Source organism: Xyrauchen texanus, chromosome 28 (genome assembly GCF_025860055.1).
Source record: "Xyrauchen texanus isolate HMW12.3.18 chromosome 28, RBS_HiC_50CHRs, whole genome shotgun sequence".
Classification (NCBI taxonomy): domain Eukaryota; kingdom Metazoa; phylum Chordata; class Actinopteri; order Cypriniformes; family Catostomidae; genus Xyrauchen; species Xyrauchen texanus.
The window spans coordinates 17420125-17663917 of record NC_068303.1 but is presented as its reverse complement, the minus strand read 5'-3'; the positions used below and the strand labels follow the sequence as shown (position 1 = coordinate 17663917).

Below are 243793 nucleotides of genomic sequence, written 5' to 3'. Positions count from 1 at the left end.
CAAACTTTATGTAAACACGTGAATGTCTCTTCAACTAATGTTTTATTTATAAAAAATATTTAAAAAAAAAATATTAATACCATGGTGTAAAAATGCTAACTGTCTTCTGGGTTTTTGGACTACAGTCTGAACAGCTTATCGCTTTCTCAAATGTGCCTTCCGCCTTTCCGTACTTGATAGTAGTCACTTGACTCCTTTGAAGCAACCCCGCCCACGCTGTCTTGACACTTAACTCTGCTGGTAAACTGATCGCTGTATGTTACAGTGCATTTGTTTTTAAACGTCATCATGGAAGAGTCGCCTCCACCTTTGCGATGCTTTCGTGAATCACACTCATCCGAGCTATTTAATGATGACGACGTGCAAACGGTGACCTCGAAAGAGCAGGTGAGATTAAATCTTAATATTAGTTAGCTTATTGGTATTAGCTCAGAGCTAAGTACCTCTTGTAGTATGCTTCTGTGGTTCAGGGTGATGAGTGATGTGATTATATACAAAATACAGCAGTTATTCAAATGCTGCGTGTTCTGTTATGCACGTGCAACAGAGTATTTACTACTGATATTGCATCCAGCTCACTCAGTATATTCCTCGTTGCATTGCACTGCTGTATGCGTTGTCTAGTGCGTTAAGTTAGTTTTATAGTTGACATTCGTTTGACATTAGCGTCAATACTCATTAAACTAGTGGAGTTTAATGGGTATTGTCGCAAATGTCAACTATATTGTCAGTTAAAGTCAACTATAAAACTAACTTTACTGCACTGTAATGTCTTAAGCATATTAGAACATCAAATAGCCAGAAACTATGCGGAGTATTATACTAAGATAAAGATGTGCTCATACTTCATTGGTTTATGTCATGTTTCATTCTAGTGTTGAAAGGTGTAGTCCACATTAGTGTATGGGTAATTGACAGGTATGCATGAAAAGCTAGGAAAATAATATTGACAAACAAGAAATGGAAAACATATTGGTCTTAGCTCTTAAATGTTTGACTGTGTAATCTCTTAGAATAATTGAAATGTTTGAGAACTGATTGAAATTCTGGTATGCTTTTTAAGCCATCATTTAATTTACAATATCAGCTTTCAGCATTAAGACTGTCAACCACACATATGTGCACTTAGCATCAACCACAGTGGATGCATCTGTCTGCATGCCATTTGGCTTGTTCTTGCTCACATTTTCTGTTTGGTTATCTCACCTCCACATTTTCTGTTTTCTATTTTATCACTATATCCAGAGAAAAGTTGAACGCAGTATTCAAGAGGCATACAGTGTTTACCAGCAAATTCACACCTCACCGCAGTAAGTAAAGTTCAGATTTCTCTGGCCATTTACACAGACCAGGATTGGTTGCATCTCCAAAGCCCTCTATGTATTGTTAAATCAATTAGTTCTCTTTCAGTGTGCTGCTTTTGGACAGCAATGGCTGTTGGTCTGTTTTCACAAGATGTTGTTTTATTCAAAAAGAGGTCTTTGGGAGCAAAACCAACATCAGTTTTTCCTCTTGTGTCTGCCATATGCACCTTCATCTAGTCTATGCAAAACTAGTAAAATTTGCTGCCTAGAAATCCAGGTGTACCTAGATTTTGCCTTCCCTTACAGGTGACTAAACAGTCTAAAGTATCACACAACAAGGTTGTACATGATCAGCATGTGCAGTCCAGCCTGAACAGTTGCACAAAGTTTATTATTTGGAAGTCTGATTTAAGAAGAAAAGAAAAAAAGAGCACCTGCAATTTCATCACAACTTTTTCTGTAATACATTTTTGTTTAACACATTCTTCCCTTAGGTCACTTACACCCCCTTTAATCAAATCAGATATTGGTTTGTTTGTCCAGTAACAAGTCATCTTGTTAAGGAACAAAATTCTCCATAAATAGTTAAAACATTTAGTACAGAAAGGTTAACATAATTTTCCATGTGGATACTCAACAGATTTTCAACCTTTCATGCTATTTTTGTTTAAATATAAAGTTTTGGGGTGGTTGTATATTTGGGCTGAATTAATTGCAGAAAAAAATATGTGGATAAAGACAATTTGCGGAAAATTAAGAAGAATAACAATCTTTGTTATTCTTTGCAATCGCTGTAATTAGTTATTTCTTTACGGCATGTTTTCCACAATGACATTTAAAACGGTGTACTCTAAAATGAAATGAAATGAATTTATCACTGTTTAATGGGAAAGTTCACCCAAAAATGAAAATTCTCCTCATTTTCTCACCCTCATACCATCCCAGATATGAATGACTTTCATTCTTCTGTAGAGCACAAATTAAGATTTTTAGAAGAATGTCTCACCTCTGTAGGTCCATACAATGCAAGTGAATGGTGATCAGAAATTTGTAGCTCCAAAAAGCACATAAATACTGCATAAAAGTTATCTGAAAATCTGCAGTGGTTTAATCAATGTCTTAAGAAGTGATCCAATCGATCTGCAGTGAGAACAGACCAAAATGTTACAAATTTTTTACTGTACATCTTTCCATTTCAGTCTCTAGGCATGATCATGATTTCAAGCTCGATTACACTTCCTAGTGCTTGACACTTGCACAGAGCACTAGATGGCTCTAGGAAGTGTAGTCAAGCTTGAAATCATGAACGCCAAGGAGACTACTGATGTCGAGGTTTATAGTGAAAATCTTGTTAAATTTCGGTCTGTTCTCACCCAAAACCTATTGTATCACTTCAGAAGATTTGGATTAAACCACTGGATTAATTTTATGATGCCTTTATGTGCTTTTTGGAGCTTCAAAGCGCTGGCCATCATTCACTTGCATTCTTCTTAAAATCTTCTTTTGTGTTCTGCAGAAGAAAGAAACTCATGCACATCTGGGATGACATGAAAGGGAGTAAATTTTTAATTTTTGGGTGAACTATCCCTTTAATTGATTAAATACATATTATTATGACAAGTTTCCTCAGCCTGTCATTTCAGTGACAAAAGTCCAATCAGGCATAAGAGGACAAATTTAATCATTCTGTGAGGAAAAATACATCAAATTTGGCAACTTTCAGCATTAATCCACATGAAGCTTGTCTGGTGTGTTTGTGCTGTATTATTTTTTTAAATAAATGCCACTTGGTTTGATATTTTGTTACACAATGCAAAGACATTGAAACTTTAAGTGTGGCTTAAGTGGCTTCATACTTTTGGGGGCCACTGTATATTGTAATTAGTAGAAATGTAGGAATAGCTAGATCAAACTGATTACCACAGACAGATTACTCTTTCCCTTTTTTTTTTTTTTTTTTTCAGACCCGCTCTACTTAGGGAACAACACTATCATTATCTGAAGAAAGGTTTACGCCATCTCTCCGATGCATATGAGGTGAGCAGTGTTTTTCTATTAAACTTTACAGGCTATTCAAATACATAATGTTGTGTAGCTTCAACTTGTTAACACAAATTTGTTAAAGGGATAGTACACCTAAAAATGAGAATTCTCTAATTTAATCCTAGATGTGTATGACTTTCTTCTGCTGAACACAAAGATTTTTAAAAGAATAATTACAATGTAGGTGAAGTTTGGATCACTTGAAGATAAAAAAAAAAAGCACAAAGACAGCATAAAAGTAATCCATAACACTCCAGTGGCTAAATAAATGTTTTCAGAAGTGATATGATAGGTGTGGGTGAGAAACAGATCAGTATCCTTTTTTACTATAAATCTCCACTTTCATATTCATTCTTCTTTTGTTTTTGGGAATTTGCATTCTTGTGCATATCAACAACTACTGGGGAGGGAGGAGAAATTATAGTAAAAAAGGATATTGATTTGTTTCTCACCCATACCTATCATATTGCTTCTGAGGACATGCATTTTATGCTGTCTTTATGTGTTTGTTGGGGCTTCAAAAATCTGGTCACCATTCACTTGCATTGTATGGTCCTACACAACTGTTATATTCTTCTAAATATCTTCGTTTGTGTTCTGCAGAAGAAAGAAAGTCATAAACATTTGGGATGGTATCAGGTTGAGTAAATAATGATAGCGTAAGTATTTTTGGGTGAACTATCTCTTTATGGATCTACGGACTTGCACTTTTAACTAATGTGTGGGTGGGTGGGAGAGAACACTATGCTTGTAAGTAGCTGTGTGTATGTGTATTTGTACGAGAACACCATGTTCCAAAGCAGCTCTCTGTGTGAGTGTTGGTAATGGCTGCTGAATCTGCATGTTGTCTGGCTTCAGTGTTTGGATGCCAGCCGGCCTTGGCTCTGCTATTGGATCCTGCACAGTCTGGAGCTGCTAGAGGAACCCGTGCCGGCAGCAGTTTCCTCAGAGTGAGTACTGGCTGCTATTGAAGCCCTTTTCCACACATCAATATCGTTGCTCTGTGGAGGCAGGCAGTTTGGTGCCCTTCACCAGTTACTGTACTAGTTTTCAATTTTTATCTATATTGAGCCCCATATTAAACCCCAACCATATCCTAACCCTTAACTTAACCCTAAAACTCTGATTGGTTGATAGGAATGTTTATGGTCCATGTCCAATAAGAAATTTGATCCAGGAAATGTCTTACTTGACAAAATCACGTTAAAGCAATGTCAAGTCATGAAGCAGATACATTTTCTTTGTTCAAACTATGTCTAGATCAGCTGCTTGATATTGGGTTAAGGCTTTCAAATAGACTGAAATAAAAATCTTTGAGTTCAAAGATGTGAATTAAATGAATATTTCAGGTTCAATACTTAAACTCAATCAACAGCATTTGTGGCCTAATGTTGATTACCACAACATATCATTTTTTACTTGTCCCTTGTTTTTTTTGTTTTAAAATAAGCAACAAAAAGTAAATGTGGCCAATCCATAAACATTAAAATATACATGGTTTCAGAAGTATAGCCAGAAGATGCAAACATGATGTGTTAACATGATTGTAGTGTGATAATATTGCTTACTAACCTTATAGAAGTTATCATATCCAATATTACAACTTTGCTGCCATGATGATGCAATACATGTAAACCATGCAAGTTATTTTTTTCCCACTAAAATTATATAGAACAAACATTATATCAAAACAACATGTGCAAAATTTAAATTGTGTCGCTCTGGTTTTTAAATATAAATATAAATGTTTAATGTTTTTATATAAATGTTTACGGACTGGCCCCATTCACTTCCATTGTAAGTGTAAGCACTTCCACGGCAACTGCAATTTTTATCTTTATTTGTTTTTTAACGAGTCAAAATTTATCAACATTATGCCACAAATTCTGTCGATTGGCTGAACTTATTTTATTGAACCTGTAACATTCCTTTAAATTTGGTGTTTATGGTGAAGGCATGCTGCTGCTATTAATGTTACTCTATTCTTTAGTCTTTATTGGCTTAAACTTTGTCTTAAAGGGATGGTTCACCCAAAAATGAAACTTCTCTCATCATTTACACTCATGATGACATACCATCCCAGATGTGTATGACATTTTCATCTGCAGAACACAAATGAAGATTTTAGAAGAATATTTTCTCTCTGTAGGTCCATACAGTGCAGGTGAATGCTGACTAAAGATTTAAAAAGCACATAAAGGGTGCAAAAAGGTAATCCATAAGATTTCAGTAGTTTAATCCATGTCTTCTGAAGTTATCCAATCAGTTTTGGGTGAGAACAGACCAAAATATTACTCCTTTTTCTCTGTGCATCTTACCATTGCATCTCTAGGCACGATCATGATCGCCATCTAGCACTCTTTGCATGCGTCAAGCACTAGGAAGTGTAATCGAGCTTAGAAATCATGATCACCAAGGAGACTGCAGATTTATATTAAAAAAGGAGTTACATTTTGGTCTGTTCTCACCCAAAAACGATTTGTCAACGTGCATTGTTCAGAAGTAATCTGATCGGATTTCGGCAATCGTATTGGATAAAATCTTGAAAATGGGTTGTTCAAAAGAAAAAAGGGATTTTGATATCAGATTAAATCATGTAATACAGTTGTGGCAGGGCGGAGGGCGGGGCCGAGTCGTGATCCTACACACCCGGTCCCGTATTAGGCTAATTATGCCTCCGTGACGTTTAAAGGTCGACTGCAGAGGGCTGTGCGGGAGAGAGAGATCGTTAGCGGACATGTCCGTCATGTGTGTTTGTGTTGTCTTTTAAGTTTTCCATTAAACTATGATTTATATCGTCAAGCCGGTTCTCGCCTCCTCCTTTCCCATCCTTTAACTGTTTTACATTGGTGCGAAACCGGGAAGGAGGAGGGATACGCCGTAGTAGAGTTCTCGCCACTACCATCCACCCCAACGGAGCAGCCGCGGCCATCTGCCGGGGGACGAGGAGCCCAGCCACCTGAACGAGGACGATGGCCGCCGACCGCGAGGGGAGGAGGGGCTCCTAGCCGACCGCCTGGAGCGAGAGAACCGGCTTGACGATATAAATCATAGTTTAATGGAAAACTTAAAAGACAACACAAACACACATGACGGACATGTCCGCTAACGATCTCTCTCTCCCGCACAGCCCTCTGCAGTCGACCTTTAAACGTCACGGAGGCATAATTAGCCTAATACGGGACCGGGTGTGTAGGATCACGACCCGGCCCCGCCCTCCGCCCTGCCACAACAGTCTTGGTTTTGATCTGGATCAAACCTTTAGTATGTGTTGTTCAAAATGTTTAGTAGGATTGAGGTAGCTTTGATCCAAAAAATCAGGATGATCCCAGCAGAAGGGTGGATTCAGGGTGGATTTCAGAAACAAAATGTAATAACTTTAAAATTGGTCAAATAATACAGCATTTGTATCATGCTGTGTGTATATATTCATTTATTTATGTTTTGCATGTGCTTGATTTGTTTTACCGTTACAGTGATAAAATAGATAAAGTAGATATTAGATATTATCTATTAAGCCTTACAGTTAAGTAAAAAAAAAAAAATGTTGTCCTCATAAAATAATCCCCCAAACAGCTATCAATATCAAACAAAAATAATATATTTAATTTTAACTGTCATTTATCACTGTATATTAATGACAATGACACAATTATCAGAGATGAACCAGTCAAAAATAGCTTCTAACAATTGCATCCCTTATTGCATGTCCAGTCAGTCCCTCATTCTGAGAGAACGCCGGAGGTTGGTCTGGGTCTACAACAAGCTCCGGTGCATCATAAATGTCATCAAAGGGAGGGACATTTCGCCTGGTAGTGATATCGTGCAGTACAATACAGACAATACTCTTACCCAGCTACAGCATACAAAAGCCAGACTTGATATCCGCTTCTTAAAAGCAGGGCTTCAAAAAGCTGGTCTCTCCACAAATAAAGAACTCTGAATGTTCTTTATTTAGTTAACTATTGGACATTTTGCCTTTTTATTATTTAAAACACATGTTCAACGTGTTTTTTGTTGTGGGTCAGATAAAGGGTCTGACTGTTTAAAAGAAATTGAAAATGGAAGGGGATGTTTGTATTGTTTTATTGTGCTGTTTTCTGTCTCTTATATAAAAACACTTAAAGTGACCCCATGCTGGCAATTCTACCTGTTGTTCTTTACATAGCTAGTAGCCTACATTATGATATGTATTCCCATTTAGAGCACTGGTAATCCGGATTTGGTAATCTTGAAAAGTTTGTATCTGGATCAGGGTGATCCAATCCAATGTTGCTTTGAAAAACTGGCACAAAAGTCAAATAGATTACATGATCCTGGAGAGCAAAACATGGGATTTCCAAATCCGGATAATTCTGATCCAGATGAAACTTTTTAAACAACTGGGTCCTGGAGTCATATGGATTACTTTTATGCTGCCTTTATGTGCTTTTTGGAGCTTCAGAGTTCTGGTCACCATTCATTTGCCTTGTAAGGACCAACCGAGCATAAATGTTCTTCTAAGAATCTTCGTTTGTGTTCTGCAGAAGAAAGTCAAACCCATCTGGGATGACATGAGGGTGAGTAAATTATGAGATAATTTATTTAGTAATCTTGTGACTTTTCACCTAAATACATCATGCACTTATGCGCTTGCCACAAACATAACATAAACATAAATGTTGTCTGTTAGCGTGTGCCAGTTCCTGGCCAGATGTCAGAACCCGACAGGTGGCTTCAGTGGAGGCCCAGGTCAGCATGCTCACCTGGCACCTACTTATGCAGCGGTCAACGCCCTTTGCATCCTGGGTACAGAGGAGGCCTACAATGTCATCAACAGGTTGCACATCTGCTTTGTATTGTAGATTGTTTACCTTCAGATGTTGTATTGATCATATTGCCATGACAACATATAACATTTGCCCCTTCCCCCATCAGAGAGAAGCTCCTGGACTTCCTGTTCTCTGTGAAGCAGCCAGATGGGTCCTTTGTGATGCATGTGGGTGGGGAGGTTGATGTCAGGTGAGCTCTGTCACCGTGGTTTCAACATTCACTGAAGCTTCCTCACAGCTGCCATGCATCTGTTTATTCCCCATGGTCTGATGTTACTATGCTGAGGCATTTTTTTCAAGGGTGACCTTTTACTTTTCCCAACAGATCAGTGCTATAGGGTCTTCATGTTCACCATAGGTCAGCACTAAATAAATCAAATTACTTTGATAAGTAATGTGATGTTACAGGCCTGATAGAAAGGCTTCTTATTTGTAGAAGGATTTGCAGCAAAGCACAGCTTGAATTAAATGGTTATTAAGATGCATAGATTGTGATATAAATGCACTTATTGACTCTTCATTGCTCTTGTGTGTGTGATCTGATAGGAGTGCATACTGTGCGGCTTCTGTGGCTTCACTTACAAATATTATCACACCCGCCCTGTTTGATGGGACCCACAATTGGATTATCAGGTAATATATATTGTGCCAACCCTGTTGGGTCAAAAAATAACCTTTATAATAGTGGTGTGGGTGGGTGGGGGTCTAAGGGCCCCTCCTTAGGCACAGCCATTGGTGGCAGGTTCATTATTTTATTTTTATACATGTATATATATTTTGGTCTTTTACTAAAATCAGTTGAATTCCCTCCAGGTGGCATTCAGAGGATGCCAGGGGGCACTGAGAGCAAATTAGTAGAGAGGGGGAATTAGGTTACCAATGGGGGCGTTTGTCACTCATTACCAAATCTATTGTCAAGTTCCTCTTTGCATTAAAATGTTTATCTAGACTTGGGAGTATATCAGTTGTTTCTCTATTATACGGGTTGGTACGCATTTGTACCGCAGTTCATCTGATTTTGAAGTCTAGCGACGTATCTGGTTTAGCAGTGTCAAATACACCAGCAGAAGCACAACCTCCGCTAATGCACCTGTGTGGCTCTATAGGTGGATATGGCTCAATGGACAGAGCAACGCAAGCGCAAAGCAGGGGCTTTTTTTACTCACAGACTGGTCTCAAGCGCTTAAACGTGCACCTCTGATCATTTCAGCTCTATTGTAAATCATAGCGCGGGGAGCGGAAACTATTTGAATTCGGCACAGAATTGTACATCACAACCCTTGAATTTACTATAGTAACACTATCTGTACTTTAGGGAGAAATAGATTCATAATATATATTATCATATCACTAATTCAGCTCTATTAAATTTGTTATGGGCTGCATTAGGAGAGTGAGGGAATATAAAACATTTTTGTTACAACTTATAAATATTTATATTTTGTATTTATTGTTTTTGCATGAGTTTAATGTAGGTCTACTGTTTATAATTTCAAAAATACTATAGTTTGTTTACAGAAATCATATTACATCTAGCCATGGTAGTAAAGAAGATACATGCTTCCATGTACTTACTATGGGCTTGTTACAAATACCACTGTTAAAACTATTAAAAAAAATAATGAATGAATATATAAAAATTTTCAAAAGGGCAAATGCAAAATACTTTTTGTTTGAGTGTAAGAAAAGATAACTGGTTTACTTTTAATAGATGTTATTGATAACCTTGCTGTTGTTGATACAAGTAAATGCACATCTGCATCTGACACCAAATCAGTGCTGTAATGTAGATTGAGCATTTCAGTGGTACAAAATCTGCAATATTATTGGTCTTTTCACTTATTTTTGAACTATATGAACAATATCACTTTTATTATTAGTTTCTGTCTTCGCATTTTCATTTTATAGGCCCCAGATATAGCCCTCCATCTGCTTGAATTCAAGAAACGCAAGCTTTGGTTTCATATTCATGACGCATAAACCTGCTGAATTTATTAACAAAACGTAAAAATTATGCAAAGTATGAAAGATGCATCAAGCAAATTAAGCAAATAACACAAATATTGAGTTTTGTGTTTTATGATATAACAAAGTGTCCGCATTCAAATTATGTCACATGATTGGGGGGTGAGGGGGATTGGCATTTGGTAGGGGGGCCATTTATCAAAAAAAGGCTGCCCTGTATGATTAAATCCCAGAGATATGGGGCTCTCAATGTGGCTCCATGCATAAATTGTTACGTTTTACAAAGTATAAAGCAATTTTTTCTTGTCTAACAAAAGTACAAATAATGTTGAAACTAGAAATGTACCTTTTTTATTCACATAAAAACAACAATAATTTCAAAAATGAGTGCAATATGTATATCCAGTTTTGGATTTCAGAAATGTACATCTGCAGAGCTCTGGAATGCGTTATTATGGGTCTAAGCAACAAAGGTGCAGAAATTCTACTATAAATGTACTGATTTTCTTATGTTTTTATCTGGCTTAAAAGTGTCTGGGTGTGGCATTTTAGTATTTTAGCTCCTAACATTATTTATGTATATCTTCAGAAAAAGTATTAACAATATAAAAAAAACTAGCAAGGAACATTTCTGAAATTAGGTTGATTTGAAAAGCCAGCAAATATGATCGCACCACATCAAATTATTTATAGTCAGTACTCATAATTTTTGCCAAGAATAATATTTTCTGTAAAATTAAATTTATCACAGATTTTTCTCGTAACATTGTTTAACTATTGAGCTTGACGAGGCCAAAATTTGTAAATATAATTAAATACTAATAATTAAAAAATGCAGTAAGCAAAACTTACCGCTGTTTGAGCAATATAATAAATGTTTTAATTATGTGAATCACTTAACCCTTTAAGCTCTGAGGATATTTTTAAAGATTTCCTGTTTCAGTGGCATACCCAAAATTAAAGGCTTATAACATAAACAAAAAACAAGTGGGTCAAGTATTTGGGATCATTCTGAATAAAACTTTTTAAAAAACATTTGTATAGATTATGATAAATTCTGAGACTCTCAGCCTAAGAAAAAAAAAACTTGAGCCAAAACGTTTTTCTTATTTTTTGTAAAAAAGGGTATAAGTAAGATAGCTCCAAAAACAAAACTGCTTTTGTTTGGCTCCCAATCATTAAAATAAAGTTACATTTTGTTGATATGACGCAATCAAAAGTTAAAAATAATTTATCCTAGTGTCCAAAAATGTTACAGTGTCTAAAAGCCTCTCCAATCAAATAAAACATAATTGTGGCAGGGCGGAGGGCGGGGCCGGGTCGTGATCCTACACACCCTGTCCCGTATTAGGCTAATCAAGCCTCCCGAGAGGGATAAAGGTCGACTGCAGAGGATCGTGTGAGAGAGAGAGATTGTTAACGGGCATGTCCGTCATGTGTGTGTTTGTGTCTTCTTTTCAGTTTATCATTAAACTATTATTTATATTGAAAAGCCGGTTCTTGCCTCCTCCTTTCCATTGACTACTTTACAATAATAATTGTAAAAAAACAAAAACCTAATTACACATGCAAATACAGCAATGACTAAAGGTTTCTCTCTCTCCAAAGCATGCAGGCACGAGTAAAGTGATCTCATTCAGTTCCACTCTGTGCCACTTAAGCCATCATTGAGTCTGTGTCATGTACTTAGCGCCATCTCCTGGTGGCCATATGTAATTAGAGTTAATGATCCTTTCTGCCCATATTTTGATGACTTCCACCTCTGGTTGCAGCGATTTGAATCCTAATATGATTGTTTTAGCGTTCCATGATGCCGGACAATGTACTATATAATTTCTGATGAAATCATCTGATCCAGGAAAGCTAACGTGTTTTTAGCCAGATAGCACATTATGTGCTGTGTGCTTCTTGTGGATTATGTAATGATCTATGTATGCATCCTATTACATTGAATTTTCGTTCATTTGAAAGAAAAACACCTCCTTCAGTAGTGGTATGTGATATTTTATGTTCCGTTTATTTTTTGTGAAGTTATAAGCAAAAACTCTGCATATAAGCTACACCTGTGTACATGTAACATGTATGCCAAAGACACATACTTCACTATACTCACTATATTTTTGTCTGCCAGTAAAACAAATAGGCTGGCTGAATTCTTCTCTTTAAGAGCTTTCCAATGACATAACGCATGGCTTAGATCAGTTTGATGTTTTGACCAATTACTTTTTTTTACCAATAATATGTGCAGTGCAAAATTATTAATAAATTATCAAAATGGAACACTTCTGAATTGTCTGTAAATTTCAAGGTACTTGTTCAGTTTTGGTCATAATGCCTACATGCATTGTAAAGTACAACTTCTAAGCTTTAAAATTATACCTGTTTTGTATTGGTCATGACTGTAGTTATTAATATTTAGATTTTCTTATTTCTCTGCAAGGCTTAAATATGTTAGAAAGATATAACAAGTTTGAACAGGTTTTTTAGCCATTAAAATGTAATGAATATGAATGTGGACTTGCACATTATTTTACAATGAAAGAAAAAAACATTTAACATTTTTTAATTTCAGTTGTTTTTGCATTACTAACTAAACTGTTAATTCCTTCAAATAATGTGACTTAAGTTGACTTTATGAAAAATGACCAATAAATACTAAGATATTCTGGATTCCTTTGCTCTTTAGCTGTCAGAACTGGGAGGGTGGTTTAGGTGGCGTACCAGGACTTGAGGCACATGGTGGCTACACCTTCTGTGGCACTGCTGCCCTGGTCATACTGGGCAAAGAACATATGCTGGATCTCAAAGCCTTGTTAGTAAGTCCTTCTGTCTTATGTTCTGTTTTCTCTTTCTTTTTAACCAAATTAATCCTGTCTGTTAGTGGGAATAAACCACTAACATGAGATCCGTTAAAGGTCAGTTGTGTGTATCCTGAACTTTGGAAGAAAATCTTGAGGGATCTCATTACTGGTTCCACAAGGACACTAAACATGCTAACATGCTTGGAAATATTATCATCCGTGTGCTGGTATCCTGTATATACTTCGATCAGCAGCTCTCTAGGGTCTCTCTTTGGCAGACATCATGACCTTCCTATGTTGCTACTTGCAAACATGTAAATTCGATGTTTTTTCTCGCTTATTCTCCCTTTAGCGTTGGGTGACCAGCAGACAAATGCGTTTCGAAGGTGGATTTCAGGGTCGGTCTAATAAGCTGGTGGATGGGTGTTACTCCTTCTGGCAAGCAGGGCTTTTACCATTACTCCACAGGGCTCTTTTTAGAGAAGGTGAGCAATCATCTTAAAACAACTACTGACACCACTTGCTTTTTAAAATGAAATGTTTAGCGATGAGCAAGCAAAGCAAAAATACTACAAAGTTCATATGGTAATTTTCGCCTTACATTCAATTATTTGCCATGTTGTGTTTTGTGTCATACCCTAAAGCTTTAGTACACTATTCTTGCTTTGCATAGTGCATTTATAAGGGATCATAGATGTTTTGTGTACTGGTTTATGAAGCAGTATGGCTGTTGTGATTGCAAATACACGTCCAGAACAAGGTGTTAATCTTGTCAACGAAATTACTGACAAAAAAAAGTTTGAGGTGTTGATTGATTCCGTTAACAAAGACGGGATAATGAAGATAATTAAATTATTTTAATTCAAACATTTATGGAATTGTGAGTATTTTTCCCATCTCAGCTGTGAGATGAGATGCAAGTGTTGACCACCGGCATACTGAAGCACTTTTTAATCTCCTATTTTCAAACACGTCATATATATACAGTATATATTCACCAATCAGCCACAACATTAAAGCCACCTGCTGTGTAGGTCTTGCCACTAAAAAAGTGTACAGAGCAGTTATCTGAGTTACCATAAACTTCGTCAGTTCAAACCAGTCTGGCCATTCTCTGTTGACCTCTCACATTAACAAGGCATTTCTGTCCACAGAACTGCCCCTCAAAAGATGTTTTTGGCAACGTTCAGAGTAAATTCTAGAGACTTTTGTGTGTGAACAATTAGATGAGAAGAGCATGAGCATGTTGGCCCTGTTTTGGCAGCACGAGGGGGACCTACACAGTGTTAGGCAGTTGGTTTTACTGTTTTGGCTGATTGATGTATATAAACAGTGCCTTGCAAAAGTATTCAGACCCTTGACCAATTATCTCATATTACTGAATTATAAATGGTGCAATGAAATTTCATTCTGTTTGATATTTTATTTTAAGACACTGTAACTCAAAATCAATTATTGTTAGGTGACATTGGTTTTATGTTGGGGAAATAAAAAAAAAAACTAAAATATCTTGCTTGCATAAGTATTCAACCCCTGGGCTGTGAAAGCTGCCAGGTTACACCGATGAAAGAAATTGCCCTAACGAGGACATGATTACATTACCATTGGCATCCACCTGTAAATCATTAAAGTTGCAATCACATTTTCTGAATAAAAAAACCCATTATTGAAGGATCATTGGTCAGGCTGTGACTCTGAAAATGAAGACCAAAGAGCATTCCATAGAAGTTAGAGATAAAGTAATTCAAATGCATAGATTAGGTAAAGGGTACAAAATGATATCCCAGTGAGCACAGTTGGATCAATAATCAGGAACTGGAAGCTGCACCACACCACCCAGGCACTGCCAAGAAAAGGCTGTCCCTCAAAACTCTGCGCTCTAACAAAAAGGAGACTTGTGAGAGAGGCCAACATTCCCTTTGAATGAGCTAAAGAGTTCAGTGGCTGGGAGTGGAGTAATGGTGCACCAGTCAACCATATCATGAACACTGCATAACATGGTGACTTACAGTGTACTTATTAAAGAGACAATCCCCCCGGAGCAACCTGGAGTTAAGTGCCTTGCTCAAGGACACAATGATGGTGGCTGTGTGGATCGAACCAGCGACCTTCTGATTAACAGTTACGTGTTTTATCCCACTACGCCACCACCACTCACATAACGCTGGCCTGTATGGGAGGGTGGCAAGAAAGAAGCCGTTACTCAAAAAGTACCATCTGAAAGCACATCTGGAGTTTGCCAGAAAGCATGTGAGTGACCCAGCTGCGATGTGGGAGAAAGTTTTGTGGCTAGAGCTTTTTGGCCAAAACTCAAAGCGCAATGTGTGGCGCAAACCTAACACTTCCTATGTCTCATGACACACCATCCCTACAGTGAAGTATGGTGGTGGCAGCATCATGCTGTGGGGATGCTTCTCGTCAGCAAGGACTGGGCATCTTGTTAGAATTGAAGGAAAAATGGATGGAGAAAAATATAGGGAAATACTGCGAGAACCTGCTTCAGTCTGCTAAAAAAAACTGAAGCTTGGGAGGAAATTCACCTTTCAGCAGGTCCAAGGCACAAGGCCAAAGCAACATTGGTGTGTCAAGAACAAGAACAAAAAGATAAATGTCCTATAGTGGCCAAGTCGAAGTCCTGATCTCAATCCTTTTGAGAATCTGTGGCACTATTTGAAAATTGCAGTCCACAAGCATTGCCCAACAAACCTGAACAATCTTGAGCAAATCTGCAAAAAGAATGGGCCAAAATCACTTCGTCACCATGTACAAAGCTGGGACATATGTACCCCAAAATACTTAAAAGCAGTTATTGTAGCAAAAGGTGGCTTGACCAAATATTAATGTGTGGGGGTTGAATACTGAAAGATATTTAAGTTTTTTATTTTTCATAAAAATATTTCCCAACAAAATTGCTATGTCACCTTACAATAATTGATTTTGAGTTTGTGTTTTTCAAATATCAATCAGAATGAAATTTCAGTGTACCATTTGTAATTCGGTAATATGAGAGAATTGATCAGGGGTCTTAATACTTTTGCATGGCACTGTATATGAGCTTAATCAGCAATATCAACAACATAAATATAATATTACAATATTATAACTTAAATCCGCAGTGAAGCAAATGCACAATGGAGCTTGACTTTTAGAAATAGAGCATAAACAGCAAGGCCTTTTTTTCATGTTGTTGTTTGACGTTATCACGAATAAACTCGCCTGTGCGTGAGTTCGTAAAGAAGTTTCGGGATTTGATATTAATTTGGGGATGAATGGACGTGTAGTGCGCGCATGGACACAACCAAATACAATACACTGAGTCATTAGGTGTGCGCTTGGCTTGAGTTGCACACTAAACACATATCTCACGCCGTGAATACGTCTGTAAAAAATTGTATCCACAACACCATTACTAAGGATATAATACTTTTACTATACTTATCAAATGACATTATTTCAGGACTTTATTTTAAGTTTTTGCTAGGAATTTTATGTAAGTGGATATATTTACATCACGTAGAGCCACTCTTCCACCGCTTTGGGGCGGTTGTGACGGTGATGCTAGCAGCCCTATGCATGAAGTCTTGCAGGATTTAGTAGATAAGCCTTTGACAATATGACTGTTTGCTTAGGAGATTCAACTTTGAGTGTGAGTAGCTGGATGTTTGAGAGAAAAGCCCTGCAGGAATACATCCTTCTCTGCTGCCAGAATCCTGGTGGAGGCCTTCTGGACAAACCTGGCAAGTGAGTACTGTGCTTACACTGGACACACACACACACATAAGTAATTACCTATGTAATATAGTTTGTCAAAAAAAAAAAAAAAAAAAAACTTAAGATAACTAGTAGTGAAAACCTAAAGCAGGATATATCAATTTATCTTATTAATCTTTTAGGAGGAGACAATGTATTCAAACTCGTAATGAAATTTAAATGTGTTTTCCATCTTTGAGTTTAAGAAGCAAGTTCTTAACTGGTGGGTCACAAGTTTGCTCAGAAAAACAACGCTAAATGCAAGTAATAAAATGCTAATAACCATATAATTGTGCAGAGTTCAGATATCAGAATAAAAAGGCTTATAAATTTTTAAAAGAGAGGACAAAATATCCTTTGTCATTGACATCTAAGGTGGTATGCCAATCAAAAATTGGCAGTATGGTTAATATTAATACAATATTTAGCCCAGAGATTGCTAGGCTAGTAAATCACACTTCTGTTATGCATTTTCAGAATTGTCCGTTTTTGTATTCAGCCTATGCCATGTTAATCATTTTACATATTGTTGGGTTTTTGATTATGTTTGATTTAAAGGTACTATATGTGATTTTTCTTTTATGTACTAAATTATAAAATGACCATAATACGTCAGAGAATTAGGAGACATGCTAAGTTGAAATACTGGCTTCTTTGATTACAATGCTACAGACAGTATATTCTACTTTGAAGTTTCCATTCTGGGCTGGAATTTCTGTTTATGTTTTGGCCTCTGTGTTCCCACCCACTGCTCACTCACCAATAGTATTTCGACACCACCGGGTTGCCAGATTTGAACCAGTTTGCAGGCAAACAACATTGCGTGCTGCAGCCATGGAAGCCAGCAAACTAACTGGATCAGAGATGACAGATTCCACCTGACCTAAAAAGCCTCGCCATCCGTTAAAACCAACATGACCAGAGGCATAGTAAAACCAAGATAAATATTGGAGATACATTTTGAAGATGGCCCAGAAATCCTTTTAAATGAATGCTAATTTGGCTAATGTCAACATTCTGGCAACTCACATGAGCTTTGAGTCTGGGGCGGGACAGACAACAATCCAATATTTTGAATTTGGACTGCAGTTCCCATTTCAAATGGTATTCAATCTTACATATAGCCCCTTTAAAGGACATTTTTGTCTACTCTTACAATAAACAATTTTGTTACTGTGTTGGGTCGAAAATGTAAAATCAGGGTACTAAAGCAAATCCAGTTGAGAACCACTGACTTATAAGACCTAGAAATGCTTGCAGTACCTTACCAATTACTTGAATTGAAATTTTACATTTAGAAAAATATCATTACCTTGAATCTATGGCCGGGTCTTTTTGGTTTAATGTTACTAACTTTACCAGACTTTCATAATGGTTCTTTATGAATTCCCCACAGGTCTAGAGATTTCTACCACACATGCTACTGTTTGAGCGGACTCTCAATAGCACAGCATTTCGGAAACAAAGATCTCCATAATGAGCTTATCCTTGGTCGGGACGAAAACAGACTGGTAGGAAATACTGAATATTTTCTTTAGTACACCCACATTCAGATTACTGTATTAATATTATAACAGAATATCCACGTTTTTCCAATCAGGCACCAACTCATCCAATTTACAACATCTGCCCTGAGAAGGTCGCCCAAGCAATCCAACATTTTCACCGGCTACCATTCCCAGATCAGACGGGAGCCACACCAAGTGCTATGGACCAGTCATAGACTTAAAAAAAATTGTTTAAAGATATTTGAGGAAATGAGCCAGCTTGAATGCTGTAGCCATATGTTCTTTGCTGACATGTACTACAGATGGGGAATACACTCCAAGGGTCTGATCTACTACAGCTTTAGCATGGGATTATGATTTCAGGCCACGAAAAACAGGGGAGCCTGACTAGGCAAGGTGTTTTTCATGCACCAGGCATTGATTGAAATTTTATTGCAAATACCAATGGATTGTGGTCTTTGCTAAATGTTTCCCAAAGTGCTTGTTACTGTAGGTTCTGGACAGAAATAAAGACTCGGGAAGTTGTTTTTGTTTTCTGATTGGTATATTATGGATGATCTATACTCATTGGGCAGTCCATCATTTGACTTTCTGATCTCTAATTAATGGGTTCTTTAACTTACCTGATTGAAATGCCAATTTGTGAGTGTAGTTTGGATACAACAAAATCTATGCTCCTTACCGCTCAGCCATGAGTACAATATTTAACTTTTTGTAATTGTTGGCTGCATTGACAATTTCTGTGCTGTTTAACAATCTTAAGCTGTATTCAATAATCAGGGTCAAATCATCATGTTTTAATCTTAATACACTTATGACATCAGTATTAAAGCAAAGTGCCTTTTTATTTTAGAAAAACATTAAATACTGTTCCAATTATGACATACTTATAATATTGGTGCAAAGTCAGCATAAAGGAATCACACAGCATATGTAAAGGATAAAATAGTTTTATTTATATTCTCGTTGTAAAGGTAGGCCTCAACTTGCAAGACAACTGTTGGCAGTATGTACAACATACCTGTAATTTCCATGGAATTGAATCAGACATAAGACCTATTCAGTTTCACTAATGTCCTAAATGGAAAATAATGGTTAAAGATATACACTCAGCCCCTAGCCACTCAAAAACTCTTTGTGGCGTGCTGCTTTAAAATTTCCAATGAACATTTACCTTAAAAGTCACAACATGAATCTACTCTTTCAATATTGACTAACTCTGTGGGTAAAACCACATTTGGAACTTTTATATTCCCAATATAGAGGGAAATGCGTTTATCACTTTTTCACCCCCATTAAAAAAAATAATTATATTTCAACCTGTAAACTTTACTACATCAGGCTAAAACAACAATTACAACACAAGCTCAGCAGTCTTCCCATAAAGCATGTTTCATTTTCTATTTAAATAAGGGAGTTGACTTATAACATGTCAAAACTTGTCACTCATCCCATAGGTCTAACAGGGGTGCACTGATTGATGCTTTAAAGCAATTTAACATTTCTTTATGGAAAAGTTACAAATATTTAGAAAGGCAAACCACTCAAACAATTCAGCTAAGGGTAAGTTCTAAGCAGGTTTTAAGATATTCAACAACAAAAAAATGAGAGAGAGAGAAAAAAAAAGTATATTTTAGCAGTGCTTTGAGCTGTACGCCTCTTTCACCCCTTTGGATTCCTCCTGTAGGGATTGCAGACAAGGGTACACAAAAACATCAAGTCCTTAAGTTGCAAAGCTGCCTCATTTTGGGTTTAAATCATCGTTTGTTGTTGCGTGTGCCAGGACACAAGATGGACGAACAGTTGGAGAGGGAGGGAGAGAAAAAACAAGCCATGTTTTCGATCACAAATCTTCTTCCCCTAATGGGTGTCCTTTGCTCTTGTAATCTGGTGAGGAGGTTTCTGTAGGTGTTGGAATCAAGGGTTCTCTGGTTGACATTCAATGGATGATCAATTAAGGTGTTCGGGGACTTTTAAGTATGGTTAAAAAATAAAAATAAACTGGCCATTGCTATGACTCTCCCTCCCCTCAAAGGAGAACTTTGTGGAACAGGTCGAAGACCTGCTTGTTAGCTGTCCTCTGCACGGTGCTTCTTTCGGGAACGCTGTTCTTCCGGCTCAGACTCTGAGCTCGAGTCAGATCCACCGTCAAAAGCTGATACAGCACTGCCCTTGGGGTTGGTGTACAGGCTGCTGTCTGAAGAAGAGTAGTTGGCCTGAAGTTGTGTGGTCCCCTTGACTTTCTCCAGTGCCCGTACTAGAAGTTAAAGAGAAAAAGAAACATTCTCCACTTTCGGCCTAAAACGCCAATACACAAAACTCTCCAACCATAAAATGTAAAAGAAATTGGCTTCGGCAAGCAAATAAAATACATGTTATCAGCTGGCCGGTAACTTTAAGGAACTGCAACATATTACATAGTTTAAACAGATTTGTAAACATGATCTGACTAATAAAATATTTTTTCCTAAAAGTAATGAAAAAACAGTTACTGAAAATCTTAATTTACTCACCATTGCAGGTGTGGCAAACAGTTCATTTTTATTTTACCCTGCTTTCAAGCATGCATTACAACACACTTCTTGGTACTTTATCAAATGCTTTAATAGGCAGAGTGGAAATGCAACAGCTAAAGGTAACGATATACTTAATACAAAATTGAATGAATGGGTGTGACGTCATTTAGAACAAAATCTAGCCAAAAACAAAGTGTTTTTGAATTAGTTTTTGGTAGTTTGTAACAGCTCATCTAGGCGAACTTTTAGGAAAAATTATAACTGGCTGATAAACACCTTAATGCCATTGGACCATGTCATCGCTAGGTGTGACCTGAAGCTCCACCTACTTTGTTTATGTTGTTCAGTCAGTAAAGATTAGTCAACAAGAATACACCAGGGTGTAGTTATAAGCAAAATGGTGCAAATTTCCCTACATCTGTAAGATAGTTCGCATAGACATTTTCCAAGACCATGTCAAGCGATTTTAGAATGTAAACAAGACAAATTGCAGATTTTCAACAGCATATATATTACTTTAAATCATCAAGTGGTTTTTTACTGTCTTTTACTGACCTCATGTGAATTCTACTCATAGAATGTGGCATAAGTCATTGATAACACATTTTAATGTCACTCTAGATAAGGTTTTACATGTAGTCTCGTATTTAAAAGTACTTCACAACACCTCCCACAGTTTGAAACAGTAAACGTTGCTCGGCTGTTTCGAACTTCTTTTTACCCCTGAACAAAGAATGAAGTAGCCCGTTTCCAGAAGTATATCCGTGCCTTAAAGTCACGTTTTCTGCACAGAAACCTATTGCTTAGACTGCCACAAATCAATATAAGCAAATGATAAATGTCCAAACAAAACCAAAGACAAATACATTCGATCCTTGAAGAACTGGAAATCACCTACCTTGTTGCTCCAGCAGAGCGTTCTGCCTCTTCAGATCGTCGATGTCTTGCTGGTGTGTGTGGTTTTTCCGTCGCATGTACTGTATATACTCTGTAGCTTTGTCTAGAATCTGAGCTCGGGATGCCTGTTTGATAGACTGCTGTCAGCAACAAATGAAAAACTAGAATTTGATGCAAGGAAATGCTGTTCTTACATTGCACACATATATGATCCACAAACCAATTTAATCCCCCACCAAAAACACTGAAAAGACTATAAAAATTCTCTGAGATTGACCACTTTGGGGTTGTGCTGTTACTTTTTTCTTAAACATGGCTATAACATAGGGATTGAGTGACATATTTTTATAGTAATAACTACTATTATAGAAACACTGCACTTCTGCATACAGAGCTAATCTAAATTAAGTCTGGAAAAGAGCACCAGAGGGAACCTAGTCAGAAAATCTTAAAATTATTTCTACGAAATTCTTGAACCCTCTATTTATGATATGACAAGACTCCCCACTTGTACTTGGCTTACATCAATCAGTCTGGAACACGTACTCTGCTTTCTCAGATTTATTGACAATTTCCATTCTTACCTTGACACTTCAACATCATGGCAGGGTCAAAAATGACATTTTCCATTAAAGGCAATATTTGCCCTCTGGTTTTGATTTTCTGGGGCATTTAATGCCTTTAAAGGGCATATTACTTCTAACCAAAAAAGTAAAATAAAAATATATACACTGTCATACTTTGTCAATTACTTAAATGTAATAAATCACAATACATTCTCAATATGAACAACAAGCTTGAGAATGTATTACCTCTTACTAGGGCTGGGCAATATGGTCAGTATTTTAAAGGCGTTGAATAAAAACATATTTAAAATAATTAAGTAATGTTTCTCAATCGTTTTTCACCAAATAAACAAGGGAGAATGAGATTTAAAAAATATTTTTTTATATGCACTTCAATATTTATACGGTGCTGTGAAGAAGTATTTGCCCCTTCCTGATTTCTTTTATTTTTGTGTATTTTTCATACTAAATTGTTTTAGATCTTCAAACAAGATACAACATTAAACAAATGTAACCTGAGTAAACAAATTATAGTTTTCAAATAATAATAATAATAAATATATATATAATATATATATAATTTATTTTTTTAACACCTATATCTCAATATATTTATATATCAAAAACAAACTGCCCCCCTTAAACTTAATATCTGGTTGTGCCACCTCTAGCAGCAGCAACTGCAAATGCCAAATGCTTCTGATAAATGAAGATCAGTCTTTCACAACACTGTGGTGGAATTCTAGTCCACTCTTCTTTGCAGAACAGCTTTAGTTCAGCCACTTTGTAGGATTTGTGCATGAACTGCCCATTTAATAAGGTCCTCCCACAGCATCTTAATTGTGTTCAATTAACTTAAATTTAGCTTTTTTTAACCATTCAGAGGTGGACTTACTCTTATGCTTTGAATCATTGTCTTGCTGCATAATCCAAATCCAGTTGCACTTGAGCTTCAACTCATGGACTGATGACCAGATGTTCTCCTTTAAAATTTCTGGTAGAAAGCAGAATTCATGTTTCCCTCAATTACTGCAAGTCGCCCTCGCGCTGAAGCAGCAAAGCATCCCCACCAAGCTTGACCATAGGTATGATGTTCTTTTTGTGGAATACTGCGTTTGATTTACGCCAGATTTAACTTGACACCTGTCGTCCAAACAGTTCCCCTTTCGACTCGTCAGTCCACAGAACATTCTCACAAAAGGTATGAGGATCATCAAGGTGAGTTTTGGTAAAATTCTGACAAGCCTTAATGCTCTTCTGGGTTAGCGGTGATTTTCGCTTTGCCAGTCTTCCATGGATGGCATTTGTGGCCAGTGTCTTTCTGATAGTGGATTCATGAACAGTGACCTTTATTGATGCAAGAGAGGCCTGCAGTTCCTGGGATGTTGTCCATGGCTTTTTTGTGACTTCCGGGATGAAACATTTTGAAGTAATCAGGGCTGGCAGTAATCAGGCCAGGGTGTCTAGTCCAGCTGAACCCCATTATGAATGCAGTTTCATAGCTTTGGGGATTTAACCCCAAACCTTTTCACACAGGCCCAGTTGGTATTGGATAACTTTCAATAAATAACATTATCATTTAAAAACTGTACTTTGTGTTTACTCAAATTGCCTTTTGTTAGTATTTTAGTAATATTTAGAATGAGATATACACAAAAAAAGAAATCAGGATGGGGCAAATACTTTTTCACAACACTATTTTATACTCAGTGATACATAGTATCATAAAAAGCATTATTTACTTTGAAATATTTGTAAAAAAAAATTTTTTTATTATTTAATAAGTTATCGTTATTTTTTGAGGATTTTACTTGTTTATATAAACGTAACATATTTCTATCCCATTTACTTCACCTTCACCAGGAGTTTTTACTTAAAACACTGAAAGTTCAGTGTGTTGTTTACAATAGCCACTTTCGGGCAGTGCGAGCCATGGTTATCAGCTGGCCAACCGGGTCCAATTGTCTCGGACCTCAAACCGCAAGACCAAAACCAATCTGTGTTCCCAGCATTCCCCAAATCCCGCCATTAATATGCCGTCACACACCCCGCACATTTAACAAGCAAGAAGGACGCTCAAGCTGAGGTATCATGTTATCTAGTTATGCAGAATATAGAGTTCATATCGAATGTAAACAGCAAGTTAGCGTTGACAACTGACTGACTGTAACTGCCATGGTTTCCCCGAGTGGTCTCTCCACTAACAGCGGGACGATGTCCCAGCACTTTCATGATTTTACTTTTCATTAACCTGTACCATTGTGCGTTGGATACACAACCTGGGAAGTTCGGCGAAACTCCGGTTTTGACATTGAACTCGCCTCAATAACTGGCCAGCCCAAAGATTACCCTGGCCCCGAGGCGGCACAATGAAGCCCCGGAAGTGACGGTGGAAATGCAACTGGCCAGGGCATACACTAGCATGCCCTCATTTGTCCCAATAGCGGAAACACTGCTAACGTTCCACGTCTGGTGAAACACTCATCTTTTCTTTTTTATAATAATCATTAAATCGATTTTTTTTTTTAAACTTGTAGAAATTTCTAATGTTGGAATTGCCAAATGCTTGAACATACAGTATTTTTCTCAAAAAACAGGTGTCCATGAACCCTGTGCATGTATAGAACAGCGTGTCAACCGATTTATTCTAAAGCGCACACAGACCTTGTGTATCTGTCTTTAATTGCAGCCTTTTGAAGTTTAAGAAACACATATGACCATATTGCCATTTTGATGTTACTTTGATTAATTGTACAGTCCTGAAAGTAGTCTACTGATACGTCCTTTATGGAATTTAATGGCTAAATAAAGCACATTAAAATCATTGCTATATTCACCATATTGCTTAATTTTATATCATCAGCGAAATATCGCCCAGCCATAACTCTTACCCATAGATTCAATAAACATCAACTTTTACTTTAAACAATAACATGTATAAGTATGCCTAAATAGATTAATATCCATATTTGGAAATTGTCATCATTATTTACTCAACCTAATGCTGCTCCAAACCCATATGACTGAAATTCTTAAGTCTTCAGAGGGCTGATTTTCCAAATTACAATTAAACACAATAGTCAATATTTCAGCCATTTGGTCACAAAGCACGATTAGAATTAATGATGTTTGATGTTATCAAGGCAGCTGCCATATTTTATTTTAGTGTTATATATGATTTTATTTGAGAGTGAATAATTACTTACATTTATTCTGTTCATTGCACAAAGTGATGTATTACTTCAAAATACTTTTTTTTTGTCTTTAGTTATACTGGTTTGGAGCAACATTACATTGAAATAAATATCAAAATCTTCATTTTTGAGTGAACTAATCCTATAAAAGTAATCACATTTGACCTGTAGACCTGTTTATCCTCTCTTCACCCAATTTGGTATGCCCTATTCCCTCTACTTAGTAGGTCCTCACGGTGGTGCGGTTACTCACCTCAATCCGGGTGGCAGAGGACAAGTCTCAGTTGTCTCTGCTTCTGAGACCATCAATCCGCACATCTTATTACGTGGCAAATTGTGTGACAACGCAGAGACTTAGCATGTGGAGGCTCATGCTACTCTCCACGGTCCACGCACAACTTACCACGTGCCCCATTGAGAGCGAGAACCACTGATCGCGACCACGAGGAAGTTACCCCATGTGACTCTGCCCTCCCTAGCAACCGGGCCAATTTGGTTGCTTAGGAGACCTGGCTGGAATCACTCAGCACACCCTGGATTCAAACTCACGACTCCAGGGGTGGTAGTCTGCGTCAATACTCGCTGAACTACCCAGGCCCCTAGCATAAGACTTTCAATAACACATCACAATAAATCTTTCATTAACAGTATAAAACAAACATCTCACATCCCTATTGGTGTTCTGTGTGTTTTTTCCAGTGACATTAACCAACCTTTTCGCCTTGCAAGGCGGGAACAGAATCCCGAAGGCTATGAAAGCTGTCTTTGATGTGGTCCCTTCGTTTGCGCTCCAGCGCATTGTGGTGTGCCCGTTTGTCAGCCTACAATGAGATAAATCACAGGGGCTTCATCCTCTTCATTTGTGATGTCCCATTGGCTAGTAATGACTGAAGTATGAGTAGAAAACCATTTTCTATGTAGTTATTTACCATTAACAATTTAAATATCAACAAAGTGATTGTAATCTTATTTTTACTATAAAGTGAACACTAATTTAACACAATGTTAAGATGAGAAAGCAAACTAAGGACTTGGAAGAGCAGCAACAGCAAAAAAAGATGCATAAAGTTTGCTGTCTTGTGGCTTATTCTTTTGGATGGGTTGTATTCTGCTCAAATAGTCGTGACTCTGACAATTAAAAATGATAGATTTGTCAGAACATCCTTAAACTGATGTACAGGACTTTTTAAATTGAATTTTCACTACTGCTAAATTAAGACAATTTCTAATGAGACTAAAAATGCTTGTTTTTAAGAGCATAACGAGGGGAGTTGCAGCTGCAGTATCCTTTCAAAAGCATACTCAGCTTCAACATTAGATCTTGTTTTAGTATCCTGGGACTGTTTTGCTGAGAAAATAACATGGCCACTGGAGTCCAATGTCAGAGAGCTTGGCCAAGACTGTTATTACAAAAAGGCACAGCTGTAAAACCTGTTTCAATTCCAGTGACTCATTAGCGAGTGGCTCTTTTGCATTTCGTGGAAAAAGAGACAAACCGAAAGCAGTTATCCAAATACTGAATTGCCACTGGGCAAGACAAAGACATTCCAGTGTTTATGTGCCACCTGGAACGGTGAGGTGTGGCCATTGTATTACTGGCAGATTCAGACTGACTGTCTGTTGTCTAAAAGGTTACGCTGTACACTGCAACCATCAGGATTGTATTACATGCATGTGAGGTGTAAGAGCTAGCCAATTGCAACATATTCAGGGCTATTCCTCGTGTATAGGGCATGTGGATTTTCCACGATGTAGCCACAACTCTACCGCATGAAGCATACACACACGTGATGGGCACAAGCAATGTCTCTAGCAACCACTGCAAAAACATAGAGCAATATTTTATATCAAAAGGCAAAATTATTAATAAAGGGACAGTCCACCCAAAAAAAGGAAATTTTGTCTCCATTTACTCTACCACTATTTCATTCCAAACCCACATAATTTGCTAGCAAGTGGGAACAGATGAGGATATATTTAACAGAATGTCCAAGCAGCTTTTTTCCTGTGCTCCAATCACATTTATTTAATGGAAAATTATGACAATTAAAGAGAATGGAGGTCATTCACAGGAAATTAAGACATTAGGATATTCATTCAAATTTAGAACAATTTGAGGGTGAGTAAATAAACACAGAGTTTTCATTTCTGGGTTAACTATCCCTTTAAAAGTACCATTGCTGAGGAAAGTTTAACAATTTAGTCCATAACATGCACCCCTGTTGTCTTAGGATCACAACATCCTGTAAAAAAAACTATTTCCTCCATGCACATAAAGGGAGATAAACAAGACATTGGGGACATTTCAGACTTTGTGTCTCCAGTACAGCTAATGAGAACTCAAAGCTAGTAAAACATAGGAAACCTAATTTTTTACTATTTAAAACATTTCACTTTGAATCCCACTGATTCAGCTTTCAAAGTCTGACCAGTGAAATATTACAACACGCTTATTGGTTAGAAGGTCAGGAAACAGTAATGAACAAACTGTAAAATTCAAATCAACTCAATTACATTTTGGTTATAGAGAGGTCTACGTGTCAATTTTCTAGTGAAGCAGCAAGGGTGCGTGCTGAGCAAACAGGTTAGGTCTAAACATAGGATTTTAAAAGTCGCTGCACAGCAATGGGTACAAATAAGGTATGAATAAAACTATAACAGAGCATAAAACCTTTAAAAGATACAATGAGACAATTCTGGTTAGATTATAGGCTGTGACCCAATCCCACATAATAATAGACTTTTAAGGACCCCAAAAGTGACTTTTGTGGCTTTCAGTCCATGTGTGTAAAGCTTTGAGGTCATTTATATGCTAGAGTACTCCTAATTGTTGACTAAATTTAGTTAAGAGTACACCTTTTAAAAGGTTATGTCCAATCAAAAGCTCTCTAGAATGAGAACATCCCTTCCACTAATACCACATGCAACTAGTAAGAAGCAAATTATGCCACATGGCCGTGACGTAACTAAAGCCTATTAGCAACATAGAAAAAGGGGACACATAATTTGATAAGTCCTGCCCTAACTTTTACATTCTCCAGAAATTTTACTCGCATTAGCATATGTTTTTAGCAGATAATGTGATGTTTAACAATTTCAATTAGCAAAAATTGCCCAATAAAAAGACACGTTGCTACATATTGATAGTTTACAGAGTTTGATGACTGTAAATGATGGCCCAAGGTTTGTTATGTTGACATCATTAACTACAAGTTAAGACAGCCAACAACATCACAAGTTAAGGCTGAACTAAGTTAAGACTAAAGCCTCGTTTATACCTTCACCTGGCACTGCAACTGGTCCTCCGCATGCAGCTTTTGGCTGCCCAAGGTATTTATACTTGACACACACCGGAGTTGCACTTTTCTCCAAATGACAGACTAGGGCTTCACAATCAAACAAAAAAAAAATTCTAGATATTACAATAACAGCTATTGCAATTATATAATTGTACAACATTCCATTTAGGTGTACTACCACTGCAGCAAACGTTTTTTATTTTCAACATAGTTGTGTGCATGAACGCAAAGGAAAATTGGACGCATTTAAAATAGTCAAAAGGCATATCAGTAAAGCTCACTTTCTAAATTATACTGTGCACAATTAAAATGTGAACAGTTTTTGTTTCGCATGCAATTAAAATATTAAAGCAATTCAGTTCTCACGTTGTTTAGATACAAAGCCTGCATAAAGAATATGGCAAGCATATTTTTATATTTTATGGCTAAGTTTTTTTTTCTCTCTCCCCAATTTGGAATGCCCAATTCCTAATGCGCTCCAATTTCTCGTGGTGACGTAGTGACTCACCTCAATCCGGATGGCGGAGGACGAATCTCAGTTGCCTCCACGTCTGAGAACGTCAATACGCGCATCTTATCACGTGGCTTGAGTGCGTTACCGCGGAGATATAGCACGTGTGGAGAATTCACGCTCTTCCGCGAGGCATTCATGCACAACTCACCACATGCACCACCGAGAGCAAACCAAATGATAGCAACCACGAGGAGGTTGCCCCATATGACTCTACACTCCCTAGCAGCCGAACCAATTTGGTTGCTTAGCAGACCTGGCTGGAGTCACTCGGCACACCCTGGATTGTAAATCGCGACTCTAGGGGTGGTAGTCAGCGTCTTTACTCACTGAGCTACCCAGGCCCCCATTTTATGGCTAAGTTGAGAGAAGATCTACATGTAAAATAAAATAATTTTTCGGAGCCTCGCGAATGGTAGACAACAGCCACAATGACATCAATTTGTGCATGCTAACAAGGGCTACGTCAATTATATAAAAATGCTTAACACTTACAGGTTGTGTACTCTGTCTGGATAGCTAATTTCTGAAGTTTTTACATTGCTTTCTTATGGGGACCGGAACCAGAAAACAGTGCTACGGCAATCAGAGAGTCTTTTCCAAAACCTAGTGAGCTTCCTGCAGAGGCAGCATTTTAAGGCACCATAGGTGCACTCTTGATGCAAAGGCTATTCCAAAAGGCAGGTATCTTAATTATCCTGCCTCTAAATACATCTCGTTTTGGCCAAATTCTAAGGTATCATCGTATGTGTCTTTCCCTAGTTAGGCGATCCCAGAACGCACTGTGATGAGCTCAGTGGAAAAATACATCCAAAATGTTAAACAAAGTAAGATAAATTTTTATTTTAAATATACTTAAGTTAAAAATAAAAAGTTTAATATGATAAAAAAACTGACTATTTTCCCCCAAATGTGTGCTATGCGTATATACATTATTTAGAGTGTCACGTGTGCATGTACTGAAATCAGATGTGAGATGAGTAGTCTGTGCGTTGCGCATGAGGAGCACTATTTCAATGACACATGGAGTTTCTGCCTTTGAAAAACATTCCAAGTCTCTTATGAAGCTCGATTTTAGTTAGGATGCTGCCATAGAAGACAGCTCACTAAGTTTTGGAACAACCCCATGATTATCATGGCGCCACCCAGTGGTTGGTCAGGAAAATTGTCAACACATGACACTGCACTCATTAAGCAAATTCACAGGGTCTTTAAGTGACCTAAGATGATGGCAGAGCTTTTTTTTGTTTTTGAAACTACCAAAACACAAATATAACTATACTTTCTGCTCTGCAGAGCAGTTGTGAGAATTTAAATGTTACTAACATGGTCAGATTTAACCAAGCAATTTAGTTAAGGTATCGGTTGGAATGAATAGAGCGCAACAGTGCCCGCCCTCTTTTTTAGCCGTCTGGGTTCCGGAAGTATTTCCCCCATTAAATTCTTCCATAGATTTTTAGAAAATCCTTCATAAAAGAGTTGTAAGCCATGAATCAAACTGACCAGCTCCAAGAATCACAACATCACAAACTTTTGTTTTGAGGCAAAAAAAAAAAAAAAAAAGTATTTGAAAATCAGACATAAAGACAAAGGTACAAGACTGTGTACTTACCGTCTTTCATGAGGGTATGGACTATAATCCAATGAAGCATTGGGAATGATGTCATTAAATTAAAACCGATGGTAATATATAAATCCATAGATTTTATGTAGTTGATAAGTATAGAAACAATATATTTTATGTTTATAGCTAAATATTCCAGATACGTACAAATATAAAGTAGTTTAAGGGTGAAGTGAGACGGACTCGATGACGTAATTCACATTGCGCCATGGGAGTGCGCAGTCGCTACAAGGCACGTTTCGTTGGCTGTGGTTCTCTGATTGGTGGATCTTTCGCTTCTTTTCCATGGGTAATGTTGTTGTTTACCATATGAATTCTGCTATTAAACACGATTTTTAAACAATGAAGTTGAAATAATGCAGACGGAAGTCTTCAACAGAAGCATACACCATCTATGAACGTCCTCGTAGCTCAAGGTAGGTCTGTCTTTTAAGGTTTATAAGTTATCAAATAAAATGTATTTGTCTATGGGATAAATTAATTGGATTTTTACTTCCGGACCAGACTGTTGCACTCTATTTGGATTATGAATGTTTCTTTCAAGTAAATGAGTTAGTCTTTAAACCACCATTGCATTGCTACACTACATTTGGGTGAAAGTTTTTCTTTAAATGTATGATTTGTGTGTGTTTTCAGAGACAGCATCCCATGCAGCAGTATCATGCACTTGTCCAGGCCTCTGGCTTGTTTGACACCCTTAAAACAAAAGTATTATGCTTAAAACTAACAAAAATTAATGTACGAGTAATTGGACAAAATTAAAACCTGACAGAAAGCAATTTCATATTTTTGAGTAACAGATTCCAATTGGCTTATGCATCTAAGTTTAATTAAAAACCGGATGGGGAAGATAAATAAATAAATGAGAGAGAGGAGAGAGAGAGAGAGAAAATACATATACAGCCCAGGTATAAAAATGTGTATTAAAGAGTTAGTTAGGTCTAGGTTTTACATTCAATAATGCTTATTTATTTGTACACGGAATACTCTAACATAAAAATATCTCACTGGGTTGAAGCACGTGTATTTCAAGGAATATCGCTAGTCGTAATATTGACATTCAAAAAGACCCACGTACACAGCTCGCGATGCGACAAACTACAACGCTCAGATTGTAAAATTAGTTTCAAAATACTACCTGATTATAACGGTCGCGTCGTAGTTTGTCGCGTCGCTCGTAATGTAGATGGGATGTAAAGCTCCTCTCGTTCACGTCTCTCCCTCTCTAAAGCAAGTGACCAGCTGTCGAGCACTGAGCTCCCCGATTCGACCAAAAACAAGCTGTGTGTGTGCATCTCTGCTCATGTTGATCAAACCACCATATATACCCCCATTTACTCGATTCTCTCTTGTTTTTGTCGTCCAACGATGCAAATTGAATACGGGCGTCCAGTGCCTACCCGGAAATAAATTGTAGCTAATCTCAAAAAGAGTAGATATTTTCGTCATTATAGACTAAACTGGATTAATTGCTCCGTTTATTACGCACCACATTGTGATATCTCGGTGATTCTTCCTGTAAGAAAACAGAACAGAAAAGTACAATTGTAGCTACAGCTGTAAGAGTGATAGTTTACTTGCTGTTAATGGATGCAATGCAGTATTATAGTAAATAGAATTGCTAAAAATGTACAACTATGAAGTACACTCCCGTGTGTATTTGCTCATCTGGCTGGAAATTCTCAATTAACTGGCTGAAAAATGTTGATCACAAACGCTAGGTTGGCTAACTAGCTAGCAGGCTAGCCTCGTATTGAGGCTCAAGTATCAAAAATACAAGAGATTTAATTATCTGTTCCCAAGCTATTCAAACAAATATGCGTAGAATAAATAAATTACTCCACTCACATCGCTATCAACCTCGATATCATCGTTGTCGCTCATTCTTCGGCGAAGATAGATAAATCTACACGAAATGTTGTTTTGAAAACAACATGAAACGGGGCCCAAATCAAGTGAACAAACAGGAGAGATTCACTGCTTAAACGAGATCAACTGACTCTTCACACGTGACTCGCCTACACACGGACATTTACCACGGCGTGTCATAGTTGCGATGCCAGAGCGTGGCATTATGGGGCTTGACGTTTTTCTAGAAACGTGTGGTCATTCGATGTAACGATAAATATTTTATGTAGAACTACAACACCCAATAGGCATCCAAGGGTGGCCGCTCCACTTCACGTCAAGCGAAACCCCTTTTTTGATGTGGCTTGTTATGGTAAGTGTAGTTTATTTTATGTTGGCATTGAAAGGCACTTCCAGAAAAACACGTGGAAAGTGTTCAGTGCTGTCTGTGACTGCTAATTCGAGAAGTCTTGATGTAGGACTACGCTGTTATTACTGTGATTTAAAAATAGTATAAATCTGTATTAGGCAAGTACGTTTCATCTTTAAATTATGTCAAATAAATCTGCCTAAATATAAAAATATGTCTTCCATGTTGTGGTAAAATAAATAAAATATATGCTATGATCATGTAACGGTTATTTACATCTAATTGTTTTAGCGTCTGTTTCTGCTGTTTTTTATGTAAACAAGTGCTGGATAGACATCTTTGACCATCGCTGTGTCTCGCTGTTCTTTCAGGGACTTGTGCGGGAGAGATGGGTTTTTATATAACGTGTCAAGTTAAATAGAAAGTCAGCTTTTAGAAACATGTCTTGAGAAACCTGCGTTGTGTCCTGTTTGTTCAGCCTGAATTGGAGTGCATACTTTGGAGGTACATTGTTAGCAGTATTGGGTGTAATCAGATTAAAAAGTAATTAGTTACTGTAATCTAACTGCTTTTTTAAATGTGCACTCAGTTACTTTTGTCTTTGTGGCATCTTGGACTTATAGTGACACCTAACGGCTTGGATGCAGCGTCATTTAAAATCAATAGTTTTCAGATTCAGATACCGTTTTAGAATAGTATTTACAGTCAGCCATGATTAATTTAATCAGTGAGTGAAAGTGTCAAATAACAGGATGGTTGCTGAGATTAAGTGAGTAGTATTCGACTGGTCATGTGATTTTTACATGGCAGTCCCCATGTGCGGACCCTCTCCATGTAGGATAAAACAGCTTTTATAAGGTTACTGATATGACTGAAGTCTTAATTTTAATGTGAGTGGTCATGATTTCCTACATATATTGCAAATTTACAATTCAAGTCTGTAAGAGTTAAACTTAAGAGTAAAAAATGACTGATTACACCTTTAAGTAAAAAGTAGTGTAAGACACTACATTTGAAATGTAAGTTAAATGTTTTATTTTTTGTAAAAAAAAAACAAAAAAAAACTGAAGGGCTCCAAACAAGTTGCTTAAATGGAGAAACGTGTGTTGCTGAGTGTATGACTTGTGTGCAACAATGAACTAAGAGGAAATGTAGATATACTTTTTTAATTCATTGAGTGGAACAAACTACATTTTCTATAAGCAGTGTTTTAGAAAGTAACTTAAAAGTAAATGAATTATTAATGTGATGTTTTTCCATTAAGTAATCAGTAAAGTTATCTGATTAAAGTTTGAGAGAAGTAACAAGTAATTTTTTGTGGATTACTTTTAAAAAGCAAGCAGATAAAAAAGATAATAATATTTACTACATGCTGAACCATATTGCAATCTTATCCCATGCATCTAGATAAATCATACAGCTGACCATGAAGAGTGACATGTGCTGGTGTTTTATAAGACCGCAGCACATTTATATGTATTTGTAAATGTGATGTAAAATTGAATTGTTCTGTACATGCTATATATCAACAGTCAATAAAGATCAGCTGTCAGTCTCCCTGAAAGCCAGGCAGATAATGTATGTTTTCCCTCTCTCCTCAAAAATAGTTCTACCGATTAGGAACTTATACAGTGGATTGTGTGAGATGCTGGATCAGTAAAAGGATGAAAACAAGCACATAGCTGTATTCACTCCCCCACAAGGTCAGAGGCAGAGCACCAAATAGGGGGACTCATGCAAATGCAGAATTGCTGTTACTCTAACCCTTTGTCACACAATTATTTTGATTTATTTGTTTTTGCCTCCACGTAGTGGATATAACTGAAAAATTATTTGGATAGTGCTATGTGTTTTATGAATCCATATTTTCTTATCTGTGGTCAAAGTGTGTACATTAGCACATGGTATGTCAGGACTGATTTTATGCATTTTTAAGCAATTTTACCACTCCCAACTGTCTGTGTTCTCAGTGCTGGTACTGACTGTGAAGAAGGAAATCGGTTACAGGAGTCTGAAACTGGGACGAAAAGTGACCGCCCTAAAAAGCAGCTTTGTCTATGTGGCAGCTCGCAACTATGAGCTTAGACAATCTGCGTGACCCACCACCAGCACCCTTCCCCCATACATCCTCAGGGGGCTCTGCTTGACTGCAGGATTATTTTCTCTCTTTCTATTTTTCTTTCAGAGGCTTGCTATACACATGCACAATATATCTATCAAATGCAAACATTTTTGCAATGACTTCACAGTACTAGTTTGTCTTGACACTACATATATGTATTGATGCTAGTGTCATTACCAATTACATTGGACAAATATTTACATATACTTACATAGTATTTAGACTGTTTAGAACCTTCTTAATAGAAGATAGATCATGCAAATTTGTTCTAGCATAAAGAAAGGAATAATGGTAGTTTTCCTATAATACTTTCCTATAATTTCCTATAATATTTCAGACACAGAGTATGGTCAGCAAGTACCTCATATTCAACACTAGATGGCACTTAAAATGAAGAAGATGCATAAGTCTTTCACATCAAGGCCTTTATTTGTAAAAATGGCAGATGTACAAATGTTTACAAAACAGACATATGTGTGTGTCCCACATCATTATATCTTATTGAAATGCATTGTTTTACTGTTTGGAAGAACATTGAAAAATATCTTAATGCCAATCTCCTTTAAGTGGGATTGTTGTAATCAAGCTGCCCTAATTGTTCAAAATCCAAAAGGAACACAATATTTTGAGATTTTGGAATATTGTTTTAGACATTTTATTGAATTTCAATTACTCAAAGCATACAAAGAGTTTTCCTGCACCTCTGACTGAGTCAGACATCATGCTGCATTGTGAAGGATGTGGTTAAGAGGCACAGATGGTGATTTGCACTAGTACAGCAGATAAGAAGAGCAAAGAACCCCAAGAATCAGAGCAACCTATAACCCAGGCTCTGCTTTGGCACTGAAAGACATATAAGAAATGATGTGAGTCATATAAACACAAGACCTCATTCCATTTATTTTGGTTATCGGCACTGAGGAGACTTTACTCTCATTTTTATTGCTACTGTCTTCATGTGATCGTTAAAAGCTCTGAATATCATGAATGACCTGTTCTCATAAACTGACATAAAAATACTTGGTCAAACACAGTATCTAAGTGTCTGGGGACAAAAGGGTGATTTCACCCAAAAATGAAAATTCTCAAATTTTCTCACACTCATGCAATCCAAGATGTGTATGAATTTTCTTCTTTTGCAGAACAAAAATAAAGATTTTTAGAAGAATATTTCAGCTCTGAAGGTGAATACAATGCAAGTGAATGGGTACTAAAAATGTTAAGCTCCAAAAAGCACACAAAGTCAGCATAAAAGTAATCCATATAGCTCCAGTGGTTAAATCCATATCTTCAAGAGTGTTATGATGGTGTGGGTGAGAGACAGGACGATATTTAAGTAATTTCTTCCTGTAAATTCTCCTCCCTGCTGTAGGTGGTGATATGCACAAAGCATGCAAATCGCCAAAAACAAAAGAAGAATTTGAAAGTAAATGTGGAGATTGATAGTAAAAAAAGGACTTACATTTTGAACTGTTTCTCACTCACATATCATATCGCTTCTAAAGATATAGATTTAACCACTTAAGTCATATGGATTACTTCTATGCTGCCGTTATGCTTTTTGGAGCTTCACAAATTTGGTACCCATTCACTTGCATTGCAAAGATCAACAGAGCTGAGAAATTCCTCTAAAAACTTTTAGTTCAGCAGAAGAAAGAAACTCATACGCATCTAGGATGGAGTATTAGGATAAGTAAATGGTAAGAGAATTTTCATTTTTGGGTGAACTATCCATTTAACGTGGGACATTCGTTTGCACTGGAACTTAACTTGTGAGAGCAGTAAATCGCAAGTAGAATTATTTTATTTGCAATGCTAGAGTATCTTTGGCAGATTGTTTATATTTATTTACAATAAAAATAGTTTTATAAAGTTGAGAACATAGTTATCATTTATTCTTTTATAAAGAAGCAGGGCCGTAGCAAGGTATTCTGAGCTCCCTGATTTTATACTGGTCTGGGCCTCTTTACTATTAAAAAATACAGTTTACAATTTGTTGTGGTGCCCCCCTGGACCTGTGGGCCCCAAAAATGGTACCACCTTTCACCCAATATACAGCCCTGTAAAGTTGTGTTGGTCTAGTGGCAAAGTCTGTGCTTAATTGGCCAACTGACGTGGGTTAAATTCCCATGTGAACACCTACTCATTCATATAATTTATTAAGATAGCAACATTTGTTTTTCAAATGTTATATGCATGACAATGTTGTATGCTTATGACATAATATATATATATATTTAAAAGAGTCACTTACGTGTTCAAGTATTTTTAAAGATGTTGTTCCGTAAGTGTTCCTTGTGCAAGAGGCACATCCCGCCATCAGACTGCCCTAACGGAGTCTCAAGGGCATGAGTTTCAAGACGCTGCGCTCACAAATTGCCCTTGTTCTGAGGGGCGATTCAGCCTCCCTCGTCCTCAAACCCACCTCTTCTTTGTCACATGAGGAGGCTGGCGGGGCCAAGAGGTTGAGCAGGTTGAATTTGAGGAGGACCTTGTGCCGGCACATGGCCCACAAGCCCCTCAATCTCCATGCAAAACGTCTATGCCGATACATTATGTGCATGGGCTCACCTCGTTCGGCGGTTCTGATGCTGATGACAATTCTCTCAATGCATCAGGCGAGTGGTCAGTGGTGATGCTACCGCCCCTCCCTCCAGCGAGGCCGAGGAGCATGTATGTGCCACTGATAAGGAGATGCTTCATGTCCATTCAAGGGTGGTCGAAGAGCTCGATATCAAGTAATCTCCTCCAGAGGAACCTACACAATCTTGCCTTGATGAATGTTTCCTGCATTCTGGACACCGTCAAGCGACCGCGTCTCGTAGATCTGCCCCATTCTTCGCTGAAGTTCATAACGAACGATCAAAATCCTGGTGCGTGCCCTATTTTGCATGCCCACGCAGTGATTACATCCTCTCTAATGTGGATCACAGGGAAGAAAACGGTTTTGCCCAAATACCCCCTGTGGAGGAGGCGGTAGTGGCACACATCTGCCCAGCAAGTAGCAGGGCATGGAAATCATGACCCATTCATCCTTCCAAGCTCTGTCGACTGACATCTGTTCTAGCTGGAAAAGTATACTCAGCAGCAGGCCAAGCTGGTTCAGCACTCCACATGATGGCGGTGCTACAGGTCTTTCAAGCCAAGCTCTTCAAGCAAATGGACGAGCAAGGCTACGATCTAGAGACATTCAAAGAGCTCCGCCACCACCTGCTGCCACCGAGCCACCGGTGAGGCCAAGCAAGCCGTGGCCCAAACAGAAGCAGCCGTATCAGTGCCCAACTCGCACCGGTGGAACAAGTGAAATGCAGCAAGTGCTCCTGATGGGCACATCCCTTTGAAGGATAATGCAGAGCTCGCTGTTCCCTCTGGGTTTTCTCCGAAGAAGGCTCAATTGGCGACAACACTGTTCCCCAACTACCACTTTTGGTTGTCGGGAAAGGAATATTTCTGTTCACAATATTGTTCAAAATGTTGTTTCTGTGTCTCACATTTGTTTGGATGCAATAAAAATGCAATAAATGCAAAAAAGAATACAGCGCTCGTTGTACATGCACAAGACGCTCACACATTCTCAATAAAGAGCTCTTTTTCTATTCAAAGCCCACACATTGTTCACAACCGCTTCCCACTGGCACTGGCACATCAATGAACAAACCATTACACCCGTTGCACAGACACGAGCCCTTATGGGTATTTCAGATTGGGTGCTAAAAACAATCTAACTTAGGTATACGATCCAATTTGCACACCGCTCACCCCGTTTCAACAGCGTTCTGTCTTCCACGGTTTTGTCCCAAGACACACCAGTGTTATGAGCAGAAATACAAAATCTCCTCACGAAAAACACAATAGAGGTAGACAACATGATCATGGTGGCATATATAAATGGCCAAGGCAGAATTAATTCACTGCAATTGATGAGACAGACGCATCACCTCCTATGGAGTGAGCGTAATTTCCTTTCCCTGAGAGTGACATACTGTATGTCCCAGGCCGTTTAAATTACAGTGCAGACCTATTGTCACGCCAAGGGTGATACCGGGGGAATGGAGAATTTATCCTCAAACTGTCCTGAGGATTCGGGAAATATTCGGCAAAGCAGAAATCTATTTATTTGCCTCAGTGGAGATTGCCCACTGTCCCATCAATGGCCAACAAAATGGCCGGCGAAATGCAAATATACTTTTCCCCTGGTGTGCCTAATTTACTCTGTCATATGCATAGTCTGAGAGGACAAGGAAAAGTTTATATTGATTCTATCTCCTCTCACAGGCACAAGGCACAATCTGCCATCCCCAGCCCAAGCAGTGGAACCTGCATGTGTGGCCCTTGAACGGAGTACACTAAACGCACCAGAACTGACGCATTCAGTCATGAACACCATTTTACAGGCCAGAGCGCCGTCCACGAGATGCCTCTATGCGCTAAAATGGAATGTGTTCACTGATTGGTTTCTTTCACATGGCAAAGACCCAGTAAACTACCCCATACATGAAATTCTCATATTTCTTAAAGAGTGATTAGCTGCAGAACTCACTCTGTCAACGCTCAAAGTTTATGTGGTAACTATATCTGCGTATCACGCACATGATGCCGGCACTACAACAGGCAGTCATGATTTAATCATAAAGATCCTTAATGGACCAAGACAATTAAATCCACCACAGCTGGCTACAGACCTGACTTGGGACCTAACTTTGGTCCTGAATGCACTCGCAGTACCCCCCTTCAAGCCTTTAGACTCTGTTGATTTGCACATGCTCTTCATTAAGACCACATTACTGCTGGCTCTGGCCTCAGTAAAACGGGTCGGTTTCTTGCAATTGACAATTCATATCTGGAGTTTGGCCCCGGTCTTTCAAAAGTCACTATCATGTGTGTCTTTACAAGACATACGTTTTGCAGAAGTATGGTCTTCTCAAAACATATTCACAAGGTTTTACAACATGTATGTAACCTTGGTTCCCTGAGACAAAGGGAACGAGACATTTCGAACATTGGCCACACTACAAGACTCAGAGTTCTTCTTTTCATCGTGCAGGAAGAAAATCTGAGGAATTGTGTTTTTGCACCTGCTTTTATAGCGGGCAGCTTCTTGCCTAAAAAGGCAGGGCTCAAACACCATAGCCAATATTAGAATAATATTTTCCTGACAATAGAGATACTGTACAAGAAATTACTACATTTTGACTTAATACCTATAGACATTGCTTAGACTTAAAGGGTTAAGGGACAAAACATTTGAATAACTGCACAGGGGACAGACAGGAAACCATTTTCTCTTGCTTGCACAGTTACTCATTGCTTTCTGAGAATATCCGACACACATCCACTGAAGTGCATCAAAGGTAGGTTTAAGATTTAAGTTTCCACAGAATACAAAGAAACTGTAAACATTTGTTATTATTGTTTATTAGATGACATATGAAACTATTATATTTTACACTTTCTACTTTGTCTATTTTCTATTTCACAGCTTATGATAACATTTTAAATAGATCCCATCTCAAAAATGGTGTTCATCATTAATTCAAGCATCGAAACCAACTTTTCAAGCTTTGACAGGAATGCAAACACCACTATCCTAAATGACTCGCAATTGGCTTACAATGTGGATGTGTTCATCCGTTTTGCCTTAATTGTCATTCTTTTTATCACCATGGTGTCTCTTGGTTGCACAATGGAGATTTCAAAGATCAAGAACTATCTCATCAGACCCAAAGGGGTGGCGATTGCAGTTGTAGCTCAGTTCGGCATAATGCCCCTCACAGCCTTCAGTCTGGCAAAGTTGTTCCAGTTAGGTCCTATGGAAAGTGTCACTGTGTTCATTTGTGGGTGCTGCCCAGGAGGAAATCTCTCGAACATATTTTCTCTGGCTCTCCAGGGGGACATGGACCTCAGGTAATTTTTCAGACTACAAATATCATGCCATATATACTCTATTGCACAATTGACCTAATTGCGATTCTGTTGCAAAAACTTGGATTTTGTTACGTTCCTGTGTTGTCTGCCCTCTGTTCTTTGTTTCACTATCACGTTTATTCCACGTTTTCTTGTTGTCCGCTCCGTGTTTTCCGTTTCACCCGTCACCGATCCCGTTCCTTGTCACGTTTTCCCTGTTGTCCGCCCCTCAAGCCTCTCGAGCCTTCCAGGGCTCCGCCCCTCAAGCCTCTCGAGCTTTCCAGAGCTCCTCCTCTCGAGCTTTCCAGAGCTCCTCCTCTCGAGCTTTCCAGAGCTCATCCTCTCGAGCTTTCCAGAGCTGCTCCTCTCAAGCCTCTCGGGCCACCCAGGGCTCCACCCCTCAAGTCACTCGAGCCTTCCAGGGCTCTGCCTCTCGAGCCACTCGAGCCTCCCAGGGCTCTGCCTCTCGAGCCTCCCAGGGCTCCGCCCCTCAAGTCTCTCGAGCCTTCTAGGGCTCCACCTCTCGAGCCTCTCGGGCCTTCCAGGGCTCCGCCTCTCAAGCCTCTCGGGCCTTCCAGGGCTCCGCCTCTCAAGCCTCTCGAGCCTTCCACGGCCCTTCTCCCCGAGCCTCCTATGGCTCCGCCTCCGGAGCGTCCTGCGGCTCTTCTCCCCGAGCCTTCTACGGCTCTTCTCCCAGAAACTCCCGGGCCTCCTACGGCTCCGTCTCCTGAGCCTTTCACGGCTCCGCCTCCCGAGCCTCCTATGGCTCTGCTCCCAGAGACTCCAGGGCCTTCTAGGGCCACGCCTCTCAGGTCACTCGAGCCTTCCAGGCCTCCGCCTTTAAAGCCTCCTACGGCGCCACCTTCATCGGTTCTGCCTCCAGAGCCTTCCAGGCCTCCGCCTCCAGAGCCTCCTACGGCGCCACCTCCATCGGTTCCGCCTCCAGAGCCTCCCTCAGCTTCATCTCCAGAGCCCCTTGCAGCTCCCCTAGGGGCCACTCTTCCTCCCAGGCCCCCTGAACCAGCCCTAGCCCTGTGGCCACCCCCTAGGTCACCTAAACCTGTCCCTGTCCCGGAGCCACTCCCCAGGACCCCTGTGCCGGCCCTTGTTCTGCGACCATCTCCCAGACCTCCTAGACCTGCCTCTGTCCTGAGGCCGCCTCCCAGGCCTCCTGGACCTGTCCCTGTCCGATGGCCACCTCCCAGGCCCCCCAGACCTGTTCCTGTCTTGTGGCCGCTTCCTAGGCCTCCTGGACCTGTCCCCGTCCGATGGCCACCTCCCAGACCACCCAAACCTGTCCCTGTGTGCCCCCATGGACTGCCTAATTGCCCCTTGTGCCCCCGTGGCCTGTCTCATTTCCCTTTGTGCCCCCGTGGACTGCCTAATTGCCCCTTGTGCCCCCGTGGTCTGTCTCCGTGTCCCTTGTGCCTTCTTGGTCTGTCTCTGTGCTCCCTTTTCTCTGTCTGTGTCCCCCCGGGTCTACCCCCTCACTCCTTGGATCTTTTGTTTTGGTTCTTCTGTGTGGGTTTTTCTTTTGCTTTAGGACCGTCTGGAATCCGGTCCTTTTGGGGGGGGGGTTATGTTACGTTCCTGTGTTGTCTGCCCTCTGTTCTTTGTTTCACTATCACGTTTATTCCACGTTTTCTTGTTGTCCGCCCTGAGTCTCACTGTCCTTGTGAAAAACTACACTTCCCACAATTCCCAGATCTTCTCACTGCCATCACTGTGTCATTGTTTGCACCTGTTTGTCATTTGTGATCCTCCTGTGTCTGTGTATATAAACCCTGTGTGTTTTCCACTCCTTGTCGATCGTTGTATGTGTTAGCTCCTTGTTTCCTGCCCGTGTTTCCCGTGATTACTCACCCGTTCGAGGTTCCTGTGCCCTTTGTAGATGTTCCCATGTCCTTTCAAAGGTTCAGTCTCTGTTTTCCCATTGTGGATGTTTTCTTTTGTTCCTGTGTTTTTATGTGATTTTTAGTTGCCATAATAAATACCGCATTTGGATCCGCACCTCTGTCTGTCCTGTCCTGCTTCCACACCCAGCATAACAGATTTACATCAAATACTTTTTTGCAATGGATTTTACATCAACTCTTGGTCATTGACAGTCAATAAAATTTAACCATTATTTACAGTAATTATACTGTCTTCAACGCATACCCCAGGGTTTCATGAGCATGTTTCAGGGGGTACACTAAAAAACAAAAGTATATTTGATGCTTGTTCATCAAAAAAAAAAAAACATTTTTGCCACAACTTAATTTCACTGTGTTCTATCCATTTAAATTTGTAAAATGGAACTTTAGTTAATCCATTTGAGTTGGGACTATGTGATTAATTTGCGTGGTGTTAATGTAGCAGTGATGAAACTGGGCAGGGATTTCCATTTCCAGCATCCTTTGCATGGGACTTGATAGGAAGAGAACATTTTTAAAATAAGTGTTATTTTATGTGTTTTGGTGCAAGATGAATATAAAGCAGGATAATTGTTAGTGTTTAATGTTTTATTATGAGTAGACAAGTTTCTGTTATGTTGGGGTTTTGGGGGTTACCATTATGTTGAAGAGTGGAGCCTGAGCTAAAGACGAGTATAGGTAAAGGTTGCACATGAAATAGGGATGGGTGATACCAATTCTTTTCCTTTTGATCTGATACCAATAATTTCAATCCAATATCTATTAAACAGATTTAGAATATAATTTTTTGTCATTTGTCATTCATTCATTTTTTTTTCCTGCATTTATGAGCCTAAAGAAAATTATTAGATGTCTGTTTTGTTTACAACTACAAAAATGATCCATGGTTTCACTACAGTAACTATAGTGTAACTATAGTTTAACCATGCAATTTAGTTCAACCATAGTTACCACACAATATTACTGTAGTAAAACCATGGTTTCAGCCCAAATTAAAAAAAAAAAAAAAAATTAAAATGGTTACTACAATATTACTTAAGTAAACCAATTGTTAACTATTTTATTTTATTATTTATTAACAACAATTACCCACAAACACATTATAAGAAATGTCACCTTTAGATATGTTGCTATTTTAGAATGAATTCACTCCAGAAGCTGTTTCTCTGATTTTCTAGTATTACCTTTACAAAGCACGGAAGAGATTGTCTGCTTGTGTTTTTCAGCATTCATGCATGTTAAGAGTGGAAGAAATTAGTTCCCATTCTGTACAAATATTTTCTAATATAGCCTAATCCTTTTTATTTCACTTTGAAGCTTATGATTATTGTTTATGTTCATGGTAACCAAATAATATCCATAGTTTACATTTATTTTTAGAATCAATATTTTTGTGTGAGGACCGATATTTTTTTGCAATGGATTTTACATCAACTCTTGACTGTCAATAATCACATTATATATTACACTGCTGTCACATGATTGGCTGATTAGATAATCACATGAATAAGTAGGTGTAGAAATGTAATAAAGTGACAAGTAACTATATATATATATATATATATATATATATATATATATATATATATATATATATGAGTGTGTGTTCTTTGAAATAATGTCTTTGTTAATCCTATACAACAAATGATTACTTAAATACATTAGGGCTATCAAAAGCTTCAAATAACTATTAGCATGACTACTTTTTGTAACTAACACCATAACTCTTTCACTCCCTTTTTGTGAATATTTTATAGCAGCATGCAGAAACTGACCAATCAGAGTCACGTATTCAAGAGAGCCATGTAATAAAGTGTATTCTTATTCTTTCTTATTCTTATTGTCTTATCATGCTTTTAACACAAACATTAAATCGTTAAACAACGTCATTTTCAGCTCAGGGATCTTATTTCATCATCGTGAAACACTTCAGTGGAGCTCAGGGCAAATAAGTTACAAAACTATAAGCAGAGTCATGAGCAGAGAGTACACAGTGATTCAGACATGATAACTGTTGACACATGCCAACCCCTCAAACAAATGCTTATTGTTCTTCTCTCTCAGTATTGTGATGACTACTTGTTCCACGGTACTGGCATTGGGTATGATGCCTCTGTTGATCTATCTGTACTGCCACGGTTTCTCAAACCTTGAGAGTGCTGTTCCATTCACTGGCATCACTGTAGCCCTGATCTTGATCCTGGTGCCCTGCGGTATTGGCATCCTGATTAACCACCGTGTGCCACAGTATTCCAAGATCATAACCAAGGTGCGGAAAATGTGTTTGTGAATTCAAGCATGGATGCTGCATGTCACACTTTTAAGATGACAACCCATAATAAAGTATACACCCCGTATGCATATGCCATCAGCATGATTATTATAACAGACATTCCTCTTTGTGCATTTTCCTGTTTTATGCTCCTAGGTGGGGTTGACTATCATGCTGAGCTGTTTTGTTGTCATCTGCATTCTGGTTGGTGTAACCGATGGAGTCACAATTTTTAAAGTGACATCTTCTCGACTTGTAGCCATAGCTGCACTGATGCCACTGAATGGATTCATATGTGGATATATCTTGTCAACACTCTTCAGGCTAAACATGTCGTATGTATGACATATATATTCTAACAAAGCCTATTATGCAGTATGTCTGTAAAATCAAATACAATCCATTCTCATAGGACAACACAGGAGCACAAGATCCTAAACCAGATTCATTTATTATTATTTAGTTATTGTTATCCACACTACATACATTGTTCATCAGTTGCAGACGGACTATTGCTGTGGAAGTAGGATGTCAGAACATCCAGCTGTGTGTCACAATCCTTAAGGTGGCCTTTCCAGCTGAGCTCATTGGTCGGCTATATCTCTTTCCTGTCATCTACATAGTGTTTCAAATAGTCGAAGCCATTATCATAATAATCCTGTTCAGATTTCTACAGAGACTTAGATCATCCCCAAAAGGTACTCTATGAACTTAATGTATATGTAAATGTATAATTCCATCAAATAAAGCAATTCAAACCCTAAAATTAATTATTTTGTCTTTTCTTATTTAGAAACGAATGTCTACAGAGCAGAGGAAAGAGCAGCTGAAGAAACGAATGGGTCCTCTAACAGTGATAATTGAGGGAACAACACCAACACTGAAACTGAGAAAAATGGCTTCCAAATTTTTGATTGTCCAAGAAAATGTGAGTAGTAAAATAGTCTCATCTGATCTGAGCATAGCTGAGCCAAACCTGTTTCTCACAGGATAGATCATAATCTATAAAATAGACCCAATTTTCGTTACAATAAAAAAATTTACAAAATGTGTAGTTACAGTTTTGTATTTTGCAAAAAAGAGCTCATGAAGTTGAAAGGGCTTGAGGATTTCTTTTAGACAAAATATGACGAAGAGCAGAACCGTTGTACTCCAGTCTTGACATTGTAGCAGAATGATTAAATGCATGTAACTAAAACAGTGTTTATTGATCGAGTGTATTAATAATTCTGAATGCTTGAAATGCTTATTTCAATTATTTAAACAGTTGCAAAAATACCTCTGATCTCAATAAATGTGTACTAATGTCTTCTCAACTGGAACACTGACAATTTGTAACAGTGCTTTGTTTACAAAATAATTAACTAAAGGAATGTACAAGTATATTTTTGTTCTATATGTACTTTCTGGTTTATAATTGTACTGTATTTTATCATTTCAATGTGGTTTCCTTTGTTATTGTGATACAATATTTCAGATAATGTGATTCTCATTTGGGAAAAACACACATTTCAGATAAACAAGCTCTAGACTCACTCTTCCACTGGCTCACATTCACATATCACAGATTTGTAACAATAAAGGTACACTCAGTAACTTTTTTCTTTGTGTCATCTTGGACTTGGACAGTGACATCTAGCGGCTTGGTGTAGCATCAATTAAAATCAACGCTTTCAGTTTCAGATGCCATTGTAGAAATTTAAATTAAGCAAGTAGTATTCGGCTGGTCATGTGATTCTAACATGTCAGTTTCCATGTAGAATAAAACAGCTTTTATAAGATTCCTGATATGACTGGAGTGCTCATTTTAATGTGAGTGCTACATGTTTTGCAAAGTTACAATTCATGTCTTTTGGAGTTAAACCTTTTAATGAGGAAACATATGACCGAATACACCTTTAATGCTAGTGCTCCCAATCAACACAAAAACATGTAAATTATGATTATTGTATAAAATAGTTTGATTTATTGTAAAAAAAAAAAAAAAAAAAAAAAGACAATTAATTGATAACAAAATAGTAAAACATAAAGGAAATATGTGAGGGAGTCCGTTCCCCTCATGTTCACACTCCCGATTTTACCGGGTTTATCCCGTTTTTACACCCCTCCTCCAGCTGCACTCCCGATTTACAATTTCTCCAGATAAACTCACGATTTTCCGCATCCACTCTTTGTTCATGCGATCGTTAATATAACATTGATATAATTTGGAAATTGTAAATGCGGTGGGTAAGGGACCGTCTGAAAAGTCTATAAATTGTACTGAAACGGTGGATATTTATATTGAAAAACAGAAGGTTAAATGTTCAAATTAATATGTACAAAATTACACAGATCTAACAATGTATGAATACAAGAATTACAGTATAAATATAATATATACATAAATAATTAAAATAAAGTAAACAAAAATACATGTATGTAAAAATAAATAAGATAAAGACAAATAATTTGAGAAATAAAAATAAGAAACGATATATACTTTTTATTATTAATAACCCAAAAATAATGTATTGCTAAAACTGTCAAGGATGTGGTAAGGGACCATTTGAATACATTTCTTCTTATTATTCATCTTCAATGTGGTATTACTGACCGGTACTGCCGCACCCAATGCACGTAGTGCGCAGGCTGCGTAGTGCACCATCTTGCCCTAGAGGGCACCAGAAACTCCACCGGCTGCAGTTCCTCGCACAAATGAAACACGTTCCAAACACACAAATAAAATCTCCCTATTTTCACAATCCGATGTTGGGCAGGTTAATCAGATTATCTATGAACATGTTCCACTAACGTTTAAAGGGGCTTTGCACAAGGGCCCGTAAGATTAAGAACTATAATTAACTAGTATTATTACTAATTATAATCTTACACTTAGCTCTGACAAGATTTTAGGCTTAGATTTGAGCTTTTTCCTATCTGTACATCTAGACCCCATTTAGAGCAGAAGGATGAAACATATCAAATTGCAAAAAACAATAAGTATAGTCTTAATAGATCAGCACTTTTATTTTTGATTCTCAAAGGGATAGTTCAATAAAAAATGAAAACTCTCTTTTAAATTCTTTCTTTTTAAAATTAAAATATAATTTACTCACCCTCATGTCATCCCAGATGTGTATGACTTTCTTTAGAAGAAAACTTAAGCACTGTAGGTCCACACAATGCAAGTGAATAGTGACCACAACTCCAAAAACTCCAAAAAGGAGATCAAGTCAGCATAAAGGCAATCCAGTGGTTTAATCAAGGACTTCTGAAGTGATCAGTTGGTTTTGGCCAAAATGTAGACCAATATGTAACTCTTTTTTAACTGTACATCTTGCCAGGCACATCTCTAGGCACGATCATGATTTCAAGCTCAATTACACTTCCTAGTGCTTGATGCATGTGCAGAGCGCTAGATGGCGCTATAGGAAGTGTAATCAAGCTAGATATCATTATCGTTTACATTTTAAATTAAAATTTTTGGGTGAACTAACACTTTAAGTACATTTAAGGGTAAGTACTTTTTTAATTTTACTCAAGTGGAAATGGACATTTAAAAGGGTTACTTTAATAAGAATAATGTTTCAACAGGGTTTCCATACTGTAACCCCAGTAGGATTTGTGTACTTTGGCCACCACTGATTGCAGGACATTTTGTCACAGGGTAAGTTGACAGGATTGGAACATTTTTATTTAGACTGATTTAAAGCCTTTTATTTATTTATTTTTAAATATGATACTATCTAAAGCAAGATTATTTTGTATTTTTTTATGTATCACAGGCTATATAATGGCTTTTCAGCATAAATTTTAAAAGCATACCATTGTTTTGAACAAAATCTATTTGTACAATATTACAACATGTGACAACCTGCTAAGTCATTTAATATTAAGTAAAATCAAAGTCTTTCTAGCAAGTCAATCCACTGTCGGCCATTTTTGGAACACTCTCGGGAGGCTATTTCCAGTCATACCACTGCAGCTCCTATCTACTTGAATGGGAAAAGACAGAAATCTCAAAAAGGGTTGGTCAAGATTACGATCAAAGAACATATTTCAAATCAGCAATACAATTTGATAACATTGGAATAATAAACAGTTATTTTCCTCATATTACACTAAAAACCAAAATTTTCCCAGCTTGTATTGCTAATGTGCATGTGTGTTGTTGACTGACAGGTGATGTCAGTATGTAAAAGGTGATTGGCTGTGAAAGTGAAAGAAGCCGGGACTTCCTTTCTAAATACTGTATGTTGACTGTTGGGCGCTAGAGCTTCTTTGCTGGGCATTCCAATTTAACCCATTCATTTACATATTAGTGGCCCATTTCTGATAAATTATCTATTGTCCAATGCTATGTGTCAATGTGGGATTTGAACCTATACATGCTTTGGATCATTTTGGTTATATTTACATTATATTTACACACATATTGGCCTTGTCAAGCTCAATGGGAAAAGTTACAGTGATCGTTTTTTACTGAAATAATATTGACCTTGGCACAAAACATGAACATCGACTGCAGATAATGTGGTGCAATGACACAAAATGTTTTAAAAGCAAAATGACATAGGTTTCTTGTTCAATTAAAATGTGTGCTTTATTACAAAACACATAATGGAGCGATACTGTCTTTGCTGTCTCTCTCTCTCTCTCTCTCTCTCTCTCTCTCTCTCTTCTCTCTCTCTCTCTATCTGTATATATATATATATATTGAAGAAATTACACTTTGCTACAATGTAAAGTAGTGAGTGTACAGCTTGTATAACAGAGTAAATTTGCTGTCCCCTCAAAATAACACACAGCCATTAATGTCTAAACCGCTGGCAACAAAAGTGAGTACACACCTTTTTCAGAATTTACACTGTTATACAAGCTGTACACTCACTACTTTACATTGTAGCAAAGTGTCATTTCTTCAGTGTCACATGAAAAGATATAATCAAATATTTACAAAAATGTGAGGGGTGTACTCATTTTTGTGAGATACTGTATATATATATATATATATATATATATATATATATATATATATATATATACCGTAATTTCCGGACTATAAGCCGCAACTTTTTTCCCACGCTTTGAACCTCGCGGCTTATACAATGACGCAGCTAATATATGGATTTTTCCCGCTTTCAAATTTTATAAAAAAAATTAAAAAAAAACATTCTGTGACGTGCTCAGTTTTTTGGCGGCGTGAAGCTTTCATTAGACCAATGAAATTGCCGAACGGGTTAAGGTCAAAACAACTTTTTTTGTTTACTGTTTAGATTAAATCGAGCGCGCTCAAACTTCCCATCATTCTGATTACGGTAGTAATTTTGTCACCCTCACCATGGCAAAGACATGGAGAAACGCATATGATGCTGCTTTCAAGTTGAAGGCGATTGATCTGGCTGTTGGAAAAGGAAATAGAGCTGCTGCACGGGAGCTTGGTCTTAATGAATCGATGATAAGACGTTGGAAACAGCAGCGTGAGGAATTGACTCAGTGCAAAAATACAACTAAATCTGAGGTTATTCAACTCCGACACCGAAGGAGATGACTTCAGTGGTTTCAGTGCACAGGACGAGGAAGATAGTGACCAATGACTTTCTTGGTAGGCTACTGTTTACTGCAAATGTTTTATTACAAGCCGTGTGTGGCAGCGGGGGCGTGGTCAAGCGCCCATCCGGGAGAGAAAAGCTGTAAGGGCGCTTACACCTGCACTAAATTATGTCTAACACCGGTGTCTAATTTCAAGTGCCCTGCTTCACGTGTCCTTCTTGGGAAAACTGTCACACGGGCACCAGTGTAACAGTTTTCAGCAGGGCACTTGACGTTCCAGGTAAGGCTTTTAATGGCCACAGCAATGTTTACAATCAATTTTATAAAGTTTCTCAATTCTTCTATGCGCCAACACTAGACTGACGTGTGTCACTTTCTCAGCTCTGTGGCTGCTGACTTTTTATACCGCTCTCCCCATGCTTACTGAAATTAGACACCGGTGTTAGACATAATTTAGCTCAGGTGTAAGCGCCCTTACCGCTTTTCTCTCCCGGACGGGCGCTTGACCACGCCCCCGCTGCCACACCGTGTTTCGTTAAAGCCTATTTATTTTTGTTACAAGCCTGAGTAAAGTTCATTTGTTTCAATGTACGGTAGACAGGTGCGGCTTATTTATGTTCAAAATAACATTTTATTTAAAATTCAGTGGGTGCGGCTTATATTCAGGTGCGCTCAATAGTCCGGAAATTACGGTATATATATCTATATATAGATATATATATATAGATATATATATATATGTTTCTGTAATAAGTGGTGAGTCTTGAGTGGTGTACCTAGCTTAAATTTATCTGAAAACAGGTATTTGAAAATACGGAACAAATGAGTCCATAGTGACATAATTTATCAAGTTAGTTAAGAAATTGCTTAGAATATAAAGGGTTAAGAAATAAAAAGATAGTAAACTCTCTCACTAGCTCACTAGCTGACTCCCTAACTCTTGTTTTCTGGGATATACCCCTCACATTCACTGAAACAATTAATGCATCAAAGGTAGGTTTGAGATTACAATTTCAACAGAAAACAACTGTTCGTATCACCATAGTCTTTATAATACTTTTAAAACATTCTTTGAAAAATGTGTTTGTTGTTGCTTTTATTGTTTATAGGATTACTTTAGAAACTACTTATCATATTTGACACTTCCATCTATCTTAAAGTTTATGATTCCCATCTCAAATAGTCAACGTCAATCCAACCAGGGTGGATGGCAGTGGTGAGGATTCTGCTATGGCGCATCCCTCCTCCTTCACGGATTTCGGCACCAGTGTAAAGGGATTAATGGAAAGGAGGAGGCAAGAACTGGCTTGACAATATAAATAATAGTTTAATATAAAACTGAAACAAAAAGACAAACTCACAAAGGTGTTGGACAGCTGTCCGTAAATCTCTCTCTCTTTTGGACTGCAGCTTCCAGTTGGCCTTTATCCCTCTCTGAGGCTTGATTAGCCTAATTAGGGGCCGGGAGTGCGGAATCATGACCCGGCCCCGCCCTCTGCCCTGCCAACAAAACGAAACTACAAACAACATTGACGATTTTAAATAGGGTGACATAAGACAATTAGAGTGATAACAGTAAACTGAACATTTAATACATTTATACTAGAGTCGTGTGGCACCATGCAAGGGTCGGACATATGAACGGCGAGCTCTGCGCACATTTAAAATCCTCGATCTCTGGAGACAAAGACACTTATGTGCTCAAGCTGAAGCCCCTGAGCAACAGGCCGAAAGCCCGGGACTCAATTTGACCAGTGAGGTGATAGAGATTCAGCGTTAACTGTTAAACATGTCTGCAATGCTGACGAAGTTCATTGCTGACTTGGAGGATCTTGCTGTAATATGTCAATCAATCACTGAAATGGAGAAGAAATTCACTGAGATGGTTACAAGAATTGTGGATGCTGAGAAACGGATAAATTATCTGGAGTCATCGGAGAGGAATTAGCTGCTAATCCGCTAGCAACCAGGACAGACTTGGAGCACATCTGGGAAAAGTTGGAAGACCCTGAGAATCGTATCCGGCAATACAATATCCAAACTGTTGGGATTCCTGAGGACGAAGAAGGCCGAGATATGGTGAAATTCCTAGATGGGCACTTCCTGAGTCTGCTCAACATAACAGGCCATAAGCTGGAATTGGAGCGAGCTCACAGAGTTCCGGCTCGGAGATCCGCAGAAGAAGACGATCAATTCTGGCCAAATTTCTGAGATCATCCGATAAAGATATCATGTTACATGAGGCGAGGAGTAAAGGAAGGATTTCTTGGAAGAACCACAGCATTTTCTTGTTCCCACACTTTGCGAATTCGACAAGAGAGAAAAGTGATCGATTCAAGGAATGCAAGAAACTCTTACATTAACGGAAGTTCGCTTTTGCACTGATGTTCCCAGCCAAAACAAAGGGACAGTCCTGAAACCATCCCCAACGACACCTTCCAACAGCTCCAGCTACAGTGCATCACCTCCACCTCCCCGACCTCAGCAGGGGCCTGGGCACCCCCACCAATGCCCACCTTAAAGGTACCCCCCACCCACCTCAGTGACGACTCTTTCCATCCATGAGAGGGACGTCAAAAAACTCTTCAGGAAACAGAAACCCCGGAAAGCTGCTGGCCCGGATGCTGTCTCCCCATCCAGCTTGAAGCACTGCACTGATCAGCTGTCTCCAGTGTTCACAGACATTTTCAACACCTCACTGGAGACATGTCATGTGCCAGCCTGCTTCAAGTCCTCAACTATTATCCCTGTTCCCAAGAAGTCAAGGACCACAGGATTAACGACTTCAGACCCGTCGCCCTGACCTCTGTGGTTGAGCGCCTTGTGCTTTCACACCTCAAAGACATCACCGACCCCCTCCTGGACCCCCTGCAGTTTGCATACAGAGCCAACAGGTCTGTAGACGATGCAGTCAACGTGGCCCTCCACTACATCCTCCAGTACCTGGACTCTGCAGGAACCTACGCCAGGATCCTGTTTGTGGATTTCAGCTCTGCCTTTAACACCATCATCCCGGCTCTGCTCCAGGAGAAGCTCTCCCAGCAAAGTGTGCCTGACTCCACCTGCAAGTGGATCACTGACTTCCTGTCTGACAGGAAGCAGCATGTGAAGCTGGGGAAACACATCTCCGACTCACAGACCATTAGCACTGGATCCCCCCAGGGCTGCGTTCTTTCTCCTCTGCTCTTCTCCCTCTCAGCTGCACCTCCAGTCACCAGTCCATCAAGCTTCTGAAGTTCGCGGATGACACCTCCCTTATTGGACTCATCTCTGATGGTGACGAGTCCGCCTACAGGTGGGAGGTTGACCACCTGGTGCAATCAAAACAACCTTGAGCTCAATGCTCCAAAGACAGTGGAGATGGTTGTGGACTTCAGGAAGAACTGCCCCCATCACCCTCTGTGACTCCACAATTGATACTGTGGAGTCTTTCCGCTTCCTGGGAACTATCATCTCCCAGGACCTCAAGTGGGAGCTGAACATCAGCTCCATCATCAAGAAAGCACAACAGAGAATGCACTTCCTGCGGCAGCTGAAGAAATTCAACCTGCCAAAGACAATGATGGTGCACTTCTACACAGCCATCATCGAGTCCACAATCTCTTTGAGCCACTCCCCTCTGGCAGAAGGCTGAGGTCCATCAGGACAAAAACCTTCTCTCTTGGCTCTCAACGAAGGCGGTCGCATTTTCTCACCCTCTCCCTACCCTTAACTTCCCTGCTTTACTCCTCTCGTCATATCTAGTCTACTGTCTTGTACTTGAGAGACTCTCTCAGCACTGCTCTTCAAACTAAGTCATCATGGATTTGATCAACTGGTCTCTCAACGCAATTGTCACCATCTTCTCGACGAGAAGCTTGGGTTCGGGGGAACCTGTCTGCCCTGACGGAACGTTCGCAGCTGGCTACACGATGGACGCGTGGGAGAGGTGGCGGGTCGTGTGTCTGGCGGCTCTTTCCGTGGAGGACGTTGAAGATATCTACCTATTCGGTACCATGATAACAGGTCTTCTGCTGATTGGATTAGGCATTGCCCTGGTTTATCGAGGAGTTAAGAAGACGGTGACAGCTGTCCAAAGCCTCACAAGGCTGCCCGTCATGATTGAAACAGTGGGCAGAGCTGTCTGCACTCAGACTGGGTCTATGAACCAAAATACGGATAACATCATGGAGAAGCTCACAGCTTTGCAAAGGCAAATGGATCGTTTCAGAGACCAAAATGGACCAGGAGAATAGCCGTGTAAATTAGAATGCGGCTACTCTCCTTAAGACCAAACAATCCCAATCTTATCTGTTTCGCCGCCCTCAACCAGCACTGGCCTTGGCCAAGGCCGCTGTTGGAACAACAACTCCCCGGAAGAGCACTGCAGTGAGCCACTCTCGCGTTCCTTCCCCGACTCCCCAGACACCTGGTGATTGTTGACTATGTCTGGGACCTGATCAAGGTTGTCTCCATGGCAACTTGCTGTGTATCGCTATGACAACCCTGCGGACTGAGGCACCTAGATTAGATGCTGGCATAGCGACTCTCCAGGCCTACACACACATGAACTCTTACACATATATACAGATATGCAATCATCCGCCCGATACCCTATCCCTCGCCTTGCAGCTTTGTACCCCCAGTCTGACAGGCGGGTCTGTGACCAGCGCCAAACATGGCTGCAGGTCCGGATGGCTGCTTGCCTGTGCTGGGCCACCTCCACCCCCAATCCCTCCCCTGTTGCAAGTCTTGTTCATGTTGTAGAGTGTACTGATTATGTGCTAATGTTGCTGAGGTGTTTTTTTCCCTGTTCCCACACTGTACTTCTTAAGGAGCATAGTCTGGGGGCTGCCTTTTTTTTCTCCTCTCCTCTCCTCATGTCATGCTGTATTTCTTCTAATTCCCTGTCTTCCTGTCCTGTCTATCCCCTTGTCATATGTATGTTTGTATGGACAGGTCGATGGCCAATTTCACTGGTTTACTATGTGACAATAAAGGACTACTACTACTACTACTACTACAACACCAAAACAAATTCCTTGTATGCGTAAAAAATGTACTTGGCAATGAAAAATACTTTTTCTGATTCTGAAGTAAACATCTACAATTCAAATATCTCAAACAGATCAAAGATAAATTAGGAAGACTCATTATTGTTTTAGCAGAAATTCAGGGGCAAAGGTTGATTTTGTCTAATAATTATGCACCTAATGCTGATGATCAGGGCTTTTTTATAGATCTTGAAGGGATGTTGCAAGCCTCTGGTCTTCATGATATAATATTGGGAGGAGACTTTAATCTTTTGATGGACTCAGTCCTTGATCATAGTGAAGCAAAAGTAAGTAAGCTCCAAACAGCAGATATTTGGAGACTTCTGAACCCATCTGGTAGGGATTATAATTTTTTTTTCATTAGTCCATATGATTTATTCTAGAATAGATATTTTTAAATATATATATCCAAGTCCCTCATTTCATATGTTGTTGATTGTTCAATTGGAAATATCTTGGTGTCAGATCACACCCTGGTGAGTTTAGAGGTGTTGCCACATACGGAGAAAAATAAATCATATAGTTGGCACTTTAATATATCCCTTTTGGAAAATCCTGAATTCCAACACATGTTAAAGGCTGAAATCAATGTTTATATTTAGACCAATTGGTCCTCAGTATCCTCTTTGGGTGTGGCTTGGGAGGCACTTAAGGCAGTTCTTAGGGTCGGATCATATAGTATACCTCATTCATCAAAGAAATCTAAAGCATGAGAACTTGTGGAGATGGAAGGGAATAATAAAAGGGCCAAGGAAGAGCGCCAAATGACATCTGATGGCCTCAGAGAACTGACACAATTGATATAGAGATAAAAAAATTATTTTGTCGCGGAAGGTGGAGTTTTGGCTATTCAGAGCATGACAGTCATACTTTAAGTCAGGGGACAAGGCAGGGAAGCTTTTGGCCAAAGCAGAGAGTCTTTTTCTACCATTCCCTCAGTGAAATCTGCTTGTGGTGAAATGTTTACCTCAGCCATTTGATATTAATAATGGTTTTAAAGAATTCTATGTTGATCTCTATAGTTACGCATCTTCGTCTACTGATGAAGATATTAGAAACTTTGTGGAACCATTAGAACTCCCTAAACTGATGACTGAGCAAAAAAATTATCTTTATTCTGAGATAACCTTGGATAATTATGGATTTTCCTACAGGCAAGGCTTCGGAGCCAGATGGCTTTGCTGCCTAATTGTTTTGATCTTATGCTACAGAATTGGCTCCACTTTTGCTAGAAGTTTATACGGACTGGAGTGGAGTGGTGGTGGCGTAGTGGCTAAAGCACAGGGCTGTTAATCAGAAGATCCTTGGTTCGAACCCCATGGCCACCACCATTGTGCCCTTGAGCAAGGCACTTAACTCCAGGTTGTTCTGGGGGGATTGTCCCTGTAATAATTGCACTGTAAGTCCCTTTGGATAAAAGCGTCTGCCAAATGCATAAATGTAAATGTACGGACTCATTAAAAAATGGAAAGCTTCTGCTAACCATGACACAAGCCTGGATCAGTCTAATTCTTAAAAAGGTAAGAGTTACTGTACAATTTTCCTGATCCAGCTAGACATAAAAATATTGTAAAAAATTTTGGCTAACCGATTGAGAAAAGTTAGGACATCTCTTATACATATTGATCAGGTGGGTTTATTCGGAGCCGCAGCTTTCCTGATAACATCAGGCGTCTCATCAATATCATGTGGTCAGTGGCGAATGATCAGACTCCTGTCCCTGCCATCTCATTTGATGCCGAAAAGGCATTTGATATGGAAAAATAGGATTATCTTTTTAAGATTTGGGGAATTTATGGGTTCGGGAATACTTTTATTGGATGGATTAAGTTACTTTATAGACACCGGTAGTGGCGGTACAAACAAATGTATTAATTTCAGATTATTTTACCCTGGATTCGGGCACCTGGCAAAGTTGCCCTCTTTCCCCATTATTGTACTGTCTTGCCCTGGAGCTATTAGCAGCCGTGATAAGAAAGGAAGATGATTTTCCAGGGGAGGTGGTGGGAGGTATGGCGTATAAGCTTTTGCTTTACGCAGATTATATTTTATTCTTCTTCTCCGACCCCACTAGATCTATGCCTTAACTCTACAGAATTATTAATTCCTTTTCTAAGATCTCTGGATACAGAGACAATTGGTCTAAATCCAAAGATTTGGCTCTGACAGCGTACTGCCCAGTAACGGCTTTTCAGCCAGGTGGCCCAAACAGGACATTTTTTTAATTTTGACCCCTTAATATAAAGGTTTTTGAGTGATGTGGGCAGGTGGGCTTTGTTACATTCATCTATGATTGGGAAGGTTCATGTTATTAAAATGAATTGTATTCAAAAATGCAAATACCAGCTACAGTCTCTCCCTGTAGATTTCCCCCTCTCTTATTTCAAGCAGTTTTATAGCATAGCTAAGTCCTTCATTTGGAATGGTTAGCATCCCAGATTACATTTCAATAAGTTACATAGGCCGATTGACAAAGGTAGGCTAGGCCTACCCAAGATTTTGTTTCATTATTATGCATTCAGTCTCAGATATAGAAGTTCTTGCCCCTATTTTGCCATGCAAAGCCTAACCAGAAAATTCACACACCGTTATCTCGCATTTGCATGTCACGCGGATTGTTTATTTTGGACATTTATTTAAATGTTGCCTCGAGCATATGGCTGAATCCAAAATCATGTATTAATAAGTCCTCTTTCTGCTGGTCAGAGTGGATTGTGAGGGAGGTTAATATGCTCAGTGACCTGGAGTGTTGAGATCTTTTGAAAATATGGTTCAACATTTCAGGATTCCCAGATCTGTTATTTAGGTATTAACACCTGCTCTGTACTATTTTTGGGAGTAGAATATACCCCTCCTAAAGTGGCAGATACTCTAGAAGTGGTGATTACTGCTTTTGGAAAATGTCATGTGCATCGGTGTATTACTCCCTGTTAATTTAGAGTATATTGTACAGAGCTTCAACTTCTCTCAAGAGATTAAGGGAGAAAGATTTAAACTTGGTATTGGAGGAGGGAGTGTGGGTTAGGATTCAAAACATTTCAAGTCTACATCTGGAGATTCAAGGGTGCATCTGATACAATTTAAGATTTTGCATTGATTCATTTGGACACCCTCTAGATTGTATAGGCTTGGTCTTAAAGACACACCCATCTGCTGGTAATGCCAATCAGAAAACGGGGACACAACCTATGTTTTTTGGGGTCGTGTTAAGATCCAATAATTTTGGTTGAGGGTTCAGAGCTTTATGTGTGACGTATTGGAAACTCAATTTTCATTTTGCCACAGACTCTGCATCTTAGGGGATTGGGTGGTCATTAATATTGAGGATAGTCACTTATTCAGTCAGTCCTAGTCAGAGTTATGGTTGGCCGACAAATTATCCTTATGGGGTGGAAGATGCTTGGGGCACCCTCGTTTCGGGATTGGTGCGGCGAGATGGCCGGGGTGGCAGCATTAGAGTAGGTGATTTTTAGAAGGCTGGGAAAATGGGATTTGTTTGACAGGAAGTGGGGTGGATATTTGGCTTTTTTGGAGGGTTTTTGGGGAGAGGCAGTGGAGGGGGATTTTTTGATTGATGTGTATGTGCCTTCATGTTTTTTTAAAGTATTTTTGCTCTAATTGTAAGTGACCACTGTAGTGCGTGTTTGTGTCAGGTGGGTGTTCGGGGGGAGGGGTTTTATGTATATAATTGATTCCATATTTTATGTTGTGTTTGTCTGTTTTGTGGATGGAATCAATAAAAACTGTTAATAACAAAAAATGTATTTATACTACACATAAACTAACACAACTATACAACATCCTATGTAATATATTTGAGTGAAAAACACAGTAAAAAACAGCCACAGTTAACTAAATATTTTGCAAAAAGACTTCTACACAGTGTCTCAAGTGAATCAGTAAATAATATTTTGGCCATCTAAGAACCAATTCACTAAAATAAAATTCGACTTGCGAAAGCTACATATAAGCAAATCTGTGAATCGTTTGTTTTATATGGTTCATTTACACGCCTTAACGAATGAATTCACTTAAATCATTTATACTTCACAATACTATATAAAAGAGAGAGGACAGTTTTGGTAAAGGTGTTGGATTACTCCTTCAGCTATATTGCTGAGTGCGAAATGAATTGCAGCAGTGTCAACCCACTTTTTCAGACGTCTAGGTTCCGGAAGTGTTTATTCCATAATGTTATTTTCCCATAAGTGTTTTATAAAATCCTTCATAAAAAAGTTCTAAACAATGAAACAAACCAACCTGCTATGAGGTGAATCACAACATTACAAACTTGGAAGCATTGACTGGAAGCAAAAGAGTATATTTGAAAACCAGACAAAAAGACAAAAGTACAAAATTGTGTACTTACTGACTTAAATGAAGGAATAAACTACAATCCCATGAAGCATTGTGAATAACATAAAAATCTAAAACTATTAAAGTTATTGATTATATGTATAGAAACAATATGTTGTACAGTCATGTGAAAAAGAATGGACACCCCATGAAAACCTTTGTCTTTTTCAACATATGTACATTAGATCTTCAGATCTTCATTTTAACAATATTGAGAGATGGAGGAAATAAACCAATACAACCGAAGAAATGTCTTCTTAAAATTATTTGTAAAATGTACTTAATAGAAATGCATTTTTTGGTGAGGAAAAAGATAGGACACCCCCACATTTATTTACTAATTAAAATGCATACATTTAGAATCAGGTGCACCACATCAGGTGCAAAAGATTAGAAGATTGTTAGAGTGGATTGTGTCTCATTTAAACCTTAGACATTTAGTTTGGTTTGCTCTTGATTGTTGAAGTGAGTGAAATCACCATGGGTGAGATCAATAGAGCTCTCTGAGGCCTTCAGAAAGAAGGTTGCCCAGGTCAGGCCGTCCTATACAGTTCAGCACAAGAGCAGACCGCAAGATGCTTAAAGAAGTCTCCAACAATCCTAAAATGTCATCTCGGGACCTACAGGTAGCTCTTGCCACAGTTGATGTCAAAGTACATGCATCTACCATACGAAAGAGACTGCACAAGTCTGATTTGCATAAGAGGTGTGCAAGGAGGTAACCCTTGCTGTCAAAAAAACCCATCAAAACAAAAGTTTGCCAGAGAACACCTTGACAAAGACCTGGACTTCTGGAACAATGTGCTTTGGACAGATTAATCCAAAGTTGAATTGTTTGGGCACAGTAACAGAAGAGATGTGTGGTGCAAACCAAAGACAGCATTTGAGCACAAGAACATCATAGCAACTGTGAAGCATGGGTGTCATGGTTTGGGGCTGCTTTGCTGCAGCAGGGCCTGGCCAGCTCACTATCATAGAAACCAATATGAATTCTTCATTGGATCAGAGGGTGCTTGAGGAAAATGTAAGACCATCTGTCCGAAAATTTAAGTGGATGTGGACTATGCAACATGACAATGACCCAAAACATTCCAGTAAATTTACCAAGGAATTGCTCAAAAGAAAGAAATGGAGAGTTCTAGAATGGCCAAGTCAAAGCCTGGACCTTAATCCTATTGAGATGCTGTGGGGTGATTTGAAAAGGGCTGTGCATGCAAGAAACCCCTCAAACATCACACATCTGAAAAAAATCTACAATGAGGAAAGGGAAAAACGTTCTCCCAGTCGATGTCAGAGACTGGTAGAAAGTTATAGGAAACGTCTTATTGAGGTTATTTCAGCCAAAGGGGCAATACCAGCTATTAGGGCATAGGGTGTCCTAACTTTTTCCTCAGTAGCAATTGGCATAGTACATTTTTTGTTAAATAAATGATATCATGGTTAAAATGTCATTGTTTTGGTTCAATTACATCACCTTTATCTCTAGATTCTGTTTGAAAGAAGATAAAATATTGATATGTCCATATTTCTTAAAAAAGATAGAAATATTTAATGGGGTGTCCTAATTTTTTCACATGACTGTATATTAAGTTTGTTGCAAAATAGAAAGATATATACAAATATATTAACTCAGCAAAAAAAAAAAAAAAGAAAAGTCCCTTTATCAGGACACTGTATTTTAAAGATCATTTTGTAAAAATCCAAATAATTTTACAGATCTTTATTGTAAAGTTTTTAAACAACGTTTTCTAAGCTTGTTTAATGAACCACCAGTAGAACGGTTGTTAAGACACTAACTTACAGACAGTAGGCAATTAAGGTCAGAGTTATAAAAACTTAGAACACTGAACAGACCTTTCTACTGACTCTGAAAAACACCAAAAGAAAGATGCCCAGGGTCCCTGCTCATCTGCATGAATGTGCATTTGGCATGTGAGGACTGCAGATGTGGCCAACGCAATAAATTGTAATGTCCGTAGTGTGAGACGCCTAAGACAGTGCTACAGGGAGGCACGAATGACAGCTGATTGTCCTGGCAGTGGCAGACCACGTGTAACAACACCTGCACAGGATCGGTACATACAAATATCACACCTGCGGCACAAGTACAGGATGGCAACAACAACTGCCCGAGTTACACCAGGTATGCACAATCCCTCCATCAGTGCTCAGACTGTCCGCAATATGCTGAGAGTGGCTGGACTGAGGGCTTGCAAGCCTGTTGTAAGGCAGATCCCTACCAGACATCACCGGCAACAACGTCGCCTATGGGCACAAACCCACCTTCGCTGGACAAGACAGGACTGGAAAAAAGTGCTCTTCACTGAAGAATCTCACCAGGGGTGATGGTCGGACTCACGTTTATTGTTGAAGTAATGAGTGTTACACCAAGGTCTGTACTCTGGAGCGGGATCGATTTGGAGGATCCATCATGGTCTGGGGCGGTGTGCCACAGCATCATCAGACTGAGCTTGTTGTCATTGCAGGCAATCTCAACGCTGTGTGTTACAGGGAAGACACCCTCCTCCTTCATGTGGGTACCCTTCCTGCAGGCTAATCCTGACCGTCCAGCATGACAATGCCACCAGCCATACTGCTCGTTCTGTGCGTGATTTCCTAGGGCCATTCCCCCCAGAAATGTCCTTGAACTTGCAAGTGCCTTGGTGGAAGAGTGGGGAGACGTCTCACAGCAAGATCTGGCAAATCTGGTGCAGTCCATGAGGAGGAGATGCACTGCAGAACTTAATGCAGCTGGAGGTCACACCAGATACCAACTGTTACTTTTGATTTTAAATCAATTTTGATTTTTTACTTTTTCCACTGTACTGGATATGGGTATGATGCCTGTCCTGATCTATAAGTACTTCCACTGAGAGAATTTGGAAAATATCGCTTCCTTACACTGGCACAACTTTTGCCCTGATTATGATCCTGGTGCCCTGCTGGATTGGCATTCGGATAAACTACCGTGCACCACAGTATTCTAAGATTATCACCACAGTGAGTTATATATTTTATGTGTGAATTCAAGCATGGATATATATACTTTTAGAATGATAATAAGCCATAATAGAGGATAAATCCCATTGCCACATGTTGACAGCAGATATATCCTGTTTTATGCTCCGAAGGTTGGGTTGACTAGACTTGGGTTGATGAATACTATCTTTTGCTCCTAGGGTGGGTTGTCTCTCATGCTCATCTCTTATGTTGTTATTGGCATTCTGGCTGCTGTTGGAGATAGAGGCACAATTTTCATTGTGATGATTCCTCAACTTATATCCATAGCTGCACTGATGCCACTGAATGGATACACATATGGATATATCTTGTCAACTCTGATCAAGATGAATGCATCTTACGTATGCCACTTTGTTCTAACAAGGCCTGTATTACAATTGGGGCAATACTGCCCAAGATGTCATTTAGCAACAGTAGTCTGTTTGTTCTCAATAGACAAAAGAAAAAATTATCTGATTAATTCATTGTTCAGTCACACTGGAATTGTAATTACTGCCTTGTTCATTTTTGTCATTTGTTCATCAGTTTCAGATGTACTACTGCTGTGAAAGTAGGTTGTCAGAACAACCAGCTGTGCATTGCAATCTTCTAGGTGGCATTTCCCTCTTAACTCATTGTTCAGCTATTAGTCTACAACTGTATCTGTTTATCATACAGTGCTGCTTGAAAGTTTGTGAACCCTTAAGAATTTTTAAATTGTAAGACATAGATTATGACTTAAAACATCAGATTTTCACACACGTCCTAAGAGTAGATAAAGAGAACCAAATTAAACAAAAGAGACAAAAATATGTTCATTTATTGAGGCAAATTATTGCTAACATTTATGACACTGTGTGGACAGAGAAGCAAAATAGACATTTTTGGTTTAAATGAGAAGCATTATGTTTGCAGAAAGGAAAACACTGCATTCCAGCACAAGAAACTTATCCTATTTGTGAAACACGGCAGTGGTAGCATCATGGTTTGGGCCTGCTTTTCAGCATCTGGGCAAGGTCGGCTTGCCATCCTTGTTGGCAATAATTTGCCTCAATAAATTACAAAGTATAACACTTGTCTCATTTGTTTAATTGGGTTCTCTTTATTTACTCTTAGGACTTGTGAAAATCTGATGATGTTTTAAGTCATATGTAAGAAAATTCTAAAGGGTTCACAAACTTAACCACTGTATTTTCAAATGTGATTCTCATTTTTGGAAGAAAAAAACAAGTCTCATTACTAAAGTTGTTCAAGAATTTATTTGTTATTACAGTGTTACACAAACATTCAAAGAACTTTCATGTGTACTATTTGTATGATGAAAGATAATAAAAAGAAATGTAGCAACAAATGAAAAACATGCATCAAAACAGACATGACCTCGATTCAAAATGATCTGATTTCCACATAAAACCACTCAAATGAGAGAGAGAAAAAAAAGCTATCCAATACTACAGCATACTAAAATTGAATCCTCTCTTCTCAAAATGAGAAATGCGTGGTGCAAAAAAAAAAAAAAAAAGAAAAAGCTTAGTTTATCCAAACAAGAAGTCAACATTGAAATGTGTATACACAATCAGAAATGAAATACATACTATATATATGAATAGGCTTGTGTAAGATACAGGGGGTTTTACAAAAGTTATAGCATGTATAACAAGACCTCTTTACTCATGCAACATGGGAGGAAATGCAGATAATTCTTTGACAGAGTGAGATTATGTTAAATAGCCACATTACGAACAATTCTCACATATAATCCTGAAGAAACAAAAAAATATCTGCCAATACCCTTAAACAAGCAGAAGCTGTATTTTGTAAATCATCAGGAGGACGCGTCACAGTTGAAGGGTATTAGCAACGTTATTTTATTCAATTTGTTGGAATTAAAATGGCTCGGAATACACTGGGCTTCTTCCCAATTTTGCATCTGCACTTACATGGTCAAGCTGGCAATTCTATTCTCACCTTAAACTGCAGCACGTTACAATCAGCTTCAAGCCCTGTTCTTGTCTGTCATAATATAACATACAAAAGATTATTCATAAAAACGGCAAATCAAACCTCACTCTGAACATGGTGATAAAAAGAAACAATCAAAAAGTACCCATTTCAGACATGTAATTTTAGAAATAATAATAACAGCTGTATTGTCCTGATTTAAGGTGACAAGTTCTATCTGTAAAATACCTTTAAGACAGCAACTGAGCCCCTGCTTTGACACTCCAAAACTTCTGTCATGGAGAGAGACTGACTCTCTAATTTTAGGACTTAAACTGACCAATATTGCTGCTATAAACCTCACCAACCTCTTGCAGTTTTTGACCATAGAAGTATTTCTAAGCCCTAAGAACAGCAGAGTCTAATGAAGACTGTCAGTGGATGGGGAACGGGACAGTGGGGGTCGCTGTGCTGGGGTCGGTGGTGATGCAGATTCAGCACGTGACGCATCCTTTGCTTCTTTGGGCCGCACAGGAGAAGTACTGGCTGAACGGGAGTGACTTCTGGAGCGGTTATGTGATTTGGGGCTGTGGGAACGGGAGCGGCTGCGAGAGCGTGATGGGGAGCGCCCTCGGGAACGAGAACGGGATGAGCTATTTGAGCGCGAGCGAGTCCTGGATCTACAAGATAAGAGAACATTCAGAAAACAAAGACATCAATGCACTCCTCACTGCAGGTCTGGTTACCTAATGGCAAATGGACTACTGTGTGCAGTCATTTTCTTCTTTCTAATATATTAATTTCATTATGTGGAAATAAATTGGACGACAAAACAAACATAAGATATCTAGCATTTAAAAAAAAAAAGTTAATTCATTTTCTTTAGCAATTGAACACTGCATTTAATTTCACCATTATGAAATGCAGGTTAACAATATATCCTAAGAATAACTTACTTTTTCCTGCCTGCTGGAACAAGCTTGATTTTCCTTCCATTGATCTCCTTCCCAGATAACTTCTCCAGGGCATTTTGTAGATCACTATGTGAAGCAAACTCAACCACACTACAAATTGTAAAGTAAAAGTGAGGGAGAAAAAAAAAAAAGCAGAACACCACATTGAACCAGACAGACTAAATCAATGCATTTCTCTTTACTGTGCGACAATTAGCCATTTAATATGAAGCGATGAATTAACCCAATATTAACCTAAAAAGCTGAAAAAAATTCAATCTAAGATGTATCTACAGGCTAAAAAATTGTGTGTTAAGGAGTGGTCACACTACACTTTGATCATGACAAATTTATGACACCACATCGGACAGGAAATGGTCAACTTGGAGGGCTTTTGGTTTGAATAAAAAAAAAAAAAAAATCACAAATAATTGAGATTCAAAACATTAAAATATACAGTCAACTCACTTTCCTGCAACAATAAAAACATGCAGCTTTGAAATATGTATTGCTTTTGCTCCACGAGGTCAGTGTGAGATAGGGTTGCTCAGATGCCAAAATGTTGGCTTCAGTACGATACCAGCCTTGGTACCAATACCAAATCGATACCATAATTAAATAAAAAGCCTCAGATGTTTTATGATAATCCACAGAAAATGACAATTAAAAGTACGGCATAAAGTCTCACAGATACAAATTATGTGTTTCCATTTAAATTTTTCTGGATTGTGTTAAATGTTTTAATTAAATGTCATGATCAAATTGATACATACAATTTTAAATCAAATAAAAATATAATTCTTCATACATACACATATATATATAAAGATTTTGATAAAATAAAATGCTTCACAACAGGGCTTCACAGTATTAGTGAAAGATTAATGGGGGGTAAAAAAAAATTGCCTGTGGCACAAGGCTGCTCGCGTTTGTTATATTGCTTACAGATAATACTATTTAATATTACATAATTGTTATTATGAGTATTACTGCTACTTTTTGAACATTACATTTGTATACAGTAGTTATATTTTTCTGTCTTCCAAGTTAATGCATCCAGTTGAATTTTATTTTGACACAGACAAACATTTATTCCATCAATGCTGGGATACTCCGGTCAACTCTAGCTGAAATCTTTGAACTGTACCAGAGGAGCTCATAAGTGTTAACCGTTTATACAATAAACAAACTGGATGAAAATTAAGCACTGGTAGCGTGTTGAGTTTATGCGCATGCATGCTCCCGTGTGTGTGTGGGAATCACATGACAGAGCGCACGCACCTCGTTCATTCTGTAGCATGCAGCGCATTTGACTATATTATTTAATTAAATTACATCCTTCTGCTGTTTAAAGATCACACATTGCACATATCCAGGGGAGTTTTATTTTGTTTTTCAAATTGTCAATGATTTAATCTCAAATTTGTCACCTCATTTGAGCATATATGGTATGTGTAGTGTGACCACACCTTATATTAATATTCCAGGCTCAATGTAAATTAATCTCAATAAACAGCATTTGTGGCATAATGCTGATGACCACAATCCCTCTTTGTTTAAAAAAAATCTGGGTTTCAGTAAGGCACTTACCATTGAAGTGAATGTGGCTAATCCAGAACCATTAAAAGCAAAATCACAAGATGCAAACAATATGAAAAGTTAACATTATTTTAGTGATAATCACTTTCTAACATTTTCTATTTAATGCTTTATAAATTCTGTCAATTGAGTTTAACTTGTATTGAACCCAGAATATTTCTTTAACTGTTACTATTTGGTGGCAAATCAGTAACTGAAAACAAATTTCAGCCTACAAAAATGTTAAGAAATGAAATATCTGTGATATATATATATATAAAACAGCAAGCTCACCCCTCATTTAGCTTTGGACGATGGGCATCTGCAAAAGTAACCTCTCCGGCTTGTCTCATGAAATCCTTTAAATCCTACACACATTACACCAGCAAATTTAGTTAGCCAAGTCATTTACATGATCCTCTTTACACATGTGTTAAGTTCTATATGACCCATCAAATTTGGGGTCAGAGAAACTCTCAGCTCATGATCAGGCCCAGTGTTCCTTGTTGAATATTCTACATCAGTTGCACAAGTTTATAAGAATCAAGATTTCTTAATAGGAAAACTACAACATTTGGGGGAAAAGGTATGTGTATGGCACAAAACAGTAGCCCCATTTCATGGTCCTACAAAACTCTATCAAAGCTTCGTAAGGCTTGTTCTGGCTTATGAATTGTAACTAGATGCATAACGAAGACTTCTGTGTCTCGTAAGCCAAGAGTGTCAAGTAAGGAATAGAGTGGTGGTATATCAAAGAAAAGAACAATCGGGACCAAGGCAACTTGCAATTGCTTGGAATGCTTCGACATTCTTGGTCCCAAGACTACACAACTTAGACTATCAGTGGAACTATGGAGCAGCTTGTAAAAAGGGCCCCAAATTTAGTTAATGGTACTTTTACATTTATCTGTATTCCCACTGCAGACACATTCTTACCAAAGTAACAAAACAGAAGTATATTTGGAAGGGCAAAGGGCTTCCCTTCACCAATCAAATCCTATTTGTGCCCTCCCCCGAGGGCACTGAGAGTGAACAGGGAGGAATGAGATTAGACTAATACCTGGGAACGTACCCATCTGGCTGGGGCCACTTGGTTTCTCCTAGACCATAACCTGGAGATTTTATCCTCGGCCACGTGTGTGGAACCACCAGAGTATAACGATCGAAGCCTCTCAAATTACCGAACCCCTCGATTGATTACACCAGAGTTTTGCTCTGTTTCTTTCTTTCACTCTCTTTCTGCCCCTCTCTGTTTCGATCTCTCTTTCACTCTCTGTCTCTCTCTCTCTCTCTTTCGGCACCGTCACAAATTGTGCTTTGTAGCGGCAGCCAGTGCTTCTAGAGCGAGAGGGCATCACTCACAGAGAGCTCTCATGCGATCGGCGGAGGTCAACTAGGCGTGGGACACAATGGGAGTGGCTTAAGCAGAGAGGGACCCTGTAGGGGTTAACTCCATTACCGAGCTCTTCCATACGACACAACAGTCAGGCTGGCAAATAGAGGGTTGAACAATTGGTTAAAACAGAGGCAAAGTGACTTAATCTTACTCTTTCCTCCTCTATCACAAATTGACTTTTTTTTGAAGAATTTATTATATGACCTTAAATTTGAAAGCTCAAAATAAACTCTTTTCCACTATCGGACCAGTGCGATTCAGGGCCATTAACTGGTCAACCAGGGCCAATGGCTTTGGACCTCGAGCCGCAAGACCAAAATCGATCTGCATACTCCAGTGGTTTAATTAATGTCATCTGGAGCAATCCAGTTGGTTTTGGGTGAGAACTGACCAAAATATAATTCCTTTTCACTGTACATCTTGCCACTGCAGTTTATAGGCACGATTTCAAGCTCCATTACACTTCCTAGTGCTTGGCGAATGCGCAGAGCTCTAAATGGCACTGTAGGAAGTGTAATCGTGCTTTAATATGCTGCCCTTATGACAACCTCACACACCCCGCCCATTTCTCAAGCAAGAGGGAAACTCAAGTTGAGGTATAAAACTCTGGAGACTAGTTAGCCCTCTAAACGAACAAGGATTTGTACAGTGCATGCAATTTTTTACCGAACTCGTATTGCTGTGCATTGGACACACAACTTGGCAAGTTCGGCAACAATATACTCAAATCATGTCTTTCAGCAGAAGCCGTCAAACTGATGTTCCACATTTTCGTCAGCCAAAATATTCAGAACAGCCCTGATTTGGTCTACTGAACAGAACTGACGATTCTCCACTCTCCGTTGAGGTAAGCTAGTGAAACTCTGTATTTGATATTGACCCCACCTCAATCCGCAGTTGGCCTTTTTTGTCCCAAGGGTAATCGGTGGGCAAGGGCACTTGGTGTTTGGGCCCGAGGCGGCATGATGAAGCCCCGGAAGTGCCAGTGGGAACACAACTGGCCCTGGCATGCACTAGCACGTTCGCATTTGGCCCGATAGTGGAAAAGCAGCAAATGATGCTTGGTGTGACCTTTTGCCATTGATTTACATTTAATTGGGTAGCACAGCTTTTTATATATTCTAATGATTTAAGGAATCTTCATTTGCTGTCATTCAAAATGCTTTGGAAAATAGCTCTCTGTCTCACCAATAGTTGAAAGGAAATATTTGAACGCTCACCTGCCAGCTGACTCTGGAAGACAAATTCTCCACAATGAGGCGATTCTCAGTACGCATTGGTGGAGGGTTCCTAAATAGTAAATCAACAATAGTTATTAACAGAGAATGATTTTCCAAGTAGAAAACCCTACCTGTATGAACACAATACACCTTTGAGATTTATATATTCACTCAGAACACATACAATACAACTCAATGTTACCTTCGGCTGTCCTGAGAGCCACGAGCATACCGACCAGGGAAACGTCCTCCACTGGCTCCACGACCTCTGCCCCCACGCAGACGGACGCGGGCATGCTCAATGGTCACCCTGCAAAACACAAAAGATATTTAATACATGCATTTGACCACCCACTAGAATGTTGACAGTAAAGAAACACATGAGCGCTGTACTATGGCCCCGTTTACACCTAGTATTAACATAAATCTCATGCAATCTTATAAAAAGGGTTCAGGTGAGACACCGTTTACACCTTGTGGTAACATGCATCTCAAAGCAAATCCTGTGACCAGTTGTGATTGGATTTCAGGAGAGGATCTTTGATTTTCTGACATCACATATCACTTACTAGGGATGTGCCATGGTGGACAACTAATAGAAGCCTAACAACTGACTAGGCCATTAGTGGGGTCAACTAATAACATTAATATTTCCCTCAGCATAGTCAACTTTGGCATGCTCACTTTGGATATTAAATCACCATTTCCTGTAAAGTGGTTTTGAAACAATAGGCTATGTATTATGAAAAGTGCTACACAAAACTGGAGGCTTGACCTGATTCTGCACCAATTAAAACATACCTCTCATTGCAGAGCTCTTTTCCATCAAGCTCATAGACTGCATCCTCAGCATCTCTAGGATCATCAAATTCCTATAATGCATTAAAGGTTACCATCTGTGGTATATCATATTACACAGATGATTACTTAAAACACTTTAATACATGGATGTGGTTCAAAATAAGATGAGCTGCATACCTAGACAGCCTTTTTAGGCATCACAAAAATGGTCAGATGCCCAAAAACACCTTCTAGGTAGGCAGCTCACTAGGTTGAGACACAGTTCATGGGCTCTTACTATAGTAAGAGGTTGGGCATTAACCTGCATGCATACACAAAGCTTGACCAATCACTGGCAGGGGCATCACTAGACAGCTTTTGAAGTGAACATTTTTCCTCATCAGTGATTTAATCAAATATACATTCACCCCCTCCTCCGAAACAGCACCTCATATGCAACGAAGATAATAAAGGGATGGTTCATCCAAAAATTATAATTCACTCACACTCATGCCATCCCAGATATGTATGACTTTCTTCTGCTGAACACACATGACATTTTATGGAAGAATGTTCCAGCTCTGTAGGTCAATACAATGCAAGTGCATGGGGTCGAGACCTTTCAAGCTCCAAAAATCACAAAGGCAGCAAAAAGTAATCCATAAGACTCCAGTGGTTTAACATACGTCTTCCGAAGCAACGCAATCACTTTGGGTGAGAAACAAACATACTTTTTTTTTCTTACTGTAAATCTTCACTTTAAGAATGTATAAGTGAAAATGTATAGTAAAAAAGGACTTAAATATGGATCGGTTTTCTCACCTATTATATAACTTTGGTTAGCATATATTAAACCACTGGAGTCATATGGATTACTTTTATGCTGCATTTGTGATTTTTGGAGCTTAAAGGTTATGGTCAACATTCACTTGCATTGTTTGATACTACAGAGCTGAAATTGTTTTCTAAAAATCTTCATGTCTTCAGCAGAAGGTGGTCATACACACCTAGGATGGCATGAGGGTGAGCAAATGAGAGAATTTTAATTCTTTAAAATGTTACCAATTGATTTGTAGGAGGAAAATGACTGAAACTGGGAAGTTTAGAAAGACTTCAAATACACATTTTCAGCTGTGTAAATGAGTAGCGATTTGAATGGTTCAAATTGTTGTGAATTAATATCCCGTTTTACAATTTCTTCATTTGCTAAAAGTTTGCTTGTTGAATGACACAAGCTACTTAAAGCTAATGCTTGCTAATCTCTTGCTTCTTTCACAAAGGATTGGGGGCGAATACTAGCTAGTTTGCTCAAATTGCTAATAGTAGATTTTAGCTAATAAGCTCTGATTTTTAATTTATGCAACGCATAGATTAGCTGTTTGCCGGGCACGCTCAGTGGAATGATGAAAAGTCAACATGGTTTGTCAATTAAAAAAAAAAAAAGTAACTAATGAGATATATAGATATATATAAACAGTTCCAAGTTTAATTAAAACATGAATGTAGATAATCGTCACAATGCCATTTATTTAAATTCAGCTGTAAAATAAACCGGTAAAATAAGACGGTTTTATTAAATTATATCCATCCATCTTATTTTTTATTTATTTATTTATTTATTTTTTAGACAAAATGCTACTCCCAAAGTCACCAGAATTGAATGCTTGGTGATATTTTTGGAAAATTTGTCTCCCAGGGAGACATGCCCCCGGACCCCCTTAGAAAAAAGGGAATTCATTATTGAACGGCCTGAGCCACAATGGTGATAAAAGTCGGCGAACGCCACTGATCAGTGCTGGTTACAGATTACAATGTCAGTAGCAATATTTCTCAAGAAGACAAATAAAAACATTTTCAATGCTTACAACGAATCCGAAGCCTCTTTTCAGGTCAATGTCTCTTATTCTTCCATACCCCTTGAAGAACCGCTCGACGTCTTTCTCCCGAGCAGAGGGGTTCAACCGACCGATGAAAATGCGACTGCCGCTCATCTTCTTTAAAAAACAAAAATGTAAACGATCACATGTTAAAAACAATCGTAATGTAACTGATTCATATCACTTTGAAACCGTCAACGAGTGACGCATTTCTGCAGCGCTCGAGGCCCTTTGAAAAACACACCCCACATATAGCACGAGCTAAATAACATGTAATTCGCTCCACAATACACACATCCGTTTAACCAATGCATTCTTATAAAAACAGAATTTAAGTGTAAAACAAATAATCTGTCTAATGAACTTACCAGTCTATTTTTTTTCTCTGGTGAGTATGTCGTGTATGTGCAAACAGCTCCCTTCTCACAAAATGGAGTCAGTCACAGTAGAGCCAAGAGGGAACTTCCGCCAGAGCCTATTACTCAGAGACGCGCCACTGATATTAAAATGAATGGGAGAACGGATGTAGAAAAGAGGTCCCGCCTTACAGGTGAAAGAGCCAATCAACTCTTAGATACAGAAATCGCCTCGCGCATTAGCGGGACAATCTGATGTAACGAAGCACAATTTATAATTCCAGGGTTGTCAGATTTTACTGCTATTAAATAAAAAAATGTTCTTTGATTGTAATCTTGACCGACCGTTTTAAAATGTCGGTCGTTACCTATTCAATAGATAGGAGCTGCTCTTGTATGCCGCTTGTTTCCATAAAAACTGCTACCCCCAGAACGTTCCATTCTAAAAATGGTTGCAGAGTGGACTGACTTGCTAGAGGACTTTGCTTTCCGCCCAGCGCTGGTCTGAGATCAGCTCAGAACACAAATAACGTGTTCCCATTAGATACAGTATACTATTAATTTGTATATGCCTGAATCGACCTGCCATATTTGTCCTAACCTACTATACATTAAACTAGTGTATTTGGCGTATGTACGTGTATATCAAGATCCACCAATAGATTGCGCTAACGTTATTATCACTAATATTGATTATATTAGTGATAATATAAATAATATTACGTTCAGAATTATACAAAGGAACCACGTAATTACTCTTGACGTCACTCAACATGAAACCGCGCTTCCGGGTTCTTTCGAACTGCATAATTTAATTGTGGAAATAAGCAACGCTGCAGTTTTAATAATATTTTAAGCTTTATATAATGTAATAATGTCTTTTAACGTTAACAAAGGTTATTGTCGAGAATATCTATGGTTTAATGTTTAGAAATTACGTGGATTATTTTCTGAATAATTGGCGAAACAAGTTTAAACTTGGCTCAATGAGCCTGTATGATCATGTCGGACATGTAACAGGTTGATGCATACACATCCTCACATGTTTAACACTCTTCTAAAGCCTACGAATTTAGCGGTTTCCTCACAAAAACAGTTTATTCAGCACACTGAACCATCTTCTCCATAGACATCAATAAAAACGGCATCATAATGAACTGTATTGCTAACCTTGTGAGCCATTAAGCTAAAAGGGATCTGATTCGAACCATAGTTCCCACACTAGATATTGGTTTTAAATATACATTTATAGAGATAAATCTGACACATAAGAATTCTATACTAAATTAATATTGTAGAGACGAGCCTAATTAAAAATATATATTTTCACTATAGAAATTCACATAAATTTAAAGGAATATTCCAGGTTTAATTCAAGTTAAGCTCAATATACAGCATAATGCTGATTACCACAAAAAAACTGACAAGGCCATAATTTTCTTAAAAAAATAAAAGAGAGAGAGAGAAAAGGTTACTGTGAGGTACTTACAGTACAATGGAAGTAAACTGGGCAAATCTTTGGAGGGGTTAAAGACAGAAATGTGCACATAAGTTTATAAAGCACTTACATTAATTCTTCTGTTAAAACTAGTGTATTATTTGAGCTGTAAAGTTGCTTAAATCATTGTATACTGGGTTTATGGCTTTACAACATTATGGCAACAAAGTTGTAAAACTGGCTATATCTTTACACAGAGAAGTGATTTTATCACACTAAAATCTTGTTAATAGGAGAGATGAGTCAAAATTATTACATTGCCACAAATGCTGTCGACTGAGCGTTACTTGTTTTGAACCTGGAATATTGCTTTAAGAATGAACTAATTTCAATTACATTTCCAGGCATGTAAATCACAATCTGAAAATGTCCTGATATTTACAAGTTTTCCTGGACTATGGGAACCCTGTTAATAACTAAAGCATTCATAGAGAACCATAACATGACTGCAATTGTTAAACTCATCACAATAAATACCAGTTGTCCACTTCAAATGAAAGCTTTTAATTAGAAATTGTTATATACACACTGTAGAATTAAATTAAACTTTATACAAATATTAAAATACTATCTTCACATCCACAGCCATGTACAGAGGAAAAAGCAAAAGAAGTTTAATGGGGGTGAGGGGCTGGGTGGATGAGTCAACTTAAATTACGTTTGCAGAAAAACACCGTACAACAGTGTCTTGCACACATCCTGGATATTCTTTTTTCAGTTGTGTTCTTTCTTTTTATAAACTTAAAAACATCCTTTGAGTGATATCTGGTAAAAGAAAGAAAATCTCATCGGTTCATATTTATGCTCACTGAAATGTTTCTGAGGAAGAGTGAACAATAAGTCACATCCTCCAACTGAGTAAAACCTTATCGCTGCAAATCAACAAGACAAAGTTTATGCATAGAAAATAAAAAATAAGGCCATAAGAAACTGAAGACAAATGACCATAAAGCCAGTGAAACTGAAAAAATATGAATACAAGGTGAGAAATGTATGAAAATGTACAAGTTAAGGCAGCAGTAATATTTTGCCTTCAGTTTGCTTGACAAATGTCAATCAATTTACAAAAACAAGCCAGGAAAACAAAACAGAGGATGTGCAGATAGGCAAACTGTCCGCCCTCTCTCTCTCTCTCTCCAAAGTCAGACACAAAAATATATATTTGATACATGATGACAAACTTTTGGATCTCGCATCAACCACAAGGGATATACACATGGCTATATCCAATGGCCAAAGATGTAAAACACAACCAAAGAAAAGCAACTCAAAAGGAAAGGTTCATTGGTTTCTCAAATGCCCACTTACCAAAAGAACACACTATAAGTGAGGAACAAGGACATTTCCTGGAGCTGACTTGCACATTGGGACATTTAATACAAGTACTTGCCTAACTGTTTAAGAAAAATTTAAATCTTTATGATTTACTGTACATTGCATTAAAACAATGCCCCACATCTTTTCAATCGTGCAGGTTATCAAATAATCTGAAATACCTGATAAATCTTTCTTAATAGCACGTTCATTTCTTAATATAAATGAACTTAATAAACATGGCTCCAATTGTTGATAGTGATTCAGTCTTTTAAAATCTTAGCCATGTCAGAACTGGTTTGCAAAGCATTCAAATGTCATTATGAGAAGCAGGGGCAAATAAAACAACCCAAATATTATTAGTAAGTTGAAACTCACAATTTACAGCCCAGCAATGAACTTAGTCCACACCCAGTAAGTCTTCTTGGAAAAGAACATACAGGTGATTCAAAAAAGATTAAAGTTTTCGTAACTTGTGCGTACAACACATAAACATAAGAGAGCTATACTTGTGAAACACAAGCTTGTGCAAAGCACAATCACACTTTTAAAACCTTCTCTTTATGAGAAGACTTTGGACCATTATCATCCATCCTAAGCACAGTGTTACTCACAAAGTATATCTCCCTCACTTTAGACAAACAGACATGTAGACAAAGAACATCCATTCTAGTTAAATAACATCTCAATTAGAAAATGGAGGTATTGAAAATGTTTCCTATTTGGGGAAAAGACGCCTAGATGATACTTCAGCCCTCTTCATATCACAACAGCCATCAGAAACACGCGCACACGCACACGCACACGCACACACACACGCACACGCACACACACACAGAGCAAAACACAGGTACTTCTTGACAAATAAAAAGGCAAGCATGTATTTGAATCCAGTACAATGTAAAGCAGTTCAACCCCGCATCTCACGCAAGGACAAGCTGTTCGGTCAAGCGCCGAGATGGTGTACACTGTTGCTGTGAATCGTACTCCTGTGTGTATGTGTGTTAAAAAGAAAAACAAAAAAGAAATTGCACAGAACATGCAGCATCAAAGAGAAAAGGGCCTGGCTTAGCAAATCCTTTCGCTAGAGGTCAGAGTTATTGACGGAGCAGAGTTCCACAACCTTCTAAACGGTTATGTAATCTGAATGCATTCATTTGTAATTTGTAAATCCTTGCTGTGACAAGGAAAGCTTGTGAGTGAAACTGATTACTGGTGCACCTGTAAGTAAAGGTGCGACGTGTTAAACATTTACGCATCCCTTTCATCTGGTTATGGGTTCTTCCTGTGAAGAAAGAAGCAGGACTCCAAGAGGGTCACATCTTGCAGGCCCCAGGTGGGATATTTGTTGGCTGAGGGACAGCTGACAGACATCTTATTTACTGTGAGTTTGAAGGGTAGCTATGGGGTAAGTGTTTGGTGAGAAGCTTTAGGCGTTATAGTCCTGGCCAGCAATGACAGAGAGGGGGTTGACTGCACACAGACTCAGGCCTCCTTTAGTAATGGGATTTCTGTAGAATAGAAATGAAGAATGCATTTATACTAGGGTTATACAGGAAATATACAGGTTTGCTCACAAGTTGACATACCTCTCAAGATGCTTTTCATTTAAAAACAAATAAGAGAGATCATAAAAATAGCCTTTAGTTTTTTTATTTAGTACTGGCCAGAGGAAGCAATCTGACACAAAAATTATACATTTTCAGCATTTACCATTAATAAAGCATAAACCAGCATATACACTGGCCGGAGCAGGACAGAAACTTTGTGATGTGCCTGCCCGGAGTCATTACACTGACGGACACCACAGACACACACAACAGCCCAGTCAGTGATCAAATGATGGGATAAACCTATATTGTTGTACAAAACAAGCCCAGATGGGATAAATCAAGTAATTTGTAGCCTGTGTAATTTAATTACCACCAAAGCACGTCATGTGTTATCTATCACGAAAATTCATCGACAATGAATTTCATTATCGGTTAGTTGGATATTTGCGGCAAGCAAGGAGAAGCTCCTTCAGTGCCGTTACATCCCAATGAAAAATGCGTTGCATGATGAAACTCGTTTGAAAAATGAGGGAGACAAATTGAAGCGGAAAAAAGGACCCAAGATGTCCAGCACTTGAAAGCACTATATAAACACTTTGAAGATCTTAAAAGGAAAAAGTTTAATGTGGTCACTTCGTCTGGTGCATTGACAGACTGCTTGTGCTGTTTGATGCACTTCAGATTTGTTTCTCTCCAGTGCATAACTTACATTTCACTGCTATTTTCTGTTTTATAATGTATAAATTTTATGAATTAAAAATCAGGCATGTTGTGCAAAACTGCTTGTCTTTAACCGCTTGTCTTAATGCACTAAGCAAGCGCACGCACAATCACATCAACCAAACAGACCTAGATGGAGAAAGGGAGCGCAATCATTTTGATTACACTCGTGCAACATACCTTCAATGTAATCAATCATGCACCTTTCATGGATGTCACACTGATGTCTCAAGGTCAAAATGTGCTGGATTTTTAGGTGTTTTAGATTGTTTCTCATCATGCAAGTGCATGTAATACAATGAGCACCGCCAGGATGAGAATTTTCAGCACGAGTGTTTACATGTGTTTACAAACGACTGTAGTATATAAGGCTGAATGTAATATATAATTATGCTTAGGGTCCTGATATTTGATAGTTCTGATAATGCTAAATGTCATGTCTGATTTCAATAGTATAAATGTATACTAAAGCAAACATTGTTCCTGGATAAGCATTCACTTCCATTAAAAAAATAGTTTTGAAAAGAATACTTTAGAAACCTGTAATCAGTGACAATAATATTTGAAAACTTCCAAAATTAAATCCTTAAATGCATATGTATCTAATGTAATTATGTATTTTTCAGCTGGGCAGAATTATTAATATTTCTATTCTGGTGTCACTATTTTAGGGCTACCCCCGACCAAAGATTTTCTTAGAGGACTAGTCGTTGTTAGTTTAAACCATTAGTTGTCAAATGTTAATGATATTAATTTAATTGCCTAAATATATGTATTTGGGGGGCATCAGAAAATGGTTTGAATTCCACGTCTGAGAAAGAAGTAATTTTGCTAACACTGTTTTTCTACATTACAGAGAAATACTAACCCGTAATAACGAGCCTTTAAAATATACATTTTACAAGCGCACGCAGGAAGCGAGCCACAGCGTCACCAGCAAAAGTGGCAATGATTCTGAATGTGACGGAAAAACCAGCAAGAGACTGTCTGAACATTTTGTTAATTTATAGAGAGAAATGCACATTAGGGTTGTGCCGACAGACGATGATCGACAATGGTCAAAGTGATAGCTGATGCCTTTGACGATGTCAAGATGATATTTGGCCCGTTTTCCCATTAATGAATAACATTATTATTTATCAGGCTATTATTATCATCAAATTAATATTATAAATAATTTGACAAGTGCTTGAAGAAACACTCTTTATTATATTATTTAGAACAGATGACAGAAAAGCCATATATACGCACTGTTTGTACGGAGGAGTGCAGTCTCGTGGAACACGCGCATGTAAAAGGTTGTCACTCTTTCTTTGTTTCTGTATTCTGATTTTTTTGCAAGAACAGTATCGTCTATGAGAGTGCTGTTAATGACCTCAGAAATTTCAGCTCAGTAGGTGCTTTAAGTTCAGTTCAATTTATTTCCACAGAGCAGTTCATTGTAACCACAATTCTGCAGCCTATAAACATAAAATAATACAAAAACACATTCACCTCGAACCATGATTTATATTTCAGTGATTATTATCATCATTCTAATAATTATAATTGTTTTTATGTCTTAATTTGTGTAAGTAATATTCCGACTGCATGTTAAGAGGGATACTTGCCTGACAATAAATGGAAAGGGTGTTATACAGATAGATAGATAGATAGATAGATAGATAGATAGATAGATAGATAGATAGATATTTATCTATGTGTGTGAACAACACACTTTAATTGCACTTAATTGTTTTCCAGTTTCATTTAAATGTTTTGTTAAAATAAGTTAAAAAGTTTGAAATCAAGGTGTCTTGCTTTATTGAGTAGGCTTAACTCCAACCCTGCTTAACAGAAATTACCCCAACCAGCGCTAATACGTCGGTTTCCTGTGGAGGTTTTTTTTTTCTGTGACCAACCGGCCAATCAAAACTTGGTCGACCAAGACTCTTCTCATCGACTAACGTTTGGTGGACTATTAGGGGGCCCTACACTATTTCCCTCTGTTGGGCTGATTTTGTTGTCCCACTCCATCCCTGATGAATCATTTTACTCTTTTATGAACAATACTTTTTAAGATTTACAAGTAAAGGAACTGTGTAGCATGTCTTAAAAGTAATTATAATAATTAGAAATTCAAACTTAACTATTCATGATTCAGGTTTTGTGAGTATAGATTGATGAATTCAGTTCAGTAAATTAAACTAAATCCTTATACAATTGATCATTTCTGTAAAAAAAAAAAAAAAAACAACAATTAAGATTCATCGATTATCAAAATAATCGTTAGTTGCAGCCCTAGCAATAATACTAGGAGTCAAGTGAATGCAAACTTTTGGAAAATATGTAAAAATCTGTAAAGCAGCTTTTTCAGAGGAGTACTAAATAAAATAATATATGCAATTTATATTATGGCTTTTATTTGTAATTTTTAAAATGCTAACGTCTCACAGATTTTGAAAGGAGTATTTTTAATGTTGTACTATATGTTGTACCATTTTTGAATAAGTGGGTGATCATTGTTGTACTCTAATGTAGATGGCCATAATGCCAAAAAATATGTTTATTTGGTTCTGTACTACTTAAATCTAGATTTGTGAGTTCACTTACCATCACCATAGTCTTCAGCAGAGGCGACTGAAAGCAGGCTGTGCTGATTGCTGCTCTGTCTGCAATGGAGAGGTGCAGAGGCACCAGGCTGCTCAGCAGCCCAGGAAGGAGAGGAGGAGGAGGAGGAGGATGGAGACGAGCAAGAGGGCATCTGGTGAACCAATACAGTCTCTGCGTGACACAAGGACGCAGCTGTTGAGGTGGAGGGAAAACTGTAATGTGGCTGAGCCTGTTCCAGAGGTTCGCTGGAACCCTCAGCCTGCGGGCCCTCAGACAGCACAATCTGAACACGAGACTCAGGAGGCGGCACAGAGCTGCCACCAGCGCCATACACAGCCTCTTCATAAGAGGGTAGCGACACCTGAACACCCTCCACCATGATGGAGTTAGACTGTCCTGACACACCCTGCTCACGGCTGCTTTGAAAGAGAGACAAAGAAACCAAAAAAAGAATAAGGGAAAGAACACAAAGATCAAATCCTGATCTGCAGCTTACTTCACAGTAGTTTGATTATGCAACTGCAAATTACTGGAACAACAGGGCTGTAGGGGAGGTGCCACAATTGTTCATGTCCAACAGTTGGAATTATAATTTAATTTATCTCTATGCTACTAAAATTAGTAAACAAATGTCATCAAACAAATAAATTGGTACTGATTTTTAAACACTAGCAAGAAAAGGACTTGGAACATTGAAAACCCATGACTTTATAGCTGTTTTCAAAGACTATGTTTAAAGATTGATACAAAAAGGGTTATATAATACATTGTACATTATTTCAATGAACCTTTCCCCTGAAGTCCAGTCCTTGTAATGTTAATAAAATTCTTCTGCATCAAGAACAAACAGTTGTAATAAATGTTTTCATGAAAATTTTCCACTCGTTTTCCTTAGAATTAAACAAGCAACTTTATTTGCAGCTGTGCCTTAAGACTTCAATGTGCGTTAGCTGTCTAGTCTAATATGGTTTACTCTGCCCATCCTTCAAAAGCAAAATCTTTGCAAAGCCTGCATTACAGAGTGATAAGTACAATTAAGCGTTGACAACATAACAATGTGGCAGGTCATGTGTTCAAGTGTTTAATCAATTCATCTGTCAGTTCAGAACAAGCAGTTTTTTCCAGCCAAGTTTAAATACATGGTCGGTTTTGAGTTTAGAAAGTTACAATACAGTTGAGGTATGTTTTCATAAATAAGTGAAAAGATCAAGGAAAATGTTATTCCTCATAATATGACACTTTTAAAACAAGAATAAACATTACAGTTCCTAAAGAAGCAGCAGCTATGCTAGGTAAGGCCAGAAACATACTATATTTTATGCAAGTACGCAGATACGAGTGCTTGCCAACACATTACCAATGCATCGTCCAATTAATCCATCTTAATGTGCATTTTTGCACTACTGTGGTGGTATAAAACCACAGTCCTCAAAGAAGCAATAGAATTACCATCAAAAGTCTGTCATTAAACCTGATGTGTGATTTAGATAAGTTGCTATAAATATACTGACTTTTGCTTGCTCAACAATATAATCTTCAAACTTTTGCTCCCCCACGATGGTTACTGACGTAACAGAAAACATACTGTAGAAGTGTATGGTTCACACTAATGTCCGCTATAGTGCCCCTTATGGCAATATGTAGAATGCAATGTGCATTTGCATTGTGTTATGAATTGTGGTCTGACACATTTTGGAATGCAACAACGCACAAAAACAAGAGCTTACATAGCTATAAGTGCCTGTGTTCACATACTTGCATAAGAATGTTTTGGCCTTAAAGCCCAAAGTATACTGCGGTCAGACGCAAATGCTAGGTATCTGCATACAGGACATGTGACACAAATTTCTTCATTAGCAGAGTGCTCGAGCACTGAACACATACAGCTCAATTTGTCTACACAGGCATACTCTGAAAGTGCAGTTTGTGCATGCGGCCAGAATTATTGGCACTAATTAGTGGGTCTACAGTTCAGATGTTGCTGTCACGATGAAGCACTAGAAGAAGATGGAATCAAAACAACAACAGTGGATGCATGTCAAGAGCATGTGTGTGTATGAGGTCAAGAGATAACTGCATTTGCAGATCTTTATGGGACTCTCTCTTAAAGGGCACCTTTATGCCCCTTTTCACAAAATGTAATTTAATCTTTGGTGTCCCCAGAATGTGTCTGTGAAGTTTCAGCTCAAAATACCCCAGATAATTTATTGTACCATGTTGAAAATGCCAATTTTTGCGTGGGAATAAAAAGGAGCTGTTTTTGTGTGTGTGTTTTTAAATGCAAATGAGCTGGTGCTCCCTGCCTTGTATTCAGAATAGGGCAGAGTTTTGACATATCTGCTTTGCATAACTAGACATCATAAGCAATAAGGCTAACAGCGAAAATAGTGGTGTTCAGCAGTATATTGAACCGGAGTCAGACACTGATGAGGGAGAGACTCCGTCAGAAGTAACAACTTTGAGAATGAACCAGGAAGTTTCTGAATGGTTATTTGATCAATTCATATATTTGTTGTAGAGTTTTTCAGCAGTTTTGCAATGATGGATGAGCAACACACAAATACTGTTACAACATTGGCTAAGCGCTATAATGAAACAATACACACAAAAAAACATGTACGTCAGCAGTGTCCATCAACAGTCATGGGCAGGGCCTGTAAAAAGGGACGTCACTTTGTACATAATCTGCGAACGACTGAGGCAGTGCTTATGATTAATGGGGATTAATGGATTATCATCATTATAGCGTGCTTGTGTACACACACACTGCAAACACACATTTATGTTCAAACTTTTTGCATTTTGAATTTTGCATACTCATGTGCCAACCTCCTGTGTATATGTGCAGTCAAATAAATTATATTTTGAAAGGCTAGCATTCAACTGTACACAGATGTGAAAAGATAAAACCGGAGTATACTTTGTGCTTAGGGTGGGGATAGTATCTCACCGGCTGTGATGGAAGGACTTGAGTTTGGGCTGCAGCAACACAAACAGCACTACTAGTAGCAGAATGAGTGCCACAGAGCTGGCGGTGGAGGCCACGATAGACAGAGCAGGCATGGGAAGACTTGAGTGCCGATCCTCCCCTGTAAGAGAAACATTTAGCATTTTTTAGAGGTATACAACTAGGTATAGGTATAGCACACCAATAACATCATTAAAATGAATATACCAAAACCGAACAATCAGATCTAAACGAAAAAGATAGATCAGAAAATGTGAACAGATTTCCCAAACGCTGCCATAGATTTGACAAACACGACAGCAGGACTTTCACTTTGGCTTAAGCTCCTGCTGCTGTGTAACGTACCTTGGACAGGATGACAGCTGATCTGCATAGCCGACTTCCACTCTCCGTTCTCACAGGTTCTGAATTGGTATCCTCCTTTCAGAATGTAACCCTCATCACAAAAGTACTCGATCACTGTACCCTGGGTTAGTCTGTGGCAGGGCGAAGGGTGGCAGTTATATCCTCCATTCTCTGGCTCACTTGGTGGTTGACATACTGTTGGGGGAAAAAGTTATTTAGTCTAACACACTGCATATATACAGTATATCTAAAACAGTGATGGTAAAAACTAAACAAAACAACTCATAAATTAATTCTTATTCCTTCTTGCACAGAAATACTGAAATAACCTGCTAAATAATACTGCTAACCAAATGGGTTCAGAGGACGCAAGGTGGGTTAAATTGAAACAGACCGAACATACCATCATTTTTGACACACCGAGGTGGGTCAGGAGACCAGTGGCCTGAGACAGTGCAGGTGATAATGCTGTAGCCATCCAGCATGTATCCTGGATCACAGATGTACTGCAGCAGAGTGCCCACAGAGAAAGAGCCATGGTTGGTTTCTGTGAGGTTCCCATGGCCATGAGGCATAACTGAAGGTCTGGGACAGTCTGCAGGGGCAGGAAGAGCAGAGAAATTTGTATAAAAACCAAACACTAAATAAGTTACTTCAGTAGAGTCCTTCAACAAGACCCTTAAGTTATGATATCTGACCAACAGATATTTAAATGATAAGCCACTGATTGAATGTTCATTTCAATCCACAATTCCAACCGTAAGAAAAAAACTAAAGCCACATGACCCAAGCCATTTGATTCTTACACATACACTATTCTTCTAATGAATGGGTTTGGCATGATCAGGTAATTTCAGAGAAGACTTTTCTTAATGCTACGCCATACACTGTTGTTTAAGAGAACTGTGCTGCCAACTTTGTGGCAACAGTTTGGAAAGGACCGTTTTTTAAAATGAAATGCTCGGGTGTGGTGTTTGGGTTTCCATATGCTTTTGACCACATACCTGGATACAGTGTAAAGGCTGATGAATGATAGAAAGCTTCCTTACACATTTGTGCAAACATTTTATAAATTATCCGGGAGAGATTACATTATGACAAAGTAGATTCTCCTCTCATACTGCTCCTCACATACATACTCTTAGGATCACTATAAATAAAGTGTCCCCATGTGGCCTTCTGCTGTTGTAGCAGGTTCGACGAGTTGTGCATTCAGAGATGCTATTCTGCTCACTACACGTGGTTATCTGAGTTACTGTAGCCTTTCTGTCAGCTCGAACCAGTCTGGCCATTCTCTGTTGACCTCTCTCATCAACAAAGGCATTTCCATCCACAGAGCTGGATGCTTTTTGTTACCATTCAGAGTAAACTCTGGAGACTGTCGTGTGTGAAACTCCCAGGAGATCAGCATTACAGAAACACTCAAAACAGCCCATCTGGCACCAACAAGCATGCCACGGTCGAAATCACTGATCAAAATGTTTTCCCCATTCTGATGGTTGTGAATATTAACTGAAGCTCCTGACCTGATGCTGCCACATTCATGTGATTAGATAATCACATGAATAAGTGGGTGTACAGGTGTTATTAATAAAGTGCTCAGTGAGTCTATACCTCCCTCAAGTTCACAAAACCTTCACATGGCACACCATGTCCAACCCTATAATGCATTAGAGAATACTACACTTTCAGCTCTAAGGCTTAATGGCAATAAAAACAATGTTTTCTCTCTCCACCCCGCACATATATAAAAACACATATTTTACAGTATAGTATTTCCCATCTGCCCCTGAACTAGAGCTTCATTCATACAATAGATCACTCAAAACATGTAAACATGTCAATCCCCTCATTACATTTATCCAGCAGAATGTAAAAAACAAAAAACAAAGTCTGTTTGGAGAGACCGCCTCTATCACTGTCTTCTCTAATCTGAGCTTTTAACATACTCTTAAGCTTAGATCAGCCGATTATATATATATATATTCCTCTTCTGTTTTGACACTGGCAATCCATTGCTGCAATAAACTACAGCTGCAGAGTCTCACCCTCAGAGTACTATCTGTATTTGTAAGCACTTTGATACAAGTGGACACTTCTGACTTAAAATTCATATTTGATATGCTGCGTTCATAGCATATGAAGAACAGTGTTGGGGAGTAATTAACCAAGCAATGCTACTCACTTAGCTCCAAATATCACAAAGGCTGTATAAAAGTAATCCATAAGACTCAAGTGGTTAAATCCATATCTTCAGAAACGATATGATAAATGTGGTTGAGAAACATATAAATAGTTTGGTCCATTTAAACTATAAATCTCCACTTTCAAATTCTTTCACATTTTGAAAGGTGAAAGAGGAGATTGCTTCTGAAGGTATGGATTTAAAAACTGGAGTCTTATGAATTACTTTGACGTGGCATTTGTGATATTTGGAGTTTAAAGCTCTGGTCACCATTCACTTGCATTGAGATATTCTCTAAAAGTCTTCATTTGTGTTCAGCAGAAGAAAGTCATACACATGGCATGAGGGTGAGAAAATAATGAGAGAATTGAAATTTCTGGGTGTACTCTCTCTTTAACGTCTCACTTCTGATTACACATTTGCAACTTTAGTCACTTTTTGGTAACTCTTTACAATAAGGTTAAATTTGTAAACACTGGTTAATGTATTGTGTATAATGAACTAACAATGAAAACAATTTTTACAGCATTAATCTGGGTTAATGTTTCATTTAAATATAATATTTTGTAGGGCTGGGCGAAATGTAAAAAAATATTTTAATGATAATCACCTTAAAAAATATTGCGATTATCTCGTCAACCCCCCTGCCAAAGGTCGTTAAATATTTTTGCTTTATTGATTTTACTTTAAAAACTTAATTTATTGAAACCCAAAAAACTGAAGATATTTCTATATAAATATTGCACTTTAAATTAAATGAAAAAAGCAATTCAAATAAATAAATTATTAAAAAAAAAATCTTATATAACCCCCTCCCCAAATCCAAACATTTACGACTCCAATGGCCTCATTTGCCATCATGCAAGTATACGTCTACGACAACAGGTGGGGAATTACTAATAGCCTAAAAATTAAGAACTAAAGAATTATAAATATAAAAGATAATTATATATAAAAATAAATAAAAATTAAAAATAAACCATCAAAGTTCAAAATAACCCCCTACTTTCAAAACGGTTAAAACAGTTCGTTATTTCACTTAGTCTGTGCTTAAACTAACAGAAAACATACATTTTTATATTAGGTGTAAGCCTAATAAATTTCCATATGTTCCAAAAATTATGCTGCCATATGTGTTCTTATTTGTATTGCATTTGTTTAATACAGTTAATAATGCCTAAAGAAAATAGAACTCAATTTTAGGTTGAAGGAAAACATGGTCTTGTATTATTTTATGATTTAATAACTTTTATCTTTGATTCTTTAATACAAAATATATTTGACCGAACCTGCAGTTGCGTTTACAATGCATGTTAAGCACAAACTTCGCAGTTTGCATTTAAGTGCATTTCTTCAAGTGTGTGTATTTGTGTTTAACAGCATTTCTTGTCATGTGCTACTCCGAGATGTCTTACAGGTAGCCCACCACTGTTGCGGGTAAATGAGCAAACTTACCCGCTCATGAAATAGTGCTACCTGCATTTGCAGCTGATTCAGCCTCGTTGCATTTGGAGGATGCAATTTCCACACCCTGGGCTACAGTTTAATATATCTGCGACTTCCCAGATCCATGGTTTGCCATTTGCCAATATTGTTGATCATCATCGGTCAATGAGTGTCGAGATTGACATTGGGAGGTTTGTAAGACATAGTCGATATACAATAACATAGTGCTATCGCCCAGTCTTACTATTGTTCATTGTGTATTACAGTTTGTTCTTAAAATATTGCCTAATGTTAATGTAAACAACTTGAAATGTAAAAGATTTCTTAGCACACATAGAAATGAACATTACAAGATTAATCAATGCTGTAAAAGTATTATTTGTTATTTTGTAACATTTTAGCACTTTTATAACGGTTTATCACGATACATCGTAGTTAAAAAATGTTTTATGATGCATCTCTGTGTGAAAAATTATTATTTTAGCATCTGTTCCATCCAATACATGCAACATCCTGATCCTACATAACGTGGGTATATAAACAGAAATAGTTTCATTATACACTAGGAGCTCTAAAATACAATTACACACTAGCAACCACAGGTTTTGTACGATGAGTTTATGGCTCAAATTGCAGAAACTGAAACCATTCCAACAGTGGGAGAGATGCACCTATTCAACGCGGGGGATCGTATGTCCGTTTGCAGTGTGAGACTGATGTACCATTACACCCCTAGCATTTACTAATGTTCACATACAGAACACCTTATTGCAGGAGTGTCCAAAATCTGGCCCACAGGCCATCTGCAGCCCTCCGACTGCTCTGATGGTGCCCGTGAGAGTTTTTAGAAAAAGAACAGAATTAGGCCCGCTATGAAGGAATTATATTAAATTCATATTCTGGACACTGAATATCGCCATCACGTACAGCCATTATTCACAGCGCATCGTCTCCACTAGTGGGTTCTGTGTCAACACCAGCTTCATCCACTGGTGGTGTCCAACAGGAGTTTGGAATACTCCTTATTTCCAATGATGAAACATCACTCAGAAAGAATGATTCATGTATTAAAATGATTGGTATCAGGTTAGATACTTTACTCATGTACTTATTCTTGTTAAAATGTTCCAATAACTTGTATCATACAATTGAGTAGAGCTGCTGTAGTGCGGGTGGCTGTAGCGTTTATTGAGAACACGCAGAGACGCATGCGCAAACCGTCCTCTGTAGCACTGGGAAGTATAATCAGTTGGTTTGTTCTGATATTTCTTTGAAACAAGAAATATTATTCACGGGCTTCCCAGTGCCATTTGAGTGAGGACAAACTCTAGGAGAACGCACTTAAAACACATCTGTGCCTGATGCAGGCACTCAGCTTGCACGTCAACAAAATAAATTGTAGCGCAATAATTATTATCAATGTAAAATCGCATTAGTAACAACAGAACAGAAGCTATAATTGAATAGCTATAAAGAGAAAATAAATCGCTCTTTAAAAATAAAGAGCAATTCCTTGCATCACTTCATAACAGGAAAATGTAAACGGATTCTTATAATTGTGATGCATCACACCCAACACTAAATAACAGCTCTATATGTGCTTTGCAGTGCGACAGAATGGACCCCAAAAAGCTACAAATGTGAATAGTGAATAATATGGAGTATAACATTTTGTATAAGACACATCACTGTTCCATTATAAGTGTTCTTTGTGAGTGAAATACCCTATCCTTAATTTACATCCTGCATTTTGCCCCGACTGAAAACATTTGGACACCCCTGTCTTATTGTAAAGTGTTACCCACAATTTTAACACTATTTACTTCATAACATTGGTAAGCTCATTGCTGATGTCAGAGGTGCGCAACAATGCAAAGAGAAGGTTATCTCCTGTCGCTAATACACCCCTCTCTTTCTTTACTTGTAAACACGATCATGCTGGTTTCAGCCAAGTCTATAACATGTCTCTTTTGGAAGTCTCTTCTCACAGCAACAATATAATCCCTGCTCACCATGATCCCACAGTGTAATCTCACTCAGTTTCAAGCATGTACTCACTCATATGGCAAAAGCTCACAGGCGCCCGCCATCTTGTGCACCTAGTCAACTGAATGGATCCTTCAACCTATTTTTCTTCCTTGTTGTTACATTTCACTCAAAGAACTGTGGAAGACCATGTGTTTATAGGGGCTGCCAAGACCTGCAACGGCAAGTTTGGCAGGACATTCACAACATCTATAGCAGATTGTATGCTTGACAATAGAGATACCAATCTCATGAGTACCATGTGGGATGGGTTAGGTTGGGTGTCAAGGAACAAAACTTTCAAAAATATGTCTTGTTGCATCAGTGTGGTATGTTTCTAGGCAGCAGATATCACATGTTGAAATTCCAATTAACCCGTTTGGCTGGAACATGTTTCATAAGAAACTAGGTTAATTTAGTGTGCTTTAAAAACAGTCCATGGTTTCATTACGCACCATACAGATAATTCCAACTGGATCCTTGACCTGCTCTACAAAGTGCCTATAATCTAGATAAAAAATGCCTTGCTTTGATAATAAGAAATGTTGCATTTTGAGTGAGATCCCAACAAAGAAACTTAATGTCAAACACATGCACTTGTGAATGGCCTTCACTTTCCATCTGTCCACAATGAGGCACCCTGAAAAAGAAGCTGGAGAGGATTTACAGCAAACTGCAATTCTAATTATCCTTCATTACAAATGGCTGTGGTCTAAAGCGGATAACGTTACTGAACACCAAAGTGTGCAGCTGCTCTGCGAGACCAAAACTCAGTGGCCCAGGCCCAGTGGACTATGCCCTGCTGTTTCAAAGACACACCCTTGTAAATATGTATTTGTTCAAGATCCTATTATTGCACAGGCTGATGTGTTGTTTTCCACCCTATTGTTTTATTTTATTTTAGCTCATCTCATCCCTAATTCTAATTCCTGAGATTATTAACAAGATGTTGGAAGACGGTAGAAGAGGGATTTACCCAGAGTTTGCACTACAATTAATGGCTGAAACGTACAAACGTACACAAACTCCTCTGGCTAGGAAAACTTGATTTTGTATGCTGTTACGTTCCAAAATGTGGCAGACCACGAAATTTTCATGACACAAAGCAAATAAGCATTGCATTCTCAATGTTGCTGCAAGGGGTGCTATAGCTTACATTATTGTGAACAGTCATCTTCTACAGAGAGTTAAAGCCAACTACTGTCATGGTAAAGCAACAGTTTGAAGAGAATATTGCTGAGCAAGTATTTAAAGGTAAAAGAGCCAATCACCTTTCAGATACAGATATTGTGTGTCAATCAACTCTTGTATGTGCATGCACATTAGCTTAACCATCCTGACAAATAGAGTTTTTAGTGTGATCTGAGATGAAGATTTCAGTCTTTCCCCATTTAAGTAGATAGGGGCTGTACTTTTATGCCGCTTGCATCCACAAAAAATAGCTACCCGGGAACGTTTCCAAGATGGCAACCTAGTGGACTATCTTGCATTGAAAGGGACTTTGGTAAGGTCAATATATTTTTAGCAACTTACCTTTATGATAACACATCCATTATAAATGACACAGACTATTAAAGGTAACTCCACAGTCCCCATGAGTACTGAGGTTTGTTACCACCATAGTAAAGCAGAAACGTTTGTTCAACTGGTCTGCACATTGGACATGCGTTGGCAAAAATCTTGCATATTTACTAGCATAAAGTATGTTTCTGGCCTAATAGTTACACATAAATTTGACAAACTGGATTGCAAAAGTCCTGTCATTTTTTGTTGTTTTTAAAATACCTTCTATCCCATCTTAAGAATAAGTTAGAACTAAGAGTAAGCCATTTATAGACTTCCAAGTAAACAATAAAAACTGCATCTCTGCGGTGCTTAAAAATAATGTTCTGAGTATTAGCGGGAGTATTAGGGAAGTTTATTTAAAAACAACATTTACTTATGCAATTCTGTTTGGTGGCACAGAAATTACACACTTTACACTCCACTACACTTGGAATGTCCCGTTTCTCTCTCAAAATCATCCCTCCGGTTTTCTTTTTGCGGGGAAACTTGAGAGCTAATTTCTCCTTTTTTCTTCACTTTATATCCTTATTACCATTCTTTACTGTGGGAATGTTTCTAAAGTATGGAAAAACTACAGACCAAATATAGTATTTTTAATCTGTCTAAATGATGGAAAGCATTTTTCAATTATCAGTCATTGTTTTACAATCCGGTAAATGATGAAATCTTTAAGTTAACAACCTCTGGATTTACCCCTAACTTCCCATTATGGAAATAGTTAAAATAGAGTGGGCATGGGGGCCTGGGTAGCTCAGCGAGTATTGACGGTGACTTCCATCCATGGATTCACGAGTTCATATCCAGGGTGTGCGGAGTGAATACAGCCAGGTCTCCTAAGCAAGCAAATTGGCCCGGTTGCTAGGGAGGGTATATTTACACACCTCGTGGTCACGATAAGTGGTTCTCGCCATCAATGGGGTGCGTGGTAAATTGTGCGTGGATCGCGGAGAGTAGCATGAGCCTCCACATGCTGGGAGTCTCCGTGGTGTCATGCACAATGAGCCGGAGGAGGCAACTGAGACTCGTCCTCCGCCACCTGGATTGAGGTGAGTAAACGTGCTACCACAGGGACCTACTAAGTAGTGGGAATTGGGCATTCAAAATTGGGGAGAAAATGTGAACATAAACCTCAAGCATTGATTCACTCATAATAGGATAGATGCTTTGTTCATTGAAATCTCAGTACAGTTAATAACAAGGGCTGCTTATAAAAACTTCTGAGAAATCCAGTGGTTTATTGCATTTATTGCACTAAGGTTGACATTGTTGATGAAATAAGCATACCACAGCTCCTGAGATATGAAAACCACGTTTGACATAACATGTCTTGAATGGCTCTCAAAGGGATAATAACAGTGTGTGGTTTCCTTCTTGTAAGAGAACGCTAAATGAGACGGAGGAGGCCACAAGTTTCTTGAGTCTCATGTTTCTATGTACATAACACAGTTTAGACAGAATTAATCCTGCTCATGGAAAGAGAGAGGGAGAGCTGAGTTGATATGTGGAAGTGTATGGCTATGTTCACACAGACAGTGTTAATACTGAAGATAGCAACTTCCATAACACAGAGTCACTTTGGTTATAGAATGTGCCTTTTACTCTTGTTAATAACCAAACCATCGTCAAATGAGTACACAACTTTATTTAGCACTCTAAATAAAGCAACTAGCAACCATATTCTGCTGCTGTTGTGTGAATGTAGCCTATGTGTGCGTTTACAGTTCCCATGCCACATGTTTTGAAGCAGACTCAAAGGGTTTAAGGGAAACGCAGCAGGGGCGTTGCATATCTGTGACGGGAAAAGCTGACTGTGCAAGATAAAGCACACTTGGAGCCTCTCAAGGCTGAGCAGGAAGCGGTGTTAGGAAAGATAGTTTCAGGGAAAGGGGTGGCATTATTGCTTGGATGAAGGAGCGAGGAATGTAGGGGACACTGCAGGTTTCCACACGCACATGTCTAATAACACAGAACTAATCGAGGCAATAGAAACGGACAGGCTTGGCTTCTAAAGCAAAACAAGCCCTAACAAGAGATCTCTGAGACTCTACATTGATAAACAATCCTCCCTGAATTAACTCATTACTTTAATATCTAATGTACCATAATCCATCCACTAATGACTCAAAACACACAACTAAAGACCAAATTATCAATCCATCATTTAATGTCCTTCTTTGGGCTTTTGGTTTATTCATTTTAGGGATGTCCAAATAATTGGTATATAAATCAGCCACATCGGTATTGGACTACAATTCGATTTTTTTTATTTACTCGCATCTGACAGAATTGGCCAATGCAAAATAAAAGCAAATAAGCATCATTATCCATCCACACTTGGATTTCTTTAAAGTCTTCATGAAAGCTGTCAGGAATGCAGAGAATGACAGAGGGCTCTCTCATCAACAAGGCGTTTACCATCTGCTTCACTGGAAGTTTTTTACGGCACCATTGAATAAACTCTAGAGACTGTTCTTCGTGCAAATCCCAGGCGATCAGCAGTTACAGAAATACTCAAACCAGCCCATATGGCACCAGCAATCATGCCATAATCGAAATCACGGAGATACATTTTTTTTCTCCGTTCTGATGGTTAATGTGAACATTAGGCTAACTGAAGCTCCAGACCCAAATCAGAATTGCACTGCAGCCACAAGATTAGCTGATAAGAGAATCACAGGAATAAGTAGGTGAATAGGTGTTCCTAATAAAGTGCTTAATGGGTGTAGATTTAATAATAATAAAATAATATATTTTTTATCTTTTCGTTAATTTGAGTGCCTGCTCTAAGCACGGCAGGGCATGTACCAATCACACCCTTAGAGCGGTCACACACGCACACACAGCAGAGCACCCCTAAATGTGGCCTGTCTTCTAAGCGACAGAACAAAAGCATTAAACAAAGCTCCACGTGTTCTTCATTGTGTCTTTTTCCAGCCCGAGGTTGGCAGCCGAATGATTTAAGCAGCTCGTCCTCACAAACCAAATTGACTGGGAGGGGACTGAGGGATGCAATCTGATGGAAGACACAGAGGAAGCCCCTATTGTGCCTTTAGCCTTTGTCACAGTGAAAAGTGACATATGTGTGGTTGCACTGGTCTGGACCATGAACCCTCAGATTATATAGGGACAGCTTTTAGGCTCAAGTAACTCCTCAGTTAAAAAAGGTAAACAGAGTAGGGATGGGCAATGATGGTCAACTAGAGTGGTCCACAAATAACTGAGAAGTCAATTATTTCGACACATGCAGACGTGTATTTTGCCACTGTGTGAGAGAGCGAGAGAAGAGAGGGGCATCCGGTGGCCCTGCCATGTCTGCTATCAGTGGATGGCTCTAGACACAGTGCTCTTGTGTTCAGGAACTGCCGTGTATGTGGCTCACCCACTCCAAGAATGCACTCAGTCCACAGCTAATGACAGACTGAAGTCTCTGTGGTGCACACCAGCAGTCAGAGTAAAGCTGCTGCCAGTCAGCTGCCTGGAGCCTTGGCCTCCTGATGCTACACAGCAGCTGTGCTCAAGAGGTGCTGACACCCATTGTGCTGGCTAATGGCTATTAGCAGCAACAGTGAGAAAAGGGCATCTGTTTCAATATGACTAGGCCATTGAGAGGGTCAACAGTGAACGGCCACCAAACAGGGTCCACACAGATGGTTCAGATTAACTGATTTTTTGAAGCAGTTTTGAAGGGCTTGGAATCAGCAGCTACCTCACAGCACAATACAAAACACAAGCCCCAATTACAGTAAATACATGGCATGCATCATAAGATCATAATTGGATTGCAATTGAAACTGAAGCAAGTGTCCATGCAAGAGGATGAAACTATGTAATCAGTCAGTACATTTACAAGCACATTAAAAGTTTAATTCAGACAAAATAACTTAAAATGTCATGTAAAAGCTTAAGTTTGACTGGAATCGCACCAGTCTGATTTTTAGGGAAATTGCTATAGCTTGGTTTTGTCCAGCATGTTAAAGCTGCCACAATTGCGTCACAATTGGCCTCAGATTTGTGCATGCACTCCAAAAGACAAAGCTGATGTGCAACATGTATTAAAGGCCCTTTTTCTGTTGACGTCAACTCTTCAAATGTTTGTACTTGGACAGATATATGAAAACGGCATTTTTTAAAGTATGGTGCAGCGCACACCTTGAAATGTCAGTTTTCAGAGTTTGTGCTTATTTTTCAAAGGATTATTCCATGTTCAACACAAGTTAAGCTTAATTGACAGCATTTATGGCATAATGTTGATCACCACAAAAAAGCAAAACTCTAGGTTACAGTGAGGAACCTACAATAGATGTGAATGGGGCCAATCTGTAAACATTATAACACTCACCGTTACATATGTATAGCCAAAAAATGCAAACTATATGCATGTTAACATGATTTTCATGAGATAATAACGCTACTAACCTTTTCTGTGTAAAGTTATAGCTAATTTTACAAGTTCATTGCCATGACGATGCAATGCTGTAAACCCTCAAATTAATGTAAAAATTACAATTTAAACAACTTCACAGCTCAAACAATAAACAAGTTTTAACAGAAGAATTCATGCAAGTGATTTTATAAAATTATAAGCTTAACATTTCTGCCATTAAACCTTCCAAAATTTTCAATTTTAAGTGCCTCACTGTAACATTGAGTTTAGCTTTTTTGAAAGAAAATGAGGGATGATTCAATAGTTTTTTGTGGTAATTAACATTATGCCACAAGTGCTGTTGATTGTGCTTTACTTGTATGGAAAACTGAATTTAACTTTAATTGAACTGGGAGAAATTATATGAATGCAGTAGTGATGTGTGAGACTAGTCAACAAAACACTGGAATTACTAGTCGGACAATATTTTTCGCCATTAAACTTTTCAGCATTTTTACACATTTACAGTTGGATTTATATTATTACAAAGGCTCTGCTTCAATTACTGTCATTTTAGTGTTACACATTTTAAATATAATTTATCATAAAAATATTATTTAAAAAGAGGATATCTGGAGGAGATGTATACCAAATTGTATTTCACCACTGCGCATGCTTCCTTCCTCTCTCACTTGTGGTGCGTGCAGAAAAATGTCCTCTCTCAAGACCAGCAAAGTATCTATTAGTGTTGTCACTGTACCAAAATTTCAGTAGTTGATACCAATACCAGTGAAATTTCACAACAAAAATATGCCAATATATTAATGTGCTATAATGTGCTATATAAATGTCTAATCAATTAATTCTTAAAACATTTATTAAGTGAAAATAGAACTTAACATATTGCATTTTTTTGGTCAAACTTTTATTCAAAAGCTGTCTTGCTTGTGATTATTGTTATTATTATTAATACAGAGAATATTACATTTTACTATACATTTGTAATATATATTTAATAATTTTTTTATTTTTTATTAATTTATTCAATTTCAAGCATCTAGCTTTTATTTTGAATCATGCCTTTATTATGACAGGTGTTCTTTATCTTCAAAAGTGAAGCTTCCGGAAAACAGTTTGAGACATGGCCCAGTGTAATCACTGAAGACTTTCAAGGTCGTGTTTAGAAGAGATCTCTCGTCAACTTCTGCGCAGTCAGGTATGTATAGTCCAAGTATATGTTTATCAAAAGAATGACATATAAAGTTAAAGACCAGTTCAAGATGGCTAGCAAAATAATAATGGCATGCTCATGAACTACAATGAAGATAATGCAAGTCAAGCACATTGCAGTTAAACTTTTTCAGTGGAATTTAGCATTGGATTTGGCTGTTAGATGTATTTTAAATTGGTTGCTTTAAAACACAAACGTTTTTTGACCGTTTTCTGAGGGTTTCTTTCATTTTAGACTAGCTGACTCCAAAATATTTGTTTAAACGTAAGTGAAATTAGTCACTCCGCACATCCCTAGAATGCACACATAAATAAAAAACAAGTACTAAGTATTGCATTTCAGAAGCATTTATGTAAATAGTTTCATTTTTTAATCTCATGCAAAAGGCAGAGAAAAGTCACATCATGAGCCAGACATGGCCCATGACATGGGCATTGGCCCTTAACATGCAAATCACTAAACAAATACAGAAACCCGTCACAGCTATCTCTCACGGCAGCTTCCTTAAAAGGACTTACACTGGCCCGAAATCAAACTGAAAAAAGTCCTGATTGCATTAGCAATAAAGTGTATACTCCACATTTATGCAACTGTATCAGATTTTAGTATCCATTGGGTAAGAATGTCAAATATAGGTGAATCAGCAACTAAAGGCGATGTGGATTCTGTAACATAATAGCACTGTCACGGTATTTAAATCCTATGTCTCTTCCTTGTCTCGTGCCTTGTTCATATTGTGTGTGTGTGTGTGTGTGTGTGTGTGTGTGCGCGCGTGAATGTGTGGGCGTGTTGCTTGTTACCGTGATTAGCGCTCTGCCGCAATCACTCCTCTTACCAGCTGTTATTCATTCCCATTCCCTTTAAATTCTCACCACTCTCTCATCTCCTTGTCAGATCGTTGTTTGTGATGTCCAGTGTTGTTCTCCACTCTGAAGTTCCAGTCCAGTTCTCTCGTTGTTCCTGTTTCATGTTCTGTTGCTGATCCCGGATTCGTCGTGTCCGTTCTACACTTCTCATCACTCTTCTCACCACGATCACCTGACCATTGGAGACTCTGCGCCACTAGACCATTACCCCGGACTTTTCCCAATCTTCACATTTTGCTGTTAATAAACCAACTGTCACTTGCAACTTGCTTCCTAGTTTCATTCCGTTACAGAACGATCTGACCACAAGATTGAAGCAGCGAGTAACAGTTCAGACAGCCTAGAAGAATTCGTGATGAACAGCAGATTTCGTATGGAGAACCAAGAGAAGAATCTCAATGACACGGCTCAGCTGTCCAGGCTCTAGTGGCGCAGGTGTCCGGACTCACCCAGCAAATTCAACTTCTGCGAGCTCCCACTGCGCCACCCGCACCGCTGATTCCTCAACCACCACCAGCGGCCCCCTCCCAGTCGGAGCCCCTCCTACCGGCTCCAGAGTTATATTCAGCTGAACCTAATTTTTGCCGAGCTTTTCTAACACGATGCTCAATGCATTTTTCTCTACAGCCCAGGACATTCTGTGATGAAAGAACCAAGGTCGCCTTTGTTCTGACGCTACTTTCTGGGACAGCGGCTCTATGGGGAATGGCGGTGTGGGAGAATCAAGACGAATGCTGCGCCTCTTTTCAAACACTCTCCGCGGAGATGAAGCGAGTTTTTGACCGTGCTGTCTCCGGTAGAGAGGCAGCCAGAGTGCTGGCCGACTTGCGTCAGGGAGAGAGATCTGTATCAGACTTTTCTATTGAGTTCCGGACGCTAGCGGCGGAGAGCCAATGGAACGAGGAGGCGCAGTGGGACATGTTCCTGCATGGGCTGGCTGACCGCGTCCAGAAGGAGATATACGGCATGGATCTTCCCACCAAGCTCAACGACTTGATCACCCTGGCGCTTAGAGTGGACGCAAGGTTGTCCAGAGTGGATCGGCGAGTACGAACCAACCACCCATCGGGACGAGTTGGCGGTCAATGCTCTGGAGGCGGGGACGCTTTCAGCCCCGTCTGTGATCCCGAGCCCATGCAGTTGGGTCGAGCCCGGCTTTCCCGGGAGGAGAGGGAAAGGCAGAGATCCCAGGGACTTTGCTTGTACTGTGGAGGAGCTGGACATTTTGCCTACAACTGGCCTTTAAAAGGATCCGCCCGATAGTAAGTATGAGGCTACTATCGGGTGGGATCTCTGCCGAGAAGACCTCATCCACATCTACCCTCCTTCCGGTAAGTCTTCAATGGTCTAATCACCGTCACGACTGCCGAGCACTGGATTCTGGGGCCGAAGGAAATTTCATGGACTACACCTTTGCACTTAACCACCAAGTTCCCCTCAAGTCTCTCACTCACCGGATCGCTGTATACGCCCTCAATGGCCAGAAACTTCCCACCATTTCCCTAGCCACTGAAGACATCACTCTCGTCACGTCTGGCAATCACACCGAGACCATCTCCTTCTACATACTGGACACTCCTCTTGCCCCCATCGTCCTTGGTCATCCCTGGCTCACCCATCACAATCCAAGAGTGGACTGGCAGTCTAAGTCTGTGTCAGCGTGGAGCAATCAATGTCATAAGTCTTGTCTTGTTTCTGCCTGTCCGTCTGTTTTTGTCCCTGTTTTTCAGGAAGAGGCGGTGGATTTAGCTAACGTGCCCGCGGAGTACCTGGACCTGAAGGAGGTGTTCAGTAAGTCTCGGGCGGCTTCTCTCCCTCCACATCGTCCCTATGACTGTGCCATAGAGTTATTGCCAGGTACATCTCCGCCTAAAGGCAAGTTATATTCACTCTCGGTTCCAGAGAGGAAGGCTATGGAGAAATATATTTCTGATTCTCTAGCTAATGGATTCATTCGCCCTTCCTCTTCTCCAAAGGGGGTGGGATTATTTTTTGTGGGGAAGAAGGATGGATCTCTGCGACCTTGTATTGATTACCGGGAGCTGAACAACATCACGGTAAAGAATACTTATCCTCTGCCGTTGATGTCTTCAGCTTTTGAGAGGTTGCAGGGAGCATCTATCTTCACGAAATTGGATTTACGTAATGCTTATCATTTGGTCCACATCAGGGAGGGGGATGAATGGAAAACCGCTTTTAACACCCCCAGGGGGCACTTTGAATACTTGGTCATGCCGTTCGGCCTGTCCAACTCCCCAGCGGTCTTCCAGGCACTCGTCAATGACGTGCTGCGAGACATGGTTGATCAGTTCATATATGTTTACCTGGATGACATATTGATTTTTTCTTCGTCTCTCCAGGAACATGTGCAGCACGTCCGGCTAGTGCTTCAGAGATTGCTAGAGAATGGGCTTTTTGTCAAGGCTGAGAAATGCGTTTTTCATGCACAGTCTGTTCCTTTCTTAGGGTACATCGTGTCGGTTGAGGGAATGCGCATGGATCCTGAGAAGATCAAGGCTGTGGTAGATTGGCCAAGTCCAGAGTCTCGTAAGGCCCTACTGAGGTTCCTGGGGTTCGCCAATTTCTACCGGCGTTTCATTCGCAATTTCAGTCAACTAGTCGCACCTCTGACCACCTTGACCTCCCCCAGAACAACGTTCAGGTGGTCAGACGCAGCTGAGGCTGCGTTTGCCAACCTGAAAGGTTGCTTTGTTTCAGCCCCCATCCTGATAACCCCTGATCCATCACGTCAGTTCATGGTAGAGGTCGATGCGTCAGAGGTGGGGGTAGGCGCAGTGTTATCCCAGCATTCTCCTTCAGACGACAAGATACACCCTTGCGCGTTTCTTTCTCATCGCTTGTCCTCAGCCGAACGTAATTATGACATTGGTAACAGAGAGTTGTTGGCAGTCAAGTTAGCTTTGGAGGAATGGCGCCACTGGTTGGAGGGTTCGGGGGTACCTTTTATCGTCTGGACCGATCACAAGAACTTGGAATATATTCGCACAGCTAAAAGATTAAACTCCAGGCAGGCTCGGTGGGCTCTTTTTTCAGTCGTTTTGATTTTACTCTCTCGTACCGCCGGGTTCCAAGAACATCAAACCCGATTCTTTATCTCGTATTTTTGATCACTCCGAACGCCCGTCTACTCCTGAGTGCATTTTACCAGAGACGCTATTCATCTCTACACTCACATGGGAGATCGAATCGAAGGTCAAGACGGCCTTAGAAGGGGTAACGCCCGGCTCGGTGCCCACCGAACCGTTTGTTTGTGCCGGAGGGGCTACGGTCCAGCGTTATTCAGTGGGGACATTGTTCTAATGTGGCTTGTCATCCAGGAGTTAATCGAACTAGATTTTTAGTCAAGCAACGATTCTGGTGGCCTTTGGTGGCTCGTGACGTTCACAGTTTTGTTTTGGCTTGCTCAGTCTGTGCCACTGGTAAGAGTTCCAATCGACCCCCAGATGGGTTACTTCAACCGCTGCCATCGAGACCCTGGTCCCATATTGCTCTAGATTTTATCACCGCCCTCCCACCCTCACAGTGACACACTGTAGTTTTAACCGTGGTGGACCGGTTCTCGAAGGCGGCCCACTTCATTCCCTTGCCCAAATTACCCTCTGCCAAGGAGACAGCGGTGATTGTCATTGACCACGTCTTTCGGCTACATGGCCTCCCGACAGATGTGGTCTCTGACAGAGGACCCCAATTTGTGTCAAAATTTTGGCGAGAATTTTGTAAATTACTGGGAGCGACTGTTAGTCTGTCCTCAGGGTTTCATCCCCAGAGCAATAGTCAATCTGAGCGAGCCAACCAGGATCTGGAGAGAACGTTATGATGTTTGGTATCCAAGAATCCTTCCTCATGGAGTCAACAACTGTCGTTTGTTGAGTACGCCCACAACACGTTACCAGTATCATCCACGGGCCTATCTCCATTTGAGTGTAGTGTAGGTTACCAGCCACCTATTTTTCCTAGTCTGGAATCCGAAGTCGCGGTCCCCTCCGCTCACGCTTCGATCCAGAGGTGTCACCGCACTTGGACTAGGGCCCGTGAGACTCTACTCCAAGTGGGGTCACGCACCAAGGCCAAAGCTGATCGCCACCGGTCTAGGCCTCCCGTATACGGCGTTGGTCAAAAAGTGTGGCTTTCTACTAAGAACATTCCTCTACGTTCCGTATCTAATAAACTTGCACCTAAATTCATTGGCCTGTTCGCTGTCACCAAGATTGTTAGTCCGGTGGTAGTCCGCCTCAACCTTCCTCCAGCGTACAGGAGAATTCACCCCGTATTTCATGTATCCAAAATAAAACCCGTCTTTTATTCCCGCGATTAACCCGCCGGTTCCGGTCCCCCGCCGCGACTCGTAGATGGGGAACCTACTTATTCGGTCAACCGTATTCTGGACTCAAGACGGAGGGGACGCGGATTTCAGTACCTGGTGGACTGGGAAGGTTACGGTCCGGAGGAGAGAAGTTGGGTACCGGCCAGAGACATTCTGGATCACTCCCTTATCGATGACTACAATCGGCAGGTAAGGTAGCCTGGAGGCGTTCCTAGGGGGAGGGGTACTGTCACGGTATTTAAATCCTATGTCTCTTCCTTGTCTCGTGCCTTGTTCATATTGTGTGTGTGTGTGTGTGCGTGAATGTGTGGGCATGTTGCTTGTTACCGTGATTAGCGCTCTGCCGCAATCACTCCTCTTACCAGCTGTTACTCATTCCCACTCCCTTTAAATTCTCACCACTCTCTCATCTCCTTGTCAGATCGTTGTTTGTGATGTCCAGTGTTGTTCTCTACTCTGAAGTTCCAGTCCAGTTCTCTCGTTGTTCCTGTTTCATGTTCTGTTGCTGTTTCCCGGATTCGTTGTGTCCGTTCTACACTTCTCATCACTCTTCTCACCACGATCACCTGACCATTGGAGACTCTGCGCCACTAGACCATTACCCCGGACTTTTCCCAATCTTCACATTTTGCTGTTAATAAACCAACTGTCACTTGCAACTTGCTTCCTAGTTTCATTCCGTTACAAGCACACACACAATGAATCATCATGACAGCCAGTGATGCTAGAATATAGTCGTTAAAAATAACAAGCAAAGATGTTAATGAGATTTCTAAGCCCCAGTGGGCTAAATTGTGCAATTGTGTGATTTCCCTTATGTGTAATGATTATTTTAACTATTGACTGCTAGTTACCAAGCTTTGAACAAGGAGACATAGTAGGCCAAAAAGACTGATCAGAGAAAGAAAAAGAGAGAGAGAGACAGAGAAAGAGATTGAAACAGAGAGTTATTTTTAGATTTTCATTATAAGAGGCAGTTTTATTTCATGGCCACTTTCTACCAGTGATAAACCAGACATTAACCTTTAAACTCTCAATTATGTCATTTGTGTTTGAGCTCAAAAGCAAGGGTGTAGACGGGTGTGTGAGGTAAACATGAAACAAAATCACTCCTTTCAACAATCATGCTCAAATCTATCCTTGCTGAATACCTGCTTAGCTATGTCAGCTGCATTATGGGCCTTGTGCAACCTGGATCATAAAATGCTAAATCGTCTACATCATGGACATGTACATGTGATGGCCACAAGACATCAAATCCACATAAACTACTCCATTTGGGGCATGGTCACAGTGAGGGCTCAACTTTCAAAACACAGTGAAAAAAAACATGTTTGTCCAAACTAACTTGGCCAAACATGAGCACTATAAATTATCATTCCTATCTGTTTTCACAAACACTCACCATGAATTGAAACAGTAAACATTAACTAAATTACATTAAATATAACACAGAACACCTCAGTGTACATAACTATTAAAAATATGATGAAACATAACTATTCCCATAAAATATAATGAAATGTAATGGGTAATGCAGGGAATTGTGGGAACGCCTGATTACTGTTTTTTACTGTAATTTTAACAATAATTTACTGTAAAATAAGTACATGTTATTTTTACCATTAATTATACAGGAAAACCTTTTTACATTAAAATAATTAAATTTTAACATAATTTTATTGTAAAAACTTCTGTATTGTCTTTTCAAATATATTAAAACATTTTACAGTTAATATTTGTTAATCAATTAACATTTTATTTCTGTAGCATTTTTACAGTTTTTTTTACTTTTAAAATTACTGACATTTTTTACAGTGTTGTTTAACCCCCCCAAAAATCTGAATTACATATTTAATAGTTTTTTCCATGAAAATAATCCCTTCATGCCTTAAAATGGCTTAGATGTAACTCTACACCTTTGCCTCATTTAGTATGCGTGGATCTATGAATATGCAAATTAGTCCCTGCCTCCATCTCCACTCATCCCTGCACCGCTCGCCTGCAGCTCAGGCTCGCTATGTCCCCAGACTAAATTGATGGAACCACGTTGGGCTTCAATGCAAGTTCAGTGGCAAAACCCATCTTTTTTGGGTAAAATTTTCAAAACAGTTCTCTGGAAAATGACAAATGCAAACCCAAGTTTTCTCTGGAAGTTTTGCTTGGACATTACGATTTTCCCAAATAAACTGCACCCATTATCTCAGCTTTTCAGATCCTTTGGTAATACATGAAGGCTCACCATTTGTCCTTTCGCAACATTACATCCGAAAACAGAACATGTCTTGCAAAATACTGATACGTAGCTACAACTGGCTTCTTCTGATACTCCTTGCTTTGCCTTAGCATATGCTAATGATATGGAAAGCCCCACCCCGCAAGTTGATGGGATTGGTTCCTTAGGTTTGTGGTGTATGAAACCTGGCTGTCTGAATCAGTGTTTTGAGATAGTCTTTGATGGACTGAAGTTCCAAGGTGAAAATGCTCAGCCATGGCACTGACTACCGATTTGACTCATGGTATGTTTCTAGCATATAAAAAACACCATATAAACAAGGTTAAAAACTTTTTTTTCCTTGGTGGGGGTCTTTAAACTTGGGGCCTGTATAACATATTTTTGCAACTAGGTTAAAGCCATTTAAAGGCAGTCAAGTATAATTACATTGTGCTGTAGCTATAAATAATATAATGTACCAATTATATAAGACCTAGCACAAGGCCTTATCAGGAATGATGTGGCTAAATATGAGATTTCAAAAACAAAGCTATTCTTTATGTGCCATTAGAAGTCTGAATAACTACAGCTTGAACTGTTGAGGGAAAACTAACCTCTCAAATGGAGTGGATAAGTAGACATTTGAACACTGATGTTCTAGAGAAGAAATTGAGTAAAGTAAAAACATTGTTTCCTTTTCAATTGGCAACAAAATGTGATACAACTGAAACCTGGGAACTGTGACATTCATGATCTTGTGTGGCTCAGTCAAATAAACTTTATAAGGGAATTTATTGTAGGGCAATGCTGGGTACTAGGTTTTTTGCAAACATTTCTCAAACCCACACGAACCACTTCCTGAAGTATAAGAATGCAGTTTCTGTACTATTTTACATCCGTCTATCTCAAGTCAAAACATGCCTCTAATAGTTTTATCATGCACATGAAAAGTATATGAAAAAACAAACAAGATTAAACAATGCTCCCTTTCTGATTAAAAGGGTGTAAGTCTAACCACCAGGTTTAAAGTCTGTTACCTCATTATGAGAAATTATTTAGATGCCAACACCTGATCAAATGACTTTCACGTCAACATTTTTGAAAATAGCCCTGCTTTGGTGAGAATAAACACCAATGAACATGAAACCATATGGAAGTGATAGTAAATCAGAGTAAGAAGTGAGGAACATGGGAAATTCCTCTAGCTCACATTGTGCTTAGTACTAAAAACAGAACGACTTCAGCTGTGAGCCTACAGGGAGTAGCTATTCATTCTCACACACTTTTTCTGGAGCTTGACTCAGCCTGCCCCAAGATCAGACTATGAATACAGCAAGGTTTTTTTGTTGCCTTCCTGTGCCATTTCTTCTTGTTTGCTTCTGTTCGACTCACACATGAATGAAGCTATATAGAAAAGGCATTTAAAAGAATAATTTCAAATTACATAACTGCACGGTAAGATCTGGTCCAATCTTGTGTCTCCAAGCTATGTGCAGTTCATTCTATAACCATGATGATCCACCACATTGGTGTTTGGCAGGTCATGTCTTGATATTAACATTAACCGCATTTCCACTGTTGGGCCAAATGAGGGTGTGCTAGTGTGTGCCAGGGCCAGTTGTGTTCCACTGTCACATTTGGGGCTTCTACAGCCAATGGCCTTTGGCCCGTCGATTACCCTTGGGCCAAAGAAGATCAGCTGGGGATTGAGGCGGGGTCAATATCAAAAGAGGGGTTTAGCCGACTCAGGTTGGAGATTTCAGCACAAAGATAATTTTTCATATCTAGCTACCAGCTTACCTCAACAGATCAACAGAGAATGGAGAATCATCAGTACTGGTCAGTAGATGACATCAGGGCACGTTTGAATATTTTGGGCTGATGGAAATGTGCAAGGTTATATTGATGCGCTGTCTACCGAAACAAAGACGTGATTAAGTATTTTGTCACCAAACTTGCCAAGTTGTGTTCATGACAGGTTTGGGAAAAGTTAAAAAAATTGTGGGCACAAGACAAACTGTGTTCATTTCGGGGGTTAGCTAGTCTCCAGAGTCTGATATCTCAGCTTGAGCTCCCTCTTGTTTGTAAACTGTAAGGGGTGTGTGTCATTGGCACTAGGGCGGCATATTATGGATGGGTGGGAATGCAGATAGATTTTGGTCTCGCAGCTCAAGGTCCAAGGCTTCACCTTAAAGCACACTGAGAAGAGATGGACAAAAAGAAAATTGATGCTTTCATTGATGATTTCATTAACAGACTTTCATCTAATGACCTTGAAAAATCACCAATTCTGTCCACTGCTCCATATGTGGGAGTGGTGAACATGTAGCTATCAACTGATGTACTAGATTCATTCCAAACACGCGCGCGCGCAGAAACAGATCCATGCATAGACACACACATCACAATAGGGACGCTTTTGTCCCTGGCTCAACTTTGCAAGTGAATCAATATGAGAACGTGGCCACATGGGATCTGCGGTCTAACCCAATCCCTACATCTCTAACATTTATTCTCCAAGTGACTCACATAATACACAAGAGCAAAAAACATTAATTCCTTCATTGAGCTGTGTTCACGTGTTGTAAAGGAGAAATAGTGCAGATGCAGTGTAGTTTCAGGAATCCACAGCAAATTAATTACATTTTTTCAACACACACACACACACACACACACACACACACACACACACACACACACACACACACACACACACACCGACTGCCTGTCAACTTGGTCATCTGTCTTTGTTCTCAAGCCAAATCTGCCATGTAGGCCAAAATATAGAGCTATGTTTGTGAAGGCACTGGTTGAGTCTCTCGGAGACAGGGGCAACAGATGAACACACGAGAGAGAGCGAAAGAGCCCATCCCCCACCCACACCTCCCAGATGCTCAGCTGAAAACAAAGAAATGATGCTCATTTCATTCCATCCGGTACTAGCTTCAGTCCAACGGTTATTTTGAGAGGTATACAAACAAAAGATATTGTTCCTACAGCCCAATCCTTTGTCTTGTACTTCAAGAATCATGGCTGCTGAAAGACAAAACTGACCCTGATCTGTAAACCATCTGGGACTCAGAATTGTACAGAACCAGAATACAATACAGCCTAATATACTGACAAACGGATACCTGACACACCCTTTCCTTACATGATAGGAAAAAAAAATTACATTACAGATTTTGTGCAAAGGACTTTTTTTTTTTTTTTTTAAATGATGAGATCCTCAGCATATGGAGGAATATCAATGCTTATAGAACATCAGAACGGACTGCAATGGAATGGCAAGGTGCTGGAGGAATGGGGGGAGGTTTATGTGAATAATCTTACCTGAAGCTTGGCCTGTGGGGAGCATACTGAGGAGGAGTAGCAGCAGGGATGATGTGGCCACCCTGTGAGTGAGCGAGGCTCTCGTCTTACACGCTACCATTCCATTGCACATCTTTCAGCCCTGCTCGTGCAGCAAGAGTCCTCTGCGGCTGAACCTGATGACACAAAACACACACTCATTAGTTTCTGTAGCTCTGTAGTTTCTGTATAAAATGCAAAACAGCATAGGTTATCACTAGGCAAATACAGAATCTGTGCCCACAGAATTGTACATAAAGATCTAACTGATTAAACAGAATTGGACCGAAAGTCCTAAACATCCTTTGGGTGTTTTTTAAAAAATTTTATTAAATGTTTTGTCTAATTTGATAATACTTTCAGCAATCAAAGATGTAGGACTCTATGGTCCCTTTAAAAAAAAAAAATGTAAATGTCAATTTTCTGATTAGTAGCGATCTTTATTTAAACAAACAATCTAGATATTGATTCTTAGCATCCCCAAATAAATATTTTATTTTTATTTGAAAAATTACTTCAGTTTTGATTGTGTTATAATATATCAGTTCATTAAAGAGCAATTGAACCGCATATGTTGGCCCGATTGTCATTTTTTAAATTAATATTTTTGTAAAGCTCCAAGTTAGAAAGTTCCTGTATGGTTTACAAAATTAGTTGAGAGAATTTCTTTCATACGAAAGCAAAATTACATTATAACTAAAATATACCCAAATTAAACAGAATCAAATTCTGAAACTTAAAACGATACACAGCCCTATATTATATCATACTGAAATCTACTCCACAGATTAAGACATTTTTTTTTTTAAATATTAAAGTTGTGTAATTAAAAAGTAAACAAACTAAGCTTTGAATTTACTGAATGTTCAAACATTCTATTGAATTTGCTGTCAACATACTGACAACTACATTTTGTCTTTACCACAAACCCATGGAAGATGTAAAAACTGATTAGCCTTGTTCTGACTTCAGATTTGCACGCTAGTTTGCAATGATAATCAACAATGTACACAACAGATGCTGTAGACTATCCATGTGGTGAATGCCATGTTGTATTCATTACATATAGTATAAAACCTATAAGCAAATATGACAACAGAGTTAGTTTGAATCAGATTACTTTGTACTTAGGGAAAAAATGTGCACGCAAACGTCAAACAAATAGATGCAAAGTAAACACTAGCCAATTGTCAGCATTCCTCCAAAAGAAGATCTTAAAGTGTGTGCTGGCCAAGCCCATGTTATACACAACTAAAGGTGCAGAAGGCAGATTTAGCTCAGCGGCATCCGGGCATGGAGCGCACAGGTCCCAGGAACAAATGAGATGAGGAGGGTACAGCTACGGCTCCCACAGGAGGCCAATCTGCCACCACCAGACCTTTCCCCTTATCACTTCAGAGAAGCACCAAGGTGCCAAAAAGCACAAGGAGTGTGACGCACATCTCACTGGCAATAAGAGCTCGCCTGCAGACTCATCTACCAAACAGACTGCCGCAGAAGAACATTCTGCAACAACCTGTTCAGTGCCAACAGAATTTCAGAGCAGTAAACTGGCAAATTAGCATGTTTTTCAGTAAAAGTGTGAAAATCAAGAAACCTGTCAAGAAAATGTCCAGGTCCTATTTAACCCCAAATCAATCCTAAAGTAAATATCCGACATTTAAGACCATTATGATTTTTGCATTGTTACTTTATGTTCAGGAAATTAAAAAAACACCTTTAAAAAGTTGGTTATAATGCGTATATGCATTGTAAAGTCCAGCTTTATGCATTATTGTAAATCTGATAGTGGTTATTTGATCTAATTGTGCACTTCAAATTCCAATCACATTTTACTGTCCAAATATTTTAAGAGACTATATAAATTCCATTGTGCTTATTCAACTGAACTTTGACAGTCTCACTGAGCCGCACCATGGACCAAAATGAGAGCAGCTTCTTCCTCTACAGTATTTCTGTGGAGATGATAGAATGAAGAAACACAGAATCTCAAATAGGGGCGGGCAATTTGACCAAAATTTTGGCCAATATGTTTTCTTAAAAATAACAACATTGGTTTTATATATATATATATATTAGTTGTTAACCAATATTATTACAATTATAAACTTTCCTTAAGAAACTCAAGAGCTTCTCAAAGCAATGCAAAAATGAAAATACATATGTTAAAAAATACATCTAATGAAAATAAACACTTCTTGCAGAAAACAAATTGATGAATTAATGCGGAGCTCATGTTTTGACTTTAATAATATTATTTTGTGTGCTGCATTTTGAGGTGATAAAGCTGATTACTTGTATAACAAGTGATTATTGTCATGCGACACAGTTTGCAGATTACAATTTTCTGCTCCGTGTCAGCTTTTGTGAACCCACACCACAGATGTCACACCTGTTGTAATAACGAGCTCCTATTCATTTTCATGACTTGTTTGAGAGTCATCCCGATCTGTGGAGATGTCTTTCTCCAGGGTTAAATATGATTGATTATCGTGAGTGAACATGTTCTCCTCTCTCCTGTCTGTGGAGCACAAACATCGGGATGTCTGCTGTACTCGCGTGGCAGATTAAATGCATATTTAGTGCTTTTTAAAGGGATAGTTCACCCAAAAATAAAATTCCATCCCAGAAATGCATGACTTACTTTCTTCAGCAGAACACAAATTAAGATTTTTAGAAGACTATCTCAGGTCCTTACAATGCAAGTGAAATGCAAAAATCACATAAAAGAAATATAAAAGTAATCCATATGACTCCAGTTGTTAAATACATATCTTCAGAAGCGATATGATAGATGCCGGTAAGAAACAGATCAAAATGTATGTCCTTTTTTACACTTTCACTTTTAGATGTAAATGTGATGCCCGTTCAGTTTTACTTTCACATTTCAAAGTGAAAGTATAGATTTAGAGTAAAAACTAGGACTTCAAGTTTATCACTAATATAATTTCTGAATATATGAATTTAACCACTGGAGTCTTGTGGATTACTTATATGTATCGTTAGTGATTTTTGGAGCTTCAAAATTCTGATCACCATTTACTTACATTATGAGGACCTACATTCTTCTAAAAAGCTTTGTTTGTGTTTCGCTGAAGAAAGAAAGTCATACACATCTGAGATGGCATGAGGGTGAGTAAATAATGAGATAATTTACATTTTTGGGTGAACTATACCTTTAATTTAATTTGCTAACGCAGCAGCAGAAAATGTTTCATGCCAGGAAAACCCATGTTTCTTCAATTCTCTCAGTTTCATGTGAAGCCCTGCCCACTGACAGATAAGCCCATGCAGCACCCATTAAAATTTACATATTTGCAGAATCTCTATCAATTGATGCTTTATATTGTTGCCACAATATATCGCCCAGCCCAAATCTCAAAGGTCATCCTTCATGCAAAATAAAGACTTGTGGGTGTAATCTGAGTTTTAAAATTACGTGTGAAAGTGAAGAATTGAGGACAGATATATTTTACTATTGCATCCTTACATATAATTCAAAAGAACTAATAAGGTTGGCTGGGTTTCAAAAACAACAGTGTAAATGTAAAATGGACCAAGACTAAAGTTGAACAAAAAGAGAGACAGAAATATTTTGATATTTAAAATATAATTTTTCATGCCATTCATTTGTTTTTAAAGCTTCGAAGGAAATTGTATCCCCATTTTTTTTAATAAAATTCCCAGTTAAATATGAATAAATGGCCTTGTTCAGACGGCCACTAAAAATCTGATTTTTTGCATATCCAGATTGTATCCAGATGAGTTGTTAGGCTGGACAGCGAAAAAACCACTTGAAATCATATTTTTCCGAATCTGATTCAAACCCCATCAGGAGGTGGTATCAAATGTGATTGAAATCGGATTTTTCCAAATGCGTCTTAGTCCGGACGCTCTGGCTGCTCAATTCGGATTTCAAATAGTCTTTTGCATTACTCTTAATGCGACACACAACGATGACGTCAAAAATCGGTGACTGCAGAACGGAACATCACAATATTTACCAGTCTCCTCCGTTGCAGAGTTTTTCTTGTGCGACAGAGGAGTTCTGCACCGTGACTGGACAGGGCACTTATTTGGACAGCGAGATAATGCACCTCCATTTTTCCCGCATCATCGTCACGTGGGTACGTCTACATCGTTACCAAAGCAACCCACGCAGATAGGTTGGTTATGTCTTAACGTGCAAATTTGATTTGATCACTTGCAATTATAGTGTGGACAGTCTGCCTGAAAAGATTTGAGAAAAAAATCTGATTTGCCTGGAGTCTGAAAATAGCCTTAATGTGTATGAATCACACAAGACATTTTGTATGACAACTAATTGTAAAAGCCCTAAAACAGACAAAATTAGTTGTCAAAATCGTGAAAGCCCAAAACAAACAACTAATTGCCATAATCGTGATTATTTGTTTAATTTGACTGTCAGCCAGATTTCATAATTGAGACAGCCAAATTGTCAAAGTATGCAAAATTATTTATTTATTATCGTTTAAGGGACTCAAGTGCAAAAAAGTATATGCGTGATTTATTTTCTCTCTGCATGGCAGGCAGCATGTATAATAAATAATATGCACCTAAATCTCAACATGTTCACATCCTTTGATGAACTCATTTTTAATGCTCCAACAATTTATTAAATAATGTTAAATGCAATAATTACATTGCTTTTATTTTTTTATGACACATAAAAATAAGAAGGTATTTTTCACAAGCATTTTGGCTGTGCACTTGCAAAACTATAAATGCAAACCTACGTCGTAGGCTCGACGCATAAGTAAACCGGCCTTTAGGTGTCACACTGATGGTAAACCGACTATACCAGCAAGCGTGCAGGACTGCTATGCCACATAAATTACTAGCAATAATATGACTTATTGAAAATACTTTTTTTGTTTTTATGAAAGTGAACCAAACAATGTACGAGGTGAACAAAACTACTTGAGAGCACTTCCACAAGATTTCATAGGAGTTAAATGCAGTTCGTAAGTGTAACATAAAGCTTCTATGAGAGAGAGACTAAAAACAATTTGTAACATTAAGATGTCATAATCTTATCACACTAGTCACATTTCTTTGAAGTGAAATAAGGAAATACTGCCATAACCAGGCCAGGTGCCAACAGAAACATGGCACCCAGTTCCTACCATAACATTCCAGTCTATCATACCAGAGCTGCCTTAGGGTTCTAATGAAAAAAGGGATTGGACAAGAAATACGCAAATACAGAGCCTCCAAGATGTTTAGAGTTAAGAAAGAGATAGAGAGGGATAGAGAAAGACAGAAATGCATAGCTGGAAACAGTGAGGTTGAGTCTGGTATGGAGAGTCCAGTCTGCATGACAGTAAAGAAAGAGTCTTTTGTGGAGAATATTATGACGAGTTAAGACTCACACAGTTCCTTTATCTACACCTCTGCACAGACAGTGCATTGAGGAAGAAGTGGTCACCATGGGGAACAAACAGGGGTTTGACAGAGGAAGCTGTGAATTTCTCAAGCCACATTTGTTTTTGTCCTATGATTTCGCCCATGTTATAATCACATAGAAACAACCAAATTGTCAAGTTCTAGCATGAAGCTTCAAATCTCAAAATTTCAGTCAAGTATACACACCCCTGCTAGCACACGCACATTACCCAGAGGTCTATTTGATGTGTTTACATCTGAAAGATCTATTTTTTACGTTGTTTGCTCATCTGCAAAACGTCTAGAAGACATGTCAATAAGAATGTATTTGAGTATGTGTGATGTCTCTGAGAGGTTTATGATTTACAATGTTTTAAAATCTTATCTTTTTCAGATGTTTAGCAGATGTTAATAAGATTATGATGCTTCCCAGATTAAAAGATCTAAAACAAACATCTCAGAGATGAATGTGTTCTATCTGGGACTATTAATAGCACCTTTAACCCACTGCACATAATAAAGTTGCACCAAATAGGATTTTCCAGAATCGTCCTGGTTTTTGGCCATCTGTCCTGGAAAAAATGGGACGCAAAATGTTCCGGAATTGTAATGTTTTCCTGACATGTTCAAAGATATGAACCCTTGTTTATAAACACACTAGGCAAGGAGTAAAATCAAAATGCATTATTATATGAATCACAAGAAATTCTGATTAATTTTATTGAACTTGTTTGTTCGGATGATTGAGATTTTTCACTTTTGTGTGAACAATTCTTTAAACTTTAGTCTATTTACTATAATGCTTAATATTCTGGAAAACATGTCCAAAAAAAGGAATGTCCTTCCTTTTATCTCTTTGGTTCATAATGCCCAACACTCCAAAATAATAATAATAAATAAATAAAAAAGCCTAATTTTAAGATTTACGTATTTTAATCAAATACAATCTTGTGATCCTTAACAAAATGTAATTAGTAAAACTTAAAATATCTAAGATTTTTTTATGTCATTTTGTAAAAGATTACTTAAATTTTACGGAAATTTGTAGCGAAACTGAAACGTGTAAAACATTGAAATGCATACTGTAAATCTTAAAAATATTTTAGAGGGAACGTTAATGTACACTAATTTAATTTGGTTCAAATGCACAAATGTTTTGTTTTTTTACTTTATATATAACTATTCTTTATACATATATTTAAAGACATTTAAATGTTCAGTGTGAACTATAAACACAAGAAAAAGGCATAGGGCCAAAATAAGTTAATAATATATTAAACCTATACACACAGAAAGATTACACCAAATTTTATTTTATTCCATCAAATTGAACTAAATTGAACTGATTAATCTTTTTTTTTTTTTTTAAATACAATTATAAAAACTAAATATTTCAAGTTTTATTTTATTTGGTTAATAATTCATTTTGATGGAAATTTGTTATGAAATTGAAATGTGGATCGTAAAAATAGGCTAAACATATTTTTTAGTGTGTTGATGTTTTTTGTTTGAATTATATGCTATTTTCCATATCAAACAAGGAGTAAACAATCATAAATCATATTTCAATCCTTTTTTCTGTCATTGTTCAGATGTCCAGGAATTTTAAAGGGCCAAGGTGTCAACCCTAGTTACAAGTTGTACAAAACACGGCAACACCCATTGCACACTGGCTTTAAATGACAGATACAAACAAATTATAAATTAATTAGTCGTAAAACAGACGACAATAATCTCGTTTTCATGACATGGCTGATTCACTGCAACTGTTGGTGCCATACTTGCCCCACTTTGAAGTAAACAATTGCGGATATAACCCTTCATAAAAACGTTTTCATAAAAAAGGGAGCATGTATTTACAGAAAGACAGAGAGAGTGTGTTTGTTGAGAAACGTCACTGTAGCTATTCAGCAAAAGACAGAATTAAGCCCCAGTATATCCGGGTTTAAAGTCACACGCGCCGACACGTGCAACTGTTCCAAGAACGGAGTACAAAAGAGAACATGCCATGAAAATACTGTGAACTTCAGCCAAAAATGATAAAAATAAGAAAAAAAAAAAAAAAAAATGTAGGATTAGACCTAACGGTTATGTTTCATCAAAGAATAAACTTTGGGGCTTGTTTTCCAACTTTGCGAACACAAGTCCTCCACTGATACGTGAACATTATGTTTCCAGTACACCGCTTTGTGTGTTTTTGTTTGCGTGTGTGGAAGTCCAATGTTTCGACAGGCCGCCTCGCAAAGCTTTACCCTTCATTGATAGCGTGTGACACTGTGTTCCAGGTTGATTAAAAAACGCAATATTGTAAATACATATTGCCAGAAGCTACCTGGACATGCACACATTAAAAACCGGTTGACATGAAAACAAAAGACTATTTATATATGAGTCTATTGCAGGGCGATGAAGATAATACTGTCACAAATTGACAACAAATATTCAGCTAATCAATGCAACAATATATAACGAAAGGGATCGTTTACTAATACAGATGTGATGGATAAAACAGATTTATCTTAAAGATATTTAACATTTTAGTGAAATAGAAGCCTTATGGGTGAACGGGGAGCAAACAGCAGGCTTTGTCCGCATCGCCCGACTGGAGACTTTTTGTAATAGCGGTACTTTAATTAAACACATTTTGCAAACGAAACTCGCCATTTAAGGCCTTCAGCAGAGTGTGATACACATGTATAACAAATACTCGTGATGACCATTAAAACAAATATCCATTTGATTGGATTAAGATTCGCTAGCGAGCTATATGTGTGTGATATTGGCTTCAACTAACATTAAAGTCCATAGCAGCCAATAACTAATATAACTACTCTTGCTTTTATATCTTAGTACAAACATTTAATAATTTGGCTCTCGATACCTCTTACTATTTATTCAGAGCCCAAAGAATGTGTGGCTAAATACGTTAGCTCGGCTAACTAACATTCACAGCGCAGAAAAAAGATCTTACCAGTGAATGCCCTCCTCTTTTAAAATCAGTATAGGGTCACCATGGAGCTTCTTCGAATGGACGGAAATCTCAGGAATAGTGTAAACGCAGTGTTGGTATCAAATCTGATATTTTGACGGCCCTTTTTGGATCTGATCATCCGGGGAAGGTTTGAGAGCAGCCAACACTTCCGAGCTCCGCCAGCGGCCTCGCTCTCACACCATCTCCATGACGACCGTGCCGAACGGGCGGGGCTTACGGGATCGCTAGTTCACTAGATTTGTTTTGGAGAAATCAGCTGTAACTTGAAATATTACAAGATAATATGCCAATGATTGTAATAGTGTTCTTTTTTTTTATTTTAAATTGTTTTTTGTTTATTTTCCTTGGAAAATATCATATGCATGAGAAAAATCTAAGACAAAATATAAACAATGTATGGCTCTGCTTTTTAGAAACCGAAAGCAAGAAAGACTCATGACGTACTTTTTAATTATTATTATTATTTTTACCCCTGGCATACAGGTTTAATTTGACTATTATTTTTTTGTCCACATTTGTTGCAAGTGGTTTTGTTTGTGTTTGTATCAATTAATAAAGATACAATAAAAATATAATGAACTTGAAAGAATATAGCACTTGGTAAACTTGTATATTCTGTATGTAAAATATTAATATGACAAAAATTTACATTTGTTAACCTAAATTTACATTTAAAATGGTTCTCCTGAAAAATCTTTAAAATTCTAAAACACTTTTTAAAAATTATATTGATAAATATAATTTATGTCGGCCTTATTGCTCAAAATTAAACCGTTAAACAATTATGTAAATTAATCCACAAATGCATAATCAAATAGTTTTAAAAAATTATAAAATTGGTCATTAAATCACTAAATAAATCTAATAAATCTTAATCTTGTATTTCCTTTTAGCAATTAGTTTGCGTCAATTTTCATCAAAGTATCTTTGTGGCTTCATTTTCATTTAAGCACAAGCTTTGTGTATTTTATTTTCATATTCAATGTTACGGCTGGTCACACAACAACAATTTATTATTTTTTAACGATTTCACTTGTGATTTCATTTTCACATGTATTAAATTATTTATTTAAACAATTATTTAATTTTGTGTAATTTGGATATACTGTGATATGAACATATAAAATTATAATATATATCCACCAGGGCTGGACTGGTAATCTGGCATACTGGGCATTTTCCTGGTGGGCAGACGCACTTCGGGAGAACGGGCCGGTGGGTCTGCCGCAAAATGGGCCGCCGTAAACTAAAATTAGCCGCCACCTTATGCAGAACGGACCACAAAACGGCAGTGCGATATGCAAAAAAACATTTGTGCCAGTTGCTATGTAAAATCCCAGGTTGAATTATCTTCCCAGCACTGATATCCACCTTATTCCTGGGGGTATGGATGTGGGATGAATGTCCGCTGGAGGTCGTACTGTAGCATTTGCTAATGTAGGCAGTGGTCATTTAGACCCTGTTTATGGCTGATATGATTCGATGACAAGTGATCAGCACCATATATAGGTGTAGATGGGGTGCAAAACATTAGTGATTGAATCACAAAAAACACATACGGAGGAAGTCAAAAATGCATTTGAAACGCTGAAAACACATTTCGGGATGCAGCCAAACGCCACTCTTTATCTGTCAATCAAACACTGTGCTAAATCAAGAGTTTACTGTTCATGACACTGGTGACACATGGCTTCAGGCCCAGTTCCAGATCAAAATCACTGAGGGTGCTTCTGAAAATAGTGGGGGTGCTCTGTATAAAGTGGAGATGTTTCATAATTACACATTTTTAATAGATTAAATTATGTTTAAATGCTACTTAACATAAATATTTTTTTTTAATGTATAGAATATTTATTGCTTTGTTTTCCATGATCTGTCGCTGAAAATGACAACAAAATGCTACTCCTGCAGATTAGGACATACAGATTCACAAAACAATTCATGTTTATAAGTTTTGATGCAGCATTTTGTGCATTTACAATATGCAAGGATTTTTGTGTGTTTGCTGGGATTCAAGGAAATCTGCTTGCCAATTTACAATATTAGTCTTACATATTCAATTGAGCAGAGGTGTGCAATTATTTTGGTACTGGGGCCACATCAGACGTTAAGTAGAACATGGAACAGAGAAGATGTTCTGCAAAGTTTTATCTTTTAAGCCCAGACATGCACTCAATGAATGATGCACAATTTTCTGAAGTGTATACTGATGGGACCATTCTGCGATTGCTTGAAGTGTTTGTTCTACTTTTCTATCATGTGTTAGTGAAACTAAATAAAGGCTGAATACAATTATTAATTGTTTATTTTACCATACTTCAATGCAGTGGTAATTTAGTGTTCAATTTAACACTCTATATCAGGAGTCTGGTTTAAAAGTAAAATAAAATATTCTGGAAAGAGATTCTAAAAGCTTATTTTAATGTTGGTTGCAAACTGAACCCCTTTACTTGTTTTATACTCGGAACATTATCAACGTGCTTACATGCTCATGGGTCATGATGTGGGTCTTGTCAATGTTTGGCACCCCATTCAGTACACCACTGAATAAAACGGGCTGCATGACACTGATAAAGGATTACTGCCAGATTAACATTCACATTCAGGTGTGAGGGACTTCAGCATTTTACAAATAACGCAAAGAACAAATATGTTCCTCTCTCACTTGATTTTACTGGCGCGTTGCCTCCGTGCACTATTGAGCGCTAAGTTGTTGTGTTTATTTTTTTGCAGAGAGAAAGAGCGTGCGCCCTCATGTAGGGTTGCCAGATTGCAAAAATTAAGTGTGACATACGGCGAAATCACTAATTGGGGTGTTGCGTATAATATCTGGCAACCCTGAGCATAAAGGCTTATTGATGCGCGATAGGTCCCAAAGCCAGAAAAATTAAAGCTCTAATGAAAAAAACATTCATGATAAATCGACCCGCGGTCAGTAGTTTGCCCTGGTCTGCCATTGAGGGTGCTCTAAACTTCGTGTGCTCTTACAGTAGACATTGTGCGTCGTTTTTCCAAGCATCTTTGTATTTTGTTTATTATGTCACAAGTGCTCACATGAGATGAATTTGTGCGACCAACAGTGACGTGTCTCGCTTGACCACATGTGATAGGATCACCCGACATGCACATTAATACTGTGATGATGTGCATTAATTACAATACCTGTTGTTGTTCTTCAAGAATCCAGTAGAGGGCACTGTGTTACAGCAAATGTTACAAATGGCTATAGAAATGGGTACGGGGAGGCTGCAGACCAAGAAATAGACGTACGTACAAGACCAACATGTACGATCAGACAATAAACAGAGACATGCGAGATGCGAAACAAAATGTGAGGCATTTTATTTTGAATCATTGAACAAAACAAACATCAGCTATAAACAAGGTATTATATTATGCTTTGCTCAAGTGGTTTCGGATAGAACATGTTACTATGTCATTACAGAGCTCAGGGATAATATGTGCGGTTCATAGCTCTACATACATCCTGGGGCCACTTCTTTAATTCGTCCTCCCAAACCTCTATTAAAGATGGAACGGCTATCCGTATATTGTCCTGATAAAGCTCCGTCAGACTGTGCTCACACATCTCGAAGTACAAATCAATGATCAACACCGGAATGGAAAATGAATGAACCTATGGTGCAACTACAAGTTCTTCTTAGTGGTAGTACCGCCCAATTTTCGCGCAAAGCATCACGGGGCGTAGGAATTAGGTAGATAAATTCCACAATTATTTAGGGAAATATATGTTACATATATGAAAACGGACAACTTTTTGTATCAGTGTAAACCTTATGAACAATTATTTCCTATATGTTTATTACACAAATGGCCAAAAATCAGATATCTGCATGGGTTCTAATTTTGCAGAATATTTTTACTCCGAACTCTAGAAAGCACTAACAGCGTTCAGATGCAGTTTCACGTCACACGCAGGCGACATGTTTACGGGACTAAAGTACGTGTTTATCCGTTCTACAAGAAACACTTTTACAAAAATGCACTACAGTTCGGGGGTCACCCTTCGCCTTTCGCCCAGTTCCAAATGTTCTTTTGAAGACCCAGTGCACGTGACCGTGACTGGTTTAAATCCACAACAACACGTTGACGTGCGTTCTAAAATGACGGATGACAATGGAGTTGTGTTCGAGGCTTTGGCCACCTACAGGGCAGACGACAATGGTCAAGTTGACCTCAACTGTCATTCCTCCCTTGGTGGCAGCTTTACCGGCGTAGAACCAGCAGGCTTGTTCTGGGCACTGAAAGCCAAATTCCTACACTTCAAGTTCACAAAAAAGGACGTGACCCGTCCTTCTTTCGTTGACTTTGAGGTTCTGAGCAATGACAACGTCATCGCCAAGGTGACAAACGAGAGACATTGCATGGCTGAAGGTGTCCGGAGAGTTCCTGTAGTCGAAGGCAGGATCAGAGGAACTCTTTTTCTGCCTCCTGGTCAGTTATCTCGGTAGTAACAATTGTTTACAGATTGTTCAAGGCGTTTCATGCAGTATGTGTAAATGCGAATGTTTTGTGACAATCAGCAATATTCAGCAGGCTATGCACCTGTCAGAGTTTGAAATGTAGATGGATTTGCAGGACGAGGGTCTCTTACAATTAATACAGGAATTAAAGGTATAGTTCACCCTAAAATTAAAATACTCTCATCATTTACTCACCCTTATTGATCCAGATGTGTATGACCTTTTTCTATTGTAGAACACAAATTAAGATTTTAAGAAGAATACCTCCACTCTGTAGGTCCTCACAATGCAAGTGAATACTTACCGAAACTTTGAAGTTTCAAAAAGCACATACAGGCAGCATATAAGTAATCCATATGACTCCATTGGTTTTAATCCATGTCTTCTGAAGCGACCCAATTGGTTCTGGATGAGAACAGACCAAAATGTATCTCCCCTTTTCAGTGTACATCTTGCCATTGCAGTCTTTAGATACGGCCATGATTTCAAGCTCGATTACAATTCCTTGATGGCACTAGAAAGTGTTATTAAGCTTGAAATATTGATCGCCAAGGAGACTGCTGATGTCAAAATTTATAGGAGAAACGGAGTTACCTTTTGGTCTGTTCTAACCCAAAACCGATTTGATTACTTCAGAAGACATGCATTAAACCACTTGCGTCATATGGATTCATTTTATCCTTTCAGAGCTTCAAAGTTTTGGTCACTATTCATTTGCATTGTATGGTCCTACAGAGCTGAAATATTCTTCAGAAATCTTTGTTTGTGTTCTGCAGAAGAAAGAAAGTCATACATATCTGGGATGGCATGAGGGTAAGTTAACGATGAGAGAATATTCAGTTTTGGGGTGAACTAGCCCTTTAATGCACTGAACAGAGATACCTGTGGTTGTTGTTCATATTTAGCTTAGGAGTACCTCTTTGTGGTAAAAATGGGAAGTGCAGCCCCAAAGAGTCAGTCAAAAATTCACTCCCAGTCCCAGCCCAAAGGCCATATTCATTCAGTTAAGCATGTCAAAGCACATATGTAGGGGTCTTAATGCTGATATAATATTTTCAGGTACAGGACCATTTCCTGGGATTTTGGATACATATGTATTTAAAGGAGGTCCTTTTGAGTTGAGAGCAGCTCTGCTGGCAAAGAAAGGTTTTGCAACACTTGCCTTGGCTTTCCAGGGTTACCAAGATTTACCCAAAAAATCTGAAAAATTTGACCTTGAATACTTTGAAGAGGGTATAACATTCCTAAGGCAACAGCCTGAGGTGGGTATACAACCTTTTTTGATTTTTCTTATTGTCTTTGTACTCATTTAATATTATTGAAAAGCTTTAAAGATAATACAAATTGTGAATCTTGTTTAGTGATACAAAAACTATCACAAATTACTGTAATTGATATTTTCCAACAAATCTTTTTTTTTTATTTAAAAGGTCAAAGGCCAAAAAATTGGCTTAGTATCCATATCAAAGAGTGGAGATCTCGCCTTGTCCATGGCATCATTCCTACCTGATATATCGGCTACTGTTTGGATCAATGGATGCAATGCCAATACTTTGGTCCCAATTCACTACAAAGACATCTGCCTTCCACCCCTTTTGTTTGACAATAACAGAGCAAAAATAACACCATTAGGCTATTTAGATATTGGTGATGTTATGCATGACCCTATGTCCAAAGAAGGCCTTCCTAGTGTTATTCCCATTGAGCGTGCCACTGGTAGCTTCATGTTTATAATGTCAGAAGCTGACAGGAATTGGCAAAGTGCCTATTATGCCAAACTAGCATGCAAAAGACTCAAAGATCATGGCAAAAACAACTACGAACTGGTGACGTATGAAAAGGCAGGTCACTTTATTGAGGTGCCCTATATGCCTTTTTGTCTAGCTAATTTCCATGCTGCAGCAGGTCAAGTGGTTTTCTTTGGCGGGGAGCCCAAGGCCCATGCAGAGGCACAGTTGGACGCTTGGTCGAAGATTCTAAATTTCTTCAAAAAACACTTAGTAGGTACTTAGTACTGCAGATCAATGCTTTGAGAAAGGGGGCACATACATTACATAGTTCACTTCTTGGGGGTGGTAAATAATAAATAATTAATCAAGCCAGTGTTTGATTAATGTACGATTTGATTTCAGTTATGTGTTTATTACTCATAAAATGTATGGAGAAATGTTTCATAGAAGCAACCAGTGACTATACGTGTTGCCTCTGGATGTCACATATATAATTAGAATTGGTGTTATGCATCTGTATTCCTGTTTGTGCATTCTCTCTCTCAGCATCTCTACTCAAGTCCATTTTATAGTACTGCCTCTGGTGCCTTCATTTCACCTGATCAGCCTTAGTGAAGGGACATTTTCTCTCCAATCTTTTCAAATGTTTAGAGACTTAGAGACTCTTTACTTTAATTGTTCTGAGATAGTTTCTTCGTCAAAATCAATGTATAAGTGCCTGATTTTTGTGTCTTCTTGCACTGTGGAGAATAATAGTTCTTGTTTATTGTATTGGTCTCTGATTTGTATTTTTTGGATATATGTGACCCTTACACATTCGTGGATTGAAGGTATACTAATCAACATACATGATGGGAATCCAACTTCCTATGCTATAAAACTAAAAGCATCTTCTGACAGAATTGCTGAATACTTTGCAGACACTTTGTTATACTGATATGTTAATTGTATTCCTTCTGATTTTTAGTAATTTTTAGTGTTCAAGATTGTAATGCTATTTCTTTAATAAGAATAAAGGCAGTTTAGATTTATTGAAATAGAATGATTCCACAAGAGCACCAATATGTGAAATCATCTCACTTGATGAATACACATGAATGCTGATGATCATTTTCTTTCTGATTTATGAACTTAATTTTTTCTAAGATGAAAACTGATGCGATCATCTCTTTTCGAACCCTCAGTGGTACTTGTTGCAGATCTTGTAGAGAGCATTTTGACAAGGACACACTCCAAAGGGCCATATCATTTAACCTGGACAACTTAAGTGGAGGCTCTTAAGGGTTTCTGATGATTAGAAAGACGTATTCTTTATATAGGAACTGTTACAAAACACTGTAGTGCATGCCATTCTCAAATTGATGAGGGGTGAATTCAGAAGTATATCTCATGAGCAGACCCACATAAGGATATCTGCAAAGACACTGCAAATGCCTTTCTTTTTGTCCACATCAGGAAAGAATGGAAATAGGGCATATGAAAGCAATAAATTCTTAAGAAAATTGTAATGGTCTTCACACAAGTTCACAGTTTCGAGATGGTTTCGTCCACTGCATACATTCACACCTCCATAACGTTATATCAAAACATTACGCATCATATCCAAAGTGTACAATTTGTGTGACTTTAAATGTCAGCTTGATTAATAATAATAATAATAATAATAATAATAATAATAATACCTTTCTAAACCAATAGAAATATGCACAGCTTTGCTGAAATATAACATTTTGTAACTCAAAAGCATGTACATGCAAGGAATGTTCTCAAGCCTAGACATAATCTCCACTTTACTGATGTGGAATATGAGCTCTACAACAGAGAAAAGGCATATATTGATAATGAATAGGGTTGGTTGCAAGCTCTTAATTCTCAGTCACTATTTTTTACTGGGACAATAGCATTTTGTGAGTGCTACAGAGCATTCTAACCGATTGAACTCTGTTCCCTTATTAGATACAGTATTTTACATGTCTTAAAATAGTAACTGGACAATGCTGTTCCCTTGTCAGGATTTATTAGCGTGTGAAAAAGTCTCTTTGTGTCAGGATAGCTGATGTTATCTAGTGTTGAGAATAATATTGAAGTGTTTTTCAAATCACAATCATTGTTAGGGGGAATACAGTATTAAATCAGAAAATATGAGTAGAAAATCTGATATGATTCAGATCTACATGCAATTAGAAGACAAAAGACACTTAGCATGTGTGTGAAGAACATTACACAGATGTTTGCAATGAAGAATCACAATTATGTGCCATATAACTGGGATTGAGTCTGGGACTAAATTAGATTAACTATGATTTTATAAGAATAAAAAAATCTAAAATGCTTGCAGAATTGCAAAAATGCTTACTACTATTGCAGATGGCCCTGTCATTTTGGTTCATTGTAGGTACAATGGGGCTAAAGGCCCCCCAGGATAAAAGGCACTTTTGATTTTATATTCTCCCTAAACACTAAACAGCAACAAAAACTACAGTACTTAAAGGGATAGTTCACCCAAAAGTGATAATTCTCATCATTTAATCACCCATGCCATCCAGATGTGTATGACTTACTTTCTTCTGCTGAAAACAAATAAAGATTTTTTAGAAGAATATTTAGCTCTGTAGGTCCTCACAATGCAAGTGCATGGGTACTAAAATTTTTAAGCTCCAAAATGCACATAAAGGCAACATAAAAGTAATCCATTAGACTTCAGTGGTTAAATCCATGTCTTCAGAATCGATATGATAGGTGTGGTTGAGAAACAGATACATATTTAAGTCCTTTTTACTCTAAACCTTCACTTTTATTTTCACAGTCTTCTTTTTTTTTTTTTTTTTGGCGATTTGCATTCTTTGTGCATATCACAACCTGCTGGGCAGGGAGGAGAATTTATGGTAAAAACAGACTTATTTTTAGAAACAAAACAATACTTATATAGTTGTTAAATACAAATGTTCACTTCCGTACATCTCTGTTATGCGGTCATGGGAGGGATGATGTAAGCTTGTTGGTAAGGCCATGCGTCACGTGAAGGAGTCAGGAAGCGCGTCATTGTTTACGAGAGAAGTAGCACTGTGAAAAAGTTTAATTGTCTTTGCTGTAGATTTGTATTGTTCAAAATGGTCATTTTGTGTGTGTATCCTGGATGCTTCAACCATCAGAAACCCCAAAGAAAATGCACGCCGGGAAAAATATGAACTTTTCATTGATTGCCAATACATGATCATGAGCGATTGAAGCTCTGGTTTATAGTGCTGAACCTGGATATCAGTACACCCCTACATTCTCTCAAATATTGGAGGGTGTGCAGTGAACATTTTACCCCTGAGGATTTCAGGCCATCAAAAGAGACAAAGGGTCGATATCTGAATTCATCAGCTGTGCCTGTGCTGTTTTTCCAGTGAACTCAGGTATGTGTGAAAACTTTGTCATATAGCCTATATATTTCTGCTAAAGAAAAAGCACAAATAGATAACACAATGGCATTGCTATGAAATAAAGGATGGTTATTTACTGCAGTAATGTTTTTTTATTATTAGTTGGAAATTATTTTTTATTTTATTTTATTATTTTGTGTGAATAATCTTTCTTTAGTGTGTGTATGTGTCTTCCTATTATTTACAGCTGTATCAAATTGTTTGATGGTTTGTTTTTTTAGAACCTTGAGGATCCATCTCAGCTAAGTCAGGACTCCCCATTGAATGTCACTTGGTCTGTGGTCTGTGCAAGTTTCTCTTGTAAACAATGACACGCTTCCTGCCTCCTCCTCCATGCATGACCTTACCAACAAGCTTATGTCATCCCACTCATGAGTGCACATCATGAGGTGTACGGAAGCGAACACTTGTAGTTAAAAAGTATATAACTATTGTTTTATTTCTAAAAATAATAAATAGTTTGGGTTCAGAAGAACTTTATTTGGTGACATGAGTCACGGATTATTTTGATGCACCCTAAATATGCATTTTTGACTGTCAAAAAAGTACATTCACTTGCATTGTTTAAAGGAGGAGGCCTGAAATGAAATCCTAAAACTCTTAAATTCTGTTTTGATGAAGAAAGAAACTACGATACATCTTGGATGGCCTGAGGGTGAGTGAATTATCAGCAAATTTTCATTTTTAGGTGAACTATTCCTTTAAATCAGTTTTTACCATAAATTCGCCTCCCTGCCCAGTAGGTGGTGATATGCACAAAGAAAATATGCACACATTTTTGGGTGAACTATTCCTTTAAATATTGATCTGTTTCTCACCCACAACAAGATATAGATTTAACCACTGGAGTTTAATGGATTACTTTTTATGGCTGCCTTTATGTGCACTTTGGAGCTTAAAAATGTTGGTACCCATTCACTTGCATTGTGAGGACCTACAGAGCAGAAATATTCTTCTAAAAAACTTTTAACTATCCTTTTAACACCTGTTTGTCACACATTTTCTTGATCAATGAGATCATTTTGTGCAACGTCTAAAGTTTGAATCTGAGGTAATTTGATCTAATATTTAATACGTTTTTAAATGTTGCTAACTAGCTAATGAAAATCCCTGAAATTATCAAATTTATTTAAGGCAAATATGTTATTTGTCATTTTCGTTTTGTTCAAGGTGAATAAATCAAAAGTTCTTCACTTCTCTTACGTAATGGATACGTAAAGTGATTTACGACAGAGACCCAGGTTTTGCATTAAACAATTCTACTGTTACCATGGACACGCTATATGTTAACCCAGTACGTTTTATTCGGTGAATAAGGCTTGTGTCAGTGTTTTTATCAATAATATCATTACTGTACACCAGAAAATGCAAAGATACAGTTTAATTATCAGAATTGGACAGCTCATACAATATCAACTGTTATTAGATATCACACTAGCTTCGTGAGCTTTGGCTTTTGCTAGCCTGTAATGCCCACTTCAAAAAAATAAAATAAAAAATACTCTCATCATTTACTCAATATCATGCCATCCCAGATGTGTACAACTTACTTTTTCTGCAGAACACAAATGAAAATTTTTAGAAGAATATCTCAGCTCTGTAGGTCCATACAATGCAACTGAATGGTGACCAAAACTTTGAAGCTCCAAACAGCACATACATGCAGCATAAAACTAATCCATATGGTTCCAGTGGTTAAATGACTGAAAGTGAGAAAAAGTGAGACACACATCAATATTTAAGTCCTTTTTATATTTAGTTTTTTTTTACAGTAAATCTTGTTCAAGGTGTGAATGTGGAGATTTAGAGTAAGAAAGCTGTACATATTTATCTGTTTCTCACCCAGAACTATCGTATCACTTTTGAAGACATGGATTTAACCACTTGAGTCTTATGGATTACTTTTATGCTGCCCTTATGTACTTTTTGGAACTTCAAAGTTCTGGCCACTATTCACTTGCATAGAATGGACTAAACAGAGATTAGATATTCTGAACAAAAACAAATAATTTTAAAAGCAGAAGAAAGGCATACATATGAGTGAGTAAATGAGAGATTTTTCATTTTTGGGTGAACTCTCCTTTTAACAATACAATGAGTGTTTAATGTTTTTAATGGCTAGTGTATTAACATTATTTATAAATGTTATTTTAATCTACGTGCTGTCTATTAAAACATTTGTAAAATAGTTTAAAAGTTCTTATTGCCATGTTAACACATTTGTTTATGGTGTGGTTTATTTTACAATATTTTTTTGAAGGATAAAACAATCTGAAAATGATAACCCACTTATGAGATCAAATTAACCCAGCATTCATGTAAAGATTAACCAGCATTTGGGTTGAATAAATAACCAATTTGCTGGGTTAAAATGAACAATACTTTTTTTTTTCTTTTTCTTTTTTTTTTTTTTTGCATGAAATTATGTTGCTCCATCAAAAAACAAAAATCAAAAAAAAAAAAAAAAAAGAAAGAAATGTCTCGATCTTGATACCATCAGTGACTAGAAAAAAGGCACATTTTCCTTAAGCCCTGTTGCACTCTACTGTACTGTCCTGTGACTTGACGTCACTTTTTTGCTTTAACTGTTTTCAGTTTATACATGTCTGGGTAACATTTTGTTCAATAATAATTCAGATGAATAACTTATACGAGGTTTAAGCTTTAAACAGCACACTTGAAGCAGTAGAAACTATGAATGAATAAATAAATAAATAAATAAATAAATGAATGAATGAATGAATGAATGAATAAATGAATGAATGAACAATCATGCATTAGTTTGGTGTGCTCACAATGTAGCTGTGCATTTCATGCAGGCTTTAGAGATTCCTCATGGGTTGCCTACATTTTTCCCCTAACCACAAGGAACACCAGCCTTCTTGGTGAGAAACAAGAAAACAAAAGCAGAACATAGACTAAATGCACGCACGTTTTTGTTACGTGGATTCTTTTAATACCTGAACAAACATGCCTTTATTCGCGTAAAGTCGTTCAACCCAAAGCGCGTGTTTACAGCAGTAGCTCGCCAAATACAGGCTCAGTCCAAATTCTCACGGTCCTCTCGAAGACGACGTGTGACGTTTTATTATTTGCGCCCACCGTTCATTTGAAGAAATGGAAAGCGCTATTGCCACTAAAGAACCGGTCAGGATCCCGAGGTCGCCTCACACACTGACACGATAATTGGCGTGATACACCTTTACCAAAATCTCGTTTTTTTTTTCTTATGACAAACAATTTGAGCGATTCTGTTTAGGATCATTCACAGAAAACGGTCTCATACGGGTATGTTAGTCATTTCTCTGTGATATTCTGTATGGCTTATCATTCACTGTCTAGGCGTAATTATTTGCATATATTTTGGAACCCAATGCTCGTTAAATGTTGCTTTAAGCAGTATTATTTTACATCATGTTCGTTAATACACGGTTTGTTCCACAGTACTGAACTGAAGTTGAATAATGTGGCGCATGAATGTCGCTCAATTACGTTAATGTCAATGTGAAATGTGCCGTGAAAACGAAAATATGCTTTTTGTGTACTACACGACGGAAAGCCATATGTTTAGAGACAAGATAACAGCGTGATATAGGCTATTTATTATTATCATTATTATTTTTACAAAAGCTGAAACATGTCACCTTTTGACATATTATGCGCTGGAAAGATCTTCGAGCAACGTTTTTCTACGGTCTCCAATGCAAACGTTGCACGCTTTCAATCGTTTTGAGTAACTGGAGAAAACTCGAGGGATTCGCGCGTTAATCATGATGGACACAACATCTTAACACTCGCGCTTCATTCACCAATAACGTACACTGAGCAGAAGAATTATAGTGGTGTCTTCGAAATGAATGATGATGGAGGCGGAATACGGGGAGAGCTGGTCTCAAAACGGAACCACAAATTTGAACGCCTCAAACCTGGGTTTCCTAAATGCGTCGTCTCTAATGGGTCTGTGGGGCGATATTCAGGATAAAGAGGTGACACGACTGGACGAGATTCTCCACGCACACGAGAGAGCATACAGATATTTCACCACCACCATTCAAGTTTTCATCCTAATCGGTTCCCTTTTGGGTAAGTAAGAATGAAAATATTTGGGAACTGTATTGGTTTATCTCTTAATAGATTAGTTTTTTTTTCAAACTATCAACTAACTCATGTGACAAACTGCATAGTCAAATATTGGCCTATTATAAATGGATAATAAATTCCATTGTGCATGTGAACGAATATCCTTTGTTTATAGTTTACTCTTTGCTCACAAATGGCTTATGCTGGGGTGTGGAAAAATTTAATAAAACAATCATATTTGCACTGATAAATCACCAGATGTTACAGTGTACGCTCAGATCATCTGATAGATCAGAAAATGTTATAGAGCATTAAATGATGCACATGTGTTGTATAGCAAATAATTTCCTTTCACAATCTATATAGATATTTTTGCAGTATGACAACCAGGGCCGTAGCAAGGAATTCTGGGCCCCCTGACTTATATTGGTCTTGGCGCCTTTCATATGAAAAAATACAGTTTAAAATTTGTTCTGGGCCACACTGGACTGGTTGGCCCTTAGAATCGTTATCACCTTTCAACCTGTTAGCTACAGCCCTAAATTCACAGTATTCAACAGGACAGCTGATGCTGTAATTTAAATAGTTTTGTTGACAATTTACACTTACTGAGCACTTTATTAGGAACAGCTTCTTATAGACGTGATTATCTAATCAGCCAACTGCGTGGCAGTAGTGCAATGCACACAATCATTAGTTAATGCTCACATCAACCATCAGAATGGTGAAAAAAATTTGATCTCGGTGACTTCGAAAGCATCCAGTGAGTGTCAATTCTGTGGACAGAAACGCCTCATTGATGAGAGAGGTCAACGGAGAATGGCCAGACTGGTTCAGTCTAACAGAAAGGCTACGGTAACTCAGATAACCACTCTGTACAATTGTAGTGAGCAGAATTGCATCTCAGAATGCATATCACATCGATCCTTGAGCCAGATGAGCTACAACAGCAGAAGACCACATCAGGCACTTTATTAGGACCATAGTGTTCCTAATAAAGTGTTCAGTGAGAGTATATGGTGTTGACACTTTTTAAAAACAGCTTGACTTCACTGAAAACAAAAAATCAATTGTATTCGAAAATAGCACAAATCAAATGATTAGTGATGTTTCCAAGAAAATGTGTTATGATGACTGCATGTCAAGTCAGGTTCATCGAACTGAAATGTTGCTGTCACGTCATTCATGTTACAGAGATGCGTAATGTTTGTCGATCAGTATGATGTCACATGCTATGTTGCTAAGGAGTCTCTTTACTGCATGACAGTCACTCACTCTAACAAAAATTATGCCTTACACAGTAGGTACTGTGAAACAGTACTGAAGACTGGAGTGGTGGTGGTGTAGTGGTTTAAGCACATAACTGGTAATCTGGTTATCAGAAGGACATTGGTTTGAGCCCCACAGCCACCACCATTGTGTCCTTGAGCAAGGCACTTAACTCCAGGTTGCTCCGGGGGGATTGTCCCTGTAATAAGGGCTCTGTAAGTTGCTTTGGATAAAAGCGTCTGCCAAATGCATAAATGTAAATGTAAGACAATCTTGTCTTAAATATGTGCATTCATGGCATCCCCTATACCAATGGAAGTGAATGCCAGATTAACAGAAAATTGGGTAGTTTAAGAGCTTAAATAGCATTAAACACGTTGAGATTTTTGTATTAACTATATTATAATATCCTTTTGTGTTGCTTGTTTTCTCTGAACTACGTCAGTGGCAGGGAATTTTCCTAAGAATCAACCGACTGAGCCATCATATGACTAATTAGCCTGCAGAACATGTAGTGGTATAAATCTGTTAATCTGTTTTTGCACTGAATTAAAGCTCGGTCAGAAGTTTCAGAAAAGTTGGGAAAGTTTTAGACACTCTGGCAGTGGCATTGGGTTTTTAATTTTGGAATTCAGTTAGCAAGCTGACTGACACATGTGAATTCAGTAACAGGAGGTTGAAAGTTCTTTAGCTAAAATCGGTCTGTGCTTATCAAATTGCCATAAGGAAAGGTAATGAGTTGAACAATTCAGTAAAGCAGTATGGGGTTGATTTCAGGGTACATGAACTTTCGGAATCTACTTGACAAATTCCCATGCAATCATGTTGCAATAATAAAAAAAGAAACTAAAAATAACAAACATGTAACTGAGCTTCAGAGATGTGTATGCTTCTTATCTGTGACACTATGTTGATATCAGAATCACTAGAAAAAGTTTATTAAACTTGTGCATGTACTGTATGTATGCGCTTTAAAGTTGCGTGTAATACTGGTACTAACGAAATATCATGGTACTAAAATTTGTAAGAAATACGATATCATCTCGTTGCTAATTGTTGTACTATACTCCAGTATAGTGCTTTTAGCAAAATTTAATGGGATGTGACATTTTTGACAATTCTACAATTAATCAAATTCAAATTAGGGCTGTCAAATTAAAATTTCGTCGAATTTAAGAAAAATACGTCCATTCGAATGCTAAAAACTGCACATTGGAATTTTGTATATGTGTCAAGCACTGGCGATGACTTCAGACCGATTGTAATCTTTTGCTAATAAAGGCTAGATGAAGCACAACAAAATACAGTTTAACAGAAACCAGACGTCTTGAGACGTGTTTTAAAGTTCTTTTTAACTTGACACAGCATCTAAAAAAACATTGCTCCTGCACAAGATGCTGAATAAACAAGAACAAAGTGAAACAAAGACGTTCGTCTAGCACGTTAATATAGAAAAACAAATGGTAAACTGGATGGTCGCAAGCCCCTTACAGTATGTTGAGGTCTTTAGCCGTTGCGTCTTGCTCTCTTATCAGCATTTCTCAGATTAAGCAATGGGTTTGACTGTAAAAGAGTTCAAGTTGGAAATGTGGGTCTCGAGATCCTCGCGTTCTGTCTATTTGAACAGCCACTGACCAGGTATCATAAGCTGCTTTACCACCGAGTTCAGCTGAATATCACTACTATCTGGGAATAATTCTATCCTACATACAGCTGTAATTAATGAAAAACACTGTGGTATATCACTGTCAGGGTTGGGAGGGTTACTTTTGTAATGTATTCAAATAAAGATTAGATAATACATGCTGTAAAATATAATTTGTAACTCATTCCATTAGATTACTCAAGGTCAGTAACGTATTCTAAATACTTTGGATTACTTCTTCAGCACTGGTTGATTTTTTTTTTCACTTGTTTTGACTATAAAAAATCTGCCAGTACAGTAAGACAAAATACACATGTTAAAAATACATTCTCTGAAAAACCTAAATATTGTAACGATTCCCTTGTTGTCTGCCCTGTGTTTCACTAGTCATTGTCACAAACTACACTTCCCATAGTTCCTTGCCCTCATCACTGCCAGCACTCAGTCATTGTTCTCACCTGTATGTCGTAAAGTCCTCATTACCCCTGTGTATTTAAACCCTGTTGTTTCTCTATTCCTTGTCGATCATTGAATGTAGATGTCTCAATGTTATCTTTGCCCTCCGTGGATGTTTCCCCAGCCTGTGTTCTTCTTGGATGTCTTTTTGTGTTTTTGTTTTGTTTTCCCATCGTGGACGTTTTATTTGTTCCAGTCTTGTTTGTCTTCATCATTGTTTCAATAAAACCGCACTTAGATCCTCACCCCTCATCTTCCTTCGTCTGCCTTTATAGCAAATATCTTATGCAGTGTTGTTTCTAAAACAAGATCAATCTAATTTATTTTTTAGATATTTTTACAGGAAAACAATACAAAAATTATTATGAAGAATATGATATTTGACCTAATATCAAAGGTCTTACTAGAAAAAAAGAAATTTTGATCTTAACGTAAAGTGTCCTGATAAAAAAATATGATTGTGCCTGGTAACGTACATGTAAAATGGCTAGAAATGGCATTTTAGCTTAGCGTAAAGCTGACAATTTACACAAGGTTTGTTTCTATTTCTTGTGCTTGTATGAATGTAACACATCATAAGAAAGTGTTTCACCGCTGTTCAAATGCACTTGGTGTTATGTATACCCTGTCTTGTTCCACTGTTGCCCTTTTGTTTACCATTTTTGTCACTTTTGTACTCCTTAGTTTTCACTTTTGTCCCTTTTGTAGCTCCACAGTCTTGTTTTCCCTCATGCTCACTGTTCATTGTTTTCATCTGCCCTTGTTAATTTGCCTTGGTTTCTGTTAATCACCTTGTCATCTAGTTTGTGTTCTGTTTGTTCATTGGCCCCTTTGTCCCAGATTCTTGTATTTAAACCCTGTCTGTTTGTTCAGTCTCTGTCATTCGTTGTTTGATTGTTTGAATGTTGTTGGATGTTCCTCCCAAGCCTGTGTTCCCGTGTTTCTAGTTCCTGTGTTTTCTAGTTTTATGTTTGTTTCCCCATTGTGGGTGTTCCTTTGTGTTTGTTTAATAAATAAAGATAACTGTATTTGGATCCTCAACCTTCGTCTGCCTTCTCCTACTTCCACAACCGTTACAGAACGACTGACCTAACAATGGATCCAGCGGTTCAGCGAGCTAACTACCACCTGCTCTGCTTAAAGCAAGAAGACCGCCCTATAGAAGACCACATCCGCGACTTCCTGAACCTGGCAAAGATCTCAGACTTCCCGGACTCAGCCTTGGTGGTCTTCTTCAGGGGCAATTTAAACGCTTCACTGAAGGAGCGGTTGCCACAGGCAACGCGCGGCTGGACTCTCCGCGACTTCCTGGAGGCAACGTTGCTGGTCTGTGGCTCACTGTTCACCGTGGGCATCGTTGAGGAGGACCCTACCTCTCCACACATGGCGGTGACTCTCCAGTCGTCCCTAGCGCTTCCTGTCACGCCAGCCCCTCCGGTCAGAGAGCAAACCCCCACGCCTGTCGCTGTCAACGAGCCAGCACGTCCAACTTCGTCCGCTCGAAGGAGGAGGAGAAGACAGGCGTCCGCCTTCCGGTCCACGCCTGCCCCGGTCTGCGAGCCTGAGCCCACGCCTGCCCCGGTCTGCGAGCCTGAGCCCACGCCTGCCCCGGTCTGCGAGCCTGAGCCCACGCCTGCCCCGGTCAGCGAGCCAGAGCCCTCGTCAGCCCCGGTCAGCGAGCCCAAGCCAGCGCATACCACGGTCACCCAGCCGGCGCCTGTCGCCTCGACCGTCCCTGAGCCGGCGCCTGTCGCCTCGACCGTCCCTGAGCCGGCGCCTGTCGCCTCGACCGTCCCTGAGCCGGCGCCTGTCGCCTCGACCGTCCCTGAGCCGGCGCCTGTCGCCTCGACCGTCCCTGAGCCGGCGCCTGTCGCCTCGACCGTCCAAGAGCCGGCGCCTGTCGCCTCGACCGTCCAAGAGCCAGTGCCAGCAGCCATGCTAGTCCAAGAGCCAGCACCAGTAGCCATGACCGTCCAAGAGCCAGCACCCCTCGAGCCTCCCAGGGCTCCTCCTTCCGAGCTTTCCAGAGCTCTGCCTTCCGAGCTTCCTGAGCTTTCCAGAGCTCTGCCTTCCGAGCTTCCTGAGCTTTCCAGAGCTCTGCCTTCCGAGCTTCCTGAGCTTTCCAGAGCTCCGCCTTCCGAGCTTTCCAGAGCTCCGCCTCCCGAGCCTCCTGAGCTTTCCAGAGCTCCGCCTCCCGAGCTTTCCAGAGCTCCGCCTTCCGAGCCTCCCGAGCTTTCTAGAGCTCCGCCTTCCGAGCTTTCCAGAGCTCCGCCTACTGAGTCTTCCAGGGCTCCTCTCGAGCTTTCCAGAGCTCCGCCTCCTGAGCTTTCCAGAGCTCCACCTTTCGAGCCTCCCGAGCTTTCCAGAGCTCCGCCTCCCGAGCTTTCCAGAGCTCCACCTACCGAGTCTTCCAGGGCTCCTCCCGAGCTTCCCCGGGCTCCTCCTCTCGAGTCTTCCAGGGCTCCATCTCCCGGGCTTTCCGGAGCTCCTCCTCCCGAGCCTCCTAGGGCTCTGCCTCTCAAGCCTCTCGGGCCTTCCAGGGCTCCGCCTCTCAAGCCTCTCGAGCTTCCCAGAGCTCCACCTCTCAAGCCTCTCGAGCCTTCTAGGGCTCCACCTCTCAAGTCTCTCGAGCCTGCTGGGGCTCGGCCTCTCAAGCCTCTCGGGCCTTCTAGGGCTCTGACTCTGCCCCCAGAGACTCCAGAACCTTCCAGGTCCTCGCCCCTAAAGCCTCCCACGGCGCCACCTCCATTGGCTCCACCTCCTGAGCCTTCCAGGCCTCCGCCTCTAGAGCCTCCCACGGCACCACCTCCATTGGCTCCACCTCCTGAGCCTTCCGGGCCTCCGCCTCTAGAGCCTCCTACGGCGCCACCTTCCTTGGATCCGCATCCTGGGCCTCCCTCGGCTCCGCCTCCTAAGCCCCCCACGGTCCTGCCTACGCCTCCTTCGGCGCCGCCTCCCAAGTCTTCTACGGCTCCGCATCCGAAGTCCTCCATGGCTCCGCCTCACGTGGCTCCACCGGTCCCTATCCTGCAGCCACCACCCAGGTCCCCCAAGCCTACCCACATCCCGTGGTCAACTCCCAGGCCTCCTGAACCTGTCCCTGCCCTGTGGCCAGCTCCTAGGCCTCCTGAACCTATCCTTGCCCTGTGGCCAGCTCACAGGCCACCTGAGCCCGTCCTTGCCCTGAGGTCAGCTTCCAGACCTCCTGAACCTGTCCCTGCCCTGTGGCCAGCTCCCAGGCCTCCTGAACCTATCCTTGCCTTATGGCCAGCCCCCGGGCCATCTAAACCTGTCCCTTTGTGCCCCCGTGGACTGCCTAATTGCCCGTTGTGCCCCCATGGACTGTCTCATCTCCCTTTGTGCCCCCGTGGACTGTCTCATTTCCCCTCGTGGCCCCCCCTGGACTTCTAAATACAGAAATGTCGGCCCTCTGAAAAGTATAATCATGCATATGTACTCAGTACTTGGTTTGGGCCCTTTTTGCATTAATTACTGCCTCAATGCGGCGTGGCATGGATGCTATCAGCCTGTGGCACTGCTGAGGTGTTATGGAAGACCAAGATGCTTCAATAGCGGCCTTCAGCTCTTCTGCATTGTTTGGTCTCATGTCTCTCATCTTTCTCTTGGCAATGCCCCATAGATTCTCTATGGGGTTCAGGTCAGGCGAGTTTGCTGGCCAATCAAGCACAGTAATACCATGGTCATTGAACCAGGTTTTGGTACTTTTGGCAGTGTGGGCAGGTGCCAAGTCCTGCTGGAAAATGAAGTCAGCATCTCCATAAAGCTTGTCTGCTGAAGGAAGCATGAAGTGCTCTAAAATGTCCCGGTAGACGGCTGCGTTGACTCTGGACTTAATAAAGCACAGTGGACCAACACCAGCCGATGACATGGCTCCCAAACCAACACAGACTGTGGAAACTTCACACTGGACTTCAAGCATCTTGGATTGTGTGCCTCTCCATTCTTCCTCCAGACTCTGGGACCTTGGTTTCCAAATGAGATGCAAAATTTTCTCTCATCAGAAAAGAGGACTTTGGACCACTGAGCAACAGACCAGTTCTTTTTTCTTTAGCCCAGGTAAGACGTTTGACATTTGAAGCCCATGTCCAGGACCCGTCTGTGTGTGGTGGCTCTTGATGCAGTAACTCCAGCCTCAGTCCACTCCTTGTGAAGCTCCCCACACATTTGAATGGCCTTTTCCTGACAATCCTCTCCAGGCTACGGTCATCCCTGCTGCTTGTGCACCTTTTTCTTCCACACTTTTCCCTTTCACTTAACTTTCTATTAATGTGCTTTGATACAGCACTTTGAGAACATCCAACTTCTTTTGCAATTACCTTTGAGGCTTTCCCTCCTTGTGGAGGGTGTCAATGATGGTTTTCTGCACAACTGTCAGGTCAGCAGTCTTCCCCATGATTGTGAATTCAACTGAACCAGACTGAGAGACCATTTAAAGGCTCAGGAACCCTTTGCAGGTGTTTAGCTGATTAGAGTGTGACACTTTGAGCCTACAATACTGAACCTTTTCACAATATTCAAATTTTCTGAGATTCTGAATTTGGGGTTTTCATAAGCTGTAAGCCATAATCATCAAAATTATATCAAATAAAGGCTTGAAATATCTTACTTTGCTTGTAATGAGTCTATGTAATATATTAGTTTCACCTTTTAAGTTGAATAACTGAAATTAATGAACTTTTGCACGATATTCTAATTTTTCGAGTTTCACCTGTATACCCTGTCTTGTTCCACTGTTGCCCTTTTGTTTACCATTTTTGTCACTTTTGTACTCCTTAGTTTTCACTTTTGTCCCTTTTGTAGCTCCACAGTCTTGTTTGCCCTCGTGTTCACTGTTCATTGTTTTCACCTGCCCTTGTTAATTTGCCTTTGGTTTCTGTTAATCACCTTGTCATCTAGTTTGTGTTCTGTTTGTTCTTTGGCCCCTTTGTCCCAGATTCTTGTATTTAAACCCTGTCTGTTTGTTCAATCTCTGTCAGTCGTTGTTTGATTGTTTGAATGTGGTTGGATGTTCCTCCCAAACCTGTGTTCCCGTGTTTCTAGTTCCTGTGTTTTCTAGTTTTATGTTTGTTTCCCCATCGTGGGTGTTCCTTTGTGTTTGTTTAATAAATAAAGATAACTGCATTTGGATCCTAAACCTTCGTCTGTCTTCTCCTACTTCCACAACCGTTACACTTGGGATCGCATCATTTATATGTATAAATGTTTTCCATCTGAAAGGACTAAATATTAAATGAAACAAATGACAATAAAATGCAAAGTAATACTTCAATGCAAAATACTTTTTGAATGTAACTGTATTCTAATTCCCAATGATTTAAATTGTAACTGTAGTGAAATACAGTTACTTATATTTTGTATTTTAAATACATAATCACGTTACATGTATTCCGTTACTCCCCAACCCTGATTGCTGTTATTATAAAGTTTGAGTCTGTGGTAGTATATACTGTGGCACCAGTGTAAGTGTAACACCATGTTAACACAGAATTGGCTATTGAAGCGTTCCCCCCCCTCGTTTTATTTTTTTCTTAAAATGTGTGAATATGAACCGAATAAAACTTTTTATGTACTAGTTTAAAATGGAATGTTTTTTTAACAGTCAGGAATGTTCTTTACAATAATACAACATGGTGCTGTATGGTTAGATGTATTCAATGCACCCTCTTGTAGACTAAGGAAATAATGTCAATTTAAAAAATCAGCTGACTTTAAACTTTGAATTTAGAAATGTATTAAGGTAAAAATATGTATTTAGTTTCTCTGCCCAATTGGCAGCTCTAATTGAAAGCTTGATATGGCCAAGTGATGTCATTGAACAGCAGAAAGATGTCTTTAAATAAATTATATACAGTCTGAATCTGTGCTCGCTATCGTACTTCACATACACACACACAGATTGTGCATGATGCTCAATGTGGTGTGTTGAGTGTTTAATCAGTTGTGAGCACTTTTTGAATTCCTTCTACAGTAATATTTCAGCTTGCGAGTATTTCAGCATTTCATTTGGAATAGAGCTGTTCAATCGTGACGTCAATTTGTAGGCAAACCTTTTAGGAATACAACCTAAACAGTTATAAGCTGATCTAATTAAAAACTGCTGTCAAAACACACAGGAGGAACTCCAAGGTCCAACAAAATAAAAGCTAATAATAATAATAATTAGATTTAAACAATATTACAAAAGCAAGTGTACTGAATATCAGCAGACTGCGATTCACTCATAGCAGCCTTGTGCCATCAGATCTTTGTCATTAATATTTTCATTTGTACTGTGAAGCTGTTTTAAAACTGCAATTTTTTCATTTTATTTTCATTTGATTAAAATTATATGTATTAATTTGTTAAACTGTCATTTGATAAAACATGATAAAAATTAAAAATGGAAAACACAGAATTTGTAACTGCAAGACTTGTAAAATAATTAGTAAAAGCAGTTTACTAAAGGTTATTTGTTTTAGCGCAATGGTTTATTGACAGGTAGAACTTTTACCTTAGAACTCATTGGTTTCACCTGGCTCAAGCATGAGGACTATCCAATGTGGCTTTGCCTAAGGATGTAACCACATATACCGGATTGGGGTAGACCTAATGTAATAATTTTATATCAACCAAGGAAAAACCCAATAACAGTAGACCACTTTTATGAATATGGGGGTGCGCATGTCATGTCCCGCCTCAATGTCAGTGTGTGTTACGGCCCTTGCTACACCCCTGAATGTACAGTAGCCCTAGTACTTATTAAATGAAAACAAGTATGATTGATAAAAATAGATCATGATGGAATTTTTACACCTCATATAGATTTTATTCTTGTGCAACCTCTGAACATGATGTCATGTACAAACATCCCTACTAATTTAATCTCAGTACAACCCTGCTGAAAAGACCAGAACTGATGGTCACCATCATATATTGTGTTTTAGGTGCTGGTCCACCTGCAAGGGATACAAGCTAGACCAGCACCGAACCGGCACTAACCAGCATAAACCAGTCTAGACCAGCATGGGAACTGCAGGCTGGATAAGCTGGTCTTTGTTACAGGGAAAATACCACTAAAACGTGCACATCCATGTCAAAAAGCTCAAGTGAGAGTGAAAGCAAACCAGATATAGGCAAAATGTCAAAGACATATGTGCATATTATCTTACTAACTCACATGATCAACATAACAAAACAAATTAAAATGAAAGACTATTCATATTTTTTGCAGTTATTGTAATCTAAAACAAACCATCAAAGCAATACAGCTACACCTCAAAGCTACACCTCAAATACAAAGCTACACCTCAAAGCAATGGCAGACATTTTATTGAAATTATGAGTGGTGCGCCTTAACTAATCAAACCAGCAAAACAAACATTAGAGTAAAACTCCACTAATGGAACCCCAGTGAAGTCTAAATACCACTGTTAGCCACAGATGTACTGGAAGTGCCCTCCTAAGTGCTCCGTTAACATAAACTTCTAAGGAGAACACCTCAGGCTCCATTTTGATTTGAACCATTGTGAATTCCATGATGTCAGTGCAACATTTCTTCAAAGCAAATTCATCTTACATAGTTTTCCACTTGGAATATCATGTTTAATTTTCCCACAAGTAAAACTGTTATACATGCTCTCCCACATGATTTAGACCGAGCATATGTATAGAAATAGGAATGTCAGACTACCCTGAAAATGTTTATCACTTACAACAGTGGGAGCTCCGGCAATGGCGCACTGAACTGACATACACTTGGACAGCATTTATGGAACATGCAACCTCTTGCCATGTGTTTGCGAATGCGGTGTAACTGTGAAATACCCGAGAAGTGTCCCACATACCAGCAAAATGGATTTGTCTGTCAGCAACGAGGTCTCTTTTTGCACTTACTCTGAGACAGATTGTTCTGACAAATAACTTGATAACAACTGAACCAGTAGTTATGAAGTTTTCAAGACCTGGAAATTTTGTTCCTAAATTTGTTTCTGAGCCTAAACCCACACAGTAAACACCTCAATATATTAGAAATGTAGGTAATTGCGTAGGCCTTGTTGATGCATTACATGAGCTTTTGTTTATCAACATCAAGATTTTCGTTTTTAAAGTGTATGATTATGGTCCTGTGAAAAGATTAGTAAAAAATGATTTAGACTCGTCCCTTGTTTAAAAAAAAGAGCAAGGAGCATGGAAGTTTAAACAGGGCTAATCCATAAACGTTAAAGAACATACTATTTTAAAAGATGTAAACTGTACATTATACGTGTTAATATGTATCTGTATAAAGCTATAACAATAAACTTTTTTCATACTAAAATCTTGTTAACATGTATAATACTTAAAGGTGCTGTAAGCGATTTTTGCTGTTCTGGAATTTCCAAGGTAAACTGTTGAATAAGCCACGCCCCCTCTTTCCAAAACTCGTCATCAAAGACACAGTTTTGAACGACACCTAGCAGAACACCGTCATCTCACATTTGTCAAACACAACAGTAGCAAAATAGTGTCATCAACTGACAACTGTTATGAAAAACATGCCATAAAAATAACATTAAGCCACAATATTTCGCTGCAACTACTATGAACACTATGAAAATATGCAAAATGATTGACAGGCTTCAACACTGCGGCCCACACAGTTTTGTAGACTCTAGGGCATAGGCGTACGCCATATGCCCACCTATCTTTCTTAGGATTTTGCATATGTCCACCTAAAATAAGTGATGATACCTTTAGACGTCAGAACAACGAGTTGGCTTTTGACCCAGAACTTTCAATCTACTAACGTGATGCAGTGGGAGGCGGGAGCACAACTGATGGTAATGGCAAGACAGACAGTCCGACTAAGCTGAATATTTGTTAACCAATCATATTTTCCGTTTCAGTAAGGGGCGGGACATTTCCAGCGTCTAATACATAATTAAACATAATATGCACTGTAAATTTATTTCCCTGCTAAACGTAAATATATACATTTAAATTTAATGTATGCAATTAACTGTTTTTGCACAAGTGCTAATTTTTGATGCTCTTCGCAGATGCTGGACAACAGTGTCCCTTAATTATATAAAAATACTACACTCGTATTAGCTATAAAATACAGTTTATTGTGTTTATGTATGTATTAATTTATTAATTAGAGTATTTTAAAGTATTATCAATTTTCATAGTAGCCTAATGAAAGTAATATCAATGACACATATTAATTTAAATATATATTTAACATCGTTACCATACCATGGTTCTTAGTAGTGTACTGTACACCATGCCAGTGAGAAACTTTCCCTGATATACATTTTCATGTGGTACTGTAATTACAACAGCCAATATTCTTTTTTTTTTTTATGAAAAAATATATTTCTTACAAATTTTACATATTAATCTTAGAGACCGGGTGCATGTTTTATTTAATACAATTTTAAATAAAGTGGGTTTGCAAAGTATGCCCAACTTTTCAGACACTATTACACCACTGGGCACACGGACACATTTTTGTTTGTTGTTTGAGTCTACGGCTGTCACAGAGACTGGTGAGATTTCTCACGAAACTTATTTCATTGATTTTCAGTGAGGAGGAAAAAAATGTGCATAGCTTTTGATGAAAAATAAAAATCACTTACAGCACCTTTAAGTTATATCACTATACGCTACAGTTAAAATGGCATGTATTTTGATGTTTATGGACTGGCCCCATTGACGTCCTTTGTAAGTGCCTACAAGTTACTGTGAATGCTATTTTCTTTTTTTCTTTTTTTTTATCTGAGTTTAAATAATTTTTAGTGGTAATCAAAATTATGCCATAAATGTTGTCAATTGAGTTTAAATTGTTTTAAACCTGGAAGATTCCTTTTAATGGTCTTATGTTGTGATAAATTAGTGTTTCAAATATTACAAATGAAAGTACAAATATTACATGTAGCTTATAAAAATAGCATGCATAATAATTAGAAAAGGATTATTAACATTCTATTTTAAATAGTATTCTATTTTAAATAACGAGTGTAGCTTGTATTGAAACAAAAAAAAAAAAAAAATACTGAATATTTCATGTCAACTGCCCAAATACCCAGCAGACTTTGCTTCTTTGTGCCTGTTCTTAGTGTTTCTATTATTTTACTAATTCCTCAAATCTTCATAACATTTGGTGTGGAAGCTTGTGTGTAGTTCACAATAACATGAGATTGACAATGTCTTTGTACTGCTATTGCAAAAAGGAGTCACAAAGAAACCATTGCTTTTTCCATGCTTTCCCCCATTACGTATATTAGCTTGCAGCTCTCAGGTACCCCATTGCCATGGGAACAGTTTTAAACAATGAGATGGAGGCTATTCATGGCTGTCCCACTTTTTAAACGCATTCAGTTGTGTCTATTTAGATGCCTGAACTGTGCTCGGGAACCTTCAACTTTCTCTCCTCTTCTTGCCCCCAGGAAATGCTGCAGTTCTATGGTGCACCTGTTACACCAACGTCTTCAAGTCTGTCACAAATCTTTTCATCAAGAACCTGGCCTGTTCTGGCATATGTGCTGGGCTGGTGTGTGTGCCCTTTGACATAGCTCTGAGTGCCAGTCCTCTGTGTTGCCTATGGTTCCACACACTCCTGCTGTGCAAGGCCATCAAGTTCTTACACAGGCTTTTCTGCTCTGTCACTGTGCTTAGCTTTGCTGTCATCGCCCTGGACAGGTGAGTGGACACATATACACTATGTCTTTCTAATTAAAGGTGACATGTAGTTTGTTTTCCAATTTCAGCTTAATATGCTTAGACAACTATACAGTATAAGGAAGTAATTTGTGGTTCCATTTCCCCATGGTACAGTCAAAACATTGCTCTGTTTGTTTGAGATTCCCACCCAGCCGCACACAGCGACACTGGCTCAACTAATGGCATATTTTTGGGTGGGACTATCGTCTGTCTAATGGAAAATTTGAAATTTGTTAAACTCAAAGCAGTGTTTATTTTTGCAATTCCATTTGGCTACTAGAGGCTCAGAAATTACACACATCACCTTTAAAGTGTTAGTTCACCCAAAAATGGGTGACCCCATTTACTCACCCTCATATCATCCCAGATATGTGACTTTTTTTTCAGAACACCAAATGTTTTTTTTGGAAGAATATTTCAGCTCTGTAGGTTCATACAATGCAAGTTAATGGTGATTAGGCCTTTAAAGCTCCAAAAAGGAGATAAAGTCAGCATAAATATTATCCATCAGACTCCAGTGGTTTAACATTTACATTTTACATTACAGTTATTCATTTGTTAGACGCTTTTATCCAAAGCCACTTACAAAAGAGGAATAATAACACATCTTAAGGAGACAGTGGTATGAAAAGTGATGCATTAAAATTTTTTAAATGCATCAGAAAAATACCATCCAAGACAGATTATAGTGCAATAAGAATAATATAAATAATTGTATAATATTTGTTTTATGAGTATATGGTCAAGTGCTCATGGAAAATATGTGTCTTTAGCCATTTTTGTAGACAGAGTCTGCTTCACAGATGGAGTTAGGAAGGTCCTTCCACTAATGAGGTAAAGTGATTTAGTGCCTCTTTATGTTGGTAAAACAAGGTAAATGGAGATAATGTAAAAAAAACATAATCCATCAGACCCCAATGGTTTAATCATTGTCTTCTGAAGCGATCCAGTTGGTTTTTGGTGAGAACAGACCAAAATATATCTTAAAATATAACCTGTTTCACTATACACCTTGACAGCAGTTTCCTTGACGATCATGATTTCAAGCTTGATTACACTTCCTATAGTGCCATCTAGTGCTTTGCACAAGCGATTGATTAAGTCATTGGAGTCATATGGATTATATTTATGCTGACATTATCTCATTTTTGTAGCTTCAAAGGCCTGATCACATTCACTTGCATTTTATGGACCAACATCACTGAAATATTCTTCTAAAAATCTTTGTTTGTGTTCAGCAGAAGAAAGAAAGTAATACATATCTTAGATGGCATGAGGGTGAGTAAAATATAAGAGAGTTAAAATTTTTGGGTGAACAATCCCTTTAATGCTACATCCAATTCAAAGTTGGATGTGGTAGGCCTATATTCAGTCTTTGATATCTCAGATCTCCAACCATAAATGCAATCCATTGCCTCATGCTCGGAAGATGATGTAAGGAAGCAAAACTGCAATGCTCCCATAAGCATAGCAGGTATACAGAGATGTCTTCTAGCAGGCAAATTTTGGAGGTTCAATACATTTATGCATTACTAGCATTTGTTCTACAGGTGTATGGTTATGAAAAGAGCTAGTGTTTGCTAAACAAGTTTTATGATCATCAAATGTAGAAACTTGGATGGGACTCCTTAATGTATTTTATTTTGATCAAAGTGAATGTTTATCATTAGCTGTGTAAATCTCCCTGGGTGCCCTGGGAAAATGTTTGCATGACGTCACACCTGCATCTCGGCCAAATCGAAGTTGAGGTTTTCAAGTTGGATGTCCAACTTAAAGTGCAGTTCTATTGCACATTTTAAAATAGAAAATTATTCATTCCAACTTTCCAAGTTGAATGAAACGCAGCATAATTCTATACATCTTTTACTACCTACGGAAGAGTAATCATCTCAACAATTGTCTTTGAGGTCACTATAATCAGTAATTCAAATATTTTGTTAGGATAATATGTTAAATAATCACTTAAGAAAATTTGGAAAATCCTCTGTGTGCTCAGAAGCTCAGTTCAATTCAACCCATGGGCACCAGCTGTTTTGCAGACTAGTGCTTCCATAGCAACGCACACTGCCCAAATCTTTTATCAGTTCACTGAATAATTTATTTTGCTTAGCAATGAAGCCTTTCTTAAAAGCCTAAATGTTTTACCTGAAGAAAAAAAAAGAAATGCACACAAACCATACAGACACACATTATGCAATGGAACATTAACATACTCAAATCCATCTCTGCTGGAAAAACAAAACATCAAAACTGCCCAAGGTGGTTTGCTGGTGTTTATTTGGTTTAAGTTGGTTTAAATGATCTCTTTCTGTGCCTTCTGAATTTTCATTTATGGACCAATATATATCTTGTACATATAACTATTTGTCTTTTAACACAGAAAGCAATTATTTAAAATTGCTATAAATAAAGTCCTCTAAGGAGATATAAGAGTTATATAATTGTGAACACAGGGCAAACAAGCTAAACCTGAATCAAGTAAATGGTGGCACTTGTATACTCAGAATGCCATCAATAACACCTTTGATTTGACCCTTTGCCCTTAGTGTGCTTTGAAACAATGTGTGTTGTGAAAGTTGCTATACAAATAAAATTTACTTGACTTGACTAGTGTGCACTCTGCAGGAGATCTAGGTTTATGTTTGGGGTTATATATAAAGTACAGGTATTGTCTGATGCTTTGGAATAAATGTGATGACATAACATGACTATAGATTTCTCACTCTGGTATTGATTAAATGCATTTTCACACCTGGCTCGTTTGGAGCATTTGTATCAGAACCTGGTGCGGTTTCTTACTTATTTTGACTTGTTTAGACATATATGAACATGGCAATCGCACACTGATCCACACCAAAATAATCTGGATGAGGTCGTTTCTGAGGGCCTGTTTACACTTGTCTACTTCATGCGTTTTTACTGATCTGAGAAATGCATTCCAGATGAAAATGGTAAAGTCTAAATGCATCTGACTGTTCAAGTCACATATGTAAACTTTACCCCACCCTGCACTACGTCAGCATAAGAAAAATGCAAAACACAACAGCGTCATCAAATATTTGCATAGGGCTTGCATCGCGCAGTAAGTTATAACAAAGAAAGAATGCATGTTGTAGGAGAGACAGAACTTTTTTCCTAATATATTTGATGCAGATTGCTGATGACGCTCATGACACGTCTACCTACAAGAAGCCCCGAGGGGAAAAACATTGCACAGCAATACACAGACACATGCCCGCGTGGCAAATTCACTTGGAATCATATAATAAAGCACATCTGTAAATATACATCCTGGAATTAGCATTATCATGGAAGTGAACTAATTTATTTGCATATTGTGCAGGAATTGAAGATCAGATTTATATCTGTTTGGCGTGTAAATGGAATGAGCTTTTTCCAGTCGGATAGCAATCTGATCAATAAAAACGCATGAAGTGGTCAAGTGTAAATAGTCCCAGAGTACAAATTCAATTGCAAGTGAAACATTGTAACTATTTTAGCCACAGGTCTGAAAATGGCCTAAACTGAATCAGATGAAGTATACATGCTAACAGCAATGCCTTCCCTCTCATTCATTTCCAGGTACTACTCTGTGTTGTATCCATTGGAGAGAAAGATATCAGATGCCAAATCCAGAGACCTGGTCATCTACATCTGGGTGCATGCAGTGGTGGCCAGTGTCCCTGTATTTGCTGTTAGCAATGTGACTGATATCTATGCCACCTCTTCTTGTTCTGATGGCCAATCACTAGGATATATGGTTTACATGGTCACTTACAACATCACCACACTTATTTTACCACTAGCAGTGGTGTTTCTTGCCATGGCGTTAATTCGGCGTGCACTAAGCTCAAGCCAAAAGAAGAAAGTAATCATTGCGGCCTTGCGCACCCCTCAGAACAGCACATCTATCCCATATGTGTCTCAACGGGAGGCTGAACTCCATGCCACCCTGTTGTCCATCGTCCTAGTCTTTGCACTCTGTAGCACCCCCTACGCTGTTCTGGTGGTATATCGTGCAATGGCAGGGGCGGCAAAAGCCTCATCATGGTTACAACTGACTGCCGTGTGGTTACCAAAGGTCTCTCTTCTCACCAATCCACTGTTTCTACTCACAGTAAACCGCTCTGTGCGCCGTTGCCTTCTTGATATGCTAGCACGTCTGCACCGTCGCTATAGTAGAAGGAACATGGTCAGCACTGGAGGGCTGGCTGAAGTTGCTGCACTGGGGGTTGAGACGGTGGCTCGCTCTGGAAGTCAGCTTCTGGAGATGTTCAATATCGGCCAACAGCAGATCTTCAGACCAAATGAGGATGAAGATTATGAGAATGAAATTTCCTCAGTGGCCTCTGCCAACCTCCAGGCCAAAGATGAAGGACAGGGTGGAACTGGAAGGACAGGAAGGGTGGCAGGAGAGTTGCGTCAACAGCAGTTTGTGGATGGGGAAAAAGAAGAGGTCTTAACGTTACCAAAACATTCCCCTATTCAGACTTGTGCCTACTCCTCTTCGCAGGTTGCCCCTGCTACAGCCACAGACCCTGAGGATGCCATGCAGTTCGGATTTGGGCCATTTGAGCTGCCACCTCATTGGCTGCCTGAAACCAGAAACAGTAAGAAAAGACTACTGCCCCCACTGGGTAACACACCAGAAGAGCTGATCCAAACCAAGCAGCCTAGAGTGCGCCCTGAGAGACGCATCAGTAGAAACAATAAAGTTAGTACCTTCCCTAATTTGGACCTATGAAATATAGTACAATGTACATAATTGGACCAAATAATAAAAAGCCATGAAAAAACTGAGATTTTTATTGATTATTTTTGGGTATCCACAGTTTTCCTGACCAGCCACTGGGTCCCTCTGGACTGTTTTGTGGTTCCAGTCTACATTAGAAGCAATGTAAAAACTAGTGAAATGAGCGAACCAGATGGAGAATAACAAACATTACTAACTTCAGGCCATTGTTTTTTCCATCTACCAACTCCTTAAACTTTAATAGGTGAGAAACTGTCAAAAGTCGCATCACAAATCTTTTATTTAATACACTAAACATAACATTATCTGCTACAAACATACACCGATCAGCCACAACATTAAGACCACCTGCCTAATATTGTGTAGGTCCCCCTCGTGCCGCCAAAACAGCATCTACCTGCATCTCAGAATAGTTTTCTGAGATGCTATTCTTCACCACAATTGTGCAGATCGGTTATCTGAGTTACCGTAGACTTTGTCAGTTCCAACCAGTCTGTGCATTCTCTGTTGATGTCTCTCATCAACAAGGCATTTTCGTTCACAGAACTGCCCCTCACTGGATTTTTTTGTTTTTGGCACCATTCTGAGTAAATTCTAGAGACTGTTGTGTGTGAAACAGAAATACTCAAACGTCCCATCTGGCACCAACAATCATGCCACAGTCCAAATCACTGAGATCACAATTTCCCCATTCTGATAGTTGATGTGAACATTAACTGAAGCTCTGACCCATATCTGCATGATTTTATGCACTGCACTGCTGCCACATGATTGGCTGATTAGATAATCGCATGAATGATTCTTGGTGCCTGACAGGCTGGTTTGAGCATTCCTGTAACTGCTGTACAATTGTTGTGAGAAGAATTGTATCTCAGAATGCTATTCTGAGATGTGGGTTGGCTCTGTGTTGACGGCAAGAGGGGGACCTATACAATATTAGGCAGGTGGTTTTACAGTTTTTCTCAATTGCTTTGGCTTTTTTTTTTTTAAACAGTCTTAACATTCTCTAAACTGTAAGTGCAATTGTCACAACTGTTTTATGGGACATCTCAATGCTATTGCATATCTGCAAAAGGTAGGAACTCACCCAAAACATTTAATTCATGCTTCAAAACCTAGTTAAAGTGTCAGTAAATTGGCCAATGCCATCAAAATAAAAAGCTTTTTTGTCATCGTGTGAGCCGTACTGGTCAAAATGTTTAGATGTTTTTTCACCATGGCAGTCAACCCTGGAAATGTTTGTTATATACAAATTATATTATATATTGTTGACATTGACTGCTTACTGTATTATACAAGAATGTCAGTTTTGTCTATATGAATGCTATTGTGTATCACACTGAGATTTTTAGATACCGATTTCAACAGCAAGTAAAAGTTTACTGGGAAAAGTCAATACTGTACAATACTGTAGTACACAGAAGGATATGCATATTTGCATGTATACAGTAAATACATTTTTGTAGCAATGTGACATGGAAACAGAAAATGCACATTTGCATGTCCATTTTTACAAATTTCTTACATATAAATTAATATAGTGAACAGAAAATTGCCACAAAATGACATTCATGCAAAAAAACAAAACAAATCTGTGGTAGTTCTGTAAAAAACAATAAACTGAACCTCCTCACAGTACGTAGCATTACAAGTTCCCATCGTATTGGTGGACATTCTGTTGCTCTTGTTTGTCTGGCCAGAGATTTAGCAGACATCACAAACATTCCATGTCATAGACATTTATGGAATATAAGTCATCATTTTTATTTGTATAGTGCCTTTCACAACACACATCGTATCAAAGCAGCTTTACAGAAACTCATGCATTAACAGAAAATGAATCTGTAATATCTATAATGTCTTACAGTCATCATTGTTTAGTTTGATAAAATATGATTGTTTAAAAATAATTAAATAATAATTGTATTTAGAACCCCATATACATGGTTGTCTGATAGATTTTTATAATTGAATGGATCATTTTACATGTGATGGCTCACACGATGAAGGAATATTTAGAAGTTGTGAGAAGTATGACAATTTCACTGAGAATCAACTCAGCAAGCCATGTGCATTTAGTTATTGTGCAAATTGTAGACAATTGTACTTATCTTTTTCATACATATGCTCAAACATGCAATTTGCTTAAATTAATGAGCAATTCAAATCTGGTGTGAAAAAGAAACTAATTGTTCAGAGATTTTAACTTGTTGTTTTGAAAAAAATTATTCTCATTCAAGAATTGAGCCAAAGCGATTGAGAAAAACTGTAATGTTGTGGCTGATCGGTGTAAGCTGATGCGAGTGACAACACAAGAGACCGGAAAATGAAAACATGCTTCCGTTATAGATCACAGAAAACTTCTGCGTTCAAGAAAAAGGTGGATTGAGAAACAGTAGGATATATTATATGTTCTCTTATATCTGTTTGGGCATGTTAATAAACATAAATTCACCTCCATGGACTGATAAACAACTGAACTGACATAATAGGGCATTGCTCTTTCACAGGAGATGCAATAAACAACAATATACTAGGCATGGATGGTATAACAATTTTTTTGTTGTTGCAATGGTGAATAAAATTAATCCCAAATAATTTATGTAAAGATGCCAACACGGTGTTGAATTTGACTAATCTGTTTTGCTCTATGCGACATCTTGAAACAGCTTTTGTATTTAGAATAATGATCTATCTCAAATAACTTCTGCATTAACATTGAAACTGATGCAGTACTGAAGAAGTATTTTAAAGGGGTAGCTCACCCAGAAATGAAAATTCTCTCATCATTTACTCACCCTCATGCCATCAAAGATGTGTGACTTACTTTCTTCTGCTTAAAACAAATGAAAATTCTTTAAAGAATATCTAATCTCTGTAGGTCCATACAATGCATGAGTGGTGAATGGCTACCAACATTTTGAAGCTCCAAAAAGAATATAAAGTCAGCATAAAAGTAATCCAAATGACTACAGTGTTTAAATGCATATCTTCATAAGTGATATGATAGGTGTGGGTGAGAAACAGATACATATTTAAGTAATTTTTTTTACAATAAATTCTCCTCCGTGCACAATAGGTGGCGATATACACAAAAAATAGGAATCTCCAAAAACAAAAGAATATGGGAAAGTGGAGATTGATAGCAAAAAAGGACTTAAATACTGATCTGTTTTCTCACCTACACCTATCATGTTGCTTCTGAAGCTTTCCGTTACTTTTATGCTCCCTTTATGTGCTTTTTGGACCTTCCAAACTTTTGTACCATTCACTTGCATTGTGAGAACCTACTGATCTGAGATATTCTTCTAAAAATACATATATTATTTTGTGTTCTGCAGAAGAAAGTTATACACATCTGGGATGGAATGAGGCTGAGTAAATTATGAGAAAATTTTCATTTTTGGGTGAACTATCCCTTTAACATCTTTATATAAAAGGTAGGTTGTGGGTTATATCAATGACATACTTTAAACAATTTAATTTCCTCTCATGTAGATATGAGATAGTACAGCTTATTCATAGTATTATTGGTGTGCTGCAATGACCACACACGTTGGTAATGGAAGGATAACACTTAATGAAAGAATGTGAAGGAAGCTTCATTTGTATCAATGTATAAAACCAAGTAATGTGCCAGAGTTTCATCATTCAGCTGTTTTACAGTAATAATAATAATAATAAAAAACATCTGTCATACAGCAAATACTAAAAATGCATGTACTCATTTCATATGACTGAAATGAAAGAATTAAAATGTCTTGATGGATTTTTAAATACTTTAAGGGTTTAGTGCATGTTGTCAAGCACATTAAATAAAGTAAAGCATGGTAAAATAAACATTTAATGATTAAAAGAAAAAGGAATTGGTAAGTCATAAAATAATGAAGGAAATTTCCACATTCCAAATTTAATTTGCCTGAATTGACCTCTGTCGATGACACCCATGTCACATGCAATGTGAATACAGAAACAGCTAGCTTGGATTTCTAGTTTTTCAACATCCGGTATGTGTAAATAAGGCTTGATCTAGTGATTTGTGCACTTTCTTCTCCATAATGCTTGAATGCACTAAAAGGTCAAACATATTGTCTTTAATTGTTGTTTGGAAATATGCTGATTGTCATCCATTTATTTGGAACATTGAAATGATTATTTAGGGTTTACAAAACATTTGTTAAATAGTTTGATGGAAGCAGTGGTTAGCTTTCAAGTTTTAGCTAAACTCAACATCTCAAAATTGTAGGCAAGGATTTATTTAATTATAGGTGTTGCCTGGCAACTGATAACCCAGTTGTTTTAAAGCCTGTATCATGCAAAATAGTCTTAATCGGAAGAGATTTACCTTGCTTTTTGTTGCATTTTGCCAATGGTTTTCAGTAAATGTCTCCGATGTCAACCTGATGTTATTTCTATTCTATTTTTGAACTTTTTAAAATTTGAAACACTAGACACTCTCAAAGTCTTATCTGATGATTTCATTTAAAAATAACTGCCACATATGAAAACATACAAGTACTTACATTGTTTGCTTTGCTGTTGATGAACTTAATTGTTACTATGCAGATACTAATGCCTTATAGCAAATCAGTTTATGCAAAGTAGTTAAAATATGATTTCTGTGCATTTTAAAATTTCATACACAGAAAAGGTCTGGTGGAAAACAGGCCCACTTTTAGAATGCCATTATGTAGTTATATAAAATAACCTGAAACTAAATGTGCTGTTAGGCTTACAGTTACAGACTCCAAATGCCTCTTCAGAGTGAATGAAGCCCGTCTTAATTCTGACTGCCCACCAGCATCCTGCTGCATGATGTACCTGTATTCTTTACTACAAATTAAAACATTTAAATTATTTACAGTAAAAATGCTACAGTAAAAAAACTTAAATTGGTTAATGAGTAGTTACCTTGAAATATACATTAAACATGTTTAATATATTTAAAAATACATGTAGTTTACAGTAAAATGTTTATTTTTAGATGTAAAAAGTATGATTTTCCTGTACAATTAATGGTTAAAATTTATTGTAAAGGCATTAATGGAAAGGAGGCGAAAACCGGCTTGACAATATAAACGACATTTAATTTAAAAAAAAGACACACACAAACACACATGGGGCAGCTGCCTGTAAACGCTCTCTCTCTCTCTCTCGCACCACCGTCCACAGTCGGCCTTTATCCCTCTCGGAGGCTTGATTAGCCTGATAAGGGGCCGGGGTTGTAGAATCACGACCCAGCCTGTCACATTTATATTATGTTTAACAAGAGAGTACATGTACTTTTGACAGTAAATTATTGGTCAAAAGATTACAGTAAATTATTGGCCAAAAATTGTTGTTCGCTGTTCTTTTCTGCATATCGCGGCGCCGTTTTGTAGTCCATTGCAAATGCCCAGTATGCCAGATTAGCAGTCCAGCCCTGGTAATTGGGCGTTCCCCAGAATTCCCTGTGACACATTAAATGTAATTATATTTTATGGGAATGGTTATGTTTCTTATTTTTAATATCAGTTACGTCCTTTGGGGTGTTCTGTGTTATATTTGATGTAGTTTAGTTAATGTTTATTGCATAATTTTAATTTCACATGTGTTAAACTGATGGTGTTTAGTGTTTGTGTGAGCACTGTCTCTACATGTTTATTGGTCATTGCTCTTGGAAAGGCCACTAATGATGAACTTCATGTCATGTGCCTTTCTGTAAATACTATGATGAGAGTAACAATACATTATAAAGTGAAAAGGATATTTTTACAGTTTCAGAAGGTTCATTTAATTTAATATAAACAATGGTACTGCACCATAAAATATACAGTAAAAACAACACTTTTAAACTGTAAAATGGCCATCACCTGGTGATTAATGATGCGTAACACCTGTGTCTCATTACAGTGATGACGGAGTTGGGCTTGAAAAGGCTTAGATATTTAGGAGTTTGTTGTCAAAGTGTCACTGACCACAGCTTTTGGCCCCGGAAGGCCAGTTGATGACCCTGGCTCGCACTGGCCCAATAGTGGAAAAGCGGCTATTGATCTGCTTTGCTTCCAAAAACATTGTCATAATATTTTTTCTGAAAGGTGTGATGAAAGAAATATCATGAAAGGAAGATTCTATTGGAGGGGGGTCACTGTGGGGCAAAGAAAGTTCTGATGTGTGTCTGTGCTAATGTTGAATGGATTTTGGATGCAGTTCAGGGTAGGATAAAGTAGGATAAGGATCTCTGTGGTAAGGAAATCATGTAATACTTAAGTATGTGAGTGTACGTATGTTTGTGCACATGTGTATGTACATGTGCACAGATTCAAGGCCTTTATGTTTGCAAGAACACATGCACATATGTGCTCATCTAATGGATGAACATGCTCTTGGAACACTCCCCCATTAATTTTCAATGGCCGGTCATTTTTGACCAGGAAAACCACAAGTGTGACTGTCATTTTGTAGAAAAATAAAAGCATTTCAAAACAAACTTCTAGATTAAACATTAAAGTACACAAGTGTGATGTATAGTACAGAATTTTTCATATTTTAGTTAATATTGGCAAAATTATCCACAAATAATCCTTTTTTTCCCCACTCAAAAATGAGGTGCATAGGCTCTGGTCAATGAGAAATCTGTCCTAACTGAAAGAAAACAAGTTAACAAAAATATCTAATCCAATAGTTGGTGATGCTATAGCATAATGAGATTTATAATACATTTTTAATAGGCCAGGAAGACCACAATGTGACTGTGCCATTATTCACTAAAAGCAATTAAAACATTTGCCTGGTTAAACATTAAAACACACTAGTGAAATAAATAGTACAGAACGTACTATGACATTTAGATACCCTGTGTGAATAAAGTCAGAAAGATTTAGTCCAATAGCATAACATTAACTAGCATTTTCAGGCAAAAGAAAATCCTTACCAGGTCAAAATGGCCAGAAGACAACATGAGGGTTAATTGAATTTGAGAGACTTTAAAAGCAATTTAATACCTTTCAGATTAAGTCAGTTTCATTGAGCAAACATAATTTAGTTGGATTAGGTCAAATTTATGTATTATAATAGTTTTAACTCAACTTTATTAGGTTCGTCAAACTCAATTTACTAAGGTTTTATGCAATTAATTTTCTTATGTTGGCCCAACTTAATTTATTTCAGTAATTATTAGTATCCCAGCTGCTTCACACTTGACTGCCAAGCGATCCAGTGAGAGCTGAAGGTCACGGACCGATGATGACATGAAGACAACATCATCTGCAAAAAGCAGCGACGAGATCCCCAGCCCACCGAACCGCACACCTTCCCCACCCCGACTACGCCTCGATATCCTGTCCATGAATATCACAAACAGGATTGGTGACAAAGCGCAGCCTTGGCGGAGACCAACCCCCACATGGAATGAACTCGACTTTGTGCCGAGGACCCGGACACAGCTCTCACTTTGGCCGTACAGGGATTGGATCGCCCTAAGAATGGACCCCCCCACCCCGTACTCCCGCAGCACCTCCCACAGTCTCTCCCGAGGGACCCGGTCATATGCCTTCTCCAGATCCACAAAACACATGTAGACCGGATGGGCATACTCCCAGGCCCCCTCCAGGATCCTTGCGAGAGTAAATATCTGGTCCATCGTTCCACGGCCAGGACGAAAACCGCATTGTTCCTCTTCAATCCGAGGTTCGACAATCGGCTGAACCCTCCTCTCCAGCACCTTGGAGTAAACTTTACCAGGGAGGCAGAGAAGTGTGATACCCCTGTAGTTGGCACACACTCTCTGATCCCCCTTTTTGAAGAGGGGAACCACCACCCCGTTCTGCCACTCCTTAGGCACTGTCCCAGATTTCCACGCAATGTTGAAGAGGCGTGTCATCCATGACACCCCCTCTACATCCAAAGCTTTCAGCATTTCTGGTCGGATCTCATCAATCCCCGGGGCTTTGCCACTGTGGAGTTGTCTGACTACCTCAGTGACCTCCCCCAGGGAAATAGAATCTGATCCCCCATCAGCCTCCAGCTCTGCCTCTAGCATAGAGGGCGTGTTGGGATTTAGGAGTTCTTCAAAGTGTTCCTACCACCGCCCAATAACCTCCTCGGTTGAGGTCAACAGCGTCCCATCTTTGCTGTATACAGCTTGGATGGTTCCCTGTTTCCCCCTCCTAAGGTGGCGGACAGTTTTCCAGAAGCACTTTTGTGCGGACCGAAAGTCCTTCTCCATGGCTTCTCCGAACTCTTCCCACACCCACTGCTTTGCCTCCCTCACGGCCGAGGCCGCAGCCCTTCAGGCCTGTCGGTACCTTGCAACTGCCTCTGGAGACCTCCGGGACAACAAATCCCGGAAGGCCTCTTTCTTCAGTTGGACGGCTTCCCTGACCACCAGTGTCCACCACGGTGTTCGAGGGTTACCACCCCTTGAGGCACCTAAAACCTTTAGGCCGCAGCTCTCCACCGCGGCTTCGGCAATGGAAGCTTTGAATTCAATGTCCCCAACCTCCGCAGGGATGCCTGAAAAGCTCCGCCGGAGGTGTGAGTTGAAAATCTCACGGACAGGGACCTCCTCCAAACGTTCCCGGTTCACCCGCACTACTTGCTTGGGCTTCCCGGGTCTGTCCAGAGTCTTTCCCCACCCCCTGACCCAACTCACCACCAGATGGTGATCGGTTGACAGTTCTTCCCCTCTCTTCACCCGAGTGTCCAAAACATATGGCCTCAGATCCGACGACACGATTACAAAATCGATCATCGACCTTCGCCTAGGGTGCTCTGGAACCACGTACACTTATGAGCATCCTTATGTTCGAACATGGTGTTTGTTATAGATAATCCATGACTAGCACAGAAATCTAATAACAAACATCCACTTGAGTTCAGATTGGGGAGGCCATTCCTCCCAATCACGCCTTTCCGGGTGTCCCTGTCATTTCCCACGTGTGCGTTGAAGTCACTCAGCATCACTATGGAGTCCCCTACTGGGGCCCTATTCAGGACTCCATTCAGGGTCTCCAAGAAGGCCGAATACTCTGAACTCCTGTTCGATGCATATGCACAGACAACAGTCAGAGTTCCCCCCCACAACCCGTAGGCGTAGGGAGGCGACCCTCTCGTCCACCGGGGTAAACTCCAACGTAGTGGCGCTCAGCCGGGGGCTCGTGAGTATCCCCACACCCGCCCGTTATGGCGGGTGTCGAGTGTGAAGCAGCTGGGATGAGGATTAGCACCTCTAAATCTGAGGCCATGGTTCTCAGCAGGAAACCGATGGAGTGCGTACTCCAGGTAGGGAAGGAGGTATTGCCCCAAGTGAAGGAGTTCAAGTACCTCGGGGTCTTGTTCACGAGTGAGGGGACAATGGAGCGGGAGGTTGGCCGGAGAATCGGGGCAGCGGGGGTGGTATTGCACTCGCTCTATTGCACCGCTGTCACGAAAAGAGAGCTGAGCCGAAAGGCAAAGCTCTCGATCTACTGGTCAATTTTTGTTCCTACCCTCACCTATGGTCATGAAGGCTGGGTCATGACCGAAAGAACTAGGTCGCGAGTACAAGCGGCCGAAATGGGCTTCCTCAGAAGGGTGGCGGGCTTCTCCCTTAGAGATAGGGTGAGGAGCTCAGTCATCCATGAGGAGCTTGGAGTAGAGCCGCTGCTCCTTTGCGTCGAAAGGAGTCATTTGAGGTGGTTTGGGCATCTGGTAAGGACGCCCCCTGGCCGCCTCCCTAGGGAGGTGTTTCAGGCACGTCCAGCTTGGAGGAGGCCTCGGGGAAGACCCAGGATTAGGTGGAGAGATTACATCTCCAAACTGGCCTGGGAACACCTCGGGGTCCCCCAGTCAGAGCTGGTTAATGTGGCTCGGGATAGGGAAGTTTGGGGCCCCCTGCTGGAGCAGCTGCCCCCGTGACCCGACTTCGGATAAGCGGTTGAAGATGGATGGATGGAATTATTAATATGTGCCATAGTGAGCATGGTTGCATTGTCAATTCAATTGCAACTGAGCACAAGCACCATTCTTCATCACAATGGTAACAACCAAACTTCAGCATAACTGACTCTCTTTTTAAATACAAAAATAACAGAACAGTAAACATTAATAAATCTCTTCATATTCTCATCTTGCTCACAAATACCTAAAATATCACTTAATTTCAACACTTGTTCTCAATATCCAATCCCACTCAAAGCATGCTGGGAAATGGAAATCCCCTGCCCAGTTTGATCAATGCTACATTAACATAAAAAAGTATTAATGTAGTCCCAACTCATATGGATTAAGTAAACTTCAATTTTACAAATGTAAATGGATAGAACAAATAAAATCAAGTTATGACAAAACTTTTCTAGGATTGTTTTGCTTTAGTAAACGGAGCAAGCAGCAAAAAACATGTTTGTTTTGAGAGCATGAAGTAGCCCTCATCCTTTGTTTCTTTTGAACAATGTGCTGAAGAATGTGGGTAATTTATTTGATTTTGTACACTTTGAGGTATACAGTGGCCCCAAAGAGTATTTGGACACATTTGGACGCTTAAGCCACACTTAAAATCTATGGATTTTATTACATTAAATAGCTGTGGCTTTTATTACTTATGTTATGCACAGAAGTTTTGTTTTGTTCATGGAGACAAAGTTTTGTAAAGTATTGCTGTGGCCATTAAAATAACCCTTACTTCTCTGCATAACATAAATCTCTCTGATTATTTGTCTGGATTGACGCGTTGTTCTCTCTCTCGTCTGGAGGTTCTGTGGCCGTTTTATGCCGCTCTCCCCATGCTCACTGAAATTAGAGACAGGTGTTAGACATAATTTGGCTCAGGTGCAAGCGCCCTTACGCTTTCTCCCCCGGACGTGCTCTTGACCACGCCCCCGCTGCCACAATAGCAAAGTACAAAACCAAGTGGCATCTGCAAACAAATAATGATAACTTCTCTTTAAACTAGTTTGACTTTCTTTACCATTTTTGTAATGACTTTTAACCAACTGGCCTCAAAGTTTGACAACCGGAAAGTCTCAGTTTTTAAAAATTTAATTGTGTAATTATTGGATTTATGTTTCATCTGTCAAAGCTGTCAAAACTGTTTTTTTAAGCTGTAGAAACAAGATGTAGCTACTCTAATTACTCTATTAAGCTAAACAAATCATTCGTGTTTTACAGCTGATCAAAAACTCCTCGGATCGCATCATTTATATGGATAAATGTTTCCAACTAAATATTAAATTAAACAAATGACAAAAAAGGCAAAGTAATCTCTTCAGTTATCAAAACACTTTTTGAATGTAACTATTCTGATTACCAACGATTTAAACTGTAACTGAAGAGAAATACAGTTACTAATATTTAGTATTTTAAATACGTAATCCAGTTACATGTATTCCATTACTCCCCAACCCTGATAGGGAAACATGGATCACTTCCAATTCAATTCTTAGCCCAGCACCTCAAAGATGAGCAAGAGGACAGGATACCCACAGCATACACATTTCCCTCCCTTTAAAAGGGGAGCATGTCTGTTGCTAAAAATATAGGCAATGTTCTTCTAGTGATTATAGTGTTTTGATAAATGACTGCCCTCATAAAATGGCTCCTTACCCAGCCATGACTGTTCAGTAAACACCATTATCCAGTGTAAATGGGTAACCCAGAACTGTTCTGTAGATTACATTTAGAGAGGCAACCTCCCATTGAGTCACAAATCAATGAGAGGGTTGAAATGATACTTAGGCCACATCATACAGCTGTTGTGAAGTACATTAGTTATTCAACAACATCATTCAAGAGTAATGACATAATTTCTGTGCTTTATATAGGTCTATTTGATGCAATTACATCATACACAGTAGCTTTATTCTTTAACCTTTCGAAATTCAAGGCTTTAGGAAACAATACTATTCTAGCAACAGTAGTGCTATTGAGAAGCATATTTAGATTATTTTGATCGTTCTATAAGGAAATGTGAGTTCCTCTTACACATGTTGGTTTAATGAATGAGATATTTGACTTTTTATTTCTTTCTGTATGTACAGATGTATGGGTTGCATGCATGTGTACAAGTCTTCTATTAACTTGCATTAGAGGGCAGTGTAACTTAAGAAACTTTGGACATAGGAAGAAAATTATTTGGTAAGACACTATACTGTTTACTGTAAAGTGAACTGGAACAATTCCAAAATACCTTCCAAAATTATTCTCTACAACTTTTTTTTTTTTTTTTTATAATGTTGGGAAGATACTCATGTTATTGCCTTTGTTAACACACAGAATCTCTAAAACATAAAATCAAAATAGCTATGATCACACATGCTCATCACATTGCCAAACAATTTAACACAAATAGACTAGTCTATAGATTTTTTGTATTAGTTGAAATTAAATCAGAGAGAGAGAATGCTTGAGTATTTTTAAAATACCAAAATGTCATCCAATATCCACTTGAATACAATTTAATGTGTAAACAAATATAAGACTCAAAGAAACCAAACGTAGGTATTACCACCACATCTAAATTCTTAGTACTTTTCAGATTTTAGTGCCGATGTTAGTTCTTACATTAGCCGGTCCCTTAATAAATTAAATGGATTTGACAGTATATTCACTGATCTTAAAGATTAGAAAGGCATGTTTCAATCTTAAAGGTGGGGTATGTGATTTGCAAAACGGCCGGCAGATTTTGAAAATACACAACTCATAAGGTCCTACCTTCTCTCCTCCAACGCTGGCCCTGACTCCACCCATTCGAAAAACATGGACGCGCAATCATGCACGATTTTCTCATAACTGTAAAAAAAAAAAAGAACATAGCCAGCCCTGGCGTCTGTACAGCGGTCTTCTATTCAAAACAGGATTCATAGAAATGTGGAACAACCCCACTAGCACTATAAAAGCTCTATTCTCCATACATAAATACAATCGCTCACATCAGCTTCCTCCCCAAACAGGTTGTTTAGCTAGCTAGTTCATCATATGGCTGGGCTATAACGTTAGAACAGCTACAATTCTCATGCGCATATCGTCAGTAAAGACAGTTCCCTGATTAAATACTACTAGTTAATCGGCTTCTCACCTGTCAAGCAGAAAAAATGCCACAGCCGCATCTGTTGGTAGTCCTTCCTGGTCCTTCAGTTGCGCCAACGTTCAAAAGCATCGCCTAGAATGACCCTTGTTTTTGACCTTTCTCTTTCGGCCGTTTTGTTCGTAATTGCTCTCTCGAAAATAGATTGTCTTTTCTGTGATGGTGTCTTGTCTGCCATTCTACAAACGGAAGCAACTACACCTTCTCCTTCTCTCTCTCTCTCTCTCTCTCTGTACCGGGGCGACTTGCACTTCCTGTTACTGGGTCACGAGCTTTGAGTATGCGCACGAACGGGACACACGCGCCAGGGTGGTGGGGGGAGGGGGGCATGGTAGGACCGTTTGATTGACACATTTTCTGTCCAATGATTCTAGATGGTCTTGAAAATGATCGGCTGGAGTTTTTCGAGTCCTGCCCGTTCCACAGATGATTAAATTGCTTAATTTTCATTTCAGTGCTTCTAATTTACAGCCAGTAAGTGGGTTAGGAATAGGATTTCAAGTTATTTTGAAAAAATGGTCAAAAAAGAAAATCACATACCCCACCTTTAAGAATGCTACAAAAAATACACATGAATGCATTATAAATAATAGATTCTGGCTGTCAAATTGAAGGTTGTCCATTTCGCTGTCATTCAGCTGAAAATCAAGAGCAGGCTTTTGGCTTGAGCAGAGGATGATATATTACAGTGTCCAAATATATTATTGAAAGTCTTGCAAATCCCTTTTAAAGGCGTAAAAAAAAAAGAAATGCAAGATAAAGATTATGCACTTGAAGGTTAGCCCTATTTGGATAATATAACCCTTTCATCTTAACATACCAAGAGTTGTCATTTAGCAAATATGAACAACAGTTGCATTGCAATCCATGCTACACAAGACCTGGCATGTTTTGGGGGAAGCAACATTACAAACTAAAATGCTGTCCACTTACGCCAGAGATAAAAGCATACAATAAAATTCAAGAGCCGTAGGTGAACAGAAAGGAAGTTACAGTGGTATCAATATGATGCAATTAGGATTGGGTTTGTGGAAAAACATCAGTAACATCAAAAAAAGACAAACAAAAAAGTAATGGTGAGTTAGACTGCCAAGAAATTTGTCTGTGAATTCGACAACAGTAGGTCGAAAATTTTGCTGTAAAATTGGTCAAGTCACTGCACCCAGAGGACAAATTTGAAAGTGTTATATGTGTGGTTCCGGGTGAAATGTTCACAGAGGCTGTGTCCGAAACCTGCTGCACATACTGTATACGGAAGTATGAAGGGACCAAGGCATGTCCGAATCCAATGTTCACTTTTCATCCTCTCTACTGAGATCCTTTCATCTGATTGATTTTTGAAGTCAGCGCAGATGTATCCTTCACTGCCTATCAAATCCCACAATCCTCTGCTTGCGGATCCACAGCGGTTGAGATGAAGAAAGAAAATGGTGGCCGAAGAGGCAGTTGATAGACAGTTTGTGTATAAATGTACTTTTTTTTTCTCCAACTTTTCATTCCATTTCTAACAAGATAGTAGTATTGTAGATATTAAATATAGGCTTGGTTGTCACCAAAAATCTCTTGATTTTGTTCTAGATTATTAGATATTTGTGGTTCGGTTGAACTTAATTAATGCTAGCATCATAGCAACATTGTAACATAGTGATTAGGGATGGGCATTGGGCACGAGTACTCGGATGTGGCAGCAATGAACCATCGTGTAAACCACAATACGGAGCATTGTGGCTTTCCCCACAGGAGCGAACAGTTGTGAAGACACAAACACACACACCAGGCGCATGGTAGTGGAATGTATACAGCAGGCGAGTATTTCCTTTTAACTTGACACATTGCTGAAGCGCTGTGTGTTCATTGATTTGGGCAATGCTAACATGAGTCATGCCTCTAAACACAGTATTTAAAACTGGAAACACAGCGAGAGGCGTCAAAATGGACAAAGACATCTATCAATCTATCCCTGTTTACATCGGCCAACAAATTAGAAAAGGACATTATCAATAGTGTAAAAGATTTTAAAAACACAAAAAATGTCCAGAACAATTAGAGAAACGTTACATTCTCACTTTTATAAGTGCAGCACATTGATTCAGGCTTCTGAAATGTGTAATAGTTCAACAGTCTAAAAATATCAACCACCGAAAGGAATCGACTCCAGCTTTGGAGTCGTTTTCAACATTGAGTCGATTCTCGATTCCCAACGCCTCAGATATCGATTATTTTTGGAATCCATTCCCAGCCCTACTAGAACCAGTGTCTTAAAATGTTGCTCGTGCAACATGCTATCAGTACTGCTAGAGGGACATGAAGTGTCACTGGCCTCACTGGATATATTAAAAACACAGTTATCCAGCCGCTATTACGGATGGACAATACCACTTATTTTCTTTTTGATCCGATACCAATCATTTCAAATCCAATATTGTTGATACCAATACCTCTATTAAATTGATTTTTGTTTTTGATTTCTTGGGGTAAAATGTGTAATTTAAAATATTTAAATTATATTTAGAAAATTATTAGACTTCTGTTTTGTTTACCCTTACAAAGATTAACCATGGTTTCACTACAGCAACTATAGTTTAACCATGGTATTTAGATAAACCATAGTTACCACACAATTAAACATGGTTACTACTACAATATTACTCTAGTAAAACCATTGTTAACTTTTTTCATTACTTAAGAAAAATTACACGCAAATTCACAAGAAATATCACCTTTAGATATGTTATTTTAGTGCAAATTTACTCCAGAATCTGTTTCTCTGATTTTCTCTCATTAACTCTACAAGGCACCGATACCTCTTTGGTTTGAACGAGTCTTGTGACAGCGCAAGCACTTGTCTGTTTGTGTCTTTCAGCATTCATGCATGTTAAGATGAGTGGATGAAATAGTTCTTATCCTGCAGAAGTATTTGCTAATATAGCCTAATCCTTTTTATTTCACTTTGAAGCTTATTATTGTTCATGTTCACTGTAACCAAATAATATCCATAGTTTAAAAACATTTTAGAATCGATTTTGTTTGTGTGAGAATCAATATATTTGATACAACATCAATATAGGAAGTATCGATACTTTAGGATCGATCCGCTCATCCCTAGCCGCTATACACTTGCCCAATAAAATCCACAGAGGCAAAGGTGCTGTTTATGAAGCGTTATCATGCAAACTGTTAAACTATAAATAAACTAAAATATGCAAATACAAATTTCAGATATAAATTATGCAGCAAGTAACATTATGCATTGCTATTCTCAAAAAAAGAGGAAAAAGGGATGAATTCTTGAATATGCAGAGAAATTGACTAATTGGCTTCTAGGTTAGCACAGACCTGCTAATGAAATCAATTATCACAAATTAAACATAAAAACATAAACAAAGTGCTCATAATAGTTACAACACTCTATTAAACAAATTAACTTACAGACATTGCATCTCAAAAGGCTTTTGAAAGTGAGATGGAGATAGATTACTACAACCGCATGGTGCACATTCCACTGCTGCAGCACTGATGAGGAATAGACAACTTCCTCTCAGAACAGGTAAGGCAATCAATACACATAATGGAAGCAAAATGTCAAAATAAAAGTCCTCACTCAAACTAAACTTTAAAGTCCAGCACACAAAGGGTTGATGGGGCATGACAGTAATTTAGCTAATGGGGCTGGATTTCAGAATATATTCACTTTTAGAAGCAACATTTAGATTTCCTGTGCAATCATGTTTCTTTTTTTTACTGGACCATAATCTTTCAGTCAGCCAATCAAAAAAGGAACAATTCCCATTAGGCATCACAATGCTGACAAATGTGAAAAACCTGATCAGGGACATACTGTACCAAAAATGAATATAAGAACTCAGATTGACTACGTTTATACAATTCTATTATTTTAGGGCTGGAGACAGTCTAGAGAAATAGTCTTTTCCAAGATGAGCCACTAGATTCCAAATGATGTTTTTGGATTACTTGTCATACAGAGTTTATGGAGACTTGACAAAAGCATCTTCTGCCATAATCTAAAAACAAAACAAAAAACAGTGCACATACATTTTCCAGAAGACCTACATTTTCTTTAAAAATGTAATTATATAATAACATTTGAACTATTAAGAGAGACATTTGTTTTTTATATCTTGAAGTTTATTGCTTAGTTGGACAGTTCACTGTCTGAGCACACTATGCAGTCAGTGATGCATATCATGCTGCATATGATGTTGCATTTCTACAGTTTGTTGTCTCGGAAGGTGTCGTGGAGAATTCTTTCCCAGTCTGAACTTAAACCACTCATAAAACCAAGCTAATTTTCCTCAAGAGCTCCAACATTCCACACTATTTTACTTTGTCCACAAAGGTGTCACACTTTCCATTCAGCCAACCTGCCAGTCCAATCACACAACCACTCGCTCTATGTGAATTCCTTATAAAATGCTGCCAAGCACCTCAGCACAACAAGTGTAATTGCATTTAGTTTCACTCATAAAATGCTGCAAAAAGGACCCTTAACAATCAAAAGTAGTATTCACATTCCTAATCCTTAACTCCAGACAGGCTTGACTGATTGAGCTCATGTTAAGCCAAATCAAATATCTCTATTTGCCTACATTTAGAAACAGTATTATACTATGCTAATTCATGTACTGTGGAACACGGTGTTCGCAAGAACAGACTAGAAGGGAAAACATTTTGCACCCCCAGATTATGGCTTGCTTGTAAAACAAGCGAGACCACTAAACTTGGTTTATTTTTTCACTTTAAGACACATTTGTCCTCTAGTGTTACCTAGCATCACACTTTTCTTAACTGCTTTAGAACAGCCTTTTGGCTCATACATTTAATTCCCTTGTAAAGCTGACAACTGAACAAAAGGCTTGAGCTGAATTTGCACTTCAGCAAGTCTATGGTGGTATGTGTCATTTATAAACATTTTAAGTCTATGTTTTTTAGGTCAAAATGATCTTTAGGGGCCCTGGGTATTGCGAGTTCGAATCCAGGGTGTGCTGAGTGACTCCAGCCAGGTCTCCTAAGCAACCAAATTAACCCGGTTGCTAGGGAGGTTAGAGTCACATGGGGTAACCTCCTCATGGGCGCTATAATGTGGTTCACTCTCTGTAATACGCATGGTAAGTTGTGCGTGGATGCCACAGAGAATAGCGTAAAGCCTCCACACGCGCTATGTCTCCGCGGTAACGTGCTCAACAAGCCAAGTGATAAGATATCCTGGTTGAAAGTCTCAGATGGGGAGGCAACTGAGATTCAGGTGAGTCCTATGGTATATTTTTATTTATTCAGTTAATCCATTTTGATAATTGAATTAACATGTATGCAATATACAATGATCTAAAAATGACAATGTGCAATCAATTTTCTATGAATAACTGCATTATGAATGTTGTTCAATATGTTAGATATTTAATCATTCATTTATTGACTTAATTATCATTTACTCAGTTTAATAATCAATGTGCAAATCAATGGAAAAATGCATATTTTCTTCTCTAGGGAGAATTACAGTCTCTCTCTCTGTGTATCCTTGTAAGGCCCTTTCTGTGAATGCTTTTAATATAATAAAATCAGACAATACATGATTTGATGAAGACAAAATATGGAATAGGGAGTATTGGGATGAATCGGGATGCATGCGTGAAGAGGATAAGGAATTCTCAAGGATAAAAAAAAAGAAGAACAGCCGTGGCAGCACACACACTTCTCCATCTCACAGGGATGTGTTGTTTGTGACCAATAAACTGAAATAAGGGAAATCCTTTAATATACTAATCAAATTAATGCAGAAAGTAATGATTGTAAGTTAATATAAAATATGTAATATGAAGTGATTACAGTGTGTTTTATGCATATAAAATGAAATAGTTCTGCTTTTGCAACCACTGAAGTAAGTTAAGCCATGATGTCCTGTTAGAAGGAGTGATGACATAAATTATCGAGGCATAAGATTTCTTTGGATGATATTATTGGATGATATTATGGGTTAATTTTATTGGACGAAGAGGCCATCCTCAAAGAGAACAGAAACTGTATAAAAAGGCATGTTCTAAAGTGAAATTTCTGATGCTTCATGAATCATCTCAGCTTTGTTATTTTAATAATAAAGTCTAGTTTTGGAATCAGAAAATCTGCGCCTCTGAGAAAACTTTGACTTGACCATGCTTCGATTGCTGGTGTGGGGAATTTGCTACAACATATTTACTTGGTGTCAGAGAAGTGGGATTGGAACATGAGCGGAATGCAGGCTTCCATGTCGGGCTGGCGGGGGCTGCACAAACAGGTGGCCATTTGAGGTAAGCAATTTTGCTTTTTGTATAATTTGTTTGTGTAGTTCACCACTGGTCTGCCCTAAGTGATAAGAGCATTCTTAAAAAGCTTCTCCAAATTAAAGAACAGACATATTTCTGATTCCAAAAGAACTTACATGCATGCAAAAATGTGTGTTTTACTGTTAAGTGGGCCTTGATGGATAACAGTGAAAATTTAAGATAAATTAATATGTAGAATGTCCTACGGATACCGCAGGACATTCTATTGCATAGCGCTAAGAGATCTGCACGTGTAGGCAGGAAAAGTCCTACTGATACCGCTCTGCTATATTAGCGATAAAGTGGTCTGCACGGGTAGGCAGAAAAAGAAAGTCCTAAGGATACCGCTCAGCTTTATTAACACACTTTTTATCATGTCGAGGAGGTAAATCGGCAAGAAGGGCTGCTTAGTAGGTCACCTAAGAGAGGTGGTAGAGAAGTTGTGTTTTAGAATTTTATTGTATTTTTTTTTGAGAGCCTTTTGTTTGCAAAAATTTTGAATGTTTGTGAGAGTATTTGTGTCTGTGTCTGAAAGTGTGTGAAGTGTGACTGCAGTGCGATTGTGTGTGGATGTGTTTGACTGAGTACAAATATGAGCCCTAAAAATAAATAAGACAAAAGAATGAGTGCATGAGCCTTTTTCAAAGGAACACGAAGTGAATGTTTCATGAGGGACACACTGAATGGAGTAAATGTTGTCTAACAAAGTCAGTTTGTCTTTTATATGTTGCATTGATGTTGGGAATGAAAGCCTGCCTCTTGTGAAAATTTGGAAAATAATTTTCTTTGTTAACAGAGAAAACTAAAAACATTCCGAGTTATTGGCTTTGTTGGATGTTTGGCCATTTTTTAAATGGTAGAATTTGTGATCCAGATAGAGATACTCAATCCTTGCTTCATAACTAATAAGGAGTATTGGACAATATGGACACAGCAGCTAGCGATGCATCAGAGACAGTGGATAGGCCTAAGAGACAGAGTAAACTTCCTTCCCATCTGGGTGACTATGAGGTTGGCTACATGCCTCCCGTGGACCCTCCTCCAATCGTTTCTTCTCGCTGTCACAGCCAACACAAGCCAGACTAGGAAAACATCCCATAGTAAATTGAGCTCTCATTCCTTATCCAGTTGTCATTACATTATCTCTGGTGTGCAAGCTAAATTTGCACATATAAGCATCCAGGCAGCCATAGTGGAGGAGAGAATAAAACAGCGGCAGTACGACAACCTACTTCAACAACTAGAGGAGGACACGCTGGCAGAAATTAAATACCAGAGACTACAAAACCAAGCTAAAAGGCTCAATGTGCTCAGGAACAGGCTCTTGTGGCAAAGGAGGCCATATCTAACCAGTTAGAACGACGGCAGAAGCTGAAAAAGGCGGAAACGGATCTAGAATTGGCCGATCCTTTGAGTTCCCTGTTCAGCCAAGACACAAGTTTGACTGATCCAGAGCCTCAAGCATCACCAGACACAACTGGGCCATCATTGCAGTTCCCTGATGCCAGCTCAGGCTACTTGCCTGTATTTAAACAGTCTCCCTGCCCCACATCTTCCATGATGCAAGCCACACAGACTGTTCCAGAGGCACAGAGCACATTAAGGGACCCACACACGATTCTGTCAACACCCAAACCAACTCCTCAGTTAGCATTACAAGTGACTATGCTGGCACGAGTTCTAGCTCTCTCAGCGCCTGGACCAGTCTCAATGCCACTACCTCAATTCAACCCCATGCAAGCAGCAGCCACCCAATTTGTGACACCACACACAGATAGTGTTCTGATATCACAGACTGTACTTCCTGTTGCATCCATTGCATCAACCTCAAATGTGAATACTTCGTTACCAAGCCAGGTAGCCCCACCTATCGTTCAGACTCTGTTTTCTCCAGCCACTCAGCAGCGAGTGACAGTCTTATCTAACACACCCATCTGCCCTCAACCCTATCCACATCCACCTGTTCCCCAAACTGGCTACTTACCTCAAACTGGAACAGAGCTTCTGATGGCAGCAGCCTACAGTATCCCTCGGCCTATGCTACCAGTGTTTGACAGTGGCACAGAAAGCGACTTTGGCTTGTTGAAATTGGCTTTAGACAATCTACTAAGTCACCATTCTCACATCAGTCAGCAGTACAAATACCTAGTGTTACTGAGACACCTGAAGTTTGCTAGTGCTCAGCAGTTGGCTAAAGCATATATACACCACCCGCAACCATATACCGCTGCCTTGCAAGCATTGCAGATGAAATATGGCCAGCCCAGGCAGCTTGTGCAATCAGAATTAGGTGCTATCATGAGTACTCCGCCACTCAAAATGGGTGATGCCAATGGCTTCGACTCGTTTGCCTTATCTGTCCAATCCCTAGTGGGCATGCTGAGGACTCTGGAGGGTCAGAATGGATATGAGCTTATGTGTGGTTCTCATGTGGACCGCCTTTTGGGAAAGATGCCACCCGCTTACAGAGACAGCTTTGAAGAATTCTGTTTAAGCTATGGTATTCTTCAAACTGGTACCGATAGAACCTACACTCTCCCCAACTTAGCAGCTTGGTTACAAACAAAGTCACAAGCAAAGCGCATCTTTAGTCGAGCTGCTGCCATGTTTCAGTCTGACACAACAAAGTCATCTGTGAAGAGTAAAGGCACTCCATATTATCGAGAGAGTTCAACACCGGTACTAACATCTGAGAAAGCTGCCAAGCCCTCCGAACCAGCACAGGCTAAACCCAGTTCCAAGCCAAAGCCTTATTGTCCTCATTGCGACAACCAAGATCATTATCTCAACTCCTGTGATAAATTCAAGAGGCTGACCACCACCCAGGTCATCACCTGGATCACAGAGGGTAAACGCTGTTGGAAATGTGGTTGTAATCATCCAGTTGACTCCTGTAACCTCAATTGGCCCTGTAAAGTCTGTAAAAAACTGCATCTTACTGTCCTACATGACTCTGTCAAGGATACTTCAAGAGCTGTGCTTATGGTGAGTTTTCCATCCACACAAATCTATCTTGACAGACCCAACCGCTCGCAGAAAGTTATGCTTTAGGTTGTCAAAGTTCTCTTGCACAGTGGTGGCCAAACAATGGAACCCCATGCTGTCCTTGATGACGGCTCTGAAAGAACCATTGTCCTTCCTCCAGTAACTCAGTAGCTTGAGCTAAATAGAGCTTCAGAGGTTCTCCCTCTACAGACAATCCAACAAAGTCATATCAAACTTAAAGTGTCCACAGTAACCTTGGAGGTTTCTCCCCTCACCAAACCCACAGAGAGGTATGTCATTCGTAATGCCTTTACCGCCTCGGGTTTAAGCCTTGCTGAACATTATTACCCTGTGGCAGCTCTCCAGAAAGCATATCACCACCTTAAAGTTCTACCCTTACTGCCTGTAGACAAAGTCAAACCTTTACTCCTCATCGGGTCTGATATGCCACACCTCCGGACTCCGATTCATCCAATGCATAAAGAAGCATTAGGTGGCCCCATTGCCACATGTACAAGGCTTGATTGGGTACTGCAGGGCCCAATATGTCCAATTCAGCCCCCCAGAGGTCAGCAACAATGCCTGCACATTATGACAGCTCCACCACGTAAAATGCTGTATCAGCATGTGGAGCGCTTGTGGAAAATTGACACCTTGTCATACAATGAAAAGCTGATCAGAAGATCAAAGCAAGACCAACAATCTTGCAGTCTGCCACTGTCAGAGTAGACATAAATGGTATTCAGCAGTATGCAACCCCACTACTAAGGCGTACTACTATCACCATGCTCCATGCTGGCAAAGAGGCTGTGCTCCCCAGTCTCAGAAATATTGAGAGAAAGCTGGCCAAGAATCCTGAGCAAGCTCAAACTTACTGCTCTGACATTCAAAAGCTTGAATCTGCAGGCTACATTGCCAAAATATCACTAGAGGATCAGACCAGTCAACAGAGTCCTGGTTCATTCCATACCACATGGTGCATCATAATGGGAAGGACCGAATAGTCTTCAACTGTTCCTTCCAGTACCATGGTCAAAGCTTGAATGAACAACTCCTTCCGGGGCCAACACTGGGGCCATCCTTGCTAGGAGTCATATTGAGATTCAGACAACATGCAGTTGTAGTGAGTGGGGACATCAAAGGCATGTTCCACCAAGTGCGTCTGATACACGGTGACAAGTCGTGCTGCTTTTCATCTGGAGGAACATGGATAGGGAAGCTGACCCAGACATCTACGAGTGTCAGTTACTTCCCTTTGGTACGACCTGCAGCCTGTGCTGTGCCAATTATGCTCTTCAGTTGCATGCCCAGGAACACAAAGACACCATGGTTGGCTTAGCTGACATTGTGGAGAACTCATTCTAAGTCGACAACTATCTTTAAAGTACTCCAGATCAAGGTGAGGCAAGAGCCATAATAGATGGATTGCGTCAGTCCTTTTTGAAGGGAGGTTTCGAGATCAGACAATGGACATGCAATATACCATCTGTTCTCAGACACCTCCCATCGGAAGCCAGACCAGCTAGTAGCGAGTGCTGGTTGTCTCAGATTAGCGCAGACATGCAAGTACCTATCCTCGGCCTACAATGGAATTGCCTCAATGACACCCTTGGGTATAAGAACCGCATAGCAGAGCCTGTTCAGCCCACCATGAGTAATCTGTACAAGACTTTTGCGAGTCAATTCGACCCCTTGGGTTTTATCATACCATTCACCACAAGGGCTAAGACTCTTATACTGGATCTCTGGAAACACAACCTCAGCTGGGACGACCCTATCGAACCACTATACCTGTGTGAGAAATGGTCCACGTGGGTTGCAGAGCTTTCCAGTATCACCAAACTACAATTCCCTCAACCTTATACTTCTGGCAGATCCGACACCCCCTCCACCGTTAGGGAGTTACATGTCTTTTGTGACGCCTCAGAGATGGTATATGGCTGTGTGGTCTACCTTCTGACCACAGATTAGCATGAGGAAGTCCAGAGTGGCTCCCCGTAAAAGCCTATCCATGCCACGTCTAAAGCTGTGTGCTGCACTTTCTGAAGCCCAGATGAACAAAATGATACAGACTGAACTCACCAGTCCCATACACAAAATCATATATTGTACTGATTCAACTACGATTGGTTAAAATCAGAATCCTGCCAATACAAGATCTTTGTGGGGTCCAGAGTAGCTGAGATTCAGACCTTGACAGATGTTACCAGATGGAGATATGTTGATTCCACTTGAAACCCAGCTGACCATATCACCAGAGGTCTTACCTTAGCCGAATTAGCAGGCCCTCACCAATGGAGATCTGAGCCATCCTTCCTGACTGAACCATAGGATATGTGGCCGTTGACACCCAACACAGAGTCAGCACCTGTCCTGAGCGAGATGAAAAGAGCATCCTTTGTTGGAGCAGTCACTGTCGCTCCCAGCCCTATACCTCCGGACCTTAGTCAATTCCGAACCTCATGTCACAAAGCTACTCATCCAAGACATTGATCAACAACTCCATCATCCAGGGGCAGAGAGAGAGTTCTAGAAGAGCTACGTCGTCGATACTGGGTGCATAGAGCCCGTGAAGCTGTGTGCAAACACCAACCTTCCTGTCAGGATTGCCAGTTTTGGCACGCCAAGCCGCAGAACCCACAGATGGCTGATCTTCCACCATGTCGGCTACGTCTATTCAAGTCACCAGTTGATTTAAGTCTTATACCACCAATTGGATTTATGTTTTTCCAGACTGCCATCCAGGGGTTCAATACCCATGTTTAAATTGTTCTGAGGGTCTAAATTTAAATCCAGCATCTAACTACTGACTCATTGATTTGAAGAGTAAAAATGACAAACTTTATGGCAAAGTTAGAGTTACCTATTGGATTGGTTACTCCCCAAAATTTTTCAGAGAGTATCCTCACTTTAAATAAAGATTAGTGGGTGCTACAAAAGAAGGATGGGGTGTCTTTGTCTAGTACTACTATTTTGAGATGAATCTATGAAAGTATCACTTTAGAGGTATACATTATCTGCACTGTGATGTTTGGCTCTGCTATTTAAATGAATATAAGTATAAGAGAATAATAACTAAGAAAAACAATTATTTCAAAACACAGTAAAAGAGATTTGTTTGAATTTCCATTGTGCCTCTTTAATACTATATTCTGTTTAAGCTTTTACTTTATTTTCTGTTAGAGTAAAAAGGTGATTTATGTTGTTTCATTAGATAGAATGGAAGTTCCTTCTGCTGAAAATGAATAAGGAAAGGGAGAAAGTAATCATAAGAGAGTTAAAAAGAGGGGATTATATAAATAATAAGATGGCAGGACTACAAGATAGGTGTTGTAAATGTAAAGCTCTGCTTGAACAGAAGGCTAAAGTAAGTTTTATTGAATGTAAAGAGAATGTCGAAAAAGAAAGGCAAAGTTTGTGTTGATTTGAAGGTTCTACAGTTTTTGATGTATGTTGATTGAATGGACAATAGAAAGTAGGGGATGATAAAAGTAGGTTGAAAGTTCTGGAAGAGGGTTTCTTGAAGATGGTTTTAGATGGGAAAGTTTGATCGAAACTCTGAAGTGTCTGCTTGAAACAGAAACACAAGAGCAGATTTTGAAGTGTGCTAAAGTCATATATCTAAATTGTTACATTTTCTTTTGATTTCATTTTTCAGATACAGTGCTATGAAGGAGAGGTTCAAACAGCTTTCTTCATCATGATTAAAGACTTTATATATTCAGTGTGCAATCTGAAGTTAAGCGTTTATTCTAAAGATAAGAGATTCAGTTGAAAGTTGATCTGACACACCTAATGTAGGTTCAAAACAATCTGGAGAGTATAACTGAAATAAGGTGATGTTTTAAAGATCTTGAAAGATTTAGTTTTGTGCTGATGTTAGTCCCCACCAGAGGCATATTAAGGTGGTCAGGGGCCCCTAGGCTGCTCTTTGTGTGAGCCCCCGCCCCTAATAATTATGCTTTACTGGAAATATTTATTTAGTGCTATACATGGTTCACATGCAAATAGTATGAATTTACTTTTCATTTGCCACACCCCCAGTTCAATTGTTGGGCCAGTTGCCATGTAAAATCCCCGGCCGATTTCTCTTCCCAGTCCAGCCCTGATTGAGGCCAATACTGCAGTGTTTCCTCTACATTCCTTAAAGTGGTGGACCATCACATTAAGAAAATGACCCCCACACCACATAGGTAAAATGAGAAATTGAACATTACAAACAAAACACAAATACAAACAAGCACAAGGTCCAGTGCTTAGAAGCAGCCCTTTAATTAAGATCAAGAAACACAAGCACTACAACCAAAACTAACATCAACAGAGATGTAAGTGGAAAGAATACCAGTAATTACTCACAGCCACAAAACAATTACAAAGGAAATACGTAACTGTAAACAGCAAAGCAGCAGAATTCCCTGTATTCACAGTTCAACTGCAAGCTGGTAACAGCTTTTAGCTTTATAAACCAACAGATAGGCTACAGCATCTGCATCAGTGCAGAACACCCTGTTTTACTGAGGCAAAATCACAACATCATTACTGAGACACAAACCACTGTGCAATATAAAACAAAGCCATAATAAAAAACAGCAGAACAGCAGCAGCACATAATAACACTGTTATTATAACAGCAATAATGATACAGCAACACAATTATAAATATGTACATATTGTTGCATATTCCTACATTTATAATTAATTCTTTCTTGATTTTCTGGCAGAGAAGTCCTTAATGAGGCTGTAAAATCCAATTTGCGCAGAGCGCCATTTTCAATGGACATCAAATACAGGTGATTCAGTCGGTTTTGGCCCATCGTGGATCTCAGTCTATTTGTAATTAGTCCCAGTTTTGAAAAAGAGCGCTCCCTGTTGGTGTTGGTTACAGGCAAAGTCATAAATAACCGGAGTGCTATATCAACATTTGGCAACATTGATTGTAGTTTCCTTGCTTTTATAAGTTGCAGCAGTGACCTTGCTGAGGTGTCCTCGTTTTCTTTGATGAATTGTCTGAATTGTCCAATTTCATCCACAAAATCCTCCTCTAGATCACCAGCATATTTCTTCAGCAGATTCGCTGTTCCTGTGCAAAGATCTTGTAGGGGGATGGATGGGATCTCGTTCAAAAATCCAAATGTCTGCTGAATATATTTGTAGGAGTGATACGAGACGGACTGACAGCGATAAAAACAGTTGTTTTGAATTTGTCGCTGCCTGACTGCTCATAGTCAGGTTCAGTGGATTCATCCACAATTTTTTTCATTTTCCTGTGTCTCTGTGTGTCCACTTTATAGACTTGCAAATTCTCAAATTCTTGATCCTCTGGTTGTCATTTGGCTGTAAACCCGCTGTAATTGTCTGCCAAAGGGCTGTGGATTTGGAGGAAATATAAAAAATTCCTCCGCCTCAAGGCAGCAGTTAACACTATTAACTCCAACTAAATTGAGTGTGTGTACAGCGCACGGTACCCACTCGATTAATGGGTTTACCTGTTTAATGCGTGCTTGTAGGGTTAGGTTAGGGGTTAGGATTAGTGATATCAATGCCCATGTCTTGTAAAACACCAAGCACAGACAGGCAAAGCAACTCTCCTGAATGACTCTGGATTGGCAGAAACTTGATAAAATTCTCTGCGATGTAGCCATCAGGAGCCACAAATCGCAAGATGAATGTGAGCTGGTCAGTGTGCGTAACGTCAGGATTGGAATCAACACTGATTGAAAAGTACTTTGCCACTTTAATTTGACTGATTATATCTCAGAGGACCTGATCTCCCATCAGTTCAATAAATTCTAGGCATGTTGTTGATGCGAGGTATGATGGCATTACCTTTCCAGCATTGCCATATTTTTCTATATGCGCTTTCAAAAAGGGATCAAACTCGCTGATAACTTCACTGCATGTCACTGTCCTCAAATAATTTATACGCAAAACAAAACACGGTGCCTTTTGAGGGGGAATAAAAGAGTTTCACCTTTTGCCAGTTTCCTTTTAAACAGGGTTTTGGAAAAGTACCTCTTTTGGTGTTTATGTTGTCTTTCTGATGCAGCAACATCTGCGTATTTGTTCTGGCAAATTTCAGGTCCCATTTTAATTCAATATGCCCTCATGTAATCATTAACTTTATCCCAACATGCAGGATCCGAGCTATAGGTAGCAGGATTTGAGGCCTCTTTTTGTGGTGGGGATTCCCTCCATCTCTGCCGGAGGCTGACCCACGAGCAGGTGAACTGTGTCTGCAGCCTGGCGCTTCGGGTGGCTTAAGTGTCTGACTCGGTCCCTCTGTCTCAGTCTCAGACTCTGAGTGAAATGGAGATGTTTGTGAGGCTGCGGCATCGTCGCGACGGTCATCTTGACTGGTGTCTTTACAAGTATCCAGTCAATTTAGGGATTTTTTTCAGTATATCTTGGTCACGGTGTTCCTTTTAACCTTTGTATTTTCAGTTTTTGCCGCTGTGCCGTCTAGCAATAACAGTGACATAAATGAAAATTATTGACATGATTTGACCAGCAGCTGATTGGAAAAATATGACCTAAGTCACCAATCACCTGTTTATTTATTTTTTTTTAATGTTTCTTATGGGCCAATATGTGTGTTTTTTTTATTATCGCGCTGAAGTAAATTTTATATAATAAATAAAATAGTCTGGCCAATCCGGGGGCCCCTGCACACATGGGCCTCCTAGGCTGCAGCCTACACAAGCCTGTGTGTTAATCCGTGCCTGGTCCCCACCATGATGCATGGTCTTTTGTGACGTTTGCTAAAGTAGCAGAAATACAACCTGAAGAGAAATTAATGATCTGTAAATTAGTTAAATTTTAGCATTCTTACTTTTACTTATACTTTTATTGAACTCATGTACATTTTAATAGTAATGAAAAAAGAAAAAACATGGTGGTGACTAAAGATTAAGATTGCTTGTCTTGTTTGTTTATAACAATGTAAATAGAATTGTTTAAGAAATGGGGAACATGATTGTTCGGCATAATGATTGAAATAACAATTCTTGTGGGAGGAATAATATTCTGTTGTGTGTTACCATTGATCAAATCATTCTTGATCCTAGCAACAATGAAGCAGATGACATTGATCAATGTGAATGGTCCATGGCAATACAATGACAACTCTCCTGGATGGACAGAAAGACCAAAATGGGACGAAATTGATTCCTCCAATGAATTTATATATAAGCAGATGAATAATGAGCCATGCCCTGCGATGCAAGTGCTAGCCTAACCTCTCCCCAGTGGTGGCCCTCTACGTTACGCAAAATAACTTGGTTAAAGATACTGTCAAAAGGATCTTTGAAAGAAAATAACTTTTTATTTTTTATGTCTTGATATATTGTGCTGAACCATTTACATGCTCATATTTATAACACAATATTCTATATCTTGAGTGTAGTGTAGAGGGATACAGGATCTTTTACTCCTCTCTTGTTAAGAGTGTAAGGTGGGGTGCCAATGTGTTTGCATTCAAAGGCAAAGAGCAAATGTATGATCTTCGAGAAAATCAACATAGGAACTTTCTCACAATTACCAACCCTTCCTGAGGCACCACACCCCACTGAGCGAAGATTGCAAATTCACACCTCATTGTTGCCCTTCCACATCTGTATCATGCTCTCCCCTCTCCTCCTCATCCATTCCCCTTCAGCTCAGAATCACCTAAGATCTGTATGTAACAAAAGACCATATCTGATGTATACAAATAATGTAACTAGAGTAACATGTTTGATATCTTTTAAAATGTCTTGGTGCGTCTGGTATAGTGTTTTGTCCCCAGGTTTATAAAACGTAATGACAACAAAGTTATAAGGTCTTTGCCAAATACTGAATAACTCTGGAGGTCTATCCCCCTCCTTGAAGGTTTAACACCAGGAAGCCAAGAACCCATTCACCCCAAAATTCTCAAAGGATAATACCATTTGGTAAACAATGTGTATTCTGTTTGGATATTTAAGGAAGGCTGGCCCAGAGCTCAGGGTTCTCTGTAGTCAGATGATCCCACACCTCAATGTGTGTAACTTTAATAACAGTAGTCTGCATTCAGATTTCCCATGCTTTGCAAGTACATGTAGTTTTCTCAACTGCCAGATATGTTCTTTGACTTGTTTCTTTAACTTGTGTTTTAAATCCTACCTGGCAAATAAATTGTTACTTTTTGATTCATTCTGTATTCCTCTGAAATCATATATACCAATACTGGGTCTATAAAATAGGAGAAACCGCTCTGGAGGAACCGAGCAGGAGAATCCCATTTTAAGAATCATTTATTTCATAACTGAAGCTTTAATGTAGGAGGAAGCCACTTAAAGACTATCAGTTTGAATCTCATTAGAAACTGATCAAAAGGTAAATGAATAGAAGAGGATTCAGAGTAATCAATAACGTAAATGACTAAAATAAAACAATGATCAGAAAGTATTTAGAGCTTTAATCTAAATTAGAGGTAAACTTAAAATTGGAGTCAGATTAATCTAAAATTGGAGTCAGATAAAATGAATATCGTAATGAATTTGTAAAGTGCAAATTATTAACAATAATTGCTTTAAGTCAGTGCTCAGAAAAGACAGAACAATGCAGAGACCTTCAAGGGGCAAATCTATATATTTTTAGCAGTTTTGCCTGCCATATTACAAAAGTGAGGGGAGACGTTTGGTCCTGATGCTCCACAGGAGTGCTGTTCCATGATCTGGTTATTGATAAGAGAGACTGTGTTTACAATTGGTCAATTGAAAGTAATGAGTGAAGGGACTGGATTGTGAAGTAGCACTCTTGAATTAGGCTAAGTTAGTGGGACTTTGTAGGAAGTCCCAAAGGGGGGAATATATGATATATTTTCATTTATTCAGTTAATCCATTTTGATAATTGAATTAACATGAATGCAATATGCAATGATCTAAAACTGACAATATGTAATCAATGTACTATGAATACCTGCATTATGAATGTTATTCAATATGTTAGATATGAATTAATTCATTTATTTAATTACAATTGACTAATAATAATCAAACTGCAAATCAATGGAAAAATGCAGCTAGGCATCTCTAGGGAGAATTACAGTCTCTCTCTCTGTGTCTCCTTGTAAGGCCCTTTCTGTGAATGCTTTTAATAGAATAGAATCAGACAATACATGATTTGACGAAGACGATATGTAGAATAGGGAGTATTGGGATGAATCGGGATTCATGCGTCAAGAGGAAAAGGAAGTCTCAAGGATTTAAAAAAGAACACCTGTGGAGCACACACACTTCTCCATCTCACATGGATGTGTTGTGTGTGACCAATAAACTGAAATAAGGGAGGAGTGATGACATAAATGATCGAGGCATAAGATTTCATTGGATGATATTATTGGATGATATTATGGGTTAATTTTATTGGACGAAGAGGCCATCCTCAAATAGAACAGAAACTGTATAAAAAGGCATGTTCTAAAGTGTAATTTCAGATGCTTCACGAATCATCTCGGCTTTGTTATTTTTATTAGAAAGTCTAGTTTTAGAATTAGAAACTATGCTGGTGTGGGGAATCTGCCACGACAGTCACTACCCCACCATGAGGACTTAGAGCGCATTGGGAATTGGGCATTCCAAATTGGGGAGAAAAAAAAGCTCTTTAAATCAACTTCAGGCTTAAAATCCAGTTAAAATTTGATGCACTTTCATAGTCTTAGTCACTCCGTTTCATAGTTTAGTAATGACAACTATCTGAAAGACTTTGCATAGCATGTTGATGTGGGAATAACAAATTTATACGATATAGGTCTATGCTGCTGCAGAGCAAGTATGGAGACTTGCTACTGCTAGAATATACATACACATACTGAGTTAAGCATGTGGACATACTGCTGCTGCACAATTAGAAAAACACAAAACTTGCTGCATCAGCATGAATGACATGTTGCTGCACAATGAGACATAAGTACAATCCCCATTTAGTTGATCTAGACAAGTGAAGCTGGGGAGGAGGAGGATTTCAAAACTCTTGCAGCACGCTGTAGTAAAACTTCCTTACTTGCAAACTGAGCAAATATAAAAGTTATGCAAAGAGAGAGTATGCAAGTTGATTGGCTACCTGAATACAAGTCAAAGGACCTATCGGCTTACACTATGTGACATATCACTTGTGAGTGAACTGATTGGCTTGTTCCATTCAGAGTTTCATGTCTGAACTTAGTCATTCTTGTTAAAGGGGAAAATCTGTCATTATCATTTACTCACTTTCACGTTGTTCTAAATGTATATGATTTTTTTCCTCTGTGGAACACAAAAGGAGATGTTTGGCAGAATGGTTAGTCTCAGTCACTATTCACTTTCATTGTATGAAAAAAGATGCTGTGAAAGTGAATGGTGACTGAGGCTAACATTCTTACCAACATCTCCTTATGTGTTCCATGGAAGAAAGTTATAAGAAAATTATATGTGTTAAGAACATCACAAAGGTGAGTAAATGATGACAGAATTTTCATTTTTGTCTAATTTATCCTTTTATGAATTGAAATTAGTTCAATTACCGTATAAGAGTTTCTGCTAATTTTCATTCTTTTGAAATAAAGGAATCTACTGTATTTTTTTTAACCTAAATTAATTCTTTGAATTGTCCACCGATTAATCATTTAGCACCAAATCACCATGCAACAGTAGGATGTTCTCTTTATTGGCCTAGAAGAGACAGCCAAAACACTGAAAGCTTCTTCAGGCTTCTTTTAGGCTTATACTGTATTCCGTGTTTAGTATCTGTTTTGTCTAGCTTGAGATTAGTGTGTCTGGTAAGCCTGTTTAAACTCAGGTACTGGGCCACTGCCATGGAATTAATTGTGATGTTCCTACAACTAAGTATTAATGTTACTACAGCTTCATGCATCCTTAAATATTTTCATAAACACACATTATTGTTCAAAGGTGCTAATACCTAAACTGTATTGTGCACCACAGCCCATATTGAACAGAGCTGCTGAACTTTTTTTTTTTTTAGTTCAGGAACGTGAGCTGATGTGAGCATTTACATCTGATTAAAAATTCCCCTTTCTTGATTAAAAGAATAACAAATGGCCCTGTTTCTACAAAGAGAAACATCAGTTAGAACTGATAGTAAGGCCAAAATGTTGGTAAATAAAAATCTGCATTTTGAAAATTATATATATTTTTCTAAAACAGTAAATGTACCATGACCTGCACCTCATAAATTAAAGGGATAGTTCACCCTTAATTGAAAATTTTCTAATTTACTCACCCTTAATCCATCTCAAACGTGAATTACTTTCTTTCTTCTGCAGAATACAAATTAAAATATTATAAATGAATTATATTTGACCTGTTTTTCCCCATACAATGCAAGTCAAAGGGGTCCCAGATGTGTTTGACTTTCTCTCATCTACGGAACACAAACGTTTGGTTACGTATGTAACCTCCGTTCCCCGAGCGAGGGAAAGACACGTTGTGTCGGAGAAGCGACACTAGGGGTCTCTCTTGAGCGCCAATATTCACCTCTGACCTATTGAAAAGGGCCAATGAGAGTTGGCAGTCAGTATTTGCATACCCGCCCCGCGATACTGGTATTTAAGCGGGGCAAATACGGAAGTTTAGTCAGGATTTTTCTGAGGAGCCGGAAATGGTCCGGCCACAACAGTGGCTCGGTTCAGCGACATGGTGGAGGAAAGACACAACGTGTCGTTCCCTCCCTCTGGGAACGGAGGTTACATACGTAACCAAACATTCCCCTTCTGTCGCTCTCTCCACGTTGTGTCGGAGAAGCGACACTAGGGGACCCATTCCAATCTTGCCATGTGCTGAACCGTGTACGTGAACTGCCGATACAGAGGCGGGCAAGGATTCATCCAGTGCCGCGCATCGTCTGTACCTGGCTGCACGTACCCTTCCCCAATGCCCCATACCGAACATCGGGATCCTTCTAGTTACCCTGAGAGGGGAACAAGGCGATGTTTGCCAACATGGGAACGGGCCAGCCTGGCTGGGCCTCTTTTCTCTCTATGTTTCTCGCATAGAGCAATCACGGCCGGGCCCTTACACGCATATAGGGAAGGGGTCTTACCCAGACCCTGCGGAGACCACACCTGCCCTTTTTCTTGGGGAGGAAAAGTGGTAGACACGTCACACGGCCGTCTTAAGGCTCATGTGGAAAGTATGGTGCGGTGGTAGATCCAGCCTCGAAAGGGGGGAGTTGCTACAGCACGGCGACCGGGGCAGCTGTAACTGCCTAAGGGAGACACGGGGGTCCGCTCGTAAGGGGACAGAACCGTGGAAATACACACAGGGGGAGTCCGAGCAGGAGGCCTTACCTGTGGAGCACCTATACCAGTACAGGGTAGCCATCAGGGTACCCGCAGTGGCTTGGGTCGGCGAGTTCCTCCACTGAACCGCGGACCCGGAGGGCTGGGGAGGAATCGACCAGGGTCCCGACTCGGAGTGGGGCGCCCTGGGAAAAGAGGCGCACTACTTAACCTTGACGTCAGGAAAAGGGCGCTGGGCGCAAGCGATCCACCCGGCCGGTCAGTCTACGTGTTACCGAGTTCTACGGGCTCGGACCTGACAAAACACGAGACGCAACCGACTCAACGTGGAGGTTGTAAAACCTCGCGAAGGTGTTGGGTGTTGCCCAACCCGCGGCTCTACAGATGTCTGCTAGGGAGGTGCCCTTGGCCAGTGCCCACGAGGACGCAACACCCCTTGTTGAGTGAGCTCGGACCCGCAAGGGTAGGGGCACGGCCTGGGTGTGATAAGCCAGTGGGATGGCGTCAACAACCCAGTGGGCGAGCCTCTGTTTGGAGACGGCATTCGTTTTCTGCCGTCCCCCAAAGCAGACAAAGAGCTGCTCAGAGCGTCTGGTGCTCTGTGTGCGGTCCAGGTAAATGCGCAGGGTGCGCACTGGACATAGCAACGAAAGGGCTGGGTCTGCCTCCTCCCGGGGCAGCACTTGCAGGTTCACTACCTGATCTCGGAATGGTGTGGTAGGAACCTTGGGTGAACTCCAGGCAAGTGTCGCTGACAGAGAACGCTTGCAGGTCCCCGACCCTCTTGATAGAGGCGAGCGTGATCAGCAGGGCCGTCTTAAGAGAGAGGGCCCTGAGTCCAATTGATTCAAGCGGCTCGAAGGGGGGTCTCTGGAGTCCTGCCAAGACTACCGAGAGATCCCAGGAGGGAACTAGGCCTGGCCGGGAGGGATTCAACCTCCGGGCGCCTCTCAGGAACCTGAGGATCAGGTCGTGCTTACCCAAAGACTTACCGTCTACAGGATCGTGGTGGGCGGCAATGGCGGCAACATACACCTTGAGGGTGGACGGGGACAGCCTCCTGTCCAGCCTCTCCTGTAGGAACAGGAGCACTGACTTGATCGCGCATCTCTGCGGGTCTTCAGTTCGGGAAGAACACCAATCTGCGAACAAGTGCCACTTTAGGGCATAAAGGTGCCTGGTAGAGGGGGCTCTGGCTTGGTTGATTGTATTCACAACGGTCGCCGGTAAGCCGGCTAGCTCTTCCACATCCCGTCCAGGGACCAGACGTGGAGGTTCCAGAGGTCTGGGCGCGGGTGCCAGAGCGTGCCCCGTCCCTGAGAGAGGAGGTCCTTTCTCAGGGGAATTCACCAGGGAGGAGCTGTCGCGAGAAGCCTGAGTTCCGAGAACCAAGTCCAAGTGGGCCAGTAGGGGGCCACTAGCGTGACTTGCTCCTCGTCCTCCCTGACCTTGCACAGCACCGGTGCAAGAAGGCTCACTGGGGGAAATGCGTACTTGCGCAGCCACGAGGGCCAGCTGTGTGCCAGCGCGTCTGTCCCGAGGGGAGCCTCTGTTAGGGCGTACCAGAGCGGGCAGTGGGAGGTTTCCTGGGAGGCGAACAGGTTTACCTGGGCCTTGCCAAACCATTCCCAAATCAGCTGGACCGACTGGGGGTGAAACCTCCACTCCCCGCCGGGCAGGCGTTGTCGTGATAGCGCGTCCGCTACGACGTTGACTTGAGTCGCTGCTGGCTCCATAGGAGGAGACGGCAGGCGAGTTGTGACATGTGGCGGGAGCGTACGCTGCCTTGGCGATTTATGTACACCACCACCGTGGTGCTGTCCGATCTCACGAGGACGTGTTTGTCCCAAACTAACGGGAGGAACTTCCTGAGAGAAAGAAGGACGGTCAGCAACTCCAGGCAGTTGATGTGCCAACGCAGCGGGGCCCCTTTCCAACGGCCCGCTGCTGCGTGCCCGCTGCACACGGCACCCCACCCGGACCGGGAGGCGTCGGTTGTGACCAGAACGCGTCGGGACACCTGCTGCAGGGGCACTCCTGCCCGTAAAAAGCAGAGGTCTGTCCAGGGTCGGAGTGTTTTGAGGCAGGCGGGGGTGATCCTTACCCAATGCGTGCCGTGGTGCCATGCTTGTCTCGGGACTGGAGTCTGGAGCCAGTGCTGGAGTGGTCTCATATGCATCAACCCCAGCGGCGCGACCGCCGCGGAGGACGCCATATGCCCCAGGAGCCTCTGGAAACGTTTTAGAGGGACCACTGTGCCTGGCTTGAAGGAAGCGAGGCAATCCAGCACCGACTGAGCACGCTCGCTCGTGAGACGTGCTGTCATTGAGACTGAGTCAAACTCCAGCCCGAGAAAAGAGATGCTCTGAACCGGAGTGAGCTTGCTCTTTTCCCAGTTGACCTGAAGCACCAAGCGGCTGAGGTGCCGGAGCACCTGGTCTCTGTGTGTGCATAGTAACTCTTGAGAGTGTGCTAGGATGAGCCAGTCGTCGAGGTAGTTGAGAATGCGGATGCCGGCTACTCGTAGCGGGGCAAGGGCCGCCTCTGCGAACTTCGTGAAGGCGCGAGGGGACAGAGACAGGCCGAAGGGGAGGACTTTGTACTGAAATGCCTGGCCGTCGAACGCGAACCATAAGAAGGGTCGGTGTCGTGGCAGAATTGAGACGTGGAAGTACGCGTCCTTCAGGTCTACCGCTGCGAACCAATCTAGATGCTGAACGCCAGCCAGAATATTTCTCTGCGTGAGCATTTTGAACGGGAGTTTTAACAAGGCCCGATTGAAAACTCGCAGGTCCAGGATTGGTCGTAAGCCACCGCCTTTCTTGGGTACAATGAAGTAAGGGCTGTAGAAACCCTTCCTCATTTCGGTTGGAGGGACGGGCTCTACCGCGCCCTTGGCTAAGACAGTCGCGATTTCCGTGCGCAGGGAACTGGTATGCTTGCCGTGTACTGTGGAAAAGCGGACGCCCCTGAAGGGGGGCGGGAGCCGGGCAAACTGAATTGCATAACCGAGTCGAATGGTCCGGTGCAGCCAGCGTGATGCGTTGGGAAGCGAAAGCCACGCTTCCCAGCTCTGCGCTAGGGGCACCAAAGGGACGAGTATTTTGGACGTACCCGGCGGGGCCTCGCAGCGGGGCGGAACAGGTAATGCAGCGTCGGGTGGCTTCGTCGCGGCCTGAGGCTGTGGTGCTGAGAATAGACTCAAAGCACTTACCTTGCCCCGCGCACCCGGCAGGGGGCGGGTTCCTGACTGAGGAGGAGGTCTGATGCTGGCGTCCTCTGGACTCGTATGAACCGGCCGGCCGGGGGACAGTCGTGGGCAGGCGGAAGGCGGGATCGCCGCGTCCGGTGTACCGGGGCTGTCGTAATCTGAAAGCAGATTGCCGTGAGAACGGCATTTGCGGGCCAGGTGACCTAGAGGCAAAGGAAATAGCTCTTATTGAGAATGTGGGTACCACAGCCCCCGTCAGGGGGTGTGGCAAATGAAAAAACAAAGGATTCTCCTCCCGGCCCTCCACCGGGGGATGGAGCGGTCTTACCACCTCCGGAGCTAACGTCTTCGGCTCTGGGTCGGCTGTCTCAGGAACGCTTGGGAGCCTTCCGGGTCCTAGAGGGGGTTCGTGAGACAGGGGCCGTGCGCCGCCTGCGGGGTGCTCGACGGTGGGGCTGAGAGCTGGGCCCGGGTTGAGGCGGAGCAGGAGCTGGCTTCTTCACAGGGGGACGCCCTCGGCGGGCAGACGGGGCAGGGCCCGTAGCGGCAGGTCTGCGGCGGGGCATGATGCTTGAGAGGTGGCCTCCGTCTGCTTCTTCACCGCGGAGAACCGTTGGGCGAAGTCCTCGATGGTGTCGCCGAAAAGGCCAGTCTGAGGGACAGGTGCGTCCAGGAGGCGGTTCTTGTCGGCCTCACGCATCTCGACCAGACTGAGCCAAAGATGGCGTTCCTGGACCACTAGGGTGGCCATCGCCTGTCCGAGTGCCTGCGCTGTGGCCTTCGTCGCTCTCAGGGCGAGGTCGGTCGCTGAGCGCAGTTCCTGCAGCACATCAGGATCAGGTCCACCCCCGTGCATGTTTCTGAGTGCTTTGGCCTGGTGGACTTGCAGGAGGGCCATCGCATGCAGGGCGGGGACAGCGCGTCCAGCCGCACTGTAGGCCTTCGCGTTGAGCGAGGATGTTGTCCTACAGGGCTTGGATGGGAGTACGGGGCGGCCACGCCAGGAGGTAGGGCTACCGGGTTATAGATGGTATGCAACTGCCCTATCGACCTGGGGAATCGCCCCGTATCCGTGGCGCTCTCCGCCGTCGAGGGTGGTGAGAGTGGAGCGGGTGGCACCTAGACGGGCGGAGAGCAGGGCTCTCCACGTAGACGTCAGCTCGTCATGCACCTCCGGGAAAAACGGGACCGGCGGGATGCGAAGCCGCGAACGGCGCGCTGGCCCCAGGAACCAGTCATCCAACCGTAAAGGCTGTGGGGAGGATGGAGGGTTCCAATCCAACCCCACACTTACGGCGGCCCGGGAAAGCATATCAGACATCTGAGCGTTGGCCTCAGCCTGGGCCTGCTGGCCCGAAGGCGGCAGTCCAGGGGAGTCCTCGGCATCAGAAATCACACTCTCCGATGCAGCGGCGAGCTCATCTGCTTCGGGCTCGGGAGGATAGACAGCCGGGCCGTGAGGCGAGCCGCTATCGCCGCAAGCGTGGACGGGGACCAGCAGGCGTGTCGGGGAACGGGAGGTTCGCAGGGGGCTACCCGGCGAAACCGCACCCGCGGCCGCTCCCAAATAGCCCCCAGCGCCAACCGCATCGTCCTCAATCCCGTGGGAAGAAGGAGCAATGCGGGGTGCAGCTGGGGTGGCTTGCTTTCTGTTGTCCTCTTCTGTTGTGCTCTTTCTGTTGAAAGCAAGCCGCGACCGCAACGTGGTCATGGTCATGTTCTCGCAGTGAGAACATGAACCATCCACAAACGCCGTCTCGGTGTGATCGCGGCCCAAACACACGAGACAGCGCCTGTGGCCGTCTGAAGCGGAGAGCACTCTACCGCATCCAGGAACAACACAGGGGCGGAAGGGCATCTTGAAAAAGACGCGTTCTGAAAAGAACGTTCAACGCCGCTGTGTTTTGCTCTTTTAGAGAAATTACTCTTTTAATAGGAATTTACTCTTTTAATACACAGTGTGTGTGTGTGTCTGCGCTGTCGAAGCGCTCAGGGGCAACAATGCACGCCGTGCAATGTAAAGGAGAAAGCCGCTGTTGTGCGCCGTCAAGATCCAACAGCATGCAGATCGTCAGAGGAAACAGGAACGTTTTAATGTGGTGTGTAACTCGCAGCAAACTGCAGACAGACCATCGGCTCCGAAGAAATTTTCTGACTAAACTTCCGTATTTGCCCCGCTTAAATACCCGTATGCGGGGGCGGGGTATGCAAATACTGACTGCCAACTCTCATTGGCCCTTTTCAATAGGTCAGAGGTGAATATCGGCACTCAAGAGAGACCCCTAGTGTCGCTTCTCCAACACAACGTGGAGAGAGCGACAGAAGGGGAACAAAGATTTTTAGAAGAATATTTCAGTGTTGTAGGCCCATACAATGCAAGTAAATGGGTACCAACATTTTGAAGCTCCAAAATGTACATAAATGCAGCATAAAAGTAAACCATATGTCTGCAGGTGTTAAATACAGTATGTATCTTCAGAATCAGAATCGATGATCGAAGTGTGGGTGAGAAAGAGAACAACATTTAAGCCTGTTTTTTTAACCATAAATTCTCCTCCCTGCCCAGTAGGTAACAATATGCATGCAAATCACCAAAAAACAAACAGTAATTTGAAATTGAAAGTGGAAATTGATAGTAAAAAGGACTTAAATATTTACCTATTTCTCATCCACACCAATTATATCGCTTTTGAATATATGGATTTAACCACTGGAGTCATATGGATTACGTTCAGCAGAAGAAAGTCATAAACATCTGGAATGGCATGAAGGTGAATAAATTCTGTATGATTACTTCAACTGCTTTTATAAGCCATTTCACCTGAATTCATACCCTAATTTACACAGTTCACCATACATTTATTGACAAATACAGCAAAAATTTTTGTAGAGAACAGGACTCAGGAAAGGATCATGCCAGACATGCAACATGTCAGAGCACTGTCCATAAGGCTACAGCTCCAACTAAGCAGATCTAATTTGAGCATTATAAAACCAAAAGAAACTGCTTTTCTTTCCACAAGTGAATCTTTCTTGGATGGGTGAGAGCTTTCTTTTAATTATTGGGAATGGCTTATGGAAAGACTGAGCTCAAATAATGGATCAGGTGAAAACGAGCAATTGCTTAAGGCAGTTGGGTACACTCATGCCATTGACCTGATGGCAAACAAAAATGTATTACTTGTCTAGATTGGAAACTACCGTCTATTAGCCAAAAGGAGGCATAGGTTTCTTCAAGTGTATTTTCTGTAAAAGTAGGTCCTACAGTACATATGCTATTCAGGGCTCTAAATACTATGTTCGCAGTCTGCTTTTTTAGTACTTTAGATGTTTTTAATCTTTAGGTTTTAATATTAAGGTTAAACTCATTCAAATCTAACGCTTAGGTGAAATGCAATGTATAGACTGCATCAACCAACTATGACAGTTGTAAGTGTCAATTCCATCACCATTTAACGTCATGTATTTTGAAACAAACATTACTTTCTTTCCTGGAACACAAATAGAAGTTATTCATACTGTAGCAGAATGATCACTTCTGTCAAGCGAGATATTCAAAGAAAGATCTTTTCCTAAAAGTCCTAAAACAAAGTCGGCCTGTTCCTAACACAAAGCTATCTAATGGATTCAGAAGGCTTGGAATATAGGGCATAAGTTGTTTGGACTACTTTTATGATGCTTTTATAAAACTATTATGGTCCTCTTAGGAGCTTGACAGCCCCTGGTCCCCATTCATTTTCAGTTGCAAGAGCAATAAAACATGAATATTCTGTGTTTTTTTTGTTTCACAGAAGAAAGAAAGACATAGTCAAGTCAAGTCAAGTTTATTTGTATAGCGCCTTTCACAACACACATCGTTTCAAAGCAGCTTTACAGAATATCAGCATTAACAGACGATAAAACTGTAATGTCTATAAAGTCGATTAATCATCATTGTGTAATTTAGATAAAATACGATTTTTAATAGTGTTTAAAAATAATTAAATGATAATTGTATTAATAACCCCAGTGAGCAAGCTGTAGGCGACTGTGGCAAGGAACACAAAACTCCATAAGATGTAGATTAATGGAGAAAAATAACCTTGGGAGAAACCAGACTCACTGTGGGGGCCAGTTCCCCTCTGGCTTATTCCAAAACATAGGGTTTTGGAATAACATAAAGATGAATAAATTATGACACTTTTAGATTTTTGGGTGAACTATAATTAAAATGAAAGGAGTCTGGCACAGGCACAGAGTAAATCAGAGGACTTGTCATTCAGACACAACACACAAGTGTAATTTATTTTTCTTTCAGCTTATCCATGTTCTATGAGGTCAATTAATCAGCCTCATCTCATGGAGCTCTGTGTCATTAATTTCCATTGATGCTTGCTGAAGAAGTGTTTTCTGCATGGGGCCCTTTTACCTTGGATGCAGTTCATGCTTAATAAGTGCCATACAGGATGAGCAGTCGGCCAACTGTTGAGTGATTTCTCACATTGCCTGTTGTTCTCCAGCAAACACTATAGATTGATGTAGAGTGATAAACAGATGAATATAGATACATTTAATTTGGAAATGCCTATAGGTCAAGGTTTGACTTCCTTGCATGTTCAAATTAGCCACTGCTATGAGCCGTAACTACTCCATTAATGGTCAGTAGCCTTTTATTCTGATGAAATTTGCGAGCAACATATAAACCATTTGGACCTTGTAAAATATTAAGAGTTTTTATAATGCATATAACATAATATAACATATATAAAACATATAAATAGTACCTGTAGATCAAGTGGTATAGAGGATGTTGCTAGCAGTGCTAAAGTAATGCGATTGATTCCCAAGGAACGACGGTAGATTCTTTGTTATGCCAACATAATAAATATTTCCTCATATTATAGTAGATGATAGATTAAAGTTGATGTTTTTCAAATAATTTTAAAAGCGTGAAATTAAAATTGCTATCACAGCTCAGGATAGTCGCTAGTAAAGGGCTTTTGACTGTGCATGTTCTTTTGGTGCCAATCAGCATTGTCGTGACTAGCGGCCCGTTTGGCCGATTTGTTTCCTAAAGGGTTTGTTCACCCAAAAATGAAAATGATCCCATATTTTACTCAACCTCAAGCCATCCTAGTTGTTTATAACTTTCTTCTTTCAGCCAAACACAATCAGAGTTATATTCAAAAATATCCTGGCTCTTCCAAGCTTTATAATGGGAGTGAATGGTACCTTAGATTTTGAAGCCCAAAAATGTGCATCCATTCATCAAAAAAGTAATTAATACGGCTCCAGGGGGTTAATAATCGGGAACCACTTGATTATATTATTACAGCCACGTCCTGTAGTTGGTGATGGCCTGGATGCCCTGCCACATGCACCGCGTGTCACCGCTGTCCTGGAAGTGACTGTGGATTCTCTGGGCGTGTGTGCGCTTTGCCTCTCTGATGGTCCGGGACAGTTTGGCCCTAGCTGTTCTTAGGGCTGCCTTATCGCCTGCTCTGAAGGTGGAGTCTCGGGTCCTCAGCAGTGTGTGCACCTCTGCAGTCATCCACGGCTTCTGGTTGGAGCGTGTGGTGATGGTCTTGGAGAAAGTGACATCATCAATGCACTTGCTGATGTAGCTGGTCACTGATGCTGTGTATTCCTCCAAGTTGGTAGAATCGCCATATGTTGCAGCCTCCCTGAACATGTGCCAGTCAGTACACTCAAAACAGTCCTGAAGAGCATAGATGGCTCCTGCTGGCCAGGTTTTCACCTGCTTCTGAAGCGGTTTTGTGCGTCTGACGAGCGGTCTGTATGCTGGAATTAACATAACAGAGATGTGGTCTGAGTAGCCGAGGTAGGGGCGGGGCTCCGCCTGGTGCGCACCTGGGATGTTTGTGTAAACAAGATCAAGTGCATTCGCCCCTCTTGTTGCAAAGTCCACATACTGATGGAATTTAGGGAGCACTGTCTTGAGATTCACATGGTTGAAATCTCCGGCGATCATGTACCATCTGAAAATATGCAGATGTCTTGTTTAAACAGATGTAATTCATGAACCTCGTGAAAATCCAGCCTTTTCTTACCGTTGAGCACTCATCTTACAATATCTTCCTTTGAAGCGTGTATTCTATCAGTCAGAAACAAAACTTCAGGATCAGGATCGAAAGTTCCTCTAATTCACAAATCATGACAGTCTGTCCATGACAATCCAAGCAGGTGATCCAGGCCGTTAAAACTGTCAGGAGATTGCTGCTCCCTGGATCTGCACGAATGCATATGTGCAACTACAAAGTAAAAGCGCTTCATGTGTGCTATGAGTAAATGGCATATTCACAATGCACTGTATGTACAATTAGTTTGATTTGGTATTTTGTGAGAAATTGCGATTACCAATGTGGATATGCCATCCATGGTAGCTGGACTACTGTAAAATTTTATTTCCTTCTTCCTAATATATTATCAATTTCTTCATGTGCAAATAAATAACAAAAATTTGATGACTAAACAGAAATCTGAAGAAACCGCTATGTACCATTTAAAATAAAATTTTCTTTTTGAAAGATTATTTTTACAAAGTTAAAGTTTTGTGTGAAATTAAGTAAATAAAGTGCTGAATAAGAGTTCAGTTTTTAGCAATTTTATGTTGCTACATAAGATGCTACATTTAAAATAGCATACATCCAAGTGGTCCTGCACAAGCCATGCAACTGCCCTTGAGATAAATGGGACTGTTAACAGATAGCTTTTTAACATTGCATCTATATTGTTGCTCTCTTACAGTTTTCCTCACACACTTTTTGCAAACACATTTAGATTGGTTTCAATATGACTGAGCTGCCACCTTTTTTTCCCCTGAAATTATTAACTCACAGTTTTCCTTTGGTTCCTGGAAGATTGATTCGGACTGTTAAAAAAACAAAAAAACAAAACAAAATTATTGCACTTGCCACCATAACGTACGTATTAAATGCAAGGAGGAAAAATTTGTGTCCAGCTGAATTATGACACATACCAGCCTGCTTTTAACAGCAGGAAGAATACTTTGACCAGCACTGTTTTTAAAAATTTTCCCTCTTAAAATGGACTAGATGTACCAAAGGTAGCACCTGGTTTGCTTCACATTTTGCCTAACCTGATATTAGGGTGAAATACATACAAATAAAGCATAAACGTATGAGCCAAATTATTAGTGCTGTTCTTTATGTATAGTGTCAGAAGGCAGTGGAAAATGAGATACAGAGAAGGACCTGCAGTGCAATATATTTTGGGGCCCTTACATGTTAGATGAAGTTGTAATGGACAGACTGGCACATGACAGCTTGTTTACATTACATTTACATTAATGCATTTGGCAGACGCTTTAATCCAAAGCAACTTACAGTACACTTATTACAGAGACAATCCCGCCAGAGCAACCTGGATTTAAGTGCTTTGCTCAAGGACACAATGGTGCTGGCTGTGGGGATTGAACCAGCAACCTTCTGATAAACAGTTACGTGCTTTAGCCCACTATGCCACCACCACTCCATTAGTTTTGGGGGTTGAAGGTATCATTTCAGTTTAATTGAAGATTTGACCATCTTTGTTTAAATCATTGTTGGAATTTATGAGTTGTTGTTTTCAAAAGTACATTTGTAAATTTAACGTCATGCATCTGTAAAGCATGGGCTATTATTTAACTGATTTAGTTCTGAACCTAGAAGGGTTGCTCAATTTTCAAAAACAACATAATCTGTGAGAGGACACTCTGCAGTTTTGATTTAAGCAAGAGAAGCCCTTGCTCTCAGAACATGCATTCCAGTTCCATAAGAAGTTCAGAAAGTAATTCCATCGGTCCTCTTTGAAGTGCCCCCCAAGATCAGCTCTTTGACATCACTAACTCATTTGATGTCTAACCAAATAACCCTCACCTTCTTAAAGTACCAGACTTTGATCACATAATAAAGTGGATTCATGGTCATCTGGATTTCTGGCAAACGTGCTGTGAAGACCCTGATAGATTTTCATCCTTCAATCGAAAGAACATGTGCTGCTTTTATTAAAACCCTATTGGCTCATGATCACATCTTGTCATTGATGATTGACAAAGCAGTAAAAACTCCTGAAACTGAGTTGTGATTGTGGTTAAGAAAAATGTGCAGAACTACAGAACAGATATTCTTGAGAAGTAGGGCAAGATGGGTTTAAACATGTCTTAATTATACTCAAAGAGATAATAAACACTTAAGGAATTGCTTAAATCTTCAATTATTTATCGAGTCTTTATTGAACATTCAGAGGCCTTACTGGGCTGGTTAACCGCACATGCTGAACTGGGAACAGGCCTTTAGAAGCTGCATTGAGGAACATCTGTCAGTGTGGTGAAGTTCTTCTCACTCACTATTTGTGGGTGGTTTGTTGTGCTATTTTGGATTGGGCGCTGCAGCTTAGGGCCAGTCTGGCAGAGGAGAGTGTGGGGAAAAGCCACAGTGGCGTCTGTCTCCTGGGGCCCTCAGTCAAAGTGCCTGCTGAGGATCTAACCATTACATTCAGATGGCAACTATGATGTTGCTAAAAATGTTTCAGGGGTCATCTCTGGTCAGCATATATGACATTGAAATCATAGTTTTTGTATTGTTTGTGATGATATGTGATGATGACGTGTGTCTTTTTGAACACAAAGTATACAATTTATTTATATTGTCTCTTCAATTATTATTTACTCTGATGAAAAAAATAATTATTAAGCCAAAATAAGCTGGTTTCCCAAAAGCATTGTAAGCCTAAGTCGATCATAGTGTCCATCTGAAGCTTCATCATAGTTTTTCAGTCCGTTTCCCAGAGCCATCGTAAATTAAGTAGAATTGGAAAATTATCATAGATATACAAGTGCTCTGGAGTAATCCTAGAGTGCTAAGAACATTGTAGGGTGACAGATTTATGCAGACACCTGCAGGACAATTACCAAATTACACTTAATACTTTTGATTTAATACAGGAAATTTTGAAGTGCTTATAATTAATGCAGTATACAATGAGACATGAATATAAGGATACTTTTATCTTTTATTTATTTTACTCAACAAATAAAAATAATACTGTATAAAATGAACAAAAATGAAAAGACAAATGAAAGAACTCAAAAATTAAGTAGTAAATGAATAAAGTAGCCTACACTGCTTTATGTGTTGGAGGATTGTTGCAGACAACTAAAAACAACGGGCCACTATGTTTTATTTTTCATATCTTAAAAATGCATAAAGGAGTTTCCAAAATGTTTGGCGTACTTCTAAGACTTTTTGTAAAGAGCAAAATGTCAATGTGATGTCATGGTGAGCAAGAACTTGCAACAAATAAATAAGTAAATCTCTTGGCCTAAAAAAAAGGGGCAAAAGAGAAGCACATCATTTTGCTGCCATTGAAAACGTAGCCAAACAATTTACTTATTTATTTGTAGAAAGTTGTTGCTCATGAAGACGTCACAGTGACGCCATTTAGTTTTTTACACAAAGTTGTAGAAGTATGGCAGAAAACGTGCAAACGCATTTATGCATTTTTAAGATATGACCAATAAAACATAGTGGCACCGTTTTTTTGCACCAATCTTTAGTTAAATTAAATTCATAGGGAGTGAAGAAAAAAGTGAAGAACCTCATATTTAATTTATGCTTGTCACTGGCAGGTAGAGTTGCCAACTTTCGTAACACAAATATGGGACAATTGAGCATTAACCGAGACAGTGCTCACTAAACGTGTCATTTGTGTTATATGTCTAGAAAGAGCAGGCATATTTTCAGATATAGCATATTTAATAAAAGGATTCTGCAAGGAAAGATTTCAAAATACAAAAATAATCATAAGTGGAACATCACCTGCAGTATTAAGTGTGCTTAATACAGCACAACATTTTTTTCCATATACTGTTAACATTTCCATGTTATGTAAATACATTCACTTACAAATAATTTTCTCTTAGCATTTAAACAATCATATTGCTCAGTAACAATAAAGCAAATATAATAACATATCTGAACAGTCATATTATAGTTTCCCTGTAAAACCAATTTCAAAACACCATAACTTCTCAGTTAACTCCGAATAAACTATGACAATATAATTTCCTCTTATTAGTCTAGACCTTACACATTACTCTGTTCCCTTTTAATAAACAGGCATATTATCTTGTTTGGAATCCACGAAGTTCCATTAAAATGGCGGACATACACTTTACACAAGATGGCGCACACTAATGAACTCCACGTGTAGCAATTTAACTCACTCTACACTCAAGTACCCAATTAAGTTATCAAGATACAAAATGACTAAATATAACTGAAGTTTCACAAGATATTGTCATCAATATGAAAAATAATCAACTTTAAGTACTTAGTTCCACTCGACTTTTGGCTACCCACGTTGTATTCACATGTAATTATAATACTTAATAAATGCTCAAAATGTATTTAACACATCAAAATATGAATAAATAGTGTTCATGAACATTATAACTATCAATATGTTGAGTTAATCTTACCTGCAAGGAAAGATTTCAAAATACAAAAAGAATTATAAGTGTAGCGTAACAAATCTATGGCGTTTACTACTCGTAACTGCATCACCTACAGTATTAAGTGTGCCCTTGAGCAGATCTGTATGAGAGCTCCCCCTAGTGGGTTGGATATACTAAGCCACAATATTAATATGAACCATTTTACTAGTGCCACATTTGCATCTCAATGAACATGTTGTTTGTGTCTCACTGAACATGTTATTTGCATCTTAATGAACGTGCCGTTTGCGTCTCAATGAACGGATTGTTTGCGTCTCACTGATATTTTAATTTGCGTCTCACTGGACCTGTCATTTGTATCTTATTGAACGTGTCATTTGCATCTCAATGAATGTGTCATTTTCGTCTCACCGAACGTGTTGTTTGCGTCTCATTGAACATGTCTTTTGCGGGATAACACCGGCATGCCGCCCTGGGTGACTGCCCATGTCGCCCGTGCCTAAATCCACTGGTCTCAAATGACATGTTGTTTCCGTTTCATTGAACGTGCGGTTTGCTTCTCACTGAATGTTTTGTTTGCATCTCACTGAATGTATTAAGATCGATTGTTATAGGGAAACAGGCCCAGATTGGTTTGTTGGCTGGTTTTAGAGGGATTTGGGGCACTTTCAATCTGTGAGGCCAGTTTAAACCAGATAACACCAGTATACCAGGTTAGCATAATCTACAATTAGTTTATGGGTATTCATGGTATTCTAAAGTTAGATGTCTACAAAAGAACAAAATTTGTGGTTAAAATATTAATGTTGTTATTTACCGTTTCTTTCATGTTGTGGTTAAAAATCATCTATCCATCAATGTGGAAAACCCAAGAGTGTTCTTTGCCCAGTTTAACCATTTTTGCCACAGCTGGCAAGCTTGTTAGAGCAAAACATGGAGACAGTCCAATACACTTGAGTTTCATTGGTATAATGTAAACTCAAAAATACTCCTTAAAATCATTAAAAAAAGGAGGACAACATCATAGCACATAACAATGTTTTATTATTAAGAATGAATGACTATACGAAAAGTATTGATGGTTCTTCATTGTCATACATTATTGTGGATAAGGCCTTTTACTCTATGCCTCTGTTGTCTATAGAATATGGCCACCATTAGCATTTGTAAGGGCTTTCTGGTATCAAATACATTATGGCCATCATTTACTTATTAGTAAGGCCTGAAACTACTACTTCTGCTGGCGAGCAGTTTAATAAAACAGATCAAGGTGACAGAGGAACTTTAATGAAGAGAGACCAAAATGTTTCATCAATGTAATGACTTTGATGGTGATACACAGGATTATGTAAATGATGTGTTCTTATGTGGCCAGTGCTCAGAATTAAACAATTAGTTATTATCATTATGTTATTAGAAATGGTGGTTTTTTTTTTTGCTTTGATTTTTCTTTTTTCCTTTTTGCAAGCATGCATTAACTGACTTCATAGCAATTGAAGTTTTCGCACGTATTCAGCTTTATTAGCTTATCGTGGCCCATTCGGCCCCAAAGTGCGTCCGGTATGCCAGATTACCAGTCCAGCCCTGATTACAATGAATATAAAACTGCTATATGTTTGTCTTCACAAATGAGTTAATGAACTTTTGAGTTTTCAAATTAAAAGTTTGCTCTGACTTTTCTGCTGATTCCTGTAAAGTCATTTTAAAGTCTAAGCAGCCATTTATGCTTCAGCCCAAGACATGTCAGCAGTGTTTTTTTTCGTTACATGTAGTCCATGTCTGTGAATAATGTAATTTAGAAATCTGTCTTAAACCCTTTATTTCCACCCCAACATTTGAAGGCCGCAATATTATTAATTCACCTGATTCAAAGGCCCAGTCACAGGTTAGTGCTTGTTTCTCCTGAGTCCATGTGACCCGTTTTACTTGTATTAGTGCAGTCTCTCTCACAGTTCTTGGAGCATTGTGTTACATCGGGGCACATGCTAATAAAAGCATGCAGTCATTTAGTTTGAAGTATTTTCTAGATCTCCCCAGATTCCTCCATATTTAGACTTGCTAAATACTTCAATGTCATTATGAAGCAGACCTGGCTCTGCAACTACCGAATCTTTATTACCATTGGTTTAATGGCTTCTGTGTGAGTGAAGTCATCCAGTTACAGTATATCCATCTCAGTAGCGTGAATGGCCTGATGGGTGGCCAAAGTGATGTTATACAAAGGTCCTCCACTGTTCTCTGATCTCATTCCTCTGATAAAAGTCAAAGATGTAATAATTCCTGATCAATCAAAGATGTAATAAAGCTGTAAATATGTGAGTCTGCAAATATTATTCAGCATACTTTTCTGAACTGCATAATGTGTGTATATATATATATATATATATATATATATATATATATGTATATACATTATGGGCGACTTTGGCTCAGGTGGTAGAGCGGGTTGGCCACTAATCGCAGGGTTGGTGGTTCGATGTGTTCTTGGGATGCTGAACCCCAAGTTGCTCCCAATGGCAGGCTAGTACCTTGCATGGCAGCTCTGCTGTCATTGGTGTGTGAGTGTGTGTGTGATTGGGTGAATTCACAGTGTAAATCACTTTGAAAACCCACTAAGGTTAAAAAAGCGTGATATAAGTGCAGACCATTTACTATATATATATTCCTCTTTCTTCTGACACCAGCTCAATTTTAGGCTCGACCAAATATATTTTAGGTAAATCACTTTAATGTCTCATTAAAGTATTTTTAAATGATTATGATATTTGATTTGTAGTCAGGGGTTGCTTTTACTTCAGATAGGTTTCTAACCCAGAGACATTATGGATCTCATATACTATTCATAGTTAATTAAAACAACATTGTTTCTAAGAAAACTTTTATTTTGGGTTTGAAGCTTGTGAAGTTTGGGACCTTCACAAACATGATGGAATATTATTCACTGTATTTTTGTTGGCTTGTTTTTATTAGTAAGTTTCTGAAAAAATGGCCTTTTAAGGGCTAACAGTCAAATCTATTGGAAATGCCCACACTTTAAATCAGATAATGTTTATTTGAACTTTCTTAAACTGTTTTTTTTGTGTGTTAACCAATTCTGAACTGACACAGAGGTGTGCAACACACAGGACTGGCCTTAAACACTTAAAAGGCTGTCAAGCATGGGCAGTGCAGTCTGGCTCACACAGAGATCTAACATTCTGAAACCTGCTAGGATTTTAATACATGTCACCCACCCTTCCGCCACGTGGCAAGCCCTACAAAGAGCAGCTTTCTTCAGTTTGAGGTGTATATTGCTCATGCAGAGTCTGTTTCCCCTGGTTCAGACTCCAGCCTGAGGTGAACCTCAGTACAAAAGTATTCCACGCAGCAAACCAGGTAAGACCACCCTTGAGAATTACAATTTCTGGAGCAAATAGTTTTTTTATTTTTTATTTTTTTTATTTTTTTTATTGTGGAGCAATTGGAACAGTTGTGCCTTTAGAGAGTTTTGAGGTGTAAATGAATCTGTTTTTGTGGCAGTTCACCCTCAGACACCCATGGACAAAGATGATAAATTACATGCTTGCTCAGGAGAACTTTAAATAACAAATGCAGACATCAGTGTGGAATTTAATGCCTATAATTTACAGACATGGACAAGCCATGTTCAGCTTTACAGTACATAATTGGCTTGTGGTTCTTAGACAAGGCAGATCCTTACACGTGACCCTTTGGTATAGAAACTTGATTTCCGCTCATGCATTCATGCCTTTGTCTTCCATCCAGAGTTCACACATCCTCCTGAAGTCCCTCCTGACCAGGCCCAGGCATCAACCAGGTTGCACACCAGGTGCAAACAGAATGTGAAATACTTTCAGTGGGTGGAACTGTAGGCCATGGAAAAGAAGGTTTATCTTCCCTCTTTACATTTTTATAGGTATTGAGATTTACTGTTTCCCTCTAAGGGACTGATACCCCCCCACCCCCCCACAGCATGACATTCCTCACTGAAAGATTATGCTGACACATGAACAAGCTGCTAGTTCAGCCAAAAATGACAATCATCTCATAATTTACTAACCATCATGCCAACCCTTATGTGTAGTACTTTCTTTCTTCTGCAGAACACAAATGGAGAATATCTGAGAAGAATATCTCAGCTCTGTACGTCCATAAAATGCAAGTAAATGGGTACCAAAATTTGGATTTTTTAAAATACAAAATGTTCTTAAGAGATATTATCAATTTTGGGTGAGAACAGACAACATGTAACTTCTTTTCCCCTGTACCATTGCAGTCTCAAAGCATGATCATGATTTCAGGCTCGAACTTACACATGCACAGAGTGCTAGATGGCTCTAGGAAGTGTAATCAAGCTTGAAATCATGATCGCCATGGAGACTACTGATGTCAAGATTTATAGTGAAAAAATAGTTTTTTTGGTCTGTTCTCACCAAAAAATTATTGGATCACTTCAGAAGACACGGATTATACCATTGGGGTCATAAGGATTACTTTTTGGTTGCCTTTATTTTATTTTATTTTTGGAGCACAGAAATTTTGTTCACTATACACTTTCCATGGACCTACAGAGCTGAGATATTCTTTTAAAAATCTTTGCTTGTTTTCTGGATCTAGGATGGCTTGATGTTGAATATATAATGAGAGAATTTTATTTTTGAGTGACCTATTCCTTGAAGGGTTTTGTCAGAAAAATAATTGAGCTTTTAGATATAACCAGTACGTGTAGGCTATAACCCTTCACATATAGTGGTGGTCTGCATCAAATGAATTATTTTAACTTCAGTAAGAGTAATGTTGATTAATTCCTGTTTTCAGTTAATCGATTTTATACTCTGATTTAACAATTAATTTGCGTTATAACCCCAAAATTTATTAAATTACTCATTATCCGGTTAAGGAATCACTCTTGTGATTCGGTACTTAATAATAAACGTGTCAAATGGATTAGCGAAATGGCCTGAATTTGTTTACGGTTCAGTTTGAATCATCTGGACAGCTCACTCACGTGATTAATCATTTGGAGTGGTTTTCTCAGTCCGTAAAACTGAAAACGCAATACTTCAGAACACAGAACAAACATAGCACTGGATGAAGTGGAATATTTACCTTAAACCAACTGAAACAATCCTGTGATGAAAGTTTTGTCAATGGCTTTTACTGGTAGTAAACAAACAAACTTTCCAGTCTTCCATTCAAAGAGTATCAAAACAGTACACTAAAAAAGTACCATGATGTTACCATTGCATGTATGGCATTTTTTAAAGTCAAGCTGCTACTTTCTCTAAAGTGTAGCTTTCAGCTTATCAGTTTTTGTGAAACTAGCTAAATAGTTTGAGTAGCTTGACCGACACTGTTTGTCAACATTGACCCATAGGCTCTATTGACCAATAAGCTGAAAACAGACAACATAACTTGTTAGTGTGCAGTAAAATATAAGGAAGTCTGTTATGTCATCTCAGCTCAGTTGATGGTCAAAATGCATCTTAGATGCCCCAAGTAACTTCATTATGGTTTTATACATTGCTATTTAAGCAGTCTACCCCAGCAGGAAGACAGTACACATTGTTCCTTTAATCTCTTATTAGGTAAAATTGCACACAGCTTCCTAAACGTTTTCATGTCTGCCAGTGCAGACTGTTTGTGGAAGTCATTCATGTCTGTAGCAATGTTTCATGATGGAGCCCAGACCAGAGGAAATGCCAGACGTTCCCAGATAAGCTAGCTTTCCTCTATTCTGGAATAAAGCACACTATGTCCAGCTTTGCCAGCAGATCAAATAAAACCCACCCAGAAAAACCAACAAAGTGCTCTCTGCCACCATTCAGAAATGTTACACTTTCGAATATAATTTGACACTTCTGTATTAAGTATCGTTTGTGTGGACACTTTCTAGCAGCCATCATGTGGTAAAGTGTGTAATATACTGTAGATAGGCACCATGGTTGTATACATTGACATATTTGTATTTGGGAATCGTAATACAATTAAGTAGTGAGAAATAGACATTTTATGTGTGTAACATACTGCTGAATCAACCTGCAGTAAGCTAGTTCCCAAATTCCATGGTAGAATAGTAATTTTCTTTCTTGCCTATGTGATTTACAGTATGTGAGATGTTTCAAAACTGTTACACAACATTAAAATTAGTTTTAGCAGAGATGATCCAATGAAACATTCTAATTTTGCTATAGAAACTTAAACTGGTAAAAGCCTGTGCCGTGGTGCAATAAGCGGTAAAAAGGACCTCTATATCTTACAGGAGGCAGTATAATGGTTTGCCATACTGCAGGAAAGTGGTTCAAACTAAATTTTCAATAAAACTGTTTCACTGAGAAAGAAGTTCAAAACATATGGCTACAATAAATGTTCTTTATTTGCGCATACAGTATATTATGTCCTCAAGACATTTGTGACATTTAAGTTCATACTTGCCCTGACATTTGTTTATGCTATAGTAATGGCTCCAAGAGCGGAAATATGTTTGAATAAATTACTTTGTTAGTTAATGCACAGCAGTATTTTCTTCTGCTCTATGCTTTCCGATATTCTTCCTGTTTCCAAACAAAGGAAGGACTGTAAACAATAAGTGGGCTGGAATTTCGCCATGGTTTTGTGAAATATTCTACATCTACAGTGAGCTGCAGATTAGTAGAAAGGACACAGATTATTCATTTACATGAGGATCAAGCATTCTGTAGTGTGTTACATTCTGTCAGCATAAATACTGTCTTAATAAAAGCTTTTTCTTCTGACTGAAGTCTGAAACAATGAACTGGCTACTAGAGCGAGAAACTTGGATGGCGTAAATCAGCAAGGAGGCAGCAGGCTGGGCCTTAAAATAATCCGTTTTATTTCATCCAAAATTCCATGTTACTTGTGTATTTGTGTTTTATTTATTCCGTGTTTTAAATTATTAATAAAATATTATCATCAAAATTCTGTCTAATCAAAATATTTCATAAACTTTAATCAAATGAATACAATTACTACAATTACCATTTGCTTTATTTTCATCAAATTAAGTGCTTAGATACAGATCCTCACAGCACAATCCAAAACAATAAAATTGAACGTATTTATTTTTATTTATTTTATCAACAGAGCATCATATTATTAAAACATTTGATGAAAAATTTATTCAGTACAACAACACTCTTGCTTGTGAGAAATTGCTTAAATATAATGACATTATTATTGATTTATAATTTTCTTTTAAATGTATTATTATTACTACTAATATTATTATTTCTTACATTTATTTGTTATGTATTTATTTACTCAAATGCTGCTGCTTATTTCCGGAAATAAAACAAAACTAAACATAACTGTGCCAGGGCGGAGGCTTGATTAGCCTGATAAGGTACCGGGTGTGTAGAATCACGACCCGGCCCCGCCCTCTGCCCTGCCACATTCCTCCCTCGTTCTCTCAGGCAGGGGAGCACCCGGGATGATGTACACCCCTCTTTCCCTGGGGGAGGGCATGCCTGAAGCCCCGTCTGCTGGCAGGTCATCCCCATCCACCTGGATGAGGGAGGGGACAAGAGGAGGGAAACAGAAATAATAAAAATGGGGGGTACTTCCTGTAACAGTGTAGTACCCCCAAAAACACACAAACATTTTAACAAGAGGGAAAAAAGGCCAAAGCGGAGCGGCAGTGAGAGAGAGAGAGAGAGAGCGAGAGAGAGAGGAGAGAGAGAGGAACAAGAGAGCTTGTTCCTCGGCCACTCCTCCACCCTCTAACGGATGACAGCGGCGCCTCTCCGGGCGGATCGGAGCAGTCCTCCAGCCCCTGGCAGACGGAACGCCCCGCCGCGTTCTCGGGGAACAGAAGGGGTCTCCCCCACCCCTGGCACCGGTTCTCGCACTCCAGGTGGTCGGTTAGGAGCCCCTTCTCCCCTCGCGGTCAGCGGCTGTCATCCGCTTCCAGGCGGCTGGGCCCCTCATCCCTCCGGCAGATGGCCGTTGGGGTGGACAGTAGTGGCGAGAACTCTACTACGGCGTTCCCTCCTCCTTCCCGGGCTTCGGCATCAGTGTAAAGCAGTTTGATGGAAAGGAGGAGGCGAGAACCGGCTTGACAATATAAATAATAGTTTTAATGATAAACTTAAAAAGACACAAACACATGATGGACATGTTCGTAAACTATCTCTCTCTCCCGCAGAATCCTCCGCAGTCGGCCTTTATCCCTCTCGGAGGCTTGATTAGCCTGATAAGGGTCCGGGTGTGTAGAATCACGACCCTGCCCGCCACCCTGCCTCAATAACATATAATGCCCGTTTCACACATGATCCGTTTGCAGTACGTATGTGGTGCGTATGTGGTGTGGAAGCAGCACGTGCTTGATTGTGCTTTCACATAAGATGTGTTTGCAATACGCAACTGATCAGCGGCTTCTGTATACCAAAAATAAAACAATGGATAAGCAGTTTGCCATTATTTTTCCACCATCACTTACGTGAAAAGGTAGTATCACAAACATTTGAAATAAATCATACCATCCACACAAACAGCTGATGGAAACGGCCTTCCATGCCTTTTCTTTTGCATTTAAATCTGATCGCATTTGTTACTTTTGCAACTCCTGGTAATAGTGTGTTTGGGTTTTCTTTGCTTTCCCAGTGCTGAAAGTCATGTGGTGACTGTGAAACACAGTAGACGTTAATTATATGCATTTATTGTGTCAATCCATGTTTATTTTGACCACGAACAATGTGAACGATCACTTTACTCAGCTCTGCAAGCACAGCAAAAATAGACTTGGTGCAGAAACAATCACTGCAATGCTGCTTCTGCACTGCTTCTGCAACTCACTACCGTGCTGCACCTACATGCGGTCTGAATGCTCTAACATGTTAACATGGGCACTGAAAAAAATACATACTGCATACGGATCATGAGTAAGTCGCACCTCTGTGTAAGTCACACTGACAGAGACTGGATCCTGCCGGCACTAAGACCCGTGAGCAGCCACCTGACTCCCTTCATCAGTTCAGATGTCAAACACGCTTTGTGAAGTACAGATCTACACATTGTATCACAGTGTTTTTGGGCATGTATTAAACAGGAAAATTTGCTTATAATTGTGTGTAACAGTTTCTCATATTAGGTTCATGTTTCATGAGAGAAACGTGACAAATAAGCCACATCTGTTCATAACATCTGTAACTCTATGCTGTGCACCAATAAACAGCTTTTAGTCTGTGAGTAAAACAATACATCTTTTGTATTCTATTAAATCATTAAAGTTAGTAACTGTGACCTTTTTCCTGATATTTACAACCCTCTTTGCAATTTATAAATTATTCAGTTCACTGACTGAATGTTTTTTCTACGATTGTGATAAAATGGCATTTTGAGGGCATTTGAGGAGTTGTGTTTGACAGAGGACTAGAGTTTGTTAGAACACAAATTTTATGATGGACAACATTTTTTAAATGGTGGCATAAAATAATTTGTAAGGCAAAATATTCTAAATTGGAAAATGTAGACATACTACAATGATGTTGCAGAGATGTATGCCCCATAGCACTTGCCTGAAGGCTCTGTTGTGTGGCGATATTATGAGCCATGCAAGGCGGGAGGTAGGGGATCTAACATAGCTACTTCTACACTTGGTGCAATGGTGCTGGGTGGGGCTACGGCCGCAAAGAACACTTGAATTATCTATGCATGTTGTATCTTACAAATGTTGGGGGCTGCACATTGACAACAGTGCACGAGACAGGGCCTGACATATAGCGGTTGACAACTTGTTGCAAAACAGTGATATCTTGTGCTTGTAAGAAACTTTTTTACCTAAACAGGATTTGGGGAAATTGAACTCTTTTAATGATAGCTTTCACAGGGCTTGTAAATCCACAACTGATCTTACTATAGGAATAGTGAGAGGAAGGAAAGCAGGAGGGGTGGCTATCCTATGGCATAAAAGTTTGACTCAGTGATAAATGTCATTAGGGTTAAAGTTGACTGGTGTATTGCTGTACAGTTAAATATTAATAACAAAGAGTTAATTATTCTCAATGTATATACACCTTAAGAGTGTTAACAGAATGAGGATGAATACTTGAATAGACTTGCTTTTATACATTTCTTTATTCATGACAATCATTCTAAGTTTTTATGTGGTTGGTTATATGAATGCTGATCTTTCAAATAGATGCTCAATGTTTTCTCAACATATGCTACAGTTCTGTGATGATACAAATCTTATATTGCCCAGACAACTGCTTTTATCTGTAGATAGCTAATCTTAAATAAGTGAAGCCTGGCACACAACTTCATGGTTTAAACATTGCATTAGCACTGCTGATGCCCATGGCATTTTGCGATCAATTAAAATTTAGTATGGGACATCCATGTCTGATCATGTTCCGTTTCTTATGATATTTGATGTTGATAGTCTCCCTGAGATGACTTATGAATTTAAGAGTGCTGGCACGGCAAAACTGTATTGTTCCAAACTCACATACAGTCAGATGTCAGAAGTTTACATACACTTTGGTCATTAAAACGATTTTTTTAACCACTCCACAGATTTCATATTAGCAAACTATTGTTTTGCCGAATACATTTTGGACATCTACTTTGTGCATGACATGAATAATTTTTCCAACAATTGTTTACAGGCAGATTGTCTAACTTTTAATTGACTATATCACAATTTCAGTGGGTCAGACGTTTCATTCACAAAGTTAACTTTGCCTTTAAGCAGTTTGGAAAATTCCAGGTGCCAGCAAGTCTGGACTACCCCTCGAGGAAACAAAAGGCTCTCATGAGAATTAACATTTGAACTCTCTCTTGACTATGTAACAGCATCATCCGAGACACAGCACACAGTGCAGCTCACACCTCACTTCTACAGTCTCATCATCTCCCCCTACTCCCCCCTTCTCCTCCTCACTTAAAGCTCGCTAAAAACCTATGCAATGTCAAGTGTGTACAAAAAAGTAACTTTACATGTTTGGTATTATTTAAAGTGTCTCAGTGCGCCTGGTAAACTGGTCTTATTCTCTCAGCCATAACCAAAAGCTAAAAGAAGTTATAAAATATGAGAAATGTGGTGTGCCCCTTAAAGGTGTGCCCTCCCCCAGATCCTCCATACAAACTACCCCCTGTATGTAAATCTACAGGAATCAAGAACCCATTCAATTACAAATTCTGATCCCACAGTTGTGAACCCTTAAATAGGGGACCAAAATCTAATTATAATGACAGACAACACCATTTGGTAAGCATATTGAATTATCTGGGTTTATAAGGAAATTGGGAAAAAGGGTCAGGGAGTCTGTAGGTAGACTTCCCACACAATCGCTGTGTATAGTTTTTCATTGCCAGGTAAATATTTCTATAAATTCCTCGATTTCCGAATTGTTGTTATTATATTTGATTGATAGATGATTTTACTCTATGAATTGGATTGTAAATTATTGTTCTATTACCTGGTCAATAAATTGTAAACATTTGATTTTATTCTGACTTACTCTGAAATTGTTTTCCTAAGTAGATTAAATGATTCGTATGTTACCGCAAGTCTGCGTCAGATTAGTGACGATTAATATTTTGCATCAATTCAAGTGTACTTGGTTTGCAAAGACAAAAAGGGAATTTCCATTTAGAACAGCAAATGCTGCTTTAACAATCTAAATTCTGGTGTGTCTTACCTCTGTTTTAATTGAATGTTTCTCCAGATAAGTGTACGCGGGAAACCACGGCATGACAAAGCTATTATAAGAGAAGTTATGTTGGTCAACTTATATCTGTAATAGTGGCCGTGACCTCTACTGAAGAAAATGTGAAGTTCAATTCAAGTGTATGCAATTCCATGGGGGCTATACTGATGTATCTTTGATTGTGTAAACGTGAATGTGACCGATAGGTTAGGTATATAGCAATTACCTCTGTTTGATGATCAAAGACTGATGAGCTTGTGATCGCGTGACCCACGTAATTGAGGACCTCAAAGCGACATAGTTTCCTAATCTGAACGGGTAAAATATAATTAAAGAGTTAAAAAGAATAATCAAACATTCGCTCACTTTTACTGATGCTCAGATATAATTAAAAAAAAATGTATTTATGGAGTCAGATGAAATAATGAGGTAATACATAAGAGAAAATGTATTTCAGTTAATCTTGTTGTGTTGCGTAAAAGGAAAGACAGTAACGCGCAGAGACCTTCACCCGTACTATTGGAGACCGCCATTGGACCGACAAACGGGCTTACACCTTTAAGCAATTAGCCAATTAGATTCTGATAGGCTAATTGGCTTATTGGAGTCAACTGGAGGTGTACCTGTGGATGTTGTACATTCTTTCTACTAGAGATGAACGTAGTTTGGTGCGAAAAGTGCAAATCAATCCTAGAACAACAGCAAATGAACTTGTAGGAGGAAACAGGTAGACAAAAATCTATATCCACAGTAAAATGAGTCCTATATTGGCATAACCTGAAAGGCTGCTCAGCAAGGAAGTTTGCCAAAATGTTTCACTGCAATGTCTCGTTCCATTCATCTAAGGGAACCTAGGTTCCCCTTCTGTCACTCACTCGAAGTTGTGTCGATGTAGTGACACTAGGGATCGCTCTCGAGAACCCCGAACACTTCCCATTCTTTGAGAAAAGGCCAATGAGAACTGGCGAGTGGAATTTGCAAGCCACTCCCCCCAGACATAAGGGTATAAAAGGAGCTGGAATGCGGTTCCATTCAAATTTTCTCTTCGGAGCTGAGCGGTTGTACTATCAGCTAACTGAATACTACTGCTGTTCCGTTCACCTCTTAAGAAGCGTTTGCTGTTGGATATATGGTGCATTTCCAGCGGCTTTCTCTCCTTCTGCACGTTCTGTGCAGATTTCAGCCCTGGGCACTTTGACAGCGCTAAAAGAGGGTATATTCCTGCTTCAGAATATATTTTCTCTATTAGATCACACTCATTGACTTCGAACATCTTTTTAAAGACACATCTTTATAAAGATGCCTTTTTGTTTTTGTGTTATTCCTGGATACGGTCGTTATCTTCTGATAACTCTTCCGTTATCTTCCGCTTTCCAACCGGTCACGGTGTCTGGCCAGGACCATCCGACTCGGCTATGCGATTCAGTTCGCCAGGTGCCCGCCCCGGTTCAGGTCACCACATGACTTCGGTGCAGGGCGAGAACACCGCCACCCTGCATGCGGAGATCGCGACCCTTCTTCACAAGGGTGCGATAGAGACTGTCCCTCCAGCCGAGAAGGGTTCTACAGCCCTTACTTCATCATGCGGTGGGATGCTTTCAAAGGCAGTGGTTTGTGGCCAATCTTGGAGTTCTAAACTGGGCCTTACACAGACTCCCGTTCAAGATGCTGATGCAGAAACACATTTTGACGTGCGTCCGGCATCAAGATTGGTTTGCGGCGGTAGACCCTCAGTTCTACCTCGACACAGACCCTTCCTACAGTTTGCCTTCGACAACCAGGCATATCAGTACAAGTTCCTCCCCTCACGTCTTCACGAAAGGGAAGGGAAGGGGGCATCCGCATTCTCAACTAACTCCATGATTGGCTGATTCACTCTCAAGAATTGCTGTGCATGTACAGGGATTTGGTGCTCAGGCACCTCAGCCGTCTAGGGCAGGGGTCCCCAAACTACGGCCCGCGGGCCGAATACGGCCCGCCCCCACATTTGGACCGGCCCTCTGAACAATGCCATGCAGAGAAATATTTTTACAATTTAATTTTAAATATGTTTTAATCATATCATATTTGTATTTGATAATACATATTGGCTTTCAAAATAAAATTTCCCTTAGTTATAATTATTAAAGTAGCCAAATTATTTGTTAGATTCACCCGGATTAACGTTCCATCGTGATCGAGCGGGTGCACGCGATCCAGCAAGAAAATTTAAAGTGACAACAAAATGGCCAAACGGTTGGGAAAGAGAAAAGTTGATTCAAAATGCAGGGTATTTAACCAAAAGTGGACAAGTGATTATTTTTTTGTTCAATGCAAAGAAATGGCTGTTTGCCTCATCTGTCAAGAAACAGTCTCCGTGTTCAAAGAATACAATCTGCGCCGACACTATGAAACCCGCCACAGAGGCAAGTATGCGAGTTTACAAGGCCAAATGAGAGCAGACAAAGTGTCGAAGCTAAAAAGTGGACTATCTGCTCAGCAAAATATCGTTTGTACGGCAAACCCAGTTGAACCAGTCATCCATTCGAGCTAGCTTTCAGGTAGCTAAACTGATTGCAACCTGCGGTAGGCCATTCCGTGATGGTGAGTTCGTAAAGAAATGTATGAATGCTGTTGCGGAGGAGGTGTGCCTCGATAAGAAAGATGTCTTAAATGCGGTGAATCTGTCCGCAAGTACAATCACCAGACGAATTGAAGAAATGGGGTATAATGTCCAGCTGAAGGAAAAAGTGAAAGAATTCGATTTTTTTGCATTAGCGCTGGATGAAAGTAATGACGTGCAGGACACGGCACAGCTGCTCATTTTTCTTCGCGGAGTTAGCTCAAACTTTGAAGTGTCCGAGGAGCTGGCAGCCCTAAAAAGTCTCAAAGGTACTACGACAGGGGAGGATATTTTTGGTAAAGTGTGCCAAACGATAGAAGAGTTGGATCTAGACTGGTCTAAGCTGGCCAGCATCACGACTGACGGAGCTCCTAGTATGGTTGGCGCGTCAAGGGGACTGATAGGACGCATGAATAGAGAAATGGAGGAAAGAGGTCTCATGCCTCCTTTACAAGTACACTGCCTAATTCACCAGCAAGCACTGTGCTGCAAAGTTCTGAAGTGGGAATCGATTATGAAAGTGGTGGTGTCATGTATAAACTTCATCAGAGCAAACGGACTTAAACGCAGGCAGTTCCAAGTCTTTCTGTCCGAGCTAGAGTCTTCTCACGGAGATGTCCGATGGTTAAGCCGGGGCAGAGTTTTGAGGCGTTTTTACGAGCTGCTACCCGAAATCAATGTTTTTCTTCTGACAAAGGGCAAAACTGTCCCAGAATTGAACCAGATTGGTACAAAATGGAAATGGGACCTCGCCTTTTTAACAGATGTGACAGAAATGTTGAATGGCCTCAACGTGCAGCTCCAAGGCAAGGGGAAACTAATATGTGACATGTATTCCCACATAAAAGCATTTGAGGTGAAACTAGCACTGCTTGTGGGACAAGTGCAAAAGCAAGACTTCACCCATCTCCCTGTTACCCAAAGCCTCTCAGCTGAGAAACCAGTGTTCACATTCCCAGCTGAAAAGTCAGTGGAAGCGCTGGAAATGCTGAAGGCGGAGTTTGATGTGCGATTCTGTGAGCTACATGTCCACGCTAAAGAAATCCGCCTTTTTCAGAACCCTTTTGCTGCTGACATTGACGAAGCCCTGCCTTCTTATCAGTTTGAGTTGGCTGAGTTACAGAACTGTGATGTTCTGAAAGACGCGTTTAAGCCCAACAGTCTCATTGAATAATATACTGCCCTCCCTAACGAGACCTACCCAAACATCAGAAGGAATGCAATGAAGATGTCCACACTTTTTGGCACATATATCTGTGAGCAAACCTTTTCACGCATGAAACTGATGAAAAATCCGATGAGATCAAGACTCACTGATGAACATTTGCATCAGTCTTTGAGACTGGCTATGACAGGAATGGAACCTGACATTGGACTTCTCACCAGCCAGAAACAAGCCCATAGTTCACACTGATTAGCCGCATGAGTAAGTAAATAATTTGATTTCAATAGCAATGAATATGAAAAAATGTCATTACGATAGTAATAATGCTCTTTTAATAGGCTATATATCACTTGATATGTATAGTGCATAAATAATAAATTAATCTAGCATTAGGAGGCATAATACTGTAAATCCATTTAAAATCATAATAAAATCTCCACAATAAATCACTCCGGCCCATGCCATTTTCTGTTATACTACGGCCCTCCATTATAGAAAGGAAAAATGATGTGGCCCTCATAGAAAAAAGTTTGGGGACCCCTGGTCTAGGGCTTCGGGCCAACTGGGAAAAGAGCAAGCTCTCTCAAGTTCAGAGTATCTCTTTTCTCGGCATGGAGTTAGACTCGGTCTCAATGATAGCGCGCCCTTTCATGGTGGGACCAACCATCGCACCTCTTCCATGTGCGGCTACTGAACCAATGTGTTGTATTGCCAAATTTTGACTTCTCCTTTTGGGCAGGATGTGGTCTCCGTGGGGTCTTTTCCCCCTTGAAGAATAGGAAAGGCAAAGAACACCTTCCCTGTTGCGTATGATAGCGTTAGATGGCCCCAGCAGAATCTAATTCTCTGTGAAGTGAAAACATAGAGAGAAAAGGCCGTGGCTAGCGTGGCCTGCTCCAATGCTAGTTACGTTTCTTCTCCCCTCAAGAATGTGGGGAACTACATGACGTCTTTTGGGGTGTCGGTGGAGGTTACGTGCAGTCTGATGCACCTGCTATTACGCATGCAGCAGCCTGCTTGCTCCTGCATCAGCAGTTCACGTAACATGGTTCAGCTGTTGTTGCATTTTCTATAGGGACCACTAGTGTCACTACATCAACACAACGTCGAGTGAGTGACAGAATGGGAAATTCTTGGTTACTGTCGAAACCGCCATTCCCTGATGGAGAGAACGAGATGTTGTGTCCCTCTTGCCACAACACCGTACTAGCCGCTGAAATGGGCAGACCTTGTCTCGGCTCCTCAGCACAAAACGTGAATGGAATCGCATTCCAGCTCCTTTTATACCCATATGTCCAGGGGAGTGGCAACTCGCCAATTCTCATTGGCCTTTTCTCAAAGAATGGGAGGTGTTCGGGGCTCTCAAGAGCGACCCCTAGTGTCACTACATCAACACAAAGTTTCGATCCCTCCATCAGGGAACGGCGGTTACGGCAGTAACCAAGACGTTACATGTGAGACGTTTTCTGTTCTGTCATCTACACACACAACGCGCCTGAAGTTTATTTATTTATTTTTTTCTGGTGATGCTATGATTTGTTGTTTTAGTTGTGGCAGGGTGAGCAAGAGACACTGTGGGTGTTACGCCAGGCCTCGGAGAGGCATTTATTTTAAATAATAACAACAGAAAAAGGGGAATAGAGTGTGCAAATGAGAAACTGTCCAAAACGAAGGCTATGTGAAGGAAGGGTAGTGCAGAGAGGGTAAGGTGATAGTGGGTGGGGTTGGGTTGCATCTAATTCACGCCGGACCCTCCCCACTCCATTCCTGGACCTACGAAGATGCCAGTAGGTAGAGATCGGTTTCCTGAGGAGAGGCACACTTAATTTTAAAAGATAGCATTGGTGGTCTCTTCACTGAGTTCAGGTGAGCCCCGTTACAAGCCGCCAAACGGGTCGCCCCGTCACCGCGCCCCACCTCTCTCTCTTCTGTACGCTCCAGTTTTGGACCTGGCTGATGAATGGTCTTCCGAAGAGGCGGGGAAATAATGATCCACGGGAGGGGCATGTCGTTCCATCACATAGTATATGAGCAGCCTCACATTCACTTTGGGTCACGCAGCACAACCAGACTGTAGATTTATTTAATTAAATCTAAGCCTTTTCTGGTTCACATTATGACAAATCACAATTTAAATTTAATTAATTGCATATTCATGCATTCATCTTAACCCAAATATGTTGAATTCTGTGACATTCCGCATTTTATATTTAATTCCATTTTATGACTGGATTCTGCAATTCCATCCTCGTTTTCAACATTGCAGAAATCACAGGGCCCTAATCAAATACAATAAACTGCAGAAAGAACAATTTGTGTCATGATTAGTTTACTCAAAATGTTCGTAAAACATATGTGGTAGTATACACAGAGGTTGCACAAGAAAGAAACTGATCACAACTCTCTTTTCTAGTGTTAAGTGAAATGCCATTGCTTTTGCAGGAGTTCACTGTGCATTGTATGCTTTATAGTCCTGTTTATTGGAACTAGCTTTGCCAAACTACACACCATTTGGCCATGTGGTAATACTGGAGAACTCAACCTAAACTGTCCATTCTGCAAGTTTCCTGGTGAAATGAAAACTAGAGGGTGTAACAGTTTATCGTGGAGATGGGATTTAAAAAAAATAAAATTATTATAGCATCTGTTCTATCCAATACATGCAACATACTATGCCTACGTTACATGGGCAGACAAATGGAAATGGACCTCTAAAATACGATTGCATACTAGCAGCCACAGGTGTTGTATGATGTGTTTGGCTATAAGTGAAACCAACAGTGAGAGAGATGCGCCTTTTCAGCATAAAGGATCGAATGTCCGTTTGAAGCACGAGAGAGACTTCACAAGAGAAAATGGAAGTTTACAGAGGTTTAATGAGTCTGCCATATCTACTTTATATAATGCTGAATATTATGTATAATAATGCTATGGGGAAATATAATCCTAATGTTAAATGTCATGTCTAATTTTATTTCATCATTACATTATTATTATTTAACTGGATAAGCATGCACCTCCATTAAACATGTGAATATTTAGATGTAATAAGAGACAATACTATTTAAGAAAAATTAAATTTTGATTAAAAATATTTTACATGTTTGTAAAATAAGTGTTTGTAAAATAAATGTTTGTAAGCAGCATATGTATCTAGTAACATTTTGTATTTTCAGTAAGCAGAACTATTAGCTAATATTTCCATTTGGTGTCACTAGTGCCCTGTTCTGGGTTTTTAGTCCCATACATCTCTGATGGATCATTTAGCACTTTTAAGAACAGTACTTTTAGCAAAATTTTTAGGTAAACAAACAGTTTTGCATATGTCTACAAAAGTAATATAAAACCCTTTCAATCGTAACTTTTCTTGATTAATGGCTTTGTCTGAGTGAACTGTTACACCCCTACTAGAGACACTACAACAGCTGTGCGTTTTAATCACTTTCACACAAATAACACCTGCAAAGGCTGATTATGACTTTATAAACACTTAATTTTCGCTCTATTACTCATAGCCTGCTATGTTATAATATTGTAAAGCAGTCCGATGCAAAGGAGGAGGCGAGAACCTGCTTGATGACATAAATAATATTTTAATGATTAACTTAAACAAAAGACAAACACACACACACACACACGACGGACATGTCCGTAAAGGATCTCTCGAAAAAAACATTTACTCGCCAGTTCTCCGATACACCGTAGCTTGTTCCTCGGCCAATCCTCCACCCTCTAACGGATGACAGTCGCGCCTTTCCTGGCGGATCGGAGGCATTCCTCCAGCCCCTTGGCAGCGAGCCCCTCCCCGCTTGCGGTCTCAGACCCTGCTGCATTTCAGCGACCGGTAGGGGACTCCTCCACCCCTGGCAGCAGCCCTGACTGTTCCAGGTGGTCGGTTAGGAGCCCCTTCTCCCCTTGCGGTCGGCACCCGTTCCTCCGTTTCTCCACGGCTGCTCTGTTGGGGTGGATGGTAGTGGCGAGAACTCTACTACGGCGTATCCCTCCTCCTTCCCAGGTTTCGGCATCAGTGTAAAGCAGTTCAATGGAAAGGAGGAGGCGAGAACTGGCTTGATGACATAAATAATATTTGAATGATTAACTTAAACAAAAGACAATCCCCCACACACACACACTCGACGGACATGTCCGTAAATGATCTCTCTCTCCTCGCACCACCGTCCGCAATCAGCCTTTATCCCTCTCGGAGGCTTAATTAGCCTGATAAGGGACCGGGTGTGTATAATCACGACCCGGCCCCGCCCTCCACCCTGTCACAAATATCAAAACACTTTTACACTAATGCATCATTTGAAAAATTATACATTTGAATACTTGTATTACAGACCCTCCTACATTTGGCCACTTATAAAATGTGATTAACTTCTGTAATAGCTCACCTGAGGAGTCCAGCCAAGTATGCCCGAAACTAAAGTGAAAGTGCCATAGAAATGACGCGATATGACGTGGTCACTTCAATAAATGTGTTTTTCATGTCGAATTTGCTTTTAAAACACTATTGGTTAGGTTTAGGTGTAGATTAAGTGTAAAGATTTCTGTTTTAGTCACCTCTCATTTAGCATTATGAACACTATTGGTTAGGTTTAGGTGTTGGTTTAGGGAAAGGATGCCTGTTTTGTTCATTTCTCATTTATCTTTTATCTTTTAAAGCACTATTGGTTAGGTTTAGGTTATAGATTTAGGTTAGGGATGTACACTTTACTAAACATTCACGTTATATTTACCTACAACATAATTTCACTCGATTTTGGCACCCACACTGGACATTTCTCTGGGAAACTGCACTAAAATGTGTAATGAAGCACGAATATTTGGTTTGCATTTGGTTTCGCCATTGTCACATAAATTTCATGAGATCAGGTTGTCTTTTTCACTGCTATCTGCGACTCCACCAGTCCTAATAATACTGACCCTAATTGTGCAACAAGGAAGCAATTTGGTTGCTGAGTATGTTGTAAATTTTGCTCATACACATACATTGCTCAATGATCAGGATTTTAGGTGACATTTACTTGCTTGGATTAATTGCCAAAAATTGCAAAAAGTCTCTTAATTTCCAGTACCACGTCTTCATGGAAGTAGGTGGGCATAAATTGGACAACACTATTGAGGTGTTTTTCAAAGGTTACATTTTACTAATGGTTTATGTAATTGCTATATGCTGCATACAATGAATGGCTGTGACCTTTTGCTAAGATGTAAGGTGAACTTGTACAGTCATTTCTCCTTAAATCCTTTTCCTGTTGCAGCTTTTTGTGGTTTGACTTTTGCAATAATCCCTCAGTTGAAAATGAAACCATTAATCCCTGTGAAGAATTGTGTTAGCATATGTGTAAAAATCTACAAAACATTTGTAGAAAATTTGTAGCAATTTGTAGAAAAGTGTTAGGTATGAACAAAAATGTGGTAATTGTTTCAGCCCAAACCAAAAATATTTTTGTATAGCCAAATTTTGATATGCAAACTCAGGATCAGTGTTGCAGTTAGAGCTCTAGCACTGGTGCTCCTTACTTGCTCACTGGCTTTGTTGTTGAAGTCTGGTTTTGCGGTGTTGGCCTGGCCTTTAACCAGACTGTCATTACACCAAAAGTCCAGGGCAGCGAGGGCTTCCCTCGAAGGCTTGCACATGCATTTGAGTATAAATAAGTGTGAAGTGTTTAGCAGAACAAGAGCTTTTCCAACATTCTGCCTGTTTTTGTCATTTCCTTCCCCTATTACTTTGAAACCTCCTTGATGTTCTGTTGCTAATTTGATCTGCTCCCTTTGGAAATAAATTATGATATTGCTATGATAGAACATACATTACTAGACTGTGTGCTTGTTGCAAGTGATCATTTTGTGATTTTAGTTTTAGTTTTTCATGCTGGTGAATAGGGCTGAAATGATTAGACGACGTTATCGACAACGTCGACAATAAAACAATTTCTAAAAAAATGTTAGTTGTCGAATAGTCGTTTGATCTCATTTAACATAAAATGAAATCCCATTAAACTCTAATGATGACACGTGAGAGCAGCACTGCAGTTCGCACCTGACAAAGGAAAGGAAGAATTACACAGCTCACAGTCCAGATGCACTCTAAACTTTCCACTCAGCTTGATGTAGATTGCAAAGTATAAGGGAATTATAATGCAAAATACAAAATAAGTAAGCACAGAAGCACTCTCGTTGTGTAATAAGTGGAGCTGGAGCTGCTGAAAATCATTCAGAAGAGAATAAACAAGCTTCACAACATTATAAAACAAAATTTCAGGGTTTACACTTAACGAACATCCATCACATTGCATCCAAATATATTATACTGTTCACTCAAGCACAGCAGTACCATAAACTATCAAACAGCCATGACATTTGAAATATTCATGAATGAAAATGTTTACTTACGGTTTTGCGATCGGGTTCAAGAGTTTTTAACTACCCCATCCTTCAACATGTTTACTTACGCCAACAATGGGCACCAGAATGCATCCAGGATACATTTGTCCTCAAAGCAACAAGACGCAGCAGCTAAATTAAACAGAAATGCTAAATAACACAACGTATTTGAAAAGTGGCACGAAATACATGACAACGGTCAAAGACAGGTAAATTTCCCTATGCAAATTTTGAGTGGGTTACAAGTTTAGTAGACAAGCATTCTTAAACATTTGCAGCATTGACCAGTAGAAGGTTGCTTGATTTGGCAGGACCTCTGTGTGGGCAGTGCTTCGAACATAGCTACACTGAGTTTTTTTTTATAACTTTCCCAGCGTATACCTGTAAAGTGCAGCATAAAATAGATGATTCTTGGCAAGTAGGTTTTACAGGTATCATGCTCCCTAAGCCAATCCCTAAACAGCCTTTTCAAATTTGAAGAAAATGAACAGGTAATAAAAATGTATAACCCCAACTCTAGCACAAAGACTAATGGGTAGTATAAAATCTTATGGGTTTATAAAAAAGACCAACAAAGGTGTTAATCCAGGAACATGTCCTACATGTCCTACATGGTAAAATGGCAGTACGCTTACTGTTGATGCAACCCCAGTTGAAAAGACCAGCATTGCTGGTCACCAGCACACAATATGATGTGTTTTGGATGCTGGTCACCAGCATAGGATGCTGATGTGTTTGTGGTGTCCTCACCAGGATTCTTAACTACCATAACCAGCAAGACTTCCTTGGTCAACCAGTTCCAATAGAAATACCATGCTGGTTGAACAGCGATTTTTGCTGTTAGCCAGCTCCTAACTAGCATAACCAGTCTGGACAAAGCTGGTCTTTTAAGCAGAGCCCTCTATGAAATATTTTCTGCCAACACTAGTCTTGACTACATAACCTCAATAATGTTTAGAATAGTGCCTGTTCATGGTCAAGTGATTTAGATTATAGATCATGGTTAAAATCTTTTTGCTGTAAGTTTCTTAAGAGGCAAGGACGGACTGACTATAGGAAGAATGGGGACTTTACCCACACGGGTCGACAGGTTATGCCGAAAGGGTCGCGACAGGCTGAAGAGACCCCCTCCCCCCACTCGCTCAACAACTTTTGTGCCAGTTTCCATGTAAAATCCAAGGCCAATTTCTCTTTCCAATCCGCCTCTGTTCAGAGGGTAGCCTGGATTCCTGAACTCCTGAGCTTTGGCTAGCTCTGTTGTTTTCTCAAGCCAGCACTCACTTTAAATCAGATTCCCTGTTTTCTAGCGCCAGTTTGGACTTATAATGTCTTGATTGTTTCCCTCGGGTGCAATTTTCCCGTTTAGGATTTCATTAGGTGACTTTTCCATTTTTGGGCTGCTTCCACAAAAATAATGTTCAAAGAACTTCTAAGATTGGTGTTGCAGCTTTCTCTATAAATTTAGCTATCTATAGATCTAAATGTAATATAGATACTAAACAAATAATTAGACAGGCCTAGAAAAGAATAAAATATATAAAATGGTAGATAACAGACAATGTATGTGAGGAATCACTTTCGGGTATACCCCCACCCCCAATTTAAATATCTTGGGCATTTTTTGTCACATTTGGAGGTATTTTTGCCTCAAACTCTGGTTAATTTGTCACAATTATGCACACATATTAAGACTATAACTATAGTGTTTCCCTGAAGTTAAATAACTATATACACATTAAAGATGGCCGGGGTGGATTAAATGTATTTTTACTGTTCAGTGCTGTTTTGTCCTAGTTAGTTACAGCCCAAATAAAGCATTAAAAATGTCTCTGTGTAAGTTTAGCACCAGCTCAAGGCTCAGAATAAGGAGTCTAGTGTTTGTAGCTGCTGCTCTTTAAACAATAGCCTGCAAGGAATGCTGGTAATTAGCACAGTAATCACAGGCTTTGTAAAATCAGCAAAAAAAAAGAAAAAAGAGTTCCGCTGATCTCTGTGTGAAAGAGTTTTATCTGTGGTTTGTGGTATTAATGTAATGTGTGATCAACAACTGTCTTCTTTTTGTGTAGAATATCATAGCATAACCACATAGTAGGCCTTGATTAACATCACACAAAGATGTAAACACACACATTTGTCATATACTTGGACCTTGATAACAGACATTCCTAACAATTAATAACACACATAAATACGCCATTATGTCATCCCTCATTTTGTTTTATCTTCCGAAGGTTTGCGATATGAGCGAATGAGATCTATAGATTGGCATTGGCTCTATTTGTATAAATGGTTGGGTGATGGGGTGATGATCTGTGAGGATAAGCAAGGTTTTGTGCATAACCTATTTCCGCTTTAAATAGGTGAATGTACATCAGCAACAGACTTGAATGCTGGCGATAACATTCCGAGCATTCATATTTGCATGTTATGCAGTGTTGAAGCACATATGGGCCTCTTGTTTAGATCAATTCGTTCCTTTCAAATACTTCCATTTCAGAGAGGGAGCTGCAGGAATGTGCACAGTCTTAGATCAAGGTGTGATTTTGTTTGTGTGTGAGCACAGACAGGCTTGATGCAGACTTTTTTTCTTTCATCAATTTTAGTTTAATATCATAAAGTAAATTTTTTGAGTGTCTCAAGAGGAAAGATTAGTTTAATATAACCCACAAGTGAAAATGTGGCTAAATCCTCTTGCAATAGGGTTTTTAAGTATATTTCGTAACACCTGAATTGAACAACTTTGCCAAATTCTTTATCAAGAGTTTTTCTTTTGATTTTGACAAGGACACCTAGCAAAGTGAGTGCCACACCAGGGTTATTACAGATCACATTTTTGAGTTTCAGTTTCTAAATAGCCACATACTTTGTAGTCTACAAAAAACTGTTGAACATTTCACCGTTCTTGCCCAGGAAAAAAAGATACAGTTAAATTGAAAACACGTTCGCCTTTTTTTACATTGCCCCAGTATCAGTGCAAGTTGTCACACTATATGGGGTAAGTTGTCACAATGGAACAAATATATTAATTGATAACTTGTACTTATTTATGACATTTAAAAGCATGTGAACCCACCCTGATAAAAATAGACAAATTGCTTGCTATGAAAAAACAGACTAAATGATTTGAAACTTTTGGTAAAAATGTATTTTAACTACCATTTTATAGTTGACACTTACAGTAATATACAGTTGAAGGCAGAAGTTTACATACACTTAGGTTGAAGTCATTAAAACCTATTTTTTAACCACTCCACAGATTTAATATTAGCAAACAGTTTTGGCAAGACTGTTTCACTTTTACTTGACTATATCACAATTCCAGTGGGTCAGAAGTTTACATACACTAAGTTAACTGCTCCTTTAAGCAGCTTGGAAAATTCCAAAAAATGATGTCAAGTCTTTAGACAATTAGCTTCTGATAGGAGGTGTACTGAATTGGAGGTGTTTCTATGGATGTATTTTAAGGCCCACCTTCAAACTCAGTGCCTCTTTGCTTTATATCATGGGAAAATCAAAAGAAATCAACCTATAACTCTAAAATTGTGGATCTCCACATGTCTGGTTCATCCTTGGGAGCAATTTCCAAATGCCTGAATGTACCACGTTCATCTGTATAAACAATAGTATGCAAGTATAAACACCATGGGACCATGTAGGCATCATACTGCTCAGGAAGGAGACACATTCTGTCTCCTACAGATTAACGTAATTTGGTGCGAAAAGTGCAAATCATTCCCAGAACAACAGCAAAGGAACTTGTGAAGATGCTGGAGGAAATAGGTAGACAAGAATCTATATCCACAGTAGAACGAGTCCTATTTCAACATAACCTGAATGGCTGCTCAGCAAGGAAGAAGCCACTGGTCCAAAACCACCATAAAAAAGCCAGACTACAGTTTGCAAGTGCATATGGGGACAAATATCTTACTTTTTGGAGAAATGTCCTCTGGTCTAATGAAACAAAAATTTAACTGTTTGGCTATAATTACCATCGTTATGTTTGGAGGAAAAAGGGTGAGGCTTTTAAGCCAAAGAACACCATTCCAACCGTGAAGCATGGGGGTGGCAGCATCATGTTGTGGGGGTGCTTTGCTGCAGTAGGGACTGGTGCACTTCACAAAATAGATGGCATCATGAGGAAGGAAAATTATGTGGATATATTGAAGCAACATCTCAAGAAATCAGTCAGGAAGCTAAAGCTCATTCGCAAATGGTCTTCTAAATGGACAATGACCCCAAGCATAGTTCAAAAGTTGTGGCAAAATGGCCTAATGACAACAAAGTCAAGGTATTGGAGTGGTGATCACAAAGCTCTGACCTTAATCTGATAGAAAATGTGTTGGCATAACTGAAAAATCGTGTGCGAGCAAGGAGGCCTACAAACCTGACTCGGTTACACAAGTTCTATGTGGAGGAATGGGCAAAAATTCCAGCAACTTATTAAGAGAAGCTTGTGTAAGGCTACCCAAAACGTTTGACCCAAGTTAAACAATTTAAAGACAATGCTACCAAATACTAACAAAGTGTATGTAAACGTCTTACCAACTGTGTATGTGATAAAAAAAGCTTAAATAAATAATTATCTCTACTATTATCCTGATATTTCACATTATTAAAATAAGTAGTGATCCAAACTGACCTAAGACAGGGAATGTTTTCAACAAATAAATGTCTGGACTGAAAAACTGAGTTTTAGTGTATTTGGCTAAGATGTAGGTAAAATTCTGACTTCAACAGTACTTGTCAAAAATATGATGATAGGGAAATTAAAAAACAAATACTTAGGAGGGTAGAAATCGCAAAAAATATTCTAATATAAGAGGGGTATATTACTGCTTGACAGAACACAGGTTTGCACATTGGACTTTTGACTCCAAATCTTATCATTACTGAGAAATAGCCCTTGAGACAACTTCCCTGTGTGACAGCTGGCCCAGTCTCCGCTATCTAGTTTTCGCATTTTAAGGCTGCCAAAGGTAATGTGTTCACTTATATAATTTAAAAAGTTTTAGCACTGTTAACTTTCTGTCTAATATTATGAGTTTCTAGTGTCATTATCATATTCTATAAAGGTGGGTTGTAAAAGCTTTCAACTTTTTATACTGTACTTTGTAATATGTGTCTCAAAAAATAAAAATAAATTTAATTTGTGGCCATTTTCATTTTATTTTAGTTAGTCTTGTATTCATGAAAATGTATATTAGTGTAGTTTCAGTTTTCTCAATTAGGCGTATGTTTCCAGTAAATTTTAAATCGTACATTTTTTTATTTTGTTTTTGTTTTAGTTTTAATTTAGTTGACTGTGCCACACTGTATTCTTCAGACCAGTACCTTATAGTGAAATTAACACTTGTCAATCTTGGTGATTTTCCTTGTCAGAACATGTACATACCAGGTGTTTCTTGCACAAAGACTTTGTTGACAAACTCTCTATAGAGCTCCAACCTGGTCGGCACAGTTAGGTGGAATCAGCAGGAATTTCCCACACAGGACAAAGGCTGTGCTATTCTCTTTCAGTACCTTCCCCCATTAAGTGTATATGAGAAACTGGATCAGTAGATGGTGTTGATTTGAACAGTGGCTACAACAGAAACAAGTATTTGTTTCAGCCCCAGTAAAGTAGCTGTTCGGACAAAGCTCTGGTTTCATATTAAAGTAGGATATTCAACTTTCTTCTTTGAGCAACTGAATCAGATGGGCACAGCTTTTGAGCACCAAGTGTTGGCAGTGTTGTACTGTAGGTCTAATGTTCATTGTGCAAGTGAGAGCCTGACGAGGATTATGTGTGTGTCAGTGAGTGAGTGTGTGTGTGTGTGTGTGTTCTCTATCTTACAAACCCATCTCCCTCAGCACTATGTGTTGTTGTGAGGTGTTTGCTCCAACCTCACTCTGTAAAGGAGCTCATTCATTCGTCTGAAGCAAAGAGACTAGCACTCCACAGGTTCAAATTTCTGTAGGCCTTTTATTTGGCCCTGCAGAGAGTGCTTGAGATATAGGGATGTACGCAACCCAATATTAGCCCCCATGTTTGTTCACTAGCTCCTCTGTTTTTCAATATCATAAAAAAAGGCAGGAGCTGCCCTGGAAATACAGTAGAACAGATCTTAGCATGTACTGAGTGTGTGTGCTTGCCTAGTCCTTTCACTAATGAACTAAAAAAAAAGCACTCACACATACCAATTACGCACATCTCAGGAAAAGAAAAAAGAAATGAAAGAAAAATCAGTGATTTTACTCGGGGGTGTAAATTCCAGCTTTTATTTATTTATTTTTAAAAGGGGTTCCAGTCACAATCCTGGCTTCACTTCTGTAGTGTAAGATATGTTATTCTAGTGATACAGTTTTTGTTTTATCCAAAGCGACTTACAAATGAGGAACATAGCAAGAAATTTATCATACAAAGTTCAACAACATCCACAGTGTTTTACTGTCAAGCTCTCAAGATGGCTGGAGTAGTATAGGTGCTTGCCCAGAACAAAGAGACAGAGAAGTATATATTTTTTGTGTACATTAAGAACAAGATAAGTTACATAGTAAGTGCAATTAGTTAGGACTGATTAAGTGCTCATGGATCAGATGTGTTTTCAACTGGTTCTTCAGTGTTGAGATGGTATCAGCAGATCGAGTGAAGGTTGGAAGCTCATTCTACCACAGTGGAACAGAGACAGTGAACGATCGTGAAACAGACTTTGAGCCTTTCTGTGATGGGCCACCAGGTGCAGCTCGTTCATAGACCGCAGAGAGAGAATTGGAGCATAGACCTGGAGAAGTGAATGAAGTAAGAGGGTGCGGTTCCATTGGCTGCCCTGAAGCCCAGAGTCAAAGCCTTGAATTTAATGTGGGCAGCTACAGGTCGCCAGTGAAGTGAAATCAAGAGTGGGTTGACATGAGCCCTTTTTGGCTGATTGAAGATTAGATGCACTGCTGCATTCTGGACCATCTGCAGTGGCTTATTCGTGTTAGCTGGGAGGCCAGCCAACAAAGCATTACAGTAGTCCAGTCTTGAAATGACCAGAGCTTGAACCAGGAGCAGTGCAGCATATTCAGACAGAAAAGGTCTGATTTTTCTGATGTTGTAGAGTGCAAATCTGCAAGACCGGGCGGTTGATGAGATGTGTGCAGTAAAATTAAGCTGGTCATTTACCACCACTCCCAGGTTCCGAGCTGTTCTGGTTGGTGTTAGAGTAGTTGCACCAAGATGAATAGTGGTGGTCAACAGATGGGTTGGCTGGCATCACAAGGAGTTCTGTCTTGGCAAGTTTGAGCTGAAGTTGGCGTTTCTTCATCCATCCCGAAATGTCCATGAGGCAGGCAGAGATACAAGCTGAGAAAGTAGAGTCATCAGGCTGGAAGGAAAGGTAAAGCTGCGTGTCATCTGCGTAGCAGTGGGAGGAAAAGCCATGTGCCTCGATGATCAGTCTGAGTTATGTTGTGTATATCGAGAAGAGAAGGGGTCCAAGCACTGATCCTTGAGGACAGTCAAGGATCTCCAGGAGACCTTGAAAGATCTGCCAATGAGATATGACTCAACCCATCCAAGCACAGATCCTGTGATTCCGAGTTCAGAGAGGGTGGTCAGGATAATCCTGTGGTTCACTATATCTAAAGCAGCAGACAAGTTAAGAAGGATGGGGATGGATGATTTGGAGTTAGCTCTCGCAAGTCACAGGATTTTAGCTACTGACAAGAGGACAGTCTCTGTTGAGTGCCCTTTTTTGAAGCCAGACTGATATCTGTTGAGCAGGTTGTTTTGTGAGAGAAAAGAAGACAACTTATTGAAGATGACCCTCTCAATAGTTTTAAACAGGAAGGGTGGGAGAGAGACTGGTCTGTAGTTGTCGACTACTGTCGGGATATGTGTTGGTTTTTTGAGCAGGGGCATAAAAAGAGAGGGGATAGAATCAAGTTGACAAGTGGTAGGATGGTTAGAATGAAGCACTTTGGAGACCTCAGTCTTGGAGTGAGGAGAGAAAGAGGAGAACAGAGGATGGGATGTTGGAAGAGAGTGGCTTTGTGTGTCAGGTGTAGATAACTGGCTGCTGATGCTCGTTGATTTGTCAATAAAAAAACATGGCAAAGTAATCAGCAGTCAGAGAAGTATTAGGATGTAGTGGGGGAGGATAGAGAAGAGATGAGAAAGTTGAAAATAGTTTACGTGAATCTGAAGTGTTACTGATCTTATTCTGGTATTAATCTATTTTAGCACTAGAAACGCTGGTGGAAAAAGAGGAGAGAAATGATTGATACTTGCTCAGGCCAGCAGGGTCTTTTGAATTGTGCCACTTACTATCCAGAGCCCTCAGCTCGTTGCGGTGTTAACGAAGTGCCTCCTGACAGCCAGGAGGTGGAGTGTGTTGCACGTGCTAGTCTGGAGATAAGAGGGCACACGCTATCAAGACAAGAAGTTAATGTTGAGCAAAGAGTATTTTTTTATATATATAATTTTTAATTGCAATGTAACAGGAATTATGTACAACGTTATTTGTTGACAGTCATTACAGAAGGTAAAGGAGTAACAAACAAACAAAAAGCAAAGACAAACACAGACAAGAAGGATATTTTAAATGCAATTTAAATAATATATATATATATATATATATATATATATATATATATATATATATATATATATATATATATATATATATAAATATATATATATATATATATAAATATATATATTTTTTATATATAAGTATCTAAAGATCTTTTGGTAACGGAAAAAGAGAAAAGAATAGGGAAACAAAGTTAATAGAAATAAAGATAATAATAAAAATTATATATATATAATTTAATAATAAATAATAAAACACAAACACAAACACACACACACACACACACACATATATATATATATATATAGAGAGAGAGAGAGAGAGAGAGAGAGAGAGAGAGAGAGAGAGAGAGAGAGAGAGCGAGCGAGAGAGAGAAATCGGCCCAGTTTAATTCTGTGCTGTTTTGTAAAGACATTAGTCATTTTAATCCAATACCAATACACTATTGCACATGCATGATTTTGGGTTTCTGAAGGAGCACTGAAGGGATGGGTGTGTTCAAATATCTTTGGAATGTCTTTAAATCATGGCACCATGGTAGGCCCTTCCAGAACACTGGTGCATGACCTGGTTGCGTCTTTGTCTTAGGTGCTTGGATATTATTGTGGGGGATCCACCAATGGTGATCCTGAGGTATGTGTTTTAGCCAGTGCCATGTATCACAAACAAGCTGAACAAATACTGGATTCCAGGATTGGTTTTAGTTTGACAAAACTCACCAAATCCTATCAGGCTCATTCGGGTTAAGTGGTATCAAGACGCTCATTACCAACTTTCTCTATCAATTCAGAGTTTGATCCAGAGGCTATGATTAGTTCACCGGCAAGCGAACAGCCAGTCATGTGCTAGACAGCGCGAGTCACATCTCGTGAGAGAGTCTTCGTGATTTACTTCTCTGCTGAAGATGTTTATGAAAATTTTTATAAATTATAAGAATTTAAACAGCACAAGAGGACGTTAAAAATATGATCAATCAAAACAAATGAACACGTATAATCACTATGAAATCATTAATAATTATGATACATTCACACAGCACAGAGGATCACTAGTAAATGATGAATAATTTAAAGCATTTACACAGCAAGAAGAAATATTGCTGCTACTGCTAGAGCATGAAAAATAACTGAATGTGATGAAAATATTATAATAGATAATCGATGTGAAAGTAACTATAAATAGGTATACAACAAAAACATTCAGGCTTGTAATTTTAAAAGTTGAATATCTTGATTTGAGATTTAGCTTTAGTATTCATTTAAATTACTAACTTAATATCATGTAATACTGTTAGACATTAATACACTATCGACTAATACAAATGTGAGCAATTGGAAAATGAGTAGATGTATGCATTATAAAGTTAGTTGTTGTAAACTTAATTGTTCTTTCTAGCAGCACAAGACAAAATAAAGACATATTTGGTGTGCTAGTGTGCTTTTATTGAACTTCAAGTGAAATATTCATGACATCTCTGCCAGCAAATCCTAATAAGTGGGGTTTGGGTGGCATTCACACTTTTCTGATATATCTACAGTATATTGTGGAGTGATTAAGTTTTTATATTTTAAAGTAATTTGATTGTTAATGATATTGTATTAATATTTTACTTTAAATTTTATAATTATTTTAGGTTTATTTATTCATACTGTATTTTATGGCCAGTGTGGGGAAATGATTGGGAAAAAATGTAAGTGTCTTTAAACAGACGCAGGACTGAATATATTTCTTGCAATAAAAATGTTTCATAATTGGCTTAATTTGCACATTTCTAAAATTGTCTTGTTGAAGTGCACTTTAAATTGGAGTGAATGATACTTGGGGAGTGACTGTCACTTTGCTCTCAGCTGATTGGTCCAGTATCTTGACAAGATCTCTGGTCAGGAACATAACCTGGTTAGCCGATTCGCGTATGTTACTATGGCGAGGAACCCAGATGAAAACCTATCCACCTTACTGCTATCGCAAATTAAGAGTTCACTTAAACTAAGTTTAAATTTATCTAGCTAGTTGCTTAATCCTGCTTTGTGACATAGGCCACTGGTATCTTATCTCAGCCAGCCTCTATCCACAAAGGAGGATAATTAGAGAAAAAGTAATAGTAATAATAAAATATGACTATGATGACAACAATAATGGCAACAACAATAACAGCAATAGAAGAATAGGTAGAAAATGAGATACAAAGACTGATATATTTGTATATTAGATGTAGATAAAGATAAAGAAGTGAGGTAATATAATAATATAATATAATATGATACATGATGTATAATATAAATATATAATAGTGCTTTAACATTTCCTAAACTTGATATATTTTCTTTATAAATTAATATTCAGATAATATTCCATTACAAATGACTTTTCATTCAAAATAAATATATGTGATCATTGCAAGGCATTAAAGCTCTGATCAAGGTATGTTGATGTTTAGAATGGAAGTGATGGAGCTAAATAGTTGTTTAAATTTGGGTTATTTGTGTTTGAATATGGCTGCCTGTTTTCTTTGTTAATATGGTTTGTTAATAATTGTAGCCATTGTGTAATGGAGATTTTATTTGTAGTTTTCCAGTTGATCATTTTTTTTCTTGGCGATAGCTATAGCTATAGCTATACTGTATACAGACAGAAGTAAGGGGGGTTATTTGTGCCTTATCACCTATAAGACATAACGATGGAACTGCAGGAATTTCACAGCTAAAATAAACAGATAATTTAGCAGTGATTTCAATTCAAAACTTGGCAACAGATGGGCAAGACCAGGGCATGAAAATAGTCATCTTGGGTATTGAGATTGCAGTGCACAAATTTGTTTGAGTTTGCCATTCCCATTTTAAACATTTTGTGTTCTATGTATTATTTTATATTAGATTAGTTGTATGTTAGTATTTCTGCTTAAACGTTTTTTCCAGAAATTAAAATATGTGGTTCTGTTGAGGTCTTTCTCCCATTGTTTAACTGGCATTGAATATGCTGTGTCTGCAGATATTCTTATATATGGTCTTTTTTAATGAATAGCCAGTGATATTATTACTTTGTTTTATGGCAGCTGATAAGGGCTCTTTGAATAACACAAAAAGCAGGGGAGAGAATGGGCATCCATGTCTGGTCCCTCATTGCAACTGAAATAATGCTGATATGATGTCATTAGTGATAACTGAAGCATTTGGTGTACTATATAATGTTCTAATCCAGTGGATGAATGATTCTCTGAAGTCAAATGCTTTTTCAGCATCCAGTGATACAACAATTGTTGTATTTTGTGATTTCCTGATATACATGATATTAAGTATGTGGCGCATGTTGTTTGATGAGTGATGTCCTTCAATAAAACCTGTTTGATCTGGGTAAATGATACATGAAATGATGGTTTCTAGACGTGTAGCTAGAGCTTTGCTGACTATTTTCATGTCTGTGGTAATAAGAGATAATACCACATAAGTAAATCCTTTACTATAAAGATATGTAAAGTTATTTGGATTATTACAAAATTATCTTTAATATACAGTGTCCTGAAAAATGTATGTTTCTTTTTTTGCTGAGTTTATGTGGAGTATGATATTGTCTTCCCTCTCATTACTACATTTGCTGTCTCCCAGAGTATTGCTGTGGATATGTTATGTGGGTTGTTAATTCAATAAAGGATGCCACTCTCTTTTAAAATACTCATTGAATTCTTGCTCTTGAAGTAATGATGTATTCATATGCCATATGTGTGGTTTTTCTGTTATATTTATTGTTAAGAGTGAGGGTAATTGGTGCATGATCCGAGATGATAAGTATAATTGTGGTGTGTGATATATTTTAGATAACAGAGTTACTTGTTAAGGAAAAATCAATACATGAATGTGTTTTATGAACTGTTGAGAAGTATGTGTATTTTCTTGTTGTAGGATTTTTATGACTCTGTCATAAAAGGTCTGTCACATACTGTTTTATGAACTCTGTAGAGTGCCACATTTTTAATTGATTTGAGTTATTAGATTTGTCTAGTATTGGTTTGACAACTATGTTGAAGTCTCCTCCTATGACTATAACTGATTGCGAGAAGTTGGATAATAGTGAGAATATTGTGGAAGAAGTTTTCATCATCTATGTTTGGTCCATAAATACCAGCAATTGTAATATCTTTATTGTTAATGGTAACATTAATAATAATATACCAACCCTCTGTGTCAGCTATTGTTTTATTCATAATAATTGATATGTTTTTTCTTATGAGGGTGGCTACTCCTCTCTGCAAAGAGCATTTGTTGCTTCATTTAAATGATTAGTAGAGGGAAGGGATACAGAGACTATGGAAGAGAAGCGAGTGGGTGAGAGAGAGCAAAGGTTGCGGCAGAAGGAGACCTTTGGTGGAGTGAGTGGTAAAAAAGAAAAGAGAGTGAGAGAAAACTGGATGAAGAAATGGTCAGAGATATGAAGAGGATAATCAAGGTTATTGGTGGTGATACAATTACATGTAAGGATGAGATCTAGCTGTTTCCTTGCTCTGTGAGTTGCTGGTGTGTCCAATCTTGTAAGGTCAAATGAGGTCAGAAGAGCTAGAAAGTCATCTGCTTTAGGTTTTTCCAGGTGGATGTTATGGTACCCAAGGACAACCAGCGAAGTGCCATCCTCAGGGAATGAGGACAACAATACATCTAGCATTTCGGTAAAGTTAACTAGTTTACCTGGGGGATTATAGATTACCAAAATGTAAATTTTCGCTGTATTAGTGGTAGTAATGGCACGATTTTCAAAGTTGTGTTACTGCAGAGAGATGAGAGCGGAGTTGAATTTCCTTGAGTTGGAAATTAACAAACCAGTTCCCCCAACCCGCCCAGATAGACGAGGGGTGTGGGTGAAAGTGAATTCAGTAGAGAGAGCTGAGGGAGTTGCAGTGTTGTTTGTGCAGATCTCTGTCTCACTCAGAGCCAAAACATTGAGATTTGCCTGACTGGAAAAGGCCGGAATTAAGTCAGCTTTGTTGACCGCTGACTGGCAGTTCCACAGTCCAACAGAGATGGAGAGGATCTATGGAGAGGCAGTGCTAAATTACCTTAGCTGCTCTGGAGTGCATAGTCTATAGCATGTGCATGTAGATTTTCACCTACATAAAAAAACAGGAATGTATTGAAAACTCATAATAAAAATATAATAAAGAAATAGAAGTACCATGTGGAAAAGGAAGAGAGAAGGGGGAAAAATCTTGCCGGTGTCCTTGCTCAATGCACTCACGCAGGTAGACTTGCAGGTCTTCACCTGAGATAGGTCTTTACCCGACGGTTGCACACGAGGGCTGCAGCTTCTGCTACAGTTCACTCACTACTCAAGAACTAATTGCTAATTGCTGTACTGCTGAGTCCAAGCCACAAATTAGCAACTCAAATTCAAAAAGTGACAAATGCCTGAAACTTCAGCTTGATTGCCCTAACATATATATTAATAGTCAGAGATTTACCTTAATTGTCACTGAAGTGCAATAAAATCTCATGGCTAACACAGCTACCAAGTCCAATGGCACAATAAAAACATAGCTAACAAAATTACAGTTGTTGTTTTCCTCTGACAGGCAAAGAGCTTGTCCTAAACTGTAGTTTTTTTTCAAACAAATCAAAATTCCAACGTGACTTGACAGCTAGTGATCACCATGCATTTTCGTTGTATGGCGATAAGCAATTTTGATAAAAGCTCCTTTTATGTTTCACAGGAAAAAATGAATACTCGTTCACACTAAAATGTATGAAAACTCTTAAATCCCCTTTCTGCACATGCAAAAAAACTGCTGAACGGACTTAAATGTAAAGGTTGTACATAGTAACATTTATCTTTAACAACGCTATCAAAGTGAATATCATGCACAACAATACCGCTGCAACATGGGCCACCATATTGATTGTTTTGGGTTTGTCCATGACAACAAATATGTCATCAAAATATTAAAAAAAATATATATTTGTGTTCAATTGTTACTCATACCTTCTTTCTGGTAGACTTATTTTTTGTTAGGTGCATGAAAAAAAAGGGTGCATGTCACTCTTCTGATTTATACTTGTCCAGAAAAAAAAGAGTGTGCTTAGAATTAAACAAGTGTGCAGTGTGATTGCAAATCTGGAAAAAATTAAATCTATAAGAAAAATATTGCGTGTAAAGTCTTTTTTTCTAACTTTTATTATTATAATTGATTTAACTTGTAAAGTTTTGTACAGAGTAGGCTATTTATTGATCAGTGTTGGGCTAGTAAAGTAAAATATGACCCAGTTTAAAGAGATGCAGTTCACTTTAGGAGGTAGGCTACATGGGTGTCATAACAAAGTCCTCATACTGTTATGGAAACCAGGTATACAAAGAGGTTTTTTGTTCTGTCAGACCAGAATGAATATGTTCACTTATGACTTGAGTTACTCCTCAGGCAGCAAGGGTGACAGAGAGTGGCAATCGATTTACATGAGTAATGTTCTTGTCAGGCTTCTCAGCTGTCCATCAGCTCACAACTGTTTAAATGGAGCTTGTGATAGTTTCACAGAGCAAGCATATAATGTCACAGCCTCTCCCAATGTTTCCGGGGCTAGAAGCTAAAATGGAAAAGTAAACACCTCTAGGTGTAATATCCCCTCTCACGCAATGTCAAGTGGAGAGATTACTGGGCCATACTGGGATGTATGCATATGCCAGGGAAGCCTGATATTTCACACATCTGTGAGGGCAGTGTGTGGTTGTAAAGGTAACAACATACTCTAACTGAAGCTTCAGTCTTTCTTTTAATGCTCAGCAAATATTTAGTCCTAACAGTCCATCATGTGTTCAAACACTTGGGGAGACATATGTTTGGCTCTTTAGGTATTTTTACCAAATTTCCCTATTCTGATGGTTGATGTGAACATTAACTGAAGCTCCTGTCCCATATCTGCATGATTTTCATGCATTGCACTGCTGCCACATGATTAGCTGATTAGATAATCACATGAAAACGTTTGTGTAGAGGTGTTCCTAATAAAATGCTCAGTGAGTGTATACACCAATGAGCTAAAACATTATGACCACTCACAAGTGAAGTGAATAACATTGATCATCTCCTTACAAGGCGACATGTCAAGGTCTGAGTAGATCAAATGGTAAGCGAACAATTAGTTCACGTAGTCAACGTGCTGAATGCAGAAGAATTGGGCAGGAGTAAAACATTGTGGTCCTCCCGGTCAGCAGTGGTGAAGCCCAAGGCTCATCGATTTACGAGGGTAATGATGACCCCTGTCCACTGTCGACAGCACCTACAATGGGCAAGCAAGCGTCAGAACTGGAAGTTGGAGCAGTGTAAAAAGATTGACTGTTCCATTGAGTCCTGTTTTCTTTTACATCACATGGACGGCCATGTACACGTGCGCCGTTTGCCTGAGGAAGTGATGGCACCAGGTTTCACTGTAGGAGGATGACAAGCCGATGGAGGGAGTGTGAGGCTCTGGGCAATTCCAGCCATTCATTTGGACATCAATTTGACACGTGCCACCTACCTAAACATCATTGAAGACCAGGTACACCCCTTCATGGCAATGGTATTCCTTGAAGGCATTGGCCTCTTTCAGCAGGATATTGCACCCTGCCAAACTGCACACATTGTGTGAGGAACATGATGAAGTGTTCAAGGTGTTGCCCTGGCCTTCAAATTCCCTAGATCTCAGTCCGATTGCGCATCTGTGTGATGTGCTGGACCAATCAGTCTGATGCACGGTGGCTCCACCTCACAATTTACAGAACTTGAAGGGCCAGAAGGATGCTGGTTCGATCCCCACAGTCACCACCATTGTGTCCTTGAGCAAGGCACTTAAATCCAGGTTGCTCCGTGGGATTGTCCCTGTAAGTCGCTTTGGATAAAAGCGTCTGCCAAATGCATAAAAAATGTAAATGAGTATACAGTACTGTGCAAAGGTTTTAGGAAGTTATGAAAAATGTTGCATAGTAAGGATGTTTTAAAAAATAATGCCATGAATAATTTTTTTATTCATCAATATGTCATACAAGGTGCAGTGAACATAAAAAAATACTTAATCCATATTTTTTGTGACCACCCTATGCCTTTAAAACAGCTCCAATTCTTCTTTGAACACTTTAAAAAGTGTTGGCAGATAGGTTTTTCCTAGCATCTTGGAGAACTTGCCACAGTTCTATAAATATAGGTTGTCTCAGTTGTTTCTGTCTCTTCCACTAATCCCAGACTGACTCAGAGATGTTGAGATCCAGACTCTATATACAGTATATGTATATTGTACTATACCTTAATAAAAACATTTGTCTTATTAAGATTATTTTATATATTCCATATATATTGTCTATAGGATATATAAGTGTGAAGGGAACAATGGAAAGGAGGAGGCGAGAACCGGCTTGACAATATAAAGAAGATTTTAATGTATAACTGAAACCAAAAGACACAAGCACACACATAGGACGGACCACTGCCCATAAACGTTCTCTCTCTCTTGATTAGCCTGATAAGGGGCCGGGTGTGTAAAATCACGACCCGACCCCACTCTCAGTCACATTCAGCTTTAGATTTTGAAACATTCTTTTTTCAAATACAATAGAATAGACGTAGAACAAGGTCCTGCACCATACTACTCATTCTGCCATAGACACATATGGTAGACATAGTAAGAGTAGTATGGGAACTCAGGCATTGTGAATTCAGCAACAGTAGGCAGATAGATTTTCTGCTGAAATCGGAATTTCAAATTACTGCTCCCCAGTGGCCGAATCTGAAAATGTTGTTGAACATATGGACATTTGTGAGTTCCAGTTTCTGGGTGAAATGCCCACAGGTTGGCGCCAAATGCATGTTGTATTTGTGGTAGGAAATGAAGTAAAACTGTTAACAGGTGTGCATATTTCATTAAATCTATCCCAACCCGAACCCAAACCCTGAACCTAACCTTAAGTGGAGTAAAAATTGAATTTTTAAGCGGATATGCAACTTCATAATTGCACTCACCATTGTTTATGTGAATACAACAACTTCTTGGTTCCCATTAGGACCAGAACGTGTTTCGGAGGTTGCTCACATTTGAACTGATGCAAAAATGATTGATGGGGAGGGTGCTTGTCAGTGAGGGCTGAATGGGGTTGATTTTAGGGTACATGAATTTGTGAAGGCAGCATGTAGATTTCCTCATATTTCATATCATATTTAATCATCTTGCGAATTAGTAAGTACTGTGCATTTCCACACAAGATTTCTCTTATATACACTTTTAATACTTTCATTTGCAATAGTGCAATCTTAATTGTGACAGGCATTTTTTGTGAATGCAGTGCAATCTATAACAAGACTAATTTACATAGAAAGGAGGCATTTTCACATGGAAAGGAATGACAATTACTTTATTTAACTACTTAAGACGCACTGGATTGCAGGTGGTTAGTTAATGAGATGCAGGTTTTGTGGTAAAAGTGGCACAACTGTTAATGAATTTGCTCCAATGTATTTATATAATTAAATCACAGCTTTACAGGGATTTATAATGACACTGGGCCATGTAGTGGATTGCTTAGCTAGAGGTGAGAAACTGCTGTCAAAGACACACAGAAACTCCTAAAAGCATGTATGGATGCAAGTATTTATGTTTAAATATTACACTTTTGTTGATCACATATGTCCTGGAAAATTGAGCCTTGAAAAGATTGGGAACCCTAGTTGTGTTTTATCTATCTTTGGGTTAAACAAGTGTGATTATAAACCTTTTATAACTTTTATTTATGATTATAAAGATTATAAAACATATACACTTTCATTTTTACATATACAGAAGCCGTAGTCAGTGATTTCACCTGTTTGTTGAAGTTATCACTGCAGCTGACTGTCCAGTACAGTGGTGGAGGCTGTACGAATTACAGGATCCACTTAAACACAAGTTGAAAAGGAGTTTGCAGGCATGCTCACTCCAGGAAATTAAAAGCTAGAGCTACTTCCTTTCAACTTCCCGCACAGTCCTTCATCTTGTGCCAGTTCCTTAATGAATAGTAAATTATTAGTCTCTGCTTTCTCTTTTGCCACTGATAGTTTACATTGGACATTTACCTTGATTCAAACTATTAGGAAAATGGCATATCATGCTATTGTGCACTGTAAACAAACATATGGATGCTATGCACTGTGCATACTACTGATAATGAGTTACAGTGGTATCCTATTGGTCAAATTGACAACAAAGCTCGACATTACAGATGTAATTGTTATTAAAAAGCACTTACTTTGATTTTTAGTGCTGGCCAAATGACAATAAAATAGACAAGGTGGAAAATTAGATATTTGTAGATCACAAAAAGTGGGACCTTTTTAAAATACTTTCTTTTGTCTTTTTTTTTTTTTTTTTTTTTTTTTACAGTTTCTGTATTTAATATTTCTTCCTTATTCTACTGTAAAGTTTAGTGGAGATATTCTTCTATTTAATTACTTTGCTATTGTGTGAGGGGCTAAGCCATTTGGCAACATATTTTTATACAACAAATGACAAATTGTCAGAAAGTGACCCACTTTACCCTTTATTTACCATATTCATGTAATAATGTTTTCTCACAATCTTCTCTTGCACTCTGGAATGGTGTATAAACAGGTTTGGGAGGGTTACTTTTGAAATGTATTCCACTACATATTACAGAATAAATGCTGTAAAATATAATTTGTAACGTATTATGTTAGATTACTCAAGGTCAGTAACGTATTCTAGAGATTTTTTCACTTATTTTGACTATAAAAAATCTGGCAGTACAGTAAGAAAAAATACACATGTTAAAAATTCATTCTCTGAAAAACCTAAATATCTTATGCAGTGTGTTTCTAAAACAAGATTAATCAAATTCTTGTTTTAAGGATTTTTAGATAGTTTTACAGGAAAACACTTCAAAAATTATGATCAAGAACAAGATTTTTACCCTATTATCAAAGGTCTTACTAGAAAAAAAGAAATTATGATCCAACGTGAAATTTCTTGATAAAAAATATGATTGTGCCTGGTAACATGTGCATGTAAAATGGCTAGAATTAGCATTTTAGCTTAGCGTTAAGCTGACAATTTACTCAAGGATTATTTCTATTTCTTCTGCTCCAAACGTACTCCAAACTTTCTTCTCTGTCTGCTTGTATGAATGTAACACATCATAAGAAAGTGTTTCACCGCTGTTCAAATGCTCTTGGGATTGCATCATTTATATGAATAAATGTCTTCCATCAGTGAGGGCTAAACATTCACTGAAACAATAAAATGCTAAGTAATCTCTTCAGTAATCAAAATACTTTTTTAATGTAACTGTATTCCAATTACCAATTATTTAAATTGTAACTGTAGTGGAATACAGTTACTTATATTTTGTATTTTAAATTTGTATTCCCTTTACATGTATTTTGTAACTCCCCAACCCTGTGTATAAAACAGAACCACAATAAATTGCTGATTCATTTTGTGTTTAAGATGATGCATTCAAGTTTATGCTAATTCTGCTTTTAAACCATTTTCTTGAAGCTAGAGGAGATCTCTGCTGGAAGTTTTAAATGACAAAAATGTGTGCTGCTTTCATGCAAAGAATGCATCTGCAGTGTTGTGCATGTGTTTGCTATTTGCAGCTGGAAGAATATTAAGAGACTTAAGGCTTGCATCAGAAAAGATTAGAAATATGAACCTCCATATCAAGAATCTTCAGATTGTTTTGGAACATTCAGCTGTAGGCATTGAAATTGCTTGTTGGCCTAATGGACCACTGAAATCTCCCTCAAAATATTCTTGAAATAAGAGAACCAGTTTCATCAACATGTTTCCACTACTCCCCGATAGACCAGTTGTAACCTGGACACACACACACAAGATGAGACAGTCACAATGTAAGTCAAAAACTGCTTTTATTGTTAACAATAATTTTATTGTTAACAATAAAAGCAGGCAAAAGTACAAAAGGGCAATTCCAGTGAAGAGTTGTCGAGGGAAGCGTAGGGTCAAAAGCCGGGGAATCAAAGAGAGTAAAGGGGGCAAATCCGGGAGAGTAGTAGAGGGGAGCGAGGGTCAAAGCCGGGGTAAACAGGATCGAGAGGCGGGTAAACTAACAAAGGGAGTAGACAGGGGTACTAGGGGAACGAGGAGCTGGCAAGCTAAGGGGGTAATCAAGAGGAGTGCAAAACTATATGAGACTAGTGGGGGGGCAAAGATGCGGGAAACTAAACACAATAACCAACACCCGTGAAACGGATGTGCTGTGGTATTTATAGGGGAAGGTGCAGGTGTAAACAATGAAAGGTGACGAGACGAGTGCAGGTGAAACGAATAAAGGGGTGACTGAGACGAGTGCAGGTGGTCATAATGTTCTGGCCATTGGGAGCGGGCATGTGAGCCCGAGGAGGGAGACCTGCTAACGAGCAGAGATCTCGAGGGAGCAAAACGAGCGTGAGAGCTCGAGGGAGCAAAACGAGCGTGAGCTCGAGGGGGGCGGAACGAGCGTGCGAGCTCGAGGGGGGCGGAACGAGCGTGCGAGCTTGAGGAGCGAGTGTGTGTGCGACGAAGCGGGGATGGGGCAGAGGAGCGGGGTTCGTGACACCAGTAGATAAGTGATGGTGGAATCATTGTTTGATTTACTACTGTATTTCACCCAAAAATTATCTTTGATACATGCACAGTGTGCTGTTTATGCACTATGTGCATGTGTCAAGCTTAAGGATGTGGAATAAAGCTTCTCTTACCAAGAAAACTGCAGATGTATTAGTGAAAAAGGAGTTACATTTTAGTCTGTTTTTCACCCAAAACCAATGACATAGATTAAACTACTTGAGTATGGATTACCTTTATGCTGCCCTAATGTCCAGTTTGGAACTTGAAGGTTTTGGACCCTATTGACACTGTATGGATATAAACACATCCTATATCCTTAAAAATATCTTTGTGTTCCATAGAAGAAAGAAAATCATACAAGTTTGAGATGGCATAAAGGTGAGTAATTGATGAGAATATATATATATATATATATATATATATATATATATATATATACAGTGAGTACGGAAAATATTCAGACCCCCTTAAATTTTTCACTCTTTGTTATATTGCAGCCATTTGCTAAAATCATTTAAGTTAATTTTTTTTTCCTCATTATTGTACACACAGTACCCCATATTGACAGAAAAACACAGAATTGTTGACATTTTTGCACATTTATTAAAAAAGAAAAACTGAAATATCACATGGTCCTAAGTATTCAGACCCTTTGTTCAGTATTTAGTAGAAGCACCCTTTTGATCTAATACAGCCATGAGTCTTTTTGGGAAAGATGCAACAAGTTTTTCACATCTGGATTTGGGTATCCTCTGCCATTCCTCCTTGCAGATCCTCTCCAGTTCTGTCAGGTTGGATGGTAAACGTTGGTGGACAGCCATTTTCAGGTCTCTCCAGAGATGCTCAATTGGGTTTAAGTCAGGGCTCTGTCTGGGCCATTCAAGAACAGTCACGGAGTTGTTGTGAAGCCACTCCTTCGTTATTTTAGCGGTGTGCTTAGGGTCATTGTCTTGTTGGAAGGTGAACCTTCGGCCCAGTCTGAGGTCCAGAGCACTCTGGAGAAGGTTTTCAGTCCAGGATATCCCTGTACTTGGCCGCATTCATCTTTCCCTTGATTGCAACCAGTCGTCCTGTCCCTGCAGCTGAAAAACACCCCCACAGCATGATGCTGCCACCACCATGCTTCACTGTTGAGACTGTATTGGACAGGTGATGAGCAGTGCCTGGTTTTCTCCACACATACCGCTTAGAATTAAGGCCAAAAGTTCTATCTTGGTCTCATCAGACCAGAGAATCTTATTTATCACCATCTTGGAGTCCTTCAGGTGTTTTTTAGCAAACTCCATGCGGGCTTTCATGTGTCTTGCACTGAGGAGAGGCTTCCGTCGGGCCACTCTGCCATGAAGCCCCGACTGGTGGATGGCTGCAGTGATGGTTGACTTACTACAACTTTCTCCCATCTCCCGACTGCATCTCTGGAGCTCAGCCACAGTGATCTTTGGGTTCTTCTTTACCTCTCTCACCAAGGCTCTTCTCCCCCGATAGCTCAGTTTGGCCGGACGGCCAGCTCTAGGAAGGGTTCTGGTCGTCCCAAACGTCTTCCATTTAAGGATTATGGAGGCCACTGTGCTCTTATGAACCTTAAGGGCAGCAGAAATTTTTTTGTATCCTTGGCCAGATCTGTGCCTTGCCACAATTCTGTCTCTGAACTCTTCAGGCAGTTCCTTTGACCTCATGATTCTCATTTGCTCTGACATGCACTGTGAGCTGTAAGGTCTTATATAGATAGGTGTGTGGCTTTCCTAATCAAGTCCAATCAGTATAATCAAACACAGCTGGACTCAATTGAAGGTGTAGAACCATCTCAAGGATGATCAGAAGAAATGGACAGCACCTGAGTTAAATATATGAGTGTCACAGCAAAGGGTCTGAATACTTAGGACCATGTGATATTCAGTATTTCTTTTTTAATAAATGTGCAAAAATGTCAACAATTCTGTGTTTTTCTGTCAATATGGGGTACTGTGTGTACAATAATGGGGGAAAAAAATGAACTTAAATTATTTTAGCAAATGGCTGCAATATAACAAAGAGTGAAAAAATTTTAAGGGGGTCTGAATACTTTCCGTACTCACTGTATATATATTAGATAACTGTTTCTTTAAATTACAGTCAAAATATATTAAATAACTCCTTTAAAAAAAATGCTCTGGTCTTACATCTTCATTGGATAATACTAAGAAAAGGTTTACTTATGCTACTGCCTTTGAAGATTTACAGTTTGTTCTAACATTATAGTAGCCATGTCGAATTAGTTTGCAAACTATATTGTGCTATAATTGCATATACATTATATCACTTATAACACTTAATTAAAAAAAAAATTATAGATCTGTTTATGTGAAAATATACATGGCAAAACATTTTAAAAAACACACAAAGATCATTTCAGTGAGGATCCTTTACAATTACTGAGCTAAACCACTGCCCAGTATAAATTACTGCTCAAATCACTGTTGTTTCATATGTGAAAATCATCACATTCACAGAATTCTAACAATCCAAAAGTAGAACAGAAAGCCTCTAATAGTGGTCATTTTAACAGCACAGTACTGCTGTTTTTAATCCCTTGAACACATCAAAAACAACCTCAAGATTTATATATATATATATATATATATATATATATATATATATATAAACCAGACAGTACCATTATAAATTGAGAGCTTCTATTCATATAGCAACTATTTTATTATTACACGTTTATTTAAACCATAAATATAAATGGGGGAAGTGACCACCTGCTATTTAGGAACATTGTGAAACCAAACCAAAAAGCAGGATTGTATAGAAAAAGCATAACAGAAATGGTGAGGTAGACTTCAAGGAATAGTTTACCCAAAAAGTAAACTTCTGTCATCATTTTCTCACCCACAAGATGTTGGGTCACATTCATCGCATTTTTCTCCATACAATGAAAATGAATTTTAACTAAGGCTGTCATTCTGCAAAACACATCTATTTGAGTTTCATAAAGAAGCTTGGTAATTAACCTTCAAGCTACATCAAGTGTATGTTACAATGAGGTCTTCTTAACTATTTTTGTCTATTGGAATTTTGGACATCTAATAAAAAAACCATTTGACATACTTTCCAACCTTGCAATCTCGTGCCCAGATCATCTCTGGATCTTCAACGTAACCCGTTTCAAACCAGAAATCTGCTTTGATCCTTAGCCAGTATAATATGAAAGATATGCATGTCTGTCTTCAGAAAAGACCAGGTGGACTTGTCTCATTTCTCAGCTTTAAAAAATACAACTTGGTACTAATTGGTCTATTGGTCCTTGTCTACAATATCTATTTGGGTATCTTTTTAAAGCATGTAAGCTATTTAGCAATTTGGTTTCAAGAAAATGTGGGGGCCCAGTCAATACACACAAGATACCCTTTATGAACTTGATTTATCAATTATTGTACCGTCTTATAATGTTTGCACACATTTGCACGTGTAATTTATGTCGAAATGTGTAGGCCTTATTTAGTTCTGTGTAGTCTCATGTAGTTTTGTGTTTGTTTTATATAGCACCATGGTCCTCGAGGAAAGTTGTTTCATTTCACTGTGTACTGTAATAGCTGTATAGACAATAAAAGCCACTTGACTTCACTTCACTTGATTTATAATCATATAATACAGACTTTGACCTTTGGTGATGAGCACAAAAAAAATATCAGTGGAAATTGTTGTCGGCTCTGCCATTTAGACACACTGTTGCACAAATAAAATCTTGTAAGGCAAAATCTCATAAAAAGCAGTAAATGAAAATAAACATCTGTTTTACAATTTCTAGCAT

The 243793-nt window shown here is 39.2% G+C and overlaps 7 protein-coding genes across 14 annotated transcripts; 4 read left to right on the top strand and 3 right to left on the bottom strand.

The window, feature by feature from the left end:
• The first annotated feature begins 206 nt into the window (after positions 1–206).
• On the top strand, positions 207–18979 carry LOC127621805 (protein farnesyltransferase subunit beta-like). Its single transcript, XM_052095535.1, has 12 exons — positions 207–387; positions 1246–1310; positions 3269–3341; positions 4206–4297; positions 8020–8166; positions 8265–8348; positions 8705–8791; positions 12810–12939; positions 13277–13409; positions 16554–16665; positions 18071–18185; positions 18275–18979. Exons 1-12 carry the CDS (start codon positions 289–291, stop codon positions 18395–18397), a joined length of 1260 nt encoding a protein of 419 aa, XP_051951495.1. The 5' UTR covers positions 207–288; the 3' UTR covers positions 18398–18979.
• A 137-nt stretch (positions 18980–19116) lies between these two features.
• On the bottom strand, positions 19117–32789 carry LOC127621806 (protein max). Of its 5 annotated transcripts, none has more exons than XM_052095536.1 (5): positions 32638–32789; positions 32279–32305; positions 26069–26176; positions 21597–21735; positions 19117–20439 (listed from the first exon to the last, which is right to left on the bottom strand). In XM_052095536.1, exons 1-5 carry the CDS (start codon positions 32671–32673, stop codon positions 20252–20254), a joined length of 498 nt encoding a protein of 165 aa, XP_051951496.1. In that variant the 5' UTR covers positions 32674–32789; the 3' UTR covers positions 19117–20251. The 5 variants fall into 5 exon arrangements, with proteins under 5 accessions (XP_051951496.1, XP_051951497.1, XP_051951498.1 ...); XM_052095537.1 differs by having other exon boundaries at positions 21597–21732; XM_052095538.1 differs by having other exon boundaries at positions 21597–21720.
• Positions 32790–40584: 7795 nt separating this feature from the next.
• slc10a1 (solute carrier family 10 member 1) lies at positions 40585–46802 on the top strand. Its single transcript, XM_052096448.1, has 5 exons — positions 40585–41033; positions 45014–45218; positions 45378–45556; positions 45720–45919; positions 46015–46802. Exons 1-5 carry the CDS (start codon positions 40645–40647, stop codon positions 46083–46085), a joined length of 1044 nt encoding a protein of 347 aa, XP_051952408.1. The 5' UTR covers positions 40585–40644; the 3' UTR covers positions 46086–46802.
• A 17589-nt stretch (positions 46803–64391) lies between these two features.
• LOC127621942 (serine/arginine-rich splicing factor 5-like) lies at positions 64392–73383 on the bottom strand. 4 transcript variants are annotated; one of them, XM_052095765.1, is made up of 8 exons: positions 73259–73380; positions 72879–73007; positions 71035–71105; positions 70436–70543; positions 70234–70303; positions 67912–67985; positions 66043–66150; positions 64392–65766 (listed from the first exon to the last, which is right to left on the bottom strand). In XM_052095765.1, the coding sequence occupies exons 2-8, from the start codon at positions 73002–73004 to the stop codon at positions 65508–65510; spliced, it is 816 nt and encodes a 271-aa protein (XP_051951725.1). In that variant the 5' UTR covers positions 73005–73007; positions 73259–73380; the 3' UTR covers positions 64392–65507. The 4 variants fall into 4 exon arrangements, 1 of the variants encoding a protein (XP_051951725.1); XR_007967924.1 differs by lacking the exon at positions 64392–65766 and adding an exon at positions 68690–69106 and having other exon boundaries at positions 66076–66150; positions 73259–73383; XR_007967923.1 differs by lacking the exon at positions 64392–65766 and adding an exon at positions 68678–69106 and having other exon boundaries at positions 66089–66150; positions 73259–73383.
• A 2077-nt stretch (positions 73384–75460) lies between these two features.
• LOC127622037 (sushi domain-containing protein 6-like) lies at positions 75461–116404 on the bottom strand. Its single transcript, XM_052095934.1, has 7 exons — positions 116207–116404; positions 107812–107966; positions 84640–84831; positions 84237–84431; positions 83874–84012; positions 80924–81339; positions 75461–77569 (listed from the first exon to the last, which is right to left on the bottom strand). The coding sequence occupies exons 2-7, from the start codon at positions 107921–107923 to the stop codon at positions 77544–77546; spliced, it is 1080 nt and encodes a 359-aa protein (XP_051951894.1). The 5' UTR covers positions 107924–107966; positions 116207–116404; the 3' UTR covers positions 75461–77543.
• Positions 116405–120163: 3759 nt separating this feature from the next.
• LOC127622233 (acyl-coenzyme A thioesterase 1-like) lies at positions 120164–123457 on the top strand. Its single transcript, XM_052096260.1, has 3 exons — positions 120164–120682; positions 121771–121973; positions 122142–123457. Exons 1-3 carry the CDS (start codon positions 120172–120174, stop codon positions 122721–122723), a joined length of 1296 nt encoding a protein of 431 aa, XP_051952220.1. The 5' UTR covers positions 120164–120171; the 3' UTR covers positions 122724–123457.
• A 5416-nt stretch (positions 123458–128873) lies between these two features.
• Positions 128874–148803, top strand: LOC127622325 (G-protein coupled receptor 176-like). Its single transcript, XM_052096398.1, has 3 exons — positions 128874–129952; positions 143750–144002; positions 147606–148803. The coding sequence occupies exons 1-3, from the start codon at positions 129727–129729 to the stop codon at positions 148765–148767; spliced, it is 1641 nt and encodes a 546-aa protein (XP_051952358.1). The 5' UTR covers positions 128874–129726; the 3' UTR covers positions 148768–148803.
• Positions 148804–243793: the final 94990 nt, after the last annotated feature.

Bases quoted from the DNA above. Each gene is read 5' to 3' on its own strand.
- LOC127621942 (XM_052095765.1), bottom strand. From the start codon at position 73,004: ATGAGCGGCAGTCGCATTTTCATCGGTCGGTTGAACCCCTCTGCTCGG. The intron at 70,304-70,435 runs GTAACATTGAGT...TTTACTATTTAG, and splicing joins GGCTCTCAGGACAGCCGAAG to GAACCCTCCACCAATGCGTA. The intron at 66,151-67,911 runs GTGAGCTTGCTG...TACAATTTGTAG, and splicing joins CGTCCAAAGCTAAATGAGGG to TGTGGTTGAGTTTGCTTCAC.
- LOC127621806 (XM_052095536.1), bottom strand. From the start codon at position 32,673: ATGAGCGACAACGATGATATCGAGGTTGATAGCGAT. The intron at 32,306-32,637 runs GTGAGTGGAGTA...GTTTTCTTACAG, and splicing joins ATATCGAGGTTGATAGCGAT to GAAGAATCACCGAGATATCA. The intron at 21,736-26,068 runs GTTGGTTAATGT...TGTTGCTGACAG, and splicing joins CCGCCTTGCAAGGCGAAAAG to CAGTCTATCAAACAGGCATC.
- LOC127622233 (XM_052096260.1), top strand. From the start codon at position 120,172: ATGTTTACGGGACTAAAGTACGTGTTTATCCGTTCTACAAGAAACACT. The intron at 120,683-121,770 runs GTCAGTTATCTC...TAATATTTTCAG, and splicing joins AACTCTTTTTCTGCCTCCTG to GTACAGGACCATTTCCTGGG. The intron at 121,974-122,141 runs GTGGGTATACAA...TTTATTTAAAAG, and splicing joins TCCTAAGGCAACAGCCTGAG to GTCAAAGGCCAAAAAATTGG.
- LOC127622037 (XM_052095934.1), bottom strand. From the start codon at position 107,923: ATGTGCAATGGAATGGTAGCGTGTAAGACGAGAGCCTCGCTCACTCAC. The intron at 84,832-107,811 runs GTAAGATTATTC...CTGCCCCTGCAG, and splicing joins CCCCACAGGCCAAGCTTCAG to ACTGTCCCAGACCTTCAGTT. The intron at 77,570-80,923 runs GTAAGTGAACTC...TCTATTCTACAG, and splicing joins TGCTGAAGACTATGGTGATG to AAATCCCATTACTAAAGGAG.
- LOC127621805 (XM_052095535.1), top strand. From the start codon at position 289: ATGGAAGAGTCGCCTCCACCTTTGCGATGCTTTCGTGAATCACACTCA. The intron at 1,311-3,268 runs GTAAGTAAAGTT...TTTTTTTTTCAG, and splicing joins CAAATTCACACCTCACCGCA to ACCCGCTCTACTTAGGGAAC. The intron at 8,792-12,809 runs GTAATATATATT...TTTGCTCTTTAG, and splicing joins ACCCACAATTGGATTATCAG to CTGTCAGAACTGGGAGGGTG.
- slc10a1 (XM_052096448.1), top strand. From the start codon at position 40,645: ATGGTGTTCATCATTAATTCAAGCATCGAAACCAACTTTTCAAGCTTT. The intron at 45,219-45,377 runs GTGCGGAAAATG...TTATGCTCCTAG, and splicing joins ATTCCAAGATCATAACCAAG to GTGGGGTTGACTATCATGCT. The intron at 45,920-46,014 runs GTACTCTATGAA...TTTCTTATTTAG, and splicing joins ACTTAGATCATCCCCAAAAG to AAACGAATGTCTACAGAGCA.
- LOC127622325 (XM_052096398.1), top strand. From the start codon at position 129,727: ATGATGATGGAGGCGGAATACGGGGAGAGCTGGTCTCAAAACGGAACC. The intron at 129,953-143,749 runs GTAAGTAAGAAT...TCTTGCCCCCAG, and splicing joins CCTAATCGGTTCCCTTTTGG to GAAATGCTGCAGTTCTATGG. The intron at 144,003-147,605 runs GTGAGTGGACAC...ATTCATTTCCAG, and splicing joins GCTGTCATCGCCCTGGACAG to GTACTACTCTGTGTTGTATC.